The 243,311-nt window shown below is 41.7% G+C and overlaps 13 protein-coding genes across 16 annotated transcripts; 7 read left to right on the top strand and 6 right to left on the bottom strand.

The window, feature by feature from the left end:
- Positions 1–11,510: 11,510 nt before the first annotated feature.
- wt1a (WT1 transcription factor a) lies at positions 11,511–37,789 on the top strand (the record flags this gene model as incomplete). 2 transcript variants are annotated; one of them, XM_084555617.1, is made up of 9 exons in its annotated part: positions 11,511–11,985; positions 17,495–17,617; positions 18,977–19,079; positions 25,464–25,547; positions 30,856–30,955; positions 34,627–34,771; positions 36,786–36,875; positions 37,266–37,358; positions 37,513–37,789. In XM_084555617.1, 9 exons carry the CDS (start codon positions 11,511–11,513, stop codon positions 37,632–37,634), a joined length of 1,335 nt encoding a protein of 444 aa, XP_084411743.1. In that variant the 3' UTR covers positions 37,635–37,789. The 2 variants fall into 2 exon arrangements, with proteins under 2 accessions (XP_084411743.1, XP_084411744.1); XM_084555618.1 differs by lacking the exon at positions 25,464–25,547.
- Positions 37,790–48,998: 11,209 nt separating this feature from the next.
- On the top strand, positions 48,999–57,852 carry LOC311495416 (putative E3 ubiquitin-protein ligase HERC4). Its single transcript, XM_084554850.1, has 23 exons — positions 48,999–49,297; positions 49,375–49,495; positions 49,591–49,667; positions 50,317–50,538; positions 50,644–50,735; positions 52,062–52,192; positions 52,455–52,579; positions 52,677–52,750; positions 52,835–52,941; positions 53,146–53,205; positions 53,819–53,924; positions 54,004–54,199; positions 54,282–54,430; positions 54,541–54,657; positions 54,771–54,869; positions 54,958–55,131; positions 55,267–55,413; positions 55,496–55,662; positions 55,736–55,802; positions 55,875–55,945; positions 56,394–56,577; positions 56,671–56,773; positions 57,096–57,852. Exons 1-23 carry the CDS (start codon positions 49,072–49,074, stop codon positions 57,311–57,313), a joined length of 3,033 nt encoding a protein of 1,010 aa, XP_084410976.1. The 5' UTR covers positions 48,999–49,071; the 3' UTR covers positions 57,314–57,852.
- Positions 57,853–59,992: 2,140 nt separating this feature from the next.
- On the top strand, positions 59,993–73,331 carry LOC311495418 (putative E3 ubiquitin-protein ligase HERC3). The gene is made up of 23 exons (XM_084554853.1): positions 59,993–60,416; positions 60,500–60,620; positions 60,709–60,785; positions 62,310–62,531; positions 62,624–62,715; positions 63,497–63,627; positions 64,097–64,221; positions 65,189–65,253; positions 65,336–65,454; positions 65,549–65,608; positions 65,681–65,786; positions 65,856–66,051; positions 66,943–67,088; positions 67,178–67,279; positions 67,380–67,478; positions 67,973–68,125; positions 68,212–68,352; positions 68,953–69,125; positions 69,211–69,274; positions 69,373–69,443; positions 69,684–69,867; positions 69,945–70,047; positions 71,962–73,331. The coding sequence occupies exons 1-23, from the start codon at positions 60,206–60,208 to the stop codon at positions 72,180–72,182; spliced, it is 2,982 nt and encodes a 993-aa protein (XP_084410979.1). The 5' UTR covers positions 59,993–60,205; the 3' UTR covers positions 72,183–73,331.
- Positions 73,332–76,114: 2,783 nt separating this feature from the next.
- snrkb (SNF related kinase b) lies at positions 76,115–92,857 on the top strand. Its single transcript, XM_084555803.1, has 5 exons — positions 76,115–76,244; positions 79,569–79,919; positions 80,305–80,699; positions 90,034–90,175; positions 91,482–92,857. The coding sequence occupies exons 2-5, from the start codon at positions 79,681–79,683 to the stop codon at positions 92,512–92,514; spliced, it is 1,809 nt and encodes a 602-aa protein (XP_084411929.1). The 5' UTR covers positions 76,115–76,244; positions 79,569–79,680; the 3' UTR covers positions 92,515–92,857.
- A 3,674-nt stretch (positions 92,858–96,531) lies between these two features.
- On the bottom strand, positions 96,532–109,967 carry ano10b (anoctamin 10b). Its single transcript, XM_084556075.1, has 16 exons — positions 109,721–109,967; positions 109,550–109,618; positions 106,704–106,966; positions 105,338–105,511; positions 104,161–104,298; positions 102,787–102,903; positions 102,582–102,698; positions 102,056–102,397; positions 101,782–101,964; positions 101,640–101,695; positions 101,470–101,544; positions 100,654–100,818; positions 100,363–100,554; positions 98,482–98,619; positions 98,281–98,397; positions 96,532–98,184 (listed from the first exon to the last, which is right to left on the bottom strand). The coding sequence occupies exons 3-16, from the start codon at positions 106,957–106,959 to the stop codon at positions 98,161–98,163; spliced, it is 2,094 nt and encodes a 697-aa protein (XP_084412201.1). The 5' UTR covers positions 106,960–106,966; positions 109,550–109,618; positions 109,721–109,967; the 3' UTR covers positions 96,532–98,160.
- Positions 109,968–111,299: 1,332 nt separating this feature from the next.
- Positions 111,300–146,328, bottom strand: fa2h (fatty acid 2-hydroxylase). The gene is made up of 7 exons (XM_084555212.1): positions 145,905–146,328; positions 119,977–120,108; positions 116,947–117,089; positions 115,856–115,956; positions 115,556–115,728; positions 115,153–115,405; positions 111,300–113,982 (listed from the first exon to the last, which is right to left on the bottom strand). Exons 1-7 carry the CDS (start codon positions 146,184–146,186, stop codon positions 113,915–113,917), a joined length of 1,152 nt encoding a protein of 383 aa, XP_084411338.1. The 5' UTR covers positions 146,187–146,328; the 3' UTR covers positions 111,300–113,914.
- Positions 146,329–160,665: 14,337 nt separating this feature from the next.
- csnk2a2b (casein kinase 2, alpha prime polypeptide b) lies at positions 160,666–170,522 on the bottom strand. 2 transcript variants are annotated; one of them, XM_084554935.1, is made up of 12 exons: positions 170,069–170,251; positions 169,863–169,974; positions 166,633–166,734; positions 165,306–165,356; positions 165,129–165,188; positions 163,724–163,807; positions 163,171–163,281; positions 162,953–163,054; positions 162,583–162,683; positions 161,728–161,876; positions 161,486–161,569; positions 160,666–161,369 (listed from the first exon to the last, which is right to left on the bottom strand). In XM_084554935.1, the coding sequence occupies exons 1-11, from the start codon at positions 170,224–170,226 to the stop codon at positions 161,493–161,495; spliced, it is 1,107 nt and encodes a 368-aa protein (XP_084411061.1). In that variant the 5' UTR covers positions 170,227–170,251; the 3' UTR covers positions 160,666–161,369; positions 161,486–161,492. The 2 variants fall into 2 exon arrangements, with proteins under 2 accessions (XP_084411061.1, XP_084411062.1); XM_084554936.1 differs by lacking the exon at positions 170,069–170,251 and adding an exon at positions 170,381–170,522 and having other exon boundaries at positions 160,668–161,369.
- Positions 170,523–171,428: 906 nt separating this feature from the next.
- On the top strand, positions 171,429–184,930 carry usb1 (U6 snRNA biogenesis 1). Its single transcript, XM_084554938.1, has 8 exons — positions 171,429–171,549; positions 181,127–181,305; positions 182,207–182,346; positions 182,429–182,612; positions 182,842–182,895; positions 183,196–183,301; positions 183,461–183,541; positions 184,678–184,930. The coding sequence occupies exons 2-8, from the start codon at positions 181,133–181,135 to the stop codon at positions 184,783–184,785; spliced, it is 846 nt and encodes a 281-aa protein (XP_084411064.1). The 5' UTR covers positions 171,429–171,549; positions 181,127–181,132; the 3' UTR covers positions 184,786–184,930.
- On the bottom strand, positions 175,467–180,629 carry znf319b (zinc finger protein 319b). The gene is made up of 4 exons (XM_084554755.1): positions 180,223–180,629; positions 179,489–179,552; positions 179,267–179,355; positions 175,467–178,709 (listed from the first exon to the last, which is right to left on the bottom strand). Exons 3-4 carry the CDS (start codon positions 179,269–179,271, stop codon positions 176,849–176,851), a joined length of 1,866 nt encoding a protein of 621 aa, XP_084410881.1. The 5' UTR covers positions 179,272–179,355; positions 179,489–179,552; positions 180,223–180,629; the 3' UTR covers positions 175,467–176,848.
- Positions 184,931–188,042: 3,112 nt separating the features above from the next.
- Positions 188,043–197,584, bottom strand: pla2g15 (phospholipase A2, group XV). The gene is made up of 7 exons (XM_084554934.1): positions 197,292–197,584; positions 194,546–194,702; positions 192,637–192,755; positions 192,456–192,554; positions 191,155–191,379; positions 190,827–190,939; positions 188,043–188,935 (listed from the first exon to the last, which is right to left on the bottom strand). Exons 1-7 carry the CDS (start codon positions 197,428–197,430, stop codon positions 188,534–188,536), a joined length of 1,254 nt encoding a protein of 417 aa, XP_084411060.1. The 5' UTR covers positions 197,431–197,584; the 3' UTR covers positions 188,043–188,533.
- A 186-nt stretch (positions 197,585–197,770) lies between these two features.
- lcat (lecithin-cholesterol acyltransferase) lies at positions 197,771–206,809 on the bottom strand (the record flags this gene model as incomplete). The annotated part of the gene is made up of 7 exons (XM_084554629.1): positions 197,771–199,358; positions 201,223–201,418; positions 201,508–201,732; positions 202,682–202,777; positions 203,439–203,554; positions 203,832–203,988; positions 206,650–206,809. The coding sequence occupies 7 exons, from the start codon at positions 206,807–206,809 to the stop codon at positions 199,001–199,003; spliced, it is 1,308 nt and encodes a 435-aa protein (XP_084410755.1). The 3' UTR covers positions 197,771–199,000.
- A 2,132-nt stretch (positions 206,810–208,941) lies between these two features.
- Positions 208,942–218,485, top strand: uba2 (ubiquitin-like modifier activating enzyme 2). Its single transcript, XM_084554723.1, has 17 exons — positions 208,942–209,127; positions 210,472–210,555; positions 210,664–210,734; positions 211,814–211,878; positions 211,968–212,068; positions 212,196–212,317; positions 212,791–212,858; positions 212,971–213,092; positions 213,270–213,369; positions 214,154–214,305; positions 214,413–214,506; positions 214,605–214,717; positions 214,817–214,972; positions 215,072–215,168; positions 215,474–215,579; positions 215,673–215,815; positions 217,133–218,485. Exons 1-17 carry the CDS (start codon positions 208,987–208,989, stop codon positions 217,363–217,365), a joined length of 1,968 nt encoding a protein of 655 aa, XP_084410849.1. The 5' UTR covers positions 208,942–208,986; the 3' UTR covers positions 217,366–218,485.
- A 2,678-nt stretch (positions 218,486–221,163) lies between these two features.
- Positions 221,164–238,230, top strand: ca5a (carbonic anhydrase Va). 2 transcript variants are annotated; one of them, XM_084555410.1, is made up of 7 exons: positions 221,164–221,763; positions 226,170–226,367; positions 227,251–227,369; positions 229,869–229,964; positions 230,154–230,216; positions 231,125–231,283; positions 234,071–238,230. In XM_084555410.1, the coding sequence occupies exons 1-7, from the start codon at positions 221,622–221,624 to the stop codon at positions 234,239–234,241; spliced, it is 948 nt and encodes a 315-aa protein (XP_084411536.1). In that variant the 5' UTR covers positions 221,164–221,621; the 3' UTR covers positions 234,242–238,230. The 2 variants fall into 2 exon arrangements, with proteins under 2 accessions (XP_084411536.1, XP_084411537.1); XM_084555411.1 differs by lacking the exon at positions 221,164–221,763 and adding an exon at positions 224,683–225,998.
- The last annotated feature ends 5,081 nt before the right edge of the window (positions 238,231–243,311 follow it).

Below are 243,311 nucleotides of genomic sequence, written 5' to 3'. Positions count from 1 at the left end.
ACGTTTGGATCTATTTTCAGATGTATATTAACTCACGTCTGCAGCCGTAGATTGTGTCGGGTGGATTTGGCTGGATGTTAAGGAGCCAGAGGGGTGATTTGTTGCCCTGTTATTCAATGCTGAAAATATATATATATACATACATACATACATACTGATTTGGAAGTCCTTCTGCTCAGAGACAGAGATAGTATCTTTGAAGGATTGTCTCCAACAGCCAGGACATAACTTACTTCACTCAGCCTGCTAAAGCTGATAGAAAGCCAACATCTGTGTGTGTGTGTGTGTGTGTGTCTGTGTATATCACTACATCTCCCTCTGTCCTCTACTTCACATCTGCCCCGACAAAAACATCCATAAAAACTGCAAGTTTGTTCTTGGACATCAGTGCTTGCAACGATAATTTTATCAAAAAATAATGGAGAAATGACGTTAAGGTCAATTTACAAATTGCTTCCTGGTGCTGTTGGCATACACGTTGAAAGTGTTCAAGATTAAGATGTCACGTCATCCATATTTTTGTGTTATCAGTGGATCCGATCATGATGTAGTGTGTAGTGTGAAAGAAAAAAGTCTTACCAGTGTCTTTGCTGAGAGTCTTTCAGCTCCTTGTTTTGGTTTCTGGAAACGTTAAGGTGCATTTTTTTTTGTGCAGCAATTAAGTTTTTTAAAAATTGCCACTGGCATCTTTTCCATGGCCACACCCCCTGAGGATCATGGGAAGGGCATCAGTCCACCATTTTCAAATTGTGAAACTGGTAGCATTAACATAAATGTGTAGGGTTGGTGCATTATCTTGTAGATTTCCATGTAAAATAATCATCTGCTTGAGGCCACCTCAGGCCACCACAGACCGTCCTCAAGCATTGCCTGTGGTGGAAAGTTGGTCTGGAGTCTCTCTGTTGGGAACTGATCGAAGGCCAATCAAACCATTTGGGATGGTTTTATGTGATGATGGACAGAAGAGTAACGGGGACATAGTCATATACGTCATCTGGGCGCCATGGAGTTGAATTTGTTTGCAACAAAAGAGCTCTGATTAGTTGAAGGACTATCCAATTTTCTGCAGAGGTAAGCCCCATGATGGAATCAAAATGTAGTGTTACCAGACTGATTCTGATAAGAATTGAGTGTGGCTATGCTAGGCTAGCAAAGAGATGGACCACAAGTGATCGTTTTGTATGTGGATGAGGCTTTAGGCTAATCAACTCTTATTAATGAATAGCATAAAACTAATACTTATTACGCACGATATGCACTTGACATGTGAATATATGTTCTATATGGGCTTGTTTTTGTGTTTTTATTTAAACCTGTCAGTTGAAGAATATAGAAAGTCAAGGGTAAACTCATCTTCAACTGATTTCAAGCAACAATTCTTTATGTAGTACCACTCTTGAACTTTTTCTCCCTTGGATGTAGTCCCACACACACTTACTAAAACCTTTGGCGTTTCCTTTTATATTATTTGTAAAGTGGCCATTGTTTATGCAGTCTGGATCGGTGTAAGTCCGGTCCACCACCTGTGTTTGCAGAGAGCGTCCGTCCACCATGTTCTGAAAAGTTGGGATCAACCAAAGAAAACATCATTCGGTTAAAGGTCGAGACAGCTGCACTTAATTCTCTCACAACTATTCATTACCACTGTCAGTGAAAAAAAAAAGAAAAAGTGTCTTAAAACTGTTCATACTAACTTTGTTTTTTGAGTCTTTGCAGATTGCTTTTTTTTATTTTCTTCCTATCTGTTGAAAAGACATGAAATGATGCATCTGTCCTGTTAACCTGTGTGTGTGTGACCAGTGGGTGACCTTTCCTCGTCCTGTAATCTGCGAGTTATCAAAACCAGGGACCGTTTAAGGCAGAAATGTGCACACTTGAAGTCAACGCTCACATGCAAAGTGTCCAACTGCCTAAAAATTAAACTGTTGCACCAGTAGCTCAACTTTTCTTATATTCCTGCCTCCCCCTCTTTCTGGACAGTTAACGGTCTCTCCCTATCTCTGCCCTGAGAATTAAAACCTTTACAAATGTCTGTGTTGGGTAACGAGCTGTATTTTCCTGTTGCTATGTGCCTTTGGCCCCAGTATTAACATCCGTCCAGATTGATCTGACCACAAGTGGCCAGCTTTAACTCTTGCATCTCCTTCTACCATTTGAGATCCAGTCTCAGTTTTGCAAATAAATACAGAGATAATTTGTAGAATATTCTACAGCTGTTGCCCCCAAAACAATAGATCGCTATCTACTGCTGTTTCAGAACCATGAACCGTGGTGTTTTTTGTGAATTCCTTCCCAACATGGGGATATGATAAAAACTACATCCTACAGTTTGTATTGAATTTCATATTTTATTATCGTACGTGTGTGGTAACAATGAATCACCTGTTTTGTTGTAGCAACTAAAGTTTAATTATTACACTTTATAATAACTGTAAAGCATTAGCAGCATAATGCAGTTATAGATGCTTCAATTTTAATTCACAAGTTCATCTAATAATTCAATTTTCATACAATTTTCAATGGTGATATCAATTTATCATTTATAAATATTAAACTACTTACAAGCCTGTTATTTAGGAGTCGGCAGTGGTTTGTAGACAATTTAGAAAGTGTACGTTTATATAAACTATATAAATGTACATTTATACATCTTATTTACATAAGTACTAATGGTTACTGATTGTGTTAATAAATGGTTTATAGACATGTAATTCATGATTAATTCAGTGTTAAACTTATAAAATAGCATTTTCTTTCCACTGTGCAGTAAAATTAAGCTAAACTTCAATATGAAATAAAAGTGAATTTATAGCAGGATCAAAGCTTTATATATGATGAATTAGAAAAGCGTGCAGTTATTATAAAGTTTTACCGTTTATTACTTTGGGAATTTTCATTAAAAGTTATTTCTAGTTTAAAATAAAACACCTGCATTTTAATCACGTACAAACATTTACAAACCCGATTCTACGGTTGTAAAAGTTCACGTTAAAGATGCTTTAAAGAGGAGAACTGATCCTCTTTAAAAAGAAAACTAAAAAAAAAAGGAGTGACACTTCTGTGGTCTTAATTTAAAGAAGCTCCACCTTGAGACCAGTCCGCTGCGTATGGAAAAACAAAATATTTCCCGGGTCACTGGAATCTCTGTGTGTCTAGAGAAAGCACTGGGGGTAAGGTTGTCGAGTTTTCATTTGAAGATAATTTGTTGTTCGTAGAGCAGGAATGTGTTCCATTAGCCGTGGGGGCCATCAATCTTTAAGCCAGATCGGTGGACTGGTCGGATGCCTGAGCGCTCCTCTGGGATAAGAGGCAGCCACGCTAGTGTGGAGAGCCTCTGTGATTGTCTTTCTTCATGTTTGTAGCAAGAAATAAGAACAAGCGGAGGTAAATATAAAAATAAAAGAAGAAGGAGAAGAAGAAGGACGTCAGCATGTCCTTCTTGGTGCTGCTGGCTTATTTCTCAGCCTGAGTCCTATCAGATATGAGAAAGCTTATCATGATGGATCAGTGTACATTTATCAGCAAAACACAGAACAAAAGACGTCTTTGTGTTCGACCTCAATGAAGCTGATAGCGTTTTCTTTCAGACATATAGCCTATAGCCAGCCTTTGCTCTTGTATTGGGCAGACACACTCAACATTAGGCTTTATTTGAACCTGTGATTCTTTTGACTTGAGCAGTTTAATCTGAATTTTCCTCACCTTTTAGCTCCGTTTTAGTCTCCACCTGCTCTGCTTGTCGTTGGTTGTCGTTATCGACTGGTTGCAGCTTCAAGGCTTTAAGGCAAATGGGTTATAGTCAGAACAACAAACTCTAACAAAGCCAAAGACTTCAGCACACATGTAGAAAGAAGGAAATGACGATATAAGTCGCAATCAGATTCTGAGAGAAGAGTACATCAGTCACACAGGTTCATGGTTTGACACCCATTTAATTCTCAACATGTTTGACTAAGCTTCTCCATAACTAGAAAAAGTGGTTCTGCCGCTGTGGAGCATCAGATCTGCTGGAAATATAACAGAAGAAGAAGAGTTTTTCCACCCAACTTTATTGATTCCAGCTTGGTTCATCTTTTTAAACACTTTTTGTTTCAACATTTGGTTGTTTTTCTACCTCCAAATGGGCAAATATGCTCAAAGAAAATGGATTTATTCCAACCAGAGAGAAACCCAAGAGTTTATATGGTTATTAGGAGCTAATGTTTCTACGTAGTAGGTTACCTAATTTTAATGTTTGTCCTAAAACCAAGTCTTAACAGGTTTCAACTCTGATTGTTGTGGAACCCAGAAAATGGCCACTATTGCCCCGCAACCTTAGTAATCCGCAAGACTTTGGCCCCCAAAGTCAAGTGTTTACATGGTTAACAGGCATTTTTATTCTGATTATTAGTTGAATAGTGGCTTCGAGATTAAAATATCGTCTGACTGTGAAGGATACAACAGAAATACAGATGCAATACAATATCCAGACACAAAAAAGCTGAAAACAAGAGCAACTGGACTTAGAGAGTTTCTTGAAGACATCTCAACCAAGTAGCGTCTAAAAGGTCGGTCAGAAGTTGGGGTTTAAACCCCACATTTTAGAAACTCTACAAATCCAGTTTCCCTTGTTTTCAGCTTTTCTTTGGATAAACCACGACCTGGATGACTGAGGACCTGCATTAGTCATGTTAAAAACTCTCTTTTAAAAGCAAACTAGTCTGAGGTCTAAGTTAAGGTTAAGCTGAAGTCTCCAGTAAATGAGTGAAAGTCAATGTGATGTCCTCTAAAGTGATGGAAACCTGACTCTGTGTGTGTCTGCACGTCTGATTCTCTTGTTTCCACAACTCTTGTTGACGGCTGAACAAAGTAGTCTGACGCACCGGCTCTGCTCATGACAAGCACTTTTAACACCGCTCCACTCCCACCTCCCTCACCCTCTCCTCCCGCTAACCTCCCCCTATCTCTCTCTCTCTCTCTCTCTGTTCCTTGCGGAGTTGAAGAGTTGAATCGTGGGTCAGCAGCTCTCTTTGCGCAGAGAGCCAGACTAGATTTCCAGATGGTGAAGTCACCATCTATCTCTGCTCATCAGTTTAACACAGATACACCCAAAGTCACATGCACATGTACACCCAGAAGACATAGAGTAAATGAGTACGTAAACAAACAGGAAACAACAACAACAACACACGGCTGCCTGCTTCTGGTGATGCACAGAACAAATTGAGACATGTCAGTGCTGTAATCGTTTCCAGGAGAGGAGCATGATGGGAAGAAAAGTGCTGAGTGGACACTTCCGTTAAGAGAGAGGAGGCGAAACCCACTTTAACTGTGACATGTTCATGCTTCAGACTGTCCATGTGTGTCTCTTAGTGTGTGTCTGTCCACCGGTGGCGTTGTGCCAGCATCTTTGGCCTGTTGAACATCCATTTGTCTCCGAGAGGGAAGAACAACCAGGAAAAACACAAACGTGTCCCAGAACCGAGACGTCACGTTAAAGCCGGATGACTTGTCGGAGACGCGAGTTGTCTTTTTAATAAGGCCGAAGACCAAATGCGTCCAGCTGTCTGACAACGAAACGAGATGTTTCCAAACGAGATGACAAGGAAGTCATGTCGGTTCTGTAAGGTAGTTTTCAAAAATAAATCCCCAACAACAAACGTTACCAAACGTGACGACTCTGTGTATGTGTTTTTATTTTTATTACATTGTGGGGACCAAACTCATGTGGATTACTAAAGTTGTGGGGCCATATGTCCTTATGGGGCCCCACAACAATGACTTGGTTTTAGGACAAAGACTACAATAAGGTAACTTAATAGGTAGAACATCTGATCTGCTAATAACCATGATCTGTTGGTTTCTCTTTGGTTGGATTAAATCTATTCTCTCTGAGCATGTCTGCTCCAGGTGGGGTAAACATCAGGTGAGGAGTTTCCAGGAGGGAGGTTTGAAAAGATGAACCAAGCTGGAATCAATGTGGACAGCAACGTTGGAGACGTGGAGACATCTCGGCCGTCTTCTTCTGCTTCATTCTTCAGTGTTGTCAGTAAAGTTGGGAGGAAAAACTTCTTCTTCTTCTTCTATTATATTTCCTGCAGATTTGATTTTTAAATATACTTTTCTAGTCATGGAGAAATCTTGTCCATGTAAACGTATTCAAACATGTAGAGAGTTAAATGGATGTTGACGTTAATGAAGCGTGAACCTGTGTGACTGATACACTCTTCTCTCAAATAAAAGTTCACATTTTCACATCAAGTAAATACATCATATGTTCAGTGACTTTGTGATTAAGTAGAAATTGGGTCCTCTGGTCAGAATGACCAGATGGCGACTTATATTCTCCTTACCTTCTTTCTACATATGCGGTAAAGTCTTTGTCTTTAATAATCCATTTACCTTAAAACCGTAACCAGTCGATATTTTTACATTTGTGTGTAGAGATATTTATAACACACTGTACGCCTCCTAACCAGCAACAAACAACAGACTGACATGGTGGAGTCTAAAACGGAGCTAAAAGGAGACGGAAATTCAGATTAGACTCATCAAGTCAAAAGAATCACAGCTTCAAATGAATCCTAATGTTGGATTTGTCCATAGGCAACATTCTGGTAGCGTGTTAGCTCCTATAAGATAACTATGTCTCGTCTCTCTGCCCAACACAAGAGCAAAAGGCCGGCTCTGTCTCCATACAAATAACACTATTCTCCCAATCTAACGGTCCTATCAGCATCGCTGTGTGTTTGTTTGCTTGTTGCCACGACGACGGGATAGTTGGCAGAATCCGTCAGAGTGAGATAACTGTAAATATACGCCTACAGCCTTAAATCAGAAGCAGTGGCATCGCTCAAGGACATCACACACACACACATATAAGCATATGCACACATACACTGGTGTTACTATCTTTGTGAGTACATCCCATTGATATATTACATTCTCTAGCCCTCTACCATAACCATCCTAGTGTCTAACCCTAAATCTAGCCCCAATTATAGCTTTTACCCAAGAATCAAGTCTTAACAGATTTTAACCCTCAAAAAGTTGTTGACCCCCGCAACATAATAAAAGTAAGAACCCTAGCCCTATGACTCGTGCTCTTCTACCTATTGGTATTTAAAGCACTTTGTGTTTTCACACACCACTACCAAGAACTGGGAGCAACTCAGGGTTCAGTGTTTCTCGTGAACAATCCGCTGTGCAAACTGAGCCACAGTCTTTATCCTAAAACCAAGTCTTAATAGGTTTTAAGCCTCAATAAGGTCCCCTCAACATTAATATTCCATGAAACGTTGGTCCCTACAAGCAAAACAGAAACAAGACCCCATACACTGTCCCCAATATGAATTCATAGCAGGAAGATATGAACACAGGAACTGAGAGAGAAGGTCAGAATACTACAAGACTCGCCCAGTCAAAATAACTGTGTTCAGACACATCCAAAAAAGCTTTTAGAAAAGGCAGCTGGACTTGTAGAGTTTTTTGAGGTTTGAAGTTTGACGTTTAAATGGCTTCAGTGGTTTCTGGTTGTTTACACAAACAAGCAAGTTTCATTAAAGTTCCATATTTAAATCTCAGACTTCTCAACAGTCCCCTTGAACTGAAGAAGCTACTCGGATGAGCGGTGAAAGGTCTTCTTAAAAAACTCTACAAGTCCAATTGCCTTTTTTTTGGATATACCATGACCTGGATGACTGAGAACCTTCACAGACACTGTATTCAGACCTTACGTTAACATAAATCCTGGGCAATCTGATCGTTAGTGACCAGCGCTGAGTTCCCGTGTTCACACCCAACCTTAAAATGCATCTCCACATGCGTCCCCAGCCACCACATCAGATCTGATCTCAGCTTTGTGCTCTGAATGCAAATAAACACTGACATAATCTGGGCTGTAGTACAATATTATAACAGCTGCTGTCTCTAAAGGATCTCTGCCGCTGCTGTTTCAGAACCATGAACAGTTAACTTTTTATTTATTAATTTCCGCCCTGATGTTAGTTAGACCTGCACAAAACTCAGATTATAACCCTGGAAGTTTCCATACTGTAATCTCTGGCGATAAAGGAAAATAAAGACACCAGAGATTATTGAGGAAATATACTTAACTCTACCTGGCTCCTTATACATCAACATGATCACATCAATAATTAACCACATGATATTTAATGACAGAATCACAAAATATTCATATTAAATACTTAAATGTGTTCATTATTGTTTAGATTTATTTCTCATTTCGTTGTATATATTTTGAAAGACTCTCATTACAAATGAACAGAAAGCATTTATGGTGCTTTTTCCTGTTCAGGTAATCATTTATAGTAGTGGTTGTGTGTTTTTTTTCTGAATGAATGAGGCAAAACTGTTGAGTAGGACGTCTTTAATGTGACTCAGGGCTCACTGTGTGTTCATACTACCAAAGTAATGGGATCAGATGGGTCCCAGACCACCTCCAAATGTGGACTGAGATGGGATCTCTCAAAGGCGTCCTGGGTTTGTTCACGCCTGTAATCTTGTGATCCGATTCTCCAGGACAGATGTTAAAGCGATTTTTAGTGTCGGCTTTCTGATCAGGGTTCTGGTTTTAATTGTGTTTCTAGGCTGCAGTTCAGCCTCCAGATATAAGCTAGGCAACTTGTAAGTGCACGATTTGCCTCCAGCGTGCGGGGCAGACTATCTCTCGTTATTTACCGCCGTGACATGGAAAGTTAGGGAGTGGAGGTCGGAGGTGAAAGGTTTGCTAAGCTGCAGTTTGTCTAATGGCCACTAGGGGACGACTCCTAGAAAACTTTTAGAAATCAACAACAAAATCTTTACATTTTTTTCATATTTAAAAGGTTTCCTAATATTTTACCCATCCCTATTAAAAAACATGAGCAGAGAAACCTGCCATTTTATTTTTATTTCAGCAGAAACACAGATTCACACCGTTTCTACCGTCTGAAAACACATTGAAGTCATTGCCAGTCAAAAAACATTTTCAATTTCAGATTTTGACCTTTCTTGAACATGATTTCTCATTAAACAATCACAAATAAGAGTTGAGCTCCTCTTTTCAAATGTTTTTTTTTTTCTTTGACCTTTTTTTTTTGACAGTCCGGAAGTAATGTGGCGGGAAACGTGCAGAAAAGGGCGCTGGTTCGAATCCAGCCTTCGCCCTGTGGTGGATTATAGTCTCAGTTTATGAGTTGAGCTGTAATCTCTTCTCTCTTGCACACATTTGTGATTTGTGATGACGTGACAAATTAATAGTGAACCACAATTAAAGATGCACCATTTATTTGCATCTTATTTGCACATTTAATCATCTGGAACAGAATATTTGAATTTATACCAAGAATCTAAATGGCTAAAACTAGTTTAAAACCACCCCAAAAAATGTGGATTAAAAAAAAATATATATCTCTTTTAGAAACATAAACGACCAAATTATTAAATAGAGACTCAATAAAAGGGTCTGCAGAGAGCGCAGGGAAGCGTTGTACTGTATTTGTGGAGACGCTCCATCACGCTTGTCCTCCTGCGTCTCGGTGTCTTCAGGTCGTCTTGAATTACGGCTGCGGGGTCACAAACACGGACAGGAGGCTTTTTCTTGGTGGTAAGTTCATTCAGCGACAAGACGGAGTTGGTGTGAGCTCAAATGTGGGAGACAAGAGGCGAAGGAAAGAGTTTATCTCATAAAAAAGGAACTGCGTTAAACGGATCAAAGGCCTCAGCCTGCAGAAATTATGCTTTTTTATTTATGTATTAACAGTTAATTTGAGGGAAGAATAAACCACTGATAGGAAGGAGTTTTAATCATTTAAAACCTGATCATGTTGGGTTAAATGTATAAGAATAAACGGGTGATTATATTGTAAAATCCGATTTGACTTTTGTGTTTTTAATGCAAAGAAAAACTAAATTGTAATAATTATATGTTATCATTTTTATATGTATTTGTTTTGTTAACGCTCCGTGGTTACAGTCCAGATGAATATTTGCATTAAATGAGCCGTTATCCTCCCTTCAACATACACACACTCACACACACTCCAACCCAAACGGACTTTCCACGGACACTCTGTGAACATTAATCATCGTGAAAATGACCAAAAGGCAGAGAGAGAAAGGAAGAGAGGCCTCGCCCGGAATTAAGGGGCAATTAAGCAAATAAGAATACAACAAATGCTTCTAGTCGAATCATCTAAAGCTGATTAAAACTCATGAAAATACTAGATAAAAAAAAAAAGCAGCAGTCTTTTTATTTCATTTGAATATATTTATTAATTTTTTCTGATCTCACTGACTTTATTGTTTCGGATTAATTGTAATATCTCTGCAGTTTTACAGTAATAATTATAATAAAATGATTGAAATAAACATTTAAAGTCGCAGGCCTTTAAAAAAGACCAATCCGAGTAGATTTATCTGCAGGGATAAATCTACTCGTTCATGCGTAAAAGACGATTCATCTGCCAACAAGATCACACCGTGAGTCCGCTTTCTCCATTTTTTATTTAACTATAAAATAAATAAACTAATTACTGACTATATATATATATATATATATAATAGACTTATTATTATTATTTCAGTTCTTTGAAAATGGATTCCTGCGCAAGGCCAGGCCTCAACCATCTGTGCGCTTCCATCAGGTGAGTTTAACGGTTTAAATTCTGTGTTTCTCAACCAGAACCGTCTGAAAAAATATTTATCTTATGAGATGATTTAATGTATTAGTGGGTATTTATTGTGTTTCATGTATCTTGACTTAAAAAAAGAAAGAAATATAGCTTTAATATCAGCCTCTTAGATGTAAAGTGGATTAATGGATTTCCATCCATCAGACAGAGATGACTGTTTCTCTACACTTATTAAGAAAATTACAGTTTAATAATAAAACATTTTCATATTGACTAAAAATTTAAAAGCAATTACAGATATATTTATATATTTTTTTAATTTAAATTTGTTTCTGCTGGAGTCAGAGTTGTATTTGTTCTGTTATTTGTGGAGTTTTTTTGTGTGTTACAGTAAATGAATGAAGTCAGAGGGTCCCGTCCCTCATCACCTCCTGACTCCACCCCCGCAACCTCCCTCCTCACGCACACACACACACACACATGCTCGGGGGCTGAGAGTAGAAGGCTACTCCTCCTCCTCCTCCTCACTCCTCCTCACTCCTCTTTCTCCATTCACAGAGAAGAGCAGAACCTCGTCTCCTCCTCCCTGAATGGACTCCATCTCTCTGAGCCAAAGACGCTCTGTTGCTGTTACTGCTGCGTGGAAGCTGAAGATCTCAGCCGGCCATCCTGTCCTCCATTTCTTCTGCTGCTGCTGCTGCTGCTCTTTAAACTCGACTGCCGTGACTTTGCCTCGTCGCCATGAACTCTTGCCGGACTTGAGGAGTTTCCAGAGCGGCTGTGTGGCGTTTTAGACGACTGACAGGCGGCGGATCCTCAGACCCTCACTGGATTTAGAAAGTAGACTCAGATTTAAAGATAGCTTCCCTTTGTCCTAGTTTTCTCCCCTGGACCACGATGGGTTCAGACGTCCGTGACCTGAACTCCCTGCTGCCCCCGCTCCCGGCGGGCCCCAGCCCCGGCTGCCCGGCCCTGCCCGTCAGCACGGCCCCTCAGTGGGCTCCCGTGCTGGACTTCCACACCGCCGCCTCTCCTTACTCCTCCCTGGCTGGCCCCCACACCTCCCTGGGGGCGCACTCCTTCATCAAACAGGAGCCCAGCTGGGGGACCGCAGGGGACCCCCACCACCACGACACGGACCCCCACTGCGGCCTCAGCGCCTTCACCGTGCACTTCTCGGGGCAGTTCACGGGCACCGGGGCCTGCAGGTACGGGGCGGCGTTCGGGGCGCCCCCTCCTCCTGCACCGGCCCCGAGTCAGCCTCCGTCCGTGACCGCCCCGCACCACCACCAGGCCCCCGGCAGGATGTTCAGCAACCCTCCCTACCTGACCAACTGCATGGACACGCAGCAGGCGGCCCGCAACCAGACAGGTGAGGAGCACTGGTTTGGACAAGGTTTCATCTCATTCTGTCTTTCTGTGCAGTCGTCACCAGAGTGAAGCTCACTTTTCAGAACAAACTTTTAGTGCAAACACCTGATATGAGTCTGAACCATGATCCTTCACTGTGCACCAGACACATATACATCTGTCAGGTGGTTTATAACATGATTTAATATGGTTCAAACAGAGAAATCTCATTTAAAAAGAAGATTGGAAAGATAAACCAGTTTCTAAAGCTCACAGAAATCTAAAATCATCCGTCCAAGTTGTTGAATTTGCACCAAAAGTGAAACCCAACCTTTGTGTCAGAGTGTAAACGGCATGATGTCTGCCTCGGCTCAAGAGAACCCGTTGCACAAGGTTTCATCTGCAGTTTTTCTGTCTTCACTTCATCTCCACACGTCCTTTCAGTTCAGCCGTGACGGTGAAACTCACTTTCTGATGCACATTTTTAGTGCAAACACCTGATACGAGTCTGAATCACGATCACTCGCACTGCATCAGTCACACATATATATATTTGTCAGAAGCATTACAGCTCTATTAGGTTTATTAAAAACTATTTAACACGGTTTAAATTGACCAAAGCGTCGTTTGCTGAGGAATCACTCTCATATTTAGACTTTAAACCTTCAACCAAAGACATGTGAGCTCGTAGTTTAGTGCAGTTTGTGCAAATTCTCAATTTAAAGGTCAGATTAGACTTAAAATGTATGTTTTTTTAGTTTTTTTTTTTTTTTGCGGGACTAATACGAGTGTTAAAATGTTGCTGCATCTTTCATACGAGGTCCTGACCTTGTTCAGTTTTGAATTTACACAGAATTGATTTCTATTTAAATGATTACACACACACAGAAATAGGAGAATTTTATAAAAGAAGCATAAAAAGAAAAAGAAGCGGAGGCCATTAGCTGAGGAAATACTTTCATATTGAGAGAATTTACAGATCCTAAGTGTAAACACCTGATATCACTCACACTGCATCAGTCACACACATATATATATATATATTTGTCGGCAGCATCACACCTCTATTAACGGTTTAAAAAAATTATTAAATGTGATTCAAACTTGCCGATGTGATGCCTTCAGTGACTTGTTTGTCTTTAATAAAGAAGAAAACTCATATTTTTGAGGAACAACTTTCACATTTTGACGCTGAACGTTCAACCAAAGCTCGTAGTTCAGTGCCGTTTGTGCAAATCGTTCATTAAAATGTCAGATTAGAGTTAAAAACTGCAAATAAGTCACGTTCAAGAACGCATTTTGAGCTTTGTGCTGATGGTGTGTGATCATATTTGCATTAATCAACATTTACAAGTAGAAATACAGAATTATTTGACGTCTTTCTTGCTCTTTTTTTCTTGCTCATGCTTGTTTGGTTTAACTGTGATTTTAGTTTGATTCTGCTTTTCGGTTCAAATCATTAAACACGTTGTTGAATTTGTGTTGGAGAGCGAATTACACGATATCTGCTTCATTTATTCCTGTTCTTTTTCTGCTTTAGAGGATTTTAAGCATCTGATATGAAGCTGAAACACGTTCACTCACAGTGCACCTCTGTTAGCCGCCGCCGCTGATGTCTGACTGATGATTTAACGTGGTTTAAAGTGGCTGAAGTGTTGCCTTCACTGACTTGTCAGACCTTAATGAAAGATAGCGCAGCTTGATCTGTCGTTTGCCGAGGAAATAATTTTCACATTTGGACGTTAAACGTTCAACCAGAGGCTTGTGGGAGCTCGTAGTTCAGTGCCGTTTGTGCAAATCGTTCATTAAAAGGTCAGATGAGAGTTAAAAACTGAGAATAAGTCACGTTCAAGAACGCATTTTGAGCTTTGTGCTGATGGTGTTTGATCACGTTTGCATTTACAAGTAGAAATAGAGATTTTATGACCTCCATTTGTGTGTTTCTCTTATAAAATGATATATTTTTGATAATTTCTGTGTATCTCAAAGCTAAACACCTTCAGAAAAATGTGCATAATTCCAAAATCGGGACTTCATATGAAATCAACATGCATGAATTTGTCCTCACTATGAGTCCTGCAAATATCTGCTCTAATCAATCCGGTTAATTTTCAGTCTGTTTATCGACAGAAGGAGGAAGTTATGAGCCTGAGTTAATCCTAATTCATCATTTTGACTTTTCAGAGTCTGGCGTTTCTCACGTCTCGCGGCGTATCCGTCCGAGTCCGTTTGGCTCAGCTGTGGTTTTAGTTTGCTTTGCTTTGTTGAATTTGGACTAAAAATTAAAAACCCAAACCTTGTGTTGGAGTGTGAATGACCTCACATCTGCTTTATCTATTTATTTTAGTCACTTCTTTAGAGAATAACTCACTTAATGGATCACATTTAACCTGTAAAACGCCCCGGGGTTAGGGTGTCAGAGGTCAACGATAGGACTTTTTATTTCTGCTGCTCTTTTCATGCGGGATAATTAATCTGTTCGGGACTACCCAGCAGATTAATTAGTAATAACATGCTTATCAGGCAGATAATTTAGAAATAACATCACAATCAAAGACGCTGCGCCGACCCCTCACCCCGTTTTATCTGCTCCCCGCCGTGACTGGACGAGCACAGACAAACAAACCTACTGCAGGACTCGGGTCACACAGTAGAGCTGATAGCACCGCGGGGGTCACACCCAGACCCGCCCGGGTTTTTTTTTAATGCATTAGATGTTATATATATATATAAAAAATAAATAGAAATAAAGAGGTGGCAGTGCAGCTGGAACACTTTTATTGACTTTTATTGTTTGAAAGAGTTTCAACGCCGTCACAATTTAGAAAACTGATGGGACAAGTAATGGGGGGGTTGGGGTGCTGGGGGGGATTTCCAGACTTTGGGTTTTCCAGTTGAGTACAAATTGAACTCATCGCTTGTCACCTCAGTGCCGGACTTCAAGGCAACAAAAGTATCCCGATACAAAGCACACACACTCGACGCAGAGGCCGGAAAGTCAGACAGGGGTGAGTGGAAGATAAATGGAGATGTTTAATGAGGTTTTTTTTTTTTTTTTCCTCCCCTCTCCTCCCCTCTTTCTACCCACGGTAAAGTAAGAAAAAGAGTGAAAGTGGTGCGTTTTAATTAATGAAGCATGCATGTGAGAGATAGTGTGTGTTTGTGTGAGTGTGTGTGTTATTTATGGGAGTGGGTTGTGGCCTTCAGGTCAGTCGAAGTCATGAGTCAGGTCTGGACCCAGTGTGTGAACATGTGTGTGTGCAAACGCTTCAGGTTCATATTTACCAGACATTTAGTTTAATAAAAAGAAAATTTAACTGAATTAAGAAATTAAGAATTCACCAATAGAGAATTTTAAATGCATAAATGCTTAGTTGGATTCATCAGAACAAAAAAACAAACAAAAAGTTTGTTTTTTTCTCCCCAAGCATCTTATTTTTTTATTCTTTATTATATTTATTAACCCATACTACCTCAACAGTAACATGTAAATATATAATCCCTGTAATTCCTTGCACTTCATTCACTTTTTCTGAGGTTTCCTAATCTGAGTTACCAAAAATTTACAAAGAAGTAGAGTCATTATGAGGTTTAAAATGTTTTTTCTTTCAAACGCTTTGGCTTTTCCACAAAACATATCTGATTTTCATGCAACACGACGTCATTTTCTTCTTCTCTGCAGAAAAAATATGCTTCACTGCAAAATATATCCGAGTTTGACGTGACATGGCTGAATTATTTTGAGCTTCTCTGCAGAAAATTATGATTTATATGCGCAAATAAGTAGGATCTTACACCGATTTACAAGCAAAGTCTGCGTGATCAGTTAATAAACTCGTCAGTGGGGATTAATTTCAGTTTGAGTAGAGATGTAAAGTGATTCTGAAGTCTAAAATGAAGGAGATTCATCGTGTTTTCTTTCTAAATGTTTTGCAGCATGACATTATTTCAATCTCCTCTGCAGAAAAATATACTTATGTCTGAGTTTGAGGCGACATGACTGAATTATTTTGTTCAACGCTGCAGAAGATCATCATTACAGTTTCCAAGCAAAGTTTGGGGGATCAATTAGGAAACTCATCAGCGAGGCTCCGTAAAATGTCTTGATATATAGATAACACTGAGTTTACCTCAGTCTGCAGCAGTCAGAGTAATTCTGACGTCTAAAATGCATCAGATTCGTCATATTTGTTTTTTAAAGTTTTGTTTTTACTGTGAAACAACTCTGAATTTGATGCAACATGACATTATTTTCTTCTCCTCTGCAGAAAAATATACTTTACTGCAAAATACATCTGAGTTTGAGGATGCATGACTGAATTAATTTAATGCACAAATAAATACATTTACAAGCAGAGTCTGACGGATGAATTCTGAAACTCATCAGCGAGGGTTTACCTCTCAACCTGTAACAGTCGAAGCAGAGGAGTAAATTAATTCTGATTTAAATAAAATGCATCAGATTTGTCACATTTTCTTTCAAAAGCTTTGACTTTACTGCAAAACACATCTGAGTTTGATGCAACTTGACCTTATTTTGTTCTCCTCTGCAGAAAATTACACTTTGCTGCAAAATATGTTTGATTTTGAGGAGACGTGACTCAGTTATTTTGTTCTTCTCTGCAGAAAATTCTAATTTAATGCACAAATAAATAAAGACATCACACGGCTTACAAGCAAAGTCTGTGGGACCAGTTAAGAAACTCTTAAGCTCTTAAGGATTTACCTCTCAGTCTGAAACTCACCTGTCAGGTTCTGCAAAGCGTTTTGAGACAGTTTGAACTGTTATATTGCTTTAGCCCTGTCTGTAACAGTCAGAGCAGGGAAGTGAAGGAATTCATTTGACTTTACTGCAAAACACGACTGATTCTGAGGTGATGTGACTGTTTATTATGTTTTCCTCTGCAGAAAATTAGCACTTAATGTGCAATAAAAATGTAAATATTAAATGTTTTACATGCAAAGTCTGGAGGATCAGTTGAGAAACTCATCAGCTAGGGGTTTACCTCTCAGTATGAGATGCAGCATGACATTATTCTCTGCTCCTCTGCAGAAAATGATAATTTAATGCACAAATAAATATATATATTACAATGTACATTACAATCAATTAAGAAACTCATCAGCGAGGTTCTCTAAAGCGTCTTGAGACAATCTGAACTGTTGCTGATGCTTTAGAAATAAAAAGTGAAGTAAGGGAAGTGAAGCAATTCAGATTTTCTTTCCAAAGTTTTGACTTCACTGAAGAAATTGCTGCAAAACACATCTGTTTTTGAGGTCGCATAAGTAAATTATTTCATTCTCCTCTGCAGAAAATGATAATTTAATGCACAATTAAACAATTAAATGCAGATTTTATACCACTGACAAGCAAATGTATTTCTACTGACGTGTTCTGTGACACTGCCGCCCCGCAGATGAGGTGAAAGCCGAGTCTGGATTTCACCGATGGCTCCGTTGAGGGACAATGAGGCGTGACGGATTTCATTTAGATCTGACCATCCTGTGTTCATCTTCCTTGTGTGTTGCAGGTTACGGCGCGGTCGCGTTCGATGGAGCCGGCAATTACGGCCACACTCCCGCACACCACAGCTCACAGTTCTCCAACCACACCTTCAAACACGAAGACGCCTTAACTCAGCAGAACACCATGGGTACGTGTCTGCTCCAGGTGGTTTTACTGCAAAGAAACCGTCTCTGATTCTGGTTGTTTGCTCTAGAGGTGTGAAGAAGCGAAGGCGACGGCCACAAACAGACAGAAATACTGCAATGTTTTCATTTTATCTCTTTTAGCAAGACTATTCATTTCATGTTTTTGATTTAAAAATGCAACTAATTCGGATATTATGAGGAGAAACACCTTATTTGAGCCAGTTTGCTTCAGAAAATAGATAAAAGTGATTAAACGATTACCTTTGTTTAGTTTTATATCTGCTTGTCCAACTACTACTGAAATAAATTCTAAGACAAACATGAATTAACTCCAAATTAAACACACATAAACACGGGATTTAACTAAAATCCTGCCCTTTGTCTTCTGAAATAACAAACTGATCCAAAATATTAAACATTTTTCAATTATTGAGACAGAAAAGTAAGCAACGAGAAATAAGAAGCTTTAACTTTAGCATCTAAATCAGATTTACTACCATCTGTGCTCTCATATACGGCACTTGGAGTTCATCTTGGTGTTTCCCGATTAATAAATATAATAAGAAATAAGAAACAATATAAAATAAACCTAAATGTACAAAGAAAATATAAAACATCTGCGTTATAAATATATATAAAAAGCTCTTTGACTATGGCACGTGTCTCTTGTGGCTTTGGCTTCTAATTCAGAGCAACTTTTTTACAGCAAATTTTAAAACCTTCTTTTTCCGATTAGTAGAACTGGTGACAGTAAGTCGGATTCAGGTCAATTATGATCAAACATTTTAAGTCAGTGCTGTGCTTTGGCCTTTTTAGGAGAGTTAAGTCACATGTTCTCACCATTTCAGTATAATATAACTTTTATATAAAAGCAGAGGCCTGCATTAAACTATTTTTATCTCGCCAGACTTTTATCCAGTCAACAATAGAGCACAGAGTCTCCTCCAAACAGAACAAAAGTTGTATTTAAAGCTGCACCGTGATCCGTTTTAAATGGCAGCCCTCTTCCAGGGAGCGTCTCGTCCCTTATTCTGAAAGTCTCTGCTGTGACCTCGACTGTCGGAGGCATAAATCACCAACATCCTGACTCCCTCGTCTCCTCCTCCTCCTCTTTCATCCACCCACCTATATCTCTTTTTAATCCCTCTCCGCTGCATGTTATTGGTAAATATTTAAATGCGGGCGTTTTTTTACGGAGCTGGAGCTGTAAATTGTTATTGCAAATATGTCTGGGAGAGAAGGAGCACGCTGCTACAAAGATATGTAGAATTTAAACCCAACATCTTGTTCCCTCTTTAAAGCCTTTTCACGTATTATTGCATAAAACCTGTTGTGTGTGTGTGTGTGTGTGTGCATTAAAGGTGAGCAGCAGTATCCTGTACCTCCTCCTGTTTATGGATGCCACACACCTTCAGACAGCTGTCCCAGCAGCCAGGCCCTGTTGCTGAGGAACCCTTACAACAGGTAACACACATTTACTCACACTGCTGCACACCCTCCAAGATCTATTTTTTAACATCAGACAAACAGCACGATTAGAGCTGGACGCGTTTCAGAAAACCATTGTGGACTGTTTTGTGGTAATTCAGTGAAAGGTAGCAGGATGCCGCTCTGGACAGGATGTTCACCTTCAGGACAGGTCTGTCTGCCACCGCGGCTTCCTTTTTCGTTTTTGTTCGGCTTCCGTTGAGCCTATTGGAGGCGATTTTAATAACTCGTGAGCGGTATAGCAGCTCCTGAAAGTCACGGTGCCACTGGAGGAAGTGGAGGAACAGAGGCAGGAAGTTCCAAAATGACGAGAGATGATTTACTGATTGGAAAATATTGAATTTTGGACCGAGTTCATCTGCATGCGGTTGACATGGTGATTCATTTAGTCTTCTCATTCACCGCTGGAGTTTTATTTGAAACATCCTAATGTTTTCTTAAGGAACGGATGGTGGGGAAGCAGAATTCATGCTTTTAAATTTTGAATTTATCTGCTGTTAAATGTTTGCGTGAGCTGAAAATACCATTTGATTGAGGATGTGCACCGGTTCAGGTTGATGCGACGGTTAGAAATAAGTTAAAAAATAAAGTCTGTGTTCATCTAAAAACTGAAATGCCAAGTTCTGCAGTGACAGCACACTTCTTCTCATATGGTTAAATCACATTAAGGCATTTTCCAAAGCAGTCTGTAGATGAATGACTGGAACAGTACGATTCAGAAATGTTTCCACTCAACAAACTGCCGTCCACTGAGAGAAACCGCACATTTCTTTCCCGTCAAACCGTACATTGATGATTTATTTACGTTTTGTTTTTTTTCTGCTACTTGGCATTGAACATTCAAAATGTTAGTTTGATGGCTCCATTGATTCTCTGCTTTTTTACAAAACACAATTTCCTTTTTTGAAGACATCTATTGGGAATTTTGTAGAAATAAATACATTTTATGACCGTCTTCATTCCCAAAAAATGCAAACCACCTCAGAAATTGGTAGTATTGGTTGGCTGATATTTGTAAATAAATCATTTTCACTAGACCTCTCGTCCCTGGTTCAGTGATTGAGGTCGAGAGAGAGCAGCAGCAATTATGAGAGCTTTGGGTTAATGAAGAGAGGGAGCGGCGTTAGCATTGAAGACTATTTGAGATGTTGATTTTTGTTCTTTCACTGATGTATTAAAGGTAGAATCAGAAGTATATGTTTCCTAGTGTTTGACAATAAATCATTCAAACTAGACCTCTCTTAATTGGCTCACTGACTGAGATCGAGAGAACAGCAGCAGCAGTTAGTAGGGCCTGAGGTTAATGAAGAGAGGGAGCGGCGTTGGCAAGAACAAAGCATTGCAGACCACCTCTGAAGACAACTTGAGGTTTATTTTTTCAGCTTCAGAGTTGATTTCTGTTCATTCACAGAGACAATAATTGGTAGTAATTGTTGGTTGATGTTTGTAAATAAATCAGTGGTCAAGATCAAGAGAAAGAGCAGCAGCAGTTAGGAGAGATTTGGGTTAATGAAGAGAGGGAGCGGCGTTAGCCGGAATATTGCAGATCACCTCTGAAGACAGTTTTTTTTCAGATCCGGAGTTGATTTCTGTTCATACACTAAGATGATAGATGCACTATTAGTAGTATTTGTTGGCTGAAGGATGTAAATGAGTAGTTTTCACTAGACCTGAGATCGAGAGAGAGCAGCAGCAGTTAGGAGAGTTTGAGATTTATGAAGAGAGGGAGCGGCGTTAACAAGAACAAACCATTGTAGATCGGCAGGTCTCCCCCAAAGACCGTGAAAGGTATAATCAGTAGTATTTGTTGGTCAGTGTTTGACAATAAATCATGCAATCTAGGCCTGTCCTCCTTGGCTGAGACCGAGAGAACCGCAGCAGTTAGAAGAGCTCGAGGTTAATGAAGAGCGGGAGCGGCGTTATCGACAACTACGTGGTGAATCATCGAAATGAAACTTTTGTGAAAGTTTTGTGATATTCTCATGGTGGTTACGTTCTGAAGCACACATTAAAATACACACACCTCCAGAAAACCCTGTGGGAAGGTGGCACACTGTCTTTTTTGTGCAAATGATTTAATCTTCTTAACAGTGGCATCTGTGGGTTTGAGTATAGCTCAGCCTTGAACACCCACTGCCTAAATGTTGTAGACCAGAAACGCCCTTAGAAAATACAGGCAGAATCTCTGTGGATGAATACAGATAGTACTAGAACGGTGATGGACAACAGTTAATCTGCATGTTGGACGGGCTTTGTCATAAACATTACAGCCTACATTATTTACAAGGACAACATTAGCTAATTACATTCTAAAATGTGAATTTGCAGCAGCCACGAATTTGCAAAAAACGTCTTTAGTCATTTTAAACCAGCTTACTTCAGAGTACTGTGAAATAGTAGTAATGTATAATTGGGTGCGGGCCTTTATATGAGAGAACATAATTCTTTCAGGTGGGTTGTGGATGGATGATTCATGTGTGCACAGAGATTCGAATGGCGTCAGAGCCGATTGGTGAGTAACGTCACATGTTTCTAGTGGGTCAGAAGTGACAGATGACTTTTGCATGAGTCCAGACTTTGTTTTATAGGACAAAACGCAACCCTACTGTAGAAAAATCATTATGGTTACGGTGTAAGTGAGTGCGAGTCCTTATAAAACCCTTACACACCAAAAACTGTTTGCTATTGCCAGCTCACCTCCAACCACACCCCGCCTTAACCTTTAATCCCTTCCTATCCTCCTGTCTTCTCCCACACACCAGAACCAAAAGTTTCCTAGGAAATTTACTTTTTTTTATTTTTTTTGCATTCAACTAAAAAAAACCTTCCACTACCGTGAAATACCTTTTTGAAAAAAAAAGAGGTAATCCTCGTCTCCGTGCACTCCCCAAACAGTTTGCTTGTTGTTATGTTTTAGAAATGAAACATTCTTCGCATGCCACAGATTCGGTGTTTTCCATCGATGGAGGAATCTTCTGTAAATACCACAGCAGGGATGTATACTCTGGTTTCTGTGTGTGTGTATGTGGAAGGAAAAAAAAGCTGAGATGGGGGTGGACATGTCCTGAAAGTCTCAGCGAGAGGGTCGTCTTTGTCATAAACATAACTGATATCTAACCCAGCACTCACACACACACACACACACACACACACACACACACATAGCTGGATAGCCTCATATGAGTTGAGTCAGTCGTCTAATCTTGCAGCCTGGTACCAACAGGCCTGTATTTACTCTGCAGGACGTCAGCTTGGCCCGCTGGAACAACATGAAATGAAAACATGCCGAGGTCCTACTAATACTGAGAGAGGGAGATGAACACTGGCACAGAAACAGTATGAGATGAAAATAAAATAATAATGTATCATGATGTTCCAAATACTTGGTTGCAGCGGGTCACAACAGCCTCACCTTTGATTTATGCGCCCAAAGTGTTGTTTCTTGAGAACAAAATCCGACTTCTACCACTGGCCTGGTCGACCTGGAGCGTTGGTAGTTTGTTCTTTGCATATTTGATTGGTGTCACATTAGATCTGGGACAATACAACAGGATTTTTAGTTGGTTCAAACTTCCGGCCCTGACATCTCTTTAAAATTCATATCGGCTCACTTCTTCATTTCTTAAGCTACTATTTGTTAAACCACAGATGTTTTTTCCTGTCATACTATGAATTGATTCAGAAAGAAACTTACTGTGGAAATTTAAGTATTATTTTGTTGGTTGCTATTGATTTAAAGAAACATTCAAAATGCCCACCAATGGCTTCCACTGAAGGTACGTTTTTTTCCAAAGTGACAAAATGTATTATGTGTTGACATCTATTGGATATTTTAAAGGGGAACTACTGTTTGTTTTTTTTACAACCTGGGAGATATTTAGATCTGCGTATATCCATATAGTGGGAGTGAATGGGGCACCGAAACGCAGCCTCTAAATAACGCATTATCTGCGGCGAAACTCGTTCATTTCACCAATATTTTGTAATGATACGCTAGTGCTATTCCCCGTTGAGTCCGGAGTTACCAGTTATCATCATCCGTGGTCTGTAGATTGACCTACAGACCACGGATGATTTCATCTGACCTGGATGATGTCATCTCTGAACGTCGTGCACACCCGCAACGGTCGGCTTGTTTACCTGTAATTTGCTACTGCTAGTTTTTTGCAACATGGCTGAATATTTTTCCGATTCTGAGGTTGTGGACGAACCAAAGCCAGAAATAAGGTCCAGGTTGTAAAAAACAGTAGTTCCCCTTTAAGTAAAGATGAATAAATGGTGAAATTGAGATGACAAACCACCTCTGAAGACTACCTGAGGTTTATTTTTTTCAGCTTCAGAGTTGATTTCTGTTCATTCGCTTGCGTAATAAAGGCACCCCTGGTCGCATTTGTTGGTTAATGTGTGTAAATAAGTCATTTAAACCAAACCTCTTCTCCCTGGCTCAGTGACCAAGATCGAGAGAGCAGCTACAGCAGCCAAGAGGGCTTGAGGTTAATGAAGAGAGGGAGCGGCGTTAGCAAGAACACGACATTGCAGACTACTTGAGCTTTATCTTTTCAGATACAGGGTTGATTTCGGTAATTTCCCTCAAGTAACAAAGGGACTGGTTGTAGTATTTGTTGGTTGAAGTTTGTAACTAAATCATTTAAACTAGACCTCTTCTCCCTGGCTAAATGATCAAGATTGAGAGAGAGAAGCAGCAGTTATAAGAGGTTGAGGTTAATGAAGAGAGGGAGCGGTGTTGGCAAGCCACAGCATTGAATCTGACAAAAAAATCTAAATGTTTTCTGATCTTTTAACTGCACAAATGAACATGTAGCTATCTCCACAAAACCCTCAGGGAAGTAGCCACAATGTTAGCGCTTTTTTTTCTCACTCTACTGTTGGCAAAGGTCATGAGGTTTGTGGTTTTGAATCAAACCAGATCAGTGCCATTTCAAACTGTTCAGAACAAGATGATCTCGGCTTGTAACTTTCGCCAGAACGGTTCATCTAAACAACTTTGACAAGAAGCACCTGCCGTGACACACACACATCTTCAGGCGCAACACAACTCAGACTATAAGCCGGCTTGACCACAGCGTTGCACTGGATGGCTCACGGTGGTGGTGGTAGCAGTAGACAGAAGCACAGAGCCAATGCAAACCAAGCCGGCCAGTGGAAACTTGACATTTATTGTTGCATTAAGTCAATAGAATAGATAAGCATAGCCGATAGTTGCCGCAAACTGCGTTGCATCAGGCAGTGATGAGTTTGCATACAGTTTCAGACTAGCCAGGTAGCTCGAAGGAAGCCCTTTAAGGAAGTTTCAGTCAAAGACACTTCATTTGCATCAGCGGATTACAGCAGCTTTAAATGAGGTGCCTTGAATGATGCGGGCCAGTTTTTAGATTAACTATCAGCTGATGTAGTTTGGGAGGTGAGTGCAGAACGCCTTTGCAGAATTTCCCACCGAAATGTAATTGCAGATCATCCGTTGCTAGTTTTATGTCAGAGTAGGTCATTGCAGCTGGCACGTCCTTAGACATTGCTCAACTCGCGCACAGCTCTGACATTTTCCTAGCTTTATTAGTGGGATGTCTCAGAGCTTTATGCTTGAATACCTGCTAAATAAATTAAATTCCAATTAGCCTCAGCTGTACTTTAGAATGCTGTTAATATTAGCAAATACTATATATTTTAAGGAACTGTAATTAAATAAATTGCCGTTTCTGCCACTGAAGCAGAGGGGTTTTCCAGGAAAGACATACTGTAAGGGCTCCGGGGCAGAAACTGCAGAGAGAGGTCATAAAATGGATGCGAGCCGAATCGGTGATGGGCTCCATCGGTCAGCCATAGAGAGAAGAAAAGCAGACACATATTTATTTGAAAATGTCATGGATCATTACTTTAAATCTCCATTCCAGCAGTAATTCAGCAGAAATACCATTTGGCTCTGCCGGGGTTGCTGCACTGTAAAATAATAGCTGCGTAATGAGCGGGGTACCAGGCACGGCATCTACCCCGACCCGGGCTGCCATGAGCCTGCAGGTGGTTTGATAGAGGGACTTTGGTGTTAGAGGTGGGGGGGAGCTATAAATCCAGTGTGTGTGTGTGCGTGTGTGTTTGCAGTGGTCTATTTAATCACACGGCAGCTCTGAATGATGATCGTGGAGTCCGCTGTGTTTAACGAAAGATGGCTGCTGTTATAATTTTTTTGTTTTAAATCCCAGCCCCACCGGGTTGTGGCGTAATCCATCGTTGCAAACACAACAAAACGGACACTAACACTCACACGTGCTCAAGCGTGACTTGGTGAATGACAGTCCACTGCACAGCTCACGAGCTTCTCTTCTACGTTCTGTTTTTCCTCCACAGTGGTGACAATTTATATCAAATGACCTCTCAGTTGGAGTGTGTCGCATGGAACCCTGTCAATACACTGGCATCCACCTTGAAGAGGTAGGAACTCATCCATCCGCTCTCTTTAAACAGTCAAGTTTACAGTCAGTAAGGCAGTGTTAGATAGAAGAGAGTGAACAGAGTGATTCGTTTCACCTGTGTTGCTGCTGTGAAAAACTCGATCCTTGTCAGAATGTGAGTCTGGTAACACGCCATTTTGGATTTCATTATTGTTTTCCAATCGATACAGAGCAAAGGAAAAATTTGGGTAGTCTACAACCAGTCAGAGCAACAGCTTATTATTGGGTATTATTGGAAATTTGAAGCCATCTCAACTTTGAGTCATAGCGCAAGTGTTGGGTGTCACTTTGCCGCTTCCCTGACGTCGGTGTCCGTTGAAAATGAATTGTAGCCCTGTTGCTCTTTCACAGCTAAAATGACTACTATGATTTACTTGTACATGCAAGCAGCTGCCGGGAGTTTGGCATGTTGATACCTTAGCATAAAGTATCTTTAATTCATGACAAAGATCCTAAAAGCATCCTGGGTTGCTTTTTTTAAAAACACAAAATGATTTTAAACTCATATTTTGGGGTTAAGGTACTGAAAAATCTTTAGGATTCATCATATGGGAGTCATGAATATTCACATTAAGAGACTTTCAGAAAGCATCTTAAGGCTAATATGATGCTGAACATTTAAACTTAAAGGGGAATTACCGTTTTTTACGACCTGGACCTTATTTCTGGCATAAAATAGGATCGTTTACTCACCCATATAACTTTGGTGTCGTTTGGAGTCGTTTGGACGATATTTAGATCTGCGTATATCAATATAGTGGGAGTGACTGGGGCACCGAAACGCAGCCTCTAAATAACGCATTATCCGCTGCGAAACTTGTTCATTTCACCAATATTTTGTTATGATACGCTAGTGCTATTCCCCATTGAGTCTGGAGTTACCTGTTATCATCATCCGGGGTCTGTAGGTTGACCTACTAACCTCTGACCTGGATGATGTCATCTCTGAGCGCCGTTTTTTGCAACATGGCTGAATGTTTTTCCGATTCTGAGGTTGCGGACGACGACTTTGTTTATGATGGACGTTCTTACCGTTCTGAGCCAGAGTATACGGATGAGGAGCTTGTTGAAAGGAGGATGTGGAGGCATAGAGAGGAACAGCTGGCCAAAGAACAACAAACTGCTGCATGTCCGTGAATAGATAACAGGTAACTCTGGACTCAACGGGGAATAGCACTAGCGTATCATAACAAAATATTAGTGAAATGAACGAGTTTCGCGGCAGATAATGCGTTATTTAGAGGCTGCGTTTCGGTGCCCCATTCACTCCCACTATATGGATATACGCGGATCTAAATATCTTCCGAACGACTCCAAATGACACCAAGGTTATATGGGTGAGTAAACGATCGTATTTTATGCCAGAAATAAGGTCCAGGTTGTAAAAACACGGTAATTCCCCTTTAAGCTTAAGTTTCCAAACATTATAGAACCTTGTACTCACTCATAGAAAGACATGAATCTCTGGAGCCTATACAAGAGAAACTACTTTCAGAAATCTGTGTAAAAAAAAAAATTAACAATTTACACAGAAAACTGTTCGGAAACTAAGGTGGGGCCATACAAACAGGACCAGGAAACCAGGTAAAGTCTAAACTCTGCAGACTGGCAGAAACACTATTAGCCAAATAAACTGTACATGGAGTACATTAGAAACGTTAAAACTGTAAAAGTTCACCGTGTGCTGTACTGTGTGTCACTGTGACCTGCAGAGCTGAATGCTGGTCAGCATCTGTGTCGACTCACAAATACCTTTCTGCTCCGAGCCAACAGGCATTCATCATAGTTAACAGATGAATGTGTGCGTCTGATGGAGGCGTGTGCGTGCACAAATGGGTTGTTGCACGAAGGAATGTCTTTTTGGGTTGTTTTTTTTTTTTTTCTTAGGGTGTTGCTGAATCGCTAGGATTTGGGTGTGTATTTGTGGTGGCTGGCTAAATCTGAGTGTGTCTCTGTTCACTTGAATGAATGGAGAGACAAACTGGCTTCCGGTCTGTCTTGTCTGAACGCTGCTGTCAGTGATGGGCAGCAGGAGTAGGGAGGAGATGTGTGAGGGAGTAGTAAGGATGAGGAGGAAGAGAAAGGAAAGCAGCAAGAGGGAGTCAGCGAAGATAAAAAAGGCCGAGGAGCAGGACGCGAGGAAGAGGAAGTGTAGGGGAGTTGACCTAAGAGAGGAAGAGCAGATTGGTTTGTTCCCAGCGTTCACGCATTGAAACTGTGACCCACACGGCAGATGTTTGATAGCGTGGATATGGACGGGATCACACCTGGTATTATTACGTTTCCTGGGTCATCTGATCACAAGAGGTCGTCTGTATAAGTATATGTGCAGTAAAATATATGACAACCACTATATATATATATATATATATATATATATATATATATATATATATAAATAATAAACACCTACATCAATGGCATAATCAAAACAATGGATGGCCATCTACTGTTGTTTCAGAACCATGAACAGTCATAACACTCTGAATGTAGTAATGGTATTTATTTAGCTTGATTATTTCAGAACAAGTTAGTTTTTTTGCAGTTTGTTCTCCAGTGCACAAGGTGAGCAGAGACTTCTCCTTGTTGACTCGAGGATTCCCAGAAAAATGCTTTTGGACCTTTGTGCATCAGGTATTGAAAGTGGATGTTCATCACAAAAAGAACCTCCACAGACCAGCAATGAGCCTGGGGGCTTAGCTCTTCCAGTATTAACAGGTTTATACCAATACGCAGGAAATGTACTCAAATGTACGGACTGGAAAGTGTTTTATGCATTAAAGAAATATTCATTTTGGGAAATGCCCTTATTTGCTTTTTGTTGATAGTTATGTAGCCTATATATCGTGGCTTTAAATGTGAAGCTGGAGCCAGCTGAAGCTAGTTAGCTTAGCTTAGCCTAAAAGCCAAAAATCAGGGAAAACCACAGCACCTCCCTGCGCAGAGTAACATCCAACTTCCAGATTCTTCTTTTCTTTTATACAACAACTACAAATTGTGATTTTACTAAACGATTCTGTTACCTTTGGGCAAAGCCAGGCTAGCTGTTTCTCTCTGCATCTAGTTTATATGCTAAGCTACGCTATCTGCTGTTGACGGGACAGGTTTAAGGAAATAACCTTTAGGGTACGGACTTAAACAACAGACACCAGAAACCAGAAAGTCTGTTGGCTCACATGGCCTGTGTCTGGACAAATAAAAAGCACTTAAACACACCATTGAGACTACAGGCAAAGTCGGCTGCAGCAGGTGGCAGTCGTCTTTAACCATCATTCAAAAGGAGAAACAGGAAGCGCTACTATTAGCTGGGAGGCTAGGAAGAGCTAGGAATCATTGTACAGAGCTGACATCTCATGAATCATAGTAATCATTTGGTCTACAGTTTGTTCATTTGAGATTAACATGTTGTTGTGAAAATATTTAAACGTCCCGCTAGTGGCAACGGTGCAGGACACATAACAAAAACTGTGGTCACAGACGCCCACCGATGACCCAACGCAGAAAAACAGCCGCCCATTGGCTTGTAGTGTCCTGGCTTATAAGGGTTACACTGTTAAATGTTAATAATCACACTCTGGTTTAAATATTTTAATCTTTTGGATGTACTTTTCAGCCTCCTTTTGTATTCGCACTCATTGTGTTTAAATATAAGTTTAGTCTTTATGTTGGATGTTGCTGAACGCAGCTATATGAGTCATTGGACTCTCTAAGATATCCTTAGATACATTACGTGCTATTACCGATCAAATATTTCTTTAAATAGTTGAATGGATAAACTTCAGTAAAGTAGCATAATTTAATAATAATTTCAAAGTCTGTCCTCCTCCTTCTTGGGACAAGTCAAGGCGAACAAAGGGCACCTTGTGGACGCTGCAGGATGCAAACTCCCGTCCTCCTCATTTGGTTAGTCAGACTGAAATATGACGCGTTTCATAGACAACCGTTTTCTGTTTCCCCCCGAGTGTTATCGTAAGAAGATATGAGAGGCAACACATGCAGCTGTGTCAAACAGAGAAGGTTTTGTCCTGTGCTTTAAGTCCGACACAAGTAGTTCGCTTTGAGCGTTTCTGTAGCAGCTGGAGACGGTTCCTTAATTATCTGATCAACAGAAAATGTGTTTATATTTAAAACGTGATATCTTTATAGTTTAGAGGGAGTTTTAAGTCAGTTTAAGCATTAATGTCTTCAGACTGTCAATCATATTAAAGATAATAAAAGCAATTAATAAATGAATTTAAAATAAAAATAATAAAACGCTTTAAATTCACAAAATGTCGTACTTGATTTATAGTCCTCTGTGTATTTTTACATTAGACTATAAGTTGGAAGTTGGAAAATATAGTAGTTTGCATCCACAAAATGTTGATTATAGTTGAAAATGCGCACCTTGCTAGCGTCTATCTGGTGCTAATGCTAATGCTAATACTTAGCAGCAATATTTTACAATGTAGGGTGTTCACCGTCTTAGTTTGGTGTCTTATCATACAACATTTGCTAAGGACAACTCACGTAATCATCCATCACTTTATTACAGTTTATTTTTTTCGTAAAAGGCAAATAAATATTTGCACTGAATTCATGCTAAAACCATGAACCTTCGTCTGAGGTCAAGGAGAACAGTATTCATAAGAATTCATCCTCTGGGAATCATAAATATCTGTTCACGGTTGACAACTCATTCAGGGGTTGTTGACATCCTGTCCTGTCTCTTCCATCTCTAGCACCAAGTGGCCAAGAATATAAAACCAGGTCCACGTACTGTAACGTCACATAAGTGTCGCCTGCAACTTCTGACCTCTGGTAATTGATCAAATATGAACTCCATCAGCTGATTATTTCGGAAAAAGTTTAACCTCTGCACGCGAAACATCTCCAGCCATAAGCAGATTTATGGAGCTCCGACAAACAAGGGAAAAGAAATCATCCCCATACATCAACCTCATCTCTACAGTGAACTCTTGAGTCCACAAATGACTGGTCTGTGTTTTGCATTACAGCCTGTATGGGACAGGGCGAACATGTTTGAATAATGTTACCGGTGCATGATACACTGTGTGGATGAATAGCTCCTCTGAATTATATTCTTGCATCTTGTCATCTGATGTCTGCCGCTTTACGTTCATCCTCTAGGGCAGCTGTCTGTGTTGTCATTTAGTAGCACAGAAAACACTGATATACTGGAGCTGACATTTATTGATTGAATAGTTTTCTCCTCTGAGAGCCAATATGGGTTTGACACAGATGTTCGCTTGTCCTGAAAAGACGTGTCTCTCTTTCTGTGTTGGCAGCCATGCAGCAGGCTACGACAGTGACCCCAACACCCCGATGGTGTACAGCTGCAGCACACAGTACCGCATACACACTCACGGCGTCTTCAGGGGCATTCAGGTAGGACTCACACTGCTGCTGCTGCACGCCTGCACGTCTTTATTTGCCTTCGAGAAGTCAACGTGAGGTCATGCAAATGTTCTGTGTGCACGCTATCTGCAAATGTGAGCTAAGGTTATTAATCAAAATTAAAAGTGAAATGTCATTCCCAAAATTTCACATACATCACGTCCATTTTAAGTAGAATTACCTCCTTGCCTCTTTGAAGCTAGCCTTAAAACAGCTACCAAATTTAGCTACACACAGCCAGCTAACTAGCTATGCAAAGTTGTGAGCTAGCTAGCTAACCAGCTAGTTAGCTGTTTGGGCAATGGCAGACTTATTAGCCTATTCAAAAAAGTGAGTTCTAGATTTTTATTCTTAATCAATCTTTATCCATTGACTGCCCAACATGTAGCTAAACATGCTACCTACCTAGCGAACTAACTAGCTAAGCAGGGTTAGTGAGCTTCTATTGTAGCTCAAACTCAAGATGAAAAGTAAGTGCACCTAGCTGTCTATTCTCAATTTCTAATTCTGAATGTCCATCAGCAGAATTCACATCTCTGTTCAGAACTAAATAAAGGCCTGCCAAATTTAGCCACACGTGCTACCTAGCTACCTAGCTTGCTAACTAGCTGTGTGGGAAAGTGAGTTTGGATTATTCCTTCCAAATTAAAGTAAAGACAGTTTTAGTAGCTTTAGTTAGCCGCCTCTTCTGAATATCCTTTAGCTTTTTAGCAATTAGCTTCTACAGCTAAACTAGAGGTACAGACCAGGTTACAAATGCTACCTGCCTAGCTTGCTAACTAACTATGTGATAATGTTAATTTTTATTTTAGCAGCTGCAGCTAGCTTGTTCAGTCAGTATGTTATATTCTTAATTTTCTTGAGCTTTTCTTGAGCTAACACTAGGACTAGCTAGTTTCAGGGGTTTGTTTTGGACTGCTTGTAATAAAACATGGCTGTGTTGTTTCATGTTGTTTGTTTATATATTGAGCATCTAATAATTACTTAATTAACAATAATGTCTCGAATAATTAGCAGTGCACTGAGTTAAAAAAAAATAAAAATTATATATATATATAAGTGGTAGAGCACTTGAAGCAATGAGCAGACTATATAAAGAGGAAATACTGATCTGCAGCACATATATTAACAAACATGCTGCACACTTATAGATTCTTACACGCCAGTTTTAAAGGTCAAGAGGAATATTTTTCCGCAAAATCCATTAGCAGTGGAGAAAACACACACTCATACAGACACACACATGGTTGCACTAGGTAAAGATACAGTTTCCATACGAGGATCAGCATGTTAATAAATCATTAGATTTTAATTATTGTCTGTCAGCGGCTCTAAAGGACAGGGAGCAGGAGATTCTCCAGACTTGCTCTTTAGTCCGCAACAGGACTTTCTGAGGTCCTTCTTGTTGGGGCCTGTTTCATTATTCACCTACTTTTCTCTTTTTTTTCCCTTTGAGGTCTGGCTTGGTACAAAAGCATAAACAATACCTCACTTATATGCCTTTTAATCTATAATTTAAGAGCTGCTAAAATATGAGATAACACAATGACTGTTATATTGAGGCTTTGATTGCACTAATTCTCACTCACTGCCAAGGAAAATACAGTTGACAGCCATGGAATTTCATTCTTTATGTCTGTTTAACATTGCTTCATGTCCATCATTGACTCCTATGATCATTTAATTGCCCTGAAGTCAGCTTTATTTATTTTTAAATATATTAACTTAACAGTGGATTAGATTCCAGTTTGTTTTGTGTGGCGGCCCAATGTGCTCAGTATGGATTAAATACACAAACAGAAATTAATAATCACATGAATGAATAATATATTTCTTTTGTGATGGCATTCTCCCAATTTTACATTCACGTTTTATTTATTACGTAGTCACTTTCCATTATAGTTGTTTTTACGAATTTAGTTTGGGTAAATTTTACTCCCTTGCAGCTACCAAATTTAGCTACACATGCTACCTACCTATCCTGATAAGTAGCTATACAGAGTTGTGACCTTAGCTAACCAGCTAGTTAGCAGTTTAGGCCAAGGAAGACATACTACTCAAAATAAAACAATATATTTTCATCCTTAATTTCAATCTTCTTTTTATTCTTAATCAGTCAGTCTTTACACATCGACTGTCCAACAACAGCTACTGTATTTAGCTATGCATGCTACCTACCTACCTAGCCGGCTAACTAGCTATGTTAGGATTTTGAGTTTAGATTATAACTCAAAATTAAAATGAAGAGACAGTTTTAGTAATGATTTTTTTTTCTCAATAGCAAAATTCACATCTTAATGAATGTAAAACTAAAGGAATGGTATGCTATGGCAGCTAACTTGTTCAGTCAACACATGCTAACTACTTAGCCGACCAATTAACGATGTGAGAATGTGAGCTTAAGTTTTAATTAATAGCTGCAGCTAGCTGTTTCTTTTTTTTTATTCCAAATGCTTATCAGCAAAAATTAAAGCAATTTTATGCTGCTTTATGTTACTGCTTTAACCCGTCAGTGCTATCCCCAGTTTCTCTTAAGCTAGCCTAAGAATAGCTACCAAATTTAGCCACTTAGCTCCTAGAGCAACAACAGCGTAGCCAAAATATTTTGCTTAAACTAGAGGTACAGGCAAGGTATGCTACCTAGCTTGCTAACTAGCTTGCTAAAATTAAAATGTCAGTTTTAGCAGGTGTAGCTAGCTTGTTTTTTTTCCCCCAACATTCATTAGCAGAAAACACATTTTAATGTAAAACTAAACAGAAAAAAGTTAAATTACGGAAGCTAGCTAATCATACCATACAATAAGAATGACAAAACAACCTTTTTTGAGTATTTCTTGAATATTTCACACATTTTTAAGTGTTTGTTTTATTTTATTTATTTAACAGTGTACACTTTATGACCTACGCGTATAGTAAATCATAGTTGTTCATTTAATATTAGAGTGCGGTTCTTTCTGAATTCACATACAGTTTCTATACTTTAGATTTTTAACTTAGCGTTGTGAAGTTGACATAGACACTACAGGCGCCTCTTCTGCTTTGTAACAACCGTAATGCCCTTATCAATAACTGCAGTACAAACGGTACAAATTACAACAGGGCTGACCTCTAAGTCTCTTTGGTCATTATGTTAAACACTGAGGAAATGAAGAGCAGATGGCAGCGAGGGGCGATGGAGGCGGCGTGGAAGGGGAGAGGGAGAAAAGAGAAAGTGACAGAGAAAGCATGAGGATCGTGTTTGAATGAAATATACATGGCTGTCAAATCTGAATAGAGGACACAGGCAATGGTGATGTTTAGATTTATACTAAATTTGAATTATTTCCTGTTATTCTTCTCCAGTGACGTCTGCAGCGAGCAATGCAGTGGGGCTCTGTGGAAGACGGGTCTGTCTAAGAGGCGTGACTAACAGCTCCCTTTGGGCCGCAGTCAGTCTGGGGTCATTTTACTGCTAATTCCCATCTAATGAATATACGACCATTTCATTATAATGATCCCCACAAGCCAGACAGATCACATGCACTTTATTTACGCACGGGGCAGATTTAATAGCCTGTTTTCTAAATTACATTTTCAGTTATTGATGTCCTGGGAGAGTTTTTAGTTAATTCTGCTTTAAGTGGGTTCTTTGGCTTTAAATCAAAGTGTTTGTCTGTGTGCAGGATGTGAGGCGGGTGCCCAGCATCGCTCCGGCTATCGTGAGGTCAGAGGGCAGCGAGAAGCGTCCGTTCATGTGCGCCTACCCGGGATGCAACAAGCGCTACTTCAAGCTGTCTCATCTGCAGATGCACGGCCGCAAACACACAGGTGAAACCAACGGAATCTGGAAAAAAACGTGCCGGGATATTACATTTATCATCGCTGCTGACAGCCGCAGTGCCAGTGTGTCTGCACGCTGTAAGATGCATTTCCCAGAAGCGCCGTTAGTGTCACGGAGTTCCTGCTTCACCTAAAAGTTTTCTCTTTTTTTTTTTGTTGAGCTTAAGGAGGACAAACATCTTCAAGTGAAGTTTCCATTGGCAATAATTTCCGTATCTGCCGGTGCCAGGCAACACTTCCTATTTTGTGAACTAGAGAAATGATGCAGAGGAAACCTCAGCGCAGATTCAAAAGGGATTTTTTCACAAACTCATGCACACACTAGACAGACGTGCACCACCTTAAGCTTTTTAACTATGACCTATATTAACTACTGTATGATTAGACCAGGTTGCTGAGTAGATTTGCAGATTTACTTCAAACCACAAGTTAAATATTGTTCGTTTTGTTCAATTATATACACATTTTTCAAACACTGTAACATTTATTATGCAAATCTCTTCATAGTCCATAGTTAATTCGCCATTTAGTCTATTGAATGTCAGAATACATGTCACAAAGTGGTAAAATTCAACGTATATTCAAGCAAAAATCCAACAAGCAGTTCAGTTACTTTAAAGTTAACTTGCAGGTGTTCACGTCCTCAGACAATTCAGGATGTCTTTATCAACACAATACTTCATAACAAAATAGCTAACCAAAGTAAAAAAAAAAGAACACAAGCTACAAGCCACACCCTTAATTATGCATATCTTACATTTTATGCAAATCAACTTTTGTACCGGGCTGTAAACATGTTTATTTTTGCTGTAAAGTTGGACCCTTTAACATGAAGGTCGCATTCGTAGCAGCCTCTAGAGGACATTAGAGGAACTGCAGTTCTTTTATGGGATTTATTGACAAAGAAAAATGTAGAACATCATCAACTTCACTGTGTTTCCATGGTATTGAGCAAATGTAAATACACTACCTGGCTAAAAAAAAAGTCGCCACCAAAAAAAAAAAAGGTCCCACACTCTTTGATTACAGCACACATTCTCTGTGGCATAATAATCTCTATAATCTTCTCCAATGTCACCAGATTTATTTCCATCCAGTGTTGCATTCATTTTCCACCAAGATCTTGTATTGATGATGGGAGAGTCTGACCACTGCACAAAGCCTTCTCCAGCAGATCCCAAAGATTCTCAATGGGGTTAAGGTCTGGACTCTGTGGCGGCCAATCCATGTGTGAAAATGATGTCTCATGCTCCCTGAACCACTCTTTCACAATCTGAGCCCCATGAATCCTGACATTGTCATCTTGGAATATGCCCGTGAACATCAGGGAAGAATAAAATCCATTGATGGAATAACCTGGTCATTCAGTATATTCAGGTAGTCAGCTGACCTCATTCTTTGGGCAACATAATGTTGCTGAACCTAGACCTGAGCAACTGCAGCAACCCCAGATCATAGCACTGCCCCCACAGGCTTGTACAGTAGACACTAGGCATGATGGGTGCATCACTTCATCTGCCTCTCTTCTTACCCTGATGGTTCTCCACTATCCTTCCAGTCTTTAATAATGCGTTGGACAGTTCTTAACCCAGTTTTAGTAGTTTCTACAATCTCCTTAGATGTTTTCTCTGCTTGATGCATGCCAATGATTTGACCCTTCTCAAACAGACTAACATCTTTTCCACGACCACAGGATGTGTCTTTAGACATGGTTGTTTAAGAAATGAGAAGCTACTCATTGCATCAGCTGGGGTTAAATAACTTGTTGCCAGCTGAAAGATAATCACCCATGCAGTAATTATCCAATAGAAGGCTCCTACGTCTTTGCTTTGTTAAATCCAGGTGGAGACTTTCTTTTTGGCCAGCCAGTGTAATTCAAACTGTATGCAAACCTAACAAAATGTCATGTTTTGTTTGTACTTTTCTACTTTTCATTCTCTTTTATTGCAGGTTTTTAAATTGTATGTGTGTGCTTTTTTTTGTTGTTCTTGTCCTCGTTCAGGGGAGAAACCCTACCCGTGTGACTTCCCAGACTGCGGCCGCCGATTCTCTCGCTCTGATCAGCTGAAGAGGCACCAGAGGAGGCACACAGGTTCGATCGATTTTCTTTTTTCTCCTGCTATTTTATTTCCCTTTTCGCTCTTTTGGTCTTTGCTTATCTCTCTCTCCTCGTTCTCTCTCTACTCCTGTTCGCATGACGTCTATTTATCTGGACGATTAAAGCCTCTGGAGTTTGACATTATTTCTGTTCAGTGGTGCACTACGCTGAACTTTCCTCAGATGAAGTTACTAAAAGCTGCCCAAACTTTGGAATGGCTCCACTGCAAGCCTCTGCTCTACTGTATTTTTCTATATCTCCCTCTGTCTGTGTGTTTTTTGCGTGTGCGTGTGTCGTTACGTTGAACATGTGTTTTCTGTATGTGTGTGTGACGTGTTTGTTGTGTGTTGAATGTGTGCGCATGCTCACTGTACATGTGTTTAGGAGTTAAACCGTTCCAATGCGAGACGTGTGAGAGAAAGTTCTCTCGGTCTGACCACCTTAAGACTCACACACGGACTCATACAGGTAAAACAAGTGCGTAAACTTTTATTTTTCCATTTCTTCCTTATCCATTTGATGTTTATATATATATATAATACAGTTGCTGAATATTAGTAGTTATTCGTTGGCTAATCCCTCCCCCCTCCTGTCGTTACTTCACCATCCTCCACCACCACCCCTCTCTCAGGTGAGAAGCCGTTTAACTGTCGGTGGCCGAACTGTCAGAAGAAGTTTGCCCGGAGCGATGAGCTGGTGCGACACCACAACATGCACCAGAGGAACCTCTCCAAGCTCCAGCTTTCCATCTGAGTCTTTTTTTTTTTTTTTTGCAGCTCATATCTTTAAATGTAAACAGATGGGTTTCATCTGCGTATACTTTGCTGTCACTGGTTAATCCAGCCTCGAAAAAACACCCATCCTCACACTGTAGGTCCCTCACCACTTAAACTATACAAGCTACATACATACACACGGCATACGAGATGTGTTTTTTGTCACCGCCAACGAATCCCACGAGCAGACCAAAACCAACAATGTGAATGAAACGCAGCGTCTTTAATCGGTTGGATTAAACTCTGTGGCTTCTTGTGGCAGTGCAGGGCAACATCATCTGCAAAGAGCTGCACAATCCAGGTAGATTACTTGCTGTTTAACCTCCACCTGTAGCTTAAATGAAGCGTAACATCCTTCCTTGTATTATTTGAATCCACAGAGCAGAGTTTGCATCTGAAAAGCACTTCAAGGTCTGTTTTTTTAGCCTCGTTAATTCGTAAATTTAAACTAAAACAAAAATGCAATGTTCTGCATGCTTTTTTTGGCCGTGCCTGACTCTACCCAAATCCCAGCTAATTCAAAAAGAGGTTGAGCAAAGGTCGGCAGGTCGGACGTCTCTCAAAATCACCACTCCCTTAATTATCCCTAACTTTAAGTTACAAGAAAATCTTCATACAAAGCTCTCCACATTGCAGTTACATCTATTTGTCTTTATGTCTATTATCTATTTTTGTAGGTGGTTGCCTTTGCACTCATATTTAGGACCTGTATTACCATTCACATTCAGTAGATCTCCTCATGGTCCTACTTAATTAGTCATTTAGCCTATTAAATATATAAAAAAACGCCAAATTCCCAGATTTAAGCATTTAGTTGAGCAAAAATCCAAACCCAACAAAGAAATCCTTGACATTTAAAGCTGTTGAGGTAGTTATAGAGCGTGCTGTGTCTTGGTTTATTTGTTAGCGTCAAACTAAAGAGTCAGCGTTCATGTGGGAGGGACGGTAAATATGATTCAGTGTATAACTTGCAGGCGTTCACGTCGTCAGATAATTTACGACGGCAGCTACTGAGCTACAAGCCACACCCCTTAATTATGCATAACTTTAAACCTTGATATTAATTTAAAGAGGTGAGTTGTATAGAAAATTTAATAAAATGGAGAAATTAGCTATAGAGACCAAAACTATTTTTTGTGCCAGGCTATAGTGTTTGTAGCTAGCCTCTAGTGGACATTAGAGGAACTACAGGTGTGAATTAGTTCCGCTCCTAATTTGAAACGTTGAGCAGCTTGAATTCATTCTTGTTTTTGGTCTTTTTTTATGGGATTTATTGACAAAAAAAAATAACAGAACATCATCAGTTTTATGACTTCAACATGTTTCCACCGTATCAGGCAAATGTAAATATATTCAAACCGTACGCAAACCTCAAAAAAACAAATTTTAATTTACATGAAATTTACATGAATGTTGCACATTTAGTTCATCCACCATGATGCACATGAGGTCAAAGGTTACCATTAACGTCACACATGCTCCTGCAGTTTAGCATCTTTTCAACTGTTGTAAATATCTCTTGTGTTGAACTACTTAGGCTTATTTATTATATTTTTCTGGACAAAAAAACAAAACGACAACAATGCTTCCACTGGAATGATTTAACAGGGGAAAGGTGTGACAAACATCTCTGTCTGTTCTTTTTATTTTTTTTTTTACAGTTATACTATAAAAGCTAATTCTGGTTTTAACCTGCTCCAAATAAGCATAAGAATTTGCAAATGCAGCGTTTGCAGATGTGTAAAAAGCTGAACTCCTTTCTTCTCGGAGCTGAGTCGTCTCTTGTCTCTGTGGTGTGTAAATATCGCTGGACTTTGGCAGCGTTTTCGCCGCTGCAGGCTCTAAAATATGTCTGCTGGGTCACACTGGCTCTGTGGCCGAGGACATTGTGGTCAAGATGTAAATAATGCTTCCTCACCATGGGAACCGAGCTCTTTCCATGTAACTTAACTGATATACTGTCGGACTCCAGGAGCTGTTTATACTTCTTTTCCTTTTCTTTGATGTGTCTTAATATTTGAGTCGTAAAAAAAGAAAGAAAAAAAAAAAACAGCAAACGTCGGTGAAACATTTTTGTACCCGAAAAGTGTGAGATAACTGAAAACAATGCTTTCTCTCTGTCTAATTGTAATGTGACTGTTTTGATACAATAACTTTGTCTTTGTGGTCTTTATTTATTCATTTCAGAGTCTCTGAGCTTCGTATATCAACTCCTCCTTGTGCACAGAGAGGAATGTCAAAGCTAAAGTCAGATTAATTTTTTCTTTAAATATTAACGCTGCACAAAAGTTGCAAAATCTCAGCAAAAAAAAATTAAATAATGAGCCGACCTTGACTAAACTTCCCTCCCATAGCACAAAAGAGACGTTTTTCTTCCTCTCTGCAGCACATCCTGACCTGTTTATGACAAAAAAAAAAGGTTTTAAAATTAAAATCCAAAGCAGGATTGTGAGACTTTAAGGTCTTTTTGTTCAGTTGCACAATAACGCACACACACACACACACACACACACAGTGCAGTACAGTACCATCCACTTTCCTCTCTTTATCTCTCACCAGATTCCTCTTTGCATTCCTTGGCTCTCCTCTCGACGAAAAAAAAAAAAAAAGAAGCAGTAAAAGCAGATAAAAATGAATGTTTTCTTTCAAACTCTCTCTCGAAGCGGCTTCGTTTTTTTAAAAAATATATTCTTACTCCACTACACGACTAAAAGCCACCTTCGTTTTTATGGTAGAAAGAAGACGGTCAACAATACTCATAAACATGAAAACAGCTTTAAAAAAGTGCCTTCTATATCACTATATCATATTTTTTTTTTTTCTATGGCGAGAGAAAGAAAACAGGCCGAGACGGATGGGTGCAGAGATGGATAAATAGAGATACGGCGATGTTTCTTTTGTGAACTTTTATCATAAGTTTAGCCAAAGTGTTAGTGTAAATCAGACAACGTGTCCGATTCCCTCGTTGGAAATCCCCTGAAACTCCCCAGGGCTCTGGTGCTATATCTCAGCTGTCGGACGAGGCCTATATCTCCCATCTTGTCTTTCTGCTCTTTGTGTGTGTGTGTGTGTGTGTGTTTTTTTTTTTTGTTTTTTTTTTTGGTGTTTCATCTCTGTCCCAGCCTCATGCCGCTAAGGCCCTTTGAAGCGAGATAGCTGGTCAGTGTTAACTGCAGCTTTGTCCACTTTCAGTAGTCACATTAGGCGCTCTATCTAAATGTTCTACTTAGAGCAGATAGAGGAAACATGGATTAGGGCCTTACTTGATAAGCACAGAAGAAAAGACTCACATGCATTGCCTTCTTTTGTTCCTCTTAGTTTGTGCTAATTTCATCGCCCGTTTGCTGCCAAGAATTAAAAAAAAAAAAAATCTTAATGTTGAGCAGTTCACCATCGGACATTAAAGAAATGCTAATGCTAATTGAGTCGCCACGTTAGTGCTCATTATGCTGCCCTCAAATGGAACCAAGGATGGGAAGCTGTTAAAATAAAACAAAAAAAATAAATAAAAAAGCACTGACCATAAATCGTAGATCACCTCTCATCACATCTAGATGCTATTGAGGCTAAAGGTTAGCATGTTAACGACCAGGTCACGAAATAAAAGGATGATTCTAACTTGTGTTGCTAACTTTTCCTGTAATAACATTATAGATAATATCTCTGGGCTGTTTTTGAGCTTGTTGTGGAATTCTTCTGCCCCCTAGTGGTCACAAATTGGTTCACACAGCTTTAAGACTATTTTGTTTTTCAGTTTATAAGTGTAGTGCACTGAGTGAATTAACTAATTTTGTTATTGCACAAAAAACAACAACCATTTTCCTATTGGAAGATTTAACATTGGTACACTCACAGAAGAGTTTTTAGCTTTAACGGCTGGAATATCATCAATTTTGCTCAAATACAAAGAAAACTCTAAACAAATAAACTGCAATATATCAACCATCCAACTCCAATATTTCTGAAAATGTTAGCAAGCACGTCACACAACTCGTGATTTGCCATTATTAAATAACATTTACTCAAAAGAGTCGTGAATATCGCAACTCTTGTAATCATGGTGAACTCAACACCATTTAAAGGCAGCATTACCCTCATGTAGCTTATTTTCTTTTTACAGCACATGTACTATTTTAGTCTCTAAGCTAACCTATAGCACCTCCAATCAAGCATGAAGACAATAGTAGTGAGTAATTATTTGCTAACTGTCCGCTATAAGAACCTTATAGATATGTCCAGTCTGTTTGTGAGCTTGTTTTGGATTTGTTTCGCCCCTAGTGGTCACAAATTGGTTCACACAGCTTTAAATCAACTTTTTTGAAATGTTTCTGTGCAGCTTCACAAGTAGCCTCACTCAAATAAACCTACTGCATAGTACTCAAAAACATGATCCAAACGTAAACACAACAGTGATTCAGAGTTTCGTCACCAATACAACAGAATATTTTAGGATTTTGCTGAACAAACCAAATCTTAAAAATAAGTCTTTTCATTTTATTTATGACACGAGGTGCACGCACGAGGACTCTGGTGTTGATAAATTGCCGATAACGTAAACCTTTGCCCCCTTGTGAGTTAATCCAGTCACGGTGTTGGCAGTGTGCTGATTGTCATGTTATATTTACGCCAAACGGCTGGTGGGGGGTGGGGGGGTGGGGGTCTGTTCGTTAAAAAAAAATGTCTTTGACTCATATTTTATGTCTGGAGATAAGAGCAGAGTTGACAAGAGTTTCCAGAGTAGAAAGAAGAGAAGAAAACATTGAGAAAAAAAATAGCAGCAAAGAAAAGAAACTGGGGGAAAGAGTAAAAGTGAGACAGAAAACATCCTCAGTGTTGCTCTGTGATACGTGGAAGCAGAGGGATGATACTGTGGATGTTTAGGTCCTGGTACGGCTCAGCACAGCTCATTCCCCTGGAGATGATTCAACAAAACACACACACACACTCAACACACACACACACAGTGCTGGAAGAGGCTGCACTCCATCATGTCCTGTCATAGTTGCTTCAAGAGGATAAAAATTCAGAGCACAGCAAAGCCATTAATATCAGAAAGTGCAGAGTAAGTGCTGAATAAACAGAAATTACAGCAAGAAAATTCATTCATTTATCTTTTTTTTTTTTTGGGGTACTTCTCTTAAACTGGGCCAATTTATCCCTAAAATCATCTTTTCCTGGAGGAAGAACCCATCCTGACCTCTGGTGATACTGAGGTTGAGCCCAGATAATCTGGTAATGTGACCTGGTTACAGATCCATTCTTAAGATGTGTCAAAAAAAATTATCGTCATTGAGGGCCGACTGTGGCTCTCGTCTACTGTGTTTGGACCAAAAAGTTGCACTTGAACACACCACAAAGACTAGACGGTACGTTCTGCATGTGCATGAACGGAATAACTCTCCAAACCAGCAGGCGGCAGTAGTCTGTACTCGTCATTCAATAGGGGAAACGGGAAGGGCTAATTAGCTAGGGGGAGCTACAAAAATAGACTCTTGACAATTCAAGAAACTGTCCAACAAGTGCCAATGGTGCAGGTGATAAACTAGAGCTAGACTTTCAGCTTGGTGTGTCACCACCTTAAAACTCCCCAAACCACTGGCAGGTTCATGGGTGACACCTTGATTGATGTCAAACTAAAAGCCAGAATCTGGATCATGAATACGATAAGTTGCACATGAACACACTACAAATCTATATCTATCCATCTATCTATCTATCTATCTATCTATCTATCTATACTGACGTGATTGCATTATTATTTTTTGTGTAGCAACAGATTTAACATTTACCATCCTCTTGTGACCTTAGCGGACAAAAATGTCCCATTGACTCCCATCATAACCACATTTTTTTAATCTCTCGGCCATGACACAATAAAATCATTCGTTCTCCAATATTAGGGTTTCATTTTTGAGAAAAATAGTCAAATTTGTCATTTTTAGTGTTTAACACTAAAGTCATTCATTTCCAAATGACAGGGCCTATCCATAAAATGTTTATTTCATTAGTTTTTGTGCTTGTGTTATTGAGCTTTGCAGGCTGTTTTAAGCTGTGTGTGTGTCAGTTCTCTACGTTGAACTCTAAACAATTCACGACAATAAATCAGGTAACCAATCAAGGTCTAACAAGTGCCAAAGACGCAGGAGATACAGGAAAAACTAAAACCTTTAACTTCACCAAACCTCTTGGTTGCTCATGGGATCTTTGGGATCAAACTAAATGCCAAAATGCGGATAATTAATAAATATATGTTTCTACCCTCACGCCATCAGACTCCTGCACACATTTAACACTGCATCACTTCCCCATCACTCCCACAGACTGTATCTGTCACAGGTAAATGCAGGACATGCACACAAGGAACCAAGGATTGCATGAAATAATAATGTTTATGAGGACATATGATGAATGTGACAAAAGGCAGACACAACACATCTCAGAAAACAAGGAACCATGTGGAGCGGAACCAAAAGAGACAAAGGCAAAGGCAGGACTATTTATACCCAATGAGGCTAATGAGGCACAGGTGAGAGCGCTGAAGGAGGAGCACACACCAGGAGAAACCAATCAATCTATCAGTGGAGGGAAAACACAGACAGGACACAAAAATGTTCAAAAGTTAAAAACCATGACAGTATCTGTAGCTCAGCGCACTTTATTTAACTCGGGTTTTAAGCTTTTTTAATTTAACAGATTTTCTCCAGGGAGACCTGCAAAGTAAAAATTTCATTGTATGGTCTAAACTGCTCTTTTTACTCTGACAACAACAAACAACTTGAATCTTCAATGTTCACAATAAACAAGTCTACTGATGGTGATACGACTGCGGTTCAAATGTCACCTCCACTTCTCTCTGAAGAACAGTCACTCTCCGTTGACTTCGTCTCTGTTTGTAGAGTTCTTCCGTCCTCTAGTTTAACGTTGAAAAATTTTCTCATCCACGCTCGTTTGAGCTTGAAGCTTTTTTTTATTTTTCGCTGCGGACCGGTGTCAAAGATACGGCCTGCGGGCCAAAACTGGCCCGTCAGAGGGTTTGATCTGGGCAGAATGAATGAACTTACAAAGTGAGAAAATTAAACTGAAGACATGAACTGTAATCTTTCAATAAAAGTAACTGATGTTCCTAATTTGTCCACTTTACAAATTTATCAAAAATTCAACCATTTTAGGATTTTAACCCCTTAAATGCCAGCTTGATTACTTAAAGTCACTGTTGTTGGGTTTTTTTTTACGAAAAAAACACACAAAAATGAGTTATTTTCCATAAAACTAATGTTTGGAGTCTAGGGCATTTTTTATTTTTTATTTCTTTCAAATCAGTCTTGGATATGACCAAGATTATCTAAAATATTGACTTGATTGCATTATTAGTTTTTGTGTAGCATCAGATTTAAAGTTTACTTAGCAGACAAAAATGCCCCATTGACTTCCATTATAACCACATTTTTAATCTCTCAGCCGTAACACAATGCAATCATTCATTCTGCAATATTAGGGTTTCATTTTGGAGAAAAATTAAACCCTACAGTCCAACAGAGTTTCTCCTTAAGTGTGTGATGATTTCAAACCAGGGTAGGAATTTAAAACTCCTGCAGTCTGAGCTCATTTAAACATCAACGGTCACATTATTTAAAGGATGTCTGGCAGCAACAGCCAACAGCTTGTGTCTCTTGGTCTGGTCTGAATGTGGAAATCCAGTTTTTATTGCTCAGTGGCACAAAACCAGAAGAAGAAGATGTTCAGAGACAGTTTCTAGCTGCAGTAGATTAAAGGAGTGAACGGCTGATGGGAGAATCACTTCAAACACGGTTATAATCTTCAGTAAAGCCAAATTTATATAGATTTTAAAATAAACCTGCAGTATAATGAGTTTTAGAGAAGTAATTCTCTTCTGTCCGGATGTTTTATAGAAATATGCTTCAGCGATTATAAAACTATAAACAGAATCAGTCATTTTTAATGTTAATGTTCCTCATGGGTTGAGTTTTCACAGTGTTAAGACTACATTTCCCATGAGGCACGTCGTTTTCTGCTGTAAAGAGAACATCGTCCTTTAGATAACCCTTCCCAGGTCCCATTAGGCTGAACAGCAGCACATTCATCTTGAGTTTTTCTGTCAGTTCTTCATCGTGTACTCAGCAGTCTATTAGTCTGAACTCTTAAGATTTTACTTGGACGGAAAACTTGAAACTGAAGATGAGAAATTCTCCTGGAGTTTCAGAAAGATCAAGGCCAACTGAGATATGTTTATGAGTTTAATCAGGGTCACTGGAGGGACTCTGCCTCCACCTTGTGGTCGATCTGTGTCTCCATCTCCAAATGTGTTATAACATTATGACCACCTTCCTCATATTGTGCAGGTCTCCCTTGTGGTGACTCATCAGAGAATGGACATGGGCCTTCTGAGGGTGTCCCGTGGTGTCTGGCAACAGGGTGGAACTCTTAGAGATGTCCCAGGTCTTGTTTCACTTGGTGTCTTCTCATTGTGCTCTTAGGGTGGGGTAAGAAGGGAAGGTGTGAACGGGTTAAGTAGCCTGTAGCCTACAAAGCCATCCAAATGTGTTTGTACTCAAGCTTCTTTGGTGTTCATTTTCTCTTTGCCTGTGTGGCAGAGCGACGGCTTCTCAACCAAGTTGTAACATATACTGCCTTGGCTCAAAAAGACTCAAAGGGGGGCATTGATGCTGATCATCATTAAATTACATACATTGGACAACAACAGTGTAGAGCTCTTGTCTCTGCATACATTGTTCATCAGACTGAAACCCCTTTTGCATTCAGCATCGCTGCAAGGGATGGTCTGCACGCACCGTATGAGTGGTATTAGGCTCTTTGTCTCACAGACTGAACTGCCTGCACGGTCATTTCACTTGTGACTCACCAGGGACCCCTGCCCCCCACTTCCCCCTGCTGACCCCTACACACCAATTCACTCACACCTGTCGACTCCACATTCCCTCACTGACCAAAGACTTTTACACCATCACCACTGCACTACTGGACTGCTCGGCACATGCACACTTCAAACAATCTGTTTGCACAGTACTAGTACTGTACCAGGCAGGACTTCCTGGCCCTCAAAAGGGTGGTCCATTCAGCGGAGCGGACCATCAGAACCCCCCTCCCAAACCTGCAGGACATTTATACCAAACGTTGCAGGTTAAGGGACAAGAAGATCCAGTTACCCTGGACGCTCTCTCTTCTCTCTACTGCCATCAGGTCGGCGTTTCCGATGCCTGAGGACAAAGACTGAGAGGCTGAAGAAGAGTTTCTATCCACATGCCATCCGTCTGCTCAACTCTGAGCCTTAACCGGACTTAAATACCACTGCACCACTGCACTTTATTCATATAGCTGCTAAATACTGTAAATGTATGTGCATATACAACTACCCCCCCCCCCCCCCCCCTCTGAATTACAGTCTATATTTTATTCTATATTTATTCTACTTCTCTCGGTGTACATTATACACTTATATTGCTTACCTTGTGTGTAAACTACTGTTTTACTGTAGTACTTATATTTTTTTTACTACTGGCTGCAGGTACAAGAATACATTTCACTGTGCATTGTACTATGTATAACTGTGCATGTGACAAATAAAACCTATCTATCTATATCTATCTATCTATCTATCTGTGTACCGAATATAGTGTGACTATCAGAACTAACTTAGTCACTGAAAGGAGAAAGCAGGGCTCTGTCTGACACGCTGCATCCAAAGAGGAAACATGATACCATCACTGCAATTTAAGGGTGTTTATTTTGATCCTTTTGATAACATATACTTTTTGTTATGCAGACGGACTGAAGGACTAAACTATAAGACAGTAACTCAAGCGGTCAACAGAAATATCGGCACCCTACTTCACCCTCACTCTGTGTCAAACAAACAAATTCACAGGCAGGAGCCAGGTGATATTCATTACGAATCATTCAACCCTAGTCACACCCACACACACATCCAGACACACCCACTACCCCTGGTGACAAGTGAGAAATACATCCCTACCTCTACACCGAATATTGCACTAGTTTAGTAACAGTAGGCAGCTACTGCTTATTGTTTACACACTGTAAACTGCTCACTTTATCTGTTTTTGTATCGCCTAATTTATTATCTGCCCATCTCCTTTATTGTAAATTATGTTATGTTATAGTTCCTGTTTATAGTCTACTCACATTTAACAAACAAATCCATCTGTATAATATGTTCATAGTACCTCATTCAATAATTATGTATATCCTGCTCATTCACTTGTATATATGGTCTCACCTGTACATAGGTTTTGATCTGTAAATATCGTCCATATGCTGTAAAAACAAGCAATCATTCAACCCTAGTCACACCCACACACACATCCAGACACACCGCACTTCTGGTTAAATGCTAAACTGCATTTCGTTGCTCTGTACCTGTACATGTGTAATGACAATAAAGTTGAATCTAATCTAATCTAATCTAATCTAATCTAATCTAATCTAACCATGCCGAATGCCAGGTCTTGATGTCCAGGTGTTGGTGGGTCCTCTGTGGATCATCCCACAGATACTTGATCAGTTTGGGATCTAGTGAATTTGGAGGCCAGGTCAACACCTTGTGCTGTTCTTCATGTTTTTTTTTTAGTTGTTGCTAAAGTGTTTTTGTGTGTGTGTCTGTGTCAGGCTGCATCCTGCTGGGGATGGCTGCTGCCATCAAGGAGTGTCATTGCTATGGGGTGGGGGTGCCTGGTCTGGTCTAGGTGGGTGCTACATGTCTAAGTAACATCCACACCAATGAATGCCAGGTCCAGAAGTTTCCCAGCAGAACATTGAATTGTCACAAGATGAGACTAGATCTAATAACCTGTTAGCGCTCGAAGAGCAACAACAACAAACTGTTGCCCTAACCCCAACCCTTCCTCAAACATCTGTTAGACTAAATGTTGTTAAAACAAAACGTCTCATCACATTGACTGGAAACACTTCTGAACAGATGAACAATTTTGCAACTCAGATATGTAATATTGGCTAATTTTTTTCTGAATACACAAAAACACATGTATAAATCCTTTAAGTTTCATTTCTTTGACGGGTTCTCTCAGGATGTGTGATAACCAGCGGATGTTTTGTCATTTTTTTATGCAAGAAATGTAGAAAATGCTGACGTCTGCAAAACACTTTTAAGCATCATCCATAGATTTATTACTGATTATAGTCTGAACTAATAAAAAAAACAACTTTAAAAACACTGACGATCTCTTTAATTCTTTGTTTATTTACAAACAATTAAGTTTCACTTTCGTTTTCCTTACGCTGATTTTTATCAGATCAGCTGATGTTTGAGTTTTGTTTTCCCAGCTCAGTTAAGTTTCGTTTCGGGCTCACTCTGTGTATAAAAGCCGATCAGCTGTTGGGACGGGCTCTGAGTCAACATGTTGTCCTGGGGAGAGGACTGTCAGCGCTGCTTCTGGGTGAAAGGAGGCTCCGACGCCGACGACGCCTCCTCGGACGCCGGGGTCCGGCGCTTGGAGCTCGGCTACCAGGTGTCGGATGTGTCCGCGGGACGGAGCGTGCTTGCCTTCGTCAAGAGCAACGGGAACGCGTTCATCATACGCACGAACGAGAACCGGGACGGGAGGAGAGTGAGGGGGAAGCAGAGTGAGCATCAGGACCTGTCCCCTTTCTGTCTGTCTGTCTATGTCCATCCAGACTTCTTATTTTGTTGTTGTTTGCAGAGTTTTTGAAATGCAAAGAGAAGATCGAGGCTGTGAGCTGTGGAGATGATTTGGTCGCACTTCTGTCTGAGGGAGGAAGACTCTTCTGTGTGGACACAACTCACCCTCCCTTCACTCCCAGGTGAGTCATGGGATGATCTAATAACAATGGTGTTATGCTTCATATGTTGCTCTCATAAATATTTCTGTTCCCTGTCCTCTTTCTCTGTCTCTCAGGCCTCTGGAAGCTTTTTCTAACGTCACCATTTCTCAAGTTGCTTGTGGGAGCCAGCACTCAGTCGCCCTGACCAAAGGTAAATAAATGAAGACATACCTGCACCTGCCAAATCACCTGATGATAATCCAACACAATAAAGTGATCACTGATGATGATCCAAGACTAGACTAGACAAGATAGAGCGGATGAGATAAGGCGAGATGGGATGAGATGAGCAGCACAGGACGAGACGAGATAAGATAAGATAAGACATGTAAAATAAAAAATGCCAAATCATTAGGTACACCCGTCTTTCTGTGTGGAGTTTGCATGTTCTCCCTGTGTCTGCGTGGGTTCTCTCCAGGTACTCCAGCTTCCTCCCACCGTACAAAGACATGCTGGTTAGGTTAATTGGTGATTCTAAATTGGCCGTAGGTGTGAGTGTCTCTCTGTGTTAGCCCTGTGATAGACTGGAGACCTGTCCAGGGTGGACCCCGCCTCTCGCCCCAAATGACAGCTGGGATAGGCTCCTTAAAGTTGGAATGAAATATGCAATTCAGTGTTCTGCTGGGAAACTTCTGGACCTGGCATTCATTGGTGTGGATGTTACTTAGACATGTAGCACCCACCTAGACCAGACCAGGCACCCCCACCCCATAGCAATGACACTCCTTGATGGCAGCAGCCATCCCCAGAAGGATGCAGCCTGACACAGACCTAGAAACATTCTGGTTGTTTCCCCACAGATGGTCAGGTGTTCACATGGGGCCAGGACTCCAGGGGTCAGCTGGGTCTTGGGAGGAAGAGGTCCAGTGCCAGTTCGCCCCAACAGCTCCGAGCTCTGTCAGCGATCCCCGTGGTCCACGTGGCCGCAAGGGGGGAGCAGAGCTTCGCCCTCTCCGTCTCTGGAGGTGTGTTCGGCTGGGGAGGAAACCAGTATGGACAGCTGGGACTGGGAGACACAACAGGTATTCGATTATTAATTTCTTTTTTTTTGATACTCACTTTAAATTGTGCACATTTTCAAATCATAATAACTTACATTCAACGTTTGTCTTTTGTGTTTCTTGTAGACAGACATGTTCCAACCTCTGTACAATGTTTGAACATGAAGAAAACCAGTCAGATTTCCTGTGGGACGGAGCACACCGTGGTTCTGACCAAGGTCAGTCAACAACAGCTTCATGATGATGTTTCCACGTTTTACTGCCAGAAAGGAAATGAGTTTGTAGAGAGGCTAAGAGAAGTTTGATTTACTGATGGTTGAGATGAATAAACTGAGATTTTAAAAGATTCTGTGTTTATCCAAAATCAACAATAAATAATAATAAAGACAAGACGAGACAAGATCTAACAGAGGAGATGAGACGAGACAGGACAGGACAGGACAGGACCGGACAAAATGAGATGAGCGATGGGACAGGATGAGACAAGACACGACAGGAGGACAGGATGAGATGAAACGAGAAGCGACAGGACAGGACAGGACAGGAGGAGACAAGACAGGACGAGATGAGACAAGACGAGACAGGAGGACAGGACGCGACAAGGCAGGACACACCAGGACGAGACGAGATGAGACAGGACAGGACAGGATAAGACGGTACAGGACAATACAGCACAGGATGGGATGAGACAAGACAAGACAAGATAAGAGGACAGGAGGGCACAGGACAGGACAGGACGAGACGAGACGAGAAAGGAGGACAGGACGCGACAAGGCAGGACAGATAGGGCGAGATGAGACAGGACAGGATGAGACGAGATGAGACAGGACAGGACAGGATAAGACGGTTCAGGACGATACAGCAAGGATGGGATGAGACAAGACAAGACAGGAGGACAGGATGAAGCAAAATGAGATGAGACGAGACGTACAAGACGACACGAAACAGGACAAGACAGCACAGGACAGGACAAGACAGGAGGACAGAAAAGGACGAGACAAGACAAGACAGGAGGACAGGACAGGATGACAGAACGAGACGAGATAGGACATGACAAGATGAGACGGGACAAGATGAGACGAGACGGTGCAGGACAAGACAGGACGAGATAGAATAAGATAAGATAAGCTATTATAAGATAAGATAAGATAGACAAGATAGGACAGGACAGGACAGGAGACCAGGACTAGACAGGACAGGACAGGACAGGACAGGACTAGACGTCAGTTTTGCTTTGTTTTGGTGTCCACCAGCTCCTTATGTCTCATCTAAAAGCTCCACGGTCTTCTGACTCTACCTCTGTAGTTCTCCTTAAAACTAAAACAAGGAATTTTCAGGTTTTCAAAGCACAACAATGATCTGAAAGAGGCGACCAGAAACCTCTGTAGAGTAGAGTGAAGAACAGTAACTCTCTGTGAACAGCAGCTTTACACACAAGTCTTTGATGTATTAATATTTGTACAGAATGAGTGACCTACCACAGCCTCCACAGACACTAGAGTCCACAGTGCTTCTTTAAACTCTTCTTGTCGTTGCCTCCTCAGCACGGCGCGGTGTTCACGTTTGGCTCTGGTCGACACGGACAGCTCGGCCACAACTCGTCACGAAACGAGCTGCGTCCTCGTCTTGTTGCAGAACTCTGGGGGGCAAAGGTCACCAAGGTCGCATGTGGAAGGTACGGAACTAATTTAACATACTGTTAATTTATACTCCAAAATAAAAATAATATACTGTTTTATTTATTGATTTCATTAATACAGTATAAGCACAGAATGTACAACATTACTAGAAATGGAGGTAAATATGCACCACATACATGGGAAGGATGAACGAGAAGGTGTAATAATATGGATGGAGGAGCATAGAAATTAATAAGATGGATGGAGCTGAATTGAAAACTATGACTGAAGCGTGTTTGTTGTGTACGATCTCCTCAGACGTCACACCTTAGTGCTGACAGAAACCAAGAAGATCTACTCCTTTGGTTGTGGAGATGAAGGGCAGCTGGGACACGGAGAGGAGAGTCATCCATCTGTTCCACTTCCTGTTCAGCTGCCACGGGGTAAAAATTAATAAATAAATAAATAAATAAATTCTCACATTAACGACTTCACTGACGAAGGAAACAGTTAATCAAACATTGTTACTCGTCATTTCAGACACCAGCGACGGCCAAGTTAGAAACATCTTCGCAGGAGAAAACTGCTCGTTTGCAACATGCTCGACTGATCAGGTCAGTAAAGAACAGGTACAGTATGATGATGATGATGATGATGATGATGAAGGAGGTATGAACCTGGACTTGTTTATTTTACAGGATTCAAAGACAGACAGCGTGATCAGTGTAACACAGCCCTGTCTTGACGGCATGATCGACAAATGGACGTCTGAATGTGAGTCCAAAGCATGGAAGAAGATCAAACAGTGAGTAAATATCACTAGTAGTTCCAAACTCCAATACAAGAATTGCTCTTAATAAAACAAACATTGTACAAGGAAACGAAGCATCTGTGGGTGCAGTAGTCTCTGACTGAATGAACCACCTAAGGTCCAAAAAGTCTCATACCGAGGGCGAGGAGAGGAGTTTAGGATGTTTGACAGTTTCACTGAGATGTTGAATCTCCACAGGGAAATCCACTGGATGTTTTCCTCTGCGTCCTGTCTGAATAAAAGCTTCCTCAAGAAAAGGTAAGAATTCTTGATTACTGAATGAATGGGACCCCGCAACCCTTAACCGGAATAAGCGGGTACAGAAGATGAATGAATGAATGAATGAATGAATGAATGAATGAATGAATGAATGAATGGGTGGAGGCTGATTGTGGTAAATGTTGCAGCTGCTAAACTCTTGATATGTGGTGGCATGAAGTCAGTATTCAGCTCAAAGATGCTTTAGCAAAATTTGCAAAATCTAAATTGCAACTGATACAAACTCACTGGCCAGTTCATTAGGTACACTAGTGATAACATTTTAATATACACCAATCAGCCACAACATTAAAACCACTGACAGGAGAAGTGAATAACATTGACCATCTTGTGACAATTCAATGTTCTGCTGGGAAACTTTTGGGCCTGGCATTCATTCATGTAGATGTTACCTAGACATGTAGCACCCACCTAGACCAGACCAGGCACCCCCACCCCATAGCAAGGCGTCAACCAATCACATGCACCAGTTAACGTTTAAACGAACGCACCAACAACGTCAACGAGTGCTTGAGCAGCTCTTCAGCAGCGACTACTCTGACCGTGTCGTAGCTCCTGTCATCTATTTAATCTTTTCTCTTTGTCTTATCAGCAAAGAAAAACATTTCCAAACTTCACCAAAGTACCACGGCTTGAACCTGTTACTTGCTCGAGCGGCTTTCAAGGAACTGGTGAAGAAGGAAAAGCTTTGGGTAGAGGTGTGTAACTTGGGGTTTTCTTTGATTGCTGTGTTAATCTTTAAATCTGGTAACCGACGACGTCCTCTTCAACCCACAGGTCGAGGCTGCCATCCTGCAGCTGCTTCCCTCTCTTGATAAGAAGCCCGTAGGGGTGGAGGGCTTGAGAATCTACCTGCTTCTCAATGAGCTTCTTCACGTGATCCAGAAACACACACGGCAACAGAGCACCAAGCTCGCAGAGGCCGTCGCCGCAGCCGTGACAGGCTTGTCGGGGGAAAGCCTCCAGGTCATAGGTACTGTCCTAGTTTTAAGTCCTGTCCTCGACGTGTGTTCCTGTTTTAAAAGGCTCACATGTTTCCACGATGTCTTCTTCAGGGCACTGGTGGTCCTCGCTGTCGCCCACCACCATGGCTAAATATGTCAAGGTGTGGAAGCAGGCCCTCAACGTGATCCTGTCCTATAATCCTGTTCCTCGCAACTCTGGAGTCAAAAACCTCCTTCTGGTCCTCCAGTACATGTACAATGTCAGTGTCGTGATCCCAACCTAGCAACTTTTTACCGCAAATTGAGCAATTCTCACAACTTTTTATCATAAATGATAATAAATGTAGAACAAAATGTGTTTTCTTTAAAGGTCAACAGCAGGGTTGAAGAATCTCGAAGGATCCCAGAGAGCTTCTTTTGTTTGATGTTTGACAACAACTTCCTCCGTGACGATCTGATCCTGTGGCTTTCACGGTCACAAAAAAGGGTAAAAAAACCAACACTGGTTCATTTTCAATCTTTCTGTTGACTTTTGTTTGTGTCCCTTGAAACATGTTTTTAAACCTACATTGCCTCATCTTCTCTTTTTGCCCCTTTTAGTATGTGCGATCTGAGCCACTTGTCCTTTGCAACTTTCCGATTGTGTTGGATCTGCAGACGAAGAAAAAGGTTTTTGACATGAACACTGAATACTCCAAGGTAAGTGAAATCTGGTTAGAACTACTGTATATATAGCTATTATTTGTTTGAGAAGCACAATGAAGTAAGAAATGAATCCTTATTCCAGGTTACAGAACTTACAGAACACGTGATGGAGGAATGGTTTTTGGAATTTCCATGGTTTTTCCCAAGTCCTCCAGACGTGTGCTTTGTGCTGGACCTGGAGCGAGCATCAGTTTTGGAGGACACCTTCCAACAACTCACTGCTCACAAACAAAGAGACTACAAGAGACCACTTGTGGTAAACAACCCAAGGCCTGCGTCACGTTAAAAACACATTATCGTTTAGATTTTCTTATAAAAGCTGCAACTTTAGTTTGTTTGTTCCCTTTTAGATTAGATTAGATTCAACTTTATTGTCATTACATCTTTGCAGGTGGTTTTTGACCAAAGCTATGACATAGATGACGACAACGTTTTCAGGAGAGACTTCTTTTATAAAGTCTTTCACGAGATGGTGTCACCTGAATCTGGGATGTTTATCTTCAATGACTCTGCGACGCTGGCGTGGTTCCCCTCCAGAGTAAGACAAATCAACAGATACCTAATGCTCAAAGAATGAGATATTCCATCCTAATTTTAATTGTCTCCACCACCGACGTCAGGCGACACAGGAGGACGAGAGATACCTTAAGTTTGGGCTTCTGTGTGGATTGGCTTTGTACAACCAGTGCATCATCCACTTACCCTTCCCGCTGGTTCTGTTCAAGAAGCTGCTCGGTGTAAAGCCTTCTCTGGAGGATATGATGGAGTTCAGCCCAAGAGTGGCAAAGTAAGTGGAAATTTATGTTTCGTATTTGTATTTTTAGTTTCCTTCCTCTAAACTTCCTTAATTTTGTCTGAAGGAGTCTTCAGACCATCCTGAATGACTACAGTGATGATGTAATAGAAGACCTATACGAGGATTTTCATGTAAGTGTTTTACAGATTATTGGTTTAAAATCATTTAATTTCCATCTAATGCAGTATTCTTTCCTTTAAAAGATCAACTGGGACGGCGCCGACGTTGACCTTGATCCTGAAAACCCTAAAAAGATGTTGACGGGACAGAACAAGTAAGAATCTATTAGTCTACGTATACCCTAGTTTTCTTTTGTGTGTTTTTAAACTAATGTGAAATTAGAACAATACACTATAAATACACAGATCAGCCACAACATTATGACCACTGACAGGAGAAGTAAATAACATCGACCATCTTGTGCCAATTCAGTGTTCTGCTGGTAAACTTCTGGACCTGGCATTCATTAGTGTGGATGTTACTTAGACATGTAGCACCCACCTAGACCAGACCAGGCACATCTACAGCAAAATTTAACAATCCAAGAAATATTATGTACTGTGTAACCGAAGGGAAGTAAAAGAAAAAGAGTAAAAGAGAAAATAGTAGGACCCAGAATAGATCCTAGGGGTACACCACAAGTAAGAATTAAGAGAGAAATAACTGGACAGAGGTGTGGTGTGGAGCTATTTGTTGATTTATGACTTTAATCTGCTGAACAGGAAGGAGTTCGTGGACGCCTACGTGAATCACGTCTTCAACGCGTCAGTGGATGCTGTGTTTCAGGATTTCAAGCGAGGCTTCTTCCAGGTGTGTGACCGCGATTTTGTGAAGCTCTTCAGGCCAAAGGAGCTGCAGGAAGTGATGGTGGGCAAAGACATCAGTGATTGGGACAAGCTGAAGCAGGTACAGCAAAAAAACAAACAAACAACCCCTTTCAAATAATGTAAGTTTTAGTAACAGACGATTGAAAGTTTTTTTTTTTTCGGTGGTAAACAGGACACAGATTATGAGGGAGAATACAATGCCGACCACCCGACCATACAGATGTTTTGGGAGGTTTTTGATGAACTAAGTGAAGACAAGAAGAGAGCACTTCTTTGTAAGTATGTCTGTGAAGGTTCTCAGCCATCCAGGCCCCCCCTCCCCCCCAAAAAAAGACACAGCTGGACTTTTAGGGTTTCTTGAAGACGTTTCATCCAAATCCCCAGATTAAATGAATCTGGTGACACTGGAGAAGTTTATCGAAACCATACCATACCGAATGCGTGCTGTAATCAAAGCTAAAGGCAAAATATTACAGAGTGTGACTGTTTTTTTTGGTGACGACTTTGTTTTTGGCCAGGCAGTGTATATAGAAAAGTAAAAAATAAAAGAGTTTAAAAAGCTAGAAGCTCACTGATTCCCACGTCTTCCTCCACCAGGGTTTGTTACAGGATTTGAACGCCTGCCTGTCACCGGCAAGGACGAAATCAAGATGAAAGTCAGAGTTGGACAAGTCAACGACTTCGACTACGACCAGTCCTACCCTGAGGCGCATACGTGTTTCTCGTACTTGGACCTGCCCTTATACTCAACCAAGGAGATCATGAAAACCAAACTGATAGAGGCCCTGAGCAACAATTTGGGGATCTACCGGTGATCGGCGCTACTGAACAGAGGACTTAACGCTGCGTTGGAGCACTTTGATGTAAATGGATGACCAAACTGCAGCCTTTGGAGCAACTGCTACTGTATCTGAGCACACTGTTTGTGGTGATGGTGATTACGATGATGTGTGAATACTTAAAATACAAATGACATGTGTATATACTGTGTTTCTCTTCAGATAAATAGTCTTAAATCATTTAATTGTACATATTTATAGATTATATTACATCCCAGGGCATAATGGTACAAAAGCGCATTTGTTAGGGCTGTCACAAATTTAATGCACACTTCTTTCTTCTCTATATTTACCTTAAAGTACCAGCACTTGGCGTTTAATAAAAGACGCTTTTCTTTATCCATTTCCACTTATGGAAGTTTGTTATTATTTATTGCATTGATTTCCCAAACTACAGGGGAGTACTAGGGTCAAATCACAGTACATCTGTTATTATTGCGTCCACTTTGACAGCCCTAATAATTATACATAATATTTGTTGATGTTGATCAGGTGAGAATTTCAAATCGTTTAATATATATATACAAAAAATGTTTGTTTCATTTAAAAATGTTCAATAAAAACTAATTTAATATTTTTTTCTGTGTTTGTCAGCTGATGAATACTTGCTCTCAGACTCAATATGCAACCACACAACACACGTCGTACACAACGTCCTACAGTGCAGCTTAAAAGTTTTTGGGTCATTCAAAATTTTCTACATTTTTGCATAAAAATGACTCAAAACATCAGATGCAAGTCCTGAAAGTAGATGAAGAGAACCTAGTCAAACAAATTAAACAACACTAATCAGAAAAACGAGTCAGTATTACATATCTGTGAGTTACAAAAGTAAGTGAACCTCTAGGATTATGACTTCATTTCAAGGCCAAATCAGAGTCCATCTGTTCACTGTTCCTGGTCAATATAATGAGACTCAGTTTTTACTTCTGTGTCAAACCCTAATGCCGTAGACTGACATGTACTGTATCTCCCCAGAAATGCAACTACATGTGAGCTGTGATTGGTCTGCTTGGTAGTAGCGTGTTTCCGCTTTAGTATTTCTGGCTGCTTCTCCATCGCTGCAGTTTTCAAATGGATTGTTTTGGATCAATAAAGATGGAACACATCGAGGAAAGGTTAACTGAGGAGGTTCAGAGACACAATCATTTGTACGACTCGTCTTCGGTGAAATTTCAGCAAAAGTTTCAGTCCCCATTGTTGAAAGTGAAGCAGGAAGTAGAAACAAAAATTAACCCAACTGGCAAAAAAGATACCGCACCGACTAGTGTTTGGGTGGAGTAGGTTACACCGCCTGTGTCCTGCAGTGGTATAAATTGCGGTTTAGGTGCCTCGCTTTGTTTAAAATAATTCAGGAATTTTGTCTCAGTCTAATCTTCACAGCACATGTTTGTAGAAGTGTATGATGGCATGAACAAAGGAGCTTTCTGGAGGAGGTCAGAAAAAAAGAGTTGTTGTTCCTCATCAGGGTGAAAAAGATCACAAAACCATCTCTGACAAGTTTGGAATTAACAAATAACCCACAGTCAGACAGGTTGAGAACAAACGGAGGAGATTTAAGAGACGACTGGAGTGGTCCACCAACAAAGATCACTCCATAATAGTCTGAGAGGTCCCAAAGGAACCCAGGGGAACTTCTAAACAGCTAAAGGCCTCTCTTACATTAGCTAATGTTCATGAATGCACCATCAGGAGAACACTGAACAAGCATGGCGTGATGGCAGAGTGGCAAGGACAAAGACACTGCTCTCCAAAAAGAACATTTCTGCTTGTCTGGAGACGAATTCGGTTAAAATCCCTCCCAGCCGCTGTAGATGACTGTTCAGCGGTTACCGTAAACGCTGAGTAGAATATAATGTCTTTATTGTCAGTGTACAGGTACGACAAAATTAAGGTGAACTGAGGTCCGCCTTAGGTGCCGTAGAAGTATTGCAATAAAAACTAAGTAAAAAGTAAAAGAAATATAAAAAACTACAGTAAAAAAAAAATTACAAAACTATAAACACTAACATGACATAACAACCCCATTCACACATAATAAGAAGTCACGTTATTGCACATCACTTGAAGTTATTGCACTTGTTTGCGAGAAAGTATATTGCACATTTACACATATGAAATTGAGATTATATGAAACATATGAAATTATTGCATGGATGTATTGCACATTATGACAATTATTGTATGAGTTATAGCACAATTCGCAATATTTTTCTTTAATGTTGTTTAGTGCGATTATGGATCTTACGTAGAAGCCATTCCTCAGTCTGTTAGTACTGGCCTTCAGTGTTCTGAACCGTCCACCGGATGGTAGCAGTTCAAAAAGTCAGTGACCGTGGTGGGTTGTGTCCTTGAGTATCTCCTGGGCAACTCCCGCTGCCTGAGGAAGGCAACTTGCTGCACAGAGAAGTCACACCAGATAATGAAAACATGTTTTGCATATATTCTTTAGGAGAATGTGTTTTCATTCTCTTAAAGAAATGAAACCACAAGCATAATATTTCTGTTTCAATTACTTCGTCTACTTTCAGGACAATAATCTGCACTATTTTGTAAATGTTCTGTAAGTGTTTGTGTTGCTTGTGTTCAATAATAATAATAAAAGATATTTGTAAAGAAAGGAAACCTAAACAAAGTCGTACTCATGCAGACTCTGTAAAGACCAACTCTAGTTTCACTTTTGTTTCTCCCTTCTCCCGCCTCTGACTCACTGGGTGTGTTGTTTTCACTTCGTCATGTTTCAAAGTTTTGTTTTCCATAGCTCACTGCACAGTTCACAGAAACAAACCAATCACGTTTCACTTCTCGACCGTCAGCTGAATCATAAAAACCGGCCGCTGCTTCCTGCAGAGTCACTTAGTAGTGAAAATGTTTTCGTGGGGAGAGGACTGGCAGCAGGGCTTCCGCTTGAAGAAGAGAGTCCCTGCTGGTGACGGCGTCCACTTCTTAAACCTAAGTTTTCGGATCTCTGATCTGTCTGTCGGTCACAGGGTGCTCGCCTTCGTTAAAAGTAACGGAGAAGCGTCCATTATTCGCACAAATGAGAGCCCGGATGGAAAAGGAGTGAAAGGGAAGCAGAGTGAGTTTCAGTCTTGTGTTCCCGTCGCAGGAGGTGGAAGGAAAGGAAGTTGATGGGCTCACTGTGTTTGTGAATTTTTGCAGAGTTTGTGGACTGTAAAGAGAAGATCGAGGCTGTGAGCTGTGGAGATGATTCGGTCGCACTTCTGTCTGAGGGAGGAAGACTCTTCTGTGTGGACACAACTCACTCTCCTTTCATTCCCAGGTGAGGAGAAATTATTGACTAAATAAATGTTAAATCTGCACCTGAATGTACTGCATCAGACTGAGCTCTAATGTGTCTATTATTTCAGCACTCCAAAGGTTTTAATCAACATCCTTGTATCTCAGGTGGCTTGTGGGAGCGAGCACACAGTTGTCTTGACAAGAGGTCAGTGCACAATACTGCTCCTAATCTGAAGGCAAAAAGTCAGAGACACAAAGATGCAAATGTTAATTAATTTAGTTTTTCTGGTACACATCCTACAACTAATTTCTATTTTTTCGCATTTCCTTCAGTTTGAGTTCTGCTCTTCTTTATATTGTGTTTAGTCTCTTCACCTCTTCCTCTTCATTATAAGATTATAAGTTTTTGTAATGGCTTTGTGTTCATATGCTGTATAATTTCTTGCTTCAACTACTCTGCTTGTACAACACCAGCTGCAGTATAGGTCATAAGCTCCACCCACTCCATGTTAGTGGGCGGGACTTGGGCCAAACTAAAATTTTAGGTAGTTAATATAATGTTGATGTATGTTCAAGTGTCAATTTTTTGGATAAGTTTCATTTTAGTTATTCGATGCTATAGAAACAGGATGTGACATAATGGTGACTGCCAGTTGCCATGCCAACCGCTCTGTAAAGCGGTCCCATGGGACCGTGAGAGTTGTAAAAAATAAACAGCATAGTATTAATTAAAAGAAAATGGGAGTGAGTCTGGAGGAAGTGTGCTCGGTCATAGATATTGAGGCTCCACGTGGCTCCACTCTCGGACGTTACTGATCAGACTCTGGCTCTAAAGTCACAAGATGGCGCCGCCCGTGTCCCTGGGAAAATAGCATCAGTTTGGACCAATGAAAGGAAGTGGGGACGCATCGTCCATATTTATATACAGTCTATGGAATAACACTTTTTTTGATATAACTGAGGACAAAAATAGTATTTATGAAGTTTTTTCTGCTTAAAATTGGACATTACACCGATCAGCCACAACATTATGACCACTGACAGGAGAAGTGAATAACATTGCCATCTTGTGACAATTCAGTGTTCTGCTGGGAAACTTTTGGACCTGGCATTCATTGGTGTGGATGTTACTTAGACATGTAGCACCCACCTAGACCAGACCAGGCACCCCCACCCCATAGCAATGACACTCCTTGATGGCAGCAGCCATCCCCAGCAGGATGCAGCCTGACACAGACACACACACAAAAAAACATGAAGAACAGCACAAGGTGTTGACCTGGCCTCCAAATTCACTAGATCCCAAACTGATCAAGTATCTGTGGGATGATCCACAGAGGCCCCTCCCCTCAAAGCCCCCCCACTAACAACATCCTGTTGCCAGACACCACAGGACACCCTCAGAAGGCCCATGTTCATTCTCTGATGAGTCACTACAAGGGACACCTACACAATACTAGGAAGGTGGTCATAATGTTATGCCTGATCGGTGTATTTGAACACAATATCTATGAATTGTTGCAGCTCAACTCATTTTATTTAAAAAACCCTTAAATAAGTTTTTACTTGCTTGGGGTCAACATGGTAGCGTAGAGGGTTAAGAAAACAGACTGTGTTCATTCAGAGTCTAGTGGCGGCTGAGACAGAAAGATGTGTGATTAATAATTAACTAACTTATGAGATTAGAGTTTTATAACAGGCTGAACATGACACAATGATTTCCCCACAGATGGTCAGGTGTTCACATGGGGCCAGGACTCCAGGGGTCAGCTGGGCCTCGGGGGGAAGAGATCCGGCGCCGGTTCGCCCCAACAGCTCCGAGCTCTGTCAGCGATCCCCGTGGTCCACGTGGCCGCAGGGGGGGAGCAGAGCTTTGCCCTCTCCATCTCTGGAGGTGTGTTCGGCTGGGGAGGAAACCAGTATGGACAGCTGGGACTGGGAGACACAACAGGTGACGTCACTGAAGTTTAGTTGACGTTCAAAATTATTTATCCTGTCTGTGGTGTACGCTCAGAACTCTTCATTTTATGTTTGGTTTTACAGACAGACATACTCCAACTCCTGTTCAACACCTGAACATGAAGAAAACGGTTCATGTTTCCTGTGGAAGGGACCACACTGCTGCTTTGACAAAGGTTAGTCTGCAAAACCTCTGCAAAAGCTATCATCCTTATCAGGACATATTACTGAGTTTTGGATTTTCTGCTTCTCAACTTTGGTCTAGAGACATGAGTTTCGGTTTTGGACATTTAGTCAGTTTGGGTTTAGTTATTTTCGCTTCCCGTGGGAAATTCAGTATCCAGCAGCATCGTTGCACAGAGACAGGAAAGTCAGCATGACTTAGAAAGTATGGTAAGGTAGAAATGTATATGCAAATTACACTGATACGTAGATATGGGGTATATATAGTAGTATTTATAAAGTCTAATCTCTGCTCTGGTCCTGTGTCAGTTTGTCTGTTTCTTCCACCCTCTTGTTCCCCGATGTTTTCCCCCCACGCGCTCCTCTTTTAGATTTATTCTGCTTTCCTAAATTGCAATACTTTCATTTGGACTTTCCTGCCCTGAGACTGCAGCTTGTTTTCTTCCTGACATTTAACAGTGACCCCTCATTTGAGTCTTGGATTTCGGTTCCTGTCTCTTCCCTCCACATTTCACATTACGATCCAAACCTGCACCCTCTGTTGCATATCATCCACGCTGTTTCATGCCATTGCTTCCAATCTTTTTCCACTAATATGTTTTTCAATTAGATAATGAATGTAGAAACAGAAATGCAGCATGCACTGTTGGAGTGTATGTTTTGAAAAATGTCAGCACTTTAAGAATGAGACATATGTTGTAAGAGCGGTTCGTCAACGAGCGACATGCTGACTTTTTAGACTTTTAATTTTAACCATAGTTGTCTGGTTCTCAGGACGGAGAAGTGTTCACGTTCGGCTCCGGACGACACGGACAGCTCGGCCACAACTCTTTCCAGAATGAACTGCTCCCTCGTCTTGTTGCAGAACCCTGGGGGGCAAAGGTCACCAAGGTGGCGTGTGGAAGGTACAACACAATAATAGGCTTGTTGTGGACATTTACTCGCTGTTCCATTGTCAAGCGCGATCGGCCACAACGTTACAACCACCAACCTGGAGATGTTCTTCTAGAAATTCTCATTCCTGGCATTTATCTTAATGTTACTCTGATACGTACCAACACATGAACTTTAGGATGTTCCCCAAGAAGAACATCAATAGAAACGAGGTCACAACAAATATTAACCCTGCATAGATGTGTTGCATCTAATTTACAAAATGATGAAATGCAGTTTTGGAGATGACATCACAATAACATCAACTTTGCATTATTCTCGTCAGCTGTTAGTGGTCATAATGTTATGGCTAAGTCCTATAACTAACCATATACACTTCTTCTATCTGCAATATTTTCAGATTCAGAAATAAAAAAGCTTGGAGGCTGCAAAACCTTTCAATAAAGATGCTGACATTAAAATTTCCTGTTGTTTTCTCAGTCATCACACATTAGTGCTGACAGACTCTGGGAGGATCTACTCCTTTGGTTGTGATGATCAAGGCCAGCTGGGACATGGAGGAGAGAGTCATTCGTCTTTGCCGCTACCTGTCCAACTGCCTCAGGGTAAATATATATATGTATGCATAATAACTGACCTCAAAGACAAGTGGTGTATTCAAGTTACTGAGTTATCCAGGTCATAGCATATTTAAAACAGATGCAGACAGATGTCTTTAAGGCGTTTTTGTCCAAGTCTTCAGTTTTAATGAATCATGGGGAGTTTTGGTATTTATTAGGAAACTCACATGACTAGGGTCTGTTAACAACCAGATACTAACCTGAAATAGAGGATGTTGCTCAAAAGAATGGGAGATACGTCTCTAAAAAGTGTAAGTGTGAGAAAAACCCAAACTCTCCACCAGTCAGTCAAAAGTGAAGAAGGTGCTTGAATGAACTGTCTTCAAGATATCTGTTGAGTCAACTTGTTGTATAGTATTTAAAAAATAACATGCCAATGGAAGAATATAACATATAATCCAAATTACACAGGGCCTAAAATGGAACCTTGTGGTACTCCGCAGGTAGCAAAAGAGGCTGGCCTGTACAGAAGTGTGCCTCTATTACATAGTTAAAGGGCAGTCACTATTACATTGTTATCGATTTCCTTGCAATGCAAACAATTTTTTTAGACAAAAATCAAATAATGTAGATCTATAAGAAATTAAATTATATTTGATTCAGTGTCAAATTACTTTGCAAACATGTATAGGTGTTAACTCAAAAATGTACCTTCTAGCTTAGCTACTTAACACTAATTCACATCTTATGAATTATAGGTTCATCAACATTTCAATGTGGTTACTGAACAGTTTTCTAAGAGGTTAGCCACTTGCTACATGCGCTAAAATCAACGAGGTTAGCTAGCTAGCTATATTGTGGTACATTAGTGGGTAAACATCTTGAAAAACAAAATAAACAAAAGTCACACATATCCACAGCGTATTGTGTGGTCCACTCCAGTAAAGTTATCTGTGTGAATTATCTGTAAATAACATTTCTTTTCATTATTATTTTATTATTATCATCACAGACACCGCTAATGGACACAGGATTCAAAACATCTACGCAGGAGGGAACGGTTCGTTTGCTGATGAGGTACCTGCACAAATACATAATCCTTTTTTTTTTTTCTAGATTTAAAATACTTTCTCTAAATCAAACTGTTTCTTTTTAACAGTACGTTCATGAGGACTCAAACAGAGGCAATAAAATCAAAGAAACACAGGGTTCTGTTGATAATATGATCGTCAAATGGACCTCTGAATATGATGCAAAGTCACAGAAAAATATAAAACTGTAAGTATAATGTCACAACTATTATTTATTTGGCTCTAAAGGTTTTATCACCATCCTCTCAGTGTTGTTGACGAGCCATATGAAATCTCCACAGGGAAATTCGTGGGATGTTTTCTTCTGCATCCTGTTTGAACCAAAGCTTCCTTGACCGAAGGTAAACAAGGGCTTTCTGGGTCTGGGCATTTGTTCAATTATTAGATTTAAATGTACTATTTTGTCTTCTTAGCGAAGACAAACATTTCCAGACGTCGCCTACGTACTCTGGTTTGGATTTGTCACTTGCTCGGTGTGACTTTGAGAAACTGGTGAAGACGGATTTTATTTTGAAAGAGGTAACTTGAGACCTGATCAGCAAACAAACTTTTACTCTACTCGGTCATTAAGTTTTATTGTCTCCACAGGTCGAGGCTGCTGTTTTGCAGTTACTTCCCTCCCTTGATAAGAAACCAGTGGGAGTGGAGGGGTTGAGGATCTTCCTGCTTCTCAATGAGTTTCTGCACGTGATCCAGAAATGGAAAGGGCCACAGAGCTCAAAGCTCGCTGAGGAGATTGCTGCTGCAGCACAAAGACTCTCTGCTGAGAGCCTCCAGATAATAGGTACTGAGAGAAACGACAGATTTCGCGTCTTTAACCCCTTGACGCCTAGTGTCGCGAATTCGCAACACACTGTTTCCACTCAGACTGCACCCGAAATAACGTATGTAATACTCCAATGTCGGTTTGTGCACATTCAAAAAATTCCTAGGAAACTTATGCAAGCACTAGTTTCTCGTAGGACCAGAGTAGTAAGCAAAAACACAAATAATTAATTTCTTTATATAATCGAAAAATCAATTCAGGCGTTAAGGGGTTAAAAGGTGGAAATGGTAGAAGATGCTGAGTAAAGTCAGAATGCAAGAAAAGAAACATTTGCTCTCCATAAAAGTAAGAGTAAGTTCTGCCCTTGCATGGATTCTGAAGTAGAGAAATCTAAAAGCTATTGCCTTATTCAGATTATAATAGGTTAATAAATGATAATTCTGTCCTGCACAGTTCCCTGTACACAAACTACATGACCAAGCTGAAGGTCGGTCGTTTGTAGCTCTTCCTAGCTTCCCAGCTAACGGTAGCTCTTCCTGTTTCCCCACATCTCTCTGATTGGCTGTTCAGTTTAGTGCACCAGTGCACATGAACAAATAAGTAAGAGATTAAAAAAAAAATAAAAATGAACAAAATGAAAAGGACGCTTTTAGGCGGTTTAGGCTTCGGTGTCTGTCCAGACCCTACGCGGACCCTAACGCCGTAGCCTGACGTGCACTTCCCCAGAAATGTAACTACGTGTCTGTGATTGGTCCGCTTGGTAGTAGCGTGTTTCCGCTTTATTTCCGGCTGCTTCTCCATCTCCACAATTTTCAAATTGATTATTTTGGATCAATAAAGATGGAACACATCGGGGAAATGTTAACTGAGGAAAAATGACTTAATGTCATTAATGTTTATCGTCCACAGTAGAGTGGTGGTCCTCGCTGTCGCCCTCCGCCATGGTCAGACATGTTGAGGTGTGGAAGAACGCTCTCTCAGGGATCCTGATGTTTCTGCCGGTTCCACACAACTCAGTCAGCAACATGCTACTAATCCTGCACAACATGTACAATGTTAGTGTTTGTTTCACTGCAAATGTAATCCTATTTATCCTAACTATCTTTTCATCTGATTAACCGTTCATGATTTAATCTATTTAAAGGCCAACAAGAAGAAGAAAATCCCTGATGCATCTTTTTGCTTAGAGATAAACCTTCAGGACGATCTGCAGCTTTGGCGAGGTTCACGTCCAGGTGGCACTCAGGTCATTCCTCATATTTCGCTTTTTGTATTCCGTGCACTCTTGTACAAATAACATCACATTTTAAACATTTTGTTAAAATGATGATGTGTATTTTTTTCAGGGCGTGAATGAAACGCTGCTTCTTCTTTGCAGCTCTGCATGTCTGCTGGATCTGAAATCAAAGATAAGGGTTTTTCAAACCAATAATGCCTTGACTCAGGTAACTAACAGCAGTCTCTGGGTCTTATTTATTACAATATTAAAACCACCAACTGGTGAAGTGAACAACTGTTCATTACGATGTAGAGTTCTTCTTGGAAATCTGTGTTCTCAAGTTTATGTGTACGTTACTTTGATACGTATCACCACCAACTTTATCAATCAGACGAAAACCACATTATCCAGTGTCTCCTTGGTCCAGTTCTGATGTGTCCATTGTAGGAGCTTTTAGCAGTAGACAGGGGGTCAGCATGGACACCCTGACTGGTCTGCAGCTACACAGCCCCAAACAAAAACAAAGTGTGATGCACTGTGTTTTTCTGCCTCCTTTCTATCAGAACCAGTGTCAACTTTTTGCAAATAGCACAAGTATTTGTTTCAGGTTGTTTTTTGGGGATACCATGGCCTGGATGACTGAGAAACATCATAGACTGTTACAAATAACACATTGCTCTGTATTAACTCTGTATTAATACAAAAATAAATGTATCATAGGGAAAACACCAGAGGATGGTTTCCACTTTGCCTCGGGTAGGGGTTACCCGGCCTCAGTTTTTCGAACTGAACCTGAGGCGAGAGTCTCTCTTGGAAGACACCTTTGCACAGCTGACTGCAGCGCCTCACAACACCTTAAAGAAGCCTCTGGTGGTAAATATTTGATTTTTGACCTCATGGTTAAAGCATAGCCAAATTGTTTGATAGTTGCTCTCATCTGAGCATCCTTTATTTTGCAGGTCTATTTCGATGGGAACACAGAGCTCAAAGATGTCCATAAGCGAGACTTTTTTCACCGCCTGTTTCAGGACATGGTTTTGTTGAATTCTGAGATGTTCATGCTCAATGAGTCCAACACACTGGCATGGTTCCCCTCCAGAGTAAGTCTTTCAGGCGGTGATACACCAAGCCGACAGTCGGCCATTTGTCAGTCTGCAGGCCTAGTTTTAGTGATTCAGCCATATTGAATAAACTTAAGAGATCCAGTGTTAAACAGAAGACTCTTCATCTCATTTGAACAATCAAATACACAAATATGTCCACAACAACATAATCTAGAATTAATTAACTGTAGACCAACTAATTCAGAAGAGGCTAGCTTTGTGTGATGGTTTGTAGCGCTTCCTAGCCTCTGAGCTAATAGTAGCTCTTCCTAGCCTCCCAGCTAATAGTAGCTCTTGTTAGCCTCCCAGCTTATAGTAGCTCTTCCTAGCTTCCTAGCCTCCCAGCTGATAGTAGCTCTTCTGAGCTTCCTAGCCTCCCAGCTGATAGTAGCTCTTCCTGTTTCCCCTTTTGAATGACAGACTACTAGTACAACGTAAAGTCACAATCGACCTTCGTTGACAGACGTTCTCTGATGTCGGCTTGGCGTGTCACCGCTTTTACTGTCATACATCACAGAGAAATGGTTTTTGAATCACTCTAAATAATCATAATGCAGCCGTTTTAGACATTTATTGTTTTTAATTTTATAAATCCAGGCACCAGCAGAGGAACTTCAGAGGAACTTCTACTTGTTTGGGATTCTGTGTGGATTGGCCTTATACAACAACAGTATCATACACTTACCGTTCCCGCTGGCTCTGTTCAAGAAGCTACTCAATGTAGAGCCGACACTGGAGGACATGATGGAGTTCAGCCCAAGTGTTGGACGGTAAATATTAATTAATTGTGGTGTTTGACTGTCCAACACATTGTGACAGTAGAGTGCAGTTCTTCTAATATAACTTTGTTTCAAGGAGTCTGCAGTACGTCTCGGACTACAAAGACGATGACCTAGAAGACGTGGGCATGTTCTTTACGGTTGGTGTTGCCTTTCACGTTACTTTTCAAGTTACATTTCTCCCCAAATGTTTTTCGGTGATATCTCTAGCATCACCTGCTTCTTCACTAATTTACAGATTGACTGGGAGAAGACAAAGGTCGAACTTGATCCTCAAAATCCTGGAAAGCCAGTGACAAATGAAAACAAGTAAAATATTTCAATCTTACATTCATGTTAGGTTTGTTTCAGTGAAAAGTTTAGCTGAGGTAAAACTTTGTATCACATACTGTGTAACCAAGAGAAAACTGTAGGACCCAGGATAGATCCTTGAGGTACACCACAAGTAAGAACTGAACTGAGTTAGAGTTACAGTAGTTGTGTTGCTCTAGAAACAGTGGTGGTATAGAGCAGCTATTCATTGATTTATTTCTTTAATCTGCTGAACAGAAAGGAGTTTGTGGATGCATATGTGAATTACGCCTTCAACACGTCAGTAGAGGTTGTGTATCCGGAGTTCGAGCGAGGCTTCTTCCAAGTGTGTGACCGCCGTTTCATCAAGCTGTTTCACCCAGAGGAGCTGAAGGGAGTGCTGGTGGGCCAAGAACGCTATGAGTGGGAGAAGCTGAAAAGGGTACAGTTGACGAAATCACCTCAGAATATCCACATGTTTAAAAAATAAAATCTAACAATCTGTTTTACTGTCATCAGAACACAGTTTACGAGTGGCCGTTCTGTCCAGGACACCCCACCATACTGATGTTTTGGGAGGTTTTTGATGAACTAAGTGAAGACCACAAGAAAGATTTCTTTCGTAAGTACTGTGTGCGTGAATTTTTCAGCTAGAGTTCTCAAACTTTTGTATGAAGTATCCACATTTGTTTACTACAAGTAAACCAAATGGACAGCTGGGATAGGCTCCAGCAGACCCCTGCGACCCTTAACAGGACTAAGCGGGTATAGAAGATGAATGATGACGAAGTAAACCAAATGAAACTTCTGGAAATATATCACAGAATTTGTGAGTTTAAAGTCAAATGCGCTGGGGGTACACAGTGCTGCATAAAAGTGTCCAGTGAGGGGGGACTCAAATGCGAGACACAGAGGGATAAGGCAAAAGAGCAACAAAAGGCTGGCTGGCCCAGCAGTGCTCAGATGGCAGGAAAAGCCAAACACTCACAAAGACCAGAATCAAAATAAGACCTGCGGAACACAAGAAACACAATTAACTAACAGGAGTAACAAAGCAGAGGAAAGATGGCAGAACAGAGGTAACTTGGGGAAAGATTGCAGAGGATGCAACAGACAACAAAAGGAATGACAGGGCTATATATACACTTGGGCAGAGGGAGGACAAGACACAGGTGAAACTAATGAGGGCGGAGCACACAAGGAGAAACCAATCCAACAATCAAAGGGGGGAAAAAAACACAAGTAACACAAGACAAGAAACACCAAGAAAGAACATTAGAAACGAAAGAAAACCAAACAGGGTCACAGGAAATACTGAATACAGAACCATGACAAAAGGTATATGCCTTTTTCAGAATTTTCAACATTTCTGCATATAAACGACTCAAAACATCACTGGATTTTCACACAAGTCCCGAAAGCAGACAAAAAGAACCTAATCAAACAAATGAAACAGAAATATTATCCTTTAGTATTTGTTCATTGAAGACAACAAGCCAATATTACATATCTGTGAGTTGCAGAAGTAAGTGCACCTCTAGGATTACAAGTTCATTTCAAGGCCAAATTAGTGTTTCCAGTCAATGTAATGGGGTGGACAAACCAGAAGACGTTTTCAGGACAGATGAGACCAAAGTAGAACTGTTTGGTTTAAATGAGAGGCATCGTGTCTTGAGATGAAATAACACTGCATTCCAGCATCAGCTCTTCCCATCTGAGAGTAGTAATGTCCTTGTTTGGGCCTGTTTTGCTGCATCTGGACCATCACTGATGGACCAATGAATTCTGAATTATACCCGTGAACTCTAAGAGAAAATGTCAAGACATGTGCCCATGAGCTGAATCTGAAGAGAAACTGGGTCATGCAGCAAGACAACGAGCCCAAGAACACAAGTGGTTCTTCAAAATAACGGTTAAAGAAGAACAAAATGAATGTTAAGGAACAGCCTAGTCAAAGTCTTGACCTTAATCCAATAGAAATGTTGTGGAAACAGCAACATCTCAGAACTGAGGAATGGGCTAAACTTCTACCAGGTCGTTGTAGACAACTGTTCAGCAGTTACCGGAAATGTTTAGTTGCTCTTGGTGCTGCATCAGGGGGTCACACCAGATACTAAAAAAGCAAGGGTTCACCTACTTTTGCAACTGAGTGAGTATAATATTGCTGTTTCATTTCTTTGATTGGGTTCGCTTTGTCTGATTTAAAGACTTTTTGACATTTTGAGTGATTTTAATGCTGAAATGTGGAAAATTTTGAAGGATGCAACTACTTTTAAGCAGCACTGTAGGATAGTAGATGAACCCCGAAGAGACAACAGCTCTTGTCATTGTTGATTTTAAACATCTCATTGTCATCACACCTTAAAACACACCTGTAGCTACCTGTAGTTACCTATTTGCTCCTGATTGGTCCAGCTCCTTTGGTTCGGCGCATAGTTTGAAGCTTTGCAGAAGATGGATTCTCATGAGAACCTAGCTGGTGCAGAAATATGCCAATAGACAGCAAACACTAATTTCAATATTTCCGCTTTTTCAGTGTTCGTGACTGGTTTTAAGAAGGTACCTATTCTTGGCATGGACCAGATCCATATGATGGTGCGAGTGAAGCACATCGATACGGGCTCCCCCGATATGCACTTTCCTGAGTCTCTGACGTGCCACTCTTATCTGGAGCTGCCATTATACTCTACCAAGGAGATCATGAAAGACAAACTAATAGATGCGGTGGTGTCAAAGAGAGGCTTCTCGCAGGAATGATGGTGGATCTCTAGCTGCTGGGCAGGAGTATGTACTGGGAAAGGGTGGGCTTCATTTTTACTGTAGGGTCACCTTTCCTGCACTACCTCTGGATAAAACAACAGCAAATGCACATGACTTGAAATGTTTATATTTGCACTTTCATAATATAATATGCTGTCTTTTATGTATATTTTTTTATATGATGAACTCATGCCAAGATAAAATGAAGACTTTCTACTAAATCTAATGCATTCCAATACAACAGGATTATACTTGTAGAATTTATAACGTTATTGCTTATTCTGTGTCTCATTTTTTTAGGGTTGTGGTATTAATTTTAAACTAATTTATGTTTTACTTAATTTTACGGGTGTTGTTGTTTTGCTCTGTGTTAAAATATGGGAGATAGATTTTAAGATTTATTACTTGAAAATAAACATTTCTCCTGAACTAATCATTTTTGTTAGAAAAACATTAGAGTTTCCTTACCTGCATGAGTATACACTGGTTTTACACTCACTGCCGATTAATCGGGAACACCAGCCACTACAGGTCCCTTCAAGACTGTAATAATATCCAGTTCAATGTAAATTACTTCTGAAAGTAGACAAAGAGAACCCAATAAAATGAACGAGACAGAAACATTATACTTGTGCATTTGTTCATTCAGTAAAATTGTATTGGAACTCTTGTTTTCTTTGGTGTGACCCCCTTGTGCAGCAATAACAGATCTGATCTGTCGTCTACAGTCACTTGGAGGAACCATTTCAGTTCTCTTTAGTCAAGTTTGTTAATTAACATACAGATAAACAGCCGAGCCATTATAATAATCAAATCCAAACTGTGATTAAAAACTGAAAGGAAGCTCAAGAATCAGAAGTCAGGGACTAGAAAACAGGATGCTGCAGAAGGAAACAAAATAGAATCCTTGTTAGAATCACATGCATCCTGTTTTCTTCCTGTAAAGTGCAGTAAATTATGAAATTAAACCATGTGATGGAGTCACAGACAGGTCTGTGAGAGAAAGAGGGAAACAGAAAGAAACCACTAGATGGCCTCATTGTTCTGCTGGTTGGATGGCCAGGGTAAACGAAACAAAGAGCAGCTCGGATGAGATCATCTTGCAGACTAATGCAGCCCCACAGTGAACAATACTTGAAATCTGAGACCGACAGAGAATAACAAAAAGACAGCAAATGCAATGGATTCAAGAATGAGTATACCAGTGACATCATGGAAAATAAATGGACACATGCGCAACGACTATAATATAATGACTATGATAAATGGACAAATAAATTTAAATGTACACAATGACATATAGTAAATACTACCTGAGACTGTTTAAATATATACAGAGACACTGTAGTGAAGGAATGCCATGTGAATATCATTGAGATATTCAAGGTGTATATTCTTTAATCATTATTTAAATCATCATTTCTTATATGGTCCTTTGACCGAATCTGTGAATTTCAACCAAATTAATTTAGTCATTAAGTCATATAGGGTACAATCATACAGGCACAACAAGACACAAAACGACCAGATGAAAATGATGAGAGATGAAAAATGACCAAAAAATACAAAGATTGGCAAAATGACAATGAGGAAAATCAAAATGACCGAAAAGAGAACAAACTACTCAGAGAGGCATAGACTCCATCAAGGAGACCCAAAACCGTTGCATGCTGACACAAATCTACTGCAACAGCAAACAAAACTACAACAAATACACTCAAAATTACCACATACTGATACAACTCTACTACAATGGCACACAAAACTACCGCAAAGAGACTAAGAATGACCACATACTGACACAAATCTACTATGACACACACAGCTACCACAGATACACACAAAACTACCATAAAGAGACTCAAAACTACCAAATATTGACGCAAATCTACTGCAATGGCACACAAAACTATCACAGATACACTGAAAACTACCACAAAGAGACTCAAAACTATCAAATATACTATGACACACACAGCTACCAGAGATACTCTCAGAACTACCAGAGATACACTCAAAACTACCACATACTGACACAACTCTACTATGACACACAAAACTACCACAAAGACACTTACAACTATCAAAATATGACACACACAGCAACCAGAGATAAACTCAGAACTACCCCAAAGAGACTCATGAAGAGTCACAAAACTATGTCAGATGGTAAAAACTACCACAGTCAATCAGAACTACCAAAATGGGACACAAAACTACTCGGAGAGGTGCAGACTACATCAAGATTCAAAACTGTCGCATACTGACACAAATCTACTGCAACGGCAAACAAAACTACCACAGATACACTCAAAACTACCACAAAGAGACTCAAAACTATCAAATACTGACACAATTATGACACACGCAGCTACCACAGATACACTCATAACTACCACAAAGAGACACAAAACTACCACATACTGACACAACTCTACTGCAATAGCACACAAAACTGCCACAGGTACACTCAAAACTACCACATACTTACACAACTCTACTATGACACACACAGATACCACTGATACACTCAAAACTACCACATACTTACACAACTCTACTATGACACACGCAGCTACCACAGATACACTCAAAACTACCACAAAGACACTCAAAACTACCACATACTGACACAACTCTACTGCAATAGCACTCAAAACTCCCACAGCTACACTCAGAACTACAACATACTGACACAACTCATCTATGACACACACAGATACCACAGATACACTCAAAACTACCACATAGAGACTCAAAACTATCAAATACTGACACCACTATGACACACGCAGATACCACAGATACACTCAAAACTACCACAGATACACTCAGAACTACCACATACTGACACAACTCTACTATGACACACGCACGCAGCTACCACAGATACACTCAAAACTACCACAAAGACACTCAAAACTACCACATACTGACACAACTCTACTGCAATAGCACTCAAAACTCCCACAGCTACACTCAGAACTACAACATACTGACACAACTCATCTATGACACACACAGATACCACAGATACACTCAAAACTACCACATAGAGACTCAAAACTATCAAATACTGACACCACTATGACACACGCAGATACCACAGATACACTCAAAACTACCACAGATACACTCAGAACTACCACATACTGACACAACTCTACTATGACACACACAGATACACTCAAAACTACCACAGATACACTCAGAACTACCACTTACACAACTCTACTATGACACACACATGACTACACAAAGAGACTCAAAACTATCAAATACTGATACAACTATGACACACGCAGCTACCACAGATACACTCAAAACGACCACAGATACACTCAAAACTACCACATACTGACACAACTCTACTGCAATAGCACACAAAACGACCACAGATACACTCATAACTACCACAAAGAGACACAAAACTACCACAAGGGTCAAAAAGCAGTCATATCTATATTCCCCCGGGTCCCCCTCAGCCACACAGGGCCCAGTCTTGTGTATATGTTACTGTGACGCTCACTGTGCCTCATTGTTGTTATTTAGAGAAAACCGCGTTAGGCTGTTATATAATCTCCTTCATTCAGTTATTTTCCTCTCTTGTGATGTGCGTACCAGAGGCTCGCGACCGCCGCTGCTGCTGCTGCCGCCACGGGAGCGAGACGGAATGCATTGACGTCAGAAGGAAGCTGCTGGACACACGCGCGCTTAGTGTGTACGTGCACGCAGGGCGCGCACGGGATGTTCTGTCCTGCTGCTGCTGTATTCTTGTCTCGCGCTTGTGAGTGCCAGATCCCTCTCTCTCTCTCTCTCTCTCTCTCTCTCTCTCTGGCGCGCGGCTCTCTCTCTCTCTCTCAGCTCGAGCCAGGGAGGACCGGACGGAGTGAGGGCGGGCGGGTTGGTCATGAGAAAAGTATGTCCACACACACGGACCGCGGACACGGAGCCGTTATGAAAGGAAGCGGGAAGGCGGTGCTGTCTTTCGTCTCTAATTCTCGGAGAACCGGTGCCGGAGCCGCTCGCTCGCAGCCACGGGATATTTGCGCAACGATGGTAAGTTCGCACCGCTGTGTGCGTGTTCACACAGTCGGTCAGCGTCGGTTGCCTACATGTTATGTGCCAACTCCTCGGGACTGCAGCTGAGGCCAAGTAGAGAACAGCTGGCCTCGACACAAGTGCGGCAGCCTCCGGGTAAAGAGGATGCGGTGTTGTGGTTCTGATAAAAAAACTGTGCAGACGAGGATAGCAGCAGATATTTAACACGGAGGAGGCCAGTCTGACTGTCTGTCTGACTGACTGTAGAGGGGCTTTAAACATGCCGCAAAAGACTGCTGCTGTATTTAGTGACAACAGTGATGCTGCACTTTACAGTAGTCATGCATAAGTGATGATGTTAAGGCTGTTGTTGATGAAAGAATGAGCCGTTTCCGTTTGATAAGTTCATGTATCTCTGTCAAACCTGCGCTTTAAAATGTATAATGACTATCAGTGTTTACTGTTGACACTTATTCCCAAAATCAAATTAACACAAACCAACTTCAGAGATTCGCATAACCACTTCAAAAAGACTCAAAACAACCAGCAAGAGACTCATGACAAAACTGAAAAACAGGACAAATTATCCTACTTGAAATTCCAGTGATTTCAAAGATAAACAAAGCTTTAACAAACAGACTCAAAACTACCACAAAGATATTCAAAATAAGTAAAAAGTCACAAATTACATCAAGGAGCTCAGAGTGGTCAAGGACCCTTACTTTAAAATGACTGTCAATGTCCAAAGCCAATCAAATTAACAATAACCAGCTTCAAAGAGGTGCGAAACTCCATAAAAAAGACTCAAGACAACCAACAAGAGACAAAAAAGACATCCCACTCAAAACAGTTGAAAAAAGTGTAAAATATAAGACATTAAGCTACCACAGAAAGACACAAAACAACATGAAACAGAAGCAAAACTACCACAGTTAAACTGAAACTATCACATAGAGACACAAAACTACCACAAAGAGACTAAGTAACCATGGAGACACAAAACTGTCTCAAAAAGACACAACACTGCACAGAAGAAACTCAACTCTACCATAAAGAAACACAAATCTGTCACATATGACACAAATACACTACAACCAGATGCAAAACTACCACAAGGCCTTAAAACTACCAGAAGCAGACACAAAACAAGATATGTAAAAACAACTATGTAAGGAGATGAAAAACAATTACAAAACAGTACTACAAAAAAGACCCTAAACAATCAACAAGAGAGATAAAACAAAGTCACAAAAAGAATTATCATAAACACATTCAAAACATTTGAAAAACATACACAAATAGTTCAAAATAAAAGCATTAAGAGATGCAAAATTACTACAAAAAGACTCAAAACAACCAATAATAGTTGCAAAACGATCTCAATGAATCAGCCAGCGAGGGCCACAAAATTGCCACAGAGATTGTCCTATAAGAGATGCAAAATGCAGACTCAAAATCATCACATAGTGACACAACATAGCCACAAAGAGAGACAAAACCACCACGAAATGGCACAAAACTACATCAATGACCCTGAAACCTACCCCAAATCAATCTGAGGCTACAAAACAACAAAACAAAGATGTAAAAGTCTAGACGATGTCAAAAAGGCATAAAATGGCTGCAAATAAATACAAAACAACCACAAATAGACCCAGAATGCCTACAAGGAGATTTAAAAACCACCACAACTACCAAGTAACACAAACGGGACCATTTTGAAATTATTCCAAAGACTATCTGCAAGTGCACCAATGGCCTTGCCAAAGATAAAATATGTAAGGTTATTATGGGACATTTAGAAATACAACCAAGCTGTAAATGTTTCACTACACACATACAACACAGGGGCTTTAAATCTGCCAGTCTACTCGCCATATAAACTAATAAAACAGAACGAATACAGTATCAGTGAACAGTTGTTGACAGACGCGTTGATGGTGACCGCGGTAATGAAGACGGCGTTGGCGGCTTGAACCCTGGGGAAGCTCTGATGATGACATCAGGTCCAGTACCACCCTCTGACCCTCTTAACCACGGTCGTGACACACAAACACACTCACTCACGTGCACACTCTCTCAAACATACATTACGGTGTCCGGTTACACTATTGATTTGGCGTGCTGTTTCTGCTAGATGGCGTTATTTGAGATAGAGTCAAACAGAGAAGAGAATATTTCACCCTCTGCTGCTTCTTATTGTACTATGACCGTACTACATAGTAATCTAGCAGTCTCCACTTAATATGGACGTGTGTAATTGTTGCGCAAAGGGATGTGAAACATGACAAAAAAAGATATGTCAGTCATCCAGGTCATGGTATATCGTTCAAGAAAGGCACCTAGACTTTTTGAGAAGACGTTTCGACCGAGTACCTTCTTCAGTTGTAGGGTACCGGTGGGAAGTTGAGGTTTTAAACAGGAACATCTGTGGGTGTAGCCCATCAGAAAACTTGATGAATCAGCAGAAGCTCTACTAGTCCAGTTGCCTTTCTTAAACGTTTTTTTGGATATTACAAGAAAGACTCAAAACGACCACAAAAAAGGAAAAGCAAGCAAAGATAGATCCGGAACAACAATCACATAGTGCAGCAACATGTACGTAAGTATAAAGAATCGCAAAACCACAACAAAACAAGAAGAATTTTCCAAAACACAATATTCACAAAGCAATTCAAAGAGACACACAACCAACCAACGCAACACTACCACAAAGAGATTCAAAACTATTGCAAAAAGGCACAAACTACGTCAAGGAGCTTATAGGGCCTATTGCTGAAAAGCTAATCAAATGAACATAAACCAACTTCAGAGAGGAAGTTCACAGGGGAAAAAGCTGCTACACAGAAATCAAATTATTACAGAGATGTACAAAGAGACAGAAAAGCAACTAAAACGAGATGTAAAAGACCGCAGAGAGGTACAAGATAATGACAACGTGGCACAAAAGGGCTACAGCTACAGAGAGACATAAAACAACCGTTAAGGGGGACAAAACAACCACAACGAGATGCCTAACTACCACAAAGAGACACAACGACTAACAAACACAGCCCTTTAACATCAGAGAGAATAATATTTCACCCTCTGCTGCTTTTTATCGTATTATTACTCTACTACAGTAGTAATATAGTGTTCTCTACTTAATCTGGACATGTTCTGTCGTCTGTGCCTTTGTTAAATGATGGGTATTATCAATCTATTTCTGGTCTAGTGCCTGGAGGGATGAGGCATTAGCAGCAGCTGACCTCATCTAAAGCCTCTTTCCCTTTGGGCCCAAAGGCCAAAATTATTAGCACACTTGTTTTGCTTCATTGTGTTGTCTTCTCTTTGTCCTGCCAGGCGACTCTCGAGCAGTGAGGATCTTGTCCCTGACACCTTGACGCAACTATTTCCCGTCTCCTGTTCAATCCCTCGTCCCTTTTCAAATCCGCTCCCTCCATTTGTTTCAATCATGGACTCCTCTGGAGACACGACCTCGCCCCAGGACGGATGTGTCGACCCCAGGAGCAGCAGCCCCGGTCGCTCTGATCTCAGCGGGCTGTACCATCTGGGTCGGACGCTGGGCAGGGGCCACTTTGCCGTGGTTAAACTGGCCCGTCACGTCAACACCGGGCAACTGGTGGCCGTCAAGATGATTGACAAGACGAAACTCGACGTAATGGCAACGAGCCACCTCTTGCAGGAAGTGAGGTACGTGGAAACAATTATTCTAACAGACAGAGCAGATTAAGGTTTGAAAAAAACGGTTTAAACAAAATAACAGGAGCACTTTGTCTGTCTGTGTTTATTTAGGTCAAATTAAATGGGATTTCTAACAGACATTCTGATTTTAGACCAGGGGTGTCAAACATACGACTTACAGGCCAAAACTGGCCCACCAGAAGGTCCAATCCTGTGAAAATGACATTGAATTTTTCAATATAAACAACTGCTATTCCTAATTTATTCACTAGGGGTTGCACTGTTATGTCACTGAAAAAGTTTGACACCCCTGTTTAGACTCTATGACCTGAACAAAAACAAATAAGAGGCTTCCCGTTTAACACCTCTCACCTTTACTTCCAATTCTTTTCAGGTGCATGAGGCTGGTGCAGCATCCCAATGTGGTTCGCCTCTACGAGGTCATCGACACGCCCACCACCCTCTACCTGGTCATGGAGCTGGCAGAGGGCGGCGACCTCTACGACTACATCCTGCGACACGAGGGCGGCGTGGCCGAGGGCACGGCCAAGCGCCACTTTGCTCAGATCGTTCGCGCCGTCTCGTACTGCCACCAGCTCCACGTGGTGCACCGGGACCTGAAGCCCGAGAACGTGGTTTTCTTTCCCCAGCAGGGGGCGGTGAAGCTAACGGACTTTGGGTTCAGCAACTTGTTCCAGCCGGGGACGATGTTGGCCACCAGCTGTGGGTCGCTGGCTTATTCTGCTCCGGAGATTCTGCTTGGAGAAGAGTACGATGCACCGGCTGTGGGTGAGCAAATTTTTGTTTTTATTCCGTCCTGGATTGTTGGAAATGAAGTGTTAGTTTTATTGGATGCTCTATAATATCGGGGAAAAACTCTGCAGGTGACTTGGTATTAACAGTAGATCGGTGCTACGAATGCTATCAATTAAGGTTATTAAGCTCGTAGCTAAATTACATTAAAGTCCCTATGAAAACGGCTAGCAAAGTGTTATTTGTTTTTAACATATTTATGCATTTCCTGTAAAAACAGGAAGCAACTACGACCAAAAAAAGCCCAGTCGGCTCTGATTGGTCGGTTCTAATGGACTGAGTAGGCTCTTGCCGTAAAGGTTCAAGCCAAGAACCAAATCTGTAGAGTGTGGGTCACAAAGGAGAAAAAGGGGAGGTGCATGAAAATTAGAAAATAAAAAGGACACGCCCCCTTGTGCAGGATGACTCATCAACATTTTTAAATCTTTCTCTGGGAATATATATGCTTTAAAATTGGAAAGTTTTTTTGTATGTGGCCTATATTGGGCAAAATGTACATTCAATTTAATTTATGGTGACTTTAAGTGAATATTTGGTATAAAACAGACCTCCCTAAAGATTCAAAAATCTTTAGGGAGGTCCGTTTATAGAATAGAACAGTCCTGCTCAGAATATTATCTTCATGCGAGGTTGAAACGGCGTCAAAAAGGTGGTAATTCAGCTGGATGATCGTTTTGGTGGAGTTTGTGGTCGAATGTTTTCACTAGTGTACCTAATGAAGTGGCCATATATAGAAGTGTGGATATATAAATGTCATTTCAAAGTTCAGTTAGTAGCTGTTCTGGAAACTTCTAACAAAAACACTGCTAACGAAGCTGTGTGGCTGTGTGCAGAGTCATCACTTTCATTTGTGTGGTTATGTTTGTTCCCATGATCCTGTGTGTGTGTGTGTTTATATATATATTTGTGTGTGTGTATGTTTTCTTATCTGTTGTGTGTGTCCATGGTCTGTTAGCTCTTCCATAACTCATGTGCCAGGATGTGATTGTGTGTTTGTGTGTCTGGATCAGTGTGTGTTTGTATGTCCATTGAGGATTAGTTTGTGTATCTGGGTCAGTCTAAGCGAGCCAGCCTGTCCTGAGCCAAGTGGGCACGTTCTGCAGCAGAACCAAACACTGCAGCTCACCACTCTGCTCCCACACTGCATAGCAAGCATTTATTATATATATATATATATATAATTATATATGTGTGTGTGTGTGTGAGGTGAAAAACAGATAGCAGAAAGAGAAAGCACAATGAATTAATGTTTATCTGTAGTAGAAAGGTTGGTCGAGTGATGTGTGTGTGACAAACTCTGCAGTCGTCCTTGTTTTCAGCTTTCTTTGGGATATACTAGAACCTTCACAGACATTAGAATGCATTCACTGCTGTACCTAATGTTTTGGCAAGGGAGTGTAAAGACTGCAGACTGTTTTTATTCAAAAAGCTTAAGTCTGTTTTAATTGTTTAGTCGTTTTAATCCTGACCGTGAATGAAATTTCACCTAATGTTAACTGTGATGCCACAAGTAAATGGACACATTTTAAGATAAAACTAAAATAAAAACATAACAGGAAGCTCCAGAGCAGCTACTAAAGCTACTGGTGAGATTTCATGTTGTATCAGAACTGAGAGGATTTGGCGTTATGTATCTCAGGCTGGGTTTTATCTGCTAAGCTGGATTTTGGCAGCGTTTTAACCACAAATTCATCTGCACCCAATAAAACTCTGCTCACATGCACCCATACCTTCAACATGACTTATCATTAGTTCCTTTTTTTTCTTCTTTTTATGCAAGTTCCTGTTTCTTAAAGCGGCCACGCGCAGGGCGTCCATTTAAATCTATATTTACCTCCTTGCAGGCCCGTTTTCTGCTTCGCTTCAGACGAAGTGCACTTGTCTGTTCTATTTTATTCTAACATGACTCAAACCTGCGGATATCACACTTATGTCATCTCTTTGATAGAAATGTACACTTCTGTCGCACACACCTAAAAAAAAACACTAAAACGTGTGTGTGAGTGTGTGTGTGTGGTAATCTTGAGCTGCACCGAGGACAAAAGACGTCCCATGGTGATCTCAGCTTAGCAAGGTGACTCATAAACCCGTCTCACACCAACACAGACTTTGATATCTCATTGAAACAAGCTGCTGTTTAATCCTCTGTGGCCAGTTTATTAGGTACACTCGTGAAAACATGCTCCTGCAGTAAAGCTTAAGGAAGGATGTGGTATCCAGCATTAAATTAAAATAGCAGAGAGAGCTGTTGATTCAGTTTGTAGTACTAGTGGATGTTATTGTTAATGTATGTGTTGTACCGACACATGTTCCTGTTTTCTAAAATAACAGAAACAATTCAGTGTTTAATCCAATCTAGTTTAACGACACCACAAACTACGTCCTCCAAAATGATCATAAAGTTGAATTGCCGCCATTCTGGCGCTGTTTCAACATAAACTGAACATTAACAAGAAGACGGCTCGATGCCGAACCTCCCACGGTTAATCAGTAGGAAGCCATAATTAAAGACATCCAAACTATGGACCTACTGACTTTTAGTCTCAGATTACAAAGGGACAGAGGTGATGCCCCCTGGGAAAAATGGAGCACCTGTATTACAAGAAGAGGTGATAACCTGTCTCAATGCCTTATCTAAGAAAAACAATAACCATATTGCTGTAATCAGTGGCAACCTACTGACAACAACATGTCTCTCCCATGTTTTGTTCCTATGAATGTGCCCATGTGCATGTGTGCAATTGTGTATGTTTATTGTATGTTTGGGCATATGGGTGCAAGCAGGGGTGCAGATCCAATGTCAGGATTGGGGGGTATGGTGTGCAACTTATACCATGCCACCATAAATCACAACTACGTAAAGTCTCGCCATATCATTCAAAAAGTACTGCACGGTACTTCCACCATTTCAATCATTTCTTTTTAGATGTGAATCTAAAATGTGAAGAATGTGAAGTCTGAAAATACATTTGTTCAATTTCGAATAATTTAGGTTATTTTTATTGGGGAGGACATGTTCATGTTTTTCAGAAACCCCCCAGGGTCTGCACCCATGGGTGCAAGTCAACATGTGCATGCATGTGTTCAGGTGCACAGACACATATGTGTGCACATCTTTTGTTTTTCTTCTTGCCTGTATGTTGTTCTTTCTGTATCAGTAAGGACACGACATGGTTAGCATTTGAATTATTTTGTCAAATCATATTGTACCTATGACTACTTTTATTCATTGCTCTAATGCTGTCCATGTATAAAAAGCTAACATTTAGTGCAGAGCCAACATATTAGAAAGCATTTACCACCCGAAAAAGCAGAAAACAAGTGCAACTAGACTTGTAGAGTTTCTTGAAGATATTTCACCACTTGTCCTGAAGAAGCTACTTGGATGTACAGCGAAGTGACTTCAAGAAACTCCACAGTTGTCCTTGTTCTCAGCTTTTTTTTTTTTTTGGATATACCACATTCTTCACAGACATTAGAATGCAGTCACTACTGTACCTAATGTTTTGGCAAGAGAGTGTAAAGACTGGAGACTTTCGAGGATAAGAAAGCTCCAGAGCAGCTACTACAAACACTTTTTTAGAATAAGACCGATCCGATATCGACTTATAAAAGTCGCATCCTTTCGCAACATCATGCAACAAGATGAGTCCACGTGTGATGGAGATCCAAAACATGACAGAAGCTTCAACCCTGAGGTCACCGCGAGGCCTTAAAGCTGATTGGATTTAAAACGTTTGACGACAGAGTTCAGAGTTGCGCAAAAGCAAAGACACGTGAAAGATGTGAAACTAGAGGGAACATATTGTTGAAATACCACAAATCTCTTTAACCAGTGACACCATTAGTTATCAGTAAAATAGAGTTGAAACAGAAATATCTCTTAATTAATGTACTTCAAATTGAATCTAGAAATCCGTAGCGATACCCGGCCTTATTAAAATGAGTTTGTTTTCAGTAGTGTACCTAATGTTTTGGCAAGTAAGCACATGTGTGCTCTGTTTGAGGACATAATGGGCGTGTTTGTCGATCATCATATGATGTGGAGGAGAGACAGGAATGTCCACGGGGCCTCTTGACAAAGATAAACACTGCCTCCAAGGTTACATAACAGCTGACCATCAGCGTGTGAACACAACCTGTATGTATGACGGTTCACTGACTCATGAGTGTTAACTTCACAGATGAGAAAATGAAAATGAAGTTGTTCCTAAATTTGCACAGTTTCAATTTGAAGGAAGGTTTTTTTAGGTGCTTTCCTTTCAAACAATGCAACAGGCAAAACGACAAAAAGCAAAAAGGCAATTCTTTCACGTGTCTTCAGAGCATCTTCACACATTAGGACACGATGTGCCTGAAAAGACTCGTTTGTTCTCAGTGTTGCACAATTTCCTCTCAAAGTGATGCGGCGTCTGTTTTTGGATTTTGTTGCTAAGACAAATGATTTGTTTGCTGCGCTATCACACTTGTACGTGGCGGTTTTCAAGCTTTGGGAAAAAGAGGTTGTTGATATAAACAGTGCAGCAGCCTCCAGGTTTATATGAAAACACTGACAAAGAGGTTTTGTCTGGAAAGCGTTTAAGGTTATGCAGCTCTGTACGTCCTTGATCTAAAATAGGATGTTTATAGGGGGTGAGTTTCCATGTGCTGCTACCGGCTGGGTAATGAGCAACCATCCACCGTCCGCCGTCCACCGTCCGCCCTGCAGCAGAGACATGAGTGGTGTATATGATGTGGCAGTCAGCCAAACAGGACCCTTGGAAAGTTATTACTCTAAATAAAACTTCTTACCGATGAGTGCTGCACAAACACAGCTTGACCCCAGACTACATTACTTTGTCGGACTTATTTTGAGTCCTATAAGGAGGCTTTTTCCTCCGTCCAATTATTATATAACATAATTATCTCATTATCATGGCACCATTCAGCAGATGGGACATATCAGGCAGCAAGTGAACACTTTGTCCCCAAAGTTAATGCTCGAAGTGGGACAACAATGAACAAGTGGAAGGGTTTAAAGGCTTTAAATTGTGATGGCTTGTTGTCCGTGAGGGTTCTAAGTCATCCAGGTCACGATACACTGATCAGCCATAACATTAAAACCACTGACAGGAGAAGTAAATTGACCACCCCGACCATCCAATGTTCTGCTGGGAATCGTTTGGACCTGGCATTCATTCATGTGGATGTTACTTAGACATGTAGCACCCACCGAGACCAGATCAGGCACCCCCACCCCATAGCAATGACACTCCTTGATGGCAGCAGCCATCCCCAGCAGAAAAAAACACAAAAAAACGCTTTAGGAACAACTAAAAAAAAAAAGAACAGCACAAGGTGTTGACCTGGCCTCCAAATTCACTAGATCCCAAACTGATCAAGTATCTGTGGGATGATCCACAGAGGCCCCTCCCCTCAAAGGCCCCCCCACTACCAACATTCTGTTGATCAGACACCACAGGACACCCTCAGAAGGCCCATGTCCATTCTCTGATGAGTCACAACTGTTTTGGAGGCCTACACAATATCAGGAAGGTGGTCATAATGTTCTGGTTTGCTCAAATAGGACAATTAAGCAACAAAATAATCCCAGAGGTGCGTCAGAGCACTTGAGAGCACGTTTCCATAGCAACCAAACGACCCAATCATATATACAGTGAGTGCTATTTATAATAGTATTTACAGCTCCTCTGTCAAACACACGAGTTCCTCCTGCGCAGAACTGAGCTCCAACCGCCTATCTCCTCCTTCGTTCTTATCGGACATCCGCAAACCTCGCCGCCAAGAACCGACTCCTCGGCCGTAACTCAGTGTCGTATTTACATTCGCTCATAAACCTGTAGCCGCCGTAATTTATGACTAAACCAGACTTGTTTAGCCAAGGATTATTTGCTGTTAGAGCTGGCCTGACTTGGAAATAGTTGTGGATTTAAATGTTCAGACGAGAACATCTTCTGTTTATCCTTTGAACTTTTTCTTTACGTTCGTTCTCGCAGACCCGTCCAATGCTGCGTGCTAAAACTATGGCCATTATATCCACTTTTACAGAGAGAAAGTACTAATATTTTTTGTCAGACTAAAATCACTACGCAAGATCATCATTTTCCCTCTAGTTTCACATCATTCATTCATTCATCTTCTGTAACCGCTTGTTTCTGTGAAGGGTTGCGGGGTGGGCGGGGTCCACCCTGGACAGGTCTCCAGTCTATCTCAGGGCTAACACAGAGAGACACTCACACCTATGGCCAATTTAGAAATACCAATGAACCTAACCAGCATGTCTTTGGACGGTGGGAGGAAGCTGGAGTACCTGGAGAGAACCCACACAGACACAGGGAGAACATGCAAACTCCACACAGAAAGGACCCAGTCGGCCCATGGATTAGAACCCAGAACCTTTTTTAAACCAATCAGCTTTCAGTCCTGACGGTGCTTTCAGGGTTGTAGTAGCTCCTGTCATGGTTTGATTAGTCCCTCACATGTGGACTAATCTCTTTGCGTGACCTTGCGAGATTTGTCTTGCGAAGCCGGCCTCGCGAGACCACCAGTGAGCTATCTAACGAGAGGATGCAGGAAACGCCGTGAATTTAATGAATCAATATTAGATCTTTTGAATGACGATAGATTTGAATCAGAAAGCAGATTTTTTCTGTTAAACCCAGCCCTAATTAAAATCCTCCCTTTATCAGTTAAAGTGAAACGTACATGCTGTCATCTGCTTTCCGTCCTCATCAGGATCTTTATATCAGAGTTACAACATAATCCCATTAGAATAATGAGATTTGTCTCCCTAATTGGTCCATTTCTTACGATACAGTTCAACTCCCATAGCTTAGCTTCTAAATGTGGCCTGCATTTCTTCCTTTTTATTTTTTTTAGAGGACCCTTCGTAACAGACTGATCCATGTTGACCCCTGATGACATATCTAGTCTTGATATTTCAAAGGAGGCAGGGCCACCGAGTCAGGATCCTTCACCCTGCCTTTTTTTTTTGCACAAGCTTTTATGGTTAAAGTTTCCATTCAGCCGAGCTACATCTGGTTTATATATATACACAGTGTGTGGGGCTGATGTTTGTACTGTCAGCAGGCCTCTAATGTGTGCTGAGAATGTGTGATATTCCCCAGAGAACAGAGAAAAGTACACTCCCAGCAGTCAGCGGCTTCTCCCTGTTGCATAACATGCCTCTAGACCGTGGTGAGCGTGCACGCGCGCGTTCCCAGTGGGCGTGCACGTGGTTGTGCATTTGTACGGTGGAGAACTGAAGCCCGTTGTTTGGACCATCATGAGTAAAAATGCGGGACGATGGCTGAATGCCTCGTCGCACATGAGGCTGGTACATGTGAGGATCTGAATGAAGCACAGTGTTTCTGTATTGTTTGAATCCTTCGTTATCTGATTGGTTTGTGCTTTAATGAAGTATTAAAAGCTAATAAATTAATCCCACTGCACATGTACCAGATCCCTGCGGTGCAATGTTTATCTAAAATAGGAAGTTGTGTGTGAAATATTTGTGTTTTTCTGACACAATTCCAGATTTGTGAAAAACGTCTGAACCATTTGAATCCATACAGAGATATTGGATCATAAAATCCTTGATCCTCAGTCAAGTCTCATTGCAACCCTAGATAAAAGTCCATATACGCGACATACTGACATCCTGCACAGATGAAGTAGCTGATTAAAAAGCTAATGGTTAGCATATACTGTATATTAATGTTTTTGCAGATATTATAGCAGAAGTTTTAAATGTGGGCAAGTCAAACCACTGCCCTTTATTTCACACATGCAACAGATTGCGACATTAGCGACATGAGTTGTGGCCTGTAATATTTATATATGATCTGTGATATTTCCAGTGTAACATCAGGGTTAACACACGATGTGAACAGACAGCGCAGTGTTCCTATTTCCAGTGCTGGGGAGGCAGAGAAACGAGGGGAAGATCATTCTCAGAATAGCACAGCACCACAACAAGCCCTCTGTTTGTCATGGCCTTCAGCCTTCAGCGCCCTCTTCCTCTGCATGTGTGCGTTTCCTTGAACCGGCCGATGTGTTCTCGCTTGGTTCAGGCTGTTCTCAGTTTGCACGGCCCTCCATTGAGGGAGGGAGGGAGGAAGGGGGGGAGATGAGTGGCAAAGAGGAAGGAAAGGGAGGGGACGAGGAAAGAACACACTGTCAGCAATGTTGGTGGTCAGCACCAGGAAGCCTGGGTGTGTTTCCGTGTCAGAGGTTCAGTCGTGTCGCATATTTGACACTTAAAAACCGGACGTCCAGCCGTTACCCGCAGACTTTCCACTTCATCTCATTGAGTGACATGACTGAATGTATTTTAACCTTGCTCCAGACGTACTGCTTTTGTGTATAAAGTGTTTGCTTCAGAATTTTATACATTTCTGCATAAAAATGACTCAAAGCATCCGCAGATTTTCTCACAAGTCCTGGAAGTAGACAATGAGAACCCAACCAAACAAGTGAAACAGAAATATTCTTGCTTGTGTATTTGTTTATTCAAAAAAATGAATCTTGGGCAGACATAACAGCAACTAAACATTTCTGGTAACTGCTGATCAGTGGTCTACAGCAGCTTGGAGGGATTTTAGCCCATTCCTCAGAACAGAACCACTTCAGTTCTGAGATGTTGGTGGGTTTCCTCACATGAACTTTTTTGCTTCAGGTCCTTCCACAACATTTCTACTGGATTAAAGTCGGGACTTTGGCTTGGAACGCTCCAAAACATTAATTTTGTAGAACCACTTGTGTTCTTGGTTCTTGTTGTCTCGCTGCGTGACCCAGTTTCTCTTCAGATTCAGCTCATGGACAGACGTCTTGACATTATCTTTTTTTAGAATTCACTGGTATAATTCAGAATTTATTGGTCCATGAATGATGACAAGCCATCCTGGTCCAGATGCAGCAAAAGCAGGCCCAAACAAGGACGTTACCACCCCCATGTTTCATGGACGGGATGAGGTTCTGAAACTCGTTTCATCTCCAAACGTGACGCCTCAAATTTAAACCAAACTATTCTACTTTGGACTCATTGGTCCACAAAACATTTTCCCAAACAGTCTTCTGGCTTGTCCACATAATGTTTAGAAAACTGTAGATGACTGATCAGCACAAGATACTGAAAACATAAATCTTGAGGGGTGCAAAAACCTTTAAGCAGCCGTGCAGATTTGAGGTTTTTCACCTCACCTGAAGGTCCAAATGCTCTAAATATGATCAGAGAGCTGAGGATATTTTAAGACCTCAGATGATTTGCTATTTAAGGCTAACTTTAGTCATATTTTTGTGTGTGTTCCAGATATCTGGTCTCTGGGGGTGATCCTGTACATGCTGGTGTGTGGAGTCCCTCCCTTCCAGGAAACCAACGACAGCGAGACTCTGGTTATGATCCTGGACTGCCGCTACTCCGTCCCCAACCACATTTCCGACGACTGCAGAGAGTGAGTATATTGTTGAATAGTCACGCACGCATTAAAAGAAAAAAAAAAAAAGCAGCCTCAGATGTTGATTTAATCATCTTTGCGTGCTTTATTTCTGAGAGTCGATTTGGCGGAGTGAATGTGATGAGTCTCAAGGAGCTGCTGACCGTAAAATCATCTCATTAGCGTACATTTCAGTGAATAATTTCAGCGTCCTGCTTGTCTCAAAGGATTCTCCCATCTGCTGCAGATACTTTACGAACGTTATGGCTCCTCAGATGTTGGCTTTTGTTTTCTTTATTTCGAAATCCTCAGTGTCCTTGAACTGTATTTCAGTCGTGCTAAAGGTACACAAACACACTCCTGGAACAAAGAAATACTGTCTTATCAAGACAAAGACACACCCACTGTCCTGCAGTTTAAAAAGCAGCAAGAGGGCAAACTTTTGAAAATGGTCGGCAGGAGTTTATTAACTGAATTTAATGATAAAGATCTGTTGGGTTTAATGCAATGGTTTTTGTCTGAATGAGGGCTAAAAATATTCAACCACAATTTCCATAATGAAGGTGGGATTAACGCTAACAAATCAATCCCGCCATCTGTTGTAAATATTCCTTAAAAGTATATTTTTCAAGTTTTTAATATTTAATCTACATTGGAGTGGGCAAATACACTTGATTTATGCAAATCTATGTTATTATTATCGCACCAGTCCAAAAAATAATGACAAATACTGTCCAGAATATTCTCCAAAATTACTTCAAAGGGTCTGCTCAGATGATACGGCTAGCATGATTTGAAAGTTAAACTTAGATATTAGAGTTTTGAGATTGAGTGTTGCTGCACTTCACAGGATAAAACTATTTACTACGACTGCACTTCAGATTCTGCTTGCTTTCCACTGTTACTGCTGCTTTGATCAGAGACCTGAGTGCCAGAGACATGGAATGAGGTTCTGAAAACATTTAGTTTGAGTGTCTGCAGCTTAAAAACACATATTTTATTGATTTGGTTCAAACTGCATGACCTAGCAACGGGAAACTATCTTTACTTCAAGTTCTTCTTCGTCATCTGTGGTTAGGAAGTGAATAAATACTCCCAGACGAGTGGTTTTCTCAGATGTGCGGCTACAAACACGTCCTGGAACATCTGACCCGACGTTCGTCATATGACTTTGCCCCTTAGTGATTTCAGAAAAGGAGCTGAATTGAGCAGAACAACCTTCTGGACATATTTACAATTTGTAGAGATTAATGCTGAGTCAGTTTCTGTTTCAGATCAGTTGCAAAAAGAGATTAAAACAAATTTTCTGTCTTTTTCTTATCAGTCTGATCTCCAGGATGCTGCAGAAGGATCCGTGTCATCGCGCCTCCCTCGATGAGATAGAAGCCCACCACTGGCTGCAGGGCCTGGATAGCGCCCTCCTCAGCCCGGAGGCCCCTCCACACTGGCTCTCAGGGGCCCTTTCTCCCAGCTCGCCACGCTCAGGAGTTCCCGAGTGTGGGGATCTGCTCGCCGCGAGGCCGCCGCCGCAGGCTTTCCCCGCCCCGTGGCAGCCCAGCCTCACCTTCACCCTCCGTCCGCCTCCAGTCGAAGAGCCTCCTCTCACCAAGAACCTCCCAGCACTGCAGCAGATCTGTGAGGAAGAAGAGGAGGAGGAGGAGGAGGAGGAAGAAGAAGATGATGGATGTTTGGTGAAAGAGGGACAAAGTTTGGAGTCTTTGTTAGAGGAGGAGGCAGAGGGAGAAGCTGAGGCAGAAAATCAGTTAGAGTCCAGAAGCTCGGTGGAGATCATCGTGGAGGAGGAGAAAGTGGAGATGGAGATAGAAGTGGAGGAAGAAGATGGCGGCTGTGTGATTTCAGATCAACCAGTCAGTCACGGAGACAGGTCTGTCAGCCAGACTCCCGAAGTCCCTCCGTCCTCCCTGCCCGGCTTTGGCGTGCCGTGTTGTCAGGGGCAGCGGGACCCCACGACCCGAGAGGACGGGAAGGACGAGGAGCTGGAGCCCAACAACAACACCAACAAACCGCCTCAATCTGACTCAAATCACTCCTCCCCCGTCTCTGCGCCCTCCGCCAGACTGAGCCTGAACGGGAAGGAGACGCAAAGAGAGCAAGACGAGAGAACGAACGGCGAGTGCGGGAGAGACGACCAGTTGAGGTCTCCACCCAACGGCGCTCTGGGGACCCGGGACGAGCCGGCGCCGAGGGCGGAGCAGGGCAAACGGCACAGCTTAAAGCTACGGGAGAGACTCTTTCAGTTCCCTCTGTGTGAGAAAGCTCTGGCCTTCAACATACCGACCAACAACAAGCCCAAGATCCTGCCGCTGGCTCAGTACAACTGCTGCCACGTGCTGTGAGAGAAAGCGTCGGATGTGCTGCTCGCCCTCTCGGGACGTACAGGCTGCTTTGCAGTCGGCAGGTCACCGGCTACCCAGCAAAGCTCCTGCTGCAGAGACGGCGAGGCCCTCAGCATGCAGAGTGTACGGGAAGAGACGTGTACAGACTCCGTGTCGTAAAGACTTGTGTGCAGCGCAGTAGTCGGACTCGTTAGGACGCCATTAACGTGCTGCCGTGGACAGGAGCGAGCACGGAAGACTGTTCCTAATGTGTAGCTTAGACTCAACACTGGACCTACCTGCAAAGACTGATGGGAGGAAGACAGAGTGAGGGAGATACACACTGGACAGACGGTTCATGAGGTGCACTAGTGAAAATGAATGACGTTTTTGGAGGGGAGGGGTGGGGAGGGGGCAGTTGTGCCTTTATTGTGACAGGAAAATTGGGTGAAAGATATCCTGCTCTAAACCTGGAGTATTTAAAATTAGTCTTCAGACGCGTTCCTATTATTTTGACAAACCTCTTTGTAGTCAGGTGGCTAGGCTCAATGACAGAAGCACCACAAACGACATCCTCCGCAATGATCACAGTCGACCTCGTTCAGACCTTTCATTAACATCCGAGCTGAACAATCTGAACACAAGTGTCCAGCTTTGATACCTGTGTTCACACCTGGTATCAGACATACGTCTCCACATGCGTCTCCACATGCGTCTCCACATGCGTCCCCACAGCCACCACTTCAGATCAGATCCCAGTGTCTCTGTATAGAAATAAACAACGACCTCATTTGCAGTAGATTATTGTAACAGCTGCTGTCTCTAATGGATCTCTACCTACCGCTGTTTCAGAACCATGAACGCCTGTTTCACACAGATGCATCCTGGGTATTTCCACGTCTGTACTTAAAGCTGGCCGCTTGTGATCGGATGTTAATGGACGAACACGTCTGAACACGGTTTCAACGTAAAACTGAACACTACAACAGGTCACGAAGCTAAGATTTAGTGCAGGAATCCATTCACTGGTGTACCTAATGTTTTGGCAACTGAGCGTAAAGACTGCGGGAGTTTTTATTGAATAAGCTAAAGTCCGTTTTTGTTTGTCTGACGGTGCCTACTGCGATAAAACCCGACAGAACATTTTTAATCGTGACTGTAAGAAGCTCTGAAGTAGAACCAGTAGATTTACACATTTCATCCGATAAGAACAACTAGCAGCTATTACTTTTATTATTATTATTATTATTAATTAACCTGGCTGATTATTTTATCTAGAAAACTGTGAAAGATTTAAAAAAAAACATGTTTTGTCAGACCAATGTACCAAAAACAGGTAAATATTGAAGTTTATTATAATTTAAGACCAAAAAAAAGAAAAAGGACCATCAGATGTTTGTTTTTTTACTAAAGCTGCTGATTTTATTCTTCATCAGCTTTTTATTTTCCTTTGCACGACTCCAGTTCTTCACATTGAAAGCTCTGAATATAACACTGTATAATATACATACATATTATTAATCAACTGTTTCTAGGATCATTGATCGTTACTGGGATGCAGGTCTTCCATCGCTCTTATGGTCACACTGTGTGATCAGGACTTTTTATTTTACATTTTGGACTTTTATTATTATTATTATTATTTTTGTTTTGTAACCAGACATAGATGGGACTTTGTGCATGTTATTGATCACAGTATATACCTCCATGTGTCTTGTGTAACTGTACCCAGAGGTAACCCACTGAATTATGAATTGCACAACTCCTACTGTAGCCGGTGGCAGCATCCAAACGCACACACAGCTCCTCCTGGTGGTGTTTGTTTTATTCGTTTTCCTCGTTTGAAGCTTTCCCGAAGCCAAAGCTGTACAATAACCTGTGATCGCTCCGTCACGTGAAACTAAATAAATAAATAAATAAATCTGATTAGCGCTCGGATCCAGTCAGCCGTGGAGGCGTGAAGTCTGTGAAATGAAACGATCTGTTCCCGTGTGACGGCTGTGTGTCCACTGACCTATATTGTAACTAGGACCGCAGACAAACGTCTCTGTGGAGCCGTGAACTTATTTTTCTGTATTTATTTATTAAAAATGGATTAAATTGACGGCAGTGAGATGGATGAATGATGGAGTGAGTTTATTTCCGCAGAAACACTCAGAGAGGCTCAACTGTGATTTATGCTTCTAGGAAATAAAGTTTGTTTGGTAAAAGTCACATAACTGTATCAGCCATAACATTATGATCGGTGATATCTGGCTGCCTGGCCAAAAAAAAAAAAAAGGTCCCACACTCTAATATTTCACCTTTAGCTTTAATAACAGCACACATTCTCTGTATCATTGTTTCTATAAGCTTCTCCAATGTCACCAGATTTATTTCCATCCAGTGTTCCATTCATTTCTCACCAAGATCTTGTATTGATGATGGGAGAGTCTGACCACTGCACAAAGCCTTCTCCAGCACATCCCAAAGATTCTCAATGGGGTTCAGGTCTGGACTCTGTGGTGGCCAATCCATGTGTGAAAATGATGTCTCATGCTCCCTGAACCACTCTTTCACAATCTGAGCCCCATGAATCCTGGCATTGTCATCTTGGAATATGATCCATTGATGGAATAACCTGGTCATTCAGTATATTCAGGTAGTCAGCTGACCTCATTCTTTGGACACATAATGTTTTGGCCAGGCTAAATAGGAACTTCTGTTTACGGACATTTTAACTACATATCTAGCTACACCGGCTGATTGTTATCTTATCCTTGCATATCCTATGATACATTTATCCAATTGTCACCAATTAAAAATACAGTTTGTGAATTTTGTAGCTCAGGTAACTAATGTGCTGTAATCTTTATGGTGCATTTGTCTAAAAACAACAACAAAAAATTTGAAACAAGGACAACTGGACTTGTAAAGTTTCTTGAAGACATTTCGTCCAAGTCTTCAGTTCTAAAAGGCTGGTTGGACGTTTAAATAGGAACAGATACAACCAGATACTCCCCAGTAGGTGTAGAAAACAGTTTTCTGTTCAGTGCAAGTGCAGGACACAAAGAGGAGGCAGGAGTTGGAAAGAAAAAGCTCTGCAGGAAAAGGCAGAAAAACAGGGAAGAGAAACAAGATCTACAACATCACAGAGAACCTGACAGAGGACAAAGAGAAAGGCAGAGCTATATATATATATGTATATATATATACACACACACACACACTTATAGGGGCTGATAACGAGATAACGAGAGGCAGGTGAGACCAACGAGGGGCAGAGCATGCAGGCAAAAGACACAAGGCAACACAGGTGAACGGAATCAGGCAAAGACAGGAAGTAAAACTTGAATCCAACAAGAAAACTGATTAAAAAATAAACTTTTTGTGGACATATGTTCAGACTGTGTGGTAAATTGATGGCGGATTATGTCTCCATCTCTGGTGGGATGTTCCTGGTCTGCAGTGGTCAGTGTGATGAAGAAAGTCAGGGCTGGTTGGGACGGGTGTCAGGTGCAGTGTTCTGCTGGGAGACCTTGGGTCCTGCCATTTATGTGGATGTTACTTTAACATGTACCACCTACCACCTGATGACTGTGGCCTCTTACAGCAGAATAATGCTTCCTAAGAACGGTTCAAGGAACAAAAGTTCAAGGTGTTGAATCGGCCTCCAAATTCCCTCGATCTCAGTCCAATCCACGGACGCCTCCACCTCGAAACTTGCAAGTATCTTGGTGACAGAGAGCCCACACGATATAACGCGATATGGTCATAATGTTAAGGCTGATTAATGTATAGCCATTTTAAGTGTTGATTATTGACATTATCAGCGAATCAGTCGTGCGTTTTCTGGATTGTGCAGGAAGTTCACAAAGGAAAAAACCTGCAAATGGTTTTATTGTCTGCTGATCGAGACGTCTGAGAAAAAAGTAAAAATTAATGAAGTGGAGATATTAAAGTTTAATATCTCCACTATGATGAAATGCTCCCATTTGCTCAATGAACTCAGGCTTCAGCTATTTTACTTCCTGTCCAAAAGAAATAAAGTCAAGTAGAAGCAGGAATTAAAACACTTAAACTGCACCAGACTGACCTCCAAAGAACGACCAACAAACTTTTCTTTTGTGACTTTATTTTAAGGCAACCGTCAAACGTTGTCCACTCGTACCAGGTGTTCTTGAACACATCACACACACACACACTCTCTGTCTCACACACATTCAGCTCTATGGTTAGTGTCTGGAGTGCACATGTGCATTTACTGCAGCCGCTTCAGTAAATCTCACTTTCCACCTGCACCTTTGCTGCACCAGTCCTTCTGCAGAAGCAAAGCTGCGTGTGGGGGATATAGATGTAAAAGCATGTGCTGCCACCTGGTGGCCAGAAACACTGCTACCGCCTAAAATAAATACAGAAGAAGTGCAGGAGGGACAGTGGATTTCCTCTGGTGGCTTCTCCTTGTGCACGTCGATTTAAAGTTAAATCAGTGAATACTCGTGATGTGAATGCAAACGTTCAGACTTTAAGGCGTATTATTGCGGCTGTAAGCGAGTAAAGAAAATAATAAAACCCACGCAAAATAAAAAAATATTTCTCAAAACCAAGCACGCAGCAGTTCTTGACACAGCATTTACCGTATTTATCTCCCGCTATAGTCTCATCAAACCAGGAGAAACTCATAATTTATAAATAAATGTGTAAAATATAATTTTTTTTCCCTTATTTTAAGATTTTAAAGCTGGATTAATTTGATTTCTGACCACTTGGGGGCAGTATAACAAGCTAAAAACCACAACATTAAAGGAAGAGTTTGGTTTCTTTATAGTAAGGTTGTATGCGGAACCAGAGCAATAAAATTTTTAGCTTTTGAGTCGCTGCCTGCTTCTCAAAACTACCATCTACTGTAGATTAATAGCGCACCTCCCTAGAAATGTAACTACGCGCCAGGGCGACGCAGACCGCAAGAGCTGTGATTGGTCTACTTGGTAGCAACGTGTTTCTGCTTTAGTATTTCCGCTTTAGCTTCTCCATCTCCGCAATTTTCTAAGTGATTGTTTTGGATCGATAAAGATGGAACACATGGAGGAAAGGTTAACTGAGGAGGTTCGGAGATACAAAATTTGAATTTGGCGAAATTGCGACGAAATTGCGTCGAAAGTTTCAGTCGCCATTGTTGAAAGTGAAGCAGGAAGTGGAAACAATAATTAAGCGCCGACTAGTGTTTGGGTGGCGTTGTTACAGAGCGAGCCAGACTGACGAGCGCACAATTATAAATGTTCCGCACCAGCGTAGGCTACGTACGTAGGTTATGTTGTCTACGTCCCGCAGTACTTTAAAAGAGCGCTGAGTGCTAAAGGAGGTTGTAGGGTTCTTAAATGTTAATGTGATAATAACTAATGATATCTGCAAAACCAAAACAGTGATGAAATAAACACGTACAAATAAAAATATATCTATATATATAAATTATCAAATGCATCACTAGGTGGCAGCACTGAGAATAAAACGCAGTCTCTTTAAAGGGCATGAAAATAAACAACACTTTTCTTTAGCTGCTGCTGCGTCACTTGCAGTTTGAATACAATATGATGATGCAGTTGCAGAGGCACCACAGTGACGGAGCAGCACAAACCCGTCACACAGATGGAGGCTTTTCGGGTTTGCATCGCCGCCTTTGAAACAAAACTAGGACTCTTCGGACTGAAGCTTCTGCAGGAAAAGTAAAAGAAAACGTGTCACAAAGATGGAAAAGTAACACCAATAAAACACTAAAATAAATAAATAAATCTGAACCGGTTTACTGACCTGCTGCCTCAGGGCTTGCATCGACGTGTACTCGATGTGCTCCCTCTTCTTCCTGATCCAGTCGGGTTCATCTGGGATCAGGACCGCCATGACGAGTTTGACCAAGATCAGGACGTGCTGCAAAACACAAAAGGTGCAGTCATTTATTTATTTATTTATCCGTTTATTTTTAAATGCATGCCCCCCCGTGCTCCGTCCCACCTCCACCAGAACGGCCAGCAGCAGGGCGTTGGTGCCGCTCAGCCCGCCCTCCCGACACAGCTCCTGCACCCGCGGCGACAGCAGCAGCAGCCAGCAGTTGGACACCACGGAGACGAAGCTCAGGACCTCGAAGGCGACCTGTTGGTACCGTGAAAACAATCAACCATAACATTATGACCACTGTTAAAGTCTGCGTCTCCACCACGAGACTGTTTCTGGAGCCGGGAGCTTACTTTTTACTGTATTTTAAAATATTAAAAAGGGATTAAATCGAGCCGTGAACTAATCTTCCCACATTTTATCTGTTAAAATTAATTAAATCTGTCGACAGAACGATGACCTGAGTGTGTTTATTTCACAGAAACGCTCAAACACCATCTCGACTATGATTTATGCTTCTAGGAAATACTCAGTGGCTTTCAAATTAATTTTAACCAGTCGTCCCCTGCGATAGATAACAACCGTATCAGCCGTAACATTATGACCGCTGACAGCTGGAAGTGAATAACACTGATTATCCGGTTATAAAGGCCCCCGTCAGTGGGGCTGGGATGTATCAAGGAACAAAGGTGAACATTTTGTCTTCAAGTGGAAGAATTTAAAGACTTTTAGAAGGAATCAGAGCGTCTCCAAAGCTCTCGTGGTTCTTGTGTTCCTGCTCTGCAGTTGCTTGAAGTAGCTGAACTAAATTCTTACCAGAATATGAGTCTGGTAGCGTGTTTCAGCTGATAAATCTCTGCATGCAACTGGATCAGAGCCATGTCGTTGCAAACAAAGGGAGATTATCAACATCTGCTCTTGTTTGTTCTTGTGAAACGTGATCAGTCGCCGCCCGAGTGTTGTGCCAATTCAAACTACGCTTCTGAACAACTGAGAACACATTGGGAAGTAACTTGTGTGAACTTGGTACAGCCAGGTTCACACAAGTTGCATTTCATCATCAAGTGCGCCTCTGTTCCAGTTCCTGAGTTTAGACTTCAGAGTTGAACTTGTCAAGTCTGAACTTCCAAGAAGGCAAATATGAAGTTCATGTACCTGGTACTGAAACCTCCCCCCAATTCAATTCAATTTTATTTATATATAGCGTCAATAACAATACAAATTGTCTCAAGACGCTTTACAAAACCTGGCCTGAAACCCCCAGAGCAAGCCTCAAGGCGACGGTGGCAAGGAAAGACTCCCTTTTAACAGGAAGAAATCTTGAGCAGAACCCTAAGCTCATATGCAGGGACCCATCTGCCTCAGGCCGGCTGGGTACAGACAACCAAACAATTGCCCAACAGATCTTTGACCGAGCGTGATCAGTTCACAAGGAAAAGACTCCAGACCAACTTTACACCACAAAAAAATGTGGTTTGGGACGTTGGTCTGGCTTCCAGTGATCTAAGAGGTGAACCAGATGCAGGGTCATGGGTGGTGAAGGCTGTACTGCGTGATTCTGATCCAGTAGACGGACTACTGTAGCTCAAACTGCTGAAAAACAAAAAAGTAGATGCTGGTTCTGATAGAAAGGAGACACAGTGGATCTCTTTACTATGTGGCTGTGTAGCTGCAGACCAGTCAGAGAGTCCATGCTGACCTCTGACCTCTGATGAAAGCTCCTACAATGGACACACTTGAGCCTCAGACATGGAAGTAGGTGGCCTGGTCTGATAGATCTAGTTTTCGTTCATATTCACTTATCTGGGGAACATATTGCACCAGGATGCAAGGAACACCTCCCTTGTCGTTGCCATGGGGTCTGCAACAAGGTTCAGGTGGTGGTATCAAAGTAACGTCCAGATAAACGCCAGGACCCAGATGTTCCCAGGAAACCATCAGTGTTATTCACTTCAACGTTTTAATGTTGTGGCCGATCGGTTTTATACGTTTTCTGCTGACCTGCCAGACGCCCATGTTGGCCACAGGCGGGGAGAAGGGCTTGCGGAAGAGTTTGCAAATCTTATAGGCGTCCGATCGGATCTCGGTCAGGTTGTTGAGGAGCAGGAGCACGGCCGTCAGAGGATAAACGCAGGAGAAGAGGCTCAGATACCCAAACTGCACCAGGAGCTCGATGTATTCTGCAAATAAACCCTGAGACATAAAAAAAAACATAAAGCAGTCATGTTATTATATGTTTTAAATGAAATCTCTTATATATATATTTTTTTTTTCTAAATACTTTGTACTCACAGGAAAAGGAGGCAGGGTGCTTTGGTTTCTAAATTTGTCCTCCTGTGGGTCGTCCTCGCTCTCCGTCCTGTGGGGGGCGCTGATGAACCGGTCCACCAGGAAGGGTATGACCACCTCAGTCACCTGGTTCACCAGCTGGGTCACGATCAGCAAAGACGCCAGACGCTTCAGAGAGACGGACGGAGAAGGAATTAACAAACTAATTAACTTAACTCCCTCTGTTTGCCTTTTTTAGAAGCCGTTACAGATTTGGGAACAGTTTCTCCAAACATTTTATACTATTTTTTTATGCAGAAATGTAGATTTTTATCTCAGGAGGCACCTTCAAACAAGTAAAACTTCCTATAACTTCTCCCCAGTCTCAAGACGCTTTACAAAACCCCCAAACTAGTTTTGGAGTTTTTAGGTTTTTACAATTTGAGTTATTTAAGAAGAAATCTGCAACCGCTTGTCCTGTGAAGGGTTGCAGGGGGGGCTGGAGCCTATCCCGGCTGTCACTGGGGCGAGGGGTGGGTTACACCCTGGACATGTCTCCAGTCTATCACAGGGCTAACACAGAGAGACACTCACACCTACGGCCAATTTAGAATCACCAATGAACCTAACCAGCATGTCTTTGGACGGTGGGAGGAAGCTGGAGTACCTGGAGAGAACCCACGCAGACACAGGGAGAACATGCAAACTCCACACAGAAAGGAACCAGTCGGCCGATGGATTAGAACCCAGAACCTTCTTGCTGTGAGGCATCAGTGCTAACCACCACTCCGCCCACTGTGCCGCCCTTAAGAAGAAATCTTTTAGGAGAATTGCTGTTACCTTACGAAGCAAAGGCAAATCTTGCTTGAAGAAGGCGATGTGGAAGAGCACCAGAAAGTAGTTGAAGAAGGTGAACTGAGGAACAAGAGAGAAGATTAAACAGTTAAAGAGCCTGTTGCGTTCAGGTGCAGCATGTGAGCTGAAGATCTGAGAAGAGTCGAGGAACTGACCACCAGGACTTTAGCCGTCAGATGGTTCTCGAAGGCCGACTGCTCTCTGTGGTTCTCTGCATCGACACAATAACAGGAGCTCATTAGATCTGCATAACTTGTAACGGCTGAATCCTGAATGCATCGCCTCGGCCTCACTCACCGTACTCCGTCAGAGACTGTGCCACCTTCTTGTAACCAGTCGCCAGGACGTTTGAGTAGACGATGTGAAGCACCGAGGGCGCGTAGAGCAGAGTCTGGGACAGCAGGGTGTCCCAGTCTTTGTGCAGCTCTTTCACCTGAGCCTCCGCCCAGTAGAAACACACCATCCCCGTCACCACCAGCCCTGCAGGAGAACACACACACACGAGGGGCTTCACGGGTCCAGCTTCATCTTCAGACTTTTTTTAAGCTTTGAATCAGTGACGCCAGCTCACCCAGAAACATGCCCACCACCGGAACGGACACCAGCGCCATACGCATGTCCCTCTGCCAATCAGGGAAGAGCGGCTCCACGCGTCCCGTCACGGGGTTGACGCCGAGGTCACCGTGGAAACCGGGCCGGGGCTCGGCGAAGCGCTCGGCGAGGTGCAGGGTCCCCCAGCGGTACGACAGCGAGGAGCTCCGGCGTTTCCACAGCTCTATGACCACGGTGGACCAGAGCATGCTGAACACGGCCTGGAACATGTGGCCGCTGACCGCCGGCTCTGGGTTGTCCTGAACGCTGGAGGCCGCCGCTGGGCCCGAGACCGACTCCACCATCTCCTTCTGAACCTCACCTGTGATGGGAACGGAGAACCTTGTCTTAGTTAAGAAGCGGTTTAGCGTTTATGTTATCTTCAAATAGAGATAACACGATTAAATAAAAAATATTACTGCTCTTCTTTTCCTTATATACAAAAGATTAATCTTTATTAATATTATTAAAAGTTCAAATGATAAATATTAAATCCAGACACCTACCTGAGAAGTACATGATGGACAGGCCCAGTAAGGCCGGCGGGAGCAGAGACCAGGTGTAGAAATCGAGGAAGCTGAAGTAGAAAGCCACCGAGCTTCCGAAATACTCGTTGACTGAATCTGGATAAAATCAGGACCCAGAGGGAATTTGGTTAATATTCGTGTCTACGTCTAATGTGATTTGTGACTCGTGTGTGCTTCCACCCACCCAGCGGCTGAGCCAGCTGGTTCCCAGAGTACCAGGCTTCGCTGAGACTCTTCAGCTTGGTCGGGTTGTGGAGAGGAAACGTGTCCAGAATCACTCGAGCTGAGCCGAGCTTCTGCCCTGCAACAACACACATGTACTATAAGTTCAGCTCACATACACCTGCTGCTGCCATCAATGAGTGTCATTGCTATGGGGTGGGGGTGTCTGGTCTGGTCTAGGTGGGTGCTACATGTCTAAGTAACATCCACACCAATGAATGCCAGGTCCAGAAGTTTCCCAGCAGAACATTGAACTGTCACAAGATGGTTTAAATGTTATTCACTTCTCCTGTCAGTGGTCATAATGTTGTGGCTGATGGGTGTGCATACAGTTACATGGAGAGGTTTGACGCTGCATAAAACAGCGAGACACTGATAGTGAACTGGAATGTGACGATGGCAATAAAACAACAAAACTAAATGGTTGTTTACACATAGTTGGACTGGTTGCTATAAACACTGCTGTAAACCAAATGTGTATTAATCCGCAGCAGAAAATAGTCCCTTACTAATGCACTATTAACTCCTATTTTTTTTAGTGTTCGCCACAAACTACAGTGTCCAGCTGTTTTAGGAGAATACTAACTATACTTTTAACAGTTAAACAGTTTATTTCTGGACAAATTTTTAAATATTTGCTCACACAGACACAGTCAGGAAGTCGTCACATGACTCAGAGCTACAACTTTTGGTCACGACAAATATATACTGCCCTGAATAAGGTGATAAAGGACACTAAATATGTATTAATACGCAGCTAAAAATAGTCCCCATCTAATGCACCGTGTACTATTTGAGCCTTGTTGGCCACAAACTACAGTGACCAGTTCTGAAAAAGATTTCCCCGCACAGATAAACCAGGGATGTTTTAAACTACTGAGACCGAGAACATACATCATGACGTGAGGCCGAGAACATACATCATGACGTGAGACCGAGAACACACATCATGACGCGACAGACGACTGATCAGCAGTTGCCAGAAACGTCACACAAAAGGCGGGGTCACAGCAGATACCGAAAACAACGGTTCATTTACTTTCTGATTCATTTTCTTAAATAAATAATGTTTCATCTGTTTGATTTTGTTCTCTTTATCTACTTTAAAGATGTTTTAAATCATTTTTTTATGAAGAAATGTTGAAAAATAACTTTAAATAGTCACAGTAAATCCTGAGCTGCTGAGTTGTTTGTTTATGAGTCCATTTTTGCCCCTGAGGTTTTAAAAATCTAACCAAACACTGGTGGATTGTCTCTAAATTGCTCCAGAAGTAAATGACTCAGTTGCACGTGCATCCTGTTTTCTAAACAAGAACCTCAGCCGGACTAAACTCACATATGTTGTCTCGGTTGTGCAGAGTGCAGTCGTCGGGGAGGCCGGGAATCCTCACGTCCCTCAGCGCCCGGAGACCGTCCAGCTCGTACTTCACTATGTACTGCCGCTCCGCCAGCGTCAGAAACGTCTCCATTTTGTCTGAACAAACACGGATTAAACAGCTTTTAAATATTTAAACTTGACCTGGTGTATAAACACAATTCTGAGGAGGGACAATGGCAAAACAAATAAAACATGGATTGTTAGGACATGGATCAGATGGAAACATGGAGAATTTGTCGTTCGGGATTCCCACAATAAAGGTTGATTCATGAAGCCTCACTAGACCTTTCCTTATTTAAATAGGCTCTGTGTCTCCTGGAAATAAGTTGCATAGATGTGTCTTTGCCTGTCTTCTCTGAGCAAATCAATCTCTGTGCTTTAAATTAATTCTAAATCTGCTTTCAGGGCGTCTATCGTGCAGCCCTCCACCTTTTCCTGTTCATCTTCCATCACTCTCCTTATCTTCCTTCATTCAGTTGTGACTCATTAGAGAATGGACATGGGCCTTCTGAGGGTGTCCTGTGTCGTCTGGCAACAGGATGTCGTTAGTGGACGGCCTTTGGATCCTATGATTTGAGGGGAGGGGCCTCTGTGGATCATCCCACAGATACTCAATCCATTTGGTATTTGGGTTCAACACCTTGGGCTATTTTTCAAGTTGTTTTCAGCTGCTCCTGAGTATTTTCTTTTTGTCGTGGCTTGTCCCGCTGAGGGAGACTGCTCAGCAACAGCGTTTATTATATAAGAGACTGGACAGTTTCCTCCAACTACATCTGAAGCTACTTGGATGAAGCGTCTTCAAGAAACTCTACAAGTCCAGATGCCCTTGTTTCATCTCTTTTTATATGTTCATCACCAGCTTCTACAATCCCTATCCTCCTCTTCCTTCATCGTCTGGGATTCCACCAAAATGCTTTGCATGTTTCTCCAATACTCCACCATCAGGTCAGAGTAACTGAACCAAAAACTATGAAAACTGCAACCTAGAGAGTAAACAGCAGCCTTTTTTGTTCTAAACTTCCTCCGCTGCAACTGCAACCAACTCAATTTAACCTGGAATGAATCAAAACGTTGCTCCTCTTCAACAGAAGCAGCCTACAATCTGATGTGAAAGTAAAACCTACTGTGAAAGTACCTGAGTCTTTAAAGTTGTCCCTGTCGTTGTAGGAGAACGCCTCCATGTCCCCATTGCGGTACGTCTTGCAAAGGCCCAGCTCCTCGGCGGCTCGGAGCAGCGTGCAGCGCGGGGCTGAGACCACGATGATGTCCCCGCTGGCGTCCTCGCCCGGGTGGGCCAGTAGAGCGGCGCCTTGGGGTGAAGAGAGGGTTTTATACAGCGATCAGCCGTAACTTAGACTTAGATAAACTTTAACAGCTTTAACATTATGACCTTAATGTCTCGTCTCAAAGATTTACAGGTGTTACTGATCACATTAATAATGAGTAGACATTAGTGGACATACTGAACATTACAAAAATGCCAAATATTTACTCTAAATCATCATTATTAAGTGTAAATAGGTCTAAACTCTGTAGCCTATAGCACTATAGCTAATAAAAGAAACCTGATGTGCTCATAGTCACTGATGCTGATATCAAGCTGGTGTAAAAGCAACAATTTATTACCCTAGTTTAGCATGTTAACCTGCTAGCATTTGCTAATTAGCTTTAATTATAACGTACAACTGACGCTGATGTCAGCACATAGCTTTACAAGCACTGTAGCTAATATTAGCATGCTAACCACATCCAGCAGGTATAATAATAACACTTTTGACCTTAATTTAGCATGTTAGCATGCCAGCATTTGAAATTAGCTCTAAATATAACGTGAATGCCAGCTCTTTTAGCACTATAGCTAAAATTAGCATGCTAACCACATCCAGCAGGTATAATAATGACACTTTTCACCTTAATTTAGCATGTTAGCATGCCAGCATTTGAAATTAGCTCTAAATATAACGTGAATGTCAGCTCTTTTAGCACGATAGCTAATATTAGCATGCTAAACATGCCCACAAAGACTGGTGCAAACATTTGAAATGCCTCCTCAATTATAATGAAAATATAGTCAAATTTCACAGTTACAGGTTAAAACTCTTTTATTTTAAGAATGTTTGGAAACCTTATAAGAATATCACCACAATTTAAAAAAATCACTTTAAGACTATTAAAATTAACGTAACGTGACATCATTTGTTCCAACTCTGAATTAACATAGAGGCTACTGTACTGTATAACAGACAGGACTCTATGTTATCTGAAAATTTAAATGTGATATAATTTGGTGTCTTTGGGATTCAAAGCAGGGTCATAAAAATTACAGTATAACACCAAAAATGAATTAATAAATTATTTTTATTAGTATTTTAATTCGCTGTGAAGAACCGTCCTCTATTGACTCTCTCGTTCAATTGATTTGCAACTCATAAAATTTGATATCAGCTCAGGTGAAACACATGAGTAAAAGCCAATAAAAAGTGACATAACATAACCCTCACCTCCATCTTTTTGAGGCGCCTGAATCAGTCTGATGAGCCACCGCTTGGTCTCGGGGCCGACCTTCTCCCCGAGCTTCACCAGGACCAGCGGCTCGACCCGGTCCGACACACAGCAGGGGCAGCTCACCTTGGTCCAGCCCGTGGTGGCGGTGCTCAGCTTGTTCAGCACCTTTCCTCCATCGGCTTTAACCTCCGGCTGCTTGGAGGAGTCGTCATGGTCACCAGCTCCACTTTCATCACCACCTGCCTTACTCATGTTGAGACTGGGAACAAAAAGGAAAAGTTATATTCTCTGATGTGTAACATCCCCTCAAACAATTTTTTATTGTACAGCTGTTCATAGTCCCCTTAAGATAAAACTAACTGACTCCGGTGATGTTTGACTTTTTCTCTGGCCTTTTAGTAAAATATATTCTATATATTTCAAATACTGAATAAAGTACCATAAAAAATATGGTGTAGACATTCATAGTACCCTGAGGATATACCCTAACCACTATAAAGACTATAGAGCTACTTGCAGGTCAAAGTTTTATCACATGGTGTTCACAAGAAGACTTGTAGTATTTGCAAAAAGTGAAAAGTGGACGCTGCCACTTTAAATAGAGAGTGAACTTAGTGTAGCATTAGCATGCCATCATGATCCTCCAGAGGACAAGACATGATAACGTGCTAAACTGAAGTGAAATTTCTTGCTATTATACCTGCTACACATTAGCATTTTAATTGTGGTGATGTTAGCATGCTAATATCAGCTATAATAATAATAATAATAAGAAGAAAACCTTTAATTGTCCCACAATGGGGAAATTGCAGTTTGCAACAGCATGCAGAAATGACAGAGATAGAACAGATAACAGACATATTGCACAGACTGGTGTTATTACACCATAATGTGTAATAATATTGCACATATTAGGAGTGCTCGCCATGGAGCCTAACAGCAGCAGGAAGGAAAGACCTTCTGTATCTTTCCTTCACACATCGAGGGTGAAGCAGTGCTAAGGTACAGCGTCACAGAGCTGCTAGCTTGGATGAGACATATTTTTATGCTTGTTTTGACTTAACAATGTAGATTAAAAGTAGATTTTTAGGTAGTCAGCTACTGTTGGAACAAAGTTATGTGGGTTTGAAGATTTCTGGTTGCACATTACAACTTTAATAGACACCTCAAGCTATGACACCTGCTACACATTAGCACTGTATCTGTGATCAAGTTAATATGCTAATATTAGCTATACTGCTAAAGTAAAACTTCATATAGCTGCTAGCATGCAGGAATATTCTCTTAGTCTCATTTTTACACTAGTTTCCACTTGACGATGCAAATTAAATGCATATATTTGCTAACTTTGTGATCTCTGGGTAGTCACTAATGTTTAAAACAAACTTATGTGGGGTGGAGTATGTTTGCTAAACGGACCTACATTTTAAAAACAAACATCATGGCTAGCTGTGGAAAACAAGTATGTCTTTTCTTTAGACGATTGGCAAATACTAGCTTGTTAACGTGCAAAACTGAAGAGAAATTTGTTGTTATTATACCTGCTAGACATTAGCATTTCAATTGTGATGATTTAGCATGCTAATATTAGCTATAGTGCTAAGGTACAGCCTCACAGAGCTGCTAGCATGGATGGAGACTTATTTGTATGCTTGTTTTGACTTAACAATGTAGATTAAAAGTAGATATTTAGGTAGTCAGCTACTGTTTGAACAAAGTTATGTGGGTTTGAAGATTTCTGGTTGCACATTACAGCTTTAATAGAGATCTCAAGCTATTATACCTGCTAGACATTAGCTTTGTACCTGTGATCATGTTAATATGCTAATATTAGCTATACTGCTAAAGTACAACCTCTTTGTGATCTTTGGGTAGTCGCTAATGTTTAAAGTGTGCCGTATGTTTGCTTTCATGGAGACCAAAAACAAGTGTGTCTTTTTTTTAGAGACGATTAGTAAATACTAGTTACTTGTTAACGTGCTAAACCGAAGAGAAAATGACCAATTGTGATCATGTTAGCATGCTAATATCAGCTACAGTGCTAAGGTACAGCCTCACAGAAATGCTAGCATGGATGGAGACTTATTTTCATACTTGTCTTGACCTAACAATGCAGATTAAATGTAGATATTTGGTATCTTAGCAATCTTAAGGTAGTCAGCCACTGTTTGAACAAAGTTATGTGGGGGTTGGTTGAACATTACCGCTTGTTTCTAATCAAAAGCAAATATTTGTCATCTTTGTGAGCTTTGGGAAGCCCGCTACGATATAAAACATCAGAACTGAATGAAGTGGGACAAAGTGAAGATTAAAAAGTTAAAATCAAAACTCAAATGAGGGTTCTGCCAACCTACACCAAACCTCTTATAAACTCCTCTCTAATCTAAACTAATAAATCTTTTATAACCCATCGCTTACATATCTGAGCGCAGTCACTTAACAGTTATGCTTTTCATTTATTTTTCACATTTGCATCAGTTATTAGCTTTAAGATTTGCAGTAATTTAGACATGCAGTAATTTCAGGTCCAATTTTACAGTCATACTTGCTGCTCCCTGTCGATATGAATCTAGAGTAAACACTTCTGTTTTCAGAGAGGAAGCTGTGGCTACTTCAGCTCTAATAGCAATACATAGTATAGTATGTTGTTTTTACTGCATCACAAGTGGGTTTGAAGACACGCTGACCCAGAGACACACTTTGTGGAAGACAGAATAAGATAATTGGAAATGGTGCAGCAACTTCCTGTTGAGGTTAAGGTATGAAAATGCACAGAGAGAGAGAGAGAGAGAGAGAGAGAGAGAGAGGCATTCAAGTAAAATAAAGATGAGTCAGGACATACAGCCACCTGGCCCGGCGTTGAGGATGAGGTTCTGGTCTCTGGTCCTACTGCAGGCCCCCCTCCAAACTCCTGACACACAAACACACAGAGCAACATGAAGGCAACAACATCTGCTGAGCGGCTCTGAAAACCAAACCAGGAAGAAGACTCTCACTCTCTACACACACTCACCCAGCCTCAGGGTTCCTCCCAGCTGTCTCTCTGAGGCGATCCACGTCTATATATATGTGTGTGTGTGTGAGTGTGTGTGGTAGGAATGCGGAGGAACTTCCCTTCAGACTGCAGGGTGTGGAGGGTTTGTTTGGTATTTTTTTATTCAGGCTCCTCCCTCCTGCAGCTCATGGTCCTACTGCACCACCGCTGTCGGCTCTGACTCAGAAAAACAATCATGGCGGAGATGCAGCTGCAAAAGGACATAACACACTTTGAAATTTAGCACCGTTTACTTTTAACACACTTGAAATATTCAGTGTCTCACACGTGGACTGTGTTCTTAGTTCTTTTAAAAAAAAAAACAAGGAAAATTATAACTTTAAAGACAAAATACAGGAAAACTATCTTTTATCAGCATCTTGAATGTGGATATTTGCAGGTTTTTATATTTCAAACATCAAAATCTTTAGATACTAAACACAAGAAGATGTTCAGGTTGCAGCTTGAGGCGATTTCTTTCACTATTTTCTGACATCTTGTGATTGACGCCTAGTCACAGTAGAGGGAGTAAATGCGGCGTATCCGGTAACAAACACTGTGTAAGGGTATGTTGACCACTTTCCCCCCCCCCCCATTTCCTCGACTTAAAACTTTCCAGTGACCCCCTTTCTTTACTTACAATTGATCTGTGAATGGACCATCCAGAGACCAGTGTCTTCACACTGCAGCCAATTGAGACACATCCACTAAACTCAGGTGATGTCCATTTTGATGATTAAGAGACTACACAAGCAACATGTTGGCCGGACGTCCATCAGTTTAGGTTAGTCACTTTAAACACTTTAAATATTTTACATTACATATTTTTAGTTGGCACGACTTTGGAGAAATCTGTTATCATTTTTGTAAATTTTATTTTGACTATATTGACTGAGGGCAGTACATAACTGGTGATTCTAAATTGGCCGTAGGTGTGAGTGTGAATGGTTGTCTGTCTCTCTGTGTTAGCCCTGTGATAGACTGGAGACCTGTCCAGGGTGGACCCCGCCTCAGCTAGGATAGGCTCCAGCCCCCCCTGCCCCCCGTGAGCCTCTTATCATCTATAAGTGGTTACAGAAAATAAATGAATGAACAAACATCAAGGCAAACTGAGGAAACCAAGTGTCTTTTCTTCAAAGATGACTAGCAAATACTAACTTTAGTAATGGGGTGGCACAGCGGCATGGTGTTTAGCACTGATGCCTCACAGCAAGAAGGTTCCGGGTTCGAATCCAGCCCCCCCCCCCCGCGACCCCCACAGGACAAGCAGTTACAGAAGATGAATGAATGAATGAATAACTTTGGTAACATGCTAAACCGAAGTGGACTTTATTGCTATTATACCTGCGAGACATTAGCATTTTAATTGTGATGATGCTAGCATGCTAATATCAGCTATAGTGCTAAGGTGCAGCCTCACAGAGCTGCTAGCACAGATGGAGACTTATTTTTAAAAGCACTGTATATTCACAAGTTTTAAAGGACAGACTTAATGTTGCACACTGAGCCGATTCAAACTACACAAAAAGAAAAGCACAAGACAAGGCCGACATCAGAAATATACATTTATTTACAAACACGTTTGCATTTGCATAGACATTTAGAATTCCAAAACAACAGATATTAAAGTAAACAGATTGAGGAAACATTTTTATTATTAATATTATTATTATTTCTCCTGCATGATTTAAGTCTGTGGATGTCAAAGAATCAAAGCTGCTCTGCTCCTGTCACATAAATACACATAAATAAGATTTAAAAAGTTCCATCAGGTGGAATTATTGTGACCGAGCATCCGTCGCAATCGTGTTAATAAAACTAAACATCTGACATCGGTGCCGGAAAAAAGCAAAAAAAAAACAAAAAACAACAACATTCGTTATCGTCTGAGATCTTTACATTAACTGGTATCTAAAGACAGACTTTTATTTGGTTTAGCTCAAGCCCTGGTTATATTTAAAGACAGTTCTGGTCACACAGCCCTCTTATTAAGACTTTATTATTATTAGTATTATTATTATTATTATTGCTGCATTAAATTTGTATAAAACTAGAGAAAACGGAGTCATCGTACAGTGTCGCTGATTTCTTCATCTGGTTAAAATCTTAAAAAAAAAAAAAAATACATGTAAGAATGAATATATGCACACTTGTTTAATGTCTTTAAGCTCAATATAAAATGATTCTGTGCAATAGCGGTACAATATGAGTCTGTGCATTGGTATTTTTTTTTTGGTATTTTTCAAGTTTGCTTTTAAAACTAGAAACAAAAACTTGTGATTTTGATTTTTAAATTAAATAAAAATAATTAAAAAATAAAAAGAAAGCTTTCTTTTATTCTGTAGTCTGAAACAAAACTTTCTAATGTAGTGATTTAATAAAATTAAAAAGTGCAACAAGTGAAAAATAAAGAAAAATGTTTTATTTGGATGAACCAGGAAGTAGTCTACATCTGGAACTCTTTAACATGGCGCTCCCAGGCGTGGCTCTTTATGTTCAGCTCTAAATAAACTTGGCTTGTCCGTGGCTGCTGTTTTTCACTGACTGCTGTAAACAACGTCTTCTTCTTCATCATCTCCAAAATAATCCTGTTTTATATGAATCAAATAACAACAGTTTTTTCATTTAATTCTTTTTTTTTGTTTCCTTTTTTATTATTCTAAAGTACGAAAGGTAAAGTTACTTGTTTTTTTTGTTTATTTTTGCTTTTTAAATTAAAAAGTTTTTAGTTTAGAGTCTAAAACCAAACTTGAAACACCAAAAACTACACAGACTGATATACTGTAATGCCCACTGTGCTATTCATGTAATTGTGAATTAAGTTTTGTTCTGCTTTCGTTATCCGGCAACTAGAGGAGGAGACAGTTTTTATTTTTTTGAGGTTCGGCCAGTCCCGGTCGAGACCTCCCACCGTCCAGTCAGATGGTTTATCAATCGTCATCCTGCAGCAGGCGATCCACAGGGGGCGAATAAAAAAATAAAAAATGATAAAAAAAAATTTAAATCCTGTTAGCTTCGACCCCGGGGTCCCCTCAGCAGGAAGTCCCGACCAGACCGGCTTCATGCCTGCAGCTCTGTCCCCTCTCCGTCGCCGTGACAACGCTCTTTAAATCTATAAGGCAACCAACCCGACGTAAAGCTGGTGCAATTAAAGAATCTCTGTACAAAAGCTTTCTTTTCTTTTTAAACATTTTTTTTGTCGTATAATTAATTAGCAAGAAAAAAAAAAAAAAGGAGGAAATATTACAACAGATATTGCAAAAATAAATCTCCAACAGTGGTTTCAAGCATTTTAAAAACTCACACTACGGTACAAAGTCTGCAGCTTCACTGCTAATAAGTTAAAAGCACTAAGCTGTTGGACTTTCAAATATCTGAAACCAAATGTTAGGTTTTTTTTTTTTTCTGTTCACAGCCGTTTGAAAAAGTAAAATGAACTACAGTGAGACCGGATGGGGTGGAGGGAACTTTAGTCGACTGTTAGCAGCGTACGTAGCAGCAGAGCACAAAAAGAGGAAGCTGCAGATATTAAAGAGGAGGAGGAGGAGGAGGAGGAGGAGGAGGAGGAGGAGGGATAAAGATGTTGATTATTCCTGAGTAGGTTCACCTGGTGATTTAAAAGGTCTCCCTTTCTAACCTCTCATCCACTTCTTTTTTTCCACGTTCCCCTACCATCTATCACTTCCTGTTCCCTCTTGGTCAGCGTGTTAAGGAGCATATATTTCGTGTTTTCAGTGCAATTCTGCATCAGATCTACAGCTAAATACATTCAGTAGACGTCCACATGCTTTTACTGTGTTTTCTTCTGTCTGTACACTACCGTGTTGAGACTGGCGACCAGGTGAAAGCTTGGCAGCAGATGTGAGTTTGGTTATTTTCTTTAAAGAAGGAAAATAAAAAAAATTGGCACAGAAAGGCCTTACGACTGTGTGGAGAAGATCACAGTGAGGAGATTGACACAGACCCAGACGACTGAGCAAAAATGGAAAAATGTTGCGGCGGTGCTGATTAATGTGTTACAGCGACGTTTTTTTTTTTTTTTTTTGGCTGCGGTCCTCCCCGGAAGCTTTGGCTGCAGAGACTGAACTAAGAGGGTGGATTTAGCATGTGGGCTGGCTACTGAGGAGATGTGGCTGACGAGTCCCGTGGCCCTTAGTTAGAGCCGTGTCTGCGTCAGAATTCCTCGTCGGGGATGACTGTGTTGAAGGGGTAGTCCCAGAACGTGGTCGTGATTCCAAATCCTGCAGGGGTAACATAAAGATCATATCAGGAAAACTACAAAAAGTAGGAAAATAGGGAAAAAACTCTTCGTACCAGCAGGTGGCAGTAGCCCGTACTTGTCATTCAAAAGTGGAAACAAGAAGAGCTACTATTAGCTGGGAGGCTAGGAAGCTAGGAAGAGCTACTGTTAACTGGGAGTCTACAAAGAGCTACTATTAGCAGGGATGCTAGGAAGAGCTACTGTTAGCTGATAGGCTAGGAAGAGCTACTACTAGGTGCGAGGCTAGGGAGCTATGAAGAGCTACTGTTAGCTGGGAGGCTATGAAGAGCTACTATTAGCTGAGAGACTGGGAAGCGTGGAAGAGCTACTATTAGCTGAGAGACTGGGAAGCGTGGAAGAGCTACTATTAGTTGAGAGACTGGGAGGCTAGGAAGAACTACTATTAGTTGATAGACTAGGGAGCTAGAAAGAGCTACTGTTAGCTGGGAGGCAACAAATAGCTACTGTTAGCTGGGATGCTAGGAAGAGCTACTGTTAGCTGATAGGCTAGGAAGCTAGGAAGAGCTACTGTTAACTGGGAGGCTACAAAGAGCTACTATTAGCAGGGATGCTAGGAAGAGCTACTGTTAGCTGATAGGCTAGGAAGAGCTATTACTAGGTGCAAGGCTAGGGAGCTAGGAAGAGCTACTGTTAGCTGGGAGGCTACAAAGAGCTACTATTAGCAGGGATGCTAGGAAGAGCTACTGTTAGCTGATAGGCTAGGAAGAGCTACTACTAGGTGCAAGGCTAGGGAGCTAGGAAGAGCTACTGTTAGCTGGGAGGTAACAAATAGCTACTGTTAGCTGGGAGGCAACAAATAGCTACTAAAAGCTGATAGGCTAGTAAGCTAGGAAGAGCTACTATTAGCTGGGAGGCTACAAAGAGCTACTATTATCTGGGAGGCTATGAAGAGCTACTAAAAGCTGATAGGCTAGGAGGCTAGGAGGAGCTGCAAACTATGGTACAGAGCTGGTCTCTTTGGTGGTAGGACCCAAAGTCATGGACAGTAAACGGTTGGGGAACTTTTGTGTTTGCCTAACATGTCAAAGTTAAGATTATTTAAACTTGAAATAAGAGTTGTTTTCTTTTCGCCTATCATTGCTACAACTCCCCAAATTCATTAACATTCAGCTGTCCTCCTGCTGCTCACCTGCTCTCTGGTGCTCAAAGTGGTGTTTGACGTGGTAGGCCTTCAGGCCGTACATGTACGAGCCCCTCTTGGGCGAGCCATAGTGAAGGTAGTAGTGGATCATGTCGTACACGACGTAGCCGCACAGTCCTCCGACAAACACCGACGTCCCGAGGATCTCTGGGAGCGTGTAGCAGAGGATTGCGTAGAAGGCTCCCACCACTATAGAGGCCAGGCCTGGAGGGAAGACCAGCCGGGAGCCGTCGAAGGGAGACTGTAGAGGGAAAAAAACCAAAAGATACTGTAAATGGTGCAGGTAGTAACCAGGAAACCAAGCCGAGTTTCTTTATTACCAGCAATACAGAATTATGGCCTCTAACAATGGCCATTAGTTTTACGATCATGAAAATGTGGCGCCTGTTACCTTGTGGTGCTGTCCGTGCAGGAGGAAGTGCAGCGTGATGAGGTAGTAGTTATGGGCTGGCGGTTTCATGTGAAAGACGAAGCGATGGATGCAGTACTCGATGAACGACCACAAGAACCAGCCCATCAAAAAGAGCAGCGGAAAAACGTACTTATGGACTGGGATGGAGATGTCTGGGAACCAACACACACACATAAATATATATATAAATATAAATATATATATACACAGATACTGGCACATGGTGATGAGAACAAACATGCAGTGTTGTATGGTTGTGATGGTCTGGATGTGTGTTACCTGAAGTGAGTACTATCCTGGTGGTGCCCTCTGCCAGAGTGGAGTAGCAATACCAGCTGTAATAAAACACAATGGGGAGCCACACCACCGGTACCCAGTACCTGTAGACAGACAATCAAAAAACTCAATCTGTTGATAGGAATAAATGTAATTTACTCTGTTGTCACCATTTTGCGCCCTTCGTTCTTGAAAAGAATGGTTAAAGGAGAACAAAACTGATGTTTTTAAAACGGCCAAGTCAAGGAAGGAAGCTGAAGCATAAACCCACAAACACAAAGGTCCTGTTCTGGCTAAAATTCCTCCAAGTCGCTGCAGACGACTGATCAGCAGTCACCGGAAATGTTTAGTTTTAGTTGTTATTGCTGCGCAAAGACGTCACAGCAGATACTGAAAACAAGGGTTCACTTACTTTTGCAACTCACAGATATGTTCCTGTTCCTGAACAAACAAATGCACAAGCATAATATTTCTGTTTCATTTCTTTCATTGGTGTTTTGAGTCATTTTTATGCAGAAATGTAGAAGATTCTGCTGCCATGTCTGCGCTGTTCGCTAATTCCTCTCCTCATCTCCTTCCCTAGTTTTCTTTTTTTTTTTCCAGGCACCATCTTCAGACCATAATTTGCTCGGCCAGCTACCACCTGAGACGAGACCCCCAAACTGAGTCCACTTTGGCCACTAATGCCAAAGAAGAACAAGAAGAAGAAGATGCAGACAAAGAACAAGAAGAAGAAAAAGGAGACAACTACTCAGAAAAAGAAGAAGCAGATGAAGAAGAGGATGGAGGAGCAGACTAAGAAGAAGCAGACAAAGAAGAAGAAAAAGAAGAAGACGTAGACAAAGAAGAAGAAGAAGCAGACGAAGTAGAGGAAGGAAGAGCAGACAAAGAAGTAGAAGAAGAAGGAAAGACGACCCACATATCCAACCTCTCCCTCACTCCTATCATTCATCCAGCCTTCTGCATCTCTTTCCATTAAACTTGGGTCATTGTTGTGGCGTGGTCCTTGCTCACGAACCAAAATTCGAGGCCACGGTGTAAATCACCTAAAGCCTGAGGCGTGTCCAGTGAACCATCTGCCTGTTCTCTCTTACCAGGACGTTTTGGTGCCAGCCTCCAAGAAGGGGTTTCCAAACAGTCTGATTGGTCTGTCGACTGGTTGGTGAACCCAGGCATCGTATTTCTCTCCCAGGTGTCCAACCTGCCAAGCCAGGGGCTTCCGCCAGTCCACCAAGTCCTGTGGAGACACAACCAATGAGAAATTAAATGTTTCATAAGCTGCAAGAAACACTGTGTCTTCTCCAGCAGGTGGCAGCAGAGGGTTAGAAACCGTCCCAACAATCAGGGACTGGACGAACCAGGAAGTGTCTACGGGATGAGTTTGTCTGCGTGCGCTTTTGCAGGTTCTCTGGAACTGAAATTTAGCCAGCAACAATTATAGATGTTCATCGCGTCCAAAGGCCGGAGACAGAGATATGTTTATTAGCTCTTTATGAGCCCCTCGTGTTTACGGCAACACGTGAGGCATGCACTTCAGGTTACACACTGATCTGTGACCAGTTTTGTAACGTCAAGAGGAATGAGCGCTGGTGGGAGGGCAGATATGAAGTCTGAACTCGTGATGAAACCTATTTATGAGGAAATAATGGGCAGAGGAGTCCAAAGTAACCGCATTTAAATAAAAAATCTGTTCTCTCCTAGAAAACAATGCTCATTTTCCAGGTGATTCTGAGTTCTGTTTGTGCCAAATCGAGTCTCGGGATCATTAAAAATAATTACGGGTCTCTGCCCAAGTAGATAACGTCCAGACACAAAGACGGCCAAAGACGCCTCGACTAGTCAATGTGCATCTATTGTGTTTCACATCTCCCACCTCTGCAGCCAGGCATCATGTGAATACGCTCGTTCCTACGGACGGCGCAGCATGTGATGGTGGTTTTTACTTCTCAACGTCACTGCAGGCTTTAAGAGTTTTTGCCACTAAATTACACCCACAGAGCAACTGTGGCAAGGATGCTAGCCTCAAGGCTGCAGACTTCTTTTAAACTTCCGACTGCCCGTGCAAAGACAAAGTGAGAGTCTTTGCAGCTCTTTAATTGGTACTTATGCAAATGGGAGGTGTCGTATTGAAACGACAATAAACTTAAGGCTCAGTAATCAAAGTTATGAAACTGCAGCATTAAGTAAACAGCTTTCAGAGCCAGATGTTAATAATGATTAACTGAATAATTAGGAAGTTGAAGTGCATCAGTAGCCTGGGCTCTACAGGAGAAAAACAGAAGTGAAATCATCTTTGTCATGTGGTGAGTGTTAACACCACTGCAAGGAACCTTCAGAGAAATAACCGTTATCTCTTCAAATGAGCTGGAAGAGAAGAAGACACTTAATCCTTCTCTTGACAACAAAACAACAAGAACTTCACGGTGTAACTTGACTGGTTTATAATCCGATAGCTGGAAGGAGGATAATCCTAAAAAGAAAAGAAACATGCAGCTACCAGACTGACATTTGCTCATTTTCCAGGTAAATATTAATGACAATAACTCAAGAGTCAATATTGACTCGGCAAATGCTGCGCCAAAAGAACGGGTGAAGTTTCCGCGCATGAAAAGACAGATAAGGATGACTGCCGGTTTCAGTGTGTGTAATATTAACAGGTGAATAAAGACGAGAAGACGTGCTTCACATTCCTGAGTGTGAGGCAGCTCGGAGAAAATGTGGTGAGATGCAAACAAGGCTGGTCTGAGTCTAGATATATGTGATAAGTAGGGACGTCCCCAACAAGTTCTTCAGCCCAGTACACTCTAATACTCAGTACACTGAATCCTGAGCCAATCTTAAATTAACTAAAGCTCCTCCCCTGTAGCTTCCTAAAGTATGTCCTTGTCTTCTCCTCGAGTCGACTGGATTCAGTCCAATAAATCTTTCTGTCAGAGTTAATGTAGTGTGGAGAGGGTAGTTCTCTACACTCCCTAACCCTCTCCGGAAGATTTTTCTCCGTGACGCCGTCTCCAGGAAACTTTTCTCTTCTTTTAAAAACTCAGCGTTCAGTGTTTGTTGTTGTTGTTTGGTGCAGTCGTTGCCTGTGTGGATTTTCTTTGTAGGTGGTGGATCAGCCAACAGCCACTGTGCTTCTTCATCTGCTTCTTCGCCTCCTTCTTCTTCTTCTCTTTTCTTCTTCTTCGCCTGCCTCTTCTTCTTCTTTGTCTGCTCCTTAACCTGCTTCTTCTTCTTCGCCTACTTCTTCTTCTTCTTCTTCTTTATCTGCTGCTTCTTCTTCTTCATCTGCTTTTTCATCTGCTTCTTGTTCATCTACTCTTTTCTTCTTCTTCTGCTTTGTCTTCTTCTTCTCTTTTCTTCTTCTTCTGCTTCTGCTTCGCTTGTGCATTTTGACGTTACGAGGACCGTGGTTTCTTCCTCATGGCAGACCTACAATAAAAACCTACAAAAGATCACGCTTGGCTGGACCCCACACACCGATCCAGTCCTTTTAAAAAATACCTGGATCTGCCCTGACACCGATCGGGACGTCCCTAGTAATAAGCAAGTTTCATGAAGTGGATGGTGTGTTGTTTTTTCTTCTAAAAACACTAGGGCGCAGTGAAGGGACAACAATGGAAGTTTACATAAGCTGCAGTTGAGGTGTGGTTGATGTTTTGAAAAGTCTAGTGCATCTTTCTTAATAACCTGTGGAATGGCAGCAGAGCGAGCAAGACGGACTGGTTCTATCTGTCATTGTGGCATGCAAGCTGCGGATAGTGGAAAAACACCTGCCTCGTTGCACAGTACTCAATCACACATCGTTAATGAATGAATGAATGAATGAATCATTAGAGACTTTTATACTTTTTAAAAGGACAAAAAAAAAAAAAACACTTTTCAGACTGGTTAAACGGTCGAGGTTTAAATGGGGGAGGTGTTTCCACGTGCTTGCACGCGCTCCCCGTCCAGCAGCGTGAGAAGGTCAGTTTCTGAAAACCGCCGGGTGAATAACCTGACGGACGTTCGCTCGTCTTTTACCCCTCGGTTTGTTTGCCCTCATTCCTGACCGCTGTCTGTAATCCTGCACAACAAACACTCACAAAGAGATGGAATGGGCTCTCTTTGTGCGATCACACACACACCTTGTCCAGGTCCACTGGGCTGCAGCGGCTGTACGGGGAGTTATCATCGTCTTCTTCCACTTTCTTCTCCACCTTCGTCGTCTTTTCTCCTGCTGTGGTCTGTTCGCCGGCTTTCCTTCTTTCTCTCAGAGCCTGGAGAAAAATAAAAACAAATAAAAGACGCGATGAGACGAAGCAGAAAGGCGATCAGATCCGTGTAAAGACAGACAAGTGGTTAAGATGCAACAGGGAAAGACGTGCCCAGATGGTTACAGATAAACACTCACTTGCCAGTTTATGTGGTACACTAGTGAAAACATGCTAATATAACAGACCTGCACTAAATCTTAGCTTCAGGAAGGTTATGGTATTCAGAATTTGTCTAAAATAACTGCGAGAGCTAGCGCTAATGGGTTTCTATTATTTTGACAACCCCATTTTAGTCATTGCGCTACTCTAAAAAACAGAAACACTTTTTAATTCAGTCCGGTTTAACAGCACCACAGACTACCTCCAAAATGATCACTAGGCTTTGGTATCGTTACTGATTTCCTGACTCGATTCGATGCAAAATCAATTCATTCAGAGATATTTCCGTTTCAAAACAAATTTTCTAAGCTTGTTGTGTTTGGCGAGACATGGCGGCGACGAGCCATGTGTTTCCTCATGGCATAAAAAACAAAAAGACAAACCAGGAAAAAAACAAGGCTGGGTATCGCTACCGAGTTCCTGAATTGATTTAGAGACGTTTCAGTTTTAAAACAGCTGTGTGTGGTGTTTACACATCATTTCAAAAACTCCAGTTTCACATCTGTCATATTGCGAGAGCTTTCGGGTCTACCGGTGCTCTTACAGTCGTACTTTCTGTCATGTCATTGATCGCCCTTAATCACGTTGTGCTGTCTTGTAATATTTATCTTGCAAAACCAGTCTCACAAGACGTGTGACGAGATGTCAAACGAAACGATGCTTCTGGAAACAGAGTGTATTTAAAAATAATAATAATAAAAAGATTTTTATGAATCAAAGTCAAATCTTTCAAATCAAGATCAGCTGCGAGTTGAATCACCACCTTTCTGACACCGTTTCAACATAAACTGAAGATTATAACGTCATGCAGATAAGATTTATTCATTCATTTTCTGCAACCGCTTGTCCTCTGAGGGTTGCAGGGGGGGCGGAGGGGCCTATCCCAGCTATCACAGGGCTAACACAGAGAGACACTCACACCTACGGCCAATTTAGAATCACCAATGAACCTAACAAGCATGTCTTTGGACGGTGGGAGGAAGCCGGAGTACCAGAAAAGCCCCAGTCGGCCTGGATTAGAACCCAGAACCTTCTTGCTGCGAAGCATCAGTGCTAACTATGCTAACACGCCGCTGTGCCGCCCAAGCTAAGATTCAGTGCGGTTATATTAGACAGCATTCATTTCCACTGGTGTACCTAATGATTTGTCCTGCAACAGGCTTCTTTGTCACCGAATCCACACCGGATATGAGTGCAGTCTTATTTAATCAGTTACGTTATTGCTAAGCTAGTTTACGGTTAGCCAGACATATACCTACACGCCATAACAACATATTCTCCGTCCTTCTGCCTCATATAAACAAATCTACTCGGATGTTTTCTCTCTTTTTTGTTGTTTGCAGTGATTCCAGTAAAAGTATTAGCTGACAAACCAAGCTTCTAAATTTCTTTTAAAGGTGAATTCTGTGTCCGCTAAGAAATGGTATGAAATCCAATTCCTACCACAATATTACACCACAAGCTGAATAATCTTCATTAAAAGGCTGATATGCAATGTTCCCTCTAATTTGTCACGAACACAAAAGCTCCCTGAGTACACCGTGGACCGCTGTGAGCAACATCAGACGTGCACGCTGTGGCTACACACCAGTATCACACCTGTCCAAAACCCGAGATCACAGCAAGTTACATGGCTTATTATTAAAAGAATCAAATTACAGCAGTAATTTCTGTTAATTTACTTTTAATATAAGTGATTTGGCCCACTTAAAAATGTTGCTCATGAGTTGTGTGGCATGTCGTACGTCAGCGTGAGGGTCCTGCTGTGACATTGACATTGATCAGCATCATATCATTGGCTGGATACCTGTCACTCACTGAGTTACACTGCAAAATGGCACATAACAAATTGTTTAATTTATTTACAGTTCATGTTGGATTTTATTTTATGCGCTGCTTAGATTTTTTTGTGCGCAGAGCTCAGAGGGGACATTGCTGACATGTAGGACGAAGACTTTGTGATGAGTAATTACAGTGTGAGAGAAGAGAGGAGCTGCCCAGTGTTTTGTATGGCGCTCTTTTGCATGTAGGCACTGGATATAGTTCAGTATGAATTTTAGCCCATTAAAGCAGCACCGATCGGCAGATTTGCATCAAATTTGCTTCGCCGGCTCGGCACTATAGGATGGATGTCTCTGGACGAGCATAAAAATATTTCTTTAGGAATTACATATATTTAAAGTACTTCTCCTCGTGTTGACTCTCTGTGTCTACGGGGCTCGCCGCCTGTACCCCAGGTGTGTTATCATCCAGATTTGCATGTCTCATCATCTCATGACATTTGGAGCTTGTTGGGCTAAGATTCAATGTCTTTCAACAGAACACTGATGTCAGTTAGCTAGCTTGCAACACAAACGTGGTTAATGATTATTAAAGAGGAAGTCTTTTGAGAATAGTTTGACACCAATTCTATCTGTGTGAGAGGAAACTCCAAGGACTAGTTTCTCTAAGTATGTGTTGAATATTTTGCCATTTTGCACAAAAAAAGAAATCAAGGCTGGCGTAGACATGACGTACATCACCAGATGCAGCTTCATTAACATGTTCACCTTCACTACAGCACCCCGTGTGGTTGACATGTGAACTCTTTTATCTTACGTTAAACTTTTACGATAAAAAGTTGTAACTCAAATTGTTTTTTAATAGATTTTTCATTGGGATGCAAATAAGATGTCATATGGCGATACGAACAAGAATTTGCAAGCAATATGTATTATGCAAAACAAATAAATCAGACAACAGAAAATAGTTCACAGGAAGTTTGAGGGACTGATGTTTTTTACAACCTAAAGCAGGACAGGAGTTGAAAAGCTCAACTTTAAACTCATGAATGACATGAACCCAAGCACAGCAGACCACATTTAAAGTTGTAAAGCATTTGATTTTAGTGGATTATGCCTTTAATTAAAATTATAATCCACGTCAGAAAACTGGGGAATATTCCCTTGTAAGAAAAAACTCAGCTCAGGGAGGCATGTGATGAACTCCCCGATCTAATCTGCACTTGGCTGATGCTGCAGCCGAAAATCCTATTAGTCTGACAGTTCCTGCAACTCAAGTGAAATATTCATCAGCTGGTTGGTCTCAGACAAGTACACAAAGTCTCCTACGGTTTGTTCCCATCACCTTAGCAATTCAAGGCAACGCTACCCCCCCCCCCCCCCCATTATCACATTGTGCTGAAACAAAACAAAAGAAAGAAACACACGGGGCAATTCAATTGTCTTGTCTATCTTGAAAGAATAGATTTTAATGTTGGAACTCCTTCTGGACTGTGACGACCGGTAATATGAGAATATTTCTTTAATCCAACGTTTGCTGAAAGGGTAGTGATCTCATGTTCTGCACGAACGAACATTGTCTGTGTAATAAAAGCACAGCCATTACTATTATATAAGAATGTACATCATTATTGTGGATATACACCAATCAGCCACAACATTATGACCACTGACAGGAGAAGTAAATAACATTGATCATCTTGTGACAATCCAATGTTCTGCTGGGAAACTTCTGGACCTGGCATTCATTGGTGTGGATGTTACTTAGACATGTAGCACCCACCTAGACCAGACCAGGCACCCCCACCCCATAGTAATGACACTCCTTGATGGCAGCAGCCATCCCCAGCAGGATTCAGCCACAAAAACGCTTTAGGAACAACTCAAGAAACATGAAGAACAGCACAAGGTGTTGACCTGGCCTCCAAATTCACTAGATCCCAAACTGATCAAGTATCTGTGGGATGATCCACAGAGGCCCCTCCCCTCATAGGTCCCCCCACTAACAACAATCTGTTGATCAGACACCACAGGACACCCTCAGAAGTCCCATGTCCATTCTCTGATGAGTCACCACAAGGGAGACCTACACAATATTAGGAAGGTGGTCATAATGTTATGCCTGATCAGTGTAGTTAGCATTGAAACTTAACTGAGATTCTTCGGACATGTGAAAAATGAACTGCAGAGGAGTGTGGATACCGCAGAGGAAATACCCATACATTAAAACTGACTAGTGAAAAGTCTAGTAATGTCCCCCAGTGTTAGCATGGTTGCTAACGTGCTTACGTTTCCCTCCACCTTCACTCGAGCTTCAGTTTTCAGGGAAAAAAAAGAAGCCCTACAGCAAACGCATCTGTATTATCCTGTAGAGAGTCACCATTCATACTCATATTAACCAAACATTCATGTCTCTGTGAGAGGAAACACAGACTCAACATGAAAACGCTAACCTAAATTTCAATCGACGTTACACTTGGCGTATACGTGCAGACACTGCTAGAAACTGCAAACTGCTAGCTAGTAGCATTGCAATTAGCATCTTGAGAATCAGAATCAGAATACTTTATTAATCCTTCAAGGAAATTGTTTTGTTGCTGTTGCTTCCATAAAGTGACAGTTGCTAGTTGACAGAGGAAATACTATAGAATAATAAAAGTAAAACAAAAATATATAAAAAATAAAGTAAGATGCATTTAAAGTAAAAGAAACAATATTGCACAAGTATTCACAATATACAGAGGTAAGAGGTTGCAAATAAATTAACGGCGTCTGAAGTGTTAAAGGTGTTAAGAGTGACCAACACTCAGTGGGAGGAGTTATAAAGTTTGATGGCCACAGGCAGGAATGACCTCCTGTGGCGTTCTGTTGTACATTTGGATAGAATGAGTCCGTTACTAAAGGTACTCCTTAGACTGGCCAGTGTGTCGTGGAGTGGGTGAGATGTGTTGTCCAGGATGGTATTAAGTATCTTCTCAAAAACAACTGATGAGGACACAACAACGACTGCTGGGTTCTCACGGCAATATTCTAAAAACCCAGCGGCTCAGCTACAGTTGGGAGCAGTTTCAATTTTACTAAGTGTGCAACCACTTAACCTTCTTGTGGAGATTTCGGCAGTGTTGAGCCATGTATGTCTGTGTTTTATTCATTTGGGTAACAGCTTTATGGGTAAACACTGCAACGCTTCAACGCTGAAACAAAGCCTTTCACAAAGTTTACTCAGGCTTGGATGTGTTTTTAATCCTAAAAGGGTTAGGCTTTTGGCTTCTATGACCACCTCGCTAACCGATTTCCTCTTCATCCTCTCAGCTGTTTCTCGTAGACTCCTGGTCTTAAATTAGGTCACAGTTTGTCATATTTGTCTCCACTTGCTCATGACTTGGGCCCCTCCCTTGAGTCACACCTCCCAACAATGAGATCCCAGCTCTTAATAGTAGCATCAACACAAAAACGAAAAGAATCAGCTGAGATTTATTTAATCAGTACACTGTATGTTTTGAGTCATTACCATCTGACCCGACACCTCCTTGATGATACTAAAGCTCAAAGGTTTTGCATATCACTGTTTATTATTGCCCTGTAACTCATTATATTGTATTGCAATTACAAAAACCAGAGATAACGCTTGTAACGATCCTTTGTGAGTGAGTGTGAGACAATGTTTAGCAAACATCAAGGAAGACGTGGTAACACAATATTAAAAAAAAAAAAAAAAAAAAAGATTTGTTAAACATTGTTATGGGCAAGACAGCCCTTATAACACTTAGTAACACCAACTAGCAGCAAAGGTAACACAGCTAACGCACACGCCTCTGTTTAAGTACTGCACACACATTTTTTATTTCCCCCACCAGAACAAGCAGCCAGATAGCTTTGTAATGGAGAACGCAATAATCGGACACACCCTCTGTATCAGCGGCAGCCATGGCCTACGTGAGCCTGTGATGTTTAGTGAGTTCCACCTTGCACTACTTTATACGTATGGCCTTACCAACCAAAAAGTGACTCATGCTGCATGACATCAGTGGAGATCGTGGAGTGGTGTGTTCAGTGGCGTGTGCTGGAAATGCAAATATAGTTTCCAATCAATAATGGGAGGGGAAGCCTGTTTTTACTTGGCAAGAGGTGCCGGGGATGAGCCTGACCCGATTCAATAGATATATTCAAGTTTATCATAACTGTTTTACTTGGTTGTGAAAGAAGATTTGTGATATTTCCACAATATTTCGCCTTTAGTTTAATATCTTGCATACGGCAGGTAAAGATATCAGGCCTGACGATGCTCTCAGAGTTGTAGCTTCTGTCATGTTTTAGATCTTCCTCAAATGTTGTTTAATCTTGCAAGATCTGTTGTGCGAAAAATGGCGTATATTTTAAAAAACTGACCCGAGGATTTGATGAATCCTTATTAATATCGGATGTTTCGAATTGAAATTTCTATCAGAAAGTTCATTTTTTCTTGTCAAATATAATCAAATACGACATAACCGCAAATTACGACCTCGAAATATTCCACAGAAATGAGTGAAACCACAACAGGTGCAGCAGTCTCGGCATAAACCGGAAAACTGGACATTTAGGTAGTCTACATTAGGTAGGAGTGTTTCCTGGTGGGTTGCTGCTCTGATAAAGGCGTTAAGATGACATTAATTTGAGCATTAGTTTAAGTAACGCCTCAGTTTTGATGCTGCTTGATGTAGTTGAAGACTTTGGACCATAAAAACACTTCCTCTGAACGTCTAGTCCAGTCCGAGCTGCTACAAGGTGAGTACTAAAGTTTTATTATTTTAAACAAATAAAACTCAGAGCTCTCACTTTCACAAAAATTTTAGAGAACCTTCTCATTATTAAAATAAGGTTAAAAGTGGAAAAAAAGGTAGAAACTCGAGTGAGAACTGAACAGGCTGAAGCTGCTGATGATCTGAGGTAGACTTTGACATCTATGGTTTATGGCGTTGGATAAAAGTTGTGTAGTAGAAAACGCAGGTTTTCCAGAGTCAAGGTACAAGCTACCCTCTACATACTACATTAAATGGGACAGGGATTTGATGAAGGGGCAAAAGCATTTGATTGGGACCCCCCTACTAGCGGCCAACAGTGATGGGCAACGGACCAATTGCTTAAAATGTGGACATATACTTTTCTATGACTTTGTAAAGCACTTTGAGTTGTCTTTCCTATCCTGTGCAGGTGTTGTGCAGATAATGCCTCGACAAACATGTGCAAACCTCGACATGACCTCGTCAAAGTGGTTCAGTCACTCCACATGTGCACCCTCTGTTGCATAACGCCCCGACAGAACAGATCATACCCGGTGTGCAACTCAGAGACCTAATCTCCAAGGAGCTGACAGTGGAAACAAACAATTAAGAAAGGACCTGCACGAGCCAACCCATCAGAGCAGTGGAAGATGAGAATGCTACATGCAGTCTTTTGAACGAGCGTCGCACGAAAAGTGTGAATAGGAGGTTCTTCGTTGAAGCAAAAATGAGTGTTGGTGGTAGTTTTAGGTTCTCACAGAAGTAGAAATTCTCCATTTGCTGCTAAAATAAAAGTTGTTTTGAGTTTTCCTGAAGACGTTTTGTCGTTTATTAAACTTCTAAATGACTGGTGGAGTTTAGGCTTTTACTTGGAGTCCCGTGAGTGGGGTTTGTTAAACACCCAGTGGCTAAAATACCAGAGAAGACAGATGTTGGGAAAGAGGTATAAAGTAAAGTCATCGATGAGCAAATGGAAAACAACTCTCTGATCATGGAAAGCTGGATTAAGACACCACCAAGTTTATATATTTATATATCGGCCATAAATGTTCAACAACAACTGGTGCTAGAAGTGAATCAGCTGATTAAGGTTGATAGTCTGGACATGACTCAGCACGACTTGGCCATAAGAGCGCCAACAAGTTTGAAACTCTGGTCATGTGGAGTGATAATCAGAGATTAATTCAGAAAGACGAGCAGTTTCGCCAGTTATCAGGACAAAATAACTTCAATAATACTTTTAAATAGATTAATCTGCCAACTCTATGAGGCTAGGGATTATTTTGTAAATTTAAGATGGCATTAGGCCAAGCTTAATCACCTCCAAAACATACTGGCTATTATTATTATTCTGTCAAAGAACATCACGGTTGTAACTCAACGTAGAGTGTAACAACAGATCCCTTTTTGTCAGAGGAAATTCCCAACAACAGGGCGTTGATTCTTTGCTGGCTGTAAAGACACAATTGAGGTCAAGACGGGAATCCTCCGGTTTGTCATTTATGCACGAAGCACGTGGTTTAAAACGTGGAATTTTAAATACAGGCTTTCACGTTTTTAGCCGAGAAAAGCTTTGTAAACTCAGAGTACACGAGGTCTGAATGAGGTGAAATCTTAAAACCATTAACAGCTTTTTATCCACCTTTAAAAGGTGTCACGTGGCAGATTGCAGCATATAAAAGAAGTATCTTCACATAACAGCGACAGCAAAACAAGGTCGAGTTGAATGTTCAGCATCTGATTTTACATTTTGCATATTATCTAGGCTGGACACTTTGAGTTGGTATTAGAGGAAAGTGCGGTCAGTAGGGAAATTCGAAGCCACGGCACCATGAGTACAAGGTGTTCCTCGGGCCTGTTCATATGCTGGCACACCAAAGTTCTGTTGGGCAAATGCATCTGGTCGGGGATAACCAAGACAGGAAGCAATTCAGCGGCGGCCATAGCGAGTACTTCCATTTATAGTTATATGACTTCACCTTTGAACAAAGTAAAAGCCAGCGTTTGTTTGATTTGGGTGAATATAAAGACAATATTGTAGAGTGTGTGTACAGAGGTGATCAGGATGCAGTTGAAACGCGTTTAACAACCTTCCTAAAAAATATTTCGGCTGTCATTTACGAGAGACAACCAAACAAAAACCACATCTTCCACATCAGCGACCTACTTAATTTCTTTTGAGACACCACACATGAAGAAATGGCACACGGCGGCCACATGTTGTTTTCCGACCACGGCTGTTTGGGCCGTTTAGATTTGCCTGACCGTGTGCTCGTTTGGATGTGGTATTTATTGTGGTTGAGTTTTTCCATTGTGGAAAGAAAAAACAAATAAATAAATAAGTTAAAAATCTCTTGAAAGGTAGACCTTAGCCACAAACATATGTAGCTAGGTTCAGACTTAAGTTTCTTTTCTACACGATAAGTTACCAAGAACGCCCAGATTAATAAATTTAAGATCAACAAAACTTCAGTACTGTTGAAGAAAACTGAAAATACATTACACCATTTTGTTTGCAGAAATTCAGATTAAATTAATATTTATGTGTTGTAATGTTAGCAGCTATATTTTAAATCGAAAATTGGCTTTATTAGTATTTAGTATATACATGCGCTAGCCACTTCATTAGGTACACTAGGGGAAGTCTTGAACTAAATCTTCCCTCGTGACTTTTATAAAGGTTGTAATTAGACTTTTAAACTCTTCCTGTTATTTAGTCTCGCCCACTGACTAAAATAGGGTTGTCAAAATAATCGAAACACAAAACAGTTCAGCAGTATCACAAGACACAGCCTCCAAAATGAAACCACGCAGTTATTTTAAAGAAATGCCAAATACAGGAACCTTCATGAAGACAGGATTTAGTGCAGGACTGTTATATTTGAATGTTTTCACTTGTGTACCTAATAAATAAATTGGCAGGTGAGTTTATGTTCGCTTACAATTAATTAGTTTGCAGCGATCAACCCGTCCTTTTGTACACAGAGAAAGTAGTGCAACGTGGCTTGAAATTTAAGTAAATTACAAGTAAATGTCTGAATTTTCTACTCTCGGTATTAAATCTTAAATTAAGATTAAATCGTTTATAAGAGGATAGATTTAGCGTGTCTAAACATAAACCCATTTTCCTAATGTCAACTGTTTACAGTCAACTAACAAATATGAGGCGTGCGTGTTTAAGTAAAAGGATTACAGCTGATGTGTGAAATGCAAATCAACTATCAAAACAACAATCATGATGACATACGCCAAACACATTCGAAGATTCGAAGAGGAAGCACAGTCACAAGATGACTGTGGGACTTCTCGTTTTCTTTGGTGATGCAGGAGTCTTAGAAACAAAATCTTTAAATGTAGAAGTGGGACGTTAAAATGTAGTTCAAGTCATTGTTATTCACGTTAAATCTACTTCCAATAAGTAAGGGTATAGATATTTATCTTATGTGTCGTAACCCGGGTAAAGGTTGCCCTGGTGACGAATCAACAACGCCCCTTTAGATAATTTCTCCTTCGGGGCGTATATTCATATATCGCCTTAATGTAAAGCCGGTACGCAATAGCGCCAATGAATAGCGAGTGATTTGCCTGTTGTTAAGCAAACACAGAGGAAATCGGGAGGCGGTGGATCAGTACCTGCTTGTGGGCGCTCGTCTGTGTTTATACCGATGCGGGAGTGGCTGTGTACACTCCTCAGGCCGGCGCTTAGACAATGGGGTGTATGCCTGTGGTGTTGACATAACTCTCACCCGAAGGTTGGTCCATTGTCAAGTCAAGTATGACAACTATTAACTGGATTAAACTGAAAAAAAAGGGGACGCTTTAAAGACCTTTATTATACTAGATAATGTAAAGACACCAACAAGCTTACTCAACAATATAGATATTGATCCCAAACCTCAATATTTAATTGACATATTCAGTTGTGAGGCGCTTTTCTAGGTTTGCGATCAGCTAATTACACAAGCGTGAAAACAGAAGGAGCACTCTGTCCCGGGGCGGGAGGAGGAGAAATTTAAAAGACAAAAAACAAAAGGAGATGGTTGGAGTGGCCTGGTACCATCACAACACTGAAACTATAGTCAGCCTCCATGGTGAGAGGAGGAGGAGGAGGAGGAGGGTGGATGGATTAAATGAATGCAGTGAGGAGGAATTAAACAGGTTTGGAGGGCGTTTAAATGGATGTTGGTGCAGATTGCAATATTCAAAAATACTGTTTAGCTTTAGAAATATATACAGAAGCAGCTGGATATTGTCCAGGCTGCATTTTATTTTAATTTTTATTATTATTATTTATCCAAAATAAAGGTTGATGGCAAAGAAGAGTTAGAACTTTATGTTCCGTAATAGGGAAACATATAATTCCAATGCAACTCAGTGATACTGGTGCTTTTTTATGTAAAAATATGAAACTTATTTTATTTTTAACCCCCGATGGACGTCCCCAACAACAGTGACGAAAGCTCTGAGGGCTGCAAAGACCGGAGTCTTGCAGTCAACGATTGCATGGTGTTACACACAGTTGCCGAGTTACTGAAGGGGAGGGAGGGTGTCAACAGCAACCAAGACGGCATGCAAAAACTCCTAAGGTATCGGTGTGTAGCATGTAGCAACAGCTTCACTGTTAGCAAATCAATCAAAAAAAACGTGGTAAGTCGTCCACCTCACTCCTTGCCAGTCTCTGATCTCCTGAACCATTTGAAAATCAATAATTTCAGGTCCCGTAGTCCTACGATCCCCCCCCCCCCTTCCCCAACAAAAGGTTCAGAGTTGCTGCTAATCTACAACTAATCTACAAGACACGTTGTCGTAATCACTTGTGAAGTTATCTGGTTATCGCGGTACCTGTCTGTGGCTGGGATACAATAGGGAACATTTCGTCCGAGGTCAAAGTTGACCCGAGGAGCAGTAAAAATTGAAGGATTTGAGCAACTCTGACGGGGACTAAAGTGCGTCAGCGAGACAACTGGATCGGAGAATCTCCAAAACTAACGCTTCAGTGGGGTATATCTATTAAATATGGTCCAAGGAAGGAACAGTTGTGAACTGGGGAGACAATCTGGCCCATTTGGTCCGATTCAACGGATTCTGGTTCTGATATAAAAGGCGTAAGAACAAACAGTGCATCACAGTTTGTTTTCCTGAACCTTATCCACTGCAGGGAGCACCTACAATGGGTATGTGAGCATTGGAACTGGAGCAAAGTAAGAGCCACATAGATCCCAGGTGTCCTAGAAAGACCACGCCAATGTACAGAGATCATCAAAGTCACTCACTTCACCGGTTAGTGTCGTGGCTGATCAGTGTCTCTTTATCCGTGGTTGTATTTTATTTATTTTAAATTTTTTGTCTTCTTTGGAAGCTAAAAACAAACAAAACAACAAGCCGTGTGTGTGTGTGTGTGCCAGTTTCCATCTCTGCATTTTATTACTGCGTGGTTTACGACCGGTGATACGGCCAGTGTTCCTACTGCAGGTGGAAGAACTGTGCCTCGAGGGCAAAGGTTGAGTTGCCGTCAACCTCTGGGTTTGCCGCTGTGTAAGCAGACCTGGTCACAGTTGGTTTGTGTAGTTGAGATTTTGCTGTCAAACTGAGAAACTACTGCCTGCGGAAATATAAACTTCTATTTCGCTAAAAAAAAAGAATATCTCTCTCCTCCTCATAGCAGATTTTCAGCTCAGTTAATTGTCTACTTAATTGCTGGCAATTGTGCGCCAAATCCTGCATTACCGGGTTAATCCCCGCCACATTTTGTACAATGATTAAGCTGAAACAGCTCCACAGGTGACCTAAGTGCTAGAAAACGCTTTCACAACCCCTCTGGTTTCCAGTTACATATGGTCACTGAATCAGCCTGGTTTTATTACATCCACCTTTTACGACATGACAGTTTTGCAAGTGTCATCCACACAAAAGTATTTCCTTTTTATTCACGTCACCGTTTGGGGTCAGGAGCTCCAAACTTTGTTATAATAAAGCAGAGCCCGGCTTCTGTTGCACTTGATTCAAGTTTCCTGTTCGCTGCTCTTGTTTCACGTCGAGCAAGTCGGGGCAAATCATCCATCCATCTACAGTAACATGTATTTCTTGTTTTCTTTTTATTATTATTATTATTACCTGGAGACAACTGCAACAAAAGCCCGCTGTCCAATACGGGTTGTGAAAATAATACGCACATGTGTCGGTACAACAATTCAATGAGTTCTATAAACCACAGCCTCCAAAGTGAAAGGTTATTTTAAACAAATGCTGAATACCAGAACGTTCATGAAGCTCAGATTTAGTGCTGGACTGTTAGGACTAGTGTACCTAATGAACTGGCAAGTGAGTGTACAATCAGTGACCATGCACTGTTTAGTATTATCAGTGCTGAAACGGTGATGGAGGAGGTGACGGTTTAAAAGCGAGCGACGCGAGACATAATTCAGATTCACCCTTTACTGGGTCACAAGTCGCTGTCCTCCTCCTCTTCCTCCTCCTCCTCCCCAGCAGTTCAGATTTGATAACGATGACAACAGAGTCAGGAGGAGGATCACATGACTGACATAAATGCGGTTAAGATAGCAAACAGACACACCTGTCCTTTGCCTGGATTTTAACCCACAGAGGTAATCACACCAGCCACCTATCGTTCATTTTATTACACAAAACAGCGTTTATGTTTTGCAGAAGGATTTGTTGCTGTGCACCCAAATGAGCTAAATGCAAAAAGCAGGGTTTGGATGCCACAACACCAGGCAGTCAGAACCAATACCGGTGAAATTACACAAGTCTGGACACCATATCTGAGTCTGAATCAATCCAGTTAATGTATTTCAACATGAACTACTTTGTTTTAAAAGAAACGATGCACTAAATCATATTTACTGTTAAATCACAAAACGAGTTTGCAAAAAAAGTTCTCGAGTCTCTGGCGCGTCAATGAAATTACATAAAAGTCAGCTCACGAGATGCTATCTCAGTTTTGTGCTTTGTATGCAAATAAACCCCGAAATCAGTGGAATATTATGCAAAGCGCTGTTGTCCCGACACAATGGATCGCTGTGTACTGCCGTTTCAGAACCATGAACAGCGATAGTTGTGTGTACGCCCTGATGTAAATTGTGGAACATGATGAACTGTGGAGTCGAGGTCACTGAAAGCATTGACTGTATTATAACTTGAACCCTCCACACACAGAGTATACATCACTGCTGAGCTGTTTACGGCAGTTTGAGAAAAATAAAAGTAAATAAATCCACTAATTTACCTCCACCTGGCTACTTTGCCTACGTTAACATGAACACACTGCTAATTAACCACCTGTCAATACATTATTTATCACAAAAGTACACATAGCCTACTCACATTAAATAATTTTATCTGTTAATTATTGCTTAGATGTATTTATTTAGTAAGTTAACAACTACAAGGACAAAGGATATCAAACGGTCCTTGGTACTAACGAACAAACAACACATACGGTTCTTTGGTCTTTTCAGGAGATCATTCAGAATAGAAGTTGTGCTTGAAGTCCATCAATGTGGCCAGGACGCATGTTGATTTATTATTTCAAAAGTTAACAACTACAAGGACAGAGGATATCAAAAGGTTCTCCCTGTTAACAGTCAACGCTTGTGGTTCTTTGGTCTTTTCAGGAGATCATTCAGAATATAAGTTGTGCTTGAAGTCCATCAATGTGGCCAGGATTTATTTTTATTTCCAAAGTTAACAACTACAAGGACAAATGGTATCAAAAGGTTCTCCCTGTCAATGAACGGTCAACGCTTGTGGTTCTTTTGTCCTTTCAGGAGAACATTCTACATTGAAGTTGCGCTTGCGGTCCATCAATGTGGCCGGGACGACTAAAGGAATGTGGTCCAGAGTGAGGTCTGATTGAATCAGTCCTCTTTGGTATGCTCATACTTGGACTCTACGCTGGCCATTTGTGATTAGATCACTCAGAACGCATGTCAATATATTCACCCATGATCCATCTCACAGCAGATATCGTTTTACTTTCTTTACTGTAGGAATTTATTGCATCTCTAAGAGGTGAGATTCAAAAACACACCTGCAACTCTCGCTTTCTGTCACAGCTGTTGCCAAAAAACAAAAATAAACATAAAAGAGGTCACCACTTTCAGTCTAACAAAAAGCTCACAGCTGAAACTGAAACCTGTCTTTAAGCTGCTTGGATAAACCTAAAAAAAGATACATTTTCTTTCGGAGTGCTCTGTAACGTAAAAGCACCATCATGTTTTCATAGATCTTGGCCTTGTAACGGTGCCAATCTGTTCTTGTGACATACCTATTTATAACTTGAATAACAGGTCATGGGTTTTTGTAATGTAACTCTACTGGCTGTAAATCTACTGACATAGTTGACTGCAGGTTAAGCAACGCCTCATTAAGCTTCTAAGCACCACTTACGGTGTTCATCTTTACAGGAGATTATTCAAACTGAAAGTTGCGGTTGCCGTCCACAAATGCGGCCGGGGCGCATTGTTTGTTCACACTAGAGATGTCCCGATCAAGTTTTTTTGTCCCCTTTTAATGCTGAGTATCTGCCAGTCTTAGCTAAACAAACTTTCCTCCCCTGGAGACTCATAAAGGCTTTTATTATCTTACATATTCTCCTCGAGTCAACTGGATTCAGTCCAATAAATATTTCTGTCAGAGTTAATGTAGTGTGGAGAGGGTAGCTCGTACCATGTGTTCTCTACTCCAGAAACGTTCTGGTCGTCCAGCGCTGCCATAAACTCCCTAACCCTCTCTGGAAGGTTTTTCCCCTTGACGCTGTCTCCAGGAAACTTTTCTCTTCTTTTTAAACGCAGCATTTAGAGTTTGTTATTGCTGTTTTGACTGTCTGATTGAATAAATTTTTTGGCTTTTTGAAGTTTAGGCATGTTTGATGCTAGCCAACCGCCACTATAACAGAAGAAGAAGAAGAAGAGGTGGTTTTGGTTTATGGCAGACCTAAAATAAATACCTACAAAAGATCAGGCTTGGCTGAAGCCCAATTCCGATCATTTTAACACTGCCTGGATCGGCCTCGATACCGATCTCCCGATACCAAACGTGGTCAGAAGTGGTCCAGACCACCTCCAAATGTGGTCTGAGTGACCCGGATCTCAAAGGCATGTGTCTTGTGTGTGCTCAGACCTGTACTTTAAGTGGACACGTGTTAATACCAGGTCTGAAGAGGGTCTGAGTCACCTGTGATCCATCCATCGCTGTTAAGACTTCAAGACTGGGCTCGTGTTTGCCGTATATTGTACTGAAAGCTTTCTCACGAACTAAATTCATTGCTATGTAAATAAATGAATGCAAACACAGTGACTATAGCTATACGATGCTGTCCTTTAACTGGCTTTATTAATATGGATGAGACAATTTAGCTTGCAAAATCCCTGTGCAAACCTTTCTGTCATCTTTACAAACGACACAACGCAAACAGTACTTGAGGTGTCCAGTGTGTGCATGACACAGGCTTTCACTGCACCTACACTATGCCTGTGTATTTAATGCTGAATCATTTTCATGCAGAAATATCCACACAACAACACGTTCTGCACAAAGATGCATTCATCCGGGTTAGGCATGTGTAGGTTATTTAGTGGCTTGAGGGCAGGGGGGGTCACAAAAAAAAAAGAGAAAGAAATGAAGGTGAGTGATGACGCATGCATGAATGTGTGTGTGTGTGTGTGTGTGTGTGTGTGGAGATAACAAGCTCACCCATCGTCCTAACTAAAAGAACCAGTCTAACCTGATCGACCAGGGCTCTGCTGAATTCCACCCCGCTCCTTTACCCGTTGTGGGTTTCTCTGTGAGCGCGTACAAGAATCAGAGGCTCTGTGTAGCTAGCCGATTTGTGTCGAAGGTGTCGTGTTACTATACACTCGGTAACCAGCGAAGCCAAACGCCTCACCATTATTTTTTTTTATTTATTTATTTTTTAAATGAATGAAAATTTAACACAAGGCTTGAGAGACAGCAGTCAAGGGTTTGCAATTTTAAATGAAAATAATAATTTGAAGTACAGGACGAACGCGGATGCATGAGCTGACTAAATAAAGTGCAACTTTCAGGCTTTTCCAGATAAAAAACTATGAATGAAATGTGACGACATCATTTTAAGTCGACCAGTGAGTTCTAAGTCAACAAGAAATGATGCAGAAATTCAGAATACACTGGCCGACAACATTGCGAACGGTCATTTTTGCGTAAAACGGCCATCTTTGTAAGATTTGTTGAGTCGGATGATTCACTGACCTCTCAGAAAATCAGAAAATTCTTTATATATACGGGAGATTAACAACGCTTTGTTGCAGCCCTAACTGTACACCTTGCTGTTGGACAAAGGATCACTTAGCACTTAGCTGCGCTTTAAGTAAATAACACTTTCTTTGTACTTGTGTTTAGATGCTGACTGTACTTCTTTGGCTTTATACCTGTACCCTGCACAATGACAGTAAAGTTTAATCTAATTGGAGGAGTGCATTGATTATTATATCCCAAACAAAGCCATGTGCTTTGTTGCCCCAGACCAGATAACAGTAGCAGCTATTTTTATAGTCGAGGGCTGCACGGCGCTTCAGCGGGAGGTTTATCTAAAGGTCTTAACCTGAGTTTGACCAGCAGCCAGATCGTACAAAATATGAGTCCTCTCTCTCTCTCGCTGCTGACACATCCTTCAGGATACCTTTTCATCTCCTCCTCCCTACTCATTGTTCTTTTCTGCGGCCTGCATTATTTGTTTGGCGAAGGAGCATTTAAAAATCACACGGGAAAACTGATGCGTCGCATTACCTCTCCCTAAATGAGTCATAAAGTTCAGTTTTGTATTAACAGAAAAATGAAACGCAGTCCGTCGACTCCAGGACGCGCCGCCCAAATCACATGACCAGTTTGAGACGACGTAACTGGACTTACTAAAAATAATCTATGCTCTTTCAACATGACACCCTCTTTCCTATTGGTGGAAAAATGCATCACGTCAACTAATGACAAAATTATATGGTAATGTTTGGTAAGGAAGAGGGAAATACAGTCTGAGGAGTGACGACGGAGAAAGAGAGAAGGGAGTTTTGAGTTTAGACTTTACTTATTGTGATGCCTGATAGTTTTGCAAATTGTTGTAAATAGTTGTAAATGCTAATTTGTTACATAAGCTTTTGAACTTTACAGTTTAGATTTGTATCCCAAGTTATAAAAATGACTCGTTAAACACGTTTGCGGTTTTCACGGTGAGAAATCTACCTCAGATTTTATGTTTTTAGTGTGGTTTTAGGCCCAGTGTGTTAATACGATATGTCAAAATGAAAAAATAACTGTAAAGTCACACGTGTGAGGTTGTGCCGAAAAGAATGACACCAAACAAGGCGAGGTAAACTGTCTTAAAGATGAAATATAAAGGTAAAACCAAAAGTAGTTAAATAAAACGGCCACTTATACTATAGACGTCAGAGGGTTGAGAGTCTATCATATATGTTGAAATGCCTTGTGGGTAAAAATACGAGAACAACGCCGTGCTTTTGGCGTCACCCCTGCGGGACATTTTCCCAAATCAATTGCGTCCTTTCGAGCATATGATTCATTTCCGTCCCCTCTGAGCATCCGTCCGCTCTCCCCGCTCCAGCTCGCCTTGCTCTCTCTTTTATCCAGGTGTGTTACCGTGACGATGACGGGGGGGCGGGGGGGGGGGGGGGGGAGCCACCTGTGGCCTGCACCTGAGCACTAATTGTTGGCCGTCTCCGTGGTTGCAGAGGCAAACAACGTGCCAGGCGAAATGTCACCGCGGCGATAAACTGGGCAGCAGTCCCCGGGAGTTGTAAAAGAGGGACATGATAGGACACGGGAGATCAGGGGGCGGGGCCTAAAAATAACATCACGTTACTAAATTTTATTTTTTTCCACTTTCTTAAAAAATTGAAATGAGAAATTAATTAGTAATTGTGCGTTAAAAATAGGTAGACTATCGGCCTGCTGTGGTGGAGTAAAACGGCATCTTTTAACGTTCCACTGTATAAATGGACACCGTGTCTCTAGCAGCTCCTTCCTTGACACATGGGGTAAGAATTAAAAACACAGCTAAGAATGTCTCTGTTTGAGAGGCTGACATAAATCATCTACCTGCGCTGCTGCCTTCACCTTCAAGGCCTTAAACGACCTCGCCTCTCAGTATCTCACTAACATTCCCGCTTGCACACTTAGGTCATCCTCATCCATCCAACTCACCCTCCCACCTGCTCGCTCGACCACCGTGGGGTCCGGAGCCTTCAGCCGCCCCGCCCCGCCCCCTGCCTCTGGAATGCCCTCCTGAGAAACACTTAAAAAATTCAGACTCTGTCACCACCCTAAAATCCCAGCTTTAAACTTATTTATTCAGACAGGCCTACTCTATTCCATAGTCTCACTTTTATCTGCTGTCATTTTTATGTAACTGTATGTTCTATATATTTGTACGTGTGTATTTTAATTGTGTTTTATTTTAACAATTTTGTACGGTGACCTGAAAGGCGCCTGTAAATAAAATGTGTTATTATTATTATTATTACCTCTTTTAGTTAGAATAGAATATAACAGAATGTCTTTATTGTCATTGTAGTACAACGAAATTAAGGTGGCCGAGGTCCAACCTTAGGTGCAGTAAATAAACAAATAAATAAATAAATAAGGTAAGGAATGTAAGAAAACTAGAATAAAAAAAATATGTACAAAACTATAAGACTATAGACACTGGCCATCATAACACTGTTATTGCAACATGAAGTTATTGCACATTACACATATGAAAGTTATTATAAGTTTGCACATATGAAATTATTGCACACTTGTATTGCACATTACTACGGGCAATGAAACAAGCTGAAATTGACCAACTTTATCTCGGGACCTAAATACCACTGCACCACTGCACTTTAGTCACATTTAGTTTTACATTTACACTTATATTGTTTACCTTGTGTGTTATGTGCAATTACTGTTTTACTGTAGTACTTTTTTACTAATGGCTGCAGGTATAAAAACACATTTCACTGTGCATTGTACTATGTACTACTGTGCATGTGACAAATAAAACCTTATCTCTTATCTTATCTTATGATGTCTTTTCGCTTCTACTCCACGTCGGATTCATCCATTTATTTTCTGTAACCGGGGGTCGCTGGTGTCACTGGGCGAGAGGTGGGGGTACACTCACACCTACGGCCAATTTAGAATCACCAATGAACCCTACCTGAGCATGACTTTGAGTACCTGGAGAGAACCCACGCAGACACAGGGAGAACATACAAACTACTACACAGAAACAGATTAGAACCCAGAACCTTCTTGGCGTGAGGCATCAGTGCTAACCACCACGCCGCCACTGTGCCGCCCTTTAACGCTTGTCGTGTGTGTGTCCGATCATCTGGGTCAGGTAACACGTCATGTGTGAAAAACAACACAGTATGTGTCTGCTTGGTGATAGCCCACAAAACGAACCAGCAAACAACACGTTTTATCTGATATATAAACCACCGCTCTATGTCACTGTTTCATGTGGCTAATTCAGAAAACTCTGTTAAACTCAAATTTACCAACTTTACCTGTGGTTACCACGTCTCCGCTACCACTCCACAACATGTCACTTTTTGACAGCTTTATTTACTTTGAGGGTTTGGATTAATAATAAAACTTAACGAACACATTAAAACGCCGCTAAATAAAATCGTACACATCAAAATATGCCGCCGGACATGTCTTCCATCTCGTTCTTCTGATGGATTTGAGCTTTTTCCTTGACTTTGCACCCAAACATCTGGCCATACTTTGATTTATAACACGGTCTTTATAAATATTAAGTGAAAAGAGGAAGATAAAAACACACTCCCAAATCAAATAGATGCCCGTTTGTCTGTAATTTGTGGTGTGACATGGATGATTCACACGGGATTCAAATCACAGACAAACTCTGCAATTATTATAAATTCCTAGAGGACCCCGGGTAAAATTTGGGGCATTGAGTATCGGCACTGGTTGCCCGAATCGATTTGATTCTGATTCAATTCAATAACAATTCATTTAGAGTAGGGCCGGGACTCGATTAAAAAAATGTATCTAATTAATTAGAGGCTTTGTAATTAATTAATCGAAATTAATCACATTTTAATCGCATATAAATATTTGACCTGAGGACAGTGAGAAGTAATTTTTTTCATATGGATTTATAACAAAATTTCCCATCCACGGGGCCGACCAAAGCGGTCTCATCAGCTTCTTCGTTCATGTTCACTGTAGTTTGTTGTTGTCTGAAGTAATGAACGCTAGTTGGTGCTCCAGTATAATCGGTCCGCAGAAACTCATCCAGTGAGAAACGTTCCGCGGTGCAAAAATAAGTGTGATTAAAATGCGTAAAAAATGTTTAACGCGTTATTTTTGTGTAATTAATTAATCTTAATTAACGCGTTAAAGTCCCGGCCCTAATTTAGAGATATTTTAGTTAGTCTCCACAATATTCTCCCTCTGGTTTCTCATCTTTCACGTGTCTTTCGTCTCTGGCGTAATACTTTTTAGAGCATACTTTCAGGCCTGACGATGTCTCGCATGTCCATATTAAGTTCAATATTAACGAGACAAATGTTGATAAAGCCTGCATATTTTTGGCAGCGTAGCAGAGGAATAAAGTTTAGTTAATTATTAAAGATGTTGCCCTTGCAGGCAACCTCAGTTTGGCAACTATGAGCAGCATAAAAGCAAGATGTTTACAGCAGTGTCTATTTCCGATTCGAATCTGTCTTTAATTATTGTGCTGTCTCACGAGATAGTGAAATGAATTGATAAAAATCCAGACTGCACCTTTTATAAATTTTTATCTGCAGTTTGAATTAATCGATTAAACTGCTTCATCCAGATGTTAGCAGACGCTGTTGTAGTTATTTTGCTTTTATGCGGCTCACAGTTGGTTCGCCTCTGATTACCTGCAACATCTTTAACAATGAACCAAACTTAAAATAGGTGACTTGTTAATATTGAACCCAAAGTCCGTCCTCCGCCTCCTTATCCTCCTCTGGTGAAAGACAAACCCATCATTGATGTTAACAGCATTCCTGGGATCGCTCCACCAGCCCGACCCGGTCGCCCTCCGGCATTCCAGCCGCAAAAAAAACCTATCAACACCCACCATCACGACCTCCGCTCTAATCAACTACTACTACTTTATTACGCTTTATACTAATCGTTGCTATGCTGGAGTCTCAATTCCCCCACACTAAATTTTTGCTCGTCTCTATATGTTCAAATTCTGCTTCCATACCATCTCCACTGTCCATTCATTCATCCACACACTTGCTCATTTGTGACTCCACTTATTATTCAACAATACGACTACTATTCTCTCAAGTTCATGACCGTGCGGCTACATTTTCCTGTACGTCGCGGCTCTGCCTCACCTAATACTCCTGGTGGGTTTCTCTGTGACGAGACAAACAGGAAACAAACAACGGAAATCGTCCTTGTTTCAAAACTAAAAAGGGCGGGAGTACGGAGCAAAACTATGGATAACTGTGCATGTGACAAATAAAACCTATCTTATCTTATCTCATCAAATAAAGGTGCAACTGTGACTTACGCTACAACGCAAAACATGCCATTCCCCCTCTAAAAATCAAGATTTTTCTTAAAAATTACCTGTATTTACTTACTAATCTTATCTAATTACCTGAAAACTTTCTGAATGTTTGAAAAGCGTCCAGCCAAGATATGGAGATACTGGAGTCAAACATAGATCTGTCTCGATCCGTCTTAAAGGCGGTGGGTGTTTTGTGAATTCCTAAAAAAACGCAGATTTACAAACCGTGACAACTCTTGGCCGCGCACAACGCTGGTTTGGGAATTGCAAACCAGTTCAATTTGTTGACGGTGTACACAGAACCTCTGTTTGATTGTAAACCTGCTCCCAAACGCCTCCTTTCTCACTCCTGCCGATCCAGGATTCAGCTCTCGCAGGGCTTCTCTGGCATCGCAGAGGGGAGAAAAAATCAAATCGAGAATGAATAATCGTTAAGAAAACGCATCGCTGACAGTCCCTGGAGAGATAGTTTTTCTTTTGTCGTCTTCTGATTGAGAGGGGGGTCAGGTAATCTGAAGCAGGAGCTAATGGACTCTTCTAATCTTTTCCTTTAATCTCCTGTTTGGACTGTGAGCATCCTCCAACAGAGCGCTGCACAAGCCCTTCAGCGTCTACCGGCCATTCTAGACACCGTTTGCTCATGATCTGTTGAAACTAACGGAGAAGTCTCCCCTGAGACCGTGCAGCGTTAATTAACCCTTTCTACAAAAAGATATTCCCTTGAATAATTGGACGTGCGGCGCTAAATCCACATGGGACACTCGGAGCGTTGATCGTCTAGACACAGATGGAATCAAATTACAGCACAGTAGAAGGCAATATGCATATTTTATTCCCCAACAAGTAGCTGATTTATGAACAGAAATAAAGTCAAAATGCTCGGTTATTGAGGAGAAATATATAAATATATATACATATCTACAAAAGGAAAAATCATTATGAATCCACTGAGTTGCAGATTTCTTGAATGCACCAGATTAGAAATGATTCTGAAAGAAAAATTCACAAATTTGGAAGTCTCGCGACACTGGTTTCGAACGACAAATCTCGCAGGATGGCGCAACGAGATTAGTGAAAGCTGATTGGATTTTACAAAAAAAAATGACGATAGAGAGGAGGCGGAAGATGGGAAACTAGAGGGAAAATGTTGTTAGGAATAACACAAATCTCTGGAATCAATGGCGGCATTAGTAAAATTGCTTCAAAAGTGAAATTTGAATCGAATCGGGACGTCGTGGATCGGGACTGAATCGACTCAGGGAATTTGTAGTGTGACCAAGCCTTGAAGACGGACTTTTGGACAGCATCTGTAGGGATTAACGTGGTCATTTCCTTATTTTCTGACTTCAATCGAGCCGCCTGTGGCGACATACTCAGCCATCCTAGTCGTGATATATCTAAAATACAAAAAAAATAAAAACAAAGCTGAAACAAAGACAGCTGGTATTGTTTCCTTGAAGAGGTGTTAAAGTGGAGTAAAGGTTACAACTGGTTAAAAACAGGAAACCACCCTGGTTAATCTGAACAACGTCCTCCAATTCGGGCCTAATAAAAACCTGAATTTGTTTTATCTTTGTTTTTGGATAAATCATTCGTTTGAGAAAGTGGCTGGGAGTTTAAAACGCTTTCAAAAAGCCGTAAATCAAAAGGTTAGACGGAAACTATGAGTGGTAAAACACTAATGCCGCCATGTTAATGGTGCACTATAGTAAACGATAATAAAACAATTCTCCCAGTAATATGAGCCTCTTTTTCCATTTAGTCACGCAACAAAAATGATTAATTATCTGCATGTCATGCGTAAAACTGTGATTTCAACAATATCTAACACCGTGACATACGGTAATCCCTGCGACCAACCTTTTTTTGAGCCGCCACGATTAAATCTCCATTAAAAATCACCCAGTGTGACTGAAAACTACATCCTGCTTCTGAAAAATGCCTCTTTAAAGCCACCAGGGCAGTTATTATGAGAACGAACAAAAGCGAGGGATGTGTTTGACAGTTCCCAACAGCCGTGACGGGAGAGGGCTCTGCTGCCATACCTGTGGGACAAACTGTGATATATTTCACTTAAGCTGCCGCCGACTTCGGCGACGGCTAAGTGAAGTCTGAGCTGAAGCGTCTTAAATAAAAAAAAGACTGCACAAAAAGTGTGAAAGAGAAACCGCTTACGTCTCTGAAGTGTGATCAGCTCGTGTGAGAAATGCGAGAAAATGTGTGCATGACTGCCACAAACAATTCCTGCAGACATATAAGTGAGAGTCCCCGTCCCCGGCGGTTTAAACACAACACGGTTTAATTGCTAAGCCGTGATCGAAGCTTCAGCTCTCTCGGAGACGTTCTGCTGCCCGAAAAACGTGCAAGGACGGACACGGGAGTGGGGAAGCCATGTAAATGTTGACTCTTGTATGCAAGAGATTTATGCAAACTCCCTCCTCTCGCGCAGACAGACGGGACGGAGAGGGAGCTATATTGGGTGTGGATTCTTGTAACAACAGCAGATGGAAAGTTTCCAGTTTCCCACAAGTTTTCCCTTGTATGTCGTCCCCTCTGTGTCTACTGGGACAAGACAAACCAGTTCCCCTTTTTTTTTTCTCTATCCCTACCCTACCTCATTCTGACACACACTCATCTTGAATTATTGGCTGAAACCTACACACCGTATCACCTGTACACAATTTCTCCACCTTACTCACTCCCTCCCATCTTATCCATATCGTCCAAGAAGAGGAAAGAGGAGAAAGAAGGAGGAGGAGGAGGAAGAGTTCCTGCTCCACCGTTGTTTTGGTCCTATCTTTTACCTCACAGAAAACGCCCAGTTTCAAGTCAGGCGAGAGGCTCATACATTTGTTAATCACGGAGCATCAAGGGTGTTTAACATACGGCACGTGGGCCAAAACAGGTCACGCCAGAGGGTCTAATCTGGCCCGGGGCATGAATTTGACTCTAACAGACAGTTTTTCAATCAAAGCAAGACAGTAGACATGAAACTGCGATTATTTTGTTTAAGAAATGTCTTTACATGTTTTGTAAACATGGATTTTCATAACACGCTTCTTTGAACTAAAACAAATGGAAGAATTTGGAGTTGTGTGGCTAATAAACACTATCAAACCTGCTTTGGAGCACATTATGTGTCAGGGCTGACAGCTTCTATTAACCCAGGATGGATTAGATATTTACCTGAGTCAAATACGAGAGACATCACCATTTAAAGTTTATATATAGATACAAAAAGTATGTGTATAGCTGTAATTTTATCTTTGTATGGAGAACATTATTATTTTTTTACACTTTTGGAGCCTAAAATGAGCAAATTAAGAAAGAGAACTATTTTTTTAAACTTTTTAAAAACTTAAAATCCACTTTTTTCTAACTTCTTGAGGTTGTTTACTCTAAAGAAAATGTTTGTTTACAGTGTTTACTCTGAGCTGTCACACCCACCTGGCTAACTAGCTCAGCTACCTAGTCAGCCAGGTGGGTCAGTTAACCTCTTCTCCTTACCTGTGCCTCGTCAGCGCCGCTGTCCCGGTCCAGTTCCCCGATGTAGTACTGCTCCATCCACCGCCGGGCGTTCTCCGAGTGCCGGTGCGGCGGTCCCTCCATCGCCCGGCTGACGTCCTTGCCCGAGCGGCTGCGTATCAGCGCCTCCCCGCCGGGGTGCATCCGCAGGAAGGCGGTCACGTCGTAAACCCTGGTGCCCATCAGCACCCAGCAGGAGTCCGTAGTGCAGTGGCGGGCCACCTCCCTCTCCGAGAAGAACCGGGGGGACGTGGACGGAGACATCCTGACGGCGGAGATGCGAGGAGTCCACCTGAACCGAAAACTTTAACACAGGGTGGGGAGCAAGACAGAGAGAGAGAGAGAGACCTCCTCGGAGGGACCTAACTACCGGACCGAGAGCTCAACTTTGCCGTTGACGCCCGGAGGAGGCGAAGTATCCACAGGAGAGGGGCGGGGTCAGGGAGGCGTTCACGAGCTCGGAAAAGATCCTGGATACTGATAAATGGCAGTTAAAACTGCTTAAAGGTTCCTCAAAACACCCACCCCGCTTAACAATCCGCCGTCCGTTTGTTGCTTCGGTGTCGTATAATCAAATATTTATCTAACTATTAGCATTATTTTTCACGTTAAACCTGACAAAACCTCACATTTACGTAAACCGTTCGCACATACACAATTCCTACGTGTTCCTTGAACGTAGCGTATCATCCAGAAGCACCTGTTGCTCTTAAAAGGACGTCAGATGGCCAGAGGTTTACGATGTGGCGTAAACTCGTAATAATACCTTAAAAAAAATAAAAAAGTTTTTTATATAAATCAAAACCAATTAAAAGTAAACGTTCATTGTGGGTTTTAATATTAGTAGGTCGAGTGAAGGGTGACGTGACACGTTTAAAGACGTCGTAAACGTCCGTCATCGCTTCCTGATCAATACGACCCCTGAGGCGTTCAAAGACGACACTGTCAATCTACTGTCAAGTCTGACACTGCAATATTTTTTGACGTTATAACAAAAAATGTGCACTCTTATCATAACATATTTGTGTATGTCTTTTAAAAAAATAAAAAACATATTCGAATAAAATAATTGAGGGTGTATTTATTTATTTAGATGTATTTTTTTAAGTTTTATCTCCTGGTTCGGCGAGTCTTGCTGCTTCTGCTGCCTTTACGTTGCGTCGGAAATACTTCATTTTCTATCCGTGAGCACAAAATAAAGCACGTAAAAAAAATGTCAAATAAAGCAATATCGAGGTTATTAATGTTCTATATATAGTTTAGCTGGTTAAAATGCGTTTAACTACTGACATTTAGAACTAGTATTTGACTAAATTTAGAATATTACATGCGGCCCTGAAGGCACCGTGAGACTCACAACTTGACTAACAGCGCCCACACGTGTTTTTTGGTAAATATGAGGAGTCAAAACCCCCTTTTAAAGACGTGTAAACCACAATTAAATTTAACAATAACAACTTGACATATTGTAAAACAGGTTATTAGACATACATTTAAACTGACAAGCCTGTTTAGATGCTTGAAATATCCACTCAAGACTAAATTTATGTGTAATTGTCCTAGACACTGCTCCAGTCTCACAAATTGCATATAATGTCATTGTACGTGCACTCAGGGCCGTTTCTAGCTTCGTGGGGGCCCTAAGCAAGATGCTGTTTCGGGGCCCCTAGTTTGTCAAACTACGATGAAGAGATTTCTAACCCTTAGATGGATTCAAGGAGTTTTATTGTCATTACACACATGTTGGTACATGAGGTGGAACGAAATTAGTTACCCTGGTCCCGGTGCAAGGCAAAGCAGAAACAGTAAAAGTATAAAAATAGAATAAAATTAGCTAACTCAGGACAAAAAAATAGGCAAGTAAGTAATATAAATACAGAAAGTGACAATTGTGCATAACGACTGCATTCAGTGCAAAATGTGTTCATTCATTTGACCAGGATTTATTTTTCAGACCACAACTTTTCCTTGAAGATGATGGTTCACTACTACCTGTGATGTTTTACCTACTATAAACTCTTCTGACTAGAGGACGCAGGAAATGGTCTGTATAAATTACTACTAATCAGCTCAAACGTCAGCAAAAAAAATGTCACTGCTTCTGAATTTGGACCTTATTGAAAGTTTCCACTGACTACCACAAGAGAGCGCTCTTTCTACAGACTCTTCTCGTGAACTGGATTGCAATGCTGCACCTTGCTCCAATCATCAACAATCAACACTAAAACACAGCACAGAATCAGTGAGGACAACTAAATAAATACTTAAATATGACACTGGATTATCACAAAGAGAACTATTATAAACAGTAGAAATGTATTTAAAAGGTCCTGAATAAATTTAAGTCATTAACAATTCTTTTATTTGTAAAAAGCTGCTTCATAGTTCAAAACTGTCCATTATGTGACCCCAAAGAGGGCTTAAAGCGTAACCCAGAATCCTGAGTTTGTTATTGATGCAACATGATTGAAACTGAATTTAAGTTAGGATAAAAAGTGTTGATAATCACTTAGACGTGTTAATATACCAACACTAAATTAATGCTCTGTACACAAGAGTTTAAAACGCACACTTTTGTTTTCTGTGAAGGATAAATACTATTAAACATCTGCTAAATAATACCCACTACTGTGACAGCTGTGATATTATAACAATAGATAATGTTCACTAAAGGTATAATACCTATACATATACTATATATATAATGATTCACACCAAAACTGAGAAATCATTGAGTATGTGTAATTCAGTTTATTGAAAACATAATATTACATTTTAACTTGTCAAATGAAATAAGAAGAAGTGTAGATGTATATTTTGATTTATTTTATTTTTTTCGAATTCGAAAGGTGTGAAAACCCACACCACTAAAGTGAGCAGTAGCACAAGTTGACAGAAGTTAATGAAAGGGAAATCAATCCCTTCTCTTCTAGCTGTCAGCTTGTACTGCTGTCCACTGAGATGACAGGAAGTCCTGACCTGTATTCAGGAATCCTCCTGCTCCACTGGTATCTGACTTGCAGCATCCAGCAGAGGCGAAGGTAAACCCAAAAACAGGTAATCAGGAATAGAAAGTATCCAACACCTGATCTCTGTCCAGCAGAAACCACAAGAAGAGAAGGTATTCCCACTTTTAAATAACCCCCCACCCACCAACCCCTCTTCCACTGCTCTCTGCATTGCAGCAACATGTGAAGGAGGAGGCATTCCCCAAAGTACGTAACCCCCTCCTCCACTGATCTCTGTCCAGCAGAAACCAGAAGAAGAGAAAGTATCCCCAAAAGTAGGTAACCCCCTCCTCCAATGTCACAAGATGGAAAAGTAAGCCGCCTTTGCAATGCATTTTTCTCATACAATCTCGATCTCTCAGCCTCACCAGTGATTTGGCTTGTTCCTTATAGGTACATGGGACGTACAGTAATGTAATCACAGCTCAGAAGCAACACAAGTAACATGAATAAGCCAGATGAGCGGACTCCGGGTGCAGCCGGTACTGATTTTGCCACGTTTTAGTCTATAAAAACACTTTTGCATTTTTTACAAGTTGGTATTTTTCAAGAAAATACACCCTCTGAAAAGTGTTGATTCCTTCTCTTGAGCCGCTAGATGTTGTCACTTAGGTAGTGCTCACTTTAGCTAAAACCCACCTCTCTGCCCTGTCTGTGGGCTTGGTTCCTTCAGATAATTTTAATTATATATATTTTTTTTTCTTTTTTTTGCCCAACATAACAGGGCTTGTAGCTGAAGTGGTTAACTAGCTAATTAGACAGCTAATGAATGAGTCTGTGTGATTTTAGTTTAAACATTGTCAGTCTGGAGCATAGACTGTATATAAATATGGACTTCCTTCCACTGGTCAAACTGATGCTATGCAATTTTTGAGCCAGAGTCTGTGCAATACTGTTGAGTTATATACTGAGTTGTTGTACAGCTGGATAGAGTAGGGTATGAATGAAGTCCTGTAGCGTTCACTGTGGGAGTGGAGCTGGATCGGTCTGATGGAGAATGAGCTCCACTGACCCTCTGTTGTCTGGTGTAGTGGATGAGATGGATTGTCCATGATGGAGAGCAGTCCCTCCTGTCCCTCACTTGAGACAAACATCTCCATCTCACTGCCAATAACATGACCAACCTTTCGGATCAATCCTACTAATGTCCTTTTTGCTGGTGCTGCTCCCCCAACACACCACAACAAAGTACAGGACGCTCACAACAACAGACTGGACACAACCTCAAACAGGATCAAATGTTCAGACGATGATGGATCAGTCATAGTCTGAGTAGTTTAAAAAATGTTCATTAGCTCATAAACATTAAAGTGCTGTTTAGTTGCCCACCTGTTTCCTCGTCACCCACCTCCCCCCTCTCTCTCTTAATCATCCTGCCCTCCTTCTTCCATTGAATTACAGCTGCTTCTAAATATAACCAGCACAACAATAGAGTTCTCGATAATAGACTTGGTGTCAGTGTCCGTGTAACCTGAATCTACAGGTGCGACCTCACTGCTGGCGGATGTGGGCGGCGTCAGTTTGTGGTTTCAGATGGACAAGCGGCCAACGGTCTGTGTCTATAAGAGGGACAGGATTCACATGCTGATGATCATTTCTTCATCGCCAGGCATCGACACTCATCCATGGCTACCGTTGTTCCTGTGAGTATCTGCATGTGTGTTTGTTTGCTGGTGAATTTCTGCCTCTGCATCCCACACCTTGGGATAATTCTGTTATTGCGTCGTTCTTGCCTTTTCATTAGGAACACTAGTAAAAAAGGAAACAAATGCCTTCCAATACACTCTAAATCTTTGCTTCATGACTTAAAACATGTCTCGGAAATGTAGTAATTCAACTGGACTGAATTGAAAATGTTATTTAGTCTAGAGGCCATTGACTTAAATATGGACAAACACAGTTGAATGAACAGCTCTCTCTGTTATTTTAAACTAATGCTCAATACCAGAACCTTCATGAAGACAAGATTTAGTGCAAGACTGTTATATTAGAACGTTTTCACCACTGTACCTAATAAACTGGCAAGCGAGCGTAAAGCTGCAGTCTGTGTGAAGTATTTAGTCATTCTCAGATTGTTGACCTCATGTAAAATTATTCAAACTATAGATTCAAACTTATAACACGTGTATTAGTACGTACACTCACTTGCCAAAACATTAGGTACACCAGTAAAAAAGCTCTAAATCCTCCTTCTTGTCTGTTCTGATGTTCGGTTTATGTTGAAACAGCATCAGAAAGGTGATAATTCAACTGGAGGACGTGGTTTGAGGTTCTGTTAAACTGAATTAAGCACATTAGTAAAAAATGAATCTTAATATAACAGTCCTGCACTAGATCTTAGTTTTGTGACTTTTAAAATGTTCACTTTATGTTGAAACACCATCAGAAAGGAGGTGATTCGACTGGAGGATGTAGTTTGTGGCTCTGTTAAACTGAGTTGAATTAAAAAGTGTTTCTGTTACTTGGCCTATCCCACTGACTAAAAAAGGGGGTTGCCAGAATAATATGAACATGTGTCGGCACAGACTCCAAAATGAGAACACAGTTGAATCAACAGCTCTCTCGGTTTATTTGAATCAAATTCTGAAAACCAGAACCTTCATGAACCTTCAAGATTTAGTGCAAGACTGTTATATTAGAACGTTTTCACCACTGTACCTAATAAACTGGCAAGCGTAAAGCGTAAAGGTGCTTGTCCCAGTCTCTGTGAAGTATTTAGTCTTAAAATAAACCTTTCCTGTCGATTATTGTCTAATGAAAAATTATTTATTCTATTAATTCAAACCAATAACACGTGTATTAATATGCACACTCACTAGCCAAAACATTAGTTTGTGTTTAAACAGCGTCAGAGAGGTGGTAATTCAACTGAATGGTCATTCTGGAGGATGAAGTTTGTGGTGTTGTTAAACTGGATTGAACTAAGCGTGCTTCTGTTATTGACTCGCTGACTAAAATGAGGGTTGCCAAAGTATTAGGAACATTCATGGAGACAAGATTTAGTGCAGGAGTGTTATATTAGAATAGCTTCACTAGTGTACCTAATGAAGTGGCAACTGAGCCAGTTAAGACATGTTATCGTAAGGTCATAGACATGGTTGGACTCAGTCTCCAGGAAATTCATGGAAGTCAAATTAATGTTGAAGTCGAGGTAACACGACTCTGTGTGTACGTGTGCATGTGTGTGTGTGTGTGTATGTGTGTGTGTGTGTGTGTGTGTGCGAGAGAGTAAACAAGTGTTGGCGGACAAATCGACACGATCAGGTGTCAGTCCTGTAAATGAATCTGTTCCCTTTGTGAGACCGATCGTGTGCGTGTCCCTGGTTTTTTGATGGAGAGGGTGATTATGTCTGAGACTGGAAGACAGACGCTAATTAAAAGGGTGTGTGTGTGTCCAACATATGAAGAGTGACCCATCCCATCTACTCCAGCATCTATTAAGCTCCAGTTGATCAACAGGATGGTGAGGCCAATAATGGCAAGCTGCGGCTAAATAGTTAGCGTTATTTCCCACGATGCAACAGGGGTGAAATTACTTATTAGGTAACAAAGTGTGTAGCATAAATATAGATCAGTGTAAGTACGCAGACGGCTAAGTTAATTAGTTTCCTAATTTAGGCTTAGAGTCGGCATGCAGCTGCACCGTTGCACAATTCTGCATAACTAACCGGTCAAAGGGGACTCAAGGGGACTTTAATGGTTTACTCCACATCACTAATGACTTCTGCAGAATTGTATTAACTTTAAAATTTATTAGAAAGCTACTCCATTCCTGTAGCGTCTATGAACTAATTACTATCAGATCCTCCATCCTTGTGATTTTTGGTCTTGAAGCAGGACAAAACAAACTTTAAGACCAAATCCAGACCAAACCGCCATGAATAGGGGGCCGCCCCAAAATGAATTCTTGCCCCAGGACCCCTTAGGAAGTTAATTTCACCAAGGTTATACATAGACACACTCTAAATCTTGTCTTCGTGAAGGTTCTGGTACTTAGCATTAGTTTAAAATAACTGAGAGAGCTGCTGATTCAACTGTGTTTTTATTTCGGAGGCTGTGGTTCGTAATGACACACGATCTTATTATTTTGGCAACCCCATTATATATAGTCAATGGACAAGGATAAATAACAGAGGTACACAAATTAAATCCTCCACAATGATCATCCAGTTGAATTACCACCTTTCTGACAATGTTTGAACATCAGACCAGTCATGAAGGAGGATTTAGTTCAGGGCTGTTTTATTAGAATGCGTTCGTTTTCACTAGTGTACCTAATGATTTGGCAAAGGAATGTAGACAAATTGGTGAGCTAAATTAGCATGGTAGTTTACATTTTATAGGAATTTGGATTCCATTATGAGACGTGTTTCATAAAAAAATACTTCTGCATCCAGTTGGATAGTCCTCCAACCAATCAGAGCCATTTTGTTGTAAACTAATTCAACTCCACGGCGCTCAGATGACATGTAGGACTACGCCACTGTTAACTCTTCTGTCCATCACCATATAAAGCCCCCACCAAAACACCAAAATGATCTGATTAGACAGGCAGATCTTTGCAGGAGCATAATCAGTTCCCAACAGAGAGACTCCAGACAGCAGTGGTCGGGGGGACGCTGGTCTGGCTTCGAGTGGATTTGTGAAACCAGTTTTGTGTGGTCACGGTGCATCTAACAAACTGCTTCTCCTCCATTTCCTTGACTCTCAGTTTGCATCCTGCTATGCCAGCGCTCAGCCCCTGCAGCTGTTCGGGAGAGGACCCAGGGGGGCCAACTACCTGTCGCTGCTCACATACCGGGGCCCTCGGTGCACGCCGCGGCCCCGCCTGGCGTGCCACGCTCCCAAGATGACGCTGCGGCAGATCTGTTGCATGCTGAAGGTGATGAAGCAGGTCAGGAACCGAGAGGCCGCCGCCGCTGCCGCCGCCGCCAGGTGAGACACTCCTCCTCTGCACTGCAAAGAAAGTAAAACAAGGCTGTGAGAACCACGCTAGCAGTTATGTTAGCAAAATACTAAGTGAAGAAGCTAATGTTCTCATAATGGGACTTGTGAGCTCGTCACAAAACGGTTGGCGTTCAAATGGTCACATTCACCTTAAGTCAACAGAACCCCGCTGCTAGGCAACAGTTAGCATCCAGAAGCTAACCGTTTGCAAGCTAGTGGCCGGGTAACTCAATGCTGGAACGTAAAGATACGCCATATAAGATTACAAAGAAAACCATATGTGACTATATTGCTTTATATCAGCTTACTAATGTCACAGTTTGTGACCTTAAGCCTTCTCAGAATATCAGTTTACCGCATAATTAGTGCCCAAACGATTTGACTGGCCAATGTAGAAATGTAAATATTAGGTAAAATGTCTGTAAAGGTTCCCAGTCATCCAGGTCATTGTACATCCAAGAAATAACACAAAAACAAAAGGGCAACTGGTCTTCTAGAGTTTGTTCAAGACATTTCATCCAAGTAGCTTCTTAGATTTCTAAAGGACTGTTGGGGAGTTGGAGTTCTATTAGCAACAACTTAGTGGTGTCCACCTGAAACTAATTTGACTAGAGTCTGTTAACAACCAGATACTCGCCTGTAATTGGATTTTTTTTGGAAATATTACGTAAAACCTCCAAAATTAAATATGTCTGTGAGGGTTCTCAGTTACTCAGGTCATTGTACATCCAAAAAGCAAAGCTGAACCAAGAACAAGAAGAAATTTCACGCAAGTATCTGACTTGCGTGGAGTTGGGGGTTTTATTGGGAACATCTGTGGGTGGCGTCCACCTGAAACTCACTTGACTAGAGTCTGTTAACGACCAGATACTCTCCTGTAATTGGAGGAATTTGTTTTGGAACATATACTCACAGATAAAACAACTCCAGCTGCCATTCTCTTTGGAAATATTAGGTAAAACCTACAAAATTAAAAATATCTGTTGGGGTTTTTAGTCATCCAGGTCATGGTACATCCAAAAAGAGCAAGCTGAAACAAGGGCAACTGGACTTGTTGGGTTTCTTGAGGATGTTTTCATCCAAGTGACTCTAAATGACTAAATAATTTATTGGGAACATCTAAGAATTGTTGTGAAACTGATACTCACAAACTCTATTCTCTAAGCTACATAAATGAATGGCGCAATGTCTTCAAGAAACCCAACAAGTCCAGTGCCCCTTGTTTTTTATTAATTAAAGTTTATTATACTACATTTTTGATGGTGGATGTTTATTAAGAGCTCATTCCGTAGAATTAATGCGTGTGAAGAGGGACGTGTCCGTCCACCAAGCTGATTATTACATTATTGATGCAGGTAGGAGGGATAATAACTAACCTGTTCCTGCTGGTCTTGGCTGCCTCTGACTGGACTGTGATCACACGAGTTGTTTTGCCGGCGGAGGCCACAGGAGGCTGCTGTTAATAATTAAACGCTGCCGTGTCACCGCCAGAACAAACACTCAATCACACTTCTCCCTCTGTCGTCTGGTTTCTCTCTCTCTCTCTCCATCCACAGGAAGCAAGGTTCTGCAGCTCCGGCGCCGGCGTCACCCGGCTCCAAGTCGGAGAAGAAGTGCGTCCCGTGCTGTCTAAGGCACAAGCGTAGCATAAAACGTGTCGGCTGAGCCAAGGGCCAAACAACCCTGAAGAAACCAACTCACAAACCCAGCAAGGACTCTCCCAAGTGATATGGGAGATCATCATCATTAAACAGAGTCAGATTCATTTGGAGAGCGGGCCGTGGGAGGATGTTGGAGGACGCTTGACTTGGGGCCCGTCAGGAGGGGACATTTGTTTTGAGACAAGGAGCTACAATTGCCTTCCTTCCTTCTGGAGTGTTGTTTTCTTTTTTTTTGTGTGTGTGTTGTTGTTTTGTTTTGTATTTTTGTATTTCATTTCGTTCTCCAAATAACACAAGGGCTTCCATCTGATTGCCTCATTGTTCACCTTTCCTCTTCATTAACTTGTTTGTTTGTTGTGTTTTCAAGAAGTAATCAAAATGATTGTTCTGATTATTTTTTTTTATTTAACCTTTATTTAACCAGATAAAAGCCCATTGAGATCAAGATCTCTTTCAAAAGGGTGACCTGGCCAAAAATGATGTTAACCTCTCAAAGAAATAAAAACCACCAAAGTACCAATAAAACATGAAGAAACAGGGTCTTGAAAATGTTAAATGCCATGTTTGGTCAATTAAAATGAAAGCGTAATAACAGCTGACCCCTCTGTTCCCCGCGTGCAAGCGTTATATTTTTGGTTTTATTTCTTAAAAGTGCAATAAAGTTTTAAAGAATATGATAAAATTGTGATTAAATGTTCAGTTTTTTATGTGTGTGAATAAAAAAAGATTAAATATTAAAGTATTTCTCTTGGTATTAAGTATCTATGACCTAATTTAAAATTCTTTCCACCTCTTTCTAGATAAACTGTAACGAACTGGCTCTCTAAGTCTGTTTCCACAAACTTTAAAGTATGTAGCTTGGAGGCTAGGAAGCTAGGAAGCTGGGAAGCGCTACTATTAGCTTGGAGGCTAGGTAGCTAGGAACATAGACATATATACATAGACGCCGCATCGACTGTGGAGGGACGTGCCTAAAGCGCCGCCATCTTGGTACAGGGCTAGCAGAGGCAGCGGTGCATGAACCTACGAAGGAAAGAGGTACTCCTCAATCTCAAAGTAGAATTATTCGCTGAATTTTGGACCGATTTCCAAATGTATGATTTGTTAAAAACGTCACACATGTAGCTATGATAAAAAATATGGTTTTACTACCCAAATACAAATTCTACTTAATGTTATCAGCAGACTAGCTTCTGTCAGAAGATTGTAAAGAAAAGATGCCGGACTTCAACTGAGCGATTTATGATCACTTTTATTGTGTAGAAACACCATTCCTCCATAGATGTAATGCACTGTAGGAGTGAGTGGCCCTGTTCCAAGATGGCCGCCCTGTAGGCACGCCGCTCTAGTAGACGGCAGCGCTCAATGACGCGTCTATGTATATATGTCTATGGCTAGGAAGAGCTACTATTAGGTGGGAGGCTAGGAAGTTAGGAAGAGCATTAACTTGGAGGCTAGGGAGCTAAGAAGAGATACTATTAGGTGGGGGGCTAGGAAGCTAGGAACTACTATTAGCTTGGAAGCTACAAAGAGCTACTATTATCTTGGAGGCTAGGAAGCTAGGAAGAGCTTAACTAAACTAGTTTAACTAAACTACTCTTCAAATTTGTACACATTAATCTTTGGTCTTACAAAGGCCTCCTTTGAAAAAAAAACAAAAAAACAATTGGAAAGATGAACTTTGCAATGTTACAGATGACAATGACTGGGATAGTGGAAAAAAAGGGAAAAGATCACTCATTTATTCCTTTACGTCTATTTTGTATGCATTAATTCTGTTTGTAGGTATTTGTGGTATTTTATTTTATTTTATTTTATGCCCTGTGGAGGGTGTATTACTATCACCACCACACTTAAGATTCTGCTTGCCTTCCACAGCACTACCGCTGCACTGAGTGCTTCCTGATTTGCCGTTATTAATGCATTAACTTTGACAATCCTAATAACCCTAATTTATGAAAACTATAGACAGAGCTTTGTTTGTTTTCATTGTTTTCCCGTCTGGCTGCAACTTGACTCTTTTAATTTCTTCTAACAGCATCAAAAAAAAACCTGACATATATAAAACAAGTCCTGAATGTTTATTGTATTTCATTGCGCCTGTTAAGTGAATGAAAAACACATTTATCACATTTATTGTAAAACTATTTTAAACAAAACTCCTGTGTGACGCCTGATATTCAAAGAAAACGTAATCAAAATAGTGTTTGTAGACGTCTACATGCAGACGACCGGGGATCACATGAACCAAACGAAGGTCAGTCATATGGAAAAGTACTCACTTTAAAAAGGGTCACATGGTCTTGTTTGTTTACAGCGCAGAATTACTAATTTGCAGACTGGAAACTACAGCTCACCTGTACATCTGGAAGTACGGATTACCAGGTGTGCGTGGGGTAGGTGGACAGTAGCCCCTGCTGAATGTTTCATGACCTGCATGCGAGTGCATACGTACGCATCAGGGTACATGAACATGAATGAGGAGTCGGGTTGTTGGACAGGAAGCAGGAGCTCTGGTTTCTATACAGGCAGGAAGCTGATACTTCAGAAGCTCACACACAAAACAACAACTGATGACGGTGACCTGTAAGCTGACGAAGATATGATACTAAGACTAGACAAGCATTCCCGAAATCTGCTGATGGTTGACTGGAGTTAACTGTCACACGCCCAGGGATCGTTTTGAAAATGGTATCATTACACCGATTGTTTGCGAAGATGGATGAACCCTTCGTGACGTCACCTATGTTTCCTTAGCTCAGTGTGGAGTCTCGGGACATCATTGTCTTGGCAGTGTGTAGGTCACAGCGTCTAGGTCCCTTCTCAATGGGGTTAAGGTCTGGACTCTCTGGTGGCCAATCCATGTGTGAAAATGATGTCTCATGCTCCCTGAACCACTCTTTCACAATCTGAGCCCCATGAATCCTGGCATTGTCAACTTGGAATATGATCCATTGATGGAATAACCTGGTCATTCAGTATATTCAGGTAGTCAGCTGACCTCATTCTTTGGACACATAATGTTGCTGAACCTAGACCTGAGCAACTGCAGCAACTCCAGATCATAGCACTGCCCCCACAGGCTTGTACAGTAGACACTAGGCATGATGGGTGCATCACTTCATCTGCCTCTCTTCTTACCCTGATGCCCCCATCACTCTGGAACAGGGTAAATCTGGACTCATCAGATCACATGACCTTCTTCCATTGCTCCAGAGTCCAATCTTTATGCTCCCTAGCAGATTGAAGCCTTTTTTTCCAGTTAGCCTCACTGATTAGTGGTTTTCTTAAGGCTACACAGCTGTTCAGTCCCAATCCCTTGAGTTCCCTTCACATTGTACGTCTGGAAATGTTCTTACTTTCACTATTAAACATAGCCCTGAGTTCTGCTGTTGTTTTTCTTCCATTTGATTTTGATTTGATCAACCAGGATTTTTTTTTCTGACCACATTTCCTGGAAGACGATGGTTCTCCACTATCCTTCCAGTTTTTAATAATGCGTTGGACAGTTCTTAACCCAGTTTTAGTAGTTTCTCTGCTTGATGCATGCCAATGATTTGACCCTTCTCAAACATCTTTCCCACGACCACAGGATGTGTCTTTAGACATGGTTGTTTAAGAAATGAGAAGCTACTCATTGCATCAGTTGGGGTTAAATAACTTGTTGCCAGCTGAAAGATAATCACCCATGCAGTAATTATCCAATAGGAGGCTCCTACCTATTTGCTTAGTTAAATCCAGGTGTAGACTTTTCTTTTGGCCAGGAAGAACAGAGCAAAGAGAGTGAATATGGTTCATCAGGTTTCCTAAAGCCATTGCCAAATAAGCAACACATTATTTTAAATAGTGGGTAACTGATTATAGTCATTACTACAGACTTCAGACAGAAGGACACGCAATTGCCGACCTATTAGACAAACTCATCAGCTGATTGGTCGCGTCCACTCTCATTACAGAGGCTCGGTGTCTGTTCAGTCATAACACAGAGTGCTGTTGTACGTTTCTTTCGTCAGCTCGTCAGCAGCTGTCAGCACGAACTTCAGCGGAACAGTTTCGTCTCGGGGTTTAGTTTTCAGCCGGAGCTACGGTACATACAGTATGGATAAGGGTTTGAGGTTACAGTTAGAGGTTTAAATGAGAGCGAGTGGAAAGAGTTTCACAGATTTTACATCAGTCTGTACATTTAAAAATTCTACTAAATAATCTCTGTCAAATCTATTTCATTTTCTAGAGTTACTTTTTAGGAATAATTTAAATATCTGAATATACAGTCTCTTGTTTAATACGCCACCTTTTGATGGTGATCAAGGTATCCTAGTTGATTTTTCTATGGGTTCTTTTTACCAATAAAAAGATTTTAAATCCTTGCTGGCAGCACTTCTGAGCCAAGAGTACGTAGTGTAACCCCGGGTTCTATGAGTGTAGTCGTTTCACAGTTTTAAACCAAAGACTAGTTACACATATAACTCTAACCAGATTTACATAAATATAAATAAATCATTATATTAATGAAAATATTTAAACCGTGCCTGTTTAAGAAGAAAACTAATATTATTTATTATTTTACAATAATCCACTCCACTACAAGAAACTGTCAAAAAAATGGTTTGAGGTTAAAGGCTGAGGTGAAAATATATCAAGCCATTTTATGTTGTTTTATATGTTTTATATGTAATAATTTTACTTAACAAATGTATTTCTCTCAAATATATGAGAGATATTTATATATCTGTTGTTTTTAGGAATAACTCATTCATTAAAGGATTTTAATGATATCCCTTCTTAACTCTGGAAGTAATTTTCTGCACCTTGTCTGATTTATAATATAAAGAGTATAAATTTAAACTCATTAAACATATTTCAATCCTGATCAAGGTGTCCTAGTTGTTTTTTTTATCAAAAATATTTTAAATCACTAGTCAGCAGCACTCCCCTGAGCCAAAATATATGCACTGTAACCCCGGGTTCTATGAGTATAGTCGTTTTGCTCTTTTCCCCACAACTATAGCCAGATTTACCCTAATATAAATAAATCTTTATATTAATTAAATCGTTTACAATATACAATATACATACACTCTAAACAATCACAGGTAAAAAAAAAAAATGGATACACGGCACAGGCGTTCATCTAAATAAAAATCATTTATTTTTCATTAATATCATTATTATTATTATATCATCATCATCATCATTCTATCTAGAGAGAGTCCACCATGCCACTTTCAGATCTGGAGTAGTGCTAAGACGCCTGTCTTTCTGTTGAGGGGTGGGTAGAATGGGTGAGGGTAAAAGGGGGGAGGCAGACAGATGGATGGACGATCAGACCGGGAGGGGAGGAGGGGGGAGTCGGGGGGGGGGGGGGGGGGGGGGCTCGTACAGGGTCACACTCCTGTTCATTCTCCATGCGGATGCAAACAAATACGGGGTGATATAAAGGAGGGATGGGCGAGGGACTGAATTGTCTTTGCTGACCTACATGAGACTGAGCTTTGGGGGGGGGGACGGGGGACGGTGGGGGACGGGGACAGCAGCTTCAAGCTCATTGGTCAGGTTGCTGGACAGGGGACCAGGACAAGCCAATCACAGACTGATACAAAGGAGGAGGGTGTATGTATAGGTGTGTGTGTCTGTGTGTGCGTTATGTTCATGAAGGTGTGCTCGCTTGTTTGCACTGATTGTGTAGATGTGTGTGTGTGTCCGTATGCACATATCTGTGAGTGTGTAACTGGTCAGAGTTACTTTGATCCATTGTCACTGTACACTTGTCAAAGTTACTGTCACAACCGGGTACAAAGTTGAGGTAACAAACATCCTTCTTTCTTCCACTTCTGCAAAAAAGACAAAGAAAAAGACATGAATGAAAATAAATTCATCTAATTATAGCAGCTCACATGGCAGTAATGGTAATTAATTTTATGGTTAGTAAGAAGTGACAAACCGTTACCTGTGTCTCATCGCGCTGTAGTGTTGCCACTGGAAACCATGTTGTTGTCAGAGTTGGACAGAGACTGCTCCTTTACTACAGGATCTGCAGGAGAAAAGAGAAACCACATCAAAGTTTAATAATAGTTTAAGTTTAATAAAAGTAGATTATGAATCTTTAAGGTCTCTGGAGGTAATTTAGGTTTCTAAAACTGCCAACATTGGCGCGTTATCTATCTAGCGTGAAGTACTGCCGGCGCTCACAGAAGTACGGGTGCTCCATGGCCTCCGTGGCCGTCAGCCTCTGCTGGTGGTCGTAGCGTAGCAGCTTGTCGAGCAGATCCAGAGCCTCGGGACTCACCAGGTGCTGGTTCTCCGTCTGCACAAACTGTTCCCAGCGCTTCCTGCTCTGCCTGCAGGGAAGAAGAGCAACAGGTTAACATCACTGTAGCTGATAACACCACCAGAACCAGGACTACGACGGTCTCCTCTGTTTCCGAGCTGCATGTATTACGTTAAACCGCTGTTGGTTGAGTGCGAGTCATAATTTGGGGAAACAAGATATTTAAGAACAAGATGTGAAGTCTTTCTTTCTTACTGAATGCACACAATTTAAGTTATTTATCCATTTATCTCTGCTATGATGTATGAAGTCACTTACATAGCTTTTTCCTTTTCAGTTTATCATTTATAACAACTTTTTTTTGAAAGAATGAGGCAAACTCCTCTTCCACAGATCACCCCTGTTGAGTAGGAGGTCTTTAATGTGACCCAGGACTCATTGTGGGTTCACACTACCAAAGGAAGGAGGTCAAATGAGACCAACTAGATGTGGTCTGAGATCAGATCGGTCCAATGTGTCCTGGATGCGTTCACATCTTTACTTTAAGCTCATTCAGGACGGATGTTAAAGCAAAGTTCGAATGGGGCCTAAATCATGCGAGTATTTGGTCGTTACAGACTCTAGTCATGTGACTAGAAGCCACTTGGATGAAACGTCTTCAAGAAACCCAACAAGTCCAGTTATCTTTGTTTCGGCTCTGTTTTTAGTTATGATCTGGACGACCGAGAACCTATCAGGGATCCTTTAATCCTTTATTCTGATTAGTCTGGACTCACTGTCCCAGCAGGTCTTTGAAGCGTGGGTCCAGTTCAATGTGGTATTTCCGCAGGTAGCCGAACAGCTCGTCCGTCCCTAGGACCTTGGCAATTCTCACCAGCTAGAAAACAGAAAACAAATTGTGAGAGTGAGAAGCTCTCTGGTTTGTGCTGCGACAACAGCGCCCTCTTCCTGTCGCTGCTGTGGACACCTGAGAGTGAGATAAAGATCCGGGATGCACATCCAGGTCGTCTCCGTTACATGTTTAGGATGTCGCGATTAAGTGGGGAAACAGGACGCTGCAACGAGCCCAGCGACGCAACACGTTCTCATCAGTTTCTTTAAGTGAATGTACATTTTCTGACATTAAACCCCGGTGCGTTTGTGTACCTGGTCGTAGTTGTCTTGGCCGTGGAAGAAGGGCTCTTTCTGAAATATCATACTGGCCAGCATGCAGCCCAGGCTCCACATGTCTAGACTGTAGTCGTACATCTGCAACACAAAATCATCAAACAGCACTGCCGATGATGAGACACAGGCGTCTACATTATCCACAGCGGAGGAGAGTCAATGAGTTGCCTGGTTTCAGGTGGGTGGGCGTTTGTTACCTGGTAGTCCACCAGGAGCTCGGGGCCCTTGAAGTATCGTGACGCCACCCTGACGTTGTACTCCTGGGACGGGTGGTAGAACTCTGCCAAACCCCAGTCTATAAGGCGTAGCTAAGAGAACAACAAAAACATATATATGCATTTAGACACTGACGCAAGTTTCGTTATATAAAACTATATTCAAGATACAAGGAGAACCCTGAAATGAGGAGACTTTGTATAAAAACGGTTGCAATTTTTTAACATTTCATAGGATATTTTAAATCTAAACGTCTGCACTTCAACTGCATCTCAGTTGTTTTATTTCAAATCCAACGTGGTGGCATGCAGAGCCCAAATCATGAATACTGTGCCTGGGCCTAACTGTACATCATACATCCAGCACCTCAGCATCCTGGTCTATATATGCGCCGTCCTGCAGGGTAAACTGGGTTAATGCACATCTGTGTTAAGCTGCTGCCCCCTGCTGGACGACGTGTTCTACTAGATTCTGTCCTTTTTTCTTTTCAGTGCCTGTTTTACGACGTTTCAGACTATATAGGGCACCACCTACCTTTCTCAACTGGTGGTCGATCATCACATTGTGGGGTTTGACGTCACGGTGCATGATTCCCATACTGTGACAGTAGTCCAGAGCCTGGCACACACACACACGCACACACACACACAAACAAAACAATGATGCAGATCAGTGTGACGTCTTTAACTCCTGGGAAGCTCACCAAGAACAGAGTGGGAGATTTTATTTATTTATTTTTTTGCTCATTAGAGCTGGGCTCAGATTACAGCGTCTTCAGGCCAATTTGTCCCGATTCCCAAAATATGAGCTGTTTATAGATCCACTCCTAAAGGTGTGGACACAGAGAACTAGTGCTACTGTTGGCTGGAAGGCTGAGAGGCTAGGAAGAGCTACTATTAGCTGGGAGGCTATGAAGCTAGGAAGAACTACTATTAGCTGAGAGGCTAGGAAGAGCTACTATTAGCTGGGAGGCTATGAAGCTAGGAAGAGCTACTATTAGCTGGGAGGCTATGAAGCTAGGGAGAGCTACTATTAACGGGGAGGCTAGGAAGCTAGGGAGAGCTACTATTAGCTGGGAGGTTATGAAGCTAGGAAGAGCTACTATTAGCTGGGAGGCTAAGAGGCTAGGAAGAGCTACTATTAGCTGGGAGGCTATGAAGCTAGGAAGAGCTACTATTAGCTGGGAGGTTATGAAGCTAGGAAGAGCTACTATTAGCTGGAAGGCTATGAAGCTAGGAAGAGCTACTATTCGCTGGGAGGCTATGAAGCTAGGAAGAGCTGCTGTTGACTGGAAAGCCAAGAAGCTAGAAATTGCAATTAGCTTGGATGAACTGTAGCTAGAACGTGTCATTAACTGAAAGGCAAGGAAGCTATGAAGAGCTACTGTTAGCTGGGAGGCTAAGAATTTAGGAAGCGCAACTATTAGCTTAAAGGCTAAGAAGTTAGGAAGATCTACTGTTAGCTGGAAGGCTAGGAAGAGCTACTATTAGTTGGGAAGCTAGGAAGAGCTACTATTAGCTGGGAAGCTAGGAAGAGCTACTATTAGCTGGGAGGCTAAGAAGCTAGGGGGTGCTACTGTTAGCTGAGAGGCTAGGAAGCTTGGAAGAGCTACTATTAGCTGGGAAGCTAGGAAGAGCTACTGCTAACTGGATGTCTATGAAGCTAAGTGGCGCCACTGTTGGCTGGAAGGCTAAGAAGCTAGGAAATGGTATTAGCTAGGGAGATATAAAGTAAGGAAGTGTCACTATTGGCTGGGAGGCTAAGAAGCTAGGAAGAGCTATTGTTAGCTGGAAGCTTATGTAGCTAAGCGGTGCAACTGTTGGCTTGAAGGCTAAGAAGGTAGGAAGTGCTACTGGGATGCTAGGAAGCTAGAAGGAGCTAGAAAACAAACATTGTGAAGTACATGTAAAATAAAGGTCATGTGTTCATGTAAACTCACCTTCAGTAGTTCATACATATAGAAACGGATATCGTAGTCTGTCAACTTCTGGTACAACTCCTGCAGGGAGAAAAACTAATCTGGATGAGGAGCTGCAGCTCAAACGGATTAAAATACAAAATACAGTGAAAGCAGGGAACATTGATTGAGGAGAGGTGGTAACAGTAATGATTGTACCTTGAAGTCTGTGTTATTGATGCATTCAAAGACGAGCGCTGGAGTTCTGGACTGTACCGACACCACAGACAGACAGAGAGAGAGAGGAAACGCAAAATCAAGTCAGAATATAATCAAAATAATCAAAGGACCCCCAAAAGAAAAGAGCAAGTATTGATTCAATCGCCGATTTGAAAAGCTCCGTCAACGGCAGTGAACCCAAACTCTGTCCCGTTTGATTTGAATTTTCTAACCTCCTGTCATTTACAGGAACAAATAAACAAAAAGGACCCTGCAGGGTTCCCACTGCTGCACTGAAACACGTCCCGGCTTAGTCAGAGCGCTTCCGTGGCCTAAAAATACTCTTCCTTCTGGGTTTGTTGGCGTTCTCCAGCTCAGAAAAAGTTGTCCAATAAAGGTTTATTCAGTCGGGTTTTCAATGCGGAAAGCAAAACCACAAATCTGAGACATTTCAGGATGAGTGAAGATAGCGTTAAAGGTGCAGTTCCTCAAGTGTCCACTAGACGCTGCCTCTAAAAGTGAGTCAATCCTCGTAGATGTTGAAAACAGAAATAAACACATTTACAGCTTTAACGTTATGTATAATTAAGGTTGTGGTTGCTTTGAGCGACAGGTGGGAGTTCACCTCTTTGACTTTTTCCAAATTAGCTGTAAGTTAACTGGGAGTCAGGCACGGCCAAGATGGCGGCGGCGGCGGCAAGACGGCACGCTGGGCTTCAAATCTGCTCTTCAGTGAACCCAGGATTACTATAATTAAATAGATTTTATCTATATCACAGTATAATTAAATAAAGTTGAATTTATTGCAGAGTTGCTGTATTGATTTTTAGATACAACCAGGGTGCCTTTAAAGAATTAAATTCTCAAATTAGTTTTACGGGCAACACAGTGGCGTGGTGGTTAGCACTGATGCCTCACAGCGAGAAGGTTCTGGGTTCTAATCCAGGCCGGGTTCTCCAGCTTCCTCCCACCGTCCAAAGACTGATTCTAAATTGGCCGTAGGTCTCTGTGTGTGTGTGACCTGTCCAGGGTGCACCAGCTGGGATAGGGTCCAGCCCCGCCTCACTGGTTTTGATTCGACCAAAAAATAAAAAAAATTAAAAAAAATATGATTTGTGCAAATTAATTAAAGCACACACTGAGTAATTAATTATTAATGATAACTGCCATGTTGAGTCCGTCTCTTGGGAAAGAATCCGGGCAACAAATGAATAATTAACAATAAAGAAAAGCATCCTCTCTGGCTGCTCGACTCGTTAATCCCTCTATAACTTCACACATATAACCCACACTTAACATTTTTCATGGATTTTCTCAGTTCGCCTACCACTGGGTCTTTGACTGTGTCCACCAGTCGGATGATATTGGTCCCTCCTCGCAGGTTCTCCAGTATCTTGATCTCCCGCTTGATTTTCTTCTTCTTGACCGGCTGATTTAAACCAAAACCAAGACAGACAAAAGACAAGGTTTTAGCCGAGAGCTTTCAGAGTGACGGCAAAAATCACATCGAGATTTAAAAAGGCAGAGGAGTTTTCCACCGTCTTCTCACTCCTGATCCTGAACGTGCTGACGCTGCTGCTTCATTCCTCAGCATCAGGAATCTGTCTTTAGTTTACATTTTAACGAGCGACGCCTCCAAAACCTCGTTTCATGTTTTTTAGGGAACAGGAGAGTAATAAAATCTGCCGTGGAACAGATGAGTGGATGAGGGTCTTTGATAAGAGGTCACGTTAACTGATGCAGGCTAGACAAGAAGGGCCTGAATGTAATGATCCATCTATTACAAATCTACGCTCACTTGCCAAAACATTAGGTACGCTAGTAAAGATGCATCTCATTATAAAAAGTCCTGCAGCAAATATTTGTTTCATGTCTGTTCTAATCTCCAGTTTATGTTGAAACAGCGTCAACTTTATGACGATTGTCGAGTGTTTCTATTATTTAGCCGAGCCCACTGACTGAAACAGGGATGTCAAATTATTAGGAACGCGTGTCAGTGCAAACCACAAAATGAAAAAACACAGTTGAATCAGCAGCTTGCTCAGTTATTCTGAACTAATGCTGAAAACCAGAACCTTCATGAAGATAAGATTCAGAGATTCCATTAGCATACGTTCACTAGTGTACCTAATAAACTGGCCAGTGAGTGCATAGCTGCTTAATATCAGTCTATGTGAAGCTATTGTGAGCATTTAGTCCGTAAATAAACCTTTCTCAGACTTTTGACCTAATGAAAAACGTATGTATGTGTGTTCATTTTATTTCATCTATTTAATTATTTGGCATAAAAATAAATAAGGCCCCCTCTGGTTCGCCGCACGTCGCAGCACATCAACTAAACATCCGCATCCCGCTGGCAACAACATTTTTAATCTTCCACCGGGATTTCCAAAAGCAGCGGGGAGTTTGTTCGCCGGCTTAACAGCGGGGGGGGGGGGGGGGGGGGGGGGGGGGACGCAATTAGCTCCAGATCAGCAATTAACAGACTGACCCAGATCTGCAGTGATTGGTCGATCGGCAGATAATTAACACTTCTTTTAATTATTATTTTTTTTTTTAACCATTTTGATTATTGATTAATGCTTTAGGTCATTTGTTAACCAGAAGAAATGTCAGTGTTGAAAAACTGTTTAGACAAAAATAAATAAATAAATAATACATTTGACTTTTATTATGTTATTATTTTAATAGTATTTAACTATTTTTTTTAAAAAATAATCCAAAACCTAAGTATTAAATCAATCATCATTTAATTTTGGATTTTTATTTACCAATTAAATTAATTTATTAATTAAAAGTATTCATTATTATTTTACACTTTTTGCATAAAAAAATAACTGAATAAAATTGTTTTTTTTGGAATTTTTCTGAACTTTGCTTTTTATTTTTTATTATTTACAGAACATTAAGGAATATTATTTCTATTATTGATTGTTTTTGCTCTATAGACAAACCTCCCGTTTTAAATCTCCTCTTAAAACTCACTTTTATCTTTTCAGTAACTCTTTAATCATTTATCGTCTTTTAGGTTCATGTAAGAGACACCGACTCTATAAATGAAGATATTAACATTACTGGGTTAAATTATTAATAGACATTGAATGAAATGTAAGACTCTTACTTTTTTTGTTGGACCAAAACACAAAGATATATTCAGTTCACTAAAGCAAAACTGGAGAATTTAGACCTCGGGAATGTTTGGCATCTTTTTTCCTCCACAGACACTTCAAAGAACGTTCTCGACCTATAATTTATAACCGTTTCAGCTGCACTTTGATGCAAAATCTTTCAAACGCGCACACATACTACTGTGATTTATCCGAGCACGGCGGCCTTCAAACAAATAAAACTCACTAAATCTTATTTTTATGGCTTTTATATAATGTTCATTTTATGTCGAAATAGCGTGAAAAAGGTGGCAATTCAACTGTACGATCATTTTAGGCGGATGTAGTAGCCCACTGACTAAAATGGGGGTTGCCAAAATAATAGGAACACGTGCCGTTACAAGCCACAGCCTCCAAAATGGAAAAACACAGTTGAATCTCTCAGTTTATTTTAAACTAATCCTGAATATCAGAACCTTGACTTTGATTTCATGAAGCTAAGATTTAGTGCAGGACTGTTTTATTAAAATGCATTCACTAGTGTACCTAATAAACTAGTCAGTGAGTGTACAGCTGCTTAATCTCAGTCTATGTGAAGTATTCAGACCTCATATTGCTGACACTGGCCAAAAAAGAAAAGAAGTTGCCACCAAACAAACAGGTCACACACACTAATATTTAGCTGGAGCCCCATGAATCCTGACATTGTCATCTTGGAATATGATCCATTGATGGAATAACCTGGTCATTCAGTATATTCAGGTAGTCAGCTGACCTCATTCTTTGGACACATAATGTTGCTGAACCTAGACCTGAGCAACTGCAGCAACCCCAGATCATAGCACTGCCCCCACAGGCTTGTACAGTAGACACTAGGCATGATGGGTGCATCACTTCATCTGCCTCTCTTCTTACCCTGATGCCCCATCACTCTGGATCAGGGTAAATCTGGACTCATCAGACCACATGACCTTCTTCCATTGCTCCAGAGTCCGATCTTTATGCTCAGTAGCAAACTGAAGCCTATTTTTTCCAGTTAGCCTCACTGATTAGTGGTTTTCTTAAGGCTACACAGCTGTTCAGTCCCAGTCATAATTTAATTATCCAATAGGAGGCTCGTATCTATTTGCTTAGGTTAAATCCAGGTGGCGACTACACAGGAAGTGTGTGTACACTCATTTGCCAAAACATTAGGTACACTAGCAAAAAATGAATCTGCACTAAAACCTCCGTCACGACTGCTCTGATGTTCAGTTGATGTCAAAACACGTGTCGGTGCAAGACAGTACAATTCAACGGCACTACAGACCACATTTTAAACAAACGGTGAACGCCAGGTGGTGAATACAAGATTTAAATGCGTTTGGAATGATTTCAGTGGTGTACCCAATGCTACACGCTGCAGCCAGCTGCTGCAGGAACATTCCTGTGCGTGCGCCCGGCCGCTCACCTTCAGGATCTTGACCACCACCTTCTCGTTGTTGGTGATGTTGATGGCCTCGAACACTTCGCTGTACTTCCCTCTGCCCAGCTTACGGACCAGCTGGTAGTCCTCCTGGTTGCTATAGGGACAGACAAGGGGAAGAAAGAAAAAAAATAAAAATTAATTTGTAGGATGCAATTAAATCAGTGTCTGTTGCTAGGCGTTCTTGTCACCGAGATGAAGGGATGGAGAGGATGTTGCTGGAGCCAGAAGCAGCAGAAGCAGCAGCCGGGGTGAACGTGGGGACATGGATGGAGGTAACACGGGGGAGGTGGAGGTGGAGGGAAAGTGTCAGACAGCAGGCTGGCAGACTGAACCACCATTGTGTCATCTCTCAGCTCCATGTGTAATAATAGACACCCATCTGCCACACTTTTCCCCCCCTCCCTCCCTGCCTCCTCTTCCTCCTCTCTGCCTCCTGCACAGACACATCCTCATGCAATGCAATCAAACCAAAAGCTGCAGCAATCAGAAAATGTCCTCACTTCCAGTTGGGTACGTGGGCCTCGTAGTCCCAGTACTCCCGGGTCTTCAGGGTGTTCACGTCTGCGTACACACGGGACTTGCTACCGGCCACCGGACCCGGCATGGCGAGACCCGGGGACGCTTGTCAGGGGATGGGGGGGGGGAGGAGGCTGCTGGATGGTGATGATGGTGATGGTGGTGGTGGTGGTGGGGGTGGTTTGGATGACGGTACCAGCTGGAGAGGATGGATGTGTGGGTGTGAAGTGGAGCTAAAGCCAGCTAGCTATCTTGCAGAGAGGAACCAGGATGAGGAGGGCCGGGGGTTCGCTGCAGTCAGTGCCCGCCGAGCAGCGTTCCTTGGTGGGATTGCGAGAGGCAGAGGAGTCGGTGCCGCTGGTGCTCGGGGGGGTCTTGATCAGAGCAGCCGAGGTGTAACACACGGGGACGGGGAGGCATCGGGGCGTGTGCTGAGGTAGAAAAAGAAACCCCCGCCCCCCTCCCCAAAAAAAAGGGCCACGGAGAAGCTGGTTTTAAAAACTCCGGGGAGAACGGTGCTCCTCTCTCTGTGTGTGTGTGCGGGCCCCAAATTCCAAAAGGAAACGGGCGGGCTTCCGTCCTGCGCTAGACGATGGACGGCCGGGGAGGGGGCATGCCCTCGGTGGTCTCCAGGGTTAGCTATCGATCAGCGGCTGATGTGACGGATTGGTGATGGGGGAGAGAGAGAGATAAAGAGAGAGGGGGGCGGAGTGGCGAGAGAGAGGAGATCGATGTTGTTAGCTAACGTTAGCCGGCGATGCTACTTCAGCGCGGAGATGTCGCACCGACGGGGAGCGCTCGGCGCCGTGCACCACCACCATCGGCGTAGCCCGCGTCATGTGCGAGCCTGCCAGTGCGGGGAAGCGGCGCCTCGGAGGCCCGGTGCCAGGCGCCGACGGAGGGGGCACTGGATTCGGGAAGGGGGAGGTTGTGGTGGTGGTGATGGTTCTTCTGCGGCCACGGACCTCCCCGGTGGAAAGCGCAGGGGAAGGGAAGCGGATTGCGATTGAAGAGCAGCGAGAGCGCCGCCCGGATGTGAAAGCAGCTGGCTGCCGGGGTGAGGACGAGGAACGCGACCCTCGAGCCGGCAGTTGGGAAGCACAGCGCCCCCTGGTGACCCGGATGAGAGCGAAACTGATATTTCAAAATAAAAGTAAGAGGAAAATATGGAAGCCCATTTCCGCCACTTGATGAAAAAAAATATGAGACACTAAGTCATAATTATGAGATAGCTAAGTCATAATTATGAGATACTAAGTCATAATTATGAGATGCTAAGTCAAAATTATGAGATAGCTAAGTCATAATTATGAGATACTAAGTCATAATTATGAGATACTAAGTCATAATTATGGGGTTTGTGTGAATCGGTCCAGCTCCTGTCATAATAAGTAAGTGGCCTAAGTGATAAATCAGTGGATCACACAATGTTGTTCGGGATGATTCACACAAACCCCATCACATCAAAATGTAGTATGACTTTAAGACACAGCAAGAGTGTATCTCATAATTTTGACTTAGCTATCTCATAATTATGACTTAGTATCTCATAATTATGACTTAGCTATCTCATAATTTCGACTTAGTATCTCATAATTATGAATTAGCTATCTCATAATTTTGACTTAGTATCTCATAATTATGACTTAGTATCTCATAATTATGATTTAGCTATCTCATAATTTTGACTTAGTATCTCATAATTATGACTTAGTATCTCATAATTATGACTTAGCTATCTCATAATTTTGACTTAGCTATCTCATAATTTTGATTTAGCATCTCATAATTATGACTTAGTAACTCATAATTTTTTTTCATCAAGTGGCGGAAATGGGCTTCCATAGGAAAAAGATTCACTCTTTTATTTCTTATTTATTAAAGTTTTTATCGCAGTTAGTTATCACATTTTATTCAGGAACATTCAGGGAAATATAAATATATATTCAGTGGTATATTAATAACGAATTAAGCAAACTGTTTATAAAATCTTTACTAGATAAGGTATCAAATATTTAAAAATAATGTGAAAAATAACAGGAAATAATAATTTTGTGATTTCTTCTTACGTATATAGCTGTTTTTTCTTACAGATTTAAGTCGTTAAGTTCTCACATTTTCACATTAATGGGAAATTGAGGGATTGTGACAAACTACAGCTTTCAGGGACCTATTAATTGCTTGGTAGCTATGGTTAGCTGCTGAGCGGGCCATACAAGCCAGCAGCGTTAGGTTAGCTCATATTTCACAAGGTTCGAATTATCCTCTGCTGCTCTGTGGGCCTACAAGCCAGCAGCATTTACTTAGTTTATTTAGATTGTAGGTTAAGCTAGCCAGCAGCATTTGGTTAGTTTATATTTCACAAGGTTTGAGTTAGCGTCTGCTGCTGAGCGGGCCGTACAAGCCAGCAACATTTACACCTTAAACTGACATTTAAAGGATTTATTGAATATTTTAAGATCATGTGAAAAATTACAAAAAATTGTACTCTGTTTATTACACTATTTCATAAAGTTTTCAAGCTCTCAAATTTTCATAGTATTAATTAATAAATGTAAACATTCAGGGCAATATAAATATATCCGAGTGGTATATTAAGGATTATTGAAGGTATTTTAAGGGATAATTGTGTGTAAAATGTTTACCTGGTGAGATATTTGTCAAATATTTCAAAAATAAGATGGAAAAACAAACAAAAACAGCAGAGAGGAAGTTAATTTTGATTTTATTTGTTCAAGTATTATTACAGTTTTAAGTTTTAACGGTTCTCTCGGGGTAATCATTAAGGGATCGTGGCAAAATAGGCAGATTTCAGGACTAATTAAGAGCATTTTAAGGCCTAATTGTTTTATTTAATTGATAATTGAAGGATTTATCACATATGAAATATCAATTTTAGCGTATTTATTACAGCTTTTCTAATAGTTCTCATATTTTCACAGTGTTCATTGGTGAAATTAAGGGATTGTGTCAATCCAGATATATTTCAGGGGTATATGTAAGAGCATTTAAAGGGCTCACTGACTTTAAGGCATTTAACAAATATTTTAAAATGTGAAAAATAACAGGAAGTAGCTCCTCCCGTTCCTCACCAGTCTTTTAGAAGTGAAGGAGAGGAGCTACTTGGAAGAAAATCATCTCAAACGACTCGTGTTGTATAAAGTATATAAATGAAAAAACGTTTTATTTGTTAGTGCTGTGTAATTGAATGCTACATACATACAGATAATCTTAGCATGAATGTACACAAACTGTACGTCGCCACGTTTTTTTTTTTTCTTTTCTTTTCAGAGATTTCAACATCATTCACATAAAACTACGGTACAATTTGTAGAAAAAAAATAAACATAAAATAAAATAAAATAAAAAAAAGCTATAGGAGGGAACAGTGCTGTGAGGAGGAGAAAGAGGAGGAGGAGGGCACCAGTTCCCAGAGGGACAGAAACACAGGAACTAACACAGCAAGCATGCAGAGAGGCGAGAGACACCAGGGTCTGACGGGGGTTATATATCAGAACAGAAAAAGGAGATGGAGGACGACGGGTGGGTTGGTGGGCGAGCGGCGGGTTTAACTGGAGCGTATATTGACTTTTACTGAGTTTAAAAACCAATAATTAGAAGGATTTGTGCTTGTGCTCCTTAACCCTGATCGCTTCTCAGATATGCATCCTCAGATTGGTCCTTTACCAAACCATAATCTTTATAACACTCAACAAATGCAGTGCTGCCAGACTGGAGTTATTCTTTGGCTTAAAATATTATTATCATTATCATTATTATTATTACACATTATCAGTCAGCTCTCTACAGTGTGTAAGGTCCTTATTTTCAGCACCGATTAACGAGTCCTTGAGCAGAGTCTCAAATAAAATGAAATCCAACTGATTCCTGATGAGTTTGGACTAAACTCTGATCATTTGCTTTATAGGTTTGTACAATTTGGGTTTTTATTCCAAACACCTGCCCAGAGGCCCTGGTTTCTCCCTGCAGGGGTACAAATATGAATATATCAACTTTTCTTTTACTTTAACTTGTTCTTGAAGTCTTTTTAACGCCAGGTTTTCTTTAAGTAAAAAATATGACGGGGCCGGACCTCACGAGGATGATGATGGACAAAAGAGGAGGAGGAGAAGTAGGGAGGAGGAGGAGGAGAAGAAGAAGAAGAAGGAGGAAGATATGGAGAAGGAGGAGGAGGAGGAGGAGGAGAAGAAGGAGGAGAAGGAGAAGAAGAAGGAGGAGAAGGAGAAGGGAGAAGGAGAAGAAAGAAGAAGAAGGATAAGAAGAAGGAGGAGAAGGAGAAGAAAGAAGAAGGAGAAGAAGAAGGAGGAGAAGGAGAAGAAAGAAGGAGGAGAAGGAGAAGAAAGAAGGAGGAGAAGGAGAAGAAAGAAGAAGGAGGAGGAGGAGGAGGAGAGGGAGAAGAAGGAGGAGAAGGAGAAGAAAGAAGGATAAGAAGAAGGAGGAGAAGGAGAAGGGAGGAGAAGGAGAAGAAAGAAGAAGAAGGATAAGAAGAAGGAGGAGAAGGAGAAGAAAGAAGAAGGAGAAGAAGAAGGAGGAGAAGGAGAAGAAAGGAGGAGAAGGAGAAGAAAGAAGGAGGAGGAGGAGGAGGAGGAGAAGGAAGAAGGAGGAGAAGGAGTAGGAAGAAGGAGGAGGAGAGGGAGAAGAAGGAGGAGGAGGAGAGGGAGAAGAAGGAGGAGGAGGAGGAGAAGAAGGAGGAGACTTTAAGAAGGAGAAGAAGGAGGAGGAGGATAAGAAGGAAGAAGGAAGAGGAGTAGGAAGAAGTAGGAGGAGAAGAAGAAGGAGGAGGAGAAGAAGGAATAGAAAGAAGGACAAGAAGGAGGAGAAGGAAGAGAAGGAGAAGAAGGATAAGAAGGAAGAGGAGGAGGAGAAGGAGTAGGAAGAGGAAGAGGAGGAGAAGAAGAAGGAGGAGGAAAGGAGAAGAAGGGGGAGGAAAGGAGAAGAAGAAGGAGGAGGAGGAGAAGGATAAGAAGGAAGAGGAGGAGGAGGAGGAGGACGAGGAGAAGAAGAAGCCCCCCGAATTTAAGGCTATGATAACGAAAGACATAAGAGGTATTAAATACTTTTCAATACTGCATTCAGACAGTGCAAGAGGAGGGAGGGAGGGAGAGAGGGAGGAACAGCTGACGAACAAAACAAAAGGAGTCATGTAAACCGACTGGCTCAAATCTCATGGCATTCACAAAAAAAAAAAACAACACGCAACAAGACAAACCCAATAAAAAAAAAAATCATGGAAAAATATTAAGACCACGACAGACCTGTAAGGTTCATCGTTTTAAAAGAAGAAATAAAAAAATAAAATAAAATAAAAAGGCGCAGGCCTGTTTGAAACTCTCTTCACAGGTTTTTATCTTTGAGACTAGAAAAACAACAACAACAACCCGAAATAAAAACAAAGAGCATTTTTTTGTCAAAACATTTCACACGGTAAAAAGTATCAAGAATACAAAAAACAGTTCTTCAGTACAGATCTTCTATTTTCTTTTCTTTTTTTTTTGTTGTTGTTGTAAGAAAGACACAAGTTCATCTGGTACGCCACCCACACATCCATAGTATGTACAGGAAGAGGACAAGTACATTTATATATACGTCTCTACACTGGAGGGTGACATTACTGGCATCTTGGTACAAACAGGAGTCACCGTCGTTTTCATCACGAGAGGACGAATACATTCCCAGAGTCCGTCTAAACTGTTTCACATGAACTGAGGAGTTTACTGGCGTCGTCTTAAATAAAAAAAATAAAATAAAATAATACAAAAAAAAAATGCTGGGAGTCAAATGAAATGTTTGCGGCGTGCTCAGAGGGTCATCCTTCATCTGATTTTAAAGAAACAAACAAAAAAAATGAACAAGAGCGCTAATGTCTGAGGGTTGGAAAAAGAAATAAAAGTTTTGAGGAGGAAGGAGGAATAGGAGGTGGAGGAGAAGAGGAAGGAGAAGGAGAAACACTGAAGATCAGGATCGGATCAGGGGGCAACGTAAACTTGATCGGGACATCCCTACTAAAGAGGAGACAGGAAAAGGAGCAAAAGAAGGAAAGAAAGAAAAATGTCGAAGGGAGAAACTGGGGACAGAGAAGGGGGAACAAAATATGAAGGAATGATCCCCCTCTGGCGTCGAGGCAGCTGGAGGTGGCGGTGACGATCAGGCTGCTTTATGGCACCCGTTTACGTGCGTACTAGTAAATATGAACGACGGGAGTTAAGTGATAAGAAAGGAAGGAATCAGGTTAAAGACACGACAGAACAACGTCCTCCTCAGTGTTTCAGGGAATGACAGACTACGAGTAACCGGTTAGCAGAGCAACAAAAACCTGATGCAGCACTGCCAGGGAATAAATGCAGTAATAATTACCCCAGGACTATCCTGAAAATGTGACTAATGTTAGGCTGAATAAAAAAGCCAGACAAGAGGGAGTTAGAGTCGAGGTTTTATAAGCACTGGGGGACGGGGTAACCCCCCTCGGCCGTGTGCTGCACCGTGTGATCCTGCAAAGAGCCCAAGTCACTGAACCGCTCGCCGCACCACACGCACTTGAACTGGCCCTCCCTGGAGTGCGTGCTCTGGTGTTTGGTCAAGTGCTCGCGCTGTTTGAAGCCCTTGTTGCAGTGGCCGCACTTGTAGGGCTTCTCGCCCGTGTGCACCCGCCGGTGTCGGTTCAGGTCCGACGAGTACTTGAAGCGCTTCTCGCAGTCGGGGCACTTCAGCGGCTTTTCCCGCGACGGGTCGCAGCGGTGCTGGACGAACTCCGACGAGGACAGGAAGCGGCGGTCGCACAGCGAGCACTTGAGCGGCTTCTCTTGGCAGTGAGAGTTTTGGTGGCGCTGCAACGTGGAGCTCTTCTTGTAGCCCTTGCCGCACACGTCGCACTTGTACGGCTTGTCCGGCGAGGTGTTGGACGACTCGCCGCACTTGTGTCTGAGCAGCTCTCCCGACTGGCTGAACTCCTTCTGGCACGAGGCGCACTTGAACAGGTTGTCCATGCCGTGGACGTGCTGGTGGTAGAGGAGGTGAGAGGGCTGCATGAAGCCCTTGTCGCACAGGTTGCATTTGAACGGCCGGTCCGTCGGGTCTTTGTGTGTGCGTCGGTGGCGCACCAGCGCGTACTGCTGCTTGAAGCTCATCTGACACTCGTCACAGTGGAAGGGACGCTCCTCTGAGTGCGTGCGCTCGTGCTGGCGGAGGTCAGACGGCCGCTTGAAACCTTTACCGCAGGTGGCGCAGCGGAAAGGGCGGGAACCCTGCGGGTGACAGGGGTGGTGGAGGAGCTCGGACGACTCCTTGAAGTGCAGCTCACATAAGTTACATTTGAACAAGTGCTCCCCGGAGTGCACGTACATGTGACGCACAAGGTGTGAGCGGTGCTTGAAGCTCTTCTCGCAAACGGCACACTTGAACGGCCGCTCGTTGCTGTGCGTTCGCTGGTGGTGCTGGAGGTGCGACGACTGGCTGAAGGCCTTGTCACACGTGTCACATTTGAAGGGTTTCTCTCCCGTGTGCACCCTCTCGTGCCGCGTGAGTTCTGACAGGTGTTTGAAGCCTTTCTGGCAAACGGAGCATTTGTACGGCCGGTCCCGGGCCGAGGGGAAGGGCAGGATGGACGAGCTGCTGCTGGCCGACGCGCCGTCGCTGCTCGGCTGCTGGGAGTTGTTCGAGGAGTTGGGCGTGACGTTGCCAGAGGACCCGGGTCTGTAGGTTTTCTCACATATCGAACACTTCATTGGGTTGGTGCTGTTGTGCGACGTGTGGTGCTGGGCCAGAGAGGTGAGGAGGGAGAAGCCCATCTTGCAGACACCACACACAAACGGCTTCTGCTCCACCTGAACACACTGGTGCTCCAGTAAGTCTGTTGCCTGATGGAAAATCTTCATGCACTGGGTGCACTGGAATGACCTGTCCTGGCTCACCATGCACTGATGTTCATGCGGGTTTGCCAGGTGGGAGATGTCGTGTCCGCAAGCCCCACACTTGTGTCCTCCCTCTGTCCCGACCTGCAGCGAGGTCTGCTGGGCCTGTGCAGGGTGCTGCTGCTGCTGCTGCTGACTGTGCTGCCCTCCTCCATGCTGCTGGCTGTGCTGGTTGTGCTGCCCATGCTGGGTCTGCTGCTGCTGCTGCTGTAGAGACGTAGCATCTGGCTGCAGCACGATACCGTACACAGCACAACCCAACGCGCTCTCAGCTCCCGGAGGGATGGTGTGGACCACTGGAGGTGGAGCGACCGCATGCTGCTGCCAGGCCTCGGTCATGCGGGCTCGGGTGTAGGGATTGAGTTTGGCGGCAGGTGTGGCCCAACTGGGGAGATCGACAGGCATAATGAGTAAAATACAGCAGCACTGCGGCTTCAGAAAACACATGCAAATTAAGAGAACACATGCTCTGCAAATACAACACAAGCAAATACAGAAACGCGAGCAGCACAGACGAAAACAGAAACTTTGGGACGGGGACGCACGATTTGTTTAAAGTTCTGTGACTTCTGGAGACATCATTAGTAATGGAAATGATCTGAAATGTAAAATTAGTTTTTGTTTATTTATTTTAACATCCTGATCAGTTCCTTACGACCATTTTGCTTAGTCTTAACTTGCTGCTACAAATAATCTGACAAAACAATACAATTTATTTGCAGATTGCCGGCATTAATAAATCTAAAACATTTATTTTGACCCTTTTAAACACTTTTTGGGGAAACATCCCTGTTTGTCTTTGCAGCACATGTGTTGTCAAACCACTGAAGACGTTTTCTTGGCTTGCTTGTGTTTATTAAGTCTGCGTGCACATGTTTTCTTAAGATGCTGTGTGGCCAAAAAGTTTCTGAGCATGTGAAGGAGAAAGGAAATGAAACTCACTCCATGTTTGCAAGTGGCACTGAAAAGCTGGAAGAAGGTTTTCGCCGTGTGGAGACCGGATCACTTTAACCTCGCCCTTCAAGTGATATCTGCATGAAAAAAAATACATCAGTTTAGTCAGAATAAAAGTTACTGTCTTTGGGTTTGAGCTGCTGACTCTCCTCTCAGTAGCTTACTACAATCCTGGCTGATAATAAAATAAATAACTGTCTAAATGCTTACCAAAAACATGGAGAGGCTGCACATTTGCCTTTGCAGTCTTGTTGCATCAGGTTCAGCTGCCAGTCTGTATAAATTCAGCAGAAACGAAGTCATTAAAAAAAATGTCGTGGAGCATTTGTGTGGCAGGTTATGCAAACAGACCTCAAGCAAAACAACATGAACTTTAGGTTAATGAAAGGTGAACTGATCATCAAATCATTACCGAATTTCTTGTTTACACTTTTCATATTCATTATAAGAGTCGTGGATATAAACGTGGGAGGAATTAAACGTTATTAAACGATTATTCCTTGTTTGTGCTGACGTTAATAAAAAAACTTCCCAGTACAATTTAAACTGGTCACAAACAATGGAGAAAACACAACAAGTGAACTCATTAACAAACACTTGAGCACAAACAATTAATTGCATATTTAAATTTATATTGTTATATTTATTATAACGGTTTTCCAAATGTTCAATTATTTGCGTTTTTTTTAAAAAACGGAGAGGAAATCAGCGTCTGCGCATCATAACGTTTTTCGTCTCCAGTCAAAGATCACTGCAACCAGGATCGGTTAGCTAGCTAGCCTAGCCTAGCCTAGCCTAGCCACTTGCTAACGCAGCCATAGGCGCAACATAGGGATAACGATAGCATGCTAGTTAGGGGGAAATAATAGCCAGCTAGCCACGGTAGTAGCACTTATGCGAGTGTAAACAACAATGGAGCATCTCGTTTGTTTTTTTTTACCCACCGGGAGTGTCCGGTCAAGCCTGCTGATTATTCCCGGTGTAACAGCAGCCTGGTGCAGGTTAGCTACTCCGGCAGTTAGGTCCCTTCTTCACATCCGCAAACGGTTCTTCGGATGCTCTCTTGTTCGAGCGCTGCGGCTCCAGGGGTCAAAAAACGGGTCTTGGGTGTCATTAAAATGAGTGGAAATCCCCCCGAGATTTCCGTAATCGCGCCATTAGCTGCATCGTTTCACGTAAACATTAATGCGACTCCCAGGGCATCCTCCCGACGGGCGAAAAGATATGCATTTTGTTATAAATTGCTAGCTAGCTATGGGCTAGCTTCCGAGCCCCCGACCCGCGCACGGGAACATGAATAAACCAAGAGTTAATTGGCATGCTCACAACACACACACACACACACTCAGCCTGGTGTGTGATGGTTTCAACGTAAATACATATGAAAAAATATATTCTTGTAATTCATCACATATATTCCCAAAGTCTAAATAGCTGATTATTAAAAAAATAAAAATAATTATAACATTTTATACATTTTGTTTTACCGCTCTTTTAAATGCAATCATAAATCATACTCGTTTTTGACAAATGAAATTACCTGTTAATCCAAGCAGCTCAAAATGAATTAAACACATATAACAATACATATATTTGTCACTTTTTTTTAGCAACCCGCCGAAAAGGGGAACTGTTTAGCTGTCGGCGCTGTGTTGCGCCGGGGCCTAACTATGGTTACACCCGGTTGTTTACACCGGAAGTGCGCGACTAAAGCCGCTGGAAATTACGTTTTGAACCCGAGCAGACATGCTTTTTTTAAAATAAACGTTTTAAATAATTTTGTCATTTATAGGCAGTCATTTTAGATAGTTACGCGTACAAATAATAATATATTGACCCATCTCATAGTTTAGGATGCTGGTTGGCTACAGTAGCAGCTCGGAGGAGGAGGAGGACGGTGATGCTAGCAGTGAAGCCACAGCGTCAGCTAATCGAAATAAAAGCTGCTGTCGAGAGTGGAAAGAGAAAGATGATGATATTCCAGTGAGGAAGAAGCTCAAAACTGACGAGAAGCTTCCTAAAACAAGGTGAAGTATTAGCATACAGTCTTGTAAAAGCGCTAACCACTACTTTATCTTGTACATAAACATTCATTAATGCATTTATAGTAGTTATGAAAATACATATAGGACCCACAGAGACTCCTCTGATAATGGGAAAGAAAAAATACACCACATTCTTAATTATAGGAATGATTTTAACTTGTTTCCTAACTTGCCCCGAATCAAAACAAAGATGGCGGCGCCCTGATAATAGAGACACTAGTAAATACCAGGGTGATGCATATATTCATACTGACCATCCAGCAGTTTTTAAAAGCTTGAGGCTGAACATTACAAAGTGAAATTCATCATAAACGCATCCTGTTACTGTTTACTGTACGTGCATTGGATCATTTCAGCATAATAATCTCTGTATTTCCATATTTTACACAATTTTGGAGCTAATGATCTGCTCGAAGATGGTTTGAATACACATTGCAGGACAAAAATATAGTTAAGAAGAGAAAACAATCAGTTTTAGTTGTTGTGCAACATTTTAAGTGCGGTTTTCTAACCTTATTATACCTACACCCTATTCAAGTACAACAAGAGTAACATGTAATAGTTCGTTTTAGCATACATAATGTAAATACAGCTGTTTAGTCTAGCCAGTCAACGGAAACACAACAGGAAATTCTCGGGCAACCTATTTTTGTCACATTTCAAGAAAGAAAATGACACAATGCAGCAGTTTAGCTGAACTTAAATGTTCTGTAGATTGCTTTCAGTACGTGTTCGATGACGCATTCACTGACCTTTTAAATGTTATTTGTTATTTGTTTGAGCTATCCCTGTTTAAATGTGTTGATGTGACTGTGCAGCTTATTAACTGCAAGTGAAAGTGTCGGCTAAAATGAATCACTCCATTCTGACCGTGTTTCTCCAGACTTCCTCTCCCTGGCTGCTTGACGTCCATGTTTCCAGAAGAAGTCGACCAACAGACCGAAGACAGCGCTCTCCACGGCGGACGCATCCGATCCTTCAAGCACGAGAGAGGAAACTGGGCCACCTACGTTTACGTGCAGTGTACGACCCAACGCCGTCGATGGCTGATCGCTAACGGCGCCCTCGCCCCGATTCTCACGCTCTGTCTGCTCTTCTTCAAAAGATCAACCCGAGGAGGAGTTCGGGGAGCTGTTGGAGGAGCTGCTCTCGGCTGCAGAGACCCGAGGCGTGGTCCTCACCCCGCAGGAGGAGTTTCACCTCAGCCTGTCGCAGACGGTGGTGCTGAGACACCACTGGATCCAGCCCTTCACGCAAAGCCTCAAGACAAGCCTCGCTCGCTGCAAGAGGTTTGTTTGAGCTTTGCTTTGAGTTTGCATGGTTTATATTGTACCGAATGTATTTGCACAAGTGACAAAAAAGTACACACGTATTATAAAACCCAGTATAGAGAGTATGTGGTAGATCAGTTGCATTAAAGCTGGTGGAACGATAAAAATAAAGCAGGAAAAGCTAGAATATATTTGTATGAGAAGCTGATTCCTGTTGGATTCTGATTCTTGTGCTTGTTTTCGCCAGGTTTGCGTGCTCCGCGGGGAGACTGAAGGTCTACTGTAACGCTGAGAGGACGAGGTATTCCAGAAATACCCTCCAAACCATGAGGGTTCACACATTTTTTAGTCGTCTGCATCAGAACCTTTGCACATTCGATTTGAAAGGAAATAACAGAAAGTAAAGATCAAAATAACGTGACAAGTCGCAGCTTTAAGCCTGTTTAAACTGAAGCTGAGAAGCGGCCCGTTAATGAGGTGACCGTTATTTTCCGAAGCAGAGAGACTGAACAACAGAAGGACGTGAACCTTTCAGACTGTTTTAATTCCTTCTTCGTGGTCTGACGTGTTTTATCTGTTTCTGTATTTCTGTTCCCTGCAGGACGTTCCTCGGGATGGAAGTGACTACTGGGCAGGCTCGGTTGTTGGACCTGGTTCGAGTCATTGACGGGACGATGACGGAGTTTCGCCTGGAAACTTTCTACGAGGTCAGTAGTCGTTTAGCATGGAGCACAGCTGGACGGTATGAAGTTGTATCAAAGCTAACAGGAATGGGTTTGACTTGTTGTAGAAAGACTACAAGTCAGTCAGTTCTAATCGTTATTTTACGTTCATGTCTCCTCACCATCATGTTCCCTCCCTTCTAGGATCCATCGTTCCACGTGAGCCTGGCCTGGTGTGTTGGAGACGTGACGGAGCAGATGAAGGAGTGTTTACAGGAGCTGCAGGTACTCGGACGTCCTGCGTCTGTCAATCCTAAATCTCAAAGTAGATCATGATGAGTTAGTTCTGAGCTAACGTGCATCTATTATCTCATTAAACACACCTTAACTTATAGCAGATATAAACCGATCAGCCATAACATTATGACAGTTAAAGGACAATCCTATCTTATTGTTGTCCCCATTTTACCACTGAAACATCCCTGACCCGCTGAGGCATGGGTTTCCTCTAGACCTCTGAAGGTGTGCTGTGGAATCTGGCAGCTGATACTTAAAGTTCTGCAAACTGAGAGCAAGTGGAGCCTCTAGAACAAGGGTGTCAAACATGCGGCCAGCGGGGCAAAACCGACCCACCAGAGGGTCCAACCTGGCCCGCGGGATGAATTTGCAAAGGAAGAGGAGAAGAAAAAGGAAGGAGAATAAGAAGAAAGGAGAAGGACAAGATGATGTGGAACCAGAAGAAGTAGGAGGAGATGGAGGACGATGAAAGGGGAGGAGGAGGAGAAGAAGAATATGGAGGAGGAGGAGAAGTAGATGGGGAAATAGATGAGGAAGGAGAATAAGGAGGAGGAGGAAGATAAAAATGAGAAAGAAGGAGAGGAGGATAAGGAAGAGAATGGAAGAACAAGGAAGAGTAGAAGAAGAAAGAGGAGGAAGAAGAGAAGCATTGTCTGCCTCCACTGCCTTCTTCTCATAGTGCATCCTGGGGCACTTCACGGACAGGAACATCTCACGAGACTGGCAATTTTGGAGACGCTCTGACCCAGTCGTCTAGCCGTCCCTGTTGTCTCCTTATCAGAGTCTCTCAAATCCTTCCACTCGTTCATTTCACATCAACTTTTAGGACTTTGATCTGTCGCACCTACCTGACAGGTGCCGCGACAACCAGCTCACCAGTGGTCATAATGTTACGGCTTATCGCTGTGTGTTACTCAAGAGCTGCGGCCGCCGTGGCGTCAGCCAGCTCTGGATCTCTGGTTACCATGGCGATCTGCCCTCGGGAGGATACCAGAAAACCAGAGTCTGGTCCAAAGATAGCTGCACGACCCACTAACTGTGCTTTAGCAGCTTTAATTGAAATTGATTCATGTCTGGTTTTTATTTTATTTATTTATTTTTTTTATTTTTTTTAACTTTTACAGAGTCTAGTGGACGAGCACGAAGAAGGACCGTTTCTGTTGAGGTTGGACTGTGCAGAGCTGCGCTGCCGGACGGGAAACAAGACTTTCCGCTTCCCTCTGGAGCCTTAAAAACCCAGAGAGGGACTCAACAGATCTGCTTCAGCTGAGGTGTCCCAGAAAAGACAATCAATGAAATAAATGTTATTTTTTTTTACATATTTAATACTGTATGAATAAAGATGTTGCTGGTTTTATACTTATTTGTCTTTATGTGTGGAGCAGTTGCAGTAATACTAAGACTGAAACAAGCTTCTGAATAAGGAGGTGAGGTTTGGTGACGTGTGAAAGATTCAAAGAAAGGAAGTAGTCGTGGACTTGATCAGAAATGAAACCACACGTGTATCGATATTTACGAGAACAGGGAGGAAGCTTTCATTACGTAGTTATCAGGGTACATACATTATTCATTAGACAACAAGTTGAACGTTTCTTCTCAAAGTTAATGTCGGAAAAATGGACAATTTGAAATGTTTGAGCCACGACTGGGTCAGAGCATCCTGTTCCTGGTCAAAACTGGTCCAAGGAAGGACAAGATGTGAAGCAGAGACAAGGTTCATTAAAGCATGAGAAGGACACAAAGATGGGAAGACAGCAAGCTGGTGGAGTAGGTGTGATGCTTTGAGAGACGTTGGGTCCTGCTATTTATGTGGATGTTACTTTAACACATACCACATACTTACACCGATCAGCCACAACATTATGACCACTGACAGGAGAAGTAAATAACATTTAAACCATCTTGTGACAGTTCAATGTTCTGCTGGGAAACTTCTGGACCTGGCATTCATTCATGTGGATGTTACTTAGAACACTTTAGGAACAACTAAAAAAAAACAGCACAAGGTGTTGACTTGGCCTCCAAATTCACTAGATCCCAAACTGATCAAGTATCTGTGGGATGATCCACAGAGGCCCCTCCCTTCAAAGACACCCCCACTAACAACATTGTGTTTCCAGACACCACAGGACACCCTCAGAAGGCCCATGTCCATTCTCTGATGAGTCACCACAAGGGAGACCTACGCAATATTAGGAAGGTGGTCATAATGTTACGGCTGATTTATTTGCAGGACAAAATCCGAGACAAGTTTTTTCAGTTTTTAAGGTTTAGAGAAAACTCAGCGTCATGTTTGTGATGTTTGATATATTTTACTCTCACAGAAGGCAGCACATGTTCATCACACACACCGATGACAGTTCACAGCAGAGAACTTAAAACCTTTTAAGGAGCTCATCGTCCCGGGTCAGCGCGGCCCCGTACGGTCTGAACGCAGAGAGAAACCGATGAAACGTCTCCTCACGTGTGAAGCCAGCAGAAATAAAGAGGCTGATAACGAGCTAAAAGTCCTGCAGGATTGACTTCAACACTGATTCCAGTAGTTATCATTAAAAGACCTGTCGCTTTCATTTTGATGTTTGAGGAAAAACACCTTGGGGGCGACAGGAGGTTCAGCTGCAGTTAGTGGTGGACACATTCTGACCCGTTCCTGATTAGAACCCAGAACACCCTGCAGAAGTTTTACACTGAAATCAGGTTCATAACTGATTTAAATCAATTCCTGTGTGTAATCTGAGAGTTTATTCACTGCAACACTGACTCAAGTAGCTTTTAAAGCCTTATCGATGCAGCCGGTTGAAGAAAAACAACTGGGAATGGATCTGTAATACATTTAACTAACAAAATCTCCCGACAGTAAGAGCTCAGGGGAGAGATGATTTACTGGATTAACACGTTCAGATGCGTTCAACCACGCCTGAATGAGGCTTCGGCTCTAAGTTGATGTCGAGGTTTTCCACTGAAATCAGGTTAGCTACCTTCACTGATTACGGTCTAGTCCCATGATGAACGTCATGGATGGACGATGAGTCAGGTAGTTTTTTTAAAGGCTGTGACTGGGAGCAGTGACTTGGCAGTGAAAGCTTGTTTTGTTTTTAAACCCCAGAAAGAGCTGGCTGACGATTAAAACCTGTTGGTGCCTCATCAAATCATTAGACGTACAGTAAACGTGGAGATTTGGGTCAAAGCTGAGTCATTGAGGTCAGGAAGCTACTTAAACAGCATGTCCATACAATTTAATTGAGGCTTCTTCACTTTCGTCTGGGGGTGGGCAGAGTTTCAAATCTATTTAATCGACAAAAATGAAAGAAATTCCACCTTTTTTTAAACTTAGGAAAGAGATGTTTCTGGAGTTTTCAAGCTTTGGGGTCAAATCTGAGACAGAGGCTCCACATTAAAGTGTGTACTTTCTGAACTGAATTCATGCATGGAAGCTAAAACACTGATTCCAATCATTTTATTTTCATTCTGGCTGCTTTTTGACAACTGGCAGCAGAAAAATCCTCAAAATTAGACAGTGAAAGCTCTTCCTTGAGCTCAGCAAGGGTGAGTTAACTAGATCTGAAGTCAGGTAGCTACTTCAACACCTGCCCAAAGCCCATTCCTATGAAGAATGAAGTGTGTAATCTGAGATATTTAGTTTATGAATGGACGCTAAAACACCTGATTCCAACAATTTCACTTTCTTTTAAGCTGGAAAGCAAAGTTTCAAATCAATTTAATTGACAAAAATGATAAAAACTCCACAATGAAACCTCATTTTAACCTTTTTTAACCAGGTAGGCACCTTGACAACTGACAGAAGTCACTGATTCCAATCATTTTAATTTCATTTCGTCTGCTTTTTGACAACTGGGAACATGATTTCATATCAGTTTAACTAACAAAACAACAAATCATTAAACAGTGAAAGCTCTTTTTTTTTTTTAACCTGGATAAGAGCCGTTTGAAGCCAGGACAACTGACCGATCCAATGAAGAATAAATATAAAGTGGAATTTCAGAATTTATGCTAAAAATGCTGTCTCTAATCATTTGATGTTCATTTTGTCTGCTTTTTGAATTGAGAAAAACTACAGGGAGCAGAATTTTACTCAATTTAATCAACATAAAATCCTAAATAACGTGTCAGTGAAAGCTTTCTCATGAGCTTCACTGGCAAAAAAGTCTTAGACTGATTCTAGGCGGCGACCGCGACAACTGACGACGACAAGACGCAGCCGAAGAGCCTTTGAAAAGAAAAAAAAACAAGAAAAAACAAGAAAAATCTGAGCTCAAGTGTCGAAGAACGGCGCCGCCTCCTTTTACTGAGGGATGAAGTTTAAATCTGATAAAGTAAATGAGTTTTGTTTGACCTCTGAAATGACTTGAAACCAACCCCAGCGTGTGACTCGTGTAACATCAACACAATAAAAAAGAATCTTCAGACGACGTACAGCTTGGCTGCGTGCAAAAAAAAAATTAAAAAAAAAGAATCAATGAATATATAATTGGTTTTCACAAAACGTAAAATTATTTATAGAAAGATACAAATAAAATAAACGTGGTTTACAATTTAGCTAGTGGCTATTGAACGGTAATATAGTTGGAGGAGTTTAGAAATCTCTTTCACAACATTGATAAACCATTAGACTTTGATTAGTTGCTCAATTTAGCACAAACTGAGCGTCCCTGGTTTTTGGTTTTGCACAGAGCATCTCCTTTAACGTTAGCGTGGAAAATCTTCTGATATCTGCCATAAAATGTCCTCAGCAGTAAACAGCCCGACGTCAACATAAAGTGTGGAATTACAGCTATAAAATTAATCTAAAAAACTGATCCTATAAAATTTAAATACTTTGTCTTGAGCACTGTGGCGGTGAGGAGGAGGAGGAGGAGGAGAGGGTATATTTGGCAGTTTGTAAAGAGACGGGTGAGAGGAGTCGGTCCGGGTCGGTCCGGGTCGGTCTGTCCGTCCGTCGATGTAGAATTTAAATTGAAATCACGAGGGGAACAGCACGGTCTTGATGTACGCCACGGTGGTGAAGTTGGTCAACATGTTCACGTGCTCGTTGTCCGGGAGCTCTTTTAGGATCACGGGCTGCTTCTGCTGCCCCACCCACCGCTTGCACTGCAGGGCGCTGCGCAGGTTCACCGTCCCGTCGCCGTCTCCGTTCACCACCGTGGGCTCCACGTCGGGGAACTTGTCCGAGTACTGGAAGGCCGCGGACGTGGGGATGCCGGTGCCGTACAGACAGTGGACGGCCACCCCGGGGGCAGTGAGGTCGGACACCAGCGGCTCCGTGTCCTGACGCATCAGCCAGCCGTCGGGAAAACCGATGTCCTTGTAGAAACGCTCGTAGTCCTGCACGGTGTAGTTGGTGGTGGGCGTTTGGACCAGGACCTGGAGGTGGAAAGAACATCTTAAGTTGTGTTGTTTGGTGCTTGACAGGTAAGAGTTTTACATTACAGGAAGTCATCTGAGTCAAAAGGAAATTGTAAAAAATGAGCTCAACTGAAACTTTTGATAATAAAGAGCAAACATCTCTTTCCTAAGTTTAAAAAAAGGTGGAATTTCTTTCATTTTTGTCGATTAAATAGATTTGAAACTCTGCCCACCCCCAGACGAAAGTGAAGAAGTCTCAATTAAATTTTATGGACATGCTGTTTAAGTAGCTACCTGACCTCAATGACTCAGCTTTGACCCAAATCTCCACGTTTACTGTACGTCTTTATTTGCTGATGAGGCACCAACAGGTTTTAATCGTCAACCAGCTCTTTCTGGGGTTTAAAAACAAAACAAGCTTTCACTGCCAAGTCACTGCTCCCAGTCACAGCCTTTTAAAAACTACCTGACTCATCGTCCATCCATGACGTTCATCATGGGACTAGACCGTAATCAGTGAAGTGAAGGTCGCTAACCTGATTTCAGTGGAAAACCTCGACATCAACTTAGAGCCGAAGCCTCATTCAGGCGTGGTTGAACGCATCGAAAACAAGTTAATGTTAAAAAACAAAAACACAATGAAACAGGAGACTGAAACTAAACGCGGACAGAATAAAGAGATTTAGAGAGTGGACCAAATTGACTAAAAAGATCTACAGGCAACGAAGGCCGACTGTGACGTCAACTCACGTCTCACGTGTCTGGACTAAAAAGGCTAGGATGCTAGGAAGAGGTACTATTAGCTGGGAGGCTAGGACACTAGGAAGAGCTACTATTAGCTAGGACACTAGGAAGAGCTACTATTAGCTAGGAGGCTAGGAAGAGCTAGTTTCACCTGGAAGGCTAGGACGCTAGGAAGAGGTACTATTAGCTAGGAGGCTAGGAGGCTAGAAGAGGTACTATTAGCTAGGAGGCTAGGAAGAACTACTATTAGCTGGAAGGCTAGGACGCTAGAAAGAGGTACTATTAGCTAGGAGGCTAGGAGGCTGGAAGAGGTACTATTAGCTAGGAGGCTAGGAAGAGCTACTTTCACCTGGAAGGCTAGGACGCTAGAAAGAGGTACTATTAGCTAGGAGGCTAGGAGGCTGGAAGAGGTACTATTAGCTAGGAGGCTAGGAGGCTAGGAAGCTAGGAAGAGGTACTATTAGCTAGGAGGGTAGGAAGAGGTACTATTAGCTAGGAGGCTAGGAGGGTAGGAAGAGGTACTATTAGCTAGGAGGCTAGGAGGGTAGGACAAGGTACTATTAGCTAGGAGGCTAGGGAGCTAGGAAGAGGTACTATTAGCTAGGAGGCTAGGAGGGTAGAAGGGGTACTATTAGCTAGGAGGCTAGAAGAGGTACTATTAGCTAGGAGGCTAGGAGGGTAGGAAGAGGTACTATTAGCTAGGAGGCTAGGAGGCTAGAAGAGGTACTATTAGCTAGGAGGCTAGGTGACTATGAAGAGGTACTATTAGCTAGGAGGCTAGGATGCTAGAAACTGTCGTACAGAGCTGTCCTCTTCTGAATCAGCTGATCAGCTGTTCTACACTTCTTCATGTTGGTGAGGAAATATTTGTGGATTTCATTCATATTAAATGAATGATGAAAATCAAGGGCCCGTTGTGTGACCTATGAACTTTATCTTTTTGTTTACTTTCTGTTTCTCTGAGTTGAACAGCCAATCAGAGTGAACTCTGACCAATGTGTTGATTCAACATGCTGTAACGGTGGAAAGCCGCTGCCGGAGGTCCGACCAGGACCACAGACGCTCACCGACACTGGCCTATGGCCGACCATCGGCTCGGTGTGGCTCGGCCTCTACAGTGTTAGCGGAGTTGACTGAGTTGAAAGACAAACACCCAAACACAGACCTCGTCTTTGCCCCAGGAGTGAGCGTAAGGCAGCAGCCAGTTGGTGGAGACGGCAGTACGCTGCTGGGCGCGAATCTTCAACGGGCTGATCACTGGGATTCGGTTGTTATCGCCTGAAAGTCAGGGGGGAAAGGAAACAAGGGACAGAGAAGTGAGCCGAGAAATTCAGTTTCACTGTCAGGTTTCAGGAAAAACAAAAACATTATTCTGTACTTATACTCAGCTGCCAGTTTATTAGGTACACTAGTGAAAATATTCTCATATAACTTGCCTGCACTAAATCGTATATCTTCACAAAGGTTCAGATAATCGGCAGTTTGTTTCTTACCAGAGGTGACCACGCGCAGGGTCTTGACCACGCCGGCCCACGGAGGCCCCAGACAGATGAAGGCTTTGATGTACCGGTCCTTCCAGGCCTGGGGCTGCTGGTTGAGGAAGTACAGGGTGTACATGTTGCCCATGCTGTGAGCGATGAGCACCACGGGCCCGCCAGCCTTCTCTGCCATCTCCTCGATCATCTTCTGCAGCGCGAGGAAGTACTCTTTATTCTCGTCTGGAAGAGGAGGGCAAGGAGCAAACAAACAAAGTCCCAGCGTTATCAGAAGGACATCCTTGTTTGGACAATGAACCAACTATGTGAGAGCCTGACGGGCAAAATAATAATCCTGTTTGTCCAGGATAAAACTCCAGAGATGTCACGATGGATTTGAGTTTTCTATGCAGAAAATCTAAAATATTGTTTCTCAATTACATTATTTAAACACAGAAATGCATCCAAGGGCAGTGTGTGTGTGTGTGTGTGTGTGTCCCATGCATAGACTATAAATAAATAAATATAAATATGAACAACATGTTCCCACTTCCTTGCATCTGATCAGTACCCACACTTCTTCCAGACTTGCTTGTGTTTTCGTTTAATTAATACCGCTCTCTGCTCTGCCTCCACCACTTACAAGGAAATGTTGTAACTGGTGTACTTTTACAACTCTCACAGAACCGCTGGCATGGCAACTGGCGGTTGCCATCATGTCACATCCTGTTTCTATCGCGAATAACTAAACTTATCCAGAAGATTGACACTTGAACATGCATCAACATTATATTAACTACTTAAAATGACTTAAAAATGATTTGACATGTTGACAAGTCCCACGTGGAGCTTCTGACCTATTCTGCAGCCAGCCACCAGGGGGAGCTCTACTTGCTTTGGCTTCACTTTAATGGAGCTGTCCGTCTTTATACAGTCTGTGGTCTTATGGTGTACTGTACATGAGTTAGCTGCTTTAAACCACAAACCACAGGCTGACACGGTACATTTAATATGTACTTTTGTCCCGGGAATCAGCAGGAGTTGTAAATTAAGACAAGGCTGGTCATCATAAATAAGTTATTGTAAAGATGCACAGGAGGAATGTAATGTAGAAGTCTCATTAAGAGAGAGAAACAAACTGCTTGATGGCAGTGATTATCTCAAAACAGTGACAGGTGTCCCAGTTTTTTTTCCAGAAAATAGTTAAATTAAAAATAAAAAGCCAGGTGTCTGTTCACAGTGGATTCCAGTTTCTCTTGTCATTTCATTTTTTTCCACGTCTGCACCTGCTTTCGTGTATTTTGTGTTTCAGTGCTTACTTGGGGCTTTCCTCCAATCGTACGGCGCTCCTCTCACATCATCATCCCTGGTGTAGCCCCACTCTACTAGCGCCTGCACTATGCTGAAGAAATACATGCCTGCAAAAACACAAACACAACATAAGAACAAGACTGATATTAGAGTCAAAACCTGAGCAGAGACGAGAGCTGTTCCACTCACCCACGCTGCGTTTGCTGGGGTCCAGGTATTCCAGGGAAAAGGTCTTTCCGAAGCCGGGGACGCGCACGTCCACGCCCGGCGGCGACGAGGTGGTGTGTGTAGTTGTGTTGTAAATCAACCTGCACGCACACACGCACACATTTTAGAAAGAGAACTGGATGTGTATCAGTTCTGCATCTGGGGTAAACCACTCACGAATACACCATACTACTTCCCATTTTAAATCTCTCTTCTCCAGCCACATCGGTCTTAATGTGTGACAGCAACTTCCGCAATTCTGCTTTGTAGATGTCCAAAGCAGATGTGAGAGAACGCGTTGTGGTTTATCAAGCAGAAATGAGAGCTTTAAAATCTAAAGATCCTCAATGAGAATTCCTCAAAAAGCTTTAAGAGAGGCCTGAGAATTTATACTTGTGGTGTGGCGGAGTCGGTTCTTTAATTATTAAGCTACGACGCTAATCAGCTACGTTGGGTTTCCCTGTCTATTTCAAATGACTTGTGACTGGAAGTTGGAGCAAATAAATATGGAGCAACAGTTACATCTACTGGAATCGTTGCATCAGAACGAAAGGAGACGACCGAGTAGTTGGTGTTTAAAGGGGAAATGAAACGTCCATGTGTCGGTCGTGCTACTGCGAGATATATCGCTAAAATTGGATTTAAGAAGATGGAGTGGGAATGTTCCGTGCTCATCTAAATGCATTTTGGTTCAGTCGCAACTCTTGGCAGTTTGTAATTGCACTTCAGAGGGAGAAGAGCGTTATAAAAAAAAAAAAAGCAATAAGCTGCAAATTATTCTCAGGGCAAACGAGCAAACACTTGCACGACATATGACGGCTGACCGGAGTTTAACTTTTTATTTTACCCTCAACCAAATGAGTTAGTTTGACCAGATATTTTTGAAACTGACGGTGATTGATTAGATAACAGCGCAGCTGGTCACACTTGGACGTTTTTTTAAGCTTTGTTGCTCGAACCGTGAACGCAGGTTCAGGCTACGGCGTAAGATAAGATAATCCTTAAATTTAGCCCACACACTTAAGACAGATAGCTGCTTAAATGAATACGCTAACTCTGCTAGTCTTTCTTGGTCTGGTAGGACCACTAGCTTCTGGCGGCTAACATTAGCAAGCTAATCCATTTGTTGTAGTATTGTTTAAACAATTAGCATTATACTGTAAATGTTATGTTACACAGTGTAGGTTAAATGTATTGTAAATTATGTTGAATCCTTTCTTATTTCATACCACCAGCTTTAATTTCAGAATTAAAACCTCAAGGTGGCTTCAACTGATCTAATTGTGCAGAAGTGTTGAGTACAGCCTCCACCCTATCCTCATGTTGCTTTCATTTCAAAATAAAAGCATGTTAGTGTTACTTCAGTAGCTCATATACTAAAATAAAAGCAAAAGGATTCAAGTCTCCTGACTGCAGTTAGGTGAGGATTAACTGGGTCATTTCAGGCGGCCAATACCTGGATTTGAAGAACCAGTAACAGATTTTACAGTTCAGTATTTTTTATTGTCACTATATTTGACTTAATCATTGCCAGGCTCTCGTTTTACGGTATTTTACTTTACCAGTATTGCTGCTACTGACACTGTGAGTGAGTCTTATTTTTTTTTTTTTGTCTTTTCACCCTTTGTTTCCCCTCTGTGGATAAACTAAGGACCCAAAGGTCAATTTGTCCAAAGTGGGTTGATAACTGTTCAAAGTCTCAAACCAGGTCACTGAACCCAATCGGCCTCCACCTTTATCTTCTTCACAACAACCCTCAGGAATTTGCTACTCAAGGTTTTTCCACAAAAAGGCAAAAATGCGTTCATTATGTTGGCAGCAACGTTGGATAATACGGCCGATTATAAAAAAATACCACTGATGACCTGTGATGGACGGGTGAAACACCCACCTGATGTTGTCGATCCAGCAGTCGATGGCGACAGGGACGAGCTGCTCCAGGTTGAGCCACAGCGTGAAGAACGAGTCGGTCTTCCTGTAGCAGATGTAGTGCACCACGCTGGGTTTATCCAGCTTCGCCTCCAGCTGGTTGCCCAGATCCCCGGGGACTGAAACGAGGAACATTAGCAATGAATGGCTAACTGTTAGCGTAACTTAAAGGTTTTGTACTGCAATTAAATAGACACTTTGTTGGTTTTCTGATTGTTCAGCCAACCACCAATTAGAGGGCTCCTACTCTTTATCAAGTACCGACTTTTTGTGTGATTGTTGCTAGGTTAGACAAACAATAGAGAGCTAACGCTAGCAACAAGCTAGCGTTGGCAGACATTAGACCCTTTTCAAAAGATTTTAGTTTTTTGATGTATGTTTTTTTCCTTTGCTGTAGTCACCTGTTGTTGTCGACCTTTTTTTTTTGATTTTTGATTTTTTTTTTAAACTCAATCACGTAATTGAGGATTCTCTACATCTTCTTTTTTTCTTCATTTTCGAGATATCAATAAGTAATAAACCCTATAAAAATAAGTCTAAATGCTTAAAAGTGGTGACAATTTCTTAAAAATAAAAATTGTAGGTGGCTTTAGCCAAATATCTCTAAACCTAACAAAATAAAAAGTATTTTAATGTTTTTATTTATGTTTTTATTTAACAGTGTTGCACCAAACTGCAAAATTGGCAATAAAATACGCAGAAAAAAGACATTTATTTGTGTTTTATTAACTCATTTCTGGTTACAACACAAACTACTGTTTCTTGGCGTTGATTGAATGGATTAATTTGAGCGCCAAGGGTCGCCGAGGAAGATTTCTTCAGTGGCCGTTTGCAACCTCCGTGCTATCAAAATAAATCCCATGACAAGTCTATTGACGCTACACTGATCTGAGTGTTGTAACAGCAGCAGTGTTATTCAATCTGAAGAGGATCTGTGAACATATTATATTATAAGGAATTTTACAGTATTTTAAAGAAAAACAATGTACCTTAATTGAGGATTATGGTATATGTCAACCTATTTGTGTTAATATGGCTGTTGTGGCACGTGCTAACACAATTTTAGAGGTTCATGGAAATGTGGAAAGCATCGTAGCGAGTGGGAGTTGCAGATTTCCAAAAAAACTAAATTCTCATGTGCCTTTTGGCCCAATATACGCTGCTTTATCGGACTCCTTCTTTCTCTTAAACTGAGGCCGGAGAGAGTAAAGTAAACATGACCCATAGAAGTACAGTAGACACATAAAGGGGACATAATGTTAAATAAAATAAACCAGAATAATCTTTTAAATCATGTGTACGCTAAGACTGAAACTGTTTATTCAAACTCTGAGACAGTTTATGCAATTATTATTTTATATATTACAAGAAAATATCTGATTTTAGAGTACTTTAATTCGTTCTTTAACAATTCACAAGCTTTTATTTCATAGATGGTTTCAAATTAACTATTTTACAGCTGTAATACTTCTACCAACGTGCTGCAATCATGTGATCAGCCACTTACTGGAGTATTGATCTTTGTTTCCATCATCTACTCATGTTGCTTTCATTTCCAACTAAAAGCACACTAGTGGGGATAACATCTGCAAAGTTTAACAGATCACAGGATACAAAGGCAAAGATTGAATGTCCTCGAATGAATCAGGATAGGGGGACAAGTAGAGAATCGGTTTATAATACATTAAGATCATTTGCTCAAGCACAAGAGACGCTGGTCGTTTCAGTGCAAGGACAACCAGCCCCAAATCACCGTCAACAGAACTCTTTCCACACACACATGTCAACAGACTGGGTCAGATAACAGGACTCCTTTTCAATGCAGGAATGGAAATATGTGTTGTGTTATAAAGTCTTAACCTGGGTCCTAAAGTGGTGGTTAAACTGAAAAAAACTTCCTTATCACGAGGATTTAATAGGCTGCAGAGCTGAGGAGTCAGATTCTGTTCCAAACCGAGTCATATGATCTGGGCACTGCTGGGGTGTAAACAATCACCACGAACAGAAAGCACTTACTCATCAACAGCCATGTCTGAACAAAGAAAATGGTTTAAATCTTCACTAATATTGCTTAATTTTGTGATTTTAGGCGTTGATTTCACCTGGATATTCATAGATAGCCTCGTGCTCACCCTTGGCAAAATCCCACCAAACTTCGTTCATAAATATAGCATTTTAAGGACGACGTCTTCTAAAAAGATACGAAGCTCTCAATAACCAACGATTGCACACACTTTCGGATTGGGTTTTCCGTATTTCCCATACGGCACGCACATAATAATAAAAACATGAGAATTTCTTTAAAAAAAGCATATATACAACTTAGTATACATAAGACGTCTACGACAAGTCCCCGGATGTTTTGGTGGAAGGAAGTAAAAGAACCAAATGTCCAAACACATATAAATGCTTAAATTTAACCAAACAGGTTGAATATATGACAGCCGAATTAAAGACTGGTGAAACTGTAATGTGTCGAGCGTTGAGTCATGTTTTTCTGGTTGCGTAACTTCTGCTACACCCAAGTAGATATGAAATTTGACAGATTTTAAATGGAGTTTGGCGAGTCCTAGATGACGCTAGCTGCGGATGAGTTGGCTAATTTTTAAGTAAGTTTCGCAGATATTTCGCAAAAAGCTGGTGATATTGTACAAGACGAATGTTGTTTTTAGCTTTTAATTTATTATAATAGTGGAGAAAACACTTACTGAGGACAACAGGAGGTCTTGCGGACGAACAAGACTTGTCGCCGAGACATTCCTCCCTCGGTCTCCCGTTGCTCTGAGCCGACAGCAGCAACAACAACAAACCGACCGAGAGGGAGGTAACCCGGTGCCAACCCGCCATGGCTCCCGGTATCTCATAGCCAGAGGGTCATGACGTCGTGTTCGGTGTGCGCTGACCGGCAGCGATGTTTTTCTGGTTCGCTGTTAGATTCCTCCGATCTTTAAACGCCTGTGTTTCCACCGTTGACGATGATCAGTGAACAGGTCTGGTCACGAGGTTGAGATCACAGAGCAATCCACCGTGACTTCAGCAGTCAAGTCAGACGTCATCGATCGCAGATGTCGTCGAACGGAAGCGAAACAAGATAACGCTGTTTGTACTGGAGCTGAACTATTGACACATTAGATGCTTTATTGAAATGGAAACGTTTAATAATATTTTTATTAACAGTACTGCAAAAATAGTATTACATAGTATGGGTTTACATGTATGGAAAAGGACTATTGCACTGTAAAAAGAACTAAACAAAACAAAAAAATAGAGGTTGTGATATTTTTTTCCCTCCAGAATTTAGAATTTCTGAAAATTCAGAGAATAAAGTCAGAATTCTTTAACTCTTTAGAATTCCTAATGTTATTCTCAAAATACTGGCTTATTTTGTTCTCAAATTTTTAACTTCAATCTCAAACTTCACACTTTAATCTCAGGATTCTGACTTTTTCTTAGTTTTCAGACTTTTTATCAGAGAATAAAGACAGAGTTCGGACTTTTTCTCACAATTCTGATTTATAGGTCAGAATTAGGACTTTTCAGTCTCTCTTAGGACTTGACTTTTTTTCTCAGAATTTGTTCTAAAAATACTTTAATCTAACAAATCGTAGAATTAAAATTAAATCCATGATTTTTATGAGAAATTTGAGAACAATTGTATGTATCTGTATTTTGCAAATTCAAAAGTCAAAAGCCTGAGTATTTTACTCAGTTTTATTCTCACAATTCTCAAACTACTAGTTTTAATCTCAGAGTTCAGACTTTTCAGACTTTTTCTGAGAATTAAGTGAATTTTGAGAATAAAATAAATTCAGAAATTTTACTTAATCTCAGAATACCTTCTTATTTGTTTGAAAATTTCAGGAAAAAATTCTCAACCCTCGTAATACTTTCTTTCGTCGGCCTAATCCTCTTCCATACATGTGCAGGTTGCATGACAGAGGAAAAAAGTAATTAATATCTTTAATAAAATGCTTAGTGTGCTGATTTCGATAAATATATTAATCCTGAAGGAAACACTATAATTATATCATAGACAGTAACTATCTGTTAAATGATGAAGTAACAGGACCTTGGCACAGACTCAACACATAAATGAACATAAAATATACTTTTTTGTAATTATTGTGATTGTTAAAGTTTTTTTTTTGTTTTTACATGATTACCATTAAGTCTCATTGTAATCGCTATCAAAAGAAAAATAAATGCCCAGCCTTGAAATATAAGTAAACAGACCAGAGTCAAAGCCATGCTGTCAAGACGTCAGCTTTCAGTTTAGATAAGAGGGTTAGATTCTCCTCCTCCAGTCCAGATTGGTTTGGAGCTGTTGCACTACCTTGACAGAAATGTGAGGTACTAATGCGTGTTTCTGTTTGATATTTGAACTGACAGAAAGATGTGTAAGGATCCAGGACTCTATTTAGTCTAATCTGATGTCTATCTCTTTGGGCGTGTCTGATTTGCCCTCCAGGATGTCCTGGATCTGGCTGAGCACCTTGTTGTGGAACACTATGTCCAGGTGGGCCAGGCCTTTGAACTCCGTCACGTGGACAGGCTTCTCCTGTTTCCCTATCCAACGTTTGCACTGACTCATGCTGAAGCTGTCCACCGTGTCGTCCCCGTCAGCGTAAACATAGTCTACCGGGTCCCCGTTGGGAAACTCCTCGTCGTAAATGTACGTGACGGGAGTCGGCAGCCCCACGCCGTACATGCACCACACCTCGACCCCGGGCGGCTGGAGATCACCTGTGAGGTTCTTGGTGTCCTCCCACATGTACCTGGAACCAACACGAGGGCATCGTTAACGTTTTTACATTGATAACTGATGAAGCAGAGTCACAGATATAGTCAAACTTATTTTAAGATAGCTTCTTTCTTTGTCAAAACTTGGTCCTACATGACCCGAATGCAAAATGTGAGATGGGACTTCAGAGGTCTGAATTACTCCATTCTAATTTTCATTTCCAAACTTTTTCAGTATAATTTTTTTGTCGGAGAATTTTGATAAATGTTACGACACGGCTCAGGGGCCGCAACATAAAGTGGAGATGCGTGACTGAGCTACAAAAATAAGGGTTTATTTAATTAAAAAGAAAACAAAAAGACGACAAGTGAGATATGGTGAGCCTCTGCAGCTGAAAAGGCCTCTTCAGCAAGGGCCTTTATTCAGTTTTCTCAGGTGTGGCTGGTTAAGGTGATTCAGCGCAACCCCCTCTGCGATCCTGCCCAACCTTCCAAGACATGCAAGAACTGATGCCTTTACACATGATTACACAACATTTCAACACCAAATACATAATAGTGGTGGAGAGGAGGACACTGAACAAACTGTTATTAATCATGGATAACCCTGACCACCCTCTCCACCACACAACAGACAATGAAGCACCTTCTCCAGAAGGCTCAAACAACTTTGTTGTCTCAAGGAACGCTACAGGAAATATTTCCTGCCTCAAGCCATCGGTCTGTACAACTCCTCATCTGAGTGTGACAGGTGACACTGGACTGGACTTATTGTTACTGCACATTTTGCACATGGTTGTTTGGTTTGTCTATCTATAACATGTTGCATGACCCACACAACGTAGAGCAGCCACAAACCAAATGATTACTTATACCAAGTTACTTTGTTACCTAAGTTACCTTAGACAAAGGCTGGCATCAAGTAATCCCAACACAGTAAACTAATGGTCAGACACCATAGACTGTATAAAGATGGACGGTGTAAAAGCTCCTCAAAAGTGAAGCCAAAGCAAGTATAGCTCCCCCTGTAGTATAGGTCATAAGCTCCGCCCCCTCCATGTTAGTGGGTGGGACTTGGGTCAAACTAAAACATTAAAATACACGTCAAATAATTCATCATTTTAGGTAGTTAATATAATGTTCAAGATTATTTTTTTGGCTAAGTTTCAATTTAGTTAGTTATTTGACGCTATAGAAACAGGATGTGACATAATGGCGACCACCAGTTGCCATGCCAACCGCTCCGTAAAGCGGTCCCGTGGGACCGTGAGAGTTGTAAAAACAAATTTTAAAAATAAATACGGTGTATAATCCAATATTTCCTTGAAACTGGTGGAGGTGGAGCAGAGCATAGTATTAATTAAATTAAAATGCGAGTGAGTCTGGAGGAAGAGTGGGCGTGGCATCGATATCGCCGCTCCATGTGGCTCCACTCTCGGACCGTACCGATCAGGCTCTGGCTCCAAAGTCACAAGATGGCGCCGCCCGTATACCCAGGAAAATAGCGTCAGTTTGGCTAATGCAAGGAAGTGGGGACGCGTAGTCCATATTTATATACAGTCAATGTCACACACACACACACACACACAACTTACAAATTCAATGAAGCCAAAGCACAAGTGACCTACCAACAAACGGAAAGCCACACCCACAACAAATGTGGCACCACACCACACAGAGTTACGGCCTTCGTCCAGCCTTAGTGTAATCATTCACAATAAATTTTAACCAAAAGCCAATTCAGTCTGGTGTAATGTTGCTTCCCTCACCCCTAACAGAGCTGGGTTGTAACATTAGTCTTCTCAGGTGTGGCTGGTTAAGGTAATTAAGCACAAGCAATGCCACCGCAGCTTTAATCAAGACGAAAAGAGAAATTAAAAAATGAAAGCTGTTAGTTACCAGCCATCCTCAAAGCTAATGTCACTGAAGAAGCGCTCGTAGTCCCGGTTGGTGTAGTTCCGGGTCGGTGTGGAGATGAAGGCGTGGTTCTGTGGCCAGGTGTCCTCAGACGGCAGCATCCAGGGATTAGTCATCGCCATCCTCTGCTCCTCTCGGATCTTTATGTTGGAAATCATGGGGATGCCGTCGTTTTCACCTGAAATGAGATGAAGAGATACCTTTTATTGAGCTTGTATTAACAGCGCCAGGTGCACGTCCAGTTTAGATTCTACTCAAAGCGCTTACCTGAAGCCAGGACTCGAAGTGCTTTGACAGCTCCCCCCCACGGTGCGCTGAGGGATATGAAGCCCCTGACGTACTTGTCCTTCCAGGCCTGGGGCTGGTGGTTGAGGAAGTAGAGGACGTAGTGGCAGCCCATGCTGTGTCCCAGCAGGTAGACGGGCTTCTGGTACTGGCTGTACATCTCCTCAACCAGGTCCTGCAGCCTGGTGAAGTACTCCCCGTTCTCATCTGTGAGGCGAAGGGGGTGACAAGAAGGTTAAGAGGCTGAAGGCAGGAACTTTGTTAAGTCCACGTGGAAGTCATCCTATCAAGACGAGACACTTTAGAGTTTAGTTCAAACATACGGCTCGCGGGCCAAAAGCAGCCCCGCCAGAGGGTCAAATGTGGCCCGCAGCATGAATTTGCAAAGTGTGAAAAGTCAGGTTACTGTGCTATTATCTTACAGGTGCGCCCGCTTGAGATCAAATTGTGGCTGTATGTGGCCCCCCTCCCCAAACTAAAATGAGTTTGACACCCCCTGGTTGCAACATCATAGCTCGATATAATCTTTCTAGACCCAGCAAGAGAGAGCAGATTCTTGTTTTAAGAGCTCAGGTTGCACACAATTAGTGGAAGATGCATTGACATTGTATGGTGGAGCAGCGCCCTCTGCTGTTTTGGAAAGACTATTACCAAGAGCTTCTCCACAGGTCTGTGCAGGCCATGGTAAATCCAATAAATAACAATCTGAGACCAGGGCAATTAGACTTTTAGAGTCTCTTGAAGCAGCTTCTGTTCTTGTTTCACCTAACTCTTCAGTTCAGTGGAGCATTTTAGCATCTTTCAGCTCATTCTTTTGGTTTTACAGGCCACAACTTTGCTGTCTTCAACTCTCCTCTCATCAACTTCATTTTCGGCCACGACAAGCAGACGTTTTCCATCAGGTGATGAACTCTAAATGCAGCTTTAATATATTCAAATTGCTTAACGAACCTCTGTTTTTATTCTAAGAGTTTTATTTTCACCGGGCTGAGTTGCTCTGCAGGTTCCTTCCCCATTATACTTCACAGCCAACACATGCAAAGTACCAGATCTTTAAAAATTTGCATGTCTCTCGAGATAAAAAACAAATAAATAGATAGATAGATCCACCAGTGCGAGCATGCGGGTGTGTCTAGGGTGCATGCGTCTCACTCACTCGGCGTTAACCTCCAGTCGTACGGCGCCCCGCGGACGGTCTCGTTTCGGACGTAGCCCACGTTGACCAGATGCTGCACCATCGTGAAGAAGTAACCTGAAGAGAGAGGCAACAGACTCAGTCAGCTCAGGGATCTGGATCGACTTTAATCATTTAATTACTCTGTTATGAATAATTCACAGAGGATAATCCGCCGGAAAAGATGTAAAGTTGTATGTAGGCAATTTATTAGGTACACCAGTGAAAACAAATGCATTCTAATATAACAGTCCTGCATTAAATCTTCTCTTTATGAAGGTTCTAGTATTCAGCATTAGTTTAAAACATCTGAGAGAGAGATTCAGTCATCAGTGTCTTTACTTTGGAGATTTGTAGCACCATTGAATTGTATTGCGTTGTACCAACACGTGTTTAATTCAATCCCGTTTAACAACACCATAAACTGCACGCTCCAGCTGTATCACCACCTTTCACTATAACAGTCATGATGGAGGATTTTTGTTAGTGTACCTAATGTTTCGGCATGAGTGAGTGAGTGTATATGCTAATACATGTGTGTCAATAATTTTTCATTTGGCCAAAAATCTGAGAAAGGTTTATCTCAGGACTAAATACTTCACACAGACTGGGATTAAGCAGCCGTACACTCACTGGCCAGTTTATTAGGTACACTCGTGAATGTGTTCTAATATAACAGTCCTCAGCATTTAACCTGAAGTAACCCTCAACTTCAAAACATGTATTTTTTTTTTCTCACCAGCAAGTTTGTTGTAGTCAAGAAACTCTATGGAATAGGTCTGCCCGAATCCTGGCACCCGCACCTGCACCCCCGGTGAGTTGGACGCCCGCCGAGTGGTCCTGTTGTAAACAAGCCTGGAAGACAAACGGAGACACGCATGTCTTTCAGTTTTTGGCAAAAACATTCTGTCCCAAGAAAGTAGTAAAAAAAAAAAAAACATTTTGGTCTCCCCGGGTTTAATTGGTGCGCCCTGTGGTGATGAGTTAACACGAAATCGGGAAAGATTTAAAGGGAGCAGCGCAGCAGAAGTCCGTTGTTTTCGTTCTTTAACACTGAAATCTGATCTGGGAGGATTTATGTCTTACAGAACAGTAAAGGTGTGTTTAGCCTGCTTGTGAGGGGAAAGGTTACCGTATGTTATCGATCCAGCAGTCCACACCTATCGGCATGAACATGTTGAGGTCGATCCACAGGGGGAACCACTTCTCTGTCCTCTTGTAGCACATCCAGTGGACCAGCGTCGGCTTGTTTATCTTGGCTTCCAGACGGTTCCCCAAGTTTCCCGGCACTGAACACAGGAATACAGGAATCAACAAAAAGAGCACATGGAGCAGAGAGGGGAGCTGCTGCAATAAGGTAATGAAACAGATGGAAGTGAAGGACGTAAGACTGGGTGAACAATAAAACTGAGACAAGAGGTTGAAAATGACCTTTTATGTATTTTAAGGAGTCAAAAGCAGAAAATGTTGGGAAAAACCTGAGGAGGAAACTTGAGGTCCAAAAGATTGGTTTTGTGTCCTGCTTCACTTCCTGTCTCTGTTTTCCCTCTGATTATACACCGATCAGACATAACATTATGACCACTGACAGGAGATGTGAATAACATCAACCATCTTGTGACAGTTCAATGTTCTGCTGGGAAACTTTTGGACCTGGCATTCATTGGTGTGGATGTTACTTAGACATGTAGCACCTACCTAGACCAGACCAGGCACCCCCACCCCATAGCAATGACACTCCTTGATGGCAGCAGCCATCCCCAGCAGGATGCAGCACGTGAAGAACAGCACAAGGTGTTGACCTGGCCTCCAAATGATCCACAGAGGCCTCTCCCCTCACTTCCCAACTTTTTCCAAATGTATAAGCAATTTTTTTGCACACTTTCCACTCCAAAATTTAAAATTTCATTTCATTCGACTGTCCTTCACATCCTCGCTGTAGGCTACGTGTATGCCTAGAAGGACGATGAACTTTCACGTGTAAACATTGAGTCATGAGCGGTGGGAAGAAGAAACGTCCTTCAGAGGGAATCACTAAAAAAAATCTGACTCATAATCAAACAAACAAAGCCTCATAAGGCTGGGATGACGTTTATCGGATGCTATCCGCCATGTTTTCTTTTTTAAATCTGAGTTGTATGGTACATTCATGGATTCAAGGTTACCCAGAGAACCTGGCTTCTTGTAATGAGCTCTAATAATGTACGGACATGTTGTTCTGAAACCTCTACACCCTGAAAACCGTTAAAACCAAATCTCTGACGTGTTGAGATATCTGAGATATCTAGGAAATGGGTCACTGTGTCCCGGTGTCCCTGTGATGAGATTACTGTTTACGTCAATACATCCAAAGGACCAGAAATGGTCTGTGATTGAAGCTGTTGAGGGATCTATTGCCATAAACACCACTTTGACTCACAAATGAGGAGTGCCACACTTTATTACTACCATAAAATGACCCAGAATTCATCATATATTTGTCCTATTCACCCTATTAAACAAATATATTGAGATGTTGCTATGTGCTCACATCTTCGAGTCTGCCTTGGTTTTTAAAGATAAGTCTCCAGATTCTGAGATCAAAAAGTGTCACTGGATATTATGAACTGGATTTCTTTAGTCTAGGGGTAATTAAGAAAATTATTTAATGAAAAAAACTGGACGAATGACATGTACACTTACAACTTCAGTAGGGACACCAGTCAAAATGAATGCATTCTATTAAAACAGTCCTGCACTAAATCTTGAATCCATGAAGGTTCTGGTTTTCGGCATTATTTTAAAATCATGGAGAGAGCTGTTGATTCAACTGTGTTTTCATTTTGGAGGTTGTTGTTTGTACCGACACATGTTCCTATAATTTTGGCAATCCCATTTTAGTCAGTGGGACCACAAACCGCATCCTCCAGTTGAATTACCACCTTTCTGATGCTATTTTAACAAAAGTAAACATTATAAATGTCGTAAAACTGTTATACTGTTATATTAAGATTCATTTTTACTAATGTACCTAATGTTTTGGCAAGTGAGTCTACCTATTAATACATGTGTTATAAATTTGGATCTATAGTTATAATAATTTTTCTTTCAGTCAACAATCTGAGAAAGGTTTATTTCAGGAACACATAATACCCACATAGACCAAGATTAATCCAATTATGCCAATTTATTAGGTACACTCGTGAAAACATTCTAATATAACAGTGCTGCTACTAAATCTTGCCCTTATGAAGGTTCAGTTTTTCAGAATCTGTTTAAAATAAACTGAGAGAGCTGTTGATTCAACTGTGTTTTTCATTTTGGAGTCTGTAGTTTGCACCGACACGTGTTCCTAATATTTTGGCAACCCCGTTTTGAGTCAGTGGGCTAGGCCAAATAACAGAAACTTAATTAAAATTCAGTTCAGTTTAACAGAACCACTAACTATAAATCCTCCAGTTGAATTACCTGCTTTCTGGTGGCGTTGCGACATAAAGTGAACATTATAAAAGTCATAAAACTAAGATTTCGTGCAGGACTGTTAAGATAGAATGCATTTGTTTTCACTGGTGTACCTAATGTTTTGGCAAATTATTTAACAGGATTTGACAGTAATATTTAACAGGAATTTAAGAGGGGATGATGGTGCGTGTACTGAATATCACTGAGTCTGTAAAAAGTCTGAGTGCAGGAGAAAATGGTGACATAGCTGCAGGGTCAAATGTGCAGAGTACAGTGTTTGACCTCACTGATAGCCTCAGTACACACAGACAGTCAGACTGTCAGACACACTGCATTTTATTTCAGATTTCACATTTAATGAACATAAAATGAATACTTGGTGCAATTTCAGGCTCCAGTTTGGGAAGTGCGTGCAAAAAGCAGCTGCGTGCATTGTTGCATTTCACCCACCGCATCTCAGCCCTGTCAGAAAAATGATCCCAAAGATTTTAAAAGTCCCTGCTACTCACCAATGACGAGAGGAGGAGTGCTGTTGCTCGGCCCTTGGCTGGTTTTGGCGTTGGGAGGGAAGACGACATTGACGATCCAGAAACCCGAGGAGTGATGGAGGCCCAGCAGAAAGAGAAAGGCGAGCAGCAGCGCCGGGAACAAGCTTCCTCCGGGTCCCATGGTTCGCTGTGGAGCAGCTGTGGCGGTCAGAGGGAGCTTTGTCTCGGCTGTGTGTGTGAGGCTGGAGGCGGAGGAGGAGGAGGAGGAGGCGGAGGAGGGCAGATAAAAACAAAATAACGCGATGTCACAGCTGTAGAGAAAAAAATATAAACTAGAAGATAAATATTCTTCTCTCCTAACTTGCTGTGAATAACTCCGCAGTGTGTTTGTTAATGTGTGGTTTACAGTGAGGGGGATTCATCAGTCATGCAGACAAATAAAACGTGTACTGGTTGTTATCCACTGACCTATCGATTCTCCCTAATCACGCTGTGTTTACGCAACACAAAGTAAATGATTGCCTGAGAGGGGACACATTTTCTTTCTTTTTGTTTTATGAGACAAACATGGTCTAGAAATGAAAAGAAAATGTTCTTAAATCAGAATAAATACTTACTCTTCTCACTCCTGCTGAGTCTCAGATGCTGCTGATGCTGATGCTGCCTTCATGGTCCTTATAAAAATCCAGGATTTAAAGACGAACATTTGTGTGGAAATAGTTTTTTAATTGTATTGATCATTATAACATATAGTGTAACATATAAAACAAAGCAAACAGGGGCAGTGGTGCAAAACGTGTTTCTCTTTTGTGCTAAAATATTTCATATGTCTTACAAATGACATATCTTATATATATGTTATGCATTATTTACATATCTTGCAGAGTTCCATACATATACTCTAAATATTTGTATATAACATGTTTATCTTCATATACACAATGTATCTCATGTCCACTACATATTTTATGTATTTACACTTGTATATCCTACTTAGCGATTGCTTCTATCTATCTATCTACAAAGAAAACCCAATCATTAGCACATATCTGTGGGTACTACAAAAACACTATTGAACAATAGTCTAATAAAGGATTTATGCTTTTCTGGTCCTTCACAAAGCCGATATAACACAATAAAAACAAATGCCTTCTAATATAACAATTCTGCACTAAATCTTAGTTGTATGACCTTTACAATGTTCACTTTATGTCGAAATGGCGCCAGAAAAGTGGATGGGCGTTCTGGAGCATGTAGTTTGTGGTGCTGTTAAACTGAAATGAACTGTCTAAGATGGGGTTGCCAAAATAACAGAAACATTCGGGAACAGGCACAAATTACAACCTCCAAAATGAAAACAAAGCTGCGTCATTTGCTCTCTCAGTTATTTTAAACAAATGATTAATACCATAACACGTTCATGAAGCTAAGATCTAATGCAGGACTGTTATAGTATAATGCATTTGTTTTCTTTAGTGTACCTAATGAACTGGAAAGCGAGTGTATACAGAGGCTACCATATATGATAGAAGTTGGATAAAGTATGTTTAGCTAGTATGCTAATATCTGTGGGATTGTGATGCATTTAAATTTGCTATACTTGTAATATCTTTATAGATATATCCAAACTATACATATATCTAATTTATATTGACCATATTCTAATGTACTCTGGATAAATAAAGAATAATTTAATGTTTAATGGTATGTCATACAACATCTAATTGCTCTTCAGTCAACTGCACAACCTGCACTCACTTGTCCTACACATCATAGTAAATCTGTACACGTGAGGTTACCACAGACCATGAACTTTTTACAGATGTTTGGCCGCTTTAAATGGGGCACAAGGTCATGGCCTCGTACATCTCTGTACCAAGAATTACACTTGCTCCACAACAAACATGAGAAAGTACTTTACCTCTTCAGTGCAAAAGTTTTAATTTATAAAGGACCTCAAAAGTGACATTTATGCTTTTCTAATGTGCACAACAAAAGCATTTAATTGCGGTGCATATTTAAAGTTCAAATGGTTAAAGATTTCCACTAAATATTCAAGAAAAATCAAATGTGAGTAATGTTAATGTAATGTTTGCAACACTTTGAGAAACTCTACAAAACAATAACAAATCCACAAAAACTCATTTTCTGTTCATTGTAAAAAAAAATTAAAGGTTTTCGCTTTGAATTGCCGCCAGGAAGGGGCGCTAACAACAAATACGGTGAATAAAAGCGCCTTAGATTAAACCGTAGAAGAAGTCGGGTGACCCGGAAGTGGGTGGGACTTGGAAGGAAAAAAAAGCTAGCCGCTAGCCTCCCGGTGCTGCAGGATCTGGTTCCAGTCTCTAGCCGATCAACATGGTCCATCTAGTGGGTTCCCTCCGAAAAGACCTCGCCGACTCACTCTCCACCTGCAGCGTGCTGGTGGTTGGGGCAGGCGGGATCGGCTGCGAGCTGCTGAAGAACCTCGTCCTCACCGGCTTCAAGAACATCGAAGTGGTCCGTTTATGTTTATTTGTGTGTATGCTAGCCAGCTAGCTAGCTAGCGGGCTAACGCAGCTAGCCAGGTCTTTGTGCCGCACAGGCTTGTGTGACTGGAGGTGTTCGGGCTCAGGCTAATTCCTAAGACGTGGCATTCAAGGATATAAAACGCCGCGGGGGGGTTGTGTTGGTTTTCCGAGACTGCTTTTATGTCATAAAGTGGACAGGCTTGGACACGAAGGTATAAAAATACCGACGGTGGCGTAGCGGTGTAGTTGTAACCGTTGGCGCCATTAAGACCGTTAAGTTAGCTGCTCTGTAGCAAGGGGCTAGCTAAGATGGCTAAATGCCAACGGAGACATGCTTTGACAACTAATTGTTTGGTCACTTTAAGGTCATATAAAATCAAATTTATAATAATGCTGCACAAATATTGAACAATTATTATTAGTTGTTGAGCTTTTGTGACTGTCACTTAAGTGGCTCCTTGAAATATGTTGTTTATTGGAGTGCTGAGATTAATATTTAGCATTATTAAAGCCAAACAGCTGTTCATAAAATTAATAAAACCCTTTAATAAGAAGATTAAATAGTGTGAACTGGCAAAAAGGAATTGTAAAAGGTGAAGCATCCCATAGAGCTGCAAGGAGTTATTATTATTTATTGGTTTAACTGGTCAGTCATCTATGTATAAGGTCAGAAAAATGGCTCCTAACAGTTTATTCCTACCTAGGGTGACTTATTTTATTTTTTATTTTTGTACACTTGCATGCAATTCACAAAATAATACAATTTCTTAGTTATTTTGAGCAAGTTATTGTGTGTAATACGTGTTGACGTGTATAATATTTAAGCGTAACTAGTCATTTGTCAGTTGGGGTTCAGAGACGTCACGTATGGTCGCTCTAAAGAAGCATATCATAAGATATATTTAGATTTTTCTAGACAGTGATGCTTTCGTTGGTTGACCCTGCAAGCGCTGACCCTTGTGACCTTCTGTGTAACCCTTTTTAATGTTCCTTAGACTCAACACAACCAAACAAAGCTCCCTGTACACTTTAAACCGAGCGATAGTTTCTCTAAACTACTTCGAGCTGTGTTGAGGATTTTCTGTTCCAGAGAACGAATAGTCTGATTGTTTTCACGATTGATTGACTGATAATTTGGTTAAAAATCTTTGGTTAGTTGCTTATTAACTGTCATATGAGTCCAGAGATGATGATATTAAAACATACTACTAAAAGAGAACCACCGACATATTTGAAACTTTATGTAGAAACCTATAATTGTGCAATTAGCTGATGGGAAGAGGGAGATATTTATGTCTGATTCCTGATTAAACAGTTTTTGATTTCTCTGCAGATTGACTTGGACACGATTGATGTCAGCAACCTGAACCGTCAGTTCCTCTTCCAGAAGAAGCATGTTGGCAAGTCTAAAGCACAGGTTTGTAAACGCAACGCACCGATTGTCTCGCCTGAGACTCGTCGTGAGTCCAGTTTGAGATCACATTGTGTTAAACAGCTGTTTGCGTCTCTCTTGTTATTTTTTCAGGTGGCGAAGGAGAGTGCCTTGCAGTTCTGTCCCAGTGCCAACATCACCGCCTACCACGACAGCATCATGAAGTGAGTTTGTCTCTGTCACAGATTAATCAGGTTGAGATTTAAGGCAGATTAGAGTTTATTTTGTCTCTTCTCCCATCTGTTCATTGCTGCTAGGTTTGCGTGTTATCTTTACATTAATTATAGCACCTTGCACTTGTGTCATAAGAGAAATGTCACTTTTCACTCATTAATTATGTTGGTTTGTGCGTATCTTTCAGTTAAGTAGGGATGTCACGATCAAGAAGTTTTTATTTTTTACTCCCAATCTGTTCATTTTCAGTATCGGCCTATCTGTGTCGCAATCTGATTTTAAATAAGCAAAATTTAAGATCCTGGAGACTCATAGATGCTTTTCTTATCCTACTTGTATTCTCCTAGATCACTTCAAGATCACACGCAACTGTGTTAAGAGCAATAAACAGGGCTGTCCAAGTTAATGACTCTACTCCAGAAATGTTCAGGTCATTCAAAACCATAAAAACTCTCTCTGGAATATTTTTCTTCTTGACGCTGTCTCCAGGAAACTTTTCTCTTTTTATAAACGCAGCTTTCAGTGTTTGTTGTTGTTGTTGTTGTTTTCGTGCAGTCTTTACCAGGATGTACTCGATATATTCAGTTTCATTTTTTGTCTGGCTTCATTTTCCAGAGTAAAGTTCTTTCACACAGCAGACATCTGTAGTTATGGGATTTTGGTTCTTCTTTGCCAGATATTTGGCAGCTTTGATGCTAGCAAACCGCCATTAAAACAGAACGAGGAGAAGTATTATCTACAAGGATGTGGTTTTGGTTCATGGCAGACTTGCCATAAATAACTACAAAAGATCGGACGTGGCCGAAGACTGATCGGGACATCCCTAAATGTAATATACTTTAGTAACATTTATGTGGAGATGACGTTTGTGAATTCTCCCTCTGGATCAGTTCAGTCACATCTATGTTTTTTATTATTAACTCTAGTCCCCAGAGTTATCAGAGCTGTTTGGAAGTGTAGTGACGTGTAGTGGAGAAGAAACTAGCAGAGTTTTGTAGTCCTGTATGAAGAGGGGGTAAATAAAAAACCAATGTGTGAAACTGATCAGTCTTTTTTTTTCACCCAACAGCCCCGACTACAGCGTGGAGTTCTTCAGAAAGTTCATGCTGGTGATGAACGCTCTAGACAACAGAGGTATTGTCCTTTTTTTTTTTCTTACAGCCAACGTGTTGAAATAATTTAATTATTAAGACATTTACAAAACATTTTGTTGTCTCCCCCAGCTGCCCGTAACCACGTGAACAGGATGTGCTTGGCGGCCGACATCCCTCTGATAGAGAGCGGCACTGCTGGTTACCTGGGACAAGTCACCGTCATCAAGAAGGTGGCGCATCTTCTTATTTATTTTTTTTAATTTATCCGTTGCATTGATATTTTAATATCCCATAAAAGATATCGCCACCAGCCCTGCGATGGACTGGATGTAAAGGAATCTCGTTATCTTTCCTCAGGGAATGACCGAGTGCTACGAGTGCCAACCTAAGCCCACCCAGAAGACCTTCCCAGGATGCACCATAAGAAACACGCCGTCGGAGCCCATTCACTGCATCGTCTGGGCCAAGTATCTCTTCAAGTAAGGCTCGTTCTTAATCATAACTAAATTAAATTGACTAGAAATCAAGGTATTTCAGTGTTTGGTCAGTAAATATTTTAGGATACTGTTTTCAGTGTTGAATATATGTGATTTAATCCTTCTAAAGTGTGTCAGTAAACCTCCCTAAACACAAACCTGCACAGACAACAGGATATCCTTCAGATTATTGTGACTGATCAGGGAGACGCTCCAGATTTTAAATCATAAATGTGTTCGATTTTAATGAGAGCAGACCAGATGAGTGTGTGAGCAGGTCTTTAAATATTTATAAATCCTCAGTGCAGAGCAAGGCCAGGAGCAGATGTCTCTTCCTGTGAGGAATCTGGGTTTAAATTTCGCTCAAAACTTGGTGTAGTCTGAGCCCAGCGTTAGTTTCAAAGGTCCTTATGATGTACGAGTAGAAACAGAGACATGTACGCTCATTTTATATTGTCTGTGTGCCGCAATTGTAGTCAGCTGTTTGGAGAAGAGGACGCCGATCAAGAGGTGTCTCCCGATACAGCAGACCCAGAGGCGGCATGTGAGTGAAAGTTTTATTTCCTTGGCCGACTTTGTGGTTCACAACAAACATATGGATGCTGAAACAAGTAAGAAACATAGTGTGAAAGCTAAGATGTGTGTTCTGTAAACAGGGAATCCCGAAGACACGGCGGCCCGTGCCACGGCCTCAGAAAAGGACGGAGACATCAGGCGCGTGTCCACCAAGGAGTGGGCTCGCTCCACCGGATACGACTCGGTCAAACTCTTCAACAAGGTACGAGTCAGGCTGATCTACTACTTCCCCTTCAAGTGCATGTGTCTTTGGCGTGTAGTGATAAATGTCTGTGCATCATAAAACTTTGGAGGGTACTTGGACGTCAGTGCAGAGCTTCATGTCCACCCAAGTGAAAACCCGTACAGTAACACACCTTGTTGTGATTTTCCTCCTCAGCTTTTCAAAGACGACATCATGTACCTGTTGACTATGGACAAGCTTTGGAAGAAGAGGAAAGCGCCCACGCCTCTGGACTGGCATCAGCTAGAGAACAGCAGTAAGTCTTTAAATATTCATGTGGGTCTTGCAGCTGTACTCCTTTTAGACTGTGAACATACACTAATCAGCCACAACATTATGACCACTGACGGGAGAAGTGAATAACGTCGACCATCTTGTGACAGTTCAGTGTTCTGCTGGGAAACTTCTGGACCTGGCATTCATTGGTGTGGATGTTACACAATATTAGGAAGGTGGTCATAATGTTATGCCTGATCTGTTAGAACTTGAAATGTTTTACAGTGTTTGTGTTTAGGCCACATATCTGGGCAGACAGCCACTCCTCTATGTTTATATTATATGAAAAACAAAGAGCTGCAAAGTTAAGGAGCTGCTTCATCGTCCCATCTAAACTTCCTCCCTCTGAGCTCAAAATTAAGTCACCATAAAAACATTTATCTGCTAAATAATTTCACAGATTACTTTATTTATCTCCACACTAAACATGCCAGAGAGGCAAAGGGAACATCATCCCCGTTGCTCATTTAAGGGAAAGATGTGGCTTTGCTTTGCATCGGTTGACAATAAATATCAGATTTTGGAGCAGCTGTTTCTGTAGGCTAAGACTAGAGGACTTTTGCTCAGTTTTATGATTTACAGACACATTAAACAATACTCCAATAGCATTTTTCCACTGTGTAATAAGTCAGACAAGGTTAATAATCAGTTAAATGAGAATTGATTTCTTCTGCAGATTTAATTTTCATCAATTTCCACATTATTCTGCGTTTCTGACTGTTGGTGTCACTTGTGTTCACCCGTGTTTGTTTGGCGTGTCCCAGCGTGTCCTCAGGAGGAGACTCCAGCGTCCGGTCTGAAGGATCAGCAGGTTCTGGGTGTTTGGGGTTACTGCCAGCTGTTCCAGCACAGCGTGGAGACTCTGCGCTCACAGCTGCAGGAGAAGGGCGAGGGCGCTGAGCTGGTCTGGGACAAGGTAAACAAGATATCATACTTGACTCTGAAAAGTCTTCTAATATTACTGCGATGCTGTTGTTAAATATTGGATCCGTTGTATTATAATGGTTCAATCCTTTTCCGCAGGACGACCCTCCAGCTATGGACTTCGTCACTTCTGCAGCCAACCTGCGTATGCACATCTTCAGCATGAACATGAAGAGTCGCTTTGATGTCAAGTGTAAGTCATGTAGTCTCAACGGGAGGCGTCTAACTTTGTTTCTGATGCCTCTAATCAAGAGCATAGATTAATTAACTGATTTAATTTGTGTGCTCCAGCGATGGCAGGTAACATCATCCCAGCTATTGCTACAACCAACGCCGTTATCGCTGGACTCATCGTGCTGGAGGGGCTCAAGATCCTGTCTGGGGAACTGGAATCCTGTCGCACGGTTAGTAGTCCCGATCAAGTTCTTTTGCCTCTCGGTCCGGTCTGGATCATTGATCTGAGTCCCAAGCTTTGCTCATGTCCGTCTTTGTCTTCCCTCCAGATCTTCCTGAACAAGTGTCCCAACCTCAGGAAGAAGCTGCTGGTCCCCTGCATCCTGGACCCGCCCAGCGCCAACTGCTACGTCTGCGCCAGCAAACCTGAAGTCACGGTGAAGGTCAACGTCCACAAAACCACGGTCCTCTCTCTGCAGGACAGGGTAATTAACTGCACGACCGTCCCTCTGTCGCGGCTCAAAAATATCATGTTTTGATTTTGACGGCTGTCTTTATCGCGTGGTTTCTGTCTTTCCGCTCAGATTTTGAAGGAGAGGTTCGGCATGGTGGCTCCAGATGTTCAGATAGAAGACGGGAAAGGAACCATCCTCATCTCCTCGGAGGAAGGAGAGACGGAAGGTAAGGAGGAAGGGAAACGGAGTTACACATCTTTTAAGGCAGATAGTTTTTAGTTTTTTTACATTAAGATGATGGAAGACAAGGCAGAGGTGGAAAAGATAAATATATCTTGAACATTTAGATCAGATGATAAAAAATATTGCCGTTTCAAACAGTCAGTTCGAGAGATTTGCCCAGTATTTTACTTCTGGTCTTTGCTTTTGTCCAGCTCTTCTGTCGTGTTTGGATCTCTTCATATGATGCAGATGAAAAGGCGTGTATTATTGTATTATTTATCCCAACTTTCTCCTTTTTCTTCTCCACAGCCAACAACAGCAAATTTCTCTCTGACTTAGGGATCCGTAACGGCAGCCGTCTCCAAGTCGACGACTTCCTCCAAGACTACACACTCCTCGTTAATGTCCTGCACACGTATGTGCCTCTGTTCATACGAACACGTGGTTATATTTAATAGTTTTGGTTGTTTTTATTTATATATTTTATTTTTTTTTTTTTCATTGACAGTGAGGAACTAGAACGAGATGTGGAGTTTGAGGTGGTAGGCGAAGCCCCGGACAAAGCTCCGCCCCCTCAGAGTAAGCCGGATGAGGTCAACAGCATCACCAACGGCAACAAAGACTCTGCCCAGCCGTCCACGTCCTCTAAAGGTCAGCGTCACTGTTGTCTTTCTGTTAAATACAACAAATATGGACACACACACAGACACACAGTCCAGGGTCCAGGCTGAAGTGTCAAACTACAGTTCCTCTAATGTCCACTAGAGACGTGGCTCCAAACATCAGTCAGTCCCCACAGATGTCCATGTTTAATGTCCAACTTTACAGCATAAATAAATGTTTACAGCCTGGTCCAAAAACACAGTTTTAGTCTCTAATAGTTGTTAATTTGTCGATTTTTGTAGAACACATCTTTTAAACTTTATCAAGACTTAAATTTGTGAAGATGTGAGTTTGTTGCCGCCACTTTGAGTGACAGATAGCTGTCCTCACAGGTTGCTATCTGTGACCAACCCACCTCAGCTCCGCTCATGGCACCACATCTTTGAGCAATTTTTTAATTATCTGAGTAAAGTAAAGTGGAGTCTGGCCACACTGAGCTTTAAATCCTTCTCTTAAGGAATCCTACGCCTGACAAATTCAGTTATTTTAAAAGTCTGGTAACACGTATTTCAACCATAGACTGTATATAAACATGGACAATGCGTCCACACTTCCTTGCATTGGCCAAACTGACGCTATTTTCGTTTGCGTTTTCGTTTTCGCACGACGCTCTGCTCCACCTCCACTAGTTACAATGAAATGTTTGATTATACACTGTACTTATTTTTACAAAAAAATGTTTACAACCATTTTTTCGGCCCCACGGGACCACTTTACAGACCAGTTGGCATGGCAACTGCTGGTCGCCATTATGTCACATCCAGTTTCTATAGCATCAAATAACTAAAAAGAAACTTATCCAAACAACTGACACTTGAACATTCATCAACATTATATTAACTACCTAAAATGACTGAAACCATCCTTGAAAAGAAATTTATTTGACGTGTATTTTAGTGTTTTAGTTCGTACCCAAGTCCCGCCCACTAACATGGAGGGGGTGGAGCTTATGACCTATACTGCAGCCAGCCACCAGGGGGAGCTCTACTTGCTTTGGCTTCACTTTAGAGGAGCTGTTCTGCTGTCCATCTTTATACAGTCTATGATTCCAACAAACAACGATAATTCAGTTAATTTGACTACGTCACTGTTACGTCATCACCACATAAAGCCCCGCCCAAACGATCTGATTGGTCTAGCGGATCTTCGTTGGAGCTTAAAGACTCCAGACCAACTTTACACCACAAAGATTTTGCAGGCGAGGGAAGTCAGGCTGGCATCCATGCTGGTTAATCTGATTATATTTATACATTTTTGGACAGTCAGCCGTTTGTTTTGACACTCTGTGCTCTCCTTCTCATTTAGTCTCAGCTGCAGCAGAGGACGACGACGACATCATGATCGTCGACTCCGATGAGGAAGAAGGTGCCGCGTCCAGCTCTGCGGCGGCGGCGGCGGCGACCAGCGGCACCAAGAGGAAGCACTCGAACACAGACACTGGCGAGACGTCCACCAAGCGCCCACGGTCGGACCAATCGGCAGCAGCAGCCGCCGCCGCCAACGATGACGACGACGACGACATAATCGCTCTGGACTAAACCCCTGCCCCCTCATTCCTGGTCTCCTGAAGGACTGAGGCCTCTTTGAACGTTTGTCATTTTGACTCGAGGCAGACAGTCGGCTTAAATAAAACAACTCTTTTATGAAGAACAAGCTACTGCCCTGCTTCGTCTTTAGTCACTTCCTGTTTGTGCTTTCATACTCCCTCCGCTCTCTTGACGTGACGCTGTAAATAGAGTCCACATTTTAAAAAGTTTTGGAAAGACACCATATCCTCTCTTGTTATTTTTATTAATTTCTGGTCCATATGAAACGCTTCTCTCGATGTTTAAAGTAAAAAGAAAAATGAAAAGTGCTTTTTTTGTATTTTTTTTATAAACGTACTGTATTTCTCATGCTACACAAGTCAGGGTGTTTTTTGTGCTTTGTTGTCAAGTTTCAAAAGAATACGATTTAAAAACCAAAACATCTTGGATTGTAATATTGGTCTGAGCTGTTGTGACGGAGGCGGGAAGGCCGACTCCCGGCTGCCTGCCTACCTGCCCGCCCGCCGTCGGTGCTGTTGATATCTGTGACCGGGTCGGTAAAGCACAGAGGCGCTGGTGGAGAGTTGGTGGCCTGTCTGTGCCGTGGGGGCGTTAGTTTGCTACCTCTTTTCTAGAGCTAACATGTTTTTCGGCTGCAGCTTTGTAATCACGATGCCCTCCAGGACTTTGCCAGAGTGGGGCGTCCAGCTCGACAGAGGAGCTAATGTGGCTCCTTGTGAAACAAAGCTGAGCTGTACCCCTCAAAAGGCTTGGGTTGGCTAAGCTCCACCAGCTTCCACCCAGGTTACCTGTAGTTAAATGTAAACGTGTAACACTTTGCTTTATGTCACTTTTGAGACGGTTTATAAAAACAGGAGCAGAGATGGAGCAACGGTTTGTTCTTGTACCTACTGCAGAGGTTAAACTGGACTTGGATCTAGCCACAGTGGAGTCCTGCACTTAAATAACATTTAAACAAACCACTGGTATTAAGTGTAGCGTTTGAGCTCCAGCTCCAGTCTAATCCTACAGTATCTGTACTTTCACATTTCATTGTGAGCTGACTTGTTGAAAGGCTTCGAGAGCCACTTTGGACCAATTTGATGAAGACAATAAACTCAGCTATTGCAGAGGTGACTTGTTTTGTCTTCATTTGTCTTGTCTCTGCAGAGTTCTTTAGAAACAGAGTCATTTGTGCCTTTCTGTGTGGAGTTTGCATGTTCTCCCTGTGTCTGCGTGGGTTCTCTCCAGGTTCTCCAGCTTCCTCCCACCGTCCAAAGACATGCTGGTTAGGTTCACTGGTGATTCTAAATTGGCCGTAGGTGTGAGTGTGAATGGTTGTCTGTGTCTCTGTGTTAGTCCTGAGATAGACTGGAGGCCTGTCCAGGGTGTACCCCACCTCTCGCCCAATGACAGCTGGGATAGGCTCCGGCCCCCCAGTGACCTCCCACATGACAGAAATTAATGAATATCACCATCTATTTATAACCTGGCTGAACTGTACTTTCAAAACATTTGGTCTTTTATATTGAGGAACTGTTGTAACAGAGTTCAGCAAGATAAGAAATGACGTGTAACTGCATTGCAAGTTTAAAAATGATCTCAGATATGAGTGTACAGAACATGTTTCTGTTGATGACGTTTGGTTTCCACAGTGCCCCCCCAACGATGTTCTGGAAAATAAGACATGTTTGCACATTACAGATTTTATTTCAGAGGTTTTTTTTTTTATTAGGATTTCGGCTCAACCAGAAAGAGGCACAGTTCTTTCCTTACGTAAGGGTACATATTGTATATAAGCAAAATGATGAAGAATACAGACACAGAGCCAACAATTTACCATAAACAAGCTTAAGATAACTTAGTTTGATTAGATCAAACGTTCCAGAGTGGAAGACGGATGTAATGACACAGACATTTATTTTTATTTTTTTTTTAACTATAAAAGTTTATTAGAATTGTCCATGTTTTGTTTGTTAATTCTGACTGAATATTTCTGTTGACCTTCTCTCAGCAAGACCACTGGAATAGTATGTGCATTTCAATTTAATAATATAAAACACCTGAAACAACTGGATTTTCTTGAAGATGTTTCATCCAAGTCTTCATTTCTGAACAACTTTTGGAGAGTTGGGGTTTAAATAGGAACATCTGTATGTGTTGCCCACCTGAAATCTGCACGACTAGGGTCTGTTTATGACCAGATATTCACTTGCCAACCCCCCACTAGTCTTTAAGAATTGATTAATTTGTCTTTCAGAAACTCTACAAGTCCAGTTGCCCTTGTTTCAGCCTGTATTTTGGTTTGTCCTACTCTCAGCGTGACCACCTGATAAAACAAAGATTACATAGAAACATTAGTATAAATCTATAAATCAGATTATGGCTTTTTAATGTGTTGACTATGACAGTAACAATATATAAACATAAATAATTCTCATTTGAAAGAATTGTCAACCTGAATTTAACAGCTGTGCAAACATATAGGTACATAAAGTCCAACACTGCACGGGTAATGGATTCAAAGAGATTTGATCAGACTCTTTATTTCTGTTTTGTTTTAAAAACTATTCTTATAACAGTTTCTATTAGACTTGTACTAGTTTGTTAATTCTAATTATTAATGTTTTCCTACTTCCTGCTAGACTTCCCGATAATAAAGATTATATGAAAGACATTTATATAAAATATCTGTCGTTATGAATCAAATGATTGTTTTGTGACGTGTTTGACAGTTTATTTAGTGCAGCGTAGGAACAACAGAAGAGTTGTACAAACACACAGGTACAGACAATCTTTGAATGAGTCACAGAAACTGGGTCAAATGTGAATATGGAGACAAACATACGGACTAAAAGTTACTTTTAGCGTTAACTACAAAAAAACAGCAAGAAATAAATTTGCTTTTTACAACTTTTTTTAAAAAAAACAGAAAATAGCTTTATTTGACAACACATACATACAAATTTGTCTTTGTGAAACCTGAAACAATACACAAGAGCACCAATATACAACATAAAAAAAGGACTGCTGTGTTATTACTGTGTTATTCGTTGCAGTTAATCTCCAATTATTACAGTGCTGACACTTTCTTACTGCCTAGATTTATACACTTCTTGCTATTTTTGTACTATACTTAATTAGCTAATTTTATTCTATATTCATACTTTTTACTTATGGCTTGAATCGGGACCAGAGAAACTAATTCCGTTCCATCCCATGTACCAACATGTGTTGAAATGACAATAAAAAAAATTGTTGAATCCTTGAACAGAGAGGAAAGAAATAAAGATGGAAAACAGCGCTTGGAGAATAAAGGTCTAAGATAAGATAGGATAAGATAATCCTTTATTTATATCACAGTTTGCAGTGTTGCAGTAGCATACAGTTTGAGGACAGTGCACACTTGATTTTAAAAAAAGAAAACATTGAATAAATACAAAAAAATGAAATACAATAGAAGTTCTATGTGTGTCTATTGCACATAAGATTTTAGATATATGAATATGGTTATTGCACATATAAGAACCTTTAATGTTGCACAATAGATTGATGGATTTAGCCGCATTCTGCTTTTTTTTTTTTAACACAATATTGAGAGAATGTATTGTTTTTTTGCCTAAATGGGCAGCAAGGCAGCAAGATTTCCCACTAAAAAAATACATTTATAAATAAGACTTTTAACCAACATAATAATGAGATTAAATCAAAACAGAATATTATTTTCTAAGACGCTAAAACAAACAACACATTCCTATGTTTGGTACACCTTGTACTAGATCTAGATGCTTGTTGGCTTTGTATTTCCGGTATGACGCTAACGCCCCTCAGTGAAGGCCGCTGATTGGTCAGCTCTCCGGCACCCTCTTCCGCCCCTCTCGCGCATAAACAGCGCAACCGTCGCCGTATCTCATCTCTTCATCTTATCTCAAGGGGGCTTTTTCGCCGACAGCAGTGCTTTTTAACGGGGTCAAACCGACGCCACTCTTCGGGATAAACGTTTATTCGCTTTTGAATGTGTGTACAAAGCGAACTCCTGCCCCTTTTACCCCGCCTCCTCCAGGCAAACGGTAGGAGGGTACGGACCCGACAGCGGCAACGGCAGTCGGCCGAAACATTGTTTTGAACAGCACGAGCCAACTTTTAAGGAGTTTAAAAGCTAAACAGCTAGCTTGAAACCCGATAAAAACAACACGACAAGACAAGAAGACGCCTCGTAGCTGTGTGTAGTGCAGTCGTTAGCCCGTTAGCCCGTTAGCCCGACCAGTATGGTGACTTTCTCGACGGTAATTAGACCCCTGGTGTCCCAGCTTCGCCGACAGCTCGTCGGACACGCCAGGAGTCACCGGATAACGCCTGTCAGGAGATGCAACCTCACGGCATGCTCGAGCAAATATGTGCTGTCTCCAAGTAAGTATATTTAAAGACCCGTAACAGCTGTTCGTCAACACATCTGGGCACTGCTACTCATCAATCAAATGAAAACGGTTTAATTTTTAGTCTTTATTGTGCATCGTCGCGACGCCATTCTTTATTTATCTGGTCTCATTGTGGCTCTTAATCCCTTTTCATTGTGGGTCACTCAGTTTCAGTTAATGCTCACTTTTGTTGTCATGTGGAAAAACGTGTTTGGAGGAGGGACAGAAAGCTCGGGATGGAGTCTCCTGACGGCTGGAGTCGGATCAGTCGCTTCAGTGTTGACTCAGATCAGATCAGATGTGTGTGCAGGGCAGGCTCCAGGATTTCAACACAAGAAGTATTGATTACCCTGATGACTCACGCCTTACAGAGGCCATTTGAAGCCCTTTGACCTACATAGACTCATCTTCCAGTTCATTAGGTACTCTAGTGCTGCGCTAAATCTTCACGTTGCTTCAAGAAAGTTAGTTAAATTCAGGAGAGAGCCGCTGGTTCATCTGTGTTTTCATTTTGAAAGCTGTGATGTTTCTACTTGCTTTGCACTGGGTTGTACTACGGACACACGTTTCTATAATTTAATCAGTGGACAATATTCATTAATGCGCAGGATTACATGTTACAATCCCTTGTGCCATAATCCCAGGCAAAACACATTTAGAGAGAGGCCCTGTCCAGCTGAGAAACCCTAACAAACCTATATGTCATGTGATATATATGACGCTTAACCTACAAGCTAAATGAACTAAGTAAATGCTGCTGGCTTGTAGGGTCCGCTCAGCAGCAGACGCTAACTCAAACCTTGTGAAATATAAGCTAACCAAACGCTACTGGCTAGCTTAACCTAAAATAACGAAACTTATTTGTGTTTAATTCAAATCCAGTTTAACAGCACCAGTGTTTGTTTTCACAGCCTTTTTATCTTTCATAGTTTTAGTAAACAGAAAGTCATTGCATTTGTAATCCATCACACACCCTTGTGTACACTGTTTAAATACGTGTCATAAAAAGTCAGAAGGCAATAACTTATTTAATTTTATAGTGAGCTAGGTGGCTGTGATGTAGGCTGCATAAATATCCATAAATATGGGTAAGATTAGATCAATCCAGTGACTGGGACGCACATTTTTCATCTTAGTCACAGACAAAAATGGTTAATCGACGAATATTTTTTTGTCCTAGTCCTCCCAAATGGTAATCCGATTGAATTACGCCCTTTCTGACGCTGTTTCAACGTCTATAATAGTCAGGAAGCTAACATTTAGCAAGTGGCGAGTGAGTGTAGTGTCAGGAACGTAGTTGCATTCAGAAACTGACCCACCCACACATCTTTTATTATAGCTTTGTGCTTTTACAGCCTCCATATAATCTTGTGTCTCGTGAAGGTTCCCAGTCATCCAGGTCAGGGGTGAAACGTCTTCTCAAAAAAAAAAAAACTCTACAAGTCCACCAGTTGCCTTTTTTTTTAATGCTTTTTTAGATATATCCATATAATCTCCACTGTTTGTATCCTTACTGAGGTTTGTGATTTCTTAAATACTAGTGCAGTGCCCGTCGGAAGTATGTATTCCTATAGTGGGAGCCTACAGGTGCTGTGTATGAGGATTAGTGGAAATATTAGAGCGGAGAAAACCTATTTTACCGATATATTTTACATTTCTTATCCAAACAACGTCAAACTTAGCAGTGCACATCTTCGTGCCCGTAGCGAGACACCTGCCCAGTTTCAAATCCATCGGGCCAACGGCTCGCGAGATATGCGTGCCACAGACACAGACACAGACACACAGACGGACACACAGACGCTTCTTGATTTATAGATAGATGTGATCAGTGCCTTTTAAAGGTTGCATCCATGGTTATGGACAATATTTAGATGTACACTTTACATACAGATCTTCAGACAATAACATTTTAACTAGAACTAATAAATAATCCAGAAAACAAACAAAGAAAGGCCATGTGTAACTAGGGAATGATCTTTTTCTACAACACAGTCATTGATGAGTGAAAATAGAGGAGTCTGGTCTGTGGGGTTTTATATATTTAACCCATCTTTCCTAATGTAAAAAAAAAACAAAAACAATCTGTGTATTCAGACTGGGACTATGTTGTGACAAATACTGTATTTTATGGTTAGAACCTTTGAACCAGCAATATTTATCTCTCTTTGACTATTTTTTTAAGCAAATATCCAAAATACACGGCTTTACTTTCTGGGGGTATTCCTCAGTTTAAAATATCTTGCAGGGTGAAGTGTGTACCCGGCCTTCTCCAATTATTCTTCGATAGCAAGGCAGTCCTAGAAGATTATATGTACCTTTAAGTATCACACACACAGTGTTCATACCTAAGCAGGTCTGGCGAGTCTCAACTGTTTCTCCATCACACCCGATAGCATCAGCATTGTTCCCCGTCTTCCTTGTCCCCTGTGAAGTGGAAAACTGTCCAATGTTCAGTAAAAACAACATTTATATTTAACTTTAACTAGCTTGTTGTGCCGGGCAATGCTTTAAGAAAGGGCTTTTTGAAGTGGCGCACTAGAAATTAGTTTTTTGTTTTGTCCCTTTCATCTGTCTGCCTACTATTTATCTTCACACAGAGACATTTCTGCTTTCTCCAACCCGTCATGTAAAAATGTCTGACTCACGCTCTCCTTTCAGTAGGGAGACATATTGCCATCCTTTCAGCGCTGAGCACTCTCTTTTCCCTGAGCTGAGTCTTTAAGGCAGCAACCCCAGCCCTGAGCAATAAGAGCAGATTAGATTATACGATATTAGATTCAACTTTATTGTCATCGCACATTCCCTTATTCCCTTAACACCTCCGTGGCAACAGCAAGGGTGTGTTCCTTGCATCCTGGTTGCACGTCCGTTGCTCTGTGGTTCAGTTCTGATGCTCGCGTGTGTCTATTATAGGAGTATTAATTTTTTTTTCTCAGTAATTTGAGCTACAGTGACTCGTCTCTTGGATAACCCATCCATGACCTTGACACTGGTTCTCCTCTTTCCCTTCCTATGACCACGTTCGACCTACAAGAGCTGCAGTAGCCATCACTATTTGGTTCTTGTCAAAGACGCTCAGATCATTTCTACTTCCTGCTTCTAAGATCAGCTTTTAGGACAAAATGTCCGACCTGCCGCCCAACACATCCCACCCACTGACAGGTGCCGTGATAACGAGATAAGCTGGACTTTCGCAAGCTTTGCTGATGTTTTCAAACATCAGTTGACACGACAAGTTTTGTACGTCTTGTACAGCACCCGGACGTCGTCTTGTGCGGTTGCTTGGCACGAGTATTCCCTCTCCTGACATCCGGTGAACTGGTCCCTCTTGTTGATCCGACACGTCAAGTAATAACCGGTAACTCCTCGCAGCAGCGCCGCAGAGCAACTCCGTGTCACAGACCTGCAACAAATCAGGAAAAAAAAAACAAAAAAAAAACTCACAGCTGACAATTATCCAGTGCACGAGCGTGAAAAGGCTTCGCAGGCAGTTTTTGTGTGCCCGTGCGATAAGAGAGTCAGGCGGCCGACTCCCCCAGGAGGCTGAAATCCGATGAAGACGAAGGTCATCTCCCAGTCAGACCTGTTCAGCTTGGCTCTCAGCGGAAACCTTAAGCTCCATGCCGCATGAATGAAGAGGAAAACAATAGACTGAGCTGCTTTTGTGCCCTTTGACAACGGCAGAGATTAAAAAAACAACCTTTTAAACTTTTTATTTTATCAGTAGAAGATTTTGGTGTGGATTTAAAGTGCAAAGGCACAGAAGGAGGAAGAGGGAGGGAGGTAGGGAAACTGAGCAGAGCTTATTTTTTTTTGGGGTAATTAGAAGCCAGGTTCGTTGACAGACGTTGGCCCGAGTGGGCAGTTTGACCGGCCAGAGGTCCTGGTGTGGTTCTCCTGCTGTGGAGGGGATCTGGGGGCGTGCCAGGACATTCCTCAGTCCTCAGAGTCACTTTCTCTACAGCCGGCCCACTTCTCTCTTATTTAGAAATTTCCTTTAAGGAAGGAGAAAAAAAAAAAAAAAAAAGGAGTACTAAAAGGAAGTACAACTGCTCACTTGCTCCGTTGTGATTCAGTTCCTTGTAACGTCTTCGAGGAAGGAGGAGGACGATCGTGTGTGTCTTTCTAGCACTATCTCTGTGTGGGTTTTTGAATTTCATATATTCATTTTCAAAATGGACTGTTGTATAAAAATGCGGGAAGCAGCGGAGTACAACATGAAAAGTAGGTGTCAGCATTTATTTCTTTATTTACTTTTCCTTTCACAGTGGATGCAGGAAACTGGAGCAGTGATTCGTAGTGATTCGAGTAGGGATTCGATTTGTAACCGTGTAAAATGTTTGATCTTTGAATTTTCTTCTTCTTCTTCTTCTTCTCTTGTTTCTCCACCTCCAGTGCATCCCATGTGGCAGGGACCCCTCGCGGTACCAGGAGGTGATCGCCAGTCCCCGATAGACATCGTTGTGCGGAAGAGCGTCTTCGACTCGGAGCTGAAGCCCCTGGTCGCCGACTACGACCCGAACACCTGCCAGCAAATCTGGAACAACGGTTACTCCTTTCTGGTCGAGTATGACGACACTACAGACAAGTCCAGTAAGATATTTACTGCCATCAAATGTCTAAAGATGGATTTAAATACATTTCAGATAAAGAGAAATCTAGAAATCATTTTTTTGGTTGCATGTAGCTCCTGATTATTAACTTCTAGACTAAGACAAAGCCTTTATTGAAAGAATGCACGTTTCTACACAAGAGGATTATCTCCTTCTCAGACCCCCACCCACCCACCCACAGACCCCTTTGTATGTCGTCGACTAATCAATGCTTCACTCACAGCGCCACGTAGAAATTGTGACCGTCATGTGACCTGCGTCTCTCCTGACTTCCTAAAATTACAACACAGTCTCTTATTTAATGTGCCGGTCATTTTGGTGTAATTACTGGGCTACACCAAAACACTACAATAATCCAAACCCACAGAGACTCTAAATTATAAACCCGATTGTGGTGGAATTAAAAATGTTACGGGCGTCGCATGCTCTCAGTCTTTGTATTATAAACTCAGTCTGTTGTTGAGAGAATGAAGAACAGGGTTTATTAGCGGTGAAATGTGGAGAACAGGATTTAATTTCCAGTAAGTCAAACAAAGGAACAATGATCTCAACATGAGACACAAAACTTTGAATTTTATTTTTTCTTTCTGCAACAAAAACACGTTTTGTTTAAACATATAGATACAGATGAGGGCTTAATCGTTTTCATGTTGCACTGGCATCGTTAAACATTTCATGAAGCCAATAAAAAGCAATTCGTTTATTGTTGTTTGTCATCTCTTCCTATAATATTCCCTGGATGTTTTTATTTCAGTCTTACTGTTACTGCCTGAACAACTTGTTCCGCAAAAGTGTCCATTTGGCATCGATGAGTCAGAGTGTGATGCACTCTAATCCGAGTGCTCTTTAACTTCCTGTTGCAGCGCTGAAAGGAGGCCCTCTGCAAGACCAGTTCAGGCTGTGCCAGTTCCACTTCCACTGGGGGGAGACCAACGCCTGGGGATCGGAGCACACCGTGGACAGGAGGCTGTTCCCTGCAGAGGTACGGCGTCGCAACAAACTCAAACAGTTAGCAGCATGTTCAACACTGTCATCAGAAACAGAACTTATTTATTAAACTAGGAGCGTGTAATATGTGGGATCTGGACGTAGAAGGAAGGAAATGATGATGTTTTTAAAGGTAAAGGTAGTTTTCCCAGACTGAAAGCAGCTCTTCGTCTCTATTGAGAGTGTGTTGAACTCGTTACCACACATGGGATTAAAGATTCTGACGCACCCATGAGTGCATCTCAGCATCCCTGCAGCAAACAACTGCAGGTTAACAAAAACAACTCCCTGATGACGTCAGTTTGCTTGTTGAGTTGTAAACAAGGCAGAGTATTTTTTGAGTCAGTTGCACGTTCATCCATTCATTTTCATCCGCTTATCCGAGGTTGGGTTAGCAGATGAAAATGAAGCTAAGCAATGAATTCCAGACGTCTCTCTCCCTGGCAACGCGTTCCAGTTCCTCTTCAGGTATCTTAAGGTATTCGTAGACAAAACCAGATACATATATATGTATAATCCCTCCAACGGATTATGGGTTTACCCTGGGGTCTCAATAAAACATCAAATGGAGGAAACCAAGAGGACTCAAAGGAGGAGAGGCTCTAGTCTGAGCTACCTCTGGAGCACCTCATCCCATTTCTAAGGGCACCGTTCATAGTTGAAGACTGGAACATATATTGACAGGTAGATCTGAAGCCCTAAACCTCAGCTACCTCCTCGTCACCACAGTTCTACACAGCGCCTGTTTTACTGCAGCCTCTGGACCAAAGTGCTTAGTATCTCGGCGTGGATTCATGTAGCAGATTATGAAAATATTTACATTCAATGAACTACCCCGTTAGAAAACATTTTTATGAACAACCTGAAATATCTTCAGATAAATAAGAACATATTCGGCACATAGCTGTTTAGTTCCCGGTGTTGTCTACTACCACTACTCTTAACTACTAAATAAGTGGAATAAATGAAGAATATACTTTTATTAAAAAATTGCAGTTAATGTTTTCTGTGTAGCTTTTGTAAATGAATGCCACAGGACGTATGTTTGACACTTCTGCTCTAGAGGATAAGCGGGTTTCAGACAATAATGAACGGATGAACGACACTGGACATTTTTACTGCTAAACCACTTACGCCAGCAAGATGCAAACACGACTAAAGTTCACAGAGCATGTCAACAGAGCATGTTATACCTGTGGCTGACTACATGGTTCTCCTCTGCACACTCCGTTAGAGTTTACAACCCCTTTGACCCTCCTGCTGCTGGATTAATGTTGCATGCAGACGTACTGCAGTCACTGTGTTCTAAACCAGAGGGGGGTGGGCAAACCTTTTGACTCATGGCCCAAACTGGGTTTTAAGGCTTGACAGTTCAGTCAGATCACAACCTGGGTGATGAGTAAAAGGGAAACACGAGAGCAGGGAGCAGTGGAAATACGATATTTATTAATGAGGGAGAGAATCTTAACAGTGGCGCAGACGCACATTCACGTCGACTAAAGCAACTTTTGATAAGAAAACTTATATAAGCAATGTGTTGCCAGGAGGCAAAGATGAGTTTGTTTTAGTTTGGGGGTTTTCCAATTTACTTTATCTACTTTAGATGATTCATTTTAAACGAGAAAAGTCAAAGAAAGTTGTGTATTTGTCGTTCTACAGTTTAACGGAGACACATAACTCATTAAATGTAGTTTTTATAAATGTCTTCTTCCATTTAAGCCGCTGTGAACTTTATGTTAGGAGTACAACAGAATAATGTACAACTAAGAGGCTCAAAACTGGCCTTGCAAAACACGTTTTTAGTGTTTGAAAGAAGAAAAAAGGACATGAAACAACCATTGCCCTGTTTGAAGAGGGCAAATATTGACTTTGTCCTCCTGCCTTTGTCTTTTAGTACTGAATCAGTAACGTTAAGTGGGGTGCAGAGCAAACATTAACCCACGACCATCGGATAATGGTGGTTGGTTGTATATCAGGTTTCAAATATACATTCAGTTCTTTTAATATCACTCAAGGCCGAACTCAGACATAAAGGGCGTGTGTGTTTTCTGGGCGGGGTTTTGAGTTGGAACAGTTGTCCTTTCTCACGTTTGACAGCAGAACATCTATTTCCATGTTGTTCCATTACCTACACACACACACACACATTTACGTAACAAGAGATTCCAGTGACTCCGTCCTCTCGTCCTCCACCATGCTCCCCTTGTTAGCGTGGTTGGGTATTTTGTCCATGTCACGGTTGTCATCACTCAGCAGTCTGTGAGCAGAGGGATCGAGTTACAGTCCGTCCTGATTGATGGCTTTGTCCTGGAAAACAGAGACTGTAAAATAAGTCAAAGCAAAAGTCTTATTTTGAAAATGCACATGAAGTCAAGAAAGGATTAGCAGGTCATTTGGAGGGCAGACTTAAAGGAGATTGAGATTAGTAATGCAACGATTGTGGTTTATACACAAAACTTATCTTTATCTCTTGTTAAACCTTTTGTGTTCTCAGCTCCACTTGGTCCACTGGAACTCCGACAAATACAGTCTGTTTGAGGAGGCAGTGATGGAAGACAACGGCCTGGCTGTTATTGGAGTTTTCCTCAAGGTAGCAACACGCTTTTTTATTTTTAAATTCCCTGCAACGATTACGCAGAAAACAGAAAACATCTGTTTAAATTCTGCGTTCTGTGTTGACGAGCTGTTTGTGTGAGATGCTCCACATGGCATCGTGACGGAAATGCCGCAGATTTGCTGTGTTGACTGCAATCCAGATTAACGTCTAATCCCTGTGTAGGTGGGAAAGAGACACGAGGGGCTTCAGAAGCTGGTGGACGCTCTGCCTGCAATCAGACACAAGGTTAGTGGTGCACATGCGCACAAATGTGTATTTTAAGATGAAATTCACTCATGACCAACCAAAAAGCTTCATAAAGTCTAGTATAAAGCCATAAATGAATGCTAGTTTACTAGAAACGTGTCGCCCTCTAGTGGTTCAAGCTTCACTTACACGCTACGGAAAGTCACAGCAACCAGTCAGAAGAACTGAGTCTGTTTAAATCAAGTTATTTGTTTTATCTTTTGAGCTTGTGGCAGCAACTTGGTGCAGAAAAGCTTGAATACACAGACAGGAAGTTAAGGTATTCAGAGAAAACGGATGAAGGAGAAATGTGACTTTCATTTTGGAAGGATTATTGGGGCCAAACAGGCTGGTTTGATTATCTCGGCGCCCTGATTTTGAGCCAATTTCCTGGTTTATTTGTACACAAGAGTCACAAGAGTTTTACAGAAAACTATGAAGGCTATAGTGGGCACAAACTGACCAAACCTGGACTGTAGAAGTTTGGTAAAAACCTTTCCTGATCCGAGGAATTGCTGTTTTCTTTCCCCCACTTGCAGACAGATAAGTCAGATTTTTAAACATGAAGACTTTGGCCCTTACATACCACCTCCCAAACCCCTACATATGATCTAAATACCTTTTAATAGCACAGGCTGTCAATTTAAAAAAAGCTTTATTTTCTCTTTTAATATTGATTTTTGCTTTTAAATGTGACTAGTTGGAGGTCATATATTTATGTCACTGCTACTTAATTTCTTATCACCTCTAATGTCTGATAAGGTTAATGTTTGGCAAATAAGATAATATAGACTGTGCCCGTTTTAATCTAATTTGTTGTGTAACACTTATCTTAAAATCGTTGTAGTATTTCTGTTCTCAGTCTGGGATTGTAAATCTAATCTGTCTGCGTCTTCGACCGTCTGCAGGACAGTGTAGTAGAGTTCACTCGGTTCGACCCCGCCTGCCTGTTACCCACCAACACTGACGACTACTGGACGTACCACGGCTCTCTGACCACACCTCCCCTGACCGAGTCCGTCTCCTGGATCGTTATGAAGCAGCACATAGAAGTCAGCCATGACCAGGTATGCATGGTGTGTTTTATGAACGTCGGCAAGGACTATACCAACGACTGGCTGGCACGTACGTTCAACACCTGGGTAAAATTAAATAACTCTTTATACCAGCAGGTGGCAGTAGTCCGTGTTCATCATTAAAAAGGGAAACAGGAAGAGCGACTATTAGCTGGGAGGCTAGGAAGCTAGGAAGAGCTACTATTAGCTGAGAACATAACTATATAACTGATTGGCATGATTCAGGAGAGGCTAGCTCTGTACAATAGTTTGTAGCCCTTCCTAGCTTCCTAGCCTCCCAGCTAATAGTAACGCTCCTAGCTTCCTAGCCTCCCAGCTAATAGTAGCTCTCCTAGCTTCCTAGCCTCCCAGCTAATTGTAACTCTCCTAGCTTCCTGGCCTCCCAGCTAATAGTAACTCTCCTACCTTCCTGGCCTCCCAGCTAATAGTAACTCTCCTAGCTTCCTAGCCTCCCAGCTAATAGTAACTCTCCTAGCTTCCTAGCCTCCCAGCTAATAGTAACTCTCCTACCTTCCTGGCCTCCCAGCTAATAGTAACTCTCCTAGCTTCCTAGCCTCCCAGCTAATAGTAACTCTCCTAGCTTCCTGGCTTCCCAGCTAATAGTAACTATCCTAGCTTCCTAGCCTCCCAGCTAATAGTAACTCTCCTAGCCACCCAGCTAATAGTAACTCTCCTAGCTTCCTGGCCTCCCAGCTAATAGTAACTCTCCTAGCCTCCCAGCTAATAGTAACTTTCCTAGCTTCCTAGCCTCCCAGCTAATAGTAACTCTCCTAGCTTCCTAGCCTCCCAACTAATAGTAACTCTCCTAGCCTCCCAGCTAATAGTAACTCTCCTAGCTTCCTGGCCTCCCAGCTAATAGTAACTCTCCTAGCTTCCTAGCCTCCCAGCTAATAGTAACTCTCCTAGCCTCCCAGCTAATAGTAACTTTCCTAGCTTCCTGGCCTCCCAGCTAATAGTAACTCTCCTAGCTTCCTAGCCTCCCAGCTAATAGTAACTCTCCTAGCCTCCCAGCTAATAGTAACTTTCCTAGCTTCCTAGCCTCCCAGCTAATAGTAACTCTCCTAGCCTCCCAGCTAATAGTAACTTTCCTAGCTTCCTGGCCTCCCAGCTAATAGTAACTCTCCTAGCTTCCTGGCCTCCCAGCTAATAGTAACTCTCCTAGCCTCCCAGCTAATAGTAGCTCTCCTAGCTTCCTGGCCTCCCAGCTAATAGTAACTCTCCTAGCCTCCCAGCTAATAGTAACTCTCCTAGCTTCCTAGCCTCCCAGCTAATAGTAACTCTCATAGCTTCCTAGCCTCCCAGCTAATAGTAACTCTCATAGCTTCCTGGCCTCCCAGCTAATAGTAACTCTCCTAGCTTCCTGGCCTCCCAGCTAATAGTAACTATCCTAGCTTCCTAGCCTCACAGTTAATAGTAACTCTCCTAGCCTCCCAGCTAATAGTAACTCTCCTGGCCTCCCAGCTAATAGTAACTCTCCTAGCTTCCTAGCCTCCCAGCTAATAGTAACTCTCCTAGCTTCCTAGCCTCCCAGCTAATAGTAACTCTCCTAGCCTCCCAGTTAATAGTAACTCTCCTAGCGTCCTAGCCTCCCAGCTAATAGTAACTCTCCTAGCTTCCTAGCCTCCCAGCTAATAGTAACTCTCCTAGCCTCCCAGCTAATAGTAACTCTCCTAGCTTCCTGGCCTCCCAGCTAATAGTAACTCTCCTAGCCTCCCAGCTAATAGTAACTCTCCTAGCTTCCTAGCCTCCCAGCTAATAGTAACTCTCCTAGCTTCCTAGCCTCCCAGCTAATAGTAACTCTCCTAGCTTCCTAGCCTCCCAGCTAATAGTAACTCTCCTAGCTTCCTGGCCTCCCAGCTAATAGTAACTCTCCTAGCTTCCCAGCTAATAGTAACTCTCATAGCTTCCTGGCCTCCCAGCTAATAGTAACTCTCCTAGCTTCCTGGCCTCCCAGCTAATAGTAACTCTCCTAGCTTCCTGGCCTCCCAGCTAATAGTAACTCTCCTAGCCTCCCAGCTAATAGTAACTCTCCTAGCTTCCTAGCCTCCCAGCTAATGGTAACTCTCCTAGCTTCCTAGCCTCCCAGCTAATAGTAACTCTCCTAGCTTCCTAGTCTCCCAGCTAATAGTAACTCTCCTAGCTTCCTAGCCTCCCAGCTAATAGGTGCTCTTCCTTTTTCTCTTTTTGAATGATGAATCCAGACTACTGCCACCTGTTAGTATGAACAGTATTCTCCTCTAATGCAGGTGCAGAATCTGTGTGCCAGCTCGCCGTTGCATGTGGTTTTTGTGGTGTGTCTATGTGCAACGTTTTGCTCCAGACATCAGAGATGTGCGTGACAGTCGACTTTCGTTCGTGGTAGAGCTTTGAAGTCGGTTTGGTGTGTCCAAACACTTAAAGACATTTATTTTCTGAGATTAAAACAGAGACAAAAGTAGGGTTAGGGTTAGGTGTGTAAATTGGCAACTGTTTGCTTAAACAAACTGTTTGGTTAGACGTAACTATTTTGCAACACAAAACAGCAGATATTGATCTCCTCTAAAGGAACCCAAAAATTAAATGCTGAACTAAAGGGTGCCTGTTGTCTGTCATAGTAAATGAAACTCAGCACATTTCAGTTGAACCTGTTGAAGAGGACTTACTAGTTTAACGGCAAAACCACATCACAGCAGCCTAATTACATTAATGTGTGTTCATGCATTTAACCTCTTAGCGTGACTCCAACCGTAACGAGATGTTGATTCACTTTACCGCCTGACCCTCACTCTCCTCTGTCAGCTGGCCGTCTTCCGGAGCCTCCTGTTCACCTCGGCTGAGGAGGAAGTGCAGAAGAGCATGGTCAACAACTTCCGCGTGCAGCAGCCCATCCGCGGTCGGACCGTCCGCTCCTCCTTCACTCCCTTCCTCCAGGAGGCGCCGTCAGCCGAAGGCGACAATCACACCCACTGATGCTGCTGCAGCCCAGAAACACACAGTACCGCACACGACGACCACAATGTTCCTCAAACGTATTTTAAACCATGACGAACGAGCTTGTTTTTCATTCATAAAACTAACTATTATTTTATAAGAGTTTTACACAGAGAATGTAGGGAGACTTTGGTTTCAGGTTTTTATTATCTTTGGTTGTGCTACTGCAGACCAATAACCAATAAGGGATGGTTGCTGTGGGGAAGATCTGTAGTTTTACTGGTTTTATTCATATTTATTTTTTCTTTTACAGTTTATTCAGATACTGTATACGAGGTTTTGCCTTCAGCTCAGTCGCTACTACAGCCGAGAGCGCTCTGACCTCCTGGTGGTGATGTTTTTTTTTTTTTATCAACAGAAGGAGGTTGGAGCTGCTGTCAGTTTACAGCACAATGCCCTGGAGATTTGTTATAGAGTTTATGTGTCTCCAGTAAAATACACATAATATATCTGAAATCACCAAGAGTTTTATACCACAATGTCACTTTTTTAAAAAATCCCGTAAAGTCGTTGGATCTTTGGGTTTCCTGTTCATTTTTCACTCATTATAAGTAGAATGAATATTTTCTGTTACAGGGAGTTTATACTGTATGCAGTACGTCTGAAACCTTTGTTTGATTCAAACATCCTTTAAGCTGAGCTCAGACTACAGGAGTCTTTAAATCCTGCCCCTGTTTGATATCAGGTCGTGTCACGCACTTAAGGAGAATCTCAACAGATGATTTTTTTTTTTTTCTCTAATCTTACACTACAAGATGTTATTTTTGATGATTTTGACGGATCATAAACGAAACTGAGACTGTAGTGTAACATGTTGCTGTAAATTTATTGATCGACTGTATTCTTTATTCTACTTCTAGGCCAGTAGGTGGCGGTAATGCACCTGTAAACTGATTTAATCACACTAATAGAAAAAGAAGTGTTGAGAAAATATTTGCGGCGACTCGGCTGACACAGTGCATCTATTCTTCATTTTGAGCTAGCCACTGTTAGCCTACAGAGCTAATAAGAGCTAACGGAGCTGCTCCGTGTCCTTGTAGACTATTTTCTTCCATTTATTTTAAAAATGTGAAAGATTTTTTAACCTCTAAGACACGTTTGATATTAATTGGGACCGCCTGGTTTGGTGTACGGGCACGTTTAAGGGCTGATAACTTGGGCCAAACCTCGGTACGAAGCGATTTCTCTCTCATTTCCTGGGGATAATTCGTCCTGTAAAAACTCCCGCAGTCTGAGCTCATCTTTACTTTCGTAGAGTTTTTAAACTCCTCTCAGCCCTGTAGTTTTCCTGCCTTGAACCTGTGTTACGATAACGAACACGCCACGTTCCTACAGCACGCACTAAGAATGATCAAAGTGAAGGAAGTCGTTCTCTTCCATCTCAAACACTGTAACCACAGTGCCTTAAATCTTCTGCATGTTATTTACTAGTTTCACCTGAATAGGGTGTGATGAGAATCCACAGCACTTCCTTTCATGAGTCATGGTGGTTGATTAACTCATTACTGTTTGAATTAAGTCTTTCACAACTCTGTGGTAAACCTGGGAAGAAGTAGTCTGTAGATGATCTGATCATACCAGGCTCTAATGTAGAGGGAGCTGCTGCCTTCATGCATCTGTGCCATTCAGGTAGTTTTCTGTCTACTCATGTGTTTTCTGTTTATAGTAGGATCCAGATTTACTGTATTAAGGTTTGGAAGTGGGTTAAAGTTGCAGATATTGTAGCTTGAATTGCAGACCAGCAAGCAGACGTCTCCTAGTCTTTGATAAGTCCACACTTCCTGTGATATTGTCGCTAACATAGACCATAGATTGTATGTATATAAAAATAAAAAAAATTGTTAGTCAAGTCAAGTTAGTCAAAGTGAGACTACAAGTCGGGGGATGCCGCCATTTTGTGAGCTTTGAGCCAGAGTCTGAGCAGTACTGTCTGAGGGTGGAGCCACTACGTTGTATCTGTCAGTCGTCATGATGAACTAACTACAACGAAACTTGAACACACATCAGTATTATATTAACTACATAAAATGACAGAAACCATCTTTGCAAAAATTTAATTTGACATTTAGTGTTTTAGTTTGTACCCAAGTCCCATCCACTAACATGGAGGGGGTGGAGCTTATGACCTATACTGCAGCCAGCCACCAGGGGGAGCTCTACTTGCTTTGGCTTCACTTTTGACGAGCTGTCATGGCGTCCACTTTTTATACAGTCTACAGGTTACAGACAAACAATATCAACAAATAGAGGAGCTCCCTTCCCATAAACAAAGAGGTAATGTAGAGGTGAGACGGCTAACGTTAGCAACTGTGCTAATGTTGGCAGACATTGGAAAAGTGACAAGTTTTTCCTGTACGGTTAGTGTAATCACTACAGTGTAAACAATCACTAAGTCTACAGGTTTTTAATGTTTTTCTAAGGTAATGGACTCGTGCATGCTAACATGCTAACCTAGCGACATCCAGGATGTTGGGACTTGACAAAGTGAAGGAGCCGTCTGATTGCTGGCTTCCTGATTGGTTTGCTGTCCACTAAAGGGGCCAGTTACAATGCAGACTCTAATACTGACTTCAAGACGCACAGAAAGGCTCAACCTTTGACCGTTCACATTCAGATAGGTCGTACAGTGGGACCAATGACATGCCTGTGTCAACATGCTTGTGTTTGTACTGGCTTCCACTGTCGCTGCTTTGAGTTGTACTGGGGGCGCACCTTACCCAGAGCTTTAGAAGATCTAATCTGCAGCAGAGCAAACACCCAGCAGTGCATTGTCTTGCTTCATCCACACGTCTGCTGATGGCGGTTTTTGCAACCGAGAGACGAGTCCATGCAATGTTGCATCATCTAGAGACGTGTGCGACTCCTCCTGCTTTGGCTCACGTCCCGTCATGACTGTGCAGCTTTGATGCAGAGATAAGAGACGATGTGTGTTTGGTTTCTGAGATGCGTCTTAGTTTAGGACACAAGCATGCATGGTGTACTGGAGGCCACGGTTGTCTTTACAGTCCCTCTTTGACAATGCAACTGTTGCTCTGACGCTCACATGAGGCGTATCCCCCCCCCCCCCCCCCCCCCAGCAGGTCCTCCAACAGCCGAGGCCGAGGATGAAAGACGCTCTGAATGGGCTTGAACTGAAAAGATGTGATTTGCAGGGTGATGTTAACTTGTTGTGAAGGCTGCAGACCGCCTGGATGAACACTGAAGGGGGGCGGTGGTGGGGGGCGGTTGGTTTTAAAGCATTTTGAAAAGATTTTAGTTGTTTTTTCTTCTTCTATGTTCAATGTAACAAGCAGACAAGGGACCCAGCGCTGCCTTCATCACATTCAGCTGTATTTTACTCAACGACCATCGCCTGCCTTCATATTTCATTGCCTTTTAATCATAACATAAAAACCTTTTCATATCTTTTTTTTTTTTTATTGCAGTGCTGTCAGTATCAATATATTCTAATGCAATAATCAGTGGTATATTGTTGCCTCAGTGTTTTTTTAGAGTCGGAGGTGTTACTGTGGCCTCCTCCATACATCTCAAGGAGTTTAAGACAAAAAAAATAATCTTCATCGTGCATCTGCCTTTCATAAGCGTCTTCTTGCCGCATGTTGTTTCTTCTTGACGTCTCCCCGTCGGTGCGTCTCCTGTAGCTCAGTGATGTTTTAGCAGGTGTACGTTATGTGTACCATACACGTATGCAATGCAGTGCATATTTTAAACTGTTTATTTGTTCTGAGCACCGCCCACATTCCTGCCCCGGCGGGGAGGGGATGGGGGGGCCCCCATCCATCCATAGCTCCCCTCCCAGCATGCCTTGCTCCACCTGGATGGCTCCTTTGTGTACGGCCATCCAGCTGTGCAGCCAGGGAGGGGGTTTAGCTCCTGCTCCTCAGGGGGAAAGATGTTGATAACCACCCGAAGTTGATGTAAATATTCATAGATGTTAAACAATAAAGTAATATGTCGTGGAAAGATGATCACTGTGTCGATTGTTTTTTCTTCTACTTCTTCTCTACAATTATTTCATTGCAAAAGTCTTAGTTTACAAATTTAAAGTCTGAAGTTCATGTCAATCAGTTAGGATCTCTACTTTGTTTGCAGATCGATTATTTAATTTATAATTCACTACATCACCATTAAAGTGGGTCAGAAGTTTACAGTCAGCTTTAAAAGATTAGGAAGATGATGTCACGGCTTTAAAAGCGTCTGATTGGTGAAATGACATAATTAGAGTCAACCAGAGGTGTATCTCTGGATGTATTTTAATGTCTTTAAACTTTAGCGCCTCTTTGTTGGACGCTGTGGGACAATGGGGACCTGCACAAAAGCCAAATGCCTCAACGTACCTCTCTGACTAGTTCTGACGTTTGTGCTGCGTTTGGAGGGTTTAAATGAAGGAAATGCTAAAATGTAATCGGTGAGACGTTATCTCAACATATTTTACGGTTCCAAACACGCCAGTGGTATTTCTGGTTCAGCTACACCTACCTCCGAGATGCACGGAGGCAAAAATGTAGATGGAACAGCTTCGTGAGAGAGACGTCTTCGAAACACATTTTGAACACAAGTCCTCTTAAGTCTTGATATTTTCTCAGGGTTCATCAGGATGATTCATAGGCAACAAATATAACGTTTCATTTAAGGCTTTCGGAGAACAGAGCCAGTCAAAACTTTCAAAAAGTAAAAATAAAAGGTGGATGGTTTACGGTATTGACATAAAACTGAATCTTTGTTTCAGTTACCTTATTCTTTTTTTGGACAAATTCAACCTGATATTAAATAATATATGCAATGCATGCTATCATTTGCTAATTAAACACACAAGCACGAGCTGGGAACGCCATCAGCGGACAGAGATCCTGCTAAAATTCATCAGGCAATAAAGACCAGTGATGGGGGGAAAAGGGGGGGGTCTTCCAAGATGAAGAACCATCCAATCACATTGGCTTGCCTCCTCCTTCTTCTTCTTCTGCACTTCTTCATCTGTCATAATGTTATGGCTGACCAGAGCTGAAATGATTGGTAGATTAATCAGTAGCGCATTTGTGACAGGAGAGACTTCCTTCCCAGTGAAATGTAAAACCTTTATTTAATATTGTGTCCTATACATGAAATATGAAATTAGATTAGATAGCTATTTGAGGGGGGTGCCAGGTTTAGTATTTAGGAAAACCAAATCTCCGTTCAAGTGGATATAACAGATAGTGACCTTTTCTCCCGTTGGGGAAAGTGATCCACGATCTGAATTATAAACTGGCCAATTGTGCGTCTTATTTTTTTTTAGCTTTGTAAACTTTTGTACAAACGCAGCCCCCGACACACACACACCTCCTTGCCCCCTATCTTTCTAATAAATTCAAACACCCTCATTGTTTTTCTCAGCTCCTGACCCGACTCCTCTCTGAGCCTGAACCAGTTACAATAAAAATACAAACCGCTTCTAACCGCCTCGATCTGCCCCATCCCTGCCGAAACCTTTGAAGCCCCCTCTTGACACAGTGAGGGGATGTTTGGTGGCCCCCACCCAGACGCCTGGGGTCCGAGGGGTGGGTTGTTTACACTCTTTTCTACACTGTTACCGCGGGTGGGTGTGATCCGGGTCTCCACCTGATTCAAACCAAAAGAGGAGGCGATTGAAGGCGATTGAAGCCGACCTCGGACGGTGTTTGTTGTGCTTGGCTGCGGGGGAGGACGTCTCTGCTGGGCTTCCCTTAATTGTATGAATCTGGACAGACTGACTGGAGACCCCTCAGCTTTGAACAGGACGACATATCTTTGAAGGAGCCCAATGAAACGGGACTAATTTTAGGACTTAACCAGCACACGAAGTCCAGACTTGTGTAATATACAGTTCAAGTCAGAAATTTAACAATTACAAAGATTTATAGATTTGGCAAGTAGATGTTGGGACCTCTACCTTAAAGTCACAGCTCCACATGGGGACAGAGGTCTTACTTTGAGGAGAAATGTCTTCTGGTCTGATGAACTGTTTGGCCTCAATGACCATCGTTATATCTGGAGGAAAAAGAGAGAAGAACTGCAAGCCGAAGAGCACCATCCCCACTGTGAAGCACGGCGGTAGAAGCATCATGTTGTGGAAGTGTTTTGCTGCAGGCAACAGGTTCAAAAAGATCTCTAGTCGCATTAACATCGACATAACCTACTCCAAAACCGCCATAAAAAGCCATTCTGCTTGTTGGAGGAATGATTTCTGCTCTGATGAAACTTGAAAAACACAACAGGTCTTATTGACCATGTTTATATCTGGAGGATAAAAGGGGAGGCCTGTAAGTCGAACAACACCATCCCAACTGTAAAGCATGGAGGTGATAGTATCATGTTGTGGGGCAGACGGGAGTGGTGCACTTCAGAAAATTATGAGAAAGGAAGATTATGTGGAAATGTTGAAGGAACATCTGAACCAGGAAGTTAAAGCTTGGTCGCAAATGCGTCTTCCCCAATGGACAATGACCCTGAGCTTACTTCTGAAAATGGTTTAAGGACAACAAAGTCAAGGTAATTAAGTGGCCTTCAGAATGTCCCAATCCAATACAAAATTAGTTAGAAGAACTGGAAAAGCGTGTGCGAGCAAGGAGGCCTAAAGGTCCTGCAGCTAATTGTAAGAATCTTGTTGAAGGCTGCTGGGAACTTTTATGACAATGCTACCAAAATACAAAATAAATGCCTGTAAACTTCTGATCCATTGGGAGTAAAATGAGAGAAATAAAAGCTTTTCTATTATTCTGATATTCACATTCTTTATTCATATTCTTAAAATAATGTGGTGATCCTAACTCAAGTGGGACAGGGAATGACTTGTGTAAAAGAGAACAAACCATGTTGCTGAACCGGTAAGATCAGAAAACCGGGTGATTTACATCAACACGTCTTTTTACAGTAAGACAGCTGTCAGTCCCACCTTACTTCGCAACTTTGGAATTTGGTCGTCGTTCCACAGGAATAAAAGCTCGGTGGGCGCTCAAGCTCAAGCTTCATGTCACAAAAAGATGCCTAATCAGGCTTTTAGCAAACATCTCTGCATTCGCCAATCTCGCTGGAGTTTTGGCCACTTCATTTGTCCAAACATGGAGAATTTTAAGTTTTTCTAAATCCTACGGAGGCACGGGTCCTCTAATTCTTGACATTTCCTCAGGGTTGATCAGGACCATTCATGGACTGCAAATATTAGGAAATAAAACTTAAAGAATTTAAGGTTTTTGGAGAACAGAGCGAGTCAGAAGCTGATGGGAACGCCATCTAAAAGAAGGAGATGAAGAAGAAGGTACGTCCCTAACCTGAGTCGTCGTCTTCCTGCCTTCCTTCTGATCTTTGCTTGAGGGGAATCGTTTTAGATCAACAAAACCTGAAGCCCCTCCAGTTCTTCGCTGTCCGGGCGCAGATGTAAACAGGAACACACAACGAGAGGCCCTCATCCCCTCTGAACTCCAAGCCAGCTGCTCTTCCTCCTCATCTTCCAGATATTTGAGACAAAGGGCGGCTTCCATCCATGTGATTCCTGTTTTGGTTTGAGTGCGGTACGAACTGGTTTGAAACGGTTGCGTGCTACATGGCCCGTGCCGACTGGAAAATAAAGATGGAAGGCAAATCATTTTTGATTTCTCCTCAAAAGTTTGAACCGAAAACCAGCATGAAAAACACACCTTTAACTTTTTGCAGAACGAAAACCGTACCCTGTAGATGCATGGAGTGAAAGTTAATGCTGCTAAACCATACTGAGTTCTAAGTACGTAAGAAAGAGACACAAAAATGAATAGATATGGGTATTGATCAGAGTCACAGGTGAGTCTCAAGTCTCTCCAGTCAAGTCACAAGTTTCTTGGAAGGACAAAACTTGTCAGTCTAATAAAGCTGTCGCTGGAGTTTCGACCCCTAATCCTTGATACTATCTGAAGGTTGATCCATAGATGATTCGTAGGCTGCAAATATAATGAGATAAATCTTGGAGAATGTAAGGCACTTGGAGAACAGAGCTGGTCAAAACTTTCAAAATTAAAAGGTGGATGCAAAAAAAAATATAGAAATGGAAATGAATTAGTCACAAGTGAGTCTCAAATCAAGACGAGAATTCCCAAGTCCTAAACAAGCCATGATGCGCTCATCTATTGTGCTTTATTTAACTACTTTATCAGTTATACTATTAGTGTTTTGTTGTATATTAAACTCAATCATTCTTTTTCAGTGAAGGGAGTAGCGTCGCGTCGTCTTGCCGACTAACTTGCGTTGCAGGAATATGCCTTGTATCATCGATGTACACGACACGTGGACAAGAACAAAGAACAAGCACCGACGATGATTCTTCCAAAGCACTTCTAATGGTCGCTATTACGTTTAAGTCCAGCAGTTTTCTCCCTGTTGCTACTTGAAGTGGTTTACACTCACAACCACACATCTACCCATTCATACAGACATGTTCAAACACTGTCAAAGACTTTTCTCAGCCCGGCCACCTCCTTGTTTGAGCTCTTGCCCTCCCTGAGGCGATACTGGTTTATAAAAATTGGCACGACTAGACTACTGAACAACATCTTCCCCAAAGACATTCAGTCCCTCAATAAATACAGTCAGTAACGATGTTTCTTGTGCGATATATTTACTATTTATTAAGGTCTTACTCTTTCTGTGAATGGGATTGTTTGTGAGTGCATGTCGTAGAGTATTATTTGGTTTGCGATGGGTGTTTTGCTATTTCGTTGTATCATGTATACAATGACAATAAAGGCTTTTCAGTTTCTATTCTATTCTAAACACTGGGAGACACTCGGGGTTCAGTATTCAGTGTCCTGCTCAAGGATACTTTGGCATGTAGTCCATGTACCGGGGACTGAACCATTAACCCTTGGGCTTAACCTACAGAGCCACAGTAGCCATACATCAGGGTAAAAAAAAACTGATTTAGTTGTGGTCATAGCTCCAGACCCTACGCTGTAGCATCGTGGAGACGCAGATTGGTGTCCAATGAATTTCCTCTGCCAGACGAGCACAGAAAGTTGTCTCCTTCTTCAGTCCCCTACAAACCATCATCTCCGGCATCAACACA

Source organism: Chelon labrosus (assembly GCF_963514085.1).
Source record: "Chelon labrosus genome assembly, chromosome: 11".
NCBI lineage: Eukaryota > Metazoa > Chordata > Actinopteri > Mugiliformes > Mugilidae > Chelon > Chelon labrosus.
The sequence above is the reverse complement of the archived record's forward strand: the minus strand, read 5'-3'. Positions and strand labels throughout refer to the sequence as shown.

Coding starts and splice junctions, on each gene's coding strand:
- LOC311495416 (XM_084554850.1), top strand. CDS start 49,072: ATGTTGTCCTGGGGAGAGGACTGTCAGCGCTGCTTCTGGGTGAAAGGA. Junction 53,925..54,003: donor AGGAAAAGCTTTGGGTAGAG/GTGTGTAACTTG, acceptor TTCAACCCACAG/GTCGAGGCTGCCATCCTGCA. Junction 55,946..56,393: donor ATGTTGACGGGACAGAACAA/GTAAGAATCTAT, acceptor TCTGCTGAACAG/GAAGGAGTTCGTGGACGCCT.
- LOC311495418 (XM_084554853.1), top strand. CDS start 60,206: ATGTTTTCGTGGGGAGAGGACTGGCAGCAGGGCTTCCGCTTGAAGAAG. Junction 60,786..62,309: donor CACAGTTGTCTTGACAAGAG/GTCAGTGCACAA, acceptor ATTTCCCCACAG/ATGGTCAGGTGTTCACATGG. Junction 66,052..66,942: donor TGAGAGCCTCCAGATAATAG/GTACTGAGAGAA, acceptor TATCGTCCACAG/TAGAGTGGTGGTCCTCGCTG.
- snrkb (XM_084555803.1), top strand. CDS start 79,681: ATGGACTCCTCTGGAGACACGACCTCGCCCCAGGACGGATGTGTCGAC. Junction 80,700..90,033: donor GTACGATGCACCGGCTGTGG/GTGAGCAAATTT, acceptor TGTGTGTTCCAG/ATATCTGGTCTCTGGGGGTG. Junction 90,176..91,481: donor ATTTCCGACGACTGCAGAGA/GTGAGTATATTG, acceptor TTTTCTTATCAG/TCTGATCTCCAGGATGCTGC.
- ano10b (XM_084556075.1), bottom strand. CDS start 106,959: ATGAGTAAGGCAGGTGGTGATGAAAGTGGAGCTGGTGACCATGACGAC. Junction 104,299..105,337: donor GGACAACTTTAAAGACTCAG/GTACTTTCACAG, acceptor GTGTTTGTTCAG/ACAAAATGGAGACGTTTCTG. Junction 98,398..98,481: donor TGCTGGCCGTTCTGGTGGAG/GTGGGACGGAGC, acceptor TGTGTTTTGCAG/CACGTCCTGATCTTGGTCAA.
- fa2h (XM_084555212.1), bottom strand. CDS start 146,186: ATGTCTCCGTCCACGTCCCCCCGGTTCTTCTCGGAGAGGGAGGTGGCC. Junction 117,090..119,976: donor GCCCAGTGGACCTGGACAAG/GTGTGTGTGTGA, acceptor GTGTCTCCACAG/GACTTGGTGGACTGGCGGAA. Junction 115,406..115,555: donor TGCACGGACAGCACCACAAG/GTAACAGGCGCC, acceptor TTCCCTCTACAG/TCTCCCTTCGACGGCTCCCG.
- csnk2a2b (XM_084554935.1), bottom strand. CDS start 170,226: ATGACACAATGGTGGTTCAGTCTGCCAGCCTGCTGTCTGACACTTTCC. Junction 165,357..166,632: donor ACACAGTCAAAGACCCAGTG/GTAGGCGAACTG, acceptor GTGTCGGTACAG/TCCAGAACTCCAGCGCTCGT. Junction 161,570..161,727: donor CATGGAGCACCCGTACTTCT/GTGAGCGCCGGC, acceptor TTTCTCCTGCAG/ATCCTGTAGTAAAGGAGCAG.
- usb1 (XM_084554938.1), top strand. CDS start 181,133: ATGCTGGTTGGCTACAGTAGCAGCTCGGAGGAGGAGGAGGACGGTGAT. Junction 182,347..182,428: donor CACCTACGTTTACGTGCAGT/GTACGACCCAAC, acceptor CTTCTTCAAAAG/ATCAACCCGAGGAGGAGTTC. Junction 183,302..183,460: donor GCCTGGAAACTTTCTACGAG/GTCAGTAGTCGT, acceptor CCTCCCTTCTAG/GATCCATCGTTCCACGTGAG.
- pla2g15 (XM_084554934.1), bottom strand. CDS start 197,430: ATGGCGGGTTGGCACCGGGTTACCTCCCTCTCGGTCGGTTTGTTGTTG. Junction 192,555..192,636: donor CCCCAGCAAACGCAGCGTGG/GTGAGTGGAACA, acceptor GTGTTTTTGCAG/GCATGTATTTCTTCAGCATA. Junction 190,940..191,154: donor CCTGCGCGTGGTCACCTCTG/GTAAGAAACAAA, acceptor CCTGACTTTCAG/GCGATAACAACCGAATCCCA.
- uba2 (XM_084554723.1), top strand. CDS start 208,987: ATGGTCCATCTAGTGGGTTCCCTCCGAAAAGACCTCGCCGACTCACTC. Junction 214,306..214,412: donor CTGAGCTGGTCTGGGACAAG/GTAAACAAGATA, acceptor CCTTTTCCGCAG/GACGACCCTCCAGCTATGGA. Junction 214,973..215,071: donor TCCTCTCTCTGCAGGACAGG/GTAATTAACTGC, acceptor CTTTCCGCTCAG/ATTTTGAAGGAGAGGTTCGG.
- ca5a (XM_084555410.1), top strand. CDS start 221,622: ATGGTGACTTTCTCGACGGTAATTAGACCCCTGGTGTCCCAGCTTCGC. Junction 227,370..229,868: donor GGAGGCTGTTCCCTGCAGAG/GTACGGCGTCGC, acceptor TTGTGTTCTCAG/CTCCACTTGGTCCACTGGAA. Junction 230,217..231,124: donor TGCCTGCAATCAGACACAAG/GTTAGTGGTGCA, acceptor GACCGTCTGCAG/GACAGTGTAGTAGAGTTCAC.